This window comes from Acomys russatus, chromosome 3 (assembly GCF_903995435.1).
Source record: "Acomys russatus chromosome 3, mAcoRus1.1, whole genome shotgun sequence".
NCBI lineage: Eukaryota > Metazoa > Chordata > Mammalia > Rodentia > Muridae > Acomys > Acomys russatus.
Genome location: NC_067139.1, coordinates 37534974 through 37782186, shown reverse-complemented (window position 1 = coordinate 37782186; position 247213 = coordinate 37534974). Strand labels below are relative to the sequence as shown.

The 247213-nt window shown below is 45.6% G+C and overlaps 7 protein-coding genes across 15 annotated transcripts in view; 3 read left to right on the top strand and 4 right to left on the bottom strand.

Moving 5' to 3' along the window:
- Slc34a1 (solute carrier family 34 member 1) overlaps positions 1–6462 on the bottom strand; it is a 16483-nt gene extending 10021 nt beyond the window's left edge. The window contains exons 1-9 of one of the 2 annotated variants that reach the window (XM_051172234.1): positions 6359–6462; positions 5639–5768; positions 5356–5505; positions 5142–5270; positions 4856–4999; positions 3630–3741; positions 3333–3528; positions 3151–3246; positions 1493–1576 (exon numbers count right to left, since the gene is read on the bottom strand). In XM_051172234.1, the coding sequence (XP_051028191.1) occupies positions 1508–1576; positions 3151–3246; positions 3333–3528; positions 3630–3741; positions 4856–4999; positions 5142–5270; positions 5356–5505; positions 5639–5747 (1005 nt within the window). In that variant the 5' untranslated portion in view covers positions 5748–5768; positions 6359–6462 and the 3' untranslated portion in view covers positions 1493–1507. Of the gene's footprint in view, positions 1–1492; positions 1577–3150; positions 3247–3332; positions 3529–3629; positions 3742–4855; positions 5000–5141; positions 5271–5355; positions 5506–5638; positions 5769–6358 lie in introns of those variants that run through there. The other variant, XM_051172235.1, reaches the window with a different exon arrangement.
- A 21245-nt stretch (positions 6463–27707) lies between these two features.
- Positions 27708–43282, bottom strand: Rgs14 (regulator of G protein signaling 14). Of its 2 annotated transcripts, none has more exons than XM_051171997.1 (15): positions 42986–43280; positions 35021–35042; positions 34662–34840; positions 34223–34315; positions 33998–34141; positions 33490–33633; positions 33245–33356; positions 32803–32915; positions 31594–31797; positions 29580–29656; positions 29248–29374; positions 29084–29165; positions 28929–28975; positions 28725–28839; positions 27708–28501 (listed from the first exon to the last, which is right to left on the bottom strand). In XM_051171997.1, exons 1-15 carry the CDS (start codon positions 43028–43030, stop codon positions 28362–28364), a joined length of 1644 nt encoding a protein of 547 aa, XP_051027954.1. In that variant the 5' UTR covers positions 43031–43280; the 3' UTR covers positions 27708–28361. The 2 variants fall into 2 exon arrangements, with proteins under 2 accessions (XP_051027954.1, XP_051027963.1); XM_051172006.1 differs by having other exon boundaries at positions 28355–28501; positions 28725–28783; positions 42986–43282.
- A 6181-nt stretch (positions 43283–49463) lies between these two features.
- Lman2 (lectin, mannose binding 2) lies at positions 49464–68475 on the top strand. Its single transcript, XM_051171983.1, has 8 exons — positions 49464–49872; positions 50024–50142; positions 60378–60495; positions 62008–62087; positions 62249–62410; positions 62522–62636; positions 65556–65675; positions 67835–68475. The coding sequence occupies exons 1-8, from the start codon at positions 49671–49673 to the stop codon at positions 67993–67995; spliced, it is 1077 nt and encodes a 358-aa protein (XP_051027940.1). The 5' UTR covers positions 49464–49670; the 3' UTR covers positions 67996–68475.
- An 18243-nt stretch (positions 68476–86718) lies between these two features.
- Mxd3 (MAX dimerization protein 3) lies at positions 86719–90610 on the top strand. The gene is made up of 6 exons (XM_051171960.1): positions 86719–86886; positions 87085–87190; positions 87722–87751; positions 87860–87974; positions 89853–90036; positions 90119–90610. Exons 1-6 carry the CDS (start codon positions 86817–86819, stop codon positions 90232–90234), a joined length of 621 nt encoding a protein of 206 aa, XP_051027917.1. The 5' UTR covers positions 86719–86816; the 3' UTR covers positions 90235–90610.
- A 147-nt stretch (positions 90611–90757) lies between these two features.
- Positions 90758–94204, bottom strand: Prelid1 (PRELI domain containing 1). The gene is made up of 5 exons (XM_051171948.1): positions 93942–94204; positions 92980–93205; positions 91619–91732; positions 91467–91545; positions 90758–91210 (listed from the first exon to the last, which is right to left on the bottom strand). The coding sequence occupies exons 1-5, from the start codon at positions 94031–94033 to the stop codon at positions 91071–91073; spliced, it is 651 nt and encodes a 216-aa protein (XP_051027905.1). The 5' UTR covers positions 94034–94204; the 3' UTR covers positions 90758–91070.
- A 221-nt stretch (positions 94205–94425) lies between these two features.
- Positions 94426–96332, top strand: Rab24 (RAB24, member RAS oncogene family). The gene is made up of 8 exons (XM_051171971.1): positions 94426–94689; positions 94769–94837; positions 94994–95072; positions 95166–95233; positions 95316–95415; positions 95598–95648; positions 95779–95841; positions 95954–96332. Exons 1-8 carry the CDS (start codon positions 94573–94575, stop codon positions 96016–96018), a joined length of 612 nt encoding a protein of 203 aa, XP_051027928.1. The 5' UTR covers positions 94426–94572; the 3' UTR covers positions 96019–96332.
- Positions 96333–101875: 5543 nt separating this feature from the next.
- Nsd1 (nuclear receptor binding SET domain protein 1) lies at positions 101876–221464 on the bottom strand. 7 transcript variants are annotated; one of them, XM_051171938.1, is made up of 24 exons: positions 219244–219439; positions 217957–218070; positions 217127–217216; positions 194736–194871; positions 188744–188916; positions 181111–183679; positions 162581–162705; positions 161746–162016; positions 160225–160334; positions 155282–155357; positions 148749–148867; positions 147691–147834; positions 139581–139704; positions 129068–129268; positions 128114–128293; positions 125241–125397; positions 123013–123218; positions 120044–120156; positions 118941–119210; positions 116933–117049; positions 114547–114688; positions 110809–110915; positions 105757–105961; positions 101876–103835 (listed from the first exon to the last, which is right to left on the bottom strand). In XM_051171938.1, the coding sequence occupies exons 2-24, from the start codon at positions 217984–217986 to the stop codon at positions 102223–102225; spliced, it is 7278 nt and encodes a 2425-aa protein (XP_051027895.1). In that variant the 5' UTR covers positions 217987–218070; positions 219244–219439; the 3' UTR covers positions 101876–102222. The 7 variants fall into 7 exon arrangements, with proteins under 7 accessions (XP_051027895.1, XP_051027870.1, XP_051027888.1 ...); XM_051171913.1 differs by lacking the exons at positions 101876–103835; positions 105757–105961; positions 110809–110915; ... (10 more) ...; positions 148749–148867; positions 219244–219439 and adding an exon at positions 221360–221464 and having other exon boundaries at positions 155206–155357; XM_051171931.1 differs by lacking the exons at positions 101876–103835; positions 105757–105961; positions 110809–110915; ... (10 more) ...; positions 148749–148867; positions 219244–219439 and adding an exon at positions 220682–220819 and having other exon boundaries at positions 155206–155357.
- Positions 221465–247213: the final 25749 nt, after the last annotated feature.

The window sequence follows — 247213 nt, the reverse complement described above, 5'->3', positions numbered from 1 at the left end:
AGCCATCTGCACAGTCAACCTCTCTGCACTCCAGTTGTCTCCATAACATAAAATCCCTAATGGTACCTTCTTTCCCCACAGGCTAGTTGAAAGCATCTTGGAAGAGGGAATTGATATTTAAGAGCCTACGGGGACACCCTAGATTGAGACACTTCTGGGAACTGAAGAAGGTGATTAAGTTCACAAAGAACTGCCATACTTCAAGAGTCCTTCCTCAGGAGAGAACCACAGAGGATGTGGGCTGGCACAATAGCTTCCCCTCTTGGGGCATGGTAGCTGTGGAGCCTTTGTTCTGGACACAGGAGCACTCTGGGCCAGTAGCACCATCTGGTGGCTGAAAGGAGAACTTCTCAGAGCATCTCCGTCCACCAGCCATGAAGGGGTCGGAGTGCTCTGGGGCACGCACCATGGGCGGAAAGAAAAATGGATACAGACGGAGGCGGTACCTTCGCCTAGCATCTGGGAGATGCAGCTGCACGGGGAGTGGGGATTCCATCAGGATCCAGACCTTTCCTCCATTGTAGGAACCAATAACAGGAAGCCATCGTGCCTCTCTGAGTGAGGCTGTTTCCTATTGCAGACTGGGGAGGGTATAATAACAGCTGTCCCCTGGTGCCAGTCCTCCAAAGATGCTGTTTCCATCAGGCAGGTACAGCAGTCAGTTGACAGTGTGACTCACAGGAGGGTACCAAGGACAATGCCAGGTCACTGATCATCCAGAAGTCTCAAACACTCAAATGACTTTCTTCCCCCTATTGAAGGTTCCTACCCTCCCTGGGCGGCACAGGTTCTCTGGAGATTGGTTTGATCCACGTCAGGTCCAGTGTGGTGAAGGCTGGCGGCCACGAGGAGTTGTGGGAAAAAAAAAGCAGGGAAGCTTTGAGGCCAAAGAGTGGTGATGGTGGGGGGGTGGGGTTAAAAAGGAGTCACCAGCCAGGCGTGAAGGCTCACGCCTTTAATAATCTCAGCGCTCGGGAGTCAGAGGCAGGCGAGTCTCTGTGAGTTCGAGGCCAGTCTGGTCTACAAAGTGAGTCCAGGACATCCAGGGATACACACAGAGAAGCCCTGTCTCCAAAAACAAACAAATAAAAAGGAGTCACCAAAGCACATCCCAGGAGTACATGATGTGCTGTCTGAGTCACATTCCTGCAGGAGACCGGTCCAGAGGAAGGCAGAGAGCAGGGAGGCTCAGATCCAAGCTTACACTCCAAGCCAAGAAATGTGACCTGCTGTTACAGAAAAAGGTGTTTTGCTAGTGCTAGGACCTGAAATTCCAGCAAGCAATGGCTGGGGCAGCGAAGATCCTGAAGACAGGCCCAGCTGAGGGAACTTGGCAGTTAACTTCACAGGACTGACTTTCAGTTCTCATTTGTGTAACAAGGTTCACCTTGCCAGGCTTGCTCCGGGAGTACAGTGGGTGAGGAGGTTCGAGGCACAGGTAGAGACTTGCCCAAAACAGACGTCAGGCCGGAAATCTCTCCATGGCTTTTTTTTTTTTTTTTAAAGATCAGTATGTGATTTCTCTTCCTTTATCCAGACTGTGCGTTCCGAGGCTGCAGTGACTCACCGAGCTTGCCTGAGAGTGCCAGAGAGCTCATGAGAAAGAGATCACAAGGCCAGCATCAAAGCTGTCCATGGGGGCTTTTTGTTGTCAAGCTGCCTTGAACTTCCAGGAGAGCAGAGCTGGTGCTGTGTGCCACTTGGGATGCAAAGGGACGTCACAGGGGCGAGTTGATGAGTGCTTTCTATGAGTGCTGCCACAAAGGTCCAAGAACAGCCACCAGCAAAGGGAGGGAAGCTGAGGGTGGGCCTGCGCCTCTGCTGTGCGATTTGGATTTCCCTGTAGCTTTTCTAAATGGAGCTATTTCTTGTATGCAATAATTAGAAGAAGCAAATTTGGAAGATTGTAGTTTGGTGAAGCATTTTCCCCTTTATGGCTGAGTAAGAAAGTATGCTAATTGCTAGCTTCCTTGTGTGCCTAATCGCCTTGCTATTGTGCCTTGTACCATAGGCCTAATGGCTGAGCCACCCGTGTGCAACCAATCTGAACAGTTCTTCACTCTGGTGAAAGAGTCCCCTGCCAGCACCAGTAACCACTGTGTCTCTTAGGGGGCCACCCAGTGTGACAGCCAGTCAACCACTGTCTTGCTCCTTAGCTAGAATGAATCCTAGTGTCCACGTTTCTCAATATCCTTGTGGCACTCTTTGCCCACCTCCATCCACATTGCTCATGCCTCAAGGCCCAAGCAGAGCTGAGCCCCAAGCGCCCATGTGGCAAGCAAGCCTCCTTGGGCCTGTGTCTCTATCTGTGAAAGCAAAAGGTTGACCTTGATCCATGGATCTCCAAACCTGAGCTGGGAGCAGTTAGAGGGCAAGTTGGAGACAAGGCAACTGGGCCCATTCCCAGAGATTTTTTTTTTTTCCCTGATTCAATTGGTCTAGGAAGGAGGCATACATATTATGCCATGGAGTTCTGTCTAATATGTATCTAGTTTACATCCCTCATACGTTCCTATGTGGTATTGATGCTGCTAGTCTGGGGACAAACAGCTCTTTGAAAACTACTGGGTCATGCGCACCTTTAATCCCGGCACTCCGGGTCTACAAGGCGAGTCTAGGACAGCCAAGGCTACACAGAGAAACCCTGTCTAAAAAGAAGAAGAAGAAGAAGAAGAAGAAGAAGAAGAAGAAGAAGAAGAAGAAGAAGAAGAAGAAGAAGAAAGAAAGAAAGAAAGAAAGAAAGAAAGAAAGAAAGAAAGAAAGAGAAAGAAAGAAAGGGGCTGGAGAGATGGCTCAGAGGTTAAGAGCACTGGCTGTTCTTCTGAAGGTCCTGAGTTCAATTCCCAGCAACCACATGGTGGCTCACAACCATCTATAATGTGATATGATGCCCTCACATGCAGGCAGGAAAGAGAAAAAGAAAAGAGAAGCACTGGGTCAGATCACTTCCAAGCCAATGCTGGCATACAGCCGATAATTGCCTACAGCAGTGTGTACAGCCAGGAGGGGTTACCAGTGTTTGACATAGGCACACAGATGCAGGAAAATTGCATGTATCTGCTCTTTCCTAGCTAAGTGCTTTCTAAGGTCTAAGAAATAAATAGGCACCAGTCTAAAGATGGTGTCGTCTTTGCTGGCTCTGGAACTCACCTCTGTTGGGTCTGGGCGGCACCAAGTCCGGATGAGACTGTGATTCCTCAGGGACTCGTCCCCCACAGCAATGCTGGTGATCACAGACTTATCCAGCTGTGACAAGATGATGATGATGGGGGGGGGGGCAGGGCCACTCGCTATCCCACACCTGCGCACCCCATGCCAGGCCCTGCCCTCACCTGAATGATGAGCCTTGTGAAGGGTTCTGTGATGACCTTAAGAAGGTCAGGGGCATCACGGCCACCACGGATGTTGAAGGAGGCAACCACCAGCCCGGTGACATGATGCAAGTAGCCCGTGGCAGCCTCCAGGGGCAGCAGGACCAGCACAGATAGCCAGTTAAAGCAGTCGTGCACTGTGGCCCCTGCAAAAGCCCTAAGCAGGGATGCCATATTGCAGGACAGCTGGACCCCAGGTGTACCCAAGCTGAGGGGTCTTGGCGTTTTGCCTTCTCCCACCCTCCTTCCCCAGCTCACCGCCTGAAATCAGTCCTGTCCCCTGCCTGCATTAGGGCCACGATGGTGTTGGTGACAGAGGTTCCGATGTTGGAGCCCATGATGATCGGAATGGCAGAGCTCACCTCCAACACTGGCAGGAGAGGGACCTCTCAAATGATGGGGTTCTGTCCCACAGTGACTCTGATCAGGCCCATGACTTGTGTCCTAATCCCAGGCAGCATTTTCCAATGTACTCTTGGCTTCCTAGGCTGAGCCTCACAGATCTATGTGTGCAGGAGCTGTGTAATTACACGTGTGTGAGCATATCCACATGTGACAAGACAAACACGCATATATGGAGTGTACCCATGCACTCTTCAGGATGAACTTGTGCATGTGACTGAATTATGAAAACTCACACCTTGTGCAGTCCGCATTTTGTGCTTGTGCAGGTGTGCCTTATTCACGTGTGATGGTTGGGTGGTTTTGGTTGGTTGGTTGGTTGGTTTGATTTTTTTTTTCTTTTTTTTGCTTTGTTTTTCCAGACAGGGTTTCTCTGTGTAGCCTTGGCTGTCTTGGTCTCACTTTATAGACCAGGCTGGCCTCGAACTCACATCGATCCACCTGCCTCTGCCTCCCAAGTGCTGGGAGTGAAGGTGTGCGCCAGCATGCCCGGCCACACAGCCTCTTATGTAAGTACTGGAAATTCAAACCTGGGCCTTCCCAGTGTGCAGCAAGCCCTCTTACCCACTGAGACTCCTTAGCCCCAGGTAAAGGAGATTATTCTTGATGGATCTGGGTAGGCTTCATCCAATGGGATGAAAGAGCCTCAAGTGTAAAACTGAAGCTTCCAGGAGGAAGAACCTCCACCTGTGGCTCACAGGATCAGCTTCTGCCTGCACGTGCTTACCTGCCCTTCCAAATGGCTCACACTGTACATATCAGACTTGAGCGCCCAGCCACACAGTCATGGAAGTCAGTTCTTCCAGTAAATCACACCCTATGTGATGATTTTTACAGATTGTCCCTGGCTTTGCTGAGTGACTGTGTGGCTGAATGGAGGTGAGCCTTCTGGGAGCTATGCTGCCCCCCTTCACACCTCCAGCTCATGGAATACCTCTCCTGCTCACTCATGGTCCTGCTTTGGGGGACAGTGCAGGAGATGCTGAAGCCCCACCCTTCCCCTCAGCCTCTGGTCCACATGTTTGCCCTCCTCCTGAAGCACCAGGCCTCTGTCTATCCCTGCTCATGCTGGGCCAACTCACAGCCAGAGGAGACCATGCTGACAATGATGGATGTTGAGGTGCTGGAGCTTTGTACCAGCACGGTCACCAGGATCCCCACCACCAGCCCTGCTACTGGGTTGGACAGGATGGCGTTGTCCTTGAAGATGTCACCAGCCACCTTCCCTGCAGAACATGAGCCAGCATCAGCTGAGGTCCTTCTGAACCCCTCCCCGACCCTCCCCGTGGCTCCCCTGGCTCCCCATAGCCCCTCTACCCCCTACCCCTTATAGCCCCCCTGCCCCCGCATCCTCCCCACCCCGGCTACCTCCAGCCAGCTGGAAGGCAGAGCTGAGCACGTCCAGGGAGCAGACAAAGAGGTAAAGGAAACCCAGCATCAGAGGCACCTTGAGGAGCTTTGTGGCAGCCTGGGCAAGCTTCTGGGATAGCCTGGGCTCTGAAGGTGGGACAGGCATGAGTCCAGTGGGCAGGGCACTAGGCCAGTGACTGCCCGTGCCCCTGCTGCCCCCAACCTGACCCACCTGGCTTTTGCTCCTCTTCCTGGGCCAGCTTGGCTGGGAGCGGGTCATGGCATTCCAGGACCTCCCCATAGGGACTGCTGTGCTCTGTGAGTGTCACAGGGCTCAGACAGGAGAAGGCATAGGTGGATGTCCCTGGAATCCTGTGCAAGACTGAGGAAAGAGGCTGATTAGGAGGTACCAGAGACCCAGGGGCCCAGGAGAGACAGGTAGAGGGACAGCCAGCTTTAGCAGGAAGTAGGCAACTGTGGGCAATCAGGATTCAGGGCATGGGAACAGTACTTACCTTGTGGGCTGGGCACATAAGCAAAGGCTGCCCCATGCACCATGTGTCTCCCTCGTACTGGAAGTGGGGAGACTGCTGGTCCCCCCAGTCTCTCTCCATAGGACATCATACTGGGCACCCACAGTGAGTCCTACGTATCAAGAGGTGGGAACAAATGTGATGGTTGCTGTGTCTGGGACACTCAAGCCCACATAGATGACATCCAACTTAGGGTGCACAATCCTGTCCATGCATCTGGAGATGCACACCCAGGTGCTTGTGACAGACCTGAGCAGACATTCATCTGTCAGCAAGGTTTTGTAGCTGTTTTGTTTTGCAGTGCTGTAAATAGAACCTAGAGCCTGGGCACAGTAGGCAAGCATTCCAATGTCGGGCCACGTCCCCAGTCCCAACAAGCGTTTCTTGATCGTGTAGAGTTTCCTAAATTTCGAGTTAGATGCTGGGGTACAGTGGTAACTAAGACACACACAGCTGCAAATGACGTAATCTCTCAGTGCATAGAAATGGCAACCAGGTGTGATGACAAGCACAGATACCACTCTGCTCCATGACAAGGCAGGAGCTCTTGAGAGAAGGAAGACCAGGGATTATTTTAGCTCAGGAGGAGCAGAGCAGGCTGGATTGGGATGTCACGAGGGCCAGGAAGAGGAAACACAGAAGAAGCTGGGGTGATGGGCTAGGGCTAGGATTGGGGTTTAGACACGGGGGCCCTGGACTCACCTTATGGTCCTATGCCTCAGCTCCTGCCTAGGAAGTCTAAAGAAGAGCTGAGACCCTCCTCTTTATACCCTCGGGTCAAGGGCAAAGTCCCTAGAACATTAGCTGCCTTCCCTCTGTTCCCCACTAAGTTAACTTTACCCCAAGATTCCTCCCAGTTAATTGCTAACCTTCATCTCTGCAGGGGCAGTCTGTGGTCAGGCTGCCCTCTCTCACTACACCAGCCTGGAGCACAACCCGGCAGGGCACAGGCTCCTGCCTGTCCTGCACAGAGACCCTGGCTCCACTCAGACACTTTGTTCTTAGGGACTAGAAAGTGATTCTGTGGCCGGACAAGACACCGAATATCTATCTATCTGCATCTGAATGTCTGTGTAGTTCTCTGTTTGCCTTGAGGGGCACAGTTCAAAAGAGGGGGAGCCCCTGGAGAGAAGCCAATGAGGCTGCAGGTTTAAACTGTGGAGGATCTACAGGGCTTGATGGTGGATCTAGGGTGTGGGATTGAGAGAATGTGGCACCACCGGCCAGACCAAGAAGTGATTGCTCTGCAGCTCAGAATCCTCCTTAAAATATTGGCATGGAGCCAGCAGTGGTGGCCCGTGCCTTTAATCCCAGCAATCAAGAGGCAGAGGCAGGCATATCATTGGGAGTTCGAAGTCAGCCTGGTCTACAAAGTGAGTCCAGGACAGCCAAGGCTACACAGAGAAACCCTATCTTGAACGCCTACACACACACACACACACACACACACACACACACACACACACACACAAATGGGATACGTCAGAAGAGCACGTGGAAGCAGAGAGACCAGCTAAGATGCTGAAGAGAAGTCAAGGGGAGAGATGATGAGGCTGAGCTAATGTGGTCCCAGGAGGAATAGAGGACAGGATGCATCCTAGAGGAACTGAGAAGGAGGAAGAGGCACCGCTGGGATCAGGAAGTACATGGCTCACAGCAAGTCCTGTGGGAAAGTGTGCACTGGAGCCACGTCCTCAGTGCCAACAAGTGTTTCTTGGATGTGTAGTATATCCTAAGTTCTGAGTTAGATGCTGGCATACAGTCGTGTTTAAAAACACACACAGTCTGGCATGGCAGTGCACACCTGTATTCCCAGCACTTGGAGAGGCAGAAGCAGGCAGATCTCTGTGAATTTGAGGCCAGCCTGGCCTACAAAGTCCAGGACAGCCAGGGCTTGTTACACAGAGAAACCCTGTCTTGAAAACAAAACAAAAACACACACAGTCACTGCGCTTGGGCTATTCAAGAGTCTAGCTGGGAGACAGCTGCAAATGGTGTAATTTCTTAGTGAGTAGCATGCACCACTTGAGCAGTCCTTCTCAGCCTTCCTAACGCTGCAACCCTTTGATACTGCTCCTCGTGTTGTGGTGACCCCCAACCATAAAATTATTTCGTTGCTACTTTGCAACTGTAATGAATCGTAATGTGAATATTCTGACATGTAGGATATTTGATATCTGATGGGAGCGCTGTGAAAAGGTTCTCTGACCCTAAGGAGTCAAGCCCCACAGGTTGAGAGCAGCTGCACAAGTGTATTCCGTGCAGGGAGGGGCTCTTGAGAGGAGGAAGACCATGGACTGTTTTAGTTCAGGAGAAGCAAAGCAGCCTGGGCTGGGATTGGGATGTCATGGAGAACAGGAAGAGGAAACACAGGAAGAGGTGGGGTGATGGGATAGGGATAGGGCTGAGACACAGGGCGCTGGGATCACCTTGAGCTTCCATGTCAGCAGATCTTCAAGGCTCACCACCTGCCCTTTGATTACTCAGGGTCCCTGGAGCCTCAGACACCCCTCTCGGGATCTTAGGGGCAACGCTGCCCTAAGCTTTCTCTAGCAAGGAAGATTGGCACTTCTGCACAGTTTCTGCTTCAATTTGACCAAGGCTAATTGGGCATATCAACCCTCCTCTGACCTCTGTAGAAGTGGCTAGGAGAAAAGGAGGAACCAGGCTTGGGTCAGATTCCAGATCTACCTCCAAGAGAGGAGAAGGAGAAGTACCACTGGGATCAGCATATCTATATCTATATCTATATACATATATATATTTTAAAGATTTATTTATTAAGTATGTATACAGTTCTCTGCCTGTATGTGTGCCAGCACGCCAGAAGAGGGCACCAGATCTCATTATAGATGGTTGTGAGCCACCATGTGGTTGCTGGGAATTGAACTCAGGACCTTTGGAAGAACAGCCAGTGCTCTTAACCTCTGTGCCATCTCTCCAGCCTGGCTTTTTGATATTTTTGATGCTGAAGATGGAATACAGGGCATTGCACAATGCTACAAAAGTGCTTTAACCCAGAGCTGCACTCTTATCTTTTGGGCAGAGTGAGCCTGAGTTCAATTTGCTTAGCCAAATCTTTTTTTTTTTTTTAAGACAGAGAGATTCACCATATAGTTCTGGCTGTCCTGGATTTCAATACAGAGACCAGGCTGTCTTCAAACTCACAGAGATCTGCTTGCCTCTGCCTTGAAAGTGCTAGCATTAAAGGTGTGTATTGCTATGCTCAGTTTCAAATCTTAGTTTATAACTGTCAATCCAGACACCCATTTCACTCTGAACATTACCTTGCTTTGGACAGCAGTTCCAGCAGTTGTGGAAATGAAAGCAAAGGATTAGCAATCAATGGAGTAGTAATTAGGATGGATTTAAAGGCTGGAGAGATGGTTGAGGGGTTAAGACTACTGGCTGCTTTTCCAGAGGACCCAGGTTCGGTTCTCAACACCCACTTAGTGACTCACACCATTTGTCACTCCAGATCCAAGGGATCTGATGCCCTCTTCTGGCCTCCTCAGGCAATAACACACATTTGATACGTAGGCAAAGTATCTATACATATAAAAATAAGAAAACTTTTATGTCAACGTTACATATAAGATTGGGCTATATACAAGCCTGTAGGGAATTTTCTGAGTTAGGAATTGGTGGTGGAGGGGCTTGCCCATTGTGGGCGGTGTTATCCCTGGGCTGGTGATCCTGAGTTTTATAAGAAGGCAGGCTGAGCAAGTCATGGGAGCAAGCCAGTAAGCAGCACCCCTCCATGGCCTCTGCCTCAGCTGCTGCCTCTAGGATCTTGCCCTGCTTGAGTTCCTGTTCTGACTTCCTTCATTGATGAACTATGATCTGGAAGCATAAGACAAATAAAACCTTTTCTCCCCCAACTTACTTTGGTCATGGTGTTTCATCGCAGCAGTAGTAACCCAATCTAAGACAAGTTGGTCCCAGGATAGTGGGGTACTGTTGTGCCAGACCTGACCGTGTTTTGATGAGGATTGTGAAGGGCTTTGGAGCTTTGGCCTGGGAAAGTCATTGCTCAGTGCTTGGTGAACTGCTCTGAAGCATCTTAGAAGAATGATGAGGATGCTGGGCGGTGGTGGCGCACCCCTTTAATCCCAGCACTCGGGAGGCAGAGGCAGGCAGATCACTGTGAGTTCGAGGCCAGCCTGGTCTACAAAGTGAGTCCAGGACAGCCAAGGCTACACAGAGAAACCCTGTCTCAAAAAAACAAAACAAAGCAAAACAAAACAAAGAATGATGAGAGCAATGCAGAAGATGGAGACCTGGTTCATGACATTTCTGAGGGAAGTTTAAAGACTCTATTGTGACCGTTTGTTATTTTGAGTTAAGAGTCTGTGGTTCTGGTTAACTGGGGCTGAATAAACAAGAGACCAGAAATAGTAAAGTGAAATCTTTGCTTTGCCAGTCAAGTGGAGCTGAGAAATTAGTGATGACTAAGATGGGACCAACATCTTTCAGGTGAAATCTCTTGGGAAGTGTTTTCTGAGGACACAGAGAAGCTGTGTCCCAAACTCAGCTAAGGTCTTACCTCACCCTGGCAGCTGAAGTTGGCAGTATAATAGTCACCCAGGTGGTACTGGTTTTGAAGACATGAAGGCTTGAAGGGGTCATGGAGATCAGGTGTGGCTTGGCACTGTGAGAGGCCGGGAGAGGACATTGGTGAAGGTGCAGTTTCAGTGGCAATTGAAGACCCTGGATTGAGGGAGTCATACAGAGAAGTTTAGGCTTGGCACCATGAAGAGTACCCAAGAAAGACTGTTGGTGAAAGTGCAGCTCAGTTGCAGCAGAAAACACTAGCGGTTTTGGAAATGCAAGTACCGTGGGATGACCACCAAAGACAGCAGCAGAAGTGGAGTGGAAGCAGCCAGAGCCTGAGAAACAGGCTGTGTATGCTGTAAAGGGTATAGTTGGAGAAGTGACCCAAGCGCTTTGGAGGAACCCAGAAGACCACGAGTGAGTCCCTGATGGACATTGTGTTGTTTACATAGTTGGAGTTTAGTTTTGCTTTGCTTTGACTGTAACTGTGCCTTGGTTCTCCCCTCTTGAAGTATGGTTGTATTTATTTTTAATTTGACAGGAGCCCACAGTTGAAAGACTGAATTTGTTTGTTTGTTTTTTGTTTTTGTTTTTGTTTTCTGAGACAGGGTTTCTCTGTGTAACAGTCTTGGCCTCACTTTTGTAGACAAGGCTGGCTTGGAACTTACAGCAATTCTCCTGCCTCTGCCTCCCAAGTGCTGGGATTAAAGGCGTGAGCCACCACACCCAACTTGAGAGACTGAATTTTAAAAGAGATTTTTAGATTTAAACACACACACAGGGCTGGAGAGAGGACTCAGCGGTTAAAAGCACTGGTTGCTCTTCCAGAAGACTTGTGTTCAATTCCCAGCACCCACATAGCAGCTCAGAAATGTGTATAATTCCTGTTCCAGAGGATCTGACACCCTCACCCAGACACCAGGTAAAACACCAATGTACATAAAATAAAAATAAGTAATCTTTTTCTTTAAAAAATATTTTTATTAAATAATGTATTCGGGTTACATCTCATTTGTTATCGCCTCACTTGTATCTTCCCTTTCCCCCTCCTCCCTCTTTCATCCTATTCCCCTCCCCTAGGCCTGTGACAGAAGGGGGCCTTGTCCCCCACTGTAAGATCACAGCCTATCAGGTTTCTTCCTGGTAGCCTGCTTATTCTTCCTCTGAGTGTCACCAGGTCTCCCCAGGAAAGGGAAGTGGTCAAATAGGGGGCACCAGAGTTCATGTCCAAGTCAGTCCCTGCTCTCCACACAATTGTAGAGAATATGATGTCCATTGGCTAGATCTGGATAGGGGTTTTAGGTTTACTGCATGCATTGACCTTGGTTGGTACAGTAGTTTGAACAGAACCCCTTGGGTCCAGATCTGCCAGCCTTAATGTTCTTCTTGTAGGTTTCTAGGACCCTCTGGATCCTTCTATTTCCCCATTCTCTCTTACCTCTCTCATCTAGAGTCCCAATAGAAAGTCCCAGTATCTATCGCAATCTCTGGCTAAGTGAAGACTTTCAGGGGACATCTCTGTTGGGCTAGTGTCCAATTATAAGTGAGCATAAGCCATGTGCATCTTTCTGGATCTTGGTTAACTCACTCAGGATGATCATTTCTAGTTCCATCCATTTGCCTGCAAATTTCAGGATTTCCTTTTTTTTAAATAGCTGAGTAGTATTCCATAGTGTAAATGTACCACAGTGTCTTTGTTCATTCTTTGACTGAGGGACATGTAGATTGTTTCCAGGTTCTGGCTATAACGAATAAGGCTACTATGAACATGGTTGAGCATATGTCCTTGTTATGTGGTGGACATCTTTTGGGTATATTTCAAGGAGTGAAGTAGCTGGGTCTTGAAGTAGCCCTACTCCTAGTTTTCTGAGAAAGCACCAGATTGATTTCCAAAGTGGTTGTATAAGTTTGCATTCCCACCAGCAATGAAGGAGTGTTCCCCTTTCTCCACATCCTTGCCAACATATGCCATTACTTGAGTTTTGATCTTAGCCATTCTGATGGGTATAAGATGGAATCTCAGAGTTGGTTTCGATTTGCATTTCTTTGATGACTAAGGATGTTGAGCATTTGTTTAAGTGTTTCTCAGCCATTCGATATTCCTCTGTTGAGAATTCTGTTTAGTTCTGAGTCACATTTCTTTCTTTCTTTTTTTTTTTTTTTTTTCTTTTTCTTTTTTTTTTTTTTTTTTTTTTGCTTTTCAAGACAGGTCTCTCTGTGTGGCCTTGGCTGTCCTGGACTCGCTTTGTAGACCAGGCTGGCCTCAAACTCACAGCAATCTGCCTGCCTCTGCCTCCTGAGTGCTGGGATTAAAGGCGTGTGCCACCACGCCCGGCTAAGCCCCATTTCTTAAATGGGTTATTTGGTTTGGTGGTGTTTAATTTCTTGAGCTTCTTATATATTTTGGATATTAGTCCTTTGTCAGGTGTAGGGTTTTGGTGAAGATCTTTTCCCAGTCTGTAGGCTGTCACTTTGTTCTGTTGACAGTGTCTTCTGCCTTACAGAAGCTTCTCAGCCTCATGAGGTCCCATTTATTAATTGTTGACCTTAGAGTCTGGGATGTTGGAGTTCTGTTCAGGAAGTTGTCTCCTGTGTCAATGAGTTCCAGGCTCTTCCCCACTTTTTCTTCTAACAGATTTAGTGTCTCTGGTTTTATGTTGAGGTCTTTAATCCACTTGGACTTGAGTTTTGTTTGTTTGGTGTTTTGTTTGTTTGTTTGTTTGTTTTAAGATTTATTTATTAATATGTATACAGTACTCTGCCTGCATGTACACCTGCAGACCAGAAGAGGGCATCAGATCACATTATAGATGGTTGTGAGGCACCATGTGGTTGCTGGGAACTGAACTCAGGACCTCTAGAGGAGGAGTCAGTGGCCATAACCTCTGAGCCATCTCTACAGCCCTGGACTTGAGTTTTGTGCATGATGGCAAATATGGATCTATTTGCATCTTTCTACAAGTAGACATCCAGTTAGACTAGCACTATTTGTTGAAGATGCTATCCTTTTTCCATTGAATAGATTTGGCTTCTTTGTCAAAAATCAAGTGTCCGTATGTGTGTGGATTTATTTCTGGGTCTTTGGTTCAATTCCATTGGTCAACCAGCCTGTTGCTATGCCAAAACCATGCTGTTTTAATTACTGTTGCTCTATAGTACAGCTTCAAGCTGCCCCACAAAATAGAAATGGATGGAACATTACCAAACTCCTTCTATGAGGCCACAATCACCTTGGTATCTAAACCTCACAAAGACCCAACAAAGAAAGAGAATTTCAGACCAATTTCTCTTATGAGCATTGATGCAAAAATACTCAATAAAATACTCAAACCGAATCCAAGAACACATCAAAGATATCATTCATCATGACCAGGCAGGTTTCATTCCAGGCATGCAGGGATGGTTCAATATATGGAAATCCATCAACGTAATCCACCATATAAACAAACTGAACAAACTGAAAGAAAAAAAACCACATGATCATCTTAGATGCTGAAAAAGCGTTTGACAAGATCCAAAACCCATTCATGTTTTAAGTTTGGAGAGATCAGGACACAAGGCACATATCTCAACATAATAAAGGGTATATACAGCAAACTGATAGCCAACATCAAATTAAGCGGAGAGAAACTCAAGGAAATTCCTCTAAAATCAGGGGCCAGACAAGGCTGCCCACTTTCTCCATATCTCTTCAATATAGTTCTTGAAGTTCTAGCCAGAGCAATAAGAAAACAAAAGGAGCTCAAGAGGATCCAAATGGGAAAGGAGGAAGTCAAATTATCCCTGTTCACAGATGATATGATAGTGTACATAAGTGACCCCCAAAATTCCACCAGAGAACTCTTGCCAGATAAACACGTTCAGCAAAGTGGCTGGATACAAAATTAACTCAAAAAAGTCAGTAGCCTTCCTATATACAAATGATAATTGTGCTGAGAAAGAAATTAGGGAAACTACACTCTTCACGATAGCCACAAGCAATATAAAGTATCTAGGAATAACTCTAACCAAGCAAGTGAAAGGCTTGTTTGAAAAACTTTAAATCTCTGAAGAAAGTGATTGAAGATGACATCAGAAGATGGAAAGATCTCCCTTGTTCATGGATTGGGAGAATTAACATAGTAAAAATGGCTATCTTACCAAAGGCAATTTACAGATTCAGTGCAATCCCTATCAAAATACACAATTTTGTAAAGACATTGAAGGATCAATTCTCAGTTTCATATGGAAAAAAAAAAAAAACCCAGAATAGCTAAAACAATCCTGTAAAAAAAAAAAAAAAAAAAAAAAAGATCCTCTGGAGGAATCTCCTTACCTGATCTCAAGTAATTTTTTTTTTCAAACAGGGTTTCTCTGTGTAGCCTTGGCTGTCCTGGACTCACTTTGTAGACTTTGTAGACCAGGTTGGCCTCACACTCATGGAGATCCACCTGCCTCTGCCTCCTGCCTTCAGAGTGCTGAGATTAAAGGTGTGTGCCACCACTGTCCAGCTAAAGACAGAGTTTAAAAGGGCCAGCCTGATCTACAAAGCGAGTCCAGGACAGCCAGGGCTGTTATACAGAGAAACCCTGTCTCCTCTCTAAAAAAACCATAATAATAATAATAATAATAATAATAATAATAATAATAATAATAATAATAATGTGTTTGAATTTGTAAAGACCGTGGGACTTTTTTTTCTTTTTAAAATATTTATTTTTATGTATCTGGGTGCTCTATCTGTACGTATACCTGCAGGCCAGAAGAGGGCAACAGATCACATTATAGATGGCTGTGAGCTACCATGTGGTTGCTGGGAACTGAACTCAGGACCTCTGGAAGGGCAGACGGTGCTCTTAATCACTGAGCCATCTCTCCAGCCCCGACTGTGGGATTTTTTAAGTTTGTAAAATGTTTTATATTGTAATACTGATATTAATTATGTCATCTTGGAGATGAACAAAAAAAGAAAGGTTATGGCTCAACAATGTGTTTGTATGTCAACTGTGCTGGCTAGTTTCATGTCAACTTGACACAAGAAAAAGTCATCTGAGAAGAGGGAATCTCTCTCTCTCTTTTAAAAAATTATTTATTTATTTTATGTATATTGGTGTTTTGCTTGCATATATGTCTGTGAGAGGGTGTAGGATCCTCTGGAATTGGAGTTACAGACAGTTGTGAACTGCCATTTGGGTGCTGAGAATTGAACTCAGGACCTCTGGAAAAACAGACAGTGAGTGCTCTTAACTACTTGAGCCCTCTCTCCAGAAGAAGGACTGTTAATTGAAAAAAATGTCTCCAAAAGATCTGGCTGTAAGAAGCCTGTAGGGCATTTTCTTACTTAGTGATTCCTAGGGAAGGTCCCAGCCCATTGTGGGTGGTGCCATCTCTGGGGTGATGGTCCTCGGTTCTATAAAGAAAGCAGTCTGCGCAAGCCATAGTGAGCAAGCCAGTAAGCAGCACCCATGCATGGCCTCTGCATCAGCTCCTGCCTCCATGTTCCTGTCCTGCTTGCCTTCCTGTCCTGACTTTCTTCAATGGTGGACTACAGTGTGGAAGTGCCCAGTGAACTCTTTTCTCCCTAAGTTGCTTTGGTCATTGTATTTTATTACAGCAATAGTAATCATAGCTAAGACAGACTCCATCCCACAAACCACTAACAGGTAACAAAAGCAACCATACCTTGCAGAAACATCACCACAGTATTGAAGCACTATTCTTTATCTACCTGACCCTGTCTTCCTAACTGAGCTGGAATACTATTGTCTACATCTTGCTCTTTAAAAAAAAAAAAAAAAAAGATATTTATTTATACTTTAATCCCAGCACTTGGGAGGTAGAGGCAGGCAGATCGCTGTGAGTTCAAGGTTAGCTTGGTCTACAAAGTGAGTCTAGGACAGCCAAGACTACACAGAGAAACCCTGTGTCGAAAAACAAAAAAATATTTATTTATTATGTATATGAGTACACTGTCTTCATGTACACCAGAAGAGGACATCAGGTCATAATACAGATGATTGTGAGCCACCATGTGGGTGCTAGGAATTGAACTCAGGACCTCTAGAAGAGCAGCCAGTGCTCTTAATCACTGAGCCATCTCTCCAGCCCCCATCTTGCTCTTTTAAAATCTAGCCTCAGGTCATAAGTCTTTTCCTGTATCTTTAGTTAGTACAGGGTTTTTAAAGTTTTTATTATTATTATTTGCTCATTTGTTTGAGATCATGTCTCATTTTGTTGCTCAGGCTAGCCCTGAACTCCAGAGTTGGAATCATCTGTCTTTCTTAGGTTTCGAGTTGTCAGGGCTACAGGTGTGTGCCGCTGTGGTGGGCCATGTGCTATATTTATTGGTGACATCACATTCTGCCTTGAGCCCTAATTTACTTAGTGAGGCTTTAGTGTTTCAAAACCTCTTTAGCTTGGGAGGAACTATTTAGGAAAGGCTGAGGTTCGCGCACGGGTGGGAGTGTATTGTTGAGTCAGGTACAGTCAAATTTGTGGCTCAAAATCCCTTAATACTTGGACTCAGGCACATTAGGGATGTACTTGGAGGTTGTCTGGACTAAGCACCTGAGCATCCCCTGAGACCTATTCCTTTCCCCTCCGCTGCCTGAATCAGACCCTAGGTGGAAGTGCCCACGTCCAAAGCACTCCTGCTGAGCTTGGTTTTCCTTTTCAATAATGGGTTTTTGTTTTGTTTTGTTAACAGGGTTACTCTGTGTAGCTCACTCCGTTGATAAGGCTGGCCTCAAACTCAGAGATGCTCCTGCCTCTGATTTCCGAGCGCTGGAATTAAAGGTGTGCACTACCACTGCCCAGCAATAATGCTGTTTAAAAAAAAAAAATGCAGGCCGGGCGTGGTGGCACACGCCTTTAATCTCAGCACTCGGGAGGTAGAGGCAGGTGGATCGCTGTGAGTTTGAGGCCAGCCTGGTCTACAGAGCGAGTCCAGGATAACCAAGGATAACACAGAGAGACCCTGTCTTGAAAAACAAAACAAAACAAAACAAAAATACAGGTATGGTGGCACATGCCTTTAGTATCAGCGCTTGGGAGGCAGAGGCAGGTGAATTTCAGTGAGTTCCAGAATAGCCTGGGCTACGTGATGAGTTCCAGGACAGCCAGGGCCATAAAGAGACCCTGTTTTTTTAACAAAAAGTTAGTTTTTGATATTTTAAAATCTACCTTTCAGGACCAGAGAGATGGCTCAGAGGTTAAATGCACTGGCTTCTCTTCCAAAGGTCCTGAGTTCAGTTCCCACCACCCACATGATGTCTCACAACCATCTACGCTAAGATCTGGTGCCCTCTTCTGGCGTGCAGGCATACCCGCAGGTGAAACACTGTATACATAATACATAAATCTTTTTAAAAAATAAGTAAAATCTACCTTTCTTCTTAGGGGAAGACTGATGATTAGAACAGTTAATTACTGGCTGGGCCTGGTGGTGCACACCTTTAATCCCAGTGCTCTGGAGGCAGAGGCAGGCGGATTGCTGTGAGTTCGAGGCCAGCCTGGTCTACAAAGCGAGTCCAGGATAGTCAAAGCTAACACAGGGAGACCCTGTCTCGAAACACACACACACACACACACACACACACACACACACACACACACACACAGGAAGAACCGTTAACTACTGACACATGCATCCTAAAAGATATGACTCCAAAACGCTGTGGATTTCATACCTGACCACCTCTAAAGGCATTTTATCTCCTTGCAACCCTCTTCTTTATCTCACACACCCACTAGTCTGTCTGCCCCCTCCCTGATGGGTGTCTGGGGCTGCACGTCCCCAGATGGTGCTTTGCATCCTATTTGTACACTCTGGCTCTGGGGAGAGCCTCCCCTAGACCTTCCTAAGGTTAGCACCCGGGTAGTTGTGGGGGTTCATGTTGGGGAGAGGCACCCAGGAGGGTAAACCATCTGTGAGAGAGAGAGGTCCAGATTAGTCCCCAGTCTGTCAGATGGGTTTCTGACAGGATCACGTGGCCCTGCCAGTCCAGCACATTGAGATCCTCACACCATTTTTGGCTCCTTCTCGTTCACAGTCTCTGCACTTGGCACCCCGGGCCCGGATCCCAGCCAGATGCCATGAAGGCATCTCTGACTCTTTCTTCTCCTCCATCTCTTTGCCTCCATCCCTTCCTCCCATTCTCCACCCAGCCACCGCCACCTCTTTTGTGATTTTTCCAGGAGCTATCTATCCAGCACTCCTGTGGCTGCATCCCAGGCCGAGCCACTGTCCTTGCCTGCGGAGGTTGCACAGGCCTCCCAGGTGCTGCGTCTGTGTCGCCCTCACTGTTCCAGGCCCATTCTCTAAAGGAAGCAGCCAGTGATGTTTCTGAGTGCAGTGCCACATGTGGGGAGGTCAGAGGGCCACCTCAGGGAGCCTGTTCTCTCTGCCATGTGGATTCTGGAGGGTGGACTCTGGTCCTCAGCTACTGAGGCATCTCTGGGGGTCCGCAGCCAGTGATCTTTTGAAAACCCAAGCTAAAGCCTGGTCTGGTGGACATGGTGGCTCACACCTATACGCCTATCTCTTAGAAGGCTGAAGCAGGGGGAGTGCCGACTTGACCTACAGTGAAGGTGAGGTACAATGTGAGACAGGAGACAAGCCAATTGTGTATGTCTCACTCCCTTTAAAATTTTGCCTCTGGAGCCCGGCGTGGTGGCGCACGCCTTTAATCCCAGCACTTGGGAGGCAGAGGCGGGTGGATCGCTGTGAGTTTGAGGCCAGCCTGGCCTACAAAGTGAATCTAGGACAGCCAAAGCTACACAGAGAAACCCTGTCTTGGAAAAAAAAATTCTGCCTCTGCCATCTGCCCCAACGCAACAGGGCTCCGTGTCCACCTGCTGACCTCAGGTTGTGCCTGAGGAGTAACGCCTTAGAGAAAGCATGGAGCATAAAGAGAACAGCAGTCAAAGAGGAGATAAGAGTTGCACCCACATTTAAGGAGGGGAGAGCAGAGAGATCAGCAAGGAACAGCAAGAGGCATACCAAAAGAGCAACTGCCCCAGATTCCAGGCTTGACCACATTTTTGGTCATGACATAATGGTCAGCGGGTGCTGGAAAACAAACCAGATTTAGCAACCCTGAGCTGTGTTGACCTTGGAGAGCCAGGCTGAGGGAGAAGCCAGCTGCCCTGCGTGGGTAAGTGGCGACAGCATGGCCAGGGTCAACAGGAGAGGCTACTGTGTATTGAATTTCAGCACACCAACAAAAATGACTCCCCGGTGCCGGGCAACATCTGAACAGAGGGGGCCGCCTCTGGGATAGAGCAGGCTATGGAAGTTGAAGCAGCTAGCTGATGCTTCCGTTATTTTTTTATTCAATTTGATTAAATTAGTTAATTAGTTTATTTGTTTATATGTATCAGTGCACCACATGTGGGCAGCATCCAAGGAGACCGAAAGAAGGTGATGAGATGCCATGCTGGTGCTGAGAATTGAACCTCTTCCTCTGGAAGGGCAGCCAGGGTTCTTAACCGCAGAGCCATCTTTCCTGCCCAGATCCCTTTTGTTGTTGTTTTTCAAGATGGGGTTTCCCTGTGTAGCCTTGATTGTCCTGGACATGCTTTGTAGAGCAGGCTGGTCTTGAACTCACAGAGATACGCCTGCCTCTTCCCTCTTCCTCAGAGTACTGGGATTACAGGCATGCACAGTGCCTGGCTTCCTTAGTTTTTTTGGTTTTTTTGTTTGTTTGTTTTGCTTTGTTTTTGGTTTTGTTTTTTAAAAAGATTTATTTGTTTATTATTTATACAGAATTCTGCCTGCATGTGTCTACACACCAGAAGTGAGCACCAGATCTCATTATAGATGGTTATGAGCCACCATGTGGTTGCTGGGAATTGAACTCAGGACCTTTGGAAGAACAGCCAGTGCTCTTAACCTTTAAGCCATCTTGCCAGCCCCTGTTTTTATTTTTGTTTTTGAGTCAGGGTTTCTCTGTGTAGCCTTGTCTGTCCTGGACTTGATTTGTAGACCAGGCTGGCCTCAAACTCACAGTGATCAGCCTGCCTCTGCCTCCCAAATGCTGTTCTTAGTTCTTTTTTTTTTTTTTTTTTTTGGTTTTTCGTGACAGGGTTTCTCTGTGTAGCCTTGGCCATCCTGGACTCATCTTGTAGACCAGGCTGGCCTTGAACTCACAGTGATCCGCCTGCCTCTGCCTCCCGAGTGCTGGGATTAAAGGCGTGCGCCACCACACCCGGCTCTGTTGTTAGTTCTTAAGACCAATTTGTTTTTGGGTTTTGTTTGTTTTGAGACAAGGTCTCCCTATGGAGCTGGCTGTCTTGGACCTTCCTATGTTGACCACACTGGCCTTGAACATTGCAATAATGGGACATGTATGGCTCTGCCTACCTTTGCCTCTGCTGGGATTAAAGGCATGGACCGCCACCACATTGGCTGCTTAAATACATGATTTGCTATAAGTGAAGCTTTTCACCAGAACCTAAAGTCTAGAAAATTCAAGGGAACAAACAGAAGCAGCATTCAGGATTACTTAGTGCATAAACTGGATTTGCTTTCTTCAGACAAGGTCTAGCCATGCAGTCTAGGCTGACCTTGAACTCAGGGTCCTTCTGCCTTAGCCTCCTGAGTGCCAGGACTACAAAGTCTGAACCACTCCCCCCTGGATTGACTATCCTTGTAATCCCACAGCACTGTTCCCTGCCAGTGTGGTCAGGGTGCTTGGCTCTGCTCATAAGCATGTTATTAAGTTAATAAATCCACAAGCTTCACTGTGGTCAGCACTGTGCTGGGCGTGGGAGAGATCAGCAAAACCGTTCCTTCCTAGCATCAGACCACTGTGACCTTGAGGGACATGGTCTCCACAGCAGGGTGGCTGATATGATGGGGGGGGGTTATGTCCTGCCACACACAAACCCCCCTTTATGAGGACAAAACGGCCGCTTTCCTGGTCTCCTGATTTTGCCCACATTTACAGAGCCTGCATTTATTTTTTGAGTCAGGCAGCTTCTCCCTACATAGCCTTTGGACTAGAACTCAGTATGTTGGCCTCAAACTCATAGGAACTAGCCCATCTCTGGCCTCCAAGTGCTGGGTGACATGGGTCACCACTCCCAGGCTGGAGAGCCTGGATTTGATTCTGAGCTGCCCAGTCCCAGCCTAGAGCAGGAGGGCCAGAGGTGTTGTCCAAATGGGGGAAGACAAGCTCTTCTGTGACCTGATGATGCCCCAACCCAGGGTAGAGAATCAGGCACTCTGTGTAATGATTAATTTTGTGAGCCCAAACTCTGGTCACTCATTTCTGGGCAAGGCCAAAGTCTAGCCAAAATAGCTGAGGCTGCTTTGAGGCACACACGTGCGTGCGTGTGTGTGTGTGTGTGTGTGTGTGTGTGTGTGTGTGTGTGTGTGTTCTTGTTTTCTTCAGAAATTAAGTCTTCCCTGCACTTCCCTCCTCACGTGGCTCCAGTCCTGACCATTGATGTTCTTAGGGTTGGGGCCAGAGGGGGAGGCTGTGAGCATCTTGCTGTCTGAGGCAGGCCAGGGCTCTGGCATCTTGCTCCCTGGACTTTGAGTTCTCGCTCTAGGGCTTGAGTCCTGGGCTCTGTGCTCTGCAGCATGGGCTGAGCTGCTTGAACCCACATCTCACCCCTGCTTCTCACTGCGTGCTCTGGGCCCCAAAGTCTGCAACCCTAAGTGCCAGCTCCAGGTTCGGGCCTGGGTGTGTCAGCTCTCAGCTCTCAGCTCTGGTGTCAGGGTTTGGACATTAGACTTCAGGTTCTGCTTCTAGGGGCCCCATGTTCAGGGTTCTGCGTACTTAGTTCTACTTCTGTTCTGCAGGCTTTAGACTAAGTTCTACTCCCTTCAACAACAGAGAAGGAGCGTGCCAGTGGCCCCGACTCACAGGGTTGTGCTCGCCTGCTCATTTTTGCTGGATGGCTTTGGTGCCAGAGCCAGCATCCTAGCTGGTTCTATGTCATTTTTCCTTTTGCCCTTTGGTTCTTCTCTGCCCTCTAGCCAATTTCTGGAGACAGATGCTAACATGGCCACAGAGCAGGCCTTGTTCAGACCCTCCGGTCCTCATGGGCCTTTTCCATGCGTCCATAGAATAGGGTGAGTCAGATGGCACCAACAGTGCGCGCTTCCCTCATTGGGCCCTTTGTCTCCCTGTGGAAATGAGCTCCAGAGTCACCTGAGCACCAGGCCAAGCCCCCCACCCCCAAGGGTGCACCTTGTGCTCTTTGCTGGGGGTAAGGGTGGCTTGTCCCAGGGAGCATAGTCCACTGCTGTGTCTGCACATCTTCAGCAGGAGCTCTAGGTGAGCAGCCAGTGCCTCCGCTTGTCCCCACACAGGCTCAGAACAAGGTCACTGAGTGACAGCATGGCTTCCCCCATCCCTAAGACTTTTGCAGAGGGAGAAGAGCAAGAGATAACCAGCAAAATGGTGTGGCAGAGGCTTGGAGCACAGGCTTGGGTTCCCTGAGCATCCTTAAGAACGCCACAGCTGTTTGCTTAGCTGAAATCCTCTGTAGGGATGGAATTGTCAGGATGCAAAACTGTTTAAAAAAAAAAAAAAAAAACCTGGGCGTGGTGGCGCAGGCCTTTAATCCCAGCACTCAGGAAGCAGAAGCAGGTGATCACTGTGAGCTCGAGACCAGACTGGTCTACAAAGTGAGTCCAGGACAGCTAAGGCTACACAGAAAAACCATGTCTCGAAAAGCCAAAAAAAAAAAAAAAAAAGGGTATGTTCTCTTCATTCATACTATATACTGGGTGGATGAGGCCACACCCTTGAGGGCTTCCTTTCTGTGGAGATGAATAGCTCTGTACCATCTTGCCTGACCACCCTTAAATCAGTGTAGGTCAGTGGCTGTGAAATATAGCCCATGGGTTAATGAGCTGGTGCGAGAGGAAGCTGTGGGTATGGGTTCCTCTTCCTGAAGATGAGGTCTGGCTGGGCTGCTGAAGGGCCAAGACCTTGGGAAAAAGGAATGCCTCATAGCAGCTATTGCGGAACTCTGTCCCCCAGGTATGGCGTGCCACTGCTGTCTTGGTATCAGAACAACCGTGGCTACCACAAGGAGCTCCCCAGGTAGCCCGTGAGGCACAAGCTCCCTCTTCTCGCTAGGGTATTTAAACACTTCCTAGTTGTAAGCGGGAAGGCTCTGTGTTAATTACATATCCTCCTGTAAGACACAGCATTAAAGTCATTGCTCATGAAGTTAGACTTAGGTGGGATTGTTTTATTAGTCCATTGTTGGTACCCTAGCTGAGATGAACAGGTGCTTGCTCATTTCTCCCCAAGAAAAGTCACCAAGATTATTTGACAAGGAAAGAACAGAGATGGGATTGTGGTAGAAGGGCATACCAGCCAACCAAACCGGCCAAGAGTGACGATGCTCTCAAATCTCCAAATAAGTATTAGATTCTACCAAGAATGGTTGTCCAGCAGAGATAAAGATTGACTCTTGGGAAGTTCTTTATAGTGAGTAAATTATTTAAAATTGTATCTGTAAGAAATTAAAGCTAGGTTGGGTAGTGGTGGCACAGAGGTAGGTGGACTGCTGTGAGTTCGAGGCCAGCCTGGTCTACAAAATGAGTCCAGGACAGCCAAGGCCACACAGAGAAACCCTGTCTCAAAAAACTAAAACCAAAACAAAAAAAAAAAAAAAAAAAAAAGAACGCTAAACATATGCTTGACCACCAAGTGACACTCTTAGCCAGTAAACCTTTATTCTTTATAAGTTATCCCGTATGTGCTATTCAGCTATGGACACAGAAACTATATTAAGATAGGCATTGTGCCAGAGGCATTGCTCTACTGAACATTAGCACAAGTTGGAGAAGTTTCCTCACCAGCCAAGGATATTCCCAATTACTCATTTGCTATGTGCTATAATGGAGCGCGGACATGCCACAGTGGGCTCTTCTCTCCATGTTCCACATTTGATTGTTTGCCAGTTTTGGGATCGTAGATAATACTGCAGGGATGGGCAGTCTCCTGAATGGACTGAGTGATCGCTAGTGGTATTGGTTTCTTTTCTTTTCCTTTTTCTCTTCTTTTCTTTTTCTTCTTCTTTTTTTTTTTTTTTTTAATTATTTTTTTATTTTTCGAAACAGGGTTTCTTGTGTAGCCTTGGCTGTCCTGGACTCACTTTGTAGACTAGGCTGGCCTCGAACTCACAGAGATCCACCTGCCTCTGCCTCCTGAGTGCTGGGATTAAAGGCGTGTGCTTATTTTTATTTTATTTTTTTAAAGATATATTTATTAGCTAGGGGTGGTATCACATACCTATAATCCCAGCACTTGGGAGGCAGAGGCAGACAGATCTCTTGAGTTTGAGGCCAGCCTGGCCTATAGAGCCAGTTCAAGAACAGCTAAGAGCTGGGCGTGGTGGGGCACGCCTTTAATCCCAGCACTTGGGAGGCAGAGGCAGACAGATCACTGTGAGTTCAAGGCCAGCCTGGTCTACAAAGCAAGTCTAGGATAGACAAGGCTACACAGAGAAACCCTGTCTTGAAAAACAAAACAACAACAAGAACAGCTAAGGATACACAAAAAAATGTCTCAAAAAATGTTGTATTTATTGGACTGGCAAGATGGCTCAACAGGTAAAGACACTTGCTTCCAAATCTAAATCTGAGTGTAACCCTAAGGACCCACATGGTAGAAGAAGTGAACCAACTCCTGCAAGTTGTTCTCTGACCTCCACACGCACATATTAAATGTTTAAAATATAATTAATTAAAAGGAATGTTTGTTTTTGTGTCTCCTTGTGTGTGTGTGTCTCTTACTATGTAGACCAGGCTGGCCTCTAACTCACAGAGATCTACCTGCCTTTTCTGGGATTAAAGATGTGTGCCACTACCACCTGGCTCTGTGTGTGTGTGTGTCTGTGGGTGTGGGTGTGTGTCTTTCTCTGTGTGTCTCTCTCTATGTCTGTGTGTCTCTGTATATGTATCTCTCTGTCTGTGTGTCTCTCTATATGCGCAGGTCTCTTTGTGTGCACGTCTTTTTGTGTCTCTGTGTATGTCAGTCTCTGTGTGCATCTGTGTATGTGTGCAACTGTGCACACACAGGGAGGCCACAACAGGGTGCCTTGTGTCCTCATCTACCACCCTCTGCCTATTCCTTTGAGGTGGGCTCTCTCTCTCCGAATCTGGAACTCACATTTCCTCAGCTATCCTGAAAGCCAGTAAGCCCCAGTGACCCTCCTATCTACCTGACTGGTGCTGGGGCCACAGGCACGCGCAGGATGCCCAGGATGGTGCGTGGGTGCTAAGATCTGAACCCTGATATTCAGAATTGATCAGCGAGGGCTCTTAGCTGCTGAGCCATTTTCCCAGTTTTTAACAGAAACTCCTGACCTGCCTCTAGAACCAAAGAGCCATATCAATATGCTCTCCCCTAAGATGGCCGTAGCTCCTTATCAGGCACTCACACCACGGGCCTCCTGGGGCAGTGCTCCTGTGTCTGATGGCCTGAGTATTAGTGAAGCCCCACAGACAGGTTCGTCTCTTCCCCCATGCAGCCTCCTTTTATCCCCATCAGGTTGTTTAGAAAAACGAAAACACAAAAGACCCCTAATCTGGACCTTGGTAAATGTAAGTTTCTCTCTGGCAGGAGATGAACGCTATGCTGGCTCTTTCAGCTTTCACGGGCCATGAAGGTGCCTTGTACTTTGCTGGCCTTGCATATGTGCTGGGGAAAGGTAAGCTTGGCCTGTAGGCTCCACCAGCTTTGGGAAGATAGCCTATCTCTCACTCGGCATCCCCTCCTGTCTCCCTGGAGCTCATGGCAGAGTCTCTTCCTGTATGGCCAAGGAAATTAGAGGGACGTTCTGTGGCTGACAAGAGAAAATATGAGGATTGCCCGGGACTGGCCTGCGAGCCAGAGAGCCACCTTCCTTAGGAGTTCTGCTAAGCCTGCTGGGGATAGATTGTTATACCAGGACCTGCTGACTGTTGACTTCCTCACAGAAGGAGGGACCAGGAAGGTCAGGGGACCTCACCTGAATTTCCTGTCATCCCTCCCCAGTCTTGTATGCAAGTCTTCCCTACTTATGTGGGTCTTGGGGGAGGAGCTAGAAGATATAGGTGCTTAAAGCATGAGAAAGTGGGGGTGGGGTAGGGGAGTAGGGAGTGGGGGGGTCCCGTCTACACAGCCATGGGACAGACTTTGCAGTGTGCCTAATTAAATTACTCTTAGGGGACTTTGGGGGAATTTTCTTGGTTCTTGTTGGGACCTTAGGAGGAGGTTAAGATGTTGTTTATATTTCTCCTAGGAAAGTTATTTTAGCAACAGGGATTTGTGTCCCTACACCCACTCCTGCCGTCATGTACACATACCCTGGTGTTATGCGTTCCCCTCATGCTTCACTGAGTCTCTTCCAGACTGCCTAGGTGGCCAGTGAAGCAAGATTCTTGTAGTTGCAGGTCTTAGAAACCCAGCTCACAGTAACAAGCCCTTGCTCCTAGGCAAGAATGCACTTGTTTGCGTAAGGCGAATGTCTAGGAGCAGCCATTGCAGGCATGAAACGTGTGGCAGGATGTCAGCCAGCCCAGCTCTGCTCTCCTGTGTTGGTGTCTTCTGTGTGCAAGGCCTTTGTGCAAATGCTCAGAAGGTGGCAGAAGATATGCCAGCAGAACTGGGATTAAAATAAGATTTATTTAGAGTCACAGATGGTTGTGAGCTTCCATGTGGGTGCTGAGACTCAACCCTGGGTCCGCTGTAACAGCAGCCAGTGCTCTTAACCATGAGCCATCTGATTAGGATTCTTATCAAAGTAGCTTCGGAAACCACCTCTGAGATAAACTCCACCCATGGGGAATGGAATATATGGTTGGTCAGTTCTGTGTCATCAGCTCACCCCAGAAGCCTAGGGGTCCGTTAAACAGTCAAATAAAGTGAGGGGTTACCAGGTGACAGAAACCTCAAACCCCCAGAGGAAGGCAGGGTGGACTAGCAAACCCCACTGATCTATCCCACCGGTTTCAAAGATGACAAAGAGCCAGTTAGATGAGAAGGAAGGGGCGGAGGAGGTCCTGCTGGAGGGCTCAGGGAAGACTCACCTAAGTGCAGGGCTCCGCCCTTCCCCCTCAAGCCGCCTAGCTTACCTCCCTAGGGGGTCCTGGGTTGGGCTTCTTTCCCAGAGGCTGAGGCTTTCTTTCTGTGAAGTCTTTTTCCCTTTCCTCCTTGCTGTCTAGAGATCGGATACCACCCAGTCAAAGCAGACGTTGCCTAGCCTTGTCCCACAACAAGCTTTTGATGAAGCCCAAGGGGCCCTCAGTAATGCAGAGATACATCAGACGCCTGATAGAAACAGAGCAGCAACGCAAGTGATGCATTCATGTCAGAGGGCACCGTGGGGCAGCTGAGATGGCAAAGGCACAGCTGTAGAGGAAGGGCCCTCTCTCCCTTCCTCTCTCCCTCCCCCCTTCCCTCACCATCCCCTCTGTTCTATATCCTGTGCCTTGGAAAGAGAGATTCTGAGAAGAGGAAATCGGAAGTATACACTGAGGTCGCTAAGAACTTCCTGGCACTGGCCTTGGTGACAGAGGCAGTGGGGTAGTGGGTCCACACAGGGCAGAATGGCACACAAGAAACACACCTCATGGCTGAATAACAATAATAATTATTATTATAACAATATCATACAACCAGGACAAACCCAGCTGCCCCAAGCCAACCATAAAATCCATATGTACAGTAGAGTCTATGAGGATGGAGGGAGGGGTTGCCCACTAGCACGTCCAGGCCTTACTTATATCAATTCTTTAAAGAGGGGCCAGCCCCTCCTCCTGCCCCTTGGTAAAGCCTAGAACAAGTGGAGGAGACGGGCACTGCCAAAGTCACTCCCTTCTGTTCAGTATGCTTATACCAAGGGGCTAGGCCCACCTCCCCCTGATGGCCTATTGCAAGGAATGGATGGGTAAACCTATGAACAACAGGTAGCCACAGTTTGGGAGTGTGGCTCCTCTGAATTCCCTTTCCACCCCTCCTGGCTCCTTCCGTGGGCCTGCCCATAGCAGAGAGGGGCCAGGGACACTCATGGCAGACACAGGGCATGCAGAGCCGGACCCATGGCATGCTTGGTCCGCCCAGGCACCATGCATCCAGCCTGGACTGTTACACAGGTGTCGGAGGACTGGGTGGACAGTGGCGTCTGAAGGGCCCTCCCTGGGCTGAGTAGGTGACTCAGTCTACGGCGGAGCCTCCTGAGAACCTGGTCTTTGGGAAGGGAGCTGCAGAAATTCTGGAAGTACCAGGTCCTCTTTGCGAAGAAGTCCCCTCTGGTCATGGGCCCCACTGCTCTGCACCCGGTTCAGAAGCTCCACCAGGCCTGGGAGACAGCCACAGAGTCAGGGCTCATATAGTCAGAGCCAAATGCTAATAATGCACCATTCCGCTGCCTGCTGTCACCCTGATGCCATACTTTCAGTATATTCCAGCTCCAATGGCCTTCAGCACTAGCCTTAGCTCAGGCCTCTCTGATGCCACCCTCCATCATCCTCAAGCCCACTTCCCTCATCCCTTTAATCCCATAGGCCCCATGATCCCCACACCTTCAATGTCACAGGTCTGCCGTTTCCCAGTAGAACTACTGGCATCTTCCACCAACAAACTGGGGGGCAATGGAGGAAGATGAGTTTCCTTGTTCTGGGCTCTAGGGAGGCATCCCTGCAAAAAAGTGGGGTCAGGGGCACAACCAGGAGGGGAGAAGCAGAGAGTTAAAAAGGGCACCCCCCCCCCCAAAGGCTCTCAGTTACCTGGCTGCGGCCCGGGGATATGCTGCTGGCTTCACTTATCTTTGCACCTATAACGGACAGTGCCACTGTTGGGTTTGGCTTTCCTCTCAGAAGCCCCTCCTCCTGTGCCAGAGGCACTCTGGGAAATCAGGTCCCAGGGTCTAAACATCACTTACCTGGAAGAGTATCCAAAACCAGTGTCTGCGAGGCCACAGAGCTCACCAGCTTCTCCAAATCCAGCATCTGCTTCTCCCCTGGCTACAGAAAGAGGTTAGCAGGCTGTGGGCTTGACCTTCCCTCCTGGTCTGGCTCTCCCTTGACCTACAGCTCCATCACTCACCCTGTGCAGGACCACCTGATCCAGGCTCAGGCCATGCTTTGCCAGGATGGGCTGCAGTGCCTCCTGCAGCCGCTTGGTGGGCTTGGCTGAGATCCGGACCACCCGCTCCAGCTCAGCTAACTCCAGCCTGCAGAGTGATGGAGACTTGGGCCCCTTTCCCAAAATAAGCCAGGAAGGGACAAAGCCTAACCAGAGGGTGGAACAGTTTGGAGTGGGGGTGGGGCTTTTGCCTAGGGGGCAGGGCTCCCAGCCCAGGATGAGATCTGAGATTTGAGGACCAGTAGATAAGATCTGGCTGGAAGGCAGATCAAGCTTTGGGGTGGGTTACTCACTGGAAAGTGATCCTGTTTTCCAGCCGCACTTCCTGGTCAGCCAGCACTGTGCAATCTTGATCCAGGACCAGGGCCTTCTGCAGATGCCAGGGAGTGTCTAAGAACTCCCTCCTCCCACCCCAAACCATCCTCTGGGGATACCTGGAAAAGCTACCTTCATTTCCTCCTGTGGCCTTTAGACCATGAAGGACCAGCCCATGGGTAACAGAAGGCTGGAGACGCAGATCAGGTAAGGGCCAGTAGAGTTTGAGCCTGATAAGATTAAAGCTAAGAGATCTTAGGAGTGGACGATGCCCTGGGCATAGTGGCATAGTGGTGCACGCCTTTAGTCCCAGCTCTTGGGAGGTAGAGACTGATGGAGTTCAAGACCAGCCTGGGCTACATAGCAAGTTCCAGGCCAGCCTGGGCTACACAGTAAGACTTTGTCGAAAGAAAGAAAGAAAGAAAGAAAGAAAGAAAGAAAGACGTGGGGAATGCTTGGGAATGCGAGGGGAAGCTTGGAAAAGAATCCGATTTGGAGAAATAGAGGGATGTGAGCATGCATGTTTATGGGGGTTCTTTAGAAAGGACGAAGCTTGGGTCCTGGATCACTGAATGTGTGACCTTCCTTGAGGCATGGGAAACTCAAGTAGACCTTCTGGATACATTTTCCCTCACCACCGGCCTTTGTTAGCCACTTGGACCTTGTCTCTTGCCTCCCTAATGCCTAGGTCAGCACCCTCCTGCCCCAACACACAGACACACACACAGACACACACAGACACACACACACACACACACACACACACACACACACACACACACACACATCCCAGACCAGGAAAATGAAAAGCATTTGGTATAGTCCCGACACACAGTAGGTATACATACAGACAAGACGACAGTCTGTACCAGCATAAGACTTGTAGAGGGAGGACTTCAAAGGGAGGGGGAGACTCTCCAGACAGTAGGGCTGTGCTGTGCCATGGGGACAGGTGGAATGTGGGTGGTGAAGTTATATTTAGCAGGCACAAAAGCCCATCTGGGCCGCTGGCAGCTGTTCTGGTGGCCTGAGAGAGTGGGCAGAGCGCCTTCCATTGCCGCCTCACACCCCCACACCCCAGGTCCCTAAACATGTCCTGCAAACCCTCCTTACCTCCCTCTGCGTGCAGTGTCCTCTCCCTACAGTTCTCCCAGACATGCTCTGCTCCGTCCTCTTTAGCTACCGTTTCTTTCAGGAAGCTGCTGACCAGCCACGCCCACCCACCTTCCCTGAAGAGTCTTGCTCTGGAGGCCTGACTCGCAATCTCTTCTTGCTTGGCTTTCCTCCAGCCAGGACCTAGCAGGCACAGCCTCCCTTCCAGTGCTCTTCACACACCTTGGCTACCTCTTGGGGCCTGAATGAATTCCTGTCACTTCCCCTGGAATGCAGGATTGTTCCCCTGGGGGCCCCCTTACAGGGTGGCTTAAATATGAATTTCCTTACACCTTAAAGTATAATGGCCATTTGAACTTAAAGGAAGAGTTCAGGGATTCAGTTCATTGGACACAAGGCAAGGGTGAGGGGATCCCCCAATGGCATTGGATACAAGGCAGGGGTGAGGGGATCCCCCAATGGCATTGGATACAAGGCAGGGGTGAGGGGATCCCCCAATGGCATCTTCAGGGGTGGGTCTGTGGGGATGGCAGTGTAAACTGTGGGAGTGGATGAAATCCCCAGTTCCAGTGTACCCTCTCCCCAGCTTTACCTCTCAGAAAGCATCAGAGTTGGGTGATGGGTAAAGTTGGGAACTAGGATGATGGGTTTACGCCTGAGTAGGACTTTTGTGGGACATGGGTGCGTATCAGAGAATGAATGAGGAGTTGGCACTGGGATTCATGCAGACTTGGACATGGGTAGGAATAAGGTACAAGGACAGGTAGGAAGGGATGGTGACAGAGAATGGCATTAGAATTAACGGTGTACAGAGGATTAGGAAAAGAACTGGGTTGTGATCAGAAGGGAGGCCAGAGTTGGGGCCGGTCATGCTCATACCTGTTCATTGCCCACCAGGTAGACCTTAATGTCAGGCAGAGAGAGGCCTCTCTTCTCACAGATGCCTGCCAGCATGTCACGGATGGTGAGGCCAGGTCGAGCCAGGGCCAAGGAGGCCGTGCCATCAGGTAGGTACACGCAGCAGTACTTCCCTGGCCGGCTTTCGCTCTCACCTTCTCCACTTCCAAGGCTCTTTCGGTGGCTCTGGTTGTGGGCAAGAGCAAACAGAGGCTGACTGTATGCATGTGAGGGCAAGTGACAAGTACATGGGGTCACTAGAAGCTCTCTGGGACACATACACGCACACTTGGAGGCAGGCAGAGACCTGTCTTGCTCCAGGAACAGGTATGCACACATGTGGACACTCAAGCAAGCATGGTGACACATGCCTTTGGAAGCAGAGGCAGGAAGACCTCTGATTTCAAAGCAAGCCTGCTCTACAGAGTGAGTTCCAGGTCAGTCAGGGCTACACAGAATCTAAAACAAAACAAAACAAAACAAAAACCCTCCAAAACCACCTCCACCAAAGAAAAACCAAAAAATTTGGACACTCCCCAGGGGTCCCGCTCAAACTAAGGCATCAGCCAAGGACAATACAGGCGGTAAACTTTAAACCCCTACCCAGATCTAGCCAATGGTCAGAACATTTTCCACAGTTGAGTGGAGAGTGGGATATGACTTTCTCACGTACTCTGGTGCCTCACATTTGACCATGTCCCCTGGAGGGGGAAACCTGGTGGCACTCAGAGGAAGGACAGCAGGTTGCCAAGAAGAGACTTGATACCCTATGAGCATATATAGGGGGAGATAACCCCCCTCAGGAACAGTCATGGGGAGGGGAATAAGGGGAAAATGGGAGGGAGGGAAGAATGGGAGGATACAAGGGATCGGAAAACCATTGAGATGTAACAAGGATAAATTAATAAAAATTTAAAAAAATTTGGACACTCAAAGACAGCTCCACTACCTAGCCACACACATGCATACAGGGTACACTGAGGCACATCTGCCCGCTGAGGATGTACACCCACAGCATGTACAGAGACCACTATATCTAGCACAGAAAGAAAGGAAGGGTGAGGTGATGGCTTGGTGGAGCAAGTTAGGAGGGAAAGTGTAGGCATCCACCCGGAATGCTGGGAACGCGTGAAGTGAACCCGCAGTGATCCTAACCAGAAAGGCATCTTGTTTCCCTCAAACACCGCTCACCTCAGATTTGCTGCTCACAAAGGCAAGGAAGCCCAGGTCCAGACTGGCGGAAGAATTCAGGGATCCCTGAGACTCTCGTCGCTGGGCCAAATTCGCGGCTCCGCCAGTCATCTCTAAGGAAAAGTCAGCAATGAAGGGGCTTCCTCCTCCCACCGTTCCTCTGGTTAGGCCCTCCCATTCGGTGGGCCTTGTTTGGCGCCATCCTGAGGGGACTTAAAGTGTGTTGGTCCCTGGGTGTGTCATTGTGTAGCCCTCCCAACTTCTGGGGTGTAGCCCGGGAGCACAGCCTCCTCGAGAAACCAGGTGGTCTCAAAAACCTACACTGGGGGATTTGGGTTTTACATTATTGCAGACTATGGGTCAAGTAGGAAGAAGGGGGCGCTCCCAAAATTGCCCCAAACTTCCTGGCCACACCATTTCTAAGGCCAGCGCAGGTTCTCACCTCTACGAAAGGACTTGCGGAGAGGACGGCCACAAGGGCCCTCAGCAAGTGGCAGCTGCCCCAACTCCTCCACGCCCAGCGGCAGTGACTTCCCAGGCTTCAGCTTTGGCTTCTGAGGATACAGGGAAGACTCTAGTGTGGAGGTTGGGGGTAGGGCGGGGCGGATCTATGTCTGGGTAAGATCCTTCCTGAGACTGCTCACAACCTCCTCCTCCCGCCCTGCCCCCTGCCCCCTGCCCCCTGACCTTCCTCGTGGTGTCGGGGCTCCCCAGGCGGGAGGAGCCAGGTTCCCGCAGGGGGCGTCCCTCAGCCTCGGCCATCAGGCACTCTTGGTACAGCGGGGATTTGACAAAGCGCGCGTAACTGTCGAACTTCATCAAATTGAAGATCTGCGCCGCCATCAGATGTAGGTGGTGATGGGCACCAGGAGAGGACAGTGGAGGGTTGGATGGTGGCTTCTGCCTGCAACTCGTGCGCCCTGTCCCCCGCCAGCCCAGGTAGGGGAGCCCCAAGCCTTGCTTTCTCAATTCCTGCCTATTCACCTAGAGTCTGAGACCAGACCCTATGCTTGACCCCGCCCCAGCCGGTCCCTCTAACTCCAGCCTTGGCCTTGCATTTGGCTCTGTTTCCGCAGCTCTGCGTTCAAATTTGCCCCTTCCCCTCCGGCTCTGGCTCCGGCTCCGTCCCTGAATCTGGTCCTATTGGGCGGTCCATCTTCCTTCTCAGCCTGGCCTTGCCTCTTGGCCCCCTCACCTGAAGCTGCTGCGCTCGAAACATATCCGGCCGAGGCTGGGCCAGCACCTCCTCACTAAGCCAAGCCTGGCGATCGATGTTCACGGGGCTCAGAGCCTGGCTGGACAGGAACTCATGATAGATGCTGTGGGCCTCCTGAGCTAACTGGGGGAGGAGGGACCAGAAGAGGTCAGGGGCATGCCTCAAGCCCTAGACCCCACCCCGCTGACCCATCTTTCTCTCCACCTGCATGGTGTCGCTGGCTGGGATCTGCTGGAAGCGCTCACAGGCTTTCCAGAAAGTAACGTTCTCCGCGCTGAATTCCTTCTTCAGGAACTCCTGGCGTGAGGAGAAAGAGAAGGAAGGCCTTCAGGCACAGGTTGAATCAGGGACGTGTTCAAAGACTGGGACAGACTCTGGGCCAAGAGACCAGACAGATAGACAGATGGTGCCAGATCTGGGATACCGGAAGAAAATGAGAAGCAGAGATGAGGACAGGGAGAAGGGAAAGTTCCCAGATCGGTCGGTCGCGAGGGAAAAGATGCCAAAGACCGGCTAGATGGGAGACCGCACAGAGTGGCAGCACTCCAGCCAACCTGAAGCTCTGTCTAAGCCCCTTACAGCCCCCCCCCCACTCCCTGCAGTGGCACCCACCTCCCCCATTCCACCCCACCCCAGGGCTTACAGTGAAGTAAGCCAGGCCCAGTGGGTCTTGCAGCAGCCGCTCAAAGGACAGGGCCCAGCTGGCCACAGGCTGCTCCTCATTGGAGAAGGGGCTACTGGGGCCACTGGGGAGGCTGTGGATGCTGAGGGAACTGCCTCTTCCCTCACCCTGGCCCTGGGAAGCTGCTGTGCTGGTCAGTTCTGCAGAGAGAGGGGAAAGTTGGGGTGAGCCTTTTCCTTCCTCAGCCTGTGACCCACTCCCCCTTGCAGGCAGGCAGATGTAAGTGCCTAAAAGGCCAGCAAGTGGCTAGAGGTGTGTCCCCACTCACTTCCACTCCCCTCAGTCATAGCCATGCTTTACCCACACCCTCTGTCACTTACCTCCATCAGAGACGGCCAGAACCTAGGAGAGACCCAAGGTAGGAGGTCAGAATACAGCCCTATAAGGCCCGTAAGAAAGTTTAAGGAGCCACACGGGGCCAGAGCTCAGTGAGGTGGGACTGTGTTTTCTGCCTAGAGAGGCTCCCCATCACCAGATAGTCATTACTGCCCACATTTTGCTCAGGCAGTCCTGGCCACCTTTCCATCGTGTGCCAACCACTGTGTGCTGGGACCTGCTAGGGGTACTTTCTAGTGGCCCTTGGTTTATACTGCTCTCTCCCAGCGCCTGCTAGGTGAGCCCAGGTGTGCCTAGACTTCAATCATGCCTCTGACGGGTACTACCTGTGTGAGTTTGGGCACATTAGCTCGCTTGCTGGGATGATAATGTCCTCCAGAAACTGTGTGCACTGTGTTTATAACACTGGTTAGTTAGCGTTATGGTGAGGGCTATCCCGCCTTGTGTTTGAAGGAGCAAAGATGTTTCTGTAGCTAACGACCTCGTTGTACCTGTTTCCCCTTGGGGTTCTCATGCCACCCTACCGTGGGCATGGCATGGAATGCTTGCTGGTCTTGTGACACAGAGCAGAGTCTACCAAACTTTAGCATAGAGTAGCCAAGAGGACTTCAACCCCCACCTCTGACATTTAGGTTAAGCAGATCCAGGATGGGGCTCGGAGCTCTCCATTTCTACAGTTTTTGTTTTGTTTTGGATTTTGTTTTATTTTGTTTTTCAAGACAGGGTTTCTCTGTGTAGCCTTGGCTGCCCTGGACTCACTTTGTAGACCAGGCTGGCCGCGAACTCACAGCAATCCGCCTGCCTCTGCCTCCCAAGTGCTGGGATTAAAGGTGTGCGCCATCACGCCCGGCTGAAGCTCTCCATTTCTAATAGGCTTCTCAATAATTTGGGAGCTGATCCAAGGACCACAGTATGAGAAGCACTGTCATTCAAGGCAACTCCATTCTCTCCCACAATGTACACTAACCTGACTTCTCTAGGAATCGGAGCCATTGGTGAAACTGAGCCCCCCCCCAACCTTGAAGTCCTTCTTGTGGTGGTTTCTCTTGGTATCTTTCCTACCTCCCTGATGCTCCCCAGCTCCGCTGCCCATGCAGGGTGGACTCTCCCCTTTCCTGCTTCTGTTCTGAGCCCTTTGTGTCCCACCTCTAGCTCCAACCACACACAGCCAGCTTCCTGCCAATGTTTGTTTCAGATGTCCTGTAAGCCATTCAAACTCTGTCCCCGCTGTAAAAGTCCTGAGGCAGCTTGCCGGTACCCTGTCTTTTTTCCATCACGTAGACTCCCAGGACCTCCAGCCCTCTTCACCTACTCTAGCTCCCTGTCACAGAAACTTCCATCATGTCCTTTCTTTGCAGCCTCACTGGAAGCAAGCCTGGGAGAGCCTCCCCTGCCTTGATCTCTGTTCTCCAGGCCTACCCTCAGAGCACTTAGGTCACGTGGAAGTCAGGACTGGCCTGCAGGATACTATAGGCTATTATCTGGCCTCTGGGATGGTGGGATGAGTTTAAAAGGGCACTCCCATGTTCAAAAAGTCAGAGATTGCCATTCGTCCATTTTTCTATCTCCCCTTCGAGAGTGATGCACAAGGTATCATGAGCATCTCCTCAGAGTGGCAGCCTTGGCTGGTCCTGAGCAGCCAGTGGCCTTCCCTACAGGCAATTCTCATGCTCCACTCGAGGGACTCAGGGCCAGAGGCAATGGGAAACAGGCGCCGCCTAAACTGCTTGAGTTGACATCTTGAGCCCTGTGACCTTAGAAAGAGTATTCAGCTATTTTTTTCACCTTAGTTTGTCGTCTGTGACACCTGGGCAGTCAGTGGTCCTGACTTCAGAGGACTGCTTCAGTTGAGTGAGCTCAGAACACTTTGTGGTGTGTAGCAACTGTTCTAGAACATTACAGCTACTGTTGTTGCATCCATGTCCACTGCTGATGCAGCCAGGTGTTTGAGTTTGCTACCGTGCAGGAGAGGAAAGAACACGATTGTCTGAGCTCTCAGGACAATGATTCAAACCCCAGCTCTGCTTTTTCTCTTGTTTTACAACCTTGCATGGGAGTTGAGCAAGAGAGAAAGTTTGCAATTGCCTGAGCTGGGTGTGGGGCCAGCTCCCCAGCACACCACACTTGGAGCCTCCCTCTGCCTCCCCACATTCTATCTCACACTCCTCCAGATGCCCCTCGTTATTAGAGTCATCTCTCGCAGCCAAGGTCCTCACTTCCCTCAGCTAAGGGGAGAAAGTCCTGATTCCTAGGGGTGGGAGATCCTTCCCACTGCCTGAAGTCCTGAGGCAGCCTGCTATTTTCTTCCCCTGCACCTGCCTGCGCCCCGCTGCTGTCTTCCTCCCCCAGCTGCTCCACAGCTGCAGCTGTGTTCCTAGCTTCAGAGCCTGTGCTGCGCTCCTCCCCCTAGCTCTCTGGTGCAGCCCCCCCTCGGTGCACGGCCTTACCCTCCTTAAGGATCCTTAGCCTTTGTGCTGTCCTCTGATCCCAGATCTGCCTATCCTCTGTAGGCAGCTTTCTCTGGGCAGGAGTTCTTAACATAGCCCAAAGTATGGGAACTGGAGCCAGCCACACTAAGATCTTCTTTGGCCCTCAGAGCTTTTATTTCTATATTATCTTTAATTAAATGTCTGTGTCCTTAAGTAGGGCTGGCTCCCAGGTTTTCTCCAGGCCCTTCCTTCGCCACTGTTCCACCCTGGGCTCGATTCCTTGCCTGCCTCAGTGGGATTGCTGTTGCCAAGTTACAGTTAAACCTCTACCTGCGCCTGACTAATGGGCCCCTCCAACATCATTTCCCTCCTCCTCACCTCCACCCTACACTTTATCAACCTTCTATTTTCCCCACACCCCTGCTTCCTGTTTGCTGTTTCCTCTACCTGAGTACCTACTTCTCTAGCCCCCTGGGCATTGCTCCAGGAGCATCCCTACCCATCAATTATTCCCAAATGCTGGTCTTCACCATGCCCTTCCCACTACGCTATGCTAGCTCATGCCTGAGCCGCTCACATATACAGCCTGGTGTCTCCTGGAGGGCAGGTCTTGTTGGGAAAGGAGTGTGTCTGAAACCCCTGCACCAGAGGCAGTCTTACAACTAAGATGCTGGCCCGGTGCCCTCCCCATGCCTGGGCATGGCTGTCCCATCACTGTCTGCTTCCATGCTACCCCCTGAGGTTCTTTGTCCCAGCTTCCTTTGCCCCACTGGCTGTTGAAAGTAGAATTGGGGCAAAGCTGGAAGAGACACAGAAATCTCAAGCTGGGACAGAGGAGGAATGGAGTCCACTTCCTGCTCAGTCGTGTGAGTATCCAGAATAACGAGCTCAGGTCCCTTGGTGAGAGCATCATCTATGTATGGCAAAGTGGGGTCCAGAGCCCAGCTATGACTTACATAGGCTACAAGGCATGGGGAAGTGGGGTTCAACAGTGAGCCCAGTTCTTACCTCTGCTTGAAGAGCCCTGTTGAGTGAATGGAGAAAAGGGGAAGACAGGATGAGGAAGGATGTGGTGGCCAGTGGCACTCCCAGCCCATAGTGGGCTCTGCCTTTGTTCTTAGGAAGTAGCTCTAAGGGAGCCGCTGGTACCCGAGGACAATTAAGAGGCCACCTCAAGTTTCCTGATACACTCAACATCTCTGACCCCTTCAGCAGACGTTACTGCCCCTGTTCCACAAGCGAGGAACCCAAGGCCCAGAGAAGTTATAGAGTTAAAAAGTGGCAGAGATAGTATTAGATGCCAAGCTTGTCTGCCAACTATGGAATTCAAAAGCTTTACCACATCTCTCCATGCTACTTTATATATTTGTTTGTTTTTGTTTTTCAAGACAGGGTCTCTCTGTGTAGCCTTGGCTACCCTAGACTCACTTTGTAGACCAGGTTGGCCTCAAACTTACAGCAATCTGCCTGCCTCTGCCTTCTGAGTACTAGGATTAAAGGTGCGCACGCGCACACACACACACACACACACACACACACACACACACACACACTTGAAACAGGGTTTCACTATGTAGCCCTGGCCAACCTGGCACTTCTTAGGTAGCCTTGACTGGCCTCTAATCTCCAGAGCTCCACCTGCCTCTGCCTTCAGAGCACTGGTAGCAAAGGCATATATCATTGCACCAAGCCTTGCCACTTCCCTTATAGATAGGGCAGCTTGGAGTGCCATGACTTGTAGCTCTCAGACACAGTGTGTAAGGCCAAAGGAGGTAAGGCACAAGGCCTCCTCTTGAACTGTGGCCCCAGAGGAGTCAGATATCAAAAAGAGAGCAAATCAATTCATAGACACCTCAGGATTTCTCTGTCCCGATCACAACTCTTACTTAAACCAGAACGTTACTCTGGTGTCCTCACTTGTGTCCCTCAGGCCTTTCCAGCGCTGAGCACCTGAGCTGTGATCTCATTTCACTCCCATGGCTATCTATACAGCCGTGGTTGACTGACCCCTTCAGCTCTGCAGGGCTTCCTCCAAGATTTGGCCCTTCTGTAAATCACCCCTGCACTGCCATCCCTGACCCTGAGTGAGGCAGGAGGGACATAGAGACACTTGGGCTTCTTGTAGGTCTCTTTGCCAGCACGTGTTGGGGGACTCACTCTGAGTTTCCAGAAAGAGAAATATGACTAAGCTGAAGTCAAACTCAGCCTCCCTTGGGGAATATACCTCCACAGTACTGTGCGTTTTCCTATGTACAAGTCTCCCCCTGGGCCACCCCCCCCTCCCCGCCCCAGCTTGCATATGCTTTAAGGACTATCTTCTACGGTGTTATGTTCATGGAGAAGATGGTTTTCCTTGCCAGACTCCTCTCAGTCTCTCTCCATTTCCGACCTACAGCTCTTCTCCAAACCAGAACGTTATTTCAATAATCTTCACTCATGTCTTTCAGCCCTCACTAACTAACTGGGCCTAACAGGGGGCTGCTCAGGGCACTGGGAGCTGGGCCTGGCCTTTTCTTTTCTTTCTTTCTTCCTTTTTTTTTTTGTTTTTTGTTTTTTGTTTTTTGTTTTTTGTTTTTTTTTTCGAGACAGAGTCACTCTGTGTTAGCCTTGGCTGTCCTGGATTCACTTTGTAGACCAGGCTGGCCTCGAACTTACAATGATTCACCTGCCTCTGCCTCCCAAGTGCTGGGGTTACAGGTGTGGGTCACCACGCCCAGCACTGTCTTCGTTTTTTTTTTTTTTTTTCTCGAGACAGGATCTCTCTGTGTAGCCTTGGCTGTCCTAGACTCACTTTGTAGACCAGGCTGGCCTCAAACTCACAGTGATCTGCCTGCCTCTGCCTCTCGAGTGCTGGGATTAAAGGGGTGCACCACTATCCTGGCATTGTCTTGTTTCTTTCTTTCTTTTTTTTTTTTTTTTTTTTTTTAGTTTTTCAAGACAGGGTCTCTCTGTGTATCTGTGTACCCTTGACTGTCCTGGACTTGCTTTGTAGACCAGGCTGGCCTCGAACTCACAGAGATCCGCCTGCCTCTGCCTCCCAAGTGCTGGGATTAAAGGTGTGTGCCACCACACCCGGCTCTGTCTTGCTTCTTGAGACAAGGTTTCTCTGTGTAGCCTTGGCTATCTTAGGGTTGCTTTGTAGACCAGGCTGGCCTTGAACTCACAGAGAGCTACCTACCTCTGCTTCCCCAAATGCTGGGATTAAAGCCCTGATGGGGCCCGGGTCTTTTTGTTACTGTTGTTAAATTTATTTTTATTTTATGCACAGTAGTGTTTTGCCTACATGTGTGTCTGTTGGATCCCCTGGAACTGGAGTCACAGGCAGTTATGAGCTGCCATGTGAATGCTGGGAAATGAACGCAGGTCCTCTGAAAGGTCATCCAGTGTTCTTAACCACTGAGCGATCTCTCCAGTCCCCTGGGACCTGGGTCTTAAGTGCTTAGGGTGGGACAAGGCAGAGCAAGCCCTGGGTGAATGAGCAAGTGCAGAAATGAAGTGACAGCTGGTTCTGTGTGAAGATTTCTCTAGGAGGGGGGTAGGGGCCTCTCCAAGTGACAGGTTTCATCACTGCTGAGTGCCAGAAGGATGCCTGATGACTGACACCGCCTCATCAGGGAGGGATGGGGGACGGGGAGGAACCAGAGCCAGGCAGAACTGAGGGACTCAGGGTATGTATGCAAACGGTGACCCTTCTACTCAACAGTATATCAGTTTTGGTCCTCTGAGCCTTCCCCATGAGATAACAACTGGACATCTTGGCCACAGGCCCATCTCCGTGTGCAGCTACACTGTAATTGCTGATGCCTATTTTCCCATCCCTGCTCTGGCCCCAAGTACGGCCTCATCGAGCTGCCCATTGTCCAGCAAGTAGACATCTTTGAACCGTGAGGTCTCAAGGGTCATACAGAGAATTCAGAACTGGTCCTGAAACAATAGATACAAACATGTGTGACAGTTGCTGAGGAGACCTGGGGCAGCTGTGGGTTTGGCAGGACTTGGGGCAGAGCTTGTACCACCTTCTTTACTCTGAATGATTTTTGGATAGAGAAGCCATGGGCTGACACGGAAGGGACAGGCTGGATCTGTCTCCGGCAGTTCTGGTTTCTGTCCTAGAAATATCAATACAGCTATTTTTTTTTTTTTTTTTTGAGGAGGTCCTGGGCTATTTCTCCTTAGCTTTGTGCCCAGGCCACCTAGAGAAGAGCAAACCAAGTGCCATGTCCACTGAGGGTGGGAGTGCAAGGCAGATGGGTTCTCCTTGGGCTTCCTAAGTTGGGTTGATGATAGAAGACGTAGGATGGGGACCATCCAGCATTTGGAATTGGTCTGCCTTCCACCCAAATAGCATGATGCTGGTGGCAAAGGGCCACTGGTCAAGAGATGCACACCAATCTCGGGAACTAGCAAGTGGGGGTGGGGACTGGGGTGGTTCAACTGTTTAATGGGGCAAAAGATTCTTAGAGAGTGGCTGAATACATAGGGGCTACTGAGATAGCATTTCTGAAGCCTTTACAATGCTTTAAGGGTCTCATAGTCATCAGGCACTTAGTCAACAGGACTTTGATCCACTCCAATTTAATTTTACAGATGACAAAATAGAAAAGGATCTTCCCTGGGAAGAGATGACTGAGCTAGAACGGGATCCCAGGTCAGTCTGGACTCACTGGCTATGTCCCATGGTGCTAGGCTGGAGCCTTGGGATGGGAGCTTATCAGAACACTGTTTGGTCTCCCTGGAGTTGTTTAGTGACCCTGCCAGGTGAGTGGTGTTCCTAAGGAGAAAAGAGGGGCTCAAAACATTAAATCCACCCATTTGGTGAATGAAGGAGAAGAGCCCAAAACTCTGAAGCAGTCCTAGTCAGGAGTCAAACAGCCTGGAGAGGGTGTAAGGGGATCAGGGCAGCTGCAGCCCAGGGCATGCTATGCTCTGTTGTACACTCCTCCTTCCTGGAAGCAAGGAATAGAATGGGCAGAGCTGTTCTTTCTGTCCTGTCCTTGCTGACCCATCCTGGGCTGCCTAAAGAATACCAGTTCTGGCTGGATGCCTCTGGAGCAGGTTGATGTAGTGACCCAGCAAGGGCTGGTCTTAACCTTATCTTGGGTACCCAGGGCATGAGATGGAGAGAGGAGGGCTGGGGCCCAGAGGTGAAGGGTTTGAACAGTTGTAGGAGGGAGCGGGGAGCGGCAGGGCCACTGGGTCTCTATGCTGCTCCGTAAGCAGCTTCCGTAATCTCAGTGGTAGGTGAGGGAGCAGTGAGTCCAGCCTGCATGTGGAACCAGAGCCTGTGCCTATTTGCTCTGGGGTCATCCCTGGGGCTGCACCAGACTCCCAGCAGGGCATCTGGAAGGGTCCTGGGGTGACAGCACCAGGTCCCACTGCCAGCAGCTGTCTGTACCCAACTTCTCCAGCCTGCTGGCAGCCCCCTGGGCTCCTCCTCAATCCCGCTGGGTGTGCCTCCTGGACTCCACCCTGGGTGTGCCCACCCCCTCCTTGTGGCTCTGGCTCAGAGCCCACACTCACCATGCGCCCGTTGGGGACACCCAAGTGCTTGGGTTTCCCTGGCATACCTCCGCCGATCGCAGGTCCCCGCCACGGGGGGCCACCCACCACAAGGATTGTGGAAGCACCGACCAGAGCTCTCAGTGTGGCAGGCAGGCAGTGGAGAGAGCTCGCTCTGCTCCTGCGGGCCCTTACATCCTGAAACACCAGCTCACTACCTCTTTTCTCTGCCACAGGAAGTGTCTCTATAGAAACCAAACCACAGAAAGAAGCAAGGTCTAAGAGAGCGAGTGCCTCTTCCTACTCGCATACACACACACACACACACACACACACACACACGTTCACGCACACACACATGCCGCCAACGCACCCTTGGTTGCACCCCATGTAAGCACCAACACACAGCAGGAGCCTCCCTGTGCCCAGGGAGGAGCCTGAAGTGTTCTGGCTCAGTCTGGCTCCAAGGATGTGTCAGCACAGAGAAGGGCATGGTCATACAACTAGGCACTTTTGTACCAGGTAGTCTGGCAAGGGTTTCTATGGTCGTGAGGACATGCACGCTGGGTCCTAGGTATCTATATATGTGCTTTATTCAGCAAACATTTACTCCATACCTACTATGTGCCAGGCTTGGCACCCTAACCCAGGCAGTTTGCAAGTGGAGACTAGTAGCCCTAGGCTGTCATCTGATGGCCAGGTGAGTGAAGAGGCAAACACACTGCATGTGTGACAATGTATGTAGGCATGCCCCCATCGTGAACACATACACTTTCTTTCACAAGGGCACCTGAACCTTCAGACATACACATGTGAAGCTGGACGTGGTGACACATACCTGTAATGCCAGCACTCGGGAGGTAGAGGCAGGAGAAACAGTAGGTTTAAGGTCAACGTAGCTACAGGAGACTCAATCTCTATCTATACTGATCTGTATCTATACCTAAACAAAAAGTATATATATATAGCACCTCGGATGGGTACATATGACAGGCATATTCATATGGAGGCCTATGTGTAGTCAGACACCCCAGGGACCAGGCATCCATACATGCACTGATCATTAGGAGAATGGATTGGGAATCCATAGCAAAGAGGTAAATTAGCCGGGCGTGGTGGCGCACACCTTTAATCCCAGCACTCAGGAGGCAGAGGCAGGCGGATCACTGTGAGTTCGAGACCAGCCTGGTCTACAAAGTGAGTCCAGGATGGCCAAGGCTACACAGAGAAACCCTGTCTCAAAAAAAACAAAAACAAAAACAAACAAACAAAAAAAACCATGTGTGGCACTAGAGCAGCAGAGGCAGGTGGAGCTCTATGAGTTCATGGCTAGCCTTGTCTGCATAGTACCAGATGAGCCAGGAATACATAACAATACCCTGTCAACCAACCAACCAGCCAACCAACAAACAAACAAGGCTGGAGAGATGGCTCAGTGGTTAAGAGCACTGCCTACTCATCCAGAGGACCTGGGTTCCATTCCCAAAAACCACATAGTAGTTCACAACTGCTTGTGACTCCAGATCCAGGGGACCCAAAGCCTCTTCTGGCCTCTGAGGGTACCAGGCATGCAGGTGGTGTGCAGACACATAGACGGAAAATGCTTATACACATAAAAGGGTTTTTTTTTTTTTTTAATTATTAAAAAAAAAATACCATGGGCCGGGTGGCTTGAACAACAGACTTTTCTTTCTCTCCACTCTGGAGGCTGGCATGTCTAAAATCAAGGACTGCTAGGGGCTGGAGAGATGGCTCAGTGGTTAAGAGCACTGCCTGCTTTTCCAAAGGACCTGGGTTCAATTCCCAGCACCCACATGGCAGCTCACAACTGTCTGTAACTCCAAGATCTGAAACCAATGCACATAAATTAAAATTAAGTAAAAATTATTTTAAAAAAGAAAGAAAGAAAGAAAAAACTGACAGATTTATGGTCTGATGAGCCCTGGCTTGCAGACGGCCATCTTTTTGCTGTGTCCATGTGTCAGAAAGCAGAAAGGAAGCATGCTCTCTCCTGTCTTTTCTTGTAAAGGACAGTCATTCCATCATAACCGATCCATCCTCCATATGATGTAATTTCTGTCCAAAGGCTCCATCTCCAACATTTCCAAATATTATAATTAGGCTTTCAATGTGTGTGGAGAGGCATTCTTTGAAAAAAGTTTATTTCGCTAATTAATTCATTGTATGTGTGGGTGATGTGGCAGAGAAGCCAGAGAGTAACTTTCAGGAGCTGGTTCACTCCTCTCTTCCCCCCACCCCTGCCTTGGTTTTTTGAGACAGGATTTCTCTGTGTAGCCTTGGCTGTCCTGGACTCACTTTGTAGACCAGGCTGGCCTCGAACTCACAGAGATCCGCCTGCCTCTGCCTCCCAAGTGCTGGGATTAAAGGGGTGCGCCACCACACCCTACTTTGGTTCTCTCTCTCTCTCTCTCTCTCTCTCTTAAAGATTTATTTATTTGTTATTTATACAGTGTTCTGCCTGCATGCCAGAGGAAGGCATCAGATCTCAGTGTAGATGGTTGTGAGCCACCATGTGGTTGCTGGGAATTGAACTCAGGACCTTTGGAAGAGCAGTCAGTGCTCTTAACCTCTGAGCCATCTCTCTAGCACTTGGTTTTCTCCTCCTACCACTTGGGTCCCAGGGGTAAAATTCAGATCATCAGGCTTGGTAGCAAGTAGCACCCTTCCCTGCGTAGCATCGGCCTCACCTGGCTTTTTGAGACAAAGTTTCACTATGTGTTTTGTCTTGCTTTTTGGTTATTGTTGTTGTTGTTGTGTATGTCTGTGTGTAGGTGTGTGGAATGTGTGTGTCAGTGCATGAGGAGGCCAGAAGCATCTGATACCTTGGAGCTGAACTTACACACAGTTGTGAACTGTGTGTGCTGGGATGAATGCGGGTCCTATGCAGTACATGCTCTTAACTGCTGCACCCTCTCCCTCCCTAAGACCTCACTGTGTTGCCTAGATGGGCCCTGAACTTCTTGGTTCACAGAATCCTCCTGCCTCACTGTTTCTTTCCTGGCTGGATATAGAAGATGATGAGACCCTAGAAGATCTTGGAGTCACAAGAAGAACGAAGCAAGGCCCATCTATGTACCAGTGCGTGGACCGTCAAGCTGGAACGCCAGCTGTGCATACTTCTGAGAGCCCTCAGAAATGAACTTGACGCCATTGAACATGTTGGGAGTCCACTTGTTAGAGTAGCTGTCACAACCCTAGTGTGCTTACCTCTTTCTGAACACCTTGCTCCAGGCCACCAAGGCAGGAATTTAAAGTGTGCAAAGTTGGGTTGCTTTAGGGACTGGAGCAGTGGCAAAGATGACCTTATTAAGGTGTTCATGGAGTGAGGATATAGTTCATTTGGTAGAGTGCTTACCTAACGTATGAAGCCCTAGGTTCAGTCCCCCAGCACCGCAGGAAAGTAGGTACAGTGGTGGACACCCGCAGTCTCAGCAATAGAGGAAGGAGGGGACAGAGTTCAAGATCATCCATCCTCTGTTTCAGAGCTAACCTGAGGCCAGCTAGGCTACAAGAGCCCTTGTCTCAAACAAACAACAAACAACCAGACAAGTGCTTATGCAGCAGCTCAGTCCTGTAATCCCAGCACTCAGGAGGCTGAGGCAGTAGGATTGTCATGAGTTGCCAATCTGGGCTACTAAAGTGTTTATGAAGCTGGAGAGGAAGTGCTTGTGTGGGTGTGTGCAAAGCGCTGTGATGCCCAGCACTAGAGTAAACAAATAACTGAGTAACATGCCTGTGAGGGAGCTGGTGAGACACAGCTGAAGTCGTGTATCTGCTGTGCCTTGGACCCAAGATTTCTTGGAGTGCTTTCTGGTTTACAAGGTCTTCTCCTCACAGGACTCCATTTGGCCCTGGGGGCCATTTTATGAATGGCGCCCATCACTCTGTTTGACAGATCAGAGGACAGTGAACTGTCTGTCTGACCACATGGCACCCTGCTCACATTTATTCTGTGGGCAGGAAGCAGACAGAGGTGAGCGCTATTGCATAGCTTGCTTTGCCCATTTCCCTCAGTCCAGGACTCCAGCATTTGGAACAGGTCTTCCTGATTCCCTATACTGTTCTGGAAATGCCTTCGCAGCACACCCAGAGATGTGTCTCAAAGGTCATTCTAAATCCAGTCAATTCGACAGTGAAGATCATCCATTACACCGGCTCTCCGCCATGGATTCCAGTTCCACACCTTTGCTTGTTTGCGACTGGGTCTCTAGGAGCCCTCAGGCGGCCTTAAGCTCCTATGTATCTGAGGATGACCTTGGACTTCCTGATCCTCCTGCCTCTGCTCCCCAAGTGTTGGGATTACAGGAATGTGCTACCGTGCCCAAACACCACAAACTCCACATCTGTTCCAAACCATTGTGTTCCTCCTTAAGTTCGCACCTCTAGTTCCACTTCCGTCTGCTGAGAAGTGCTTCTCAGGCAATCTCCCTGTAAACTCCTACTCACTATTCACGAGCCAATTCCAGGTCCTGGAACAAACGTTCTTTCACCAGTTAATTACTTCCCATGTGCACTGTTGTAAATTTTGGGGACTCAGTGGTGACTGTACCTGACACACTCAGCCCTCAGTTGCAGTTCAATGGAATGCACACACCCTCGTTTGTACAGGTGTGGGTGAGTCTCTGAAAGAAGGCACTCATTAAGAGACAGAGGCAGAGGGCTTTTGTTGTACATGTCTGTACTGTTTCTCTGTGCACACACATACACACATATATAGTTATAAACATAACCCTCATACCAGCAGGGCCTATATCCATGGTTTCAACTAACTATAATGGAAGATAATTTAAATTTTTTTGTTTCTTGTTGTAGTTAGGGTTACTATCACTGTGATGAAATATCATGACCAAAAACAACTTTGGGAGGATTAGGTTTATTTGGCTTACACTTTGGTTTTTTTTTTTTTTTTTTTCTTTCGAGACAGAGTTTCTCTGTGAAACTTTGGCTGTCCTGGATTCACTCTGTAGACGAGGCTGGCCTGGAACTCACAGCGATCCACCTGCCTCTGCCTCCACCACCACACCCAGCTGGCTCTCACTTCCACAGCACTGTTCATCCCTGAAGGAAGCCAGGACAGGAACTCAAACAGGGCAGGAACTTGGAGGCAGAAGCTGATGCAGAGACCATGGAAGAGTGCTATTTACTGGCTTGCTCAGCCTGTTTTCTAATAGAACCCAGGAATACCAACCCAGAGATGGCACCACTTACCATTGGCTGGGCCCTCTCCCATCAGTCTCTAGTTAAGAAAATGCCCTATAGCCTGATTTTTTTTTTTTTTTTTTTTTTTTTTTTTTTTTTTGAGACAGTGTCTCTCTGTGTAGTCCTGGCTCTCCTGGACTCACTTTGTAGACCAGGCTGGCCTTGAACTCACAGCGATCCGCCTGCCTCTGCCTCCCGAGTGCTGAGATTAAAGGTATGCGCTACCATGCCCGGCTCATACAATTTGTTAAGTATTATATGTAATCTAGAGATGGTTTGAAGTATATTGGAGGCCACGCACAGTGGCACATGCCTTTAATTCCAGTACTCAGAAGGAGAGGCAGGTGGGTCTTTGTGAGTTCCAGGCCAGCCTGGTGCAACAAGTATTCCTAATTGCTGGATCATCTCTGCAGACGCTGAAATCAGGAAATCAGGATTTCAAATATAAAAAATAAATTTTTATTTTTGTTTTTCGAGACAGAGTTTCTCTGTGTAACAGCCCTGGGTGTCCTGGACTCACTTTGTAGTCTAGGCTGGCCTCGAACTCACAGAGATCTGCCTGTTTGTGCCTCCCAAGTGCTGGGATCAAAGGCGTGTGCCACCACACCTGGTTCTAATGTAAATTTAAGTACCTTAACTTAAAAAAATAGATTAACAGGTACAATAGAACTGCACCTGGCTACAGACCACCGTTGTTCAATTATCCAAAGCTAGCTGTCCTGGACCTTTCACAGGCACTTTGTGTGTTTACAGGAACTGACACTGTTTAGAGCCAGATGATTCCCGGCCTCCCATGTCATGACCTGGTCTACCTCTCTTGCTTCAATCTGACTGTGCCTAAGTAATGGGAGGGGAGGAGGGGGGCGTTGCAGAGGCCCTCAAATCACCGGGCTCTTTAAGTTGCTAGAGGCATGGTGCGAGCTAGAGATGGCTTAAAGGTTTGCCCCATCCACCGAGTCCAAGGTGATTCTGGGATTGGACTCCAAACTACTTCACTCCAGTGCTCCTCTTCCCACAGTTACTCGGAAAGGTCACTTCAAAGTCAGGATCTGTCCAGAAGCTTAGGACTGAGCAGTTCTCAACTTGTGCAAGCAGTCCACGAAAACTACAAGTTCCAGCACGCTCCGCTTTGAAGACACCACTCGCTCTCCTCCAGCGCAAACAAGGACTCTGCTTCTCATTGGCCCGCAAGCCTAAACGTGCTGCTCCATGATTGGTTCGATCTCTTGTCGATCGTAAGACCCCCCCCCCGCCCTCCTTGGCAGTGGCCAGCTGACAGGCGACCAGGAGCCTCCAAAGTTATGGAACCGCGCTTCGCTAGGATAGGAGGCTGTCCAGCCAATGAGGTTGCCATCCCGCTGACTAGGAGGCTTTCCTTCTTAACTCTTCTGTGGCACTAGCTTGGAGGGCTTCCGGCCGGAGACCATTAGAAAAGACACACGGAAGGCGGAAGTCTTAGGGCGGAAGTGGCAGAGAGAAAAGGAGAATGGCGGCCGAGGCCTGGCTTAGGCGCTGGGGCTGGGGCTGGGGTCAGCGGTGCCCAGGGAGGCCTGGGCTTCCTGGCCCCGGCCCAGGCCCCGCTACATTTCTCCATTTTCTTCTGTTGCTGGTACCGGTGGCTGCGGATATAACCGACGGCAACAGCGAACACCTCAAGCGGGAGCACTCGCTCATCAAGCCGTACCAAGGTGAGGCCTGCGGCGAGAGAAAGTCAAGGGTGAGGATTTGGGACTGGAGTGGGAGGGGGGAGGGCATTGCCCTTTTTGTAGAGCGGAGCCGTGCTGTGGGATTTCTGGCACGGCCTTCTGGGCACCTGGCCATGCCCGTCTCTGCCCACAGGGGTAGGTTCCAGTTCCATGCCGCTCTGGGACTTCCAAGGCAGCACAATGCTGACGAGCCAGTACGTGCGACTGACCCCCGACGAGCGCAGCAAAGAGGGCTCTATTTGGAACCACCAGGTGAGTGTTTCGGGAGAGGCTAGACACGAGCGCTCAGTGAGCCAGTGAGTCCTCGCCTCCTCGGCGGTCAAGCTTAGTACATACGCGTGCTCCCCCCCCCCCTTTTTTTTTTGTCCTGCCTATTTTCTGTCCTGGTCACACACGTCGTAAGAGCGAGTGAGTATTGTGTAGTTACTGTGTGTCGGAAGGTGTGCTCGACACTTTACTCTTTTAACTTTTTCAGAACCCATGCAAGGTAAGTAGCGACGCCCCCCCATTTTTAACGACTTAAAGAAGCAAGAAGCGAAGGCGCAGAGTTGAGTGTCCTTGCAGTCACGGAACAAGACACGAGTTGTCATACCAAATTGAACCCACGTAATCGTGGGAAGCATGAAACTGTATCTTTCTTGAGTGTTTTACTGTGTGTTGGGTCCTGACCTTGCCACACCTTCTCAGCTTTAGTTCTCAAACAGCGTGGTTGGAATAGATGGAGAGTCGATGACTTTATGCCACCTAATGGAATAAACACTATCCCAGCAGATCCCCTGTGGTCTCCACCCTCATCAGTTCCCTTGATACACTCGATGCCTTCCGGTTGGCAGTGGAGAACCTCTTTAACATACTTAGCAGACCTAATTGCCTTCCTCTGGTGGGAGGTTGAGAGTCTTGTCACCCACCGGCGGTATCTCCACCGGAGGCATGGGCAGTTTTGTGTCTGTGGCCTTTGCCTTGAACCGGAAGCGTGAGGTGCCACTGTCTTGTCCTGTGGGAGCAGTGCTGTGCAGTGTTGGGAAAGGTGAGAAAAGGAATAGACTGGGGCCAGGTCATGGCTTGACCTTGGGAACCTGTTTGCCTAGCCTGTTTGATCTGACCTTTGCCACCGCCTACACTCCCGCCCCGTGTCCTAGTTTGCGCACCATTACGCTGTCTTGATCCTTTGGGCTGATTTTGTCATTTAGTTTTGGGAGTCTACCCTGTCCTCGTGTTGCCTCATTTGCTTGTCCCCTCGCCACCCCCGCCCTTCTGCCTTGTGCCCCCACACTGCTGCTAGGGGCATTGTGGTCATTCTCTTCATTCAGCTTTGGCTCTGAGCCTGAGAGCCCCGGGTGTTTCATGAATGGAGAACTACATTATGTCTGCACAATGTGTCCCTTGGTGGCTGGCATCTCCAGTTATCCTGTCAGTTTGTTCCAGCCTGTCTGGCTGCCTTCTTCGCTCAGGACCCTTGCACTCGCTCACTCTGTCTGGGACAGTGCCTCCTGGCTGGTCGTGACTGCTTCTTGCTTACTTTTCATCTGTTAAGTCTCTGTTCAAATCCCACATACACCAAGTGCTTGATTAATCTCCCCCAAATCACAGTCTGTTGTATCCTTCTGTTTAGGCTTTTCAGATACTTTTTTTGTTCTTTCTTTTTGAGTTTATTTTATGGTGCTGTAGATTGAACCCAGGACCTATGCATGCCAGGCAAGGCAAGCATTTCACCAGTGGACTATGTATATAGGTTGGGTACTATTTTTTTAGGTGGTAATGTAGCCTGGTATTTTTCACACGAGTTCAAGATAGAATTATACTTGGTTTTGTAAAAAGTAAGGTGAATGTGTTGATAGAACTGTTAGGACATGGATTTACCCATAAGTAATAGATACACCGAAGGAAGTGATCTAAGTTAGGCTTGTAAGTGGCTGAAGGTTAGTGTAGTTAGTAGCTTGGTGCTGTCACAGAACCAGGAGCATTCTGCAGTTGCTTTGGTTGCGTTACAGCCTTCCTTCATTCAGCTCCTGGACCCTGCTGATAGTCTGTAGATGTTTGGAGAACAGTTACGCTTCTTGAAAAAAAATTGCTTGGAAGTCTTAGACGTTTCTATTTAATGTTTCTAAAGAAATACTTCTTCCTCACAGAACTGCAAAGGTGATTTTGAATCTCCTTCACTTGTATTCCACTGGGAGAGGCACTGGATGAGCAAACCCTTCCTGAGGGCCCTCCCTGCCTTCTCTGAGCTGTCTTGTGGCTCAGAGGCCAGTAGATGTTCCAAGTGCCTGATGTCTGCGCTGCAGGGCATGGAAGGCTGAAGAGGCCACTCCACTTGCATCTAGGGAGTCTTTTAAAAAGTTGACGCAGGCTGGGCGTGGTAGCGTATACCTTCAAATCCCAGCACTTGGGAGGCAGAGGCAGTTGGATCTCTGAGTTCGAGGCCAGCCTGGTCTATAAAGTGAGTCTAGAATAGCAAAGGCTACACGGAGAAACCCTGTCTTGAAAACCAAAAAAAAAAAAAAAAAAAAAAATTTGATACAGAGACTGAGCAGGCAGCTGAGTAGCTAATGATAGCGCTTGTAGTACAAGCCTGAGGACCCAAGTTCAAGTCCCTAGTAATCAGCACCTGACCTGGGGCCTGACTGGCTGTAACCCTAGCTCTAAGAGGCAGAGACAAGAGGACTCTGGAGCTCGCTGGCCAGCCAGTTTAGCTATGCCTGTGAGCTCCTGGGTCAGAGAGAGATACTTTCTTGGGGCTGGGGGTGGGTTTCAAGACAGGGTTTCCCTGTGTAGCCTTGGCTGTCCTGGACTTGCTTTGTAGACCAAACTGGCCTTGAACTCACAGCGATCCACCTGCCTCTGCCTTCTGAGTGCTGAGATTAAAGGCGTGCGCCACCAGCGCCCGGCGAGAGACAGTTTCTTTAAAGATGAGGTGGAGGGGCTTAGCAGTTTAGGAGCGTTTGCTGCTCTTGCAGAGGAGCGTTTGTGTCTGTGTGCCTGAGTGTATGTTTCTAGCACCCACACTGAGGGCCTCACACCTGCCTGAATCTCTAGCTCTAGGGTGTTCAACACTCTTTGGCATTTTCTGGCATCTGCGCATGTACATAAACAAAAGCACAGCATCCCTCCCCTGAAGAAACTGTTTTAGGCATCAATATTTGCAAAGGGGCAAGGGGGACAATTGGGTGCCTGTTTGGGCCCTGGCTCGACCCTGAGTTCTGAAGAAAAGCTTGTAAAGGGTGCTGTTTCCAGAATACCAAATAGTGATATTTTATAACGAGATGGGGTTTCACTGTATAGCTCTGGCTGTCCTGGAGCTGCCTCTGCCGACCAGGCTGGCCTTGAACTCACAGAGATCTGCCTGCCTCTGTCTACCAAGTGCTGGGATTAAAAGCGTGCACCACCATGCCCAGCAACAAGACTGTTTAGATGATGCTAGTCTCTATTATCAGCACTCAGAAGCTTGAGACAAGAAAAAATTAAGAATTTGAGACCTTGTCTTGAAAAAACAAACCAGCCAATGGTAGAGGTCAGCCTGGTCTATAGACCAAGGATACCAGTGCTGCATAGAGAGACTCTTTCTCAAAAAGAAAAAAAAAACAAGGAAAAAACAAATAAAATATGAGCTGGTATAGTTCAGGTTGGCCTCAAATTTGCTGCATAGTCAAGGATGGTCTTGAGTTCCTGATCTTCCCCCTCAGTCTCCTATGTGCTGAGATAATAGGCTTTCCCACCACGCACCAGAGCACATTAGGGGGATGTGTGTCTTGGGGCAACTGTGTACATATGTGTGTAGAGGTCAGAGGTCAACCTTAGATGTTCTTCCGGGGCCAGCCACCTTGTCTCATTGTCCTGGAGCTTGCCATCTGGCCAGTTGCAGGCCCTCACTTGCACTGTTCCCAGCACTGGAAATGTGAATGCACTCCATGTGTCAGGCTCTTTTTGCTGTGGGTTCTGCAATCAAACGGGTCCTTATGTTTGCAGGGCAAGCACGTTGCTAACTAGCTATCACCCTAGCCCACAGTAGGTATTTTGATTTTAGTTTAGATATGACTCCCTGGCTGGCTGGAACAACAGCAGTGTAAACCAGGGCTGGCCCTGAACTCAGATCTGCCTGCCTTTGCCTCTGGAGTGTTGGGTGTGCACCTACTACCTTGTTTTTTGAGGCAGGGTCACTAATTGAACCTGGAAGTTGGCACTTCAGCTAGCCTGAGTGGCCAGCAAGACCCCAGGATCTGCCTTTTTCAGTGCCCACTGCTCTGCTCTTGAGTGGGTACCAGGGTCCGAGCTTAGGTTCTCGTGTTTGTTCATCAGGCATTTCCCGCACTGTGCCACCTCTCACCTCACCGGACCAGGTCAGCGTATGTTCACAAATGCTGGGAAGATGTCTACTTAGCTTTGTAGTTGTAGTACAGATTATAATACAGCAGGGTATCCCTGTTTTGTTGTTTTGTGAGATAGAGTCTTGCTAACTTTCCCTGGTTGGCTTTGAACTCTGCTGTCAAGCGATCCTCCTGTGTCAGCCTTCCAAGTGGGCTAGGACTACAGACATATGTCACTGTAATGGTTTCTCAGTTGATTGATCACATCTGCCCTTTATTTTGTTCAAGTAGAAGTACAGAAGGTAGCTAATTATAAAATGACTTGTTTCTTCAAGGTTTTTCTGGTTTCCTTGTTCTGGTGTGATAACAAGGTATTGGGACTTCTGTGGACTCAGGGATAAGAACGAAACAGCTTCGGAGTAATTCCAAACCACACTGCACCCACTTAAGTTACCTGGAGGCTTCCTGCTCTTGTACTCTTTAGCCGGGTGCATGAAGGTGTTGAGGCCTGCTGTCCCACAGCATTGTTTCTGTCTGCCCTTCCTGACACTGAGCTTGCAAGTGTGCTTCCCTTCCCTTCTCGCCTGTGGTGGTGCAAGCCTGTCATCCTAGTACTGGGGAGGCAGAGGCAAGTAGCTCTCTGTGAGTCCAGGATAGCCAGGGCTACACAGAGAAACCCTGTCTCAGAAACAAATAAATAAGTGAATAAAATAAATGAGCCGAACCGGGCGTGGTGGCACATGCCTTTAATCCCAGTACTCAGGAGGCAGAGGCAGGCGGGCTGCTGTGAGTTCGAGGCCAGCCTGGTCTACAAAGCGAGTCCAGGACAACCAAGGCTACACAGAGAAACTCTGTCTGGGGAAGGAAAAAAAAGCCGTGGGGGGCCTTTCCTATTCAAAGCACCACCAGTAACAAAGAAGCCATTTGAGAGAGAAGCTGGGCTGCCTCTCTCCTACATGAGAAAATTATTTGGGTAGTTTGGTACATTTAAATTATGGGTACCTAGTTTTAATTGTGCTATGGTCAAGGATTTCTATCCCTGGACTTTTTAATTTTTATTTTATTTTCGTTTTTCGAGACAGGGTTTCTCTGTGTACCGCTCTGGCTGTCCTGGAACTCGCTTTGTAGACCAGGATGGCCTTGAACTCCCAGAGGCCTGCCTCTGCCTCCCAAGTGCTGGGATTAAAGGCGTGTGCCACCATACCCAGCGACTTTGTCCCCCCCCCTTTTTTTTTTCCATCTATAACGAATTTGAGGCCAGTTTGCTAAATTTTTCTGCTTATGCCTTTCAAGTGTTAGGATTACAAGTGTGAGCTGCCATTCCCAGCAAAACTTTTATTTTGAAATATTGTAAAGTCACCTGCAATTGAAAAAAAAAAAGTGGGGGGGGGCTGGAGAGATGGCTCAGTGGTTAAGAGCACTGATTGCTCTTCCGGAGGTCCTGAGTTCAATTCCCAGCAACCACATGGTGGCTCACAACCATCTATAATGAGATGTGATGCCCTCTTCTGGCAGGCAGGCACACATGCAGGCAGAACACAGTATATGTAATAAATAAATAAATCTTTAAAAAAAAGCTAGAACTGTTGGCATATTCCTGTAGGAGGACCACAAATCCAAGGCTTACCTGGGCTACGAGTGAGTTCAAGGCCAGCCAGAGCAATTTAGCAAACCCTTATCTCTAAGATAAAAAATAAGGACGGGCGAGATGGATCAGTGGATGAGAGAGCCTGCTGCCCAGCCTGATGACCTGGGTTGGACTCCCAGAATCCACCAAGGAAGGAATGAGTGTGGAGCCGTTTCCTCTATACACACTCATGTGCTCTCCCCCCTCCCCCCATAATAATAAATAAAGGTTAGAGATGAGAAAGGGAGTTGTAGTCAGTTTTGCTAAGAGCTTATGGGGAAATGGGTCATCTGACAGGACGGTTCAACCGCAGCACTGAATGAATGAGTGATGAAGTAACACAGCTTAGCTTTGCATTTCATCTCCTGGCTTCCATTGACATGTGATAAGATGGCGACATACCAGGGTTAGCCTTCTCTCTCACCGGTTTCCTCTCTGTCCTCCCTGCTCTTGACAACTTCAACTGAACATTTCTTACTCATTTTCCCTCTTTTTAAAAAATTCCTTTTTATTATTTCTTTACTTTTTTGTGTGTGCATTGGTGTTTTACTTGCATGTATATCTGTAAGGGCATCAAGTCCCCTAGAACTGGAGTTACTGACAGTTGTGAGCTGCATGTGGGTACTGGGAATTGAGCAGGTACCTCTGGAAGAGCAGCCAGTGCCCTTAACCTCTGCACCATCTCTCCAGCCCTCATTTTAAATCTGGAAGTTATTCGCTTGTTTCTCAAGAGTTTTTATTGTTGTTGTTGTTGTTTATGTTTACATTTGCATTTCTGTGTGTATGGAAACATGTGTGCAGGTGTCTCTGAAGACCAGAAGGTCCATTAGATCATCTGGAACTAGAGTTAGAGGCAGTCCTTGGTGCTGGGAATTGAACTCAGGTCCTCTAGAAGGACAGCCACTGCTTTTTAATTGCTTAGCCGTCTATATATTTTTTTTTAATGGTTATCCTGAGCAATAGGTACCCAGATGACACGTGGTATAGATGTCTTGAGCATGGAAGAGGCAGAAGAAAGAAGTTTGTTAGCTCAAGGCTTTCCTGAACTACATAGCAAGACCCTGTTTTAAAATGACAGGTCTGAAGATGCACCAAACGTGATCTGTGACACTGCAAAAACAATCCTCTACACACACACACACACACACACACACACACACACACACACACACACAACTGTACATGTGCAAGTACACATACATGCCATGTCCGTGTTTCACTGGAGTCTTAAGGATACTGTGCACTTGGACTTTCTCCCTGGCCAGTGCTGGGGCCTTAGGCCACCTCCCTGGTCTCATGCGCAGCCTTTATGTTAGCACCTGTGTTGTGAGCCACACACATCGCTCGCGTCGCTCAGTCAGAGATGGCTGAGGGTTCTAGTTCTGCACTGACTGTACCGCTCTTCTCTCTTCCTGAACCTCTGACTTTCCCTGTGGATCCAGAACAGTTTCCTTCTCCATGAAGAATGCAAGCCAGTGTGAGAGGGCCGCTGGTAATTAATTCTTTTAATTTTTGTTTTCTTTGTCTGAAATTGTTTTAATTTCATTTTTTTTTTTATGGGTACATTTGTTAAATGTAGGCACTCCTGCTGGCTGCCTTTTTATTTCATTTCTTGAACTGTCTATTGCTAATTGTTAGCTCCTTTGAAGGTGATCTGTTACTGTTTTTTAATTTCTGGTTGCTGTTAAAAATACCTGTCCCTCCCCTCTAGGTGGGCTGATCTGTTCTCACTTTTATGCTACTCTAATGAACTATGTAAGGGGGAGCGACTTTCAAAAAGAAAGAGTTAAAGTTCAGAGTCAGAAGCCTGGGTAGCATGGTGCAGCCTCTGACGAGGGCTTCCACAGGTCTGTCAGCTCAAGCAAAAGGCGTTATGAAGTTGGGTATGCTGGCACAGGACATGGGAGTTGGAAGTAGGGAGATAAGTTCAAGGCCAGCCCTAGATCCATAGTGGGTCCTAGGGCAGCTTGGGCTTTGTGAGACTTTGTGTTGTCTCAAGACCAACAAAAACAGGCTGGAGAGAGAGATGGCTCGGTGGTTAAGGGCAAGCTCTACTCCTGCAGAAGGCTGAGTTAGATTCCCAACAACATTGGGCAGCCGGCGTGATCCAAAGCTCCAACCACCACAGGCCCCTGTGCTCACTTGCAGTGATTAAAATAATAAAGAGCATCTTAAAAACAAATAGGGCTGGAGAGATGGCTTAGAGGCTAAGAACATTGCTCTTCTGGAGGTCCTGAGTTCAATTCCCAGCAACCACATGGTGGCTCACAACCATCTATACTGAGATCTGGTGCCCTCTTCTGGTGAGCAGGTGTACACGGAGAGAGAACACTTGTACACATAAAATAAATAAAAAACAAAAACAACACAAATAGCATCACATCAGGAATATGTGAAAGGGAGAGAGGCTGGGAATAGCCACTACCACCTCCCCATGTGTCCTCTGAGAGGTTGCCTTTGTATGGGGGTTTGGGGGGTCAGGATGAAACCTGGCCAAACCCACACCCGAGCCATTCATACTTGGAGTGTACACTCAGTTCATAGACAGTTCATAGCACATGAAGCTTATGGCAGTCAGAAATCTCTGCTGCTTTGCTCCAGTCTCTTATGTCTCATTTTGGAAATTTCCTTTTCCTCTGGGATCTTACTCTCAATCTGAATCCCTCTCTTTTTCCCCCTCTGCCCCATTCTTGGTATTTCTGTTTGCGTAACCTTGGATACATTATCTCTTCATCTGTTGTTGTCTGTCCGTTATCATATCCTCTGAAATTTGTTTCTTTTTTATTTATTTATTTGTGTTTTGAGACAAGGTTTCTCTGTGTAGCCTTGGCTGTCCTGACATGCTTTGTAGATCAGGCTGGCCTCGAACTCACACCATCCGCCTGCCTCTGCCTCCCAAGTCTGCTATTGTCTTTTAATTCTTTGGACACAGTCTCTGCTTTCTTGGGTTTTCATTCACACTCTGTCTCTAATGCCTGCTTTTGTCACCCCTGCTGAGGTTGCATCTGTACAGTTGTAGAAGAAAGCTGAGGAGTGGCATAGCCACTTAGCCCTGATTCCAGGAAAGAGGACTCAACATGGAGCGGAGTCCCTCCCTGGGTGACCATCTAGTGTACTTTTAAGATTTCAGACCAAAAAAATAAAGTAAAAAATGTCAGACCCAAGTTGGACAAGGCCTCCATCTCTTTCAGCAGGCCTTAGGTCAGGTTCCTAGGCTTTTTTTTTTTTTTTTTTTTTTTTTTTTTTTTTTTTTTTTGGGGGACAGGGTTTCTCTGTGTAGCCTTGGCTGTCCTGAACTCCCTTTGTAGGCCAGGCTGGACTTGAACTCACAGAGATCCGCCTGCCTGCCTCATAAATCCTGGGATTAAAGGTGTACGCCACTATGCCTGGTCATGTCCTTCTGTCTTTTTTTGGTTTTGTTTTTGTTTTTTGAGACAGGGTTTCTCTGTGTAGCCTTGGCCATCCTGGACTCACTTTGTAGACCAGGCTGGCCTCGAACTCACAGCCATCCGCCTGCCTCTGCCTCCTGAGTGCTGGGATTAAAGGCGTGCGCCACCACGCCCGGCTCGTCCTTCTGTCTTTATGGCTAGCTGTCCCTCCTCCAAATCAGTGGCTGTGCCCAGAGCAGTGAGATTCCAGATTGGAGAGGCTGCTGCTGCTGCGTGCTGTCCTGAACATCTTTCTGGCTCCAACTCTGTGGCCAGGGTGGGTCCCCACTGCCTGCTTTCCATGCAGCTGGTGCGACAGTGCACCAGCCACATTGCTGTGTTGGGACACAGTGTCTTGTAATATTTTAATTGAAATTTTCCTGGTTACAAAAAGAGTATGTTTCGCCAGGCAGTGGTGGCTCATACCTTTAATCCCAGCGCTTGGGAGGCAGAGGCAGGAGGATCTCTGTGAGTTCGAGGCCAGCCTGGTCTACAAAGTAAGTCTAGGACAGCCAAGACTACCCTGTCTCAGAAGAGAAGCTGAGAGTTGTAGAAAGGAATAGGGTTAATTTACATTAAATGTGGGGGGCGGGCTGGAGAGAGGGCTCAGCGGTTAAGAGCACTGTCTGTTCTTCCAGAGGTCCTGACTTCAGTTCCCAGCAGCCACATGGTGGCTCACACCATCTATAATGAGATGTGGTACTCTCTTCTGGCATACAGGAGTACATGCAGGCAGAGCACTGTATACATAATAAATATATATATATATTTTAAGTTTATTTAATTTAAAGTATGTGAGTTAAATGGGGGCTGGAAATCCTCTCTAAGATCCCAAGACAGGCACTTTATGGATGAGGATGACAAAACAGGATTGGCGTCGTATACTGAGGACTGAGAGAAAAAGGCCTGAGTTGGCAGAGGTTGGGCCTCACATAACCTGGAGACACCATTGGCCTCCCTCCCTCATTTAGGGGCCAATAGCTCCTACAGTCCCATTGCCTGACCTTTACATAAAAATGAATGCCTAATTTTGATGGGGTGGGGAAGCATGTGGACCAGCGAGTGCCAGGCTCCACTCCAGCTTGTTTAAAAGCCTTGGTAACTGAGGGGTCTCTACTCCTTTTCCAGCCATGTTTCCTCAAGGACTGGGAAATGCATGTCCACTTCAAAGTCCACGGCACAGGGAAGAAGAATCTTCACGGAGATGGCATCGCCTTGTGGTACACCCGAGACCGCCTTGTACCAGGTGGGGAGGCCCGCCAGGGCAGTGGGAACAGGCATGGCAAGTGGCCTGCCTCTGGTTGCTCTGTGCATCCTATGGGGAGACTGCTGACCTTGCTCTGGACGGGGCAGGTGGTTCTGTAGCACAGTGCCACCCTGCCTCTTCTGATACGGTTTTGACTGTTTGGCCTACTTACTATTTTTAGGTTTTTAGAGACTTTGGTTTTTCTTTTTCTTATTTATATGAATACTCTATCTGCATGTACACCTACATGCAGAAGAGGGCATCAGATCTTATTATAAATGGGTGTGAGCCACCGTGTGGCTGCTGGGAATTGAACTCAGGACCTCTGGAAGAGCAGCCAGTGCTCTTAACCATTGAGCCATCTCTCCCGCCCCCGAGACTTTGAATACTATGTATCTCGGTTGGTTTTAAACTTACTAGCCCAGGCTACCTAAACATGAAGGTATTCCTTCTGCCTTAGTCTTTCAAGTTGGCCATTCTCCCATATATTTTAAAAATATTTGTGTGTATGTGCATGTCCATGCATGCCACAGCAGGTGTGGAGATCAAAAGACAGGGTTGTGAAGTCAGTTCTGTCCTACTTTTATGCATTTTCTGTGGATGGAACTCCAGTCGTCAGGCCTTCATAACATGAGCTATCTCATGAGCCCATTCTGTCAGTTTAAAAAAATATGTTATTATTTATATATATATATCCTGCTTGCCAGAAGAGGGCACCAGATCTCATTGTAGATGGTTGTGAGCCACCGAGTCATTGCTGGGAGTTGAACTCAGGACCTTTGGGAAAGTAGCAAGTGCTCTTAACCACTGAACCATCTCTCCAGCCCCATTCTGCCATTTTGTTTGTTTGTTTTGATTTTGTTTTTTTGAGACAGGGTTTCTCTGTGTAGCCTTGGCTATCCTGGACTCACTCTGTAGATCAGGCTGGTCTCGAATTCACAGCGATCCACTTGACTCTGCCTCCCGAGTGCTGGGATTAAAGGCGTGTGCCCCAAGCCTGGCCATTCTGCCATTTTTAAAGGCCAAACACAAAGGCTGATTTGCAAAGACTGTACAACCAGCAAAGTGTAAGCGCTTCCTCTGGGACCATTGCTGAAAATTTGTCACTTGTAGCTTCAGGTTCTTCCTGTGTGGCTCCATACTTGTGTCCCAGATTGGGCACTGCCAGTACCCTAATGCTTACCTTGGTGGCTGCCCCTCATAGTTAAGGACTTAGGTTTGTTTGTTTGTTTGTTTGTTTGTTTTTCCTGTTTAAGACAGGACCTGGCTGGCCTGGTATTGTGTAGCTGAAGCTGCCCTTGAACTCATGGCAGTTGTGCTGCTGGGCCTCAGTCTTAAGTTCTCTGTACTGAGAGGGGCCAGCCCTTCCCCCTGTTTTGTCCCTTCAAAGTTCCTTCCTTCCTGGATGAGGTATAGATGGTTGGGCTCTCTTACTTCTGTTTAGGCTGCCTTTGAGCTGTGCGTGGGTGGTCTACATAGTGATCCTGTTCTGAAAGTATCTCCTAATTCCAGGGCCTGTGTTTGGAAGCAAAGACAACTTCCATGGGTTAGCCATCTTCCTGGACACATATCCCAATGATGAGACCACTGAGGTAGGGCTCTGCTCTCTCCTGTGGAGCAGGCTTACAGGGGCTGGGCAGCGGCTTGAGGTGGGGGTAGGACTTTGCTCTGGTCCTGGCAAAAGGATCCTCCAGGGTGGGATGGCGTGTGCCCACAGGCTGCTGGCGTGGAGTAACCGGTGTCTTGGTTCCAGCGTGTGTTCCCGTACATCTCGGTGATGGTGAACAATGGCTCCCTGTCATACGATCATAGCAAAGATGGACGCTGGAGTGAGTTGGCAGGCTGCACGGCTGACTTCCGCAACCGAGACCATGATACTTTCCTGGCTGTACGCTACTCCCGGGGCCGCCTCACGGTGAGCAGGCATGAGGGGGAGGCCACTGGGTCTGTGCTGGTTCTGCAGAGAGGCTCCAGGAGGTAGCTGGCTGGGGCCTGGGCGTGTGCTTGACATGCCTGCTGACTCCAGGTGATGACTGACTTGGAGGACAAGAATGAGTGGAAGAATTGCATCGACATCACGGGAGTGCGCCTGCCCACCGGGTACTACTTTGGAGCCTCTGCTGGCACTGGGGACCTATCTGGTGAGTGTGTGAGAGGATCTGTTCTCAGAAGTTACTCGCTTCCTTCCTCTGCTTTTCTCGAGTCTTCCGCGTTTTGCCATCAGTTGTAAATGTTGGTGTGTCCAAGGTTTAGGCCTGCTGCCGTCACTTGGCCTCCTCGTTTCTCCTTTATCTCCAGGTGGCAGGAGACTTTGGCTCTGAGTGTTGTAGCTTTATGGATCTCCACCTGCAAATCTATAGAAACACAGCTATTCAATCTCCACTCGGCTGCTCATCTGAACCTTGACCTTGTCATCAAGGAGTAAATGGCATCCCTACCTTTCTAGTCTCGGGTGAAATGTCATGGACCTTGTCTCACACTGTTACCTGTTTCTTTGTCCTTGCTGCATTCGAGCCACCATCTTTCACTGGCACTTCCACATGGTGCCCCCTTTATACAAAGCCCTCTGACGTCCTGTCCCTCGCTCCTGTAAAGTTACCCCTGCCCTCAGAACTATAATGGCCACCATCCCAATTGGTATGCCAGGCCCTTCCCTGTACCTCCTCGCTGCCTAGGCTTTTCCCTGTGCTGAGGGGGACTTCCAGCTGTCCTGTCCTTTCTGCTCGAGACCTGATCATTTCCTTAGCGTCATTTTGTTTTGTTTTGGGTTTTGGGTTTTTTGAGACAAGGTTTCTTTGTGTAACCTTGGCTGTCCTGGACTCACTTTGTAGACGAGGCTGGCCTCACAAAGATCTGCCTGCCTCTACTTCCTGGGTGCTGGGATTAAAGGTGTGCGTCAGCACGCCCGGTCCTCCTTAGCATCTTAAGTGTTGACTTTCTTAGTCCCATTGAAACCCATCCCCTTTTCTGTCCTCGTGTGCATCTCCCCATGACTTTATTTTCTTCATAGTGTGTATTAGCTATGTGTTTGTGTTCCTGTTGTGTCACTCTTCAAATTACAAGGCTCTGGGCCTTGCTGGGTCACCAAGCCTTGGCAGTGCTTAATGGTGGCTCTTGACTGTGACTCAGTCTAGTAGGGATGCTTAGAAAGGTCCTAGTCTGGGCCCAGCTCCTGCCGATCAGAACTGTGCTATGATGTGCATGAGCTGGCAGAGCTTATTGAACCTCAGGACAAACTCTTTTAGGGGCTATAATGTGCCGTCTAGCCAGAGGCCTCCCTTCCCTTCAGGGAAGAACACAAGGCCACGCAGCCCCAGTGTGTCTGTTTGGTGATGTGCTTTAAAGTTCCCATCCCTGGTCTTCAGTAATCAGCAGCCATGGCCAGTCTTGTTTCAGTAATGGACCCATCATGTCCCTTCTTCCTTTCTGTCCCCTGGTTTACCCGGAATTTCATCTGACAGTATTCCTATGTCTGCAGAGGTTTCTTGTTTGGTTTGGACTTTTTGAGACAGCCTCTAACTTTTTGATCAAGGCTGCCATGGAACGCACTATGTAGCTTATGCTGGCCTTAAACTAATTGTGATTCTCCTGCCTCAGCCTTCTCAATGCTGGGATTACATCCAGTCTGCAGAGGGTTCTTGTTAGAACAGATGTTGGCCTGTGGCCTGTAGATGTTCCTCAGTGCTGTTTGGAGTAGCCCCAAGGCTGATGGCTCTGCTGATATTCAGAGCATTGTCGGGGCCAGGCACCAACAGGCAGGCAGTCGCCAGGGTTTGGAGGGCTGTGTGTGTCTCTATGTAACTACCTGTCCTAAAATTCTCTACGTAGAGCTGCCTGCCTCTGTATCCAGATACTGGGATCAGCAGCATGCAGCACACAGCTATTGTCTCCTTAGGTAGTCGTTTCTCCCAGTTTTCACAAAGCTGAAATCAAGGGATGTGAGAATAGAAGAGTCGCTCCAAGGTGAGCAGGAAGTGGCGGAACCAGGTAGCAACTAGAGTCTGGCTCCAAAGCTGGTTCTCAAGGCTCAGCCCTCTGCTCTAAGGGTCTGTGTGTTCCTGTGTCACATTCCAGGTGGCCCTGCCTGATTTGGCTGCCAACTGCTTCCACTGTGTAGCTGTTTCTCTCATCCCAACTCCCTACCTCCGACTCCAAACATCCTTGCCTCACTGAGTTTACATGTGGAGTTGGCCAGGCACCGCATCGTAGCGGACCCCAGTGCCTCTCCTCTGCAGTGGTTGGAGCAGTGTTCCTGCTTGTAGTAGCATTGGAGAGCGCCCTTCCCAGGTCTCAGGCTTAGTTGCTGACTGCCCCTTTGTTTATCTGCAGCCTGCATGTGGGTCTCTGACAGGACCATCTGGCTGTTTCCTGTTCTTGGAAGTATCGGGCTTCTCAGGCAGTCCTAGGATGATGGCGCTGTCCTTTATCTGGTTCTGTTTTTAGTTCCTATCCTTTGCTCAGCAGTGTCCCCTGCACTACATGGGCAGGCTCACGCACTGGCCATTGTGACGGCTCAAGATGGGCATTATTGCTTCCATTCTGCAAAGAAGCTGAGCCTTGAAGTCCTAGGTCTGTGTCACTGCAAACATCAAAGCTAGTGCTTTTCTCTGTATTCTACCTTCTCTTGGGTTCACCCCAACTTCCCCAAGCTGGGGCTTAAATCCAGGCTTTTAAAAAAAAGATTTATTACATATACAGTGTGCTGCCTGCATGTATGCCTGCACACCAGAAGAGGGCACCAGATCTCATTATAGATGGTTGTGAGTCACCATGTGGTTGCTGGGAATTGAACTCAGGACCTCTGAAAGAGCAGTCAGTGCTCTTAACCTCTGAGCCATCTCTCCAGTCCAAATCCAGGTTTTTCTACATGCTAAGCACATGCTTAGTAGTGAGCTGCATCCCTGCCCCTCCCCCTGGGGTCATTTCAGCCTGAAGTGCTGTCTGCCTAGGAAAGGAGACTGCTGTCCTCAGGGCAGGCCCTTTTCTGCCTGAGGTAGCAGCTTTTCTTTGTGGAGAGCAGCAGGCCATATCTTGAGGTAGGATCACTCTCTGCCCTGTAGACAACCATGACATCATCTCCATCAAGCTGTTCCAGCTCATGGTAGAACGCACACCTGAGGAGGAAAGTATCGACTGGACCAAGATCGAACCTGGTGTCAATTTCCTCAAGTCCCCTAAAGGTATGTGTACGTACGGCCCTGCCCTCCTGGGCGCCAGGATGCAGAGGAATGTTAATTCAGAGCATGGCTGTCGGGTAGAGATCACATCCAAAGATCTAGGTCTGTGTGATCCGGCTGGAATACAAACACACTTTTAATCCAGGAGACAGGCAGACAGCTCTGAGTGCAAGGCCAGCCCGGTATAGAGCAAGTATCAAGTAAAGAAAAGCTTAGGTACAGGAGTGGTGGCACAGACATGCCTTTAATCTCAAAGGTAAAGTTAGTTTGTAGAAGGAAGCACACATGTTTGAAAGTGATGTCTAATTGAGTGGCAGACAAGGTGACAAGAGAAGATTTGACAGAATAGGATAATGCCCAACTCTTACAAGAAGAGAGAGAAAAGGGAAGCTACTTATGGTCCTGAGTTAGCACTGGCTGTTCAAAGGTCCTGAGTTCAATTCCCAGCACCACATGACTCATAACCATCTATAATGAAATGGGTTGCCCTCTCTGGCCTGCAGGCAGAATACTATATAAATAAATCTTTTTTAAAGGGAGGGGGCAGTTTTAACAGGACAGGAATAGAGAGATGGGTTGCAGAGAGAGAACTCAGGTAAAGATGGAATGAACCAGAAAATGAGAAGCCAGAAGATTAGAGCAGACTCCTGAGTTAGTTTGAGGCCAAGCAGAGCAATTCCGGGCCAAGAGAGAAGCCAGATTGAATAAATCAGCTGGGAGAGGAGTTTGAGCCAGAACCACCCAGCCCAGAGCTCAGAACAAGAAAGAGTGAGCTTATTCAGCAATAAGTCTGAGAGGCTGAAAATATTCTAGGCCTAGATTAGATTGTATGGAGGCTAGAAGCTTCCAGGACTGGGCCTAGGTTAGCAGAAGGAGGCAGTTAGCCTCCCAGACAACAAGTGAGCCAGGAGAATAAAAGTTACTTTTACATGGGAGGACTCTGGTCCTGCTGTGGCTGTGCTCTGGCCTCTTCATGTGGACATGTCAGTTTGATGAGTTTTTGAGTAGAAGAATGAGATGCTGTCTTCCATTGAGGCTCTTGACACCTAGTCAGCTTGCATGTGAGCCTAGTGTCCACCTCTTCCTGCACTGAAGTGTGCTCAGTTTGTTGTCTGCCTAGCATGCCTTGTCACGCCTTCCTTCTGTGAACCACTTGTGAACCACCTGGGGCTAACTCCTAGGCCTGCTCAGCCAGAGAGAAAGAGATGGTGGTTGACCTATAGATCCTGGCCTTGGTTCTTTCCATTAGTGTGGTTCTGTTTTACACTGAGTGTTCTGGGTGGGAGGGGCACCTGTATTTCCTTCCCCTTAAAGCCACAGACTGCCAACTATGGAGCCACTGAAAATACAGGCCTCTGTTCTATGTGACATGATATCTCACTTTAAAGATAATTGTATCTGGTGAAGCCTAGGCTGGCCTTGAACTCACTGTATGGCTGACAGTGATGTTGCCCTTTTAAGTCGGCCTCTAACCTGGGTGTAGGAATTACTGGTGTACCCACCTGGCCTGGTGTTCGACATCTCAGGGTCTTTAATTTTTACTGTTTGCTTGCGCGTGCATGTGCGTGTGTCGGGGTGGGTATGTCTGTCTGTCTATATGAGGCTAGAGGCATTAGGTCTCTTGGAGTTGGGGTTACAGGCAGGTGTGAGCCACCAAACATGGGTCCTTGGAAGAGCAGTGTATCCATATATACACTCAGCTCCGGAGCCCATCTTTAAGATTCTGGTTGGTTGTAGAGCTAAGTTAATCTCTCCACATGGTGCCATTTGGTCAATTCTGGTTCTTGTTCCCAAAGATGCCGACTGCTATGCCCCACCTCCATCCCCAGGGGCAGGGGAGCCAGAGACTGACCGACCGAGTTGTTTTCTCACTTGATGGCTGACTTCTCTGAAGCTTCCACTGCGTCCCTAGTTCTGCCCCTGTGGCTTGGTGGGGGAACTGAGCAATGGCAGGCCATAGGGACGCACGGGGACTACAAGGCTGAGCTGCTTGTGGGGTCATCCTGGAGCCTTTGAAGTTATACCTCAGTTCCATTTCATCTGGCCCCTGCTCCATGTCGGTGCTGTGCTGGGTGTGAGCTGGGAGCTCCTGGCGAGTGTCATGGAGCCAGCGTGGGGTGTCCCTTCATGCTGCATACACTAACCTCCCTCTTTTTCCACAGACAATGTGGATGACCCCACTGGAAACTTCCGAAGTGGGCCCCTGACAGGGTGGAAGGTCTTCCTGCTGTTGCTGTGTGCGCTCCTGGGCATCATCGTCTGTGCTGTGGTGGGCGCCGTGGTGTTTCAGAAGCGCCAGGAGCGGAACAAACGCTTCTACTGAGAGGCCAGTCAGCCCAGGGAGGGCCTGGCCTGGGCCAAGCGCTTATGTGAACTTTTTTCTACTAGAACTGTAAAAACAACCAACCAACCAACCTTATTTCTTAACTGTTTCGAAGAAATAATTAAAGTATTTTCATACATTTTGCTTCTTGCCCAGCTAAGACAGCTGGCAGGGCTGGGGCCAGGGCTTACCATCTCTACAGCTGGAGGTTCTTGCCCCATCCCAAGGTGTGCTGTAGGGAACAGCGGAGGCCCTGCATGTGGCTGTCAACACTGGAGGTCCTTTGTGCTCATGGGATGGCTCCTTAGGGTCCTGTGCAGTGGTTTTGTTTGAGGCCTGTGGTAGCAAACAGGGTTCAGGGTTCTGGGCCTTCCTGCCTCCCTCTAGCTTTTTACAAAGGCGAACTGCAGCTCAGTCTGAAGGACAATTCCGTAGAGCGAGGGTGTGACCATTTACTAAATAAAGTAGCCATCTTAGCCTCGTGATTGTCCTAAGGGCTTTTTCATTTCTGATCATTTCCAGTCTGTTCTCTGGCCTGCAATAGTGCTGGAGAGGAGGGATGGTGGCTGTCACGTTGCCAGGTGGGGAAACATGACTCTCAGGTCAAGCAAAACTCACCCTGTTTTTCCCAGCGCGTAATGTTTTGGGGACAGGGTACTATACACAGCCCGGGCACAGAGCTGTCCAGCTGCACTGGAGAGGTACAGTGACAGAACTCTCAGATCTGGACAGAGGTGGGGTCAGCAGTGCTGATGGAGCAAAGCCAGGGCCGGAGGGGAAAGCAAGCGTTAGCACCACCCCTCCCGGGCCTCACCCAGGTTCTGACCTGTTACCATCCAAGTCTCACACCATGGAGGATTGTGTTCCCTCCAGTCAGGCTCTGGTCACTACCCTGTTCCTCCTTGGGGACTTTACCAAGGCTACAGGCCGGCTTCTAAGGTCACTGTTGCTGCAGGTAGTGACCGAAGCCCATGGAGCGAATGCAGCTTTTCCTAGCACCGTCTTCACTCTCACTTAGCTGTTCACTGAGCTGCTAGGAGCCATCTGTCTTTGTCAGAAACTGCCCATGGCTAACTGTCCTGAGGTCCAGCGTTGCAGCAGCTGCCAGCCCCCAGCTTCTTCCCAGGGTTATGGGCCTGTCACAATGCCTTAGAGGAACTACCCTCTTTCCAACTGAAGTAGCTTAGGTTTGTTGGAGCTTGTTTACTCTGTGACACCTACCATGTGGGGATTGGAGGAACAGTAGGTTTGACCTGGGCGCCAGGGGGGTGTCCAAGCAGTGGTGTGCGCCTGGAGCCTGGTCTGTCAGGCAGCATCCCACTTTCTGTATTGATCTTTAGTTCTTGATTCTAACTTGGCATTCCCTGAAGCCCTGGCCGGGCCCAGTGCTACACGCCTGTAATCTCAGCACTGGGGAGGCAGAGGTAGGTGGATCTCTGAGTTTGAGGCCAGCCTAGTCTACAAAGCAAGTCCAGGATAGCCAGGGCTACACAGAGAAACCCTGTCTCTGAAAACCAAAAAAGAAAAAAAGCTTACCTTGACAACATCTGCTGCATAGTTGGGAGATGACTAAGTCAATAAAACTCTTGCTTTGCAAGCTTGAGTCTGATCACCAACAGTGTAGAAAATTGCTGGGTGGGATGGCACATGGTACATCACAGCATTGGAGGCTGATGGCCTCGGGCTTACTGGTCCAGTTGGTGACTTCCGTGCCAAAGGGGGCCCTATGCCAAAAGAGGCACATGGCCTTCCTGAAGATCACACTCAAAGCTGTCCTCTGGTTTCCACACACACATTTAAAAAAAAAAAACAAAGGGTTGGGGGATTTAGCTCAGTGGTAGAGTGCTTGCCTAGCAAGCGCAAGGTCCTGGGTTTGGTCCTCAGCTCTGGAAAAAGAAAGACAAAAAAACCCTGCTTTCCCCACATCTGGCCTAGTAAGTCTTGTGTAGGACAGGGCAGGGGTCTGTGATGGGTCCCAGACTTGGGTGCCAGCATTTAAAGTGCTCTTGCAGGTCTGTTACCTTCCGGGTGGACTCTCCATGCGGCACTGCATAGCCTCGCTGTACTTGTGAAAAGCTGTTTCTAAGTTCATACCCAGAGCTGTCTGTATTTTCACACAGGAATATGTTTCCACAATTAGTTTGGCATATGTCCTAAAAGCTGAGTTACTTCATATGACATTTAAGCATAAATGTAATCCCTTGTATCTGCTGTGCAGTGTGGAAAGACAAGCCTGCCAACACATGTGGGCTCCACTGTCCACTGCCTGCAAGATGACTGGTGTTAAATTTTTCTTTAAATTGTGTTGTATTTGAAAGTTTATGTTTTTAAAAGCTCTTACGTAGTATTTGGGTGTTTTTTCCTCAGCTCTTGAAATCCAGCCCTGCTAATGTTCCTCGGGATGCAGTGTAACCCAGGATGCTGGTTGCATGCTGGCGGCTGTGGCTGCACTTCAGTACCCTACCCAAGACGATGAGGAGACTTTTGGTGTTGCTTAGACATCATGGGGCTGCTTCAAATGTTCTTGAACTGTGATATGGAGCATTGTGAGAGAGGTGTGAGCCTGTAGCTCTTATACATTTTCAGTTTTGCTAGCCAGGGCCATGTTGCTTTCTGACAAAGAGTGTGTTTTTTCCTCCCACCCACTCCTCAGCACCTGGCGTCAGTTCGGCTTGGCTGTGTGGTCCTCTGCGTCAGGCTGAGGGTCCCCACTTACTGATAGTGTCATCCTCCGATGCTTCAGTGTTGGCCCCTTTTGCTGATTTGATGTTAAGAAATTCTGATTTTTAGTCTTCTGGTTACATGCTTTGCAGAGGTTCCTTCCCACACACTAGGCTTCCTGGTGTGCTAGTGACGTCACTAGATGTGCAGTCTACATTTAAGTGGCATTTATTAATCTTTTCCAAAGATGATTTTCCTAAAGGCTTTTTAACTTTTCTTACCTTTAAATGTTTGCACTTTCTTGAAGTGGAACTTGCGCAGGGCTAACGTCATCCCTGCTGTCTCCACCCAGTTGTGGCAGAGCTTTCCTGACTCATCCTCCAGCACCCACGGCTGGTTCCCAGACACCCACTCTTGATACTGTCTCCTTGGCTGGATGCTTCTCTTCCCAGCTTCCTTCCAGCAAGGGAGGTCATGTGACACCCGTGGCTCAGGTGAGCTGGGAGATGGCAGCTGTGGAGGGGCCTCTCATCTTCCTGTCTGGAATGTGGTAGGCCCCTGAGTGTGACTGAGGGCTAGAGTGAGCGCACACATGGTAGCCAGGGGGCCTCAAGGTCAGGCCTGAAGCTGGCCCGAGCCTTAGACTGTCAACAGCTGGCGGGGGTGGGGGGTGCGTGTGAAAAAAATAAATCCCTATTTGTTCAAACCAGTGTGAGTTGTGTGTTCTGTTACTTAAGCTGAAAATAGCCCAGCAGCCGGGCTGTGGTGGCGCACGCCTTTAATCCCAGCACGTGGGAGGCAGAGGCAGGTGGTCGCTGTGAGTTCGAGGCCAGCCTGGTCTACAAAGTGAGTCCAGGACAGCCAAGGCTACACAGAGAAACCCTGTCTCAAAAAAAGAAAAAAAGAAAAGAAAACAGCCCAGCCTCTGTCCCCTGCCCACCCTGGTCTCACCTGGTCTCACTTTAGCTCAGCTAAAGGCACTTCTTAGGCAAACCTCCTGACCCAAGTTGAATCCGTGTGTGTGTGTGTGTGTGTGTGTGTGTGTGTGTGAGAGAGAGAGACAGAGAGAGAGACAGAGAGAGAGAGATGCAGAGCCTCACTCAGCACACGTGAATCTGAATATCCAGGGGAGACTGAAGACCAGGCGTCAGAGAAAGTGGGAAGGCACAAACAGCGTTACCCCTTTAGGATGGGTGACTCTGGCTTTGGTATTTCATGGGGCTCCTGGGTCCTCCCCAGACCCCATTGTCCAGTTTAGGTGCCTATCCCAGCATCTCCTTGGCTATTTCTCCTCACAATGTCTTCCAAGAATAAGAAGCCACATCACAAGTGTCCTGTGAGGTCTTCGCTGGACAGCTAGAGAGGGAGAAAATAAATTTAACTGTATAATAAAAGTGGGCCTGTCTCTCTTGGTAATGACCACTCTAGCTACTTCCTGCTAGCAGGGGTGGAGTCTAGTGGTGTCAGTCCAAGAGAGGGGATGCTTTTGACTTAGCATTCTCAGGCTGGTTCACAGGCCTGGGGTACAATGTGACAGGCAGTATATATCTGTGGGAGTGGAGGGGCTGGCGGGTGGAGAGGAAAATGCGAAAGGCCACTGCAGCAGTAGTCCAGCACAGTGACCACTCTCAGAAACATTCCAAACACAGCAATCACAGAACAAACTCCAGTAAGCGGACACTAAGGACACTAAGGGATGCTGCTCATACAGGGCTGAAATGGCTGTCTTTGGAAGAAGCCTGAGACTCCCTCAGAGCTCAGCTTGTACCTTTCTCCCTTCAGTATCATCACCGAATGTGTCAGAGATGGTCATAGTTGGGCCTTTCATCAAGAGACCTCCTTCCAGCTGGGTGTGGTGGCACACACCTTTAATCCCAGCACTTGGGAGGCAGAGGCAGGCAGATTGCTGAGTTCAATGCCAGTCTGGTCTATAAAGTGAGTCCCAAGACAGCCAAGGCTACACAGAGAACCCTGTCTCGAAAAAAACAAAAAACAAAAAAGACCTTCCACAAGGTCCTGGACCGAGTCCAATCATGATTTGTCTAGCCTTACCAGTTGGATGCCTTCTTTCAGTCTCCTGAGAAAGGCAATTTTGGCCTCCAACACTGATTTCTAGTGATGAATCCAGGATGTGCTTTCAGGCACTGATAGACTGCTGGAATGGCTGGCATCAGTGTGAAGACCCTACAAGATGGCGTCCTTAGAAGAGAGAAGGAAAGTTAACCACAGTCAAAGTGAGCCTGCCATTTTTGGCTGTAGGCTGGTAGGCTGGCACTGTAGTGTTGAACTGAGGAAAGCTCACAAGGTCCTACATTTTTCTTTTTTGTTTTTCAAGACAGGATTTCTCTGTGTAACAGCTCTGACTGTCCTGGACTCTATAGACCAGGCTGGCCTCGAACTCACAGTGATCCGCTTGCCTCTGCCTCCGGAGTGCTGGGATTAAAGCTGAGCACCACCACGCCCAGCTCCTACACTCTTACCAATTTAGTCAGAAGCAGTTGAACAAACAGTATCTCCTGGATTTAGGTTAAATGTCCAGGAGTGTGATCCTGTAGACAACAACCAATCCTTTCTGTCTTGAGTGCTGGGTGTTTAAGATGATGTAAGTGGCCAAAATCACCACTTAAAACTGTCCAGGCCATTGAGGATCTTGTCCTTAGAAGTCACTTGGGCTTGAGAAAAACCTCTGATCCCTTCCTTTTAACAAGTCATCTGGGTGAAGATGAGCCAATGGCCTTCTTCATTTTGTTTTTTGAGACACGGTTGCTCTGCATAGCCATAATTGTCCCAGAACTTGCTCTGTAGAGCAGGCTGGCTTCAAATTCACAGAGACCTGCCTGCCTCGGCCTCCCAAGTGCTGGGGTTAAAGGTGTGTGCCATCACCGCCTGGTTGCCAAAGGCCTTCTTGAACATGGCTCGGGTTGGAAGTTTGACCCTCCTCTTTGTAGATTGGACGTTGGTTAGAGTTCTTACTATGTGGGGTCTCCATGACCTCCCAGAACAAGAGGACGGGTGACTTTCCACACTTAAAAACACTGAGAGATGTCTCACAGTACTCTGGGATCTAGTTGACCTTAGCAAGCAAGGAGGAAATTATCCTGTCTTTTGGTCTCTCTGAGCCCATCAGTACAGCCTGCAAAAATGGTTACTCACTAGGTGGTAGTGGCAGAGGCAGGCAGATTGCTGTGAGTTCAAGGCCGGCCTGGTCTACAAAGCGAGTCCAAGACAGTCAAGGCTACACAGGAGAAACCCTGTCTCGAAAAAAAAAAAAAAAATGGTTATTCAAGGTCCAGAAGGGGAGTTATCCCAGCCTGTTCTCTGAACTACCTTGTGATATTTAGCTAAAGCTTGGGTGAGAAGCAAACACTTCAACTTTGATTAGACAGACACTTGTTCTTTAAGTCGGTCTTTGTAGTTAGAGTCGACCAGAAACTCCACTGACTTAAGCAGAATTTTGAGATCACTATATCAAACTTGGACATTTTACAGACCTTATAAAACTTTCTCAAGCTTTTCAGCTTTTGTTTCTATTCTGGAAAGACATCCAACCATATTATGAGACAAAATAACATCAACAAATCAACCATCAGCAAGCTGAACTGTGCCAGGAGGAGGTGGTGGCACACGCCTTTAATCCCAGGAGGCAGAGGCAGGCAGATCTCTCTGAGTTCCAGGCCCGCCAGGGCGACACAGAGAAACTCTGTCTCAAAACAAACAAAACAAACCTAGTTGTCATGGTCTTTGCAGGCTGTCTGTCACAGCCATTGTTATGAGATTTTTGTCTCAGAAGTGCAGTGTAACAAACCCTTAATAAAGCAAAATTGAACCCAAACTGCATACATAATAAATACTGCACATGCACATACTTAATCTAGGGGCTTGGCAAGTTCCCAGGTAAACACCTTATAGAAAATACACAACACTGTTCATGCAGCACACAGAGAGAGCCGCCACAATGGAGCTTTGTACTGCGGCATAGTTTCCTTTACTCCTTGGCTGTTTTGTTTTCTGTCCTCCCTGTCACAGAGTCAGGGGCCAGCCTGGCCCAGGTAAGGGCTTTGGAGGACATTTTGAGACAAAGATGCTTGGATTTGAAGTGGGAGAGCCAAACCCTATCTTCATAGCCAGCTTCTCAGTGACTGACAAGACAGGACAACTCATGCTCACACAAGTGGCTGTTCCTCAGCAAAACGGAAGGCAATGGTTTACACTGCACGGGAGACTCACTCCTCTCTGACAGTTGGCTGGACCCAAAGCTCCTGTCTGCCTTATACCAACCAGCATAGAGTTGCACAGATGAGTCACTTCATGAGTGAGAATAGGGACTGACCAGCTACCCTTTGAGTCTTTAAATTTCGTGTCAGAAGTGCCTGGCAGCAAGCACCCATAATCAAGGGGGACCAAGTCGATGCTTGAAGTATCTGGCTTTAGTGTGTCTCCCTAGAGACCTTCCCTGCCTAGACTTGGGGTGACTGACTACTTGAAAGCCTGTACCCACAATCAAGTTTGTGTGTGCCTGCAAATGGAAGCAGACAATTTGAAAAACCCAACACCCTGTTTTTCTTTAGGCTCCTTTAATGAGATGGCTGTGAACACAGGTGGGTCTGAATTCTCCCCATCATCGTCTTCAAGGGAAACATCCCAGGGGATACTGGTTCAAGCAATTTTTGGGGGACACCAGGGGCAGCTGGGTGTGGTGGTGCACGCCTTTAATCCCAACACTTGGGAGGCAGAGGTAGGTGGATCGCTGTGAGTTCAAGGCCAGTCTGGTCTACAAAGCAAGTCTAGGACAGCCAAGGCTACACAGAGAAACCCTGTCTTCAAAAACAGAAAAACCAAAGACAAAAAAAAAAAAAAAAAAAAAGACTCCAAGGGCCTGATTTGCTGTGTTTGAGACGGCAGCTGAGTGATAACTGGAGGAGTAATCTTGGAACCAGTTTGTCCCATCTGTAACCACAGGCTGTTCTGTCACTAGGATACCAATATTCTCTGACTTCTGGAAAAGCCATAGCGACCACGCCAGGGCATGTCACAGGGTATTGTCTTGAGCTGGTCACTAGCACTGGGGACAGTATAGGCAGATGCCACCCCCACCCCCACCCCCATGGAGGGTGAGAACCTAGGTGAATACCCCAGCTACTCAGAACTTCTAATGTCTAGACCCCAGCACTTAACCCTTTCTTGCCCTCCTACCTTTAGAATCGTGGGTGGCTTCTCCCACATCCAGCTGGTCCCTCCCTTGCTTCTCGGAGCTGCTCTGAAAGTGCCTCCTCAGTGACAACACTTGGCAGAAACCGTGAAGTGCTTAAGAAACACAGGAGTCTGTAGCAGCCGATGGAGCTCCACGCAGCAGGAAATCCTTCCCTACAGGAGGACCGGCTCACGCGTGGAGCTGCTCGGCCCTGTCTGTTACTCATTAAGAAGCTGCACAGTCTGATGTTTCTCGCTAAAGGCCACTTTGTTGGTGATGGTGTTGGTGGTCTCTGGTTTATATTTAGGCTGGGTCCATGTGCAGAAAATGACCCAAAAGGTCTCAGTGTTTAAGCACAGACTAGGGGAGCCTGTGCTGACGACTACCCCAGTGTCACACAAAAGAAGACATACAGGGCCAGGGCTGGAGAGCTGGGCCAGCACCCACATGGTAACTCACAACACCTGTAACTCCAGTTCCAGGGGACTCAACACCCTCTGTGGCCTCCTTGAGCACCAGGTATGCACATGGTACATGGGCATGCATGTAGGCAAAACACCATACACATAATTTTTTTTTTTTTAGGTTTTTTTTTTTTTTTTTTTGGTTTTTCAAGGCAGGGTTTCTCTGTGTAGCCTTGGCCATCCTGGACTCACTTTGTAGACCAGGCTGGCCTCGAACTCACAGCGATCCGCCTGCCTCTGCCTCCCGAGTGCTGGGATTAAAGGCATGCGCCACCACGCCCGGCTTATTTATTTATTTTTTTTAGGTTTTTCGAGACAGGGTTTCTCTGTGTAGCCTTGGCTGTCCTGGACTCACTTTGTAGACCAGGCTGGCCCTCGAACTCACAGCAATCCACCTGCCTCTGCCTCCCGAGTGCTGGGATTAAAGGCGTGCACCACCACGCCCAGCTTATAATAAGACTTTTAAAAAGGCATACTGGACATCTTCCAGCTTCTTTTTAACCAACACGCGCATAGGCACCTGTACTCTACTTCCTCTGCAGTGACCGTGAAGGGGGGGGGCGAGCCTGTGTGGGATATTTACCCCATGTGGTTCTTTAACACTCTGTGGCCTAAGTTGAATTCCTTACCTTCCAGGATCCAACATTCAAAAACAAAAACAAAAACAAAGCAAAACCCCACTTTGGAGTAAACTGTAAGTGTCCTCCCCTCTGACCCTTCCCCCCTCAACTCCAATGTCGGTAAGCCAGGGCGTTAGGTGCGCAGGGGGGTAATTTGCCACATGTGCCCATAATCCACAGAGTTCACGTGTCACAGAAACTAGAGGGAGAAGCAAAACTAGGGTGGCCCAGGGCAGGGCGGGGCAGAAGCAAACAAAGCTGGCAAGGAGCGAGGAAGAGAAAAAGGTGGCAAGAACATGCAGCTCCCCGGTTCCAGCTTCCCACCGAAAGGAGCCCCCAATTCCAGCCTCCTACCCAAGGGAGCCCCTAACTCTGGCCTCCCACCCAAACAGGCTGCTCCTCTTTTGCCTGTAGCTCTTACTGGCTGAAACCTTCTACACCTGGCCCGGGGATACCGCAACTGACATGCGTTTCCTAGCCATAGGCAGCTTCATGCGAGGACAGCAGTCCTCAGTCTGTGGCTGGTGACTCCTTTGGCAGGGAGGCTAAATGACCCCCCCCCCCATAGGGTCACCTAAGACCATCTGAAAACACAGATATTTACATTATGAGTCATAACAGTAGCAAGAGACAGTTGTGAAGTAGCAGTGAAAATAACTATGGCTGGGGTCACCACAACACAAGGAGCTGTATTAAAGGGCCGCAGCCTTAGGAAGGCTGAGAACCGCTGTGTTAGAGGCACAGGGCTGGGAAAGCAGAAGTTTCCTATAGAAACTAGTAAGTAGACCAGGTGTGGTAGTTCGGGCAGAGGCAGGCAGGTTTCTTTACGTTCCGGGCCAGCCACAGTTACATAGTGTGATTCTGCCTTATAAACAAAACTACCCCGTAAATATAGGAAACTGACAGAACCAGAGGGTCCCTACTTTCTTAGGGACTAACTGTTGCAGCACCCCAAGACTAAGCAAAACCTCCATCCTGAGTCCACAGTAAACACCCTTGGTGTCTTCTTTCCTCTCCCTCATCAGAGCCCAGTGTGTTTGCAGGGCCAGCAGAGACATTTGCACATACACCACAAATGTGGCGGAAGCCTATGTTGGAAAAGGCATCTGTCTGTGTGCGTTCTCCAGGCAAGCCACCCAAGGGAAACCCTGTCTGCCCCAGGAGCACGTACAGTGACAATGCCTTGAGGCAGAACATCCACAGATGTTCCTGAGAGTGACAAGGAAGAGCAGGAACAAACCTCCAGCAGCCAAGTGGGTTCCAGACCAGCCCGCAAAGCCTGTCAGGGTGCCACACACAAGGAAGCCTTCCTACAGAGTCAGACCCTCCCCCCTAAGCTCACTGGAACTGCCCATCTTGGTTACCTTCCTACTGTGATAAGACATTATGGCCAAGGCAACTTCTAGTAGAAAATGTACTGCTGGGCATGGTAGTGCATACCTTTAATCAGCACTCGGGAGGCAGAGGCAGGAGGATCTCTGTAGGCTCAAAGCTAACCTAGACTACATAGTGAATTTCAGGCCAGCCAAGTGCTATGGTGAGACCCTGTCTCACAAAGAAAAGAAAAAGAGCATTTATCTGGGGCTTACAGTTTAGAGGGCCAGAGTCCAGGACCATGATGGCAGGGAGCATGGCGGTGAGCGGGCAGGGCGCTGGAGCAGCCACTCAGAGCTCCCATCTTGATCCACAAGCAGGAGGCAGAGTAAGATGAGGAGGGCTGAGCGTCTGAAACCTCAAAGCTTGCCCCCAAAGGCAAACCTCCTCCAAGGCCACACCTCCTAATCTTTCCTAAACAGTTGCCAGCTGAGAAACAGGCATTCAAACAGATGAACCTGTGGGCACCACTCTCGTGCAGATCTTCCACGGCTCCACTTGAATTTTGGCCAAACCCCGCCTCAAACTCAAAGTTAGGAGTCATTTTCCCCTCTCTACACCAGAAAATTCCCAGACTACTTTAGGCTTTCTGTGCATTCTAGAACAGCTCAAGAAAAAGAGAGCTAAGCAGCAAGCTTCCTCTTCTCACACCGCGTGCTCCCAGGTGCCCACGCTCCGCTGTACACAGGTTGAGGGCCCAAGCGCTGGCTGCAGGGTGAGAAAGTTATTGAGCAGAATGACCTTCCTCACAGACCCTCTGCCACTCTTCCTCCCCAGGAAGAGGATTGGTCAGTCGTAGGGGGAGGAGGGAGGGTCCGGTTTGCTCCTTTCTCGCTTGGCACTGACTGGTAGCCTCAGCCTGTCCTGGTTCTGGAGACTGCTGTCCAGCCTTAAGACATCCCAGGTCTGCCAGGGCCTGATCCCTTCCCTTCTCACGCCCAGCGGAGACAGAGGGTTTCCATAGTGGAAGCTGGGAGGGTCCCCTTGCTCAGAAGGGGCCTTCAGTGTGTTGGGTGAGCCATGGCCACTTTCGACTCCTATTGTATCGTTTCTTAGCCAGAGATCTGACCTTGAGTCAAGTTCCAGATGAGAGGCGCAGAGAACTGTACCTGTGTGCTGCTGGTCATCTAGGGGTCACCGAGCTCCTTACCTGGCACACTAACACCTGAAGACTGAGCCATGAAAGCAACTTCAGCCCTTTGGAATGGAAAGAACCTAGGGCCAGGAGTCCACTAAACGAAGGGCGTGTGTTTGATGGGGCTCCTGTGTTCTCCCCTTCCAGATGTTCGCCTTGTTACATAGCCACCCCTAGGCCCTTGAAATGTCTCCCCGGAACAACAGGAAACCCATTTTCATTTTCCTTTTCTGCTGTGTCCCTTTCACACATGTGGGAGGAGGGGAGTCACCCCAAAAGTTGTCTTTTGGCCTCCATAAGTGGCAGTGCACCCACATGTCTGTGTGTACACACACACACACACACACACACACACACACACACACACACACGCATGCACGCGCACACACTCACGCACGCATGCACCTACCTTTTTGTGGGGGGTTTTGAGATAGGGTTTCTCTGTGTATCCTTGGTTGTCCTGGAACTCACCCTGTAGAGCAGGCTGGCCTTGAACTCACAGAGATCCACCTGCCATTGCCTCTCGAGTGGTGCGATTAAAGGCATATGCCACCTGGCTCACACACACTTTTTAAAACAAGGGCAAAAATGGTTTTCACTATGGAGCTCATGGGCTAATGGAAAGATCAAATGAAATAAATGTGTTAGAAATTGCTTGCAAGCCGGGCGTGGTGGAGCACACCTTTACTCCCAGCACTTGGGAGGCAGAGGCAAGGCAGTTCACTGTGAGTTTGAGGACAGCCTGATCTACAAAGTGAGTCCATGACAGCCAAGGCTACACAGAGGAACCCTGTCTCAACAAACAAAAAGCAAAACAAACCAAACAACAACAACAACAAAACCCACACACATACAAAAAAAAAAACAAAAACAAAACAAAAAAAGAAAAGAAAAAAGAAAGTCATTGCTTGTATTCGCTCAGGATTGCAGTAACAAAACTCCCCAGGCTTGGCCCACACAACGGAACCCCACCCCCACCCTGGAGGCTGGGAGGCAGGCCCACACCCCTCTTTATCTGGAGAATAACTTTCCTTTCTTGGCTGCTGATTCTTGGCAGTCTTTGCAGTTCCTTGGCTTGCACACACACTGCTGCAGACTCTGGTTCCACGGTCACGTGGCCACCTTCCTGCTGAAGTGTCTGTCTGCAGAGTTCCTGTTTTGATGAAGGCACCAATCATATTCAACCATGCTACCATGATCTTACTTTAATTCTGCACAGGCCCCATTTCCAAAGACAGCAGCATCTGTCACTAGGAGGTGGGCCCTGAGCATGTGTTTTTGGGAACACTTGAACTTCATCAGTAATCAGGGGCTGGGAGTCAGGGGCTGGGGGTCAGGGGCTGGGGGTCAGGGGCTGGGGGTCAGGGGCTGAGGGTCAAGGGCTGGGGGACAGGGGTTGGGGGTCAGGGGTTGGGGGTCAGGGGCTGGGGGTCAGGGGCTGGGGGTCAGGGGCTGGGGGGGTCAGGGGCTGGGGGTCAGGGGCTGGGGGTTCAGGGGCTGGGGGGTCAGGGTTGGGGGTCAGGGGCTGGGAGTCAAGGGCTGGGGGGTCAGGGGCTGGGGGTCAGGGGTTGGGGGTCAGGGGCTGGGGGGTCAGGGGCTGGGGGTCAGGGCTGGGGGTCAGGGGCTGGGGGTCAGGGGCTGGGGGGTCAGGGGTTGGGGGTCAGGGGCTGGGAGTCAGGGCTGGGGGGTCAGGGGCTGGGGGTCAGGGGTTGGGGGTCAGGGGCTGGGGGGTCAGGGGCTGGGGGTCAGGGGCTGGGGGTCAGGGGCTGGGGGGTCAGGGGCTGGGGTCAGGGGCTGGGGGGTCAGGGGTTGGGGGTCAGGGGCTGGGAGTCAAGGGCTGGGGGGGTCAGGGGCTGGGGGTCAGGGGTTGGGGGTCAGGGGCTGGGGGGTCAGGGGCTGGGGGTCAGGGGCTGGGGGTCAGGGGCTGGGGGGTCAGGGGCTGGGGGGTCAGGGGCTGGGGGTCAGGGGCTGGGGGTCTGGGGCTGCAGCGACAGCTCAGCATTTAAGAGCTTTTAACTGCTTTTGCAAAGAACCTGGGTTCAGCTCCCAGCACCCACATGGTGGCTCACAACTATGTGAAACTCCAGATTCAGGAGATTCGACCCCCTGTCCTGACCTGTGCAGGCATCAGGCACGCAAGTGGTGTGGTGCATATACATACATGCAGGCAAAACACTCAAACACACAATGCAGATATGCCTAAAAACTACAGCACCCAGACGGTGGCGCACGCCTTTAATCCCAGCACTCGGGAGGCAGAGGGAGGTGGATCGATGTGAGTTTGAGGCCAGCCTGTTCCAGGACAGCTGGGGGTACACAGGAGATCCTGTCTCAATAAAAAAATAAATAAATAAATAAATAAATAAATAAAATCTACAGTAATAAGACAACCCAATCAATTTTTTTAGTTTGTTCTGGCTTGAAACAGGAAATTTCCGTAGAGTTGCTCCTCCACCTCTCTTTGGCATTTGCATCTGCATCCAGCAGACTGTGGCTGGTCCTTTAGGTAATCATGCTGAGCTGGACACATGGACTTTCATTCCCATTTCCCCCTAAATCATACAGAACTGATGCCAAAGCTTAGTTGCACCTCCGCCAGGCAGACTTTTATTATTATTATTATTTCTCGAGTATGAGGTTTTGCCCCCATGTGTGCCTGGTGCCCTGGAAGCCAGAAGAGGAAGTCAGAATCCCTGGAACTAGAGATACAGGTGGTTGTAGGCCACCATGTGGGTGCTGGGACCCTGACTTAGATTAGATTCTGGACGAGCATTCAGCTCTTAACTGCTGCTCCATCCCCTGGACCCCCTCCAGTGGGCTTTTATTTTTATTTATTTATTGATTGATTTAAAAGATTTATTTATTATTCATATAGTATTCTGACTTCAGGCCAGAAGAGGGCACCAGATCTCATTATAGATGGTTATGAGCCACCAAGTGGTTGCTGGGAATTGAGCTCAGGACCTTTGGAAGAGCAGATAGTGCTCTTAACCTCTGAGCCATCTTGCCAGCCCTCAAGTGGTCTTTTAAATTATTACTTTAGGAAATACATACTTTTGGATTATCACAGTGTTCCTTAAATTAATATGCCACTGTGTGTGTGTGTGTGTGTGTGTGTGTGTGTGTGTGTGTGTGTGTGCACGCGCGCGCATGTGATTGGTATATAACACAGAAAATACCTTTCCATTTGCTCCCTAACAGCCTTTCTGTGTCATACTTCATTTCTACACGTTATGCTTCCTAAGTCACACTATTACACTTTGACTTTGTGTGTATGCACATGCACACACGCATGCACACATGCATGAGCTGGGGCTTGGACCTGGAACTGCACATGTTCTTACAAGAGCTTTACATATCAAGAATAATGTTTCCTGCAGCAGGGGGTGGAACTTAGTGGTAGAGCACTTGCTTGCCCAGCATGTGTGAATTGGAAGTTCCCATCCACAAAACCAACAATATCTCTTCCCTGTTTCATCCCACACTTAGCGTTTCCAGCACCTTCATCCCTTCCTGTCTGACATCACTGCCCCTCAGCCTGGGATACTTTCCTTAGCATTTAGTGTGTTCATCAGATTGGTCTGTAGCTATGGCTGTGAGGCACTTTCTTGAGTGCAAATTTCTGTCAGAGGGTATGGTGGGTCTGGGCTGTCTGTGTAAGAAAGCCAGTGTCTGAGCAAGCCAGTGAGCAGGGTTCCTCCATGCCCCCTGCTCATCTTCCCTTAATAATGGAATATGACCTATAATGTGAAGTAAACCCTTTTCACCTTCCCCAAGTTGCTTTTGGTCAGAATGTTTTATCACAGCAATGGGAAAACAAACAGACACACATGGAGGCAAACCCCTCATACGCATTATAATAACAACAACAACAACAACAACAACAATAATAATAATATCTACTTGAGTGCTGGGCGTGGTGCACACACCTTTAATCCCAGCACTCCAGAGGAAGGGGCAGGTGGATTGCTGTGGTCTACAAAGCGAGTCCAGGACAGCCAAGGCTACACAGAGAAACTGTCTCAAAAACACAAAAACAAAACAACAACAACAACAAAAAGCCTACTTGAATCTCAGCACTTGGGAGGCAGAGGCAGGCGGATCGATGTGAGTTCAAGGCCAGCCTGGTCTACAAAGCGAGTCTGGGACAGCCAGGGCTGTTACACAGAGAAACCCTGTCTCCAAAAAAAGAAAAAAGAAAAAAAAAGTCTACTTGAAAGAGGTACAGCTAAGAAGCTACGTAAGAGGACTGGAGAACCAGGTGTGGTAGCACATGTCTTTAATCTCGGCACTCCGGAGGCAGAGGCAGGCAGAATGCTGTGAGTTCAAGGCCAGCCTGGTCTACAAAGGGAGTCTAGGACAGCCAAGGCTGCACAGTGAAACTCTGTCTTGAAACCCCCCCCCCCAAAAAAAAAGGGCTGGAGAGATAGCTCAGAGGTTAAGGGATTTGACTGCTCCTCCAGAGGTCCCAAGTTCAATTCCCAGCAACCACATGATGTTACAAACATCTATAATGTGATCTGATGCCCTCTTCTGATCTACAGGTGTTCATGCAGCCAGAGCATTGTATACATAATAAATAAATAAATAAATCTTTTAAAAAAAAAGTTTAAAGAAGTTATATAAGACTGTAATCCGCCGGGCGTAGTGGCGCACGCCTTTAATCCCAGCACTCGGGAGGCAGAGGCAGGTGGATCGCTGTGAGTTCAAGGCCAGCCTGGTCTACAAAGTGAGTCCAGGATGGCCAAGGCTACACAGAGAAACCCTGTCTCGAAAAACCAAAAAAAAAAAAAAAAAAAGACTGTAATCCTTGGCCAGACATTGGTGGCTCACGCCTTTAATCCCAGCACTCAGGAGGCAGAGGTAGGCAGATCTCTGTGTCTTTGAGGCCAGCCTGGTCCACAAAGTAAGTCCCCAGGACAGCTGGGGATATTGCACAGAGAAACTCTGTCTCAGGGGGTGGGGGTGGGGGTGGGGATGGAGAAGCAGCCATATAAGGTGTCACTGTGCTGTGCCACCCTGACAGCCTGGGGTGATGTTCCCAGGTGGCCTCTGAGTAGGATGCCATTGTCCCACCAGCATGATGCTTGCTTTTCTCAGTACTGTTTTTATCTGCTACTGGGGTCACAGTCTGGTCGAAAAGCTGATCCCAAGAGACACAAGACCATTGGTATTTTTAGAGGGTGCATGGAAGCATGGAGGTCTGGAGACTTCTTGGAGGAAGTGGCATTTGAGCACAGCTGGTAGAGTCAGGGAGTGGGCAAAGGCAGGGTCTGTGTCCTGATCAGGCAGAGGAGGGCCATGCACAGTTCCTGCTTGGACCTGAGGGTTGTTGGATCCACCACAGACTTTAGTAGGGCATCGTCTGAGCCAGGACCCCATGCCTGCAGAGAGGACAGTGCAGGGTTCTGGGGCAGGGACAGTGTCTGTAGGGTGAGATGGAAGGCTGCCTTCCTTGGTGATCTGAGGCACATGTCCATCTTGGACACAAGTGTCTGACAAATTGCAACAAGCTAAGGCGGCCTGCCCCAGTTCCTGTGGTGGACAGGACTGTGGATTCCCTAGATGTCACAGGACCCAGAGGACCTAGGGACAGAGGCTCTGTCAGTCACAGCACTGGACCAACCTTCTGTTGGGCCTGGAAAGGACTTGCTGCAGCATTTTCTCACAGCGGCCTCATCTCTACACTTGCCTTTTCCTTAGGAAGTGTTCTATTTGCCTGCTCTGGCTGGTGGCCCGGACCCATATTCATGGGATGCCTGAAGCCAGGCTGACCTCTACCAACCTTCTGCCATGGCGTTCCCCATAGCTCCTAGGACGACGTTTCTAGAATGTTGTGGCCACTCGGTTCCTCTTCAGTGCCTGCCTCATTTACATTACCCTGCCTTCCCTCTTCTGGAACGTGCCTTGGAGAACCTTTTGTCCTGCTCTGAGGCCAAGGCACCCTCCTAATACCAGATCTATGATCAGGTTTGTGCCTGCTGTGTACATGTGTCTGAGAGAAACAAGATTAGGAACTCACTGGCTGCATAATGCTGGCCTGTAACCCCAGCATTTGGGAAGGAGTTACATGGCAAGTTTGAAGCTAGACTGTTGACCATGAAAGCCGGTGTCAATGCCCTCCTCACTCTCTTCCAAGGGGAACTCATCCTCAAGCCCGGTGAGGTTGATTACTGATGCTGATTGGAGCCTTAGGGCCACGCACCTGTTCCGAGTCTGGGCAGCCATTCCGGCGTCTATCTCTATAGCCACAATATTTCTTGTTTCAGTCTACAAACTGTTACAGAGTAGCAATTCTTAGCTAAGCGGTTGGTGTTTTCTCTGGCAGAGCCTTTTTGGAAGAGGCCCGATTGGCGCGTGCCTGTGTTTACCTAGGGCATCTTTTCTTAAGAACATTTTCTGTTCCAGCGGACTCTCAGAATGCCCCACCCTTCCTGATTCATAGGTGTGGCTACCCCTGGTGGCATTGCTACCAGAGCCTTCTCCCCAAGGCTAGCAGTCTTGATCTCGATGGCTCTCAGATTGCAAGGGCTCTAATAAGAGACCCCTGCTTGCTTGTTGGGCACTACATAGGAATTAGCTCTAACCTCTCCACAACGCTGTTTCAGGGTCCCCGAGTTGCATACCTAGCGAAACCCGATTCCCTCGTTTTGGAACCCAGGGTCAGATGGTGTGCTTCATGCCCTGGCTTGGGAAGCTATTACCTACCGACGTTCTCACGACATTAGCCTCCCTGCAAATGACGGGAGAGGCAAGGAGAGATTGCCATTCGACTCAACGGTGGAAGCTGAGGACCCGCGAGGGGCAGAAGCGGGGCGGACCGCACCTCGTCCTGTGCCCGCGCCCCACCGCAGGCGCGTGCGCATCGCCGTCCCTCTTCTCTCGCCCCCGCCCTCCACGCCTGGGTTTTCAAATTTGAAACCTGCGGCTTTTCCCGCCTGAGCGGGGGCCTCCCGGCGGGAGAGGGCGGGGCCGTGCGCCAGCCAACCCCGTCTCCGAGGCTCATGGCCCGCCCCGAGGATGTGGTCGCGCCCCGCGCGCACGTGCAGCGCAGGCCCGCGCCTGCCGGGACCCGCGCGGCTGCGGGTCGCAGGGGTGTGGGCAGTTCTCAGCGCCCGGTGTCCAGGCTGTCCGGTCTGGCCGAGCGCTTGTCATCACCGCACAGAGCCTGCCTGGGTCACACTGGGCGGGAAGAGGCGGGACGGGCGGGTCAGGGCGGGGCGGCCGCGGTTCCCAGGGGCGGAGCCGGGGCGGGGCGGCCGGGGGTGGGGTGGGCCCTGTGTTTGTGGCACGGTGTCAGTTACATTGAAACAAAAGTGGGGCCGTGGCTGCCAGCGCCAGCATCCCCAGTCCGCTCGCCGCCGGCTGTCGCCGACATGGAACCGGTGGCCAGCAACATCCAGGTCCTGCTGCAGGCAGCGGAGTTCCTGGAGAGGCGCGAAAGAGGTGAGGACAGACCCGGCGCTCCCAACTTGGATGGAGTACGGGCCGAGGGCACTGGCGCGCTGCCTCCCGCACATCCACAGGAGTTCGCGGGCGACTGGGCAAGGAGTGGTTGGGGAAAGGGTTCTGGCGCCAAAAGCCTTTCCTTGACCAAGCCGCGCCAGGGGCTCTGGCTGACCGGCCAGGTTCTTTCTCTGGCAGAGGCGGAGCACGGCTATGCGTCCTTGTGTCCTCACCACAGGCCCGGAGTCATCTACAGGAGGAGGAAGGGACCCCTGCAAGCTCCTGGCGCGCCGAACAGTGGGCGGTGAGCAGGGAGGGGGCGGTGTGGGGAGAGATGCTGGTCCTCAGCTGGCCCATCTAGCCCTCTTCTCACTTCCTTGTTTAGTCTTCTGGGCCAGGTACCCTGCTTCATCTGCGTTCTCTCCAAACAAGCGTATACACACACACACACACACACACACACACACACACACACACACACACACACACACACACACTTATCCGCTGTGCCAGGAACTGTAATGATACAGTTGAGTCCTCTGTCCACTCAGCCTCCTGAACTCTCTCCCCTAAGTTGCCTTTTGCATATGCTGTTCCTTTTAAATGTTTTGTTTTTTGATCAAGTGTCACATCCGTCAGGGAAGCCGGTCTAGCCTGGCTGTCAGGGGAGACCTCTCCACTACCTGGGGTTTTGGTGGCCTACATAAGCCCTGGCCCTCACAAAAGGCTTACTTGGCACATATACCTGTGGTGTGGTTTGGGCTACACAGTAGCCTGGAGCGGAGGACGCGGACGGTCCCACTGCCCCTCACTTCAGCCCCCTTGGCATTGGCAGGTCTGTGCACAACCAGCTGGAGAAGCGCAGGTGAGTAGGCGACCCAAGGACCAACTCTCTCAGACCTCTCCCCCACTTGTGGTCCCTCTGACCGGTGAAGTGGGGCTGGTACTGCCCTCCAGACCCCTTCCCCTGCAGGAGGGCCCAGCTGAAGCGGTGCCTGGAGCAGCTGAGGCAGCAGATGCCCCTGGGGGTTGACTGTACCCGATACACCACACTGAGCCTGCTGCGCCGGGCCAGGATGCACATCCAGGTAAGGTGTTGTCTGTGTTCCCCAGTGTGCGTGTGAGACCGTGCGGACTCTGTGAAGCGTTGGGAGCTGCCCCCATCCTGTGTGACATGAGACAATCCTCTGTGCTCTTAGTTTTGAATTCACCAAGCAGGGAGAAAAGCAGGCAGCAGGGATGTTCTGAGGCCTTACAAATGTTCCTTTTGTTGTGGCTAGTATATGGGACCTTGGGTTTTCCTGTCCGGCTCAGCAGGGAGTATATTGCCGTTGAAAATGCTGTTATAAACCACGTGATTCAGTGGACTGTTGAGGCCTGGTACCTGCCCTTTCCTCCTATCCTTCAGGGCTTGCTAGTTTGGGTTCTGCTGGTATTATGGAGGCAGAGGACAGCCTTGCTGCTGCTTAGGTGGAATTGCATGCCCCCTGGTGGACACAAGTGGGTGTGCAGATGCCAAGGCTCAGGCTGTGCCAGCCATGTGAACGTGGTAGAAGTTGCCTTGGAAACAAAAGAGAATTTTTCCTGCCTTCTGGGCCTATCTGATGGAAGGAAACAGAGGCACAGTCCCACTGAAGGTACAGTGGATGAGAGGCAGACTCAAGATTGATAACGCCTGCCCTGTTTACCAAAGAACATTTATTAAGTACCTTTTTGTCAGGCTCTATTCAAGGGCCACAGCTGGTGTTATTGCCACTCAGCAAGTAGACTGGCTGTGGGGCACATTTGCACTGTTACATAAGTGCCTGCTGTCACTGCCATTGTTCTGGTTGTCATGTAGGCTTTGGCTTCTCCCGTGGAGCCTTGTTTTCAGGTAGATGAATTATGCTTCCCAGAGGGGATGGCTGGCACCTGGGCATCAGCTTTATCCTGGGCTTCCTCTCCACCATGTTGCTTTCTGCTCTGCCTGCCCATTTACTGAGGCCCACCTCCAGCTGGGATTCCTGACAGGGCTTTTTGCTTCCTGCTTCCTATGATACCCAGTCCTCTCCCTAATGCAGGCCTTGCTTTGCTGGGCTCCACAGTCCCATGACAGCCTTTTTAGGCTTCTCTCCCCACCTACCACAGACAAAAGCTGGACTCCGCTTCCCAGGGTCCCTTTGCCTTGGGGGTAACTCAGCCCTATACCTTAGTCTAGGTGAGGACATGCATCTTACCACACTGTCTCACTTGTTCTGCCTTATTCGTCCCTTCTTGTTTTAAAACAAAACCAAAACTATTTGTGGGCTGGAGAGATGGCTCAGGGGTTAAGAATACTGGTTGCTCTTTCAGCGGTCCTGAGTTCAATTCCTAGCACCCACATGGTGGCTCACAACCATCTGCAATGGAATCTTGATTCCCTCTTCTGGTATGTGTTGCAGAAAAATATTACACTCTGGAGGGCTTCTCTGGAAGACCGAGCACTCTTATACACAAAACACATGAATAAGTAAATCTTACCAAGTTATTTGTATGGGAAGAGGATCAAACCAGGGCCTTTCACTGCCAGGCCAGCATCTAACCTGAGCTGCATCCCCAGCAAACGTTCTCTGTTGGATAGCTGGATGTAGGCTTCTGCCCAGCAAGCTGGTAGCCTTTTAGTCTGTAGTCCATCGACTTAAGTCAGTTGGCAGCACTTGTAACACTTGACATGAGAAATTTGGCTTTCCACTATTTAAAGAAATGGAGATGAGACAGTGCTGCGTCTGTGACCGTGTGCAGCGATGGGCTGAAACCTGGGCATTGCCATATCTGTTAGCCAGTTTTGCCTGTCAGGATGCCAGTCCCCAAGTTCGTACCGACATCATATCCCATTATGTTATGTGGTTAGGCCCTAAAGGCATTTGAGATTGGGGTGCCTGGGGCGACTACACAAAGGCCAGGTCCTGGGCAGCTGATTCAAGGCCCTGCCCCCGCGGGTTCTGCAGAAGCTGGAGGAGCAGGAACAGCAGGCCCAGCAGCTCAAGGAGAAGCTCCGAAGCAAACAGCAGAGCCTGCAGCTGCAGCTGGAGCAGCTCCAGGGGCTGCCAGGAGCTGGAGAGCAGGACAGGCTGCGAGTTGACAGCCTGGACTCTTCAGGTCTGTCCTCAGAGCGCTCTGACTCAGACCAAGGTGAGTGAATGCCCTGAACGGGGCATGGTAGGGCTGGGGCGGGGATGTGCACAGCTGAGCCCCGACTGGCTTCCCCCTGCAGAGGACCTGGAGGTGGATGTGGAAAGCCTGGTGTTTGGGACTGAGACGGAGCTCCTGCAGAGCTTCAACACTGGCCAGGAGCACAGCTACTCGCACACTGCAGACTCCTGGCTATGATGCCCGCTGCTCACTTTCTCTGGACTGATCCAGCCAGGCAGTGGCCCCACCAAGGTCTGCTTAGAACCACCTGTTGGAAGAGACTATAAAGACCCTTGTGTGAGAACAGGACTCTGAACTCGGCTGCACAGCTTGAGCCTGGGCCACCCTCCCCACCCCCCAGGGCATTTGATGTAGCACTTGGCTTTACTTTGCTGCCCCCACAGGGACAGGAAGCCTGTAGCCCTCTTGTTCCTGGGCAAAGCCCCGGGCCTCAGCCCCACATATACTACACAGTATTTTCATTAAAAATCCTCTTTCGTAAGTTCCCGTCCATCCCATGGTTTTGCCTGACGAAATGATGTCCCAGCCACAAGTGGGAAAGAGGAAGTGAGATCAGTAGTTGCCAAACATGGTCTTGTGCTAGGCAGTCTGTGCTCATCTGATAGAGCCTAGAGGCTGCTCTGTGTTCCTGCTGCCCAGGCACAGTGGTGTGACTTGCCTGAGGTTCAGAGCCAAACCAAAAGCTATCTGACTCCAGCACTGGGGCCAATCAAATCGTGTTTATTGAGTGCCTGTTATGTGCTAAATATTGTTCGGGGTACTTGGGACACACCAGAGAACAAAACAGGAGCCCTGCCCTCGTGGAGCGTACAATCTAGCATGTATTTCCACTTCACCTGCCTGTGACCTTGGGCAAGTCACTGCAGCTCTCTGCCCAGTGGATACCGAGCTTGGGTGTCCTGCAGATGCTGACCGGGCCAGCACCCTGACCCACCACTCAGACAGCAGAGAGGGCTGCAGGTCCTCTGGTTTTTAATATTCAAGCACACCGGGGGGAAGGGAGCGGAAGCAAGTTACACCAGCTGCTGCTGCTGCTTGGTAGCGGCCTTGTTGGCCAGGTCCTTGGCCTTCTCCGTAGCTGCCAGTGCTGTCTCCTTTGCTTTCTCTTTGGCCTCTTTGGCTGTCTCAACAAGTGTTTTGGAAGGGGGCTCACCTGTGGCAAATGACAGGAGCCTGGCTTCAGGGGATGCCCAGAAGACTCACCCAATCCCTGGTCAACCATGGCAGCCACTGTTTATGGCCAGGCTTCTGAGGAATGGAGCCATTGTCCTGTTTCCTGACCCTCCCTCCCACCGTTCTAGGCACAAATCTCAGGCTCAGATCAGGATGCCTCACTGATCAAGGGAGGACTGCCCCAGCCACTGGTTGTGAGGGTCCCCTGGTCCCAAAGCAGGGTCCAGGGCTCTCACCTTGTAGCTTGGCCAAGATGTACTCAAAGCCCTTCATTGTCTTGGTCACATTGCTTTTGAACCGGGCAAGACCAAATTCCTGGGAGGAGAAGGAACAGGATGGGAGGGCTGCTCAGCAACCCAGGGCCCAGCCCAGCCCGGAAGCCTCTTACCTGGACAGCTCTGGAGACGCCAAATAAGCTAGAGGAGACCCAGGCTTCTCGACGGATTTCGGTCCAGCCGCTATTGTCAGAGTTCACACAGTAAACACATCGTTCCTCCACCACCTGTGTGGGAAGTCAGGTAGAGCACCTTGTAGTAGGGTCCTCTGCTTTCCTCACTTGCACAGACTCAGACCCTGTCTCTACTGTGCTGTCCAAGCTAGCAGCACCATATCCCTGCACTCAACACTGGGCGAGCCCTTGCCTTGTCACAAGGGGGAGGCAACGAAAACAAAGTTCTTCCTGTTATGTAACCCCAGGCCCAAAGACAAACAGTTCTGCTTCTACAACTTCTCTGTTGGCCCTTGACAGTAGATGTCTCTTGGGATCAGCTGGCATTCCAACCCGATCCTGCGCTTTGCCTGGGGCCTCTGGATTTAGGCACGTGTGTGGGTTTCTTTTTTTGTTTTTCGAGACAGGGTTTTTCTGTGTAGCCTTGGCTGTCCTAGACTCACTTTGTAGACTAGGCTGACCTCGAACTCACAGCGATCTGCCTGCCCCTGCCTCCCGAGTGCTGGGATTAAAGGCGTGAGCTACCATGCCCAGTGTGTGGGGGTGTCTGGTCTGCCTTCTGCCCTCTCCTCTGAGCTTCCTGATATTCTATACACACACAAAGTCTGATAATAATCACAGTTTTCATTATCCAAGTGTGTAGCTACTGCTGTAGTCACAAATGCACCCCTGCGGAGGTTATCTACCAGGCAGAGCCCTCAGCTGCTGTGGTGGGCAGGAGAAGGTGCCTACTCACTCCGTGACCAAGGGGGACACATCTTTCTGAACCTTTTTTTTAAATATGCAAAATACCTATCTCTCAAGGCTACAAAAGCTGAGAAAGATTTTTTTCCCCCTAGAAATTTGCAGGTTATTCATAGAAAAAAAAAAAGATAGCGGGATTATTCCCAAACATGGGTTTTCAGGCCTTCTAAACGATCCACGGCGCGTATAATGCATGCCCCCATGCCTCACGCAGAAACCGAAGCACATCCCAGACACCTCTGGCTTGATGGACTCCCCAGATGAAGGACATCGCTTCCCTTTCTCTCCCAGTGTCACTCCTGAAAGACACATGTATTTGTGCCACACACCAACTGAGTGCTCTGTGCACAGCACTTGTAACAGGCCTTGGAAAAAGATGCCCACTATCTGAGAGCAAAGGGACAGGCCCAGAGAGGCTGACCTACAGAAAAGGGGGCAACCCGAGGGTCGAACTCTATTGGTGGTGTTCTAGACCTGCCTTAGGCCACATAAGTTCACGACTCCCTTGCCTGAGATCAGAAGAGCAGCTATTTTGAGGGACCAAATGGAGGGCTCACCATCAGCCGGGCATGGTTGATGTTCCAGGTGAAGGTGGTCATGGTCTGATTCTGTGGGTCCACAATAGAGTCCTCCAGGATGTACACCGAGTGAGCAACGTTGGCAGGAAACAGTCGCTCTGCCCAACGTGGCATCCTATTGGTCTTGGTCAGGAGTCTCCGGGACAGAAGCTTCTGGTCAGGAGTCACCTCGCGGTGCACTATGTCTTCAGTTAAGACATGTTTGCTGAGGTGTTAAAATAAAGGTGATTTTCATAAGTCTGCTCCTGACAAAATGTCTACGGGTTCCCAGTGAGATCCCCCCATCCAGGTCATGATTTCCTGCCATGTTTTTTGTTTGTTTTGTTTTGTTCGAGACAGGGTTTCTTTGCGTAGCCTTTGCTGTCCTAGATTCACTTTGTAGACCAGGCTGGCTTCGAACTCACAGCGATCCGCCTGCCTCTGCCTCCGGAACGCTGGGATTAAAGGCGTGCGCCACCACGCCCGGCGCTTCCTGCAATCTTACAAAGCGATCTGTCCCTGGGTTCAGAATTAGAGTACACTGAACCTATCCGGGGCAAATTCCAGCTCCCTCCTCCCTAACCTGGATTCTGAATCTCAGGAAGTGTACCACTAGAGAGCGCCAAGGGCAGGTGAGCAGGCCATCGCCAGGACTTTCAACCCCAAGACAACCTCTCCCGTGCTGCCGCCCCTTCTTGTCTCTCCACCTTCAGAGTGCAAAAGAGAAATCTAGAGCGTAATATGATTCATAATCTAGACAATCTTCCTCGAGTATCTTAGAGGCTTGGCCTGGTCCTACAGCTGATAAGGGCTTTGTGCCACAACTGTGGCCACGATTCCAGAGATACACCACGTCAAATTCGCTGTCCAGTCTTGCATGGCCCCACCACTCAAGGACAGGCCTACACTCCGATCTCCAAATGGAGAGAAGAGGGCGATTCGCTCTACCCACCGCCACGTACCTGTAGGGATTCGGGTACCGTTGCCAGAAGGCAGCGAACACTTGGTCCCAGGAACTTCGGAGCACGCTCTGGCCCAGGAAATACTTCACCATCGTCCCGACCCAGGCGGGCTCAGCACCCGTGCAGCATCAGGGTGAAGAGCCCGGGGGTGGGAGGGCACGTGGCTCGGCGCACGCCCGCCAGACTAGCAGCTCAATCACCGCTGCGCCGCGCCCAGGTCCCTACCGTCGCCATGAGGGGGATATAGGACTGCGCGACGCTTCCGGCGCCGGCCGCGCAGGCTCAGCCGCTTCCGGCGCCCGGCCTCACGTGACCGGGCGTCCCGCCTCCTGTCGTCCACTCCGGGAGGTGAGGGTTGGAGTTAGCTTCAGGGACCCCCGGTTAGATTCTGCAACCCCGGCGCAGCGGAGGCTCGGTCGCAGCTGCGGTCGCGCGGGTGAGCAGCGCAGGGCCGGGCGGCGCGGTGGAGGGCGCTGTCCGCGTCCCCGCGCTGCGGCTCTGCAAGGAACGGAGCGCCCGGCGCTGCGGCGCCCGGGGCCTGCCAGGTGCGAGGCCCTTGGGGTTGGGGTCTGAGACTTGGACTCTGCCTGGGCCGCGCGGACCCTGACGTGGGTGAGGCGGCCCCGGGAGCATGAGCGGGCAGCGCGTGGACGTCAAGGTGGTTATGCTGGGCAAGGAATACGTAGGCAAGACGAGCCTGGTGGAGCGATACGTGCACGACCGCTTCTTGGTGGGGCCCTATCAGAACGTGAGTGTACCCCTGGGGACCAGGCTCGGGAGGAAGGGGCCTGGCCTGCATTCGACTCTTACCTCTTCCCTGGTTGTAGACCATCGGGGCTGCCTTTGTAGCCAAGGTGATGTGTGTTGGAGATCGGACCGTGACTCTGGGTATTTGGGTAAGTCCCTTGGGAATATCGTCTGGAGCAAACGTATCGCAGAGCTTTAATGTCTTGCCTCTTAAACTAGCCAACTGGAGCCTCATTGGGGGTCTGGAAGACGTGGCCTAGTTTGTAGTCTTATGAAGGAGCTCATTAACTCCTTTCACCCCTCAGGACACAGCAGGTTCTGAGCGCTACGAAGCCATGAGCAGAATCTATTACCGGGGTGCCAAAGCTGCAATTGTCTGTTATGGTAAGGGGTTGGAGTTTGGCTGGTTCAAGTTAGGGTTGAGTCAGAGGGAAGCCATTGAATCTTGATTGTGTCTCCTGTCTGACCCCTACCAAGACCTCACTGACAGCAGCAGCTTTGAGAGAGCCAAGTTCTGGGTGAAGGAGCTGCGCAGTTTAGAAGAGGTAGGTGGCTAGATCTCACAAGATCAGGGACAGAGGCCCTATTGGTCTGTGGAGGTAATCTCAGCCTTGTCTTCTGCTACAGGGCTGTCAAATCTACTTATGTGGCACTAAGAGTGACCTGCTGGAGGAAGACAGGCGGCGCCGTCGTGTAGACTTCCATGATGTCCAGGACTATGCAGATAGTAGTTGTTTTTAAGTCTCTGAGGGTGGGAGGTAGGGGGTGAGCGACATCTGCTCCAGTGGATTACAGGGGCAGGGGATTGCTTTCTGGACTTCTTGAACTTGTGGGGTCTAGGAGACTGAACTGTTAGCTACATTTAGGTCTGATCCCCAGATATGAAGACTTAAGTTACTTCTCTTTCAGATATCAAAGCCCAGCTTTTTGAAACATCCAGCAAGACAGGCCAGAGTGTAGGTGAGTGTTGTCTTGGGGCCTGTCAGGAGCAGGCAGGACATTAAAGAAAGAAGGTTCAGAGGGCTGGACCACTGGGAGACTCAGGGCTGCTGGCCTGGCCCCAGGCCCTCACTGATCCTTTGCTTGCCAGATGAGCTCTTCCAGAAAGTGGCAGAGGATTACGTCAGTGTGGCTGCTTTCCAGGTGATGACAGGTGTGTACTTCCCCACCCAGATTTCCTCTAGGGTAATGGTCTCTAGCCCTGCTGGTGACCTACTTGATCACTCCCCATAATGGTGCTGAGCAGCCACCTCTCTTTTTGACAGAGGACAAAGGTGTGGATCTGAGCCAGAAGGCAAACCCTTACTTCTACAGCTGTTGTCATCACTGAGTCACGACTCATCAGGCCTGGGAGAATTAAATGAATTCCCCGGAAGGGCTGGACTCAACTCTTGACTGGGCTGGAGTGGTCAAGTGTTCGGCTACTCCAGGTGCCCATGGCAGCAGAGGTGGTACCTGCCTGTGCTGGCCCATGGAACAGAGGCAGTATTGGGCTGACTGTGGGCATGAGGAGGGATAAGGGCTGATTTGAATCCCAGACTTCTGTCCTGGCCAGAACTTCTGTCCAGAATATTTAAGTAGCTTCTGAACTGTAAATAAAATTGATGCACTGTGACTCACAGCCCCTTCCCTGCTGTGCGCACTGGGTGTCTAAACACCTAGTTGTTCCTGGGGCCATGTTTTGCCTCACTTCCTATATTAAGATTCATCCCATTTGGAAACCAAGTAACTGTCTCCTAAGGTTGTCATTGAAACCATGGAAAAACAATGGGCTTTTTCTTACGACCCCTGTGCCTTTTTATGTGTGCTTGTACATCTATATGAATGTAGAGCAACCCCAAGGCTTCTAAAGCAAGAACTGTACCACTAAACAATACTGTGGCTATTTTTTTTTCTTTTGTGGGGGTGAAGATAAGCTAAGAGGCCAGGATGGAGGAGTACAAAGCTCATGAGAAGACCAAGGAAAGTACCAACTTGTGCACACACAGAGATGAAAAGCTCAGCCACACCAACCCTCCAAGACAAGTTGGTTTGGCCAGCTCTACTTGTGTCATGTCTGGACCTGTGGCTCAGGGCTGTGACTCAGTGCTAAGCTTCCCAGGGGCACCCACCCTGTAATGTATTTTTAACAAGAGGCAACCCATAGTTCTGCAAGTCAAAAAGGTCTTATGGATCTAATTAAGCTGCTAACCTAGAAAAGGACTTGAAGCCAGCAGTGGTGGTGCACACCTTTAATACAGCAATAGAGAGAAGAGGGAGGTAGGCTTCTGAGTTTCAGGCTACCACAGCTATGTAGTGAGAGCACCTCCCCAACCTAACTAAAATAAATAAAAAGAAAAATAAATAAATATGAGGTAACTGCTAACTTCAGTTTCAGAAATACTGAAAAGCTAGATATTAATGTAAAAAGGGCTTAAGCAAAAGGAAGTATATTACAGCTCTTTCCAGTTACTGGTGTGAGGGTGTGGCCCCAACTAGGGGGATGTTCCCCTTTGCCTTGGCTTTCCTTCTGAAGCATCAGTCAAAACACTTGCCTGTGATGATTTCAGAATTATCAGCCTGATCCCATTCCTGCTCCAAATGCATTTTGACACTAGGTGGTAATAGTGTAATTCCTGTCATCCAAGCAACTGGGAAGCAGAAGAAAGGTTAATTCCAGGTTAGCCTGAATTGCACAGTGAGACTTTGTTTAAAAAACAAAACTCTGTGTGTCAGTTTCATTTCTCTTTAAGATAGTTCCTCAAAATACCCTTGAGCGGTAGAGGATTCCTGTGAAGGGACTGAAACTAACACCAGCTACTCCCATCAGAAAGGAAGGCTGTTTAGGCAGCCAGCAGCACCTGGGAGGAAACCCATGTTACTCTTCAAGTGCTCCAAGGAAGGTAGGCTCCTGCTCTTACCCCAAACCAGTCAGTCCTCTGTCTTGTTAAGCTACATCTCCCCAGAGACAATAAAAACACAGGGCAAGGGCCATAAGAGTAAAGTTAAACTTTACTTTACAGTAATTTTTTTCTATATACAAAGAATTACAGTACATGTTTATGGGGACTCCTAGCACAGGGTTCCCCTCTTTTTCACTAGGAGGTTCATTTCCAGCTGACAATCTGTTGGGGCGGGGTGTGTGAGAGAACACAGTGATGGACCTTGGTTGAACCCTTTTCCCCAATTAAAAAATACAGCTTTCTAGTCAGCTTTCTTTGCCAAGACATAGAAAGCTGCTTTCCCATGAGATCCTAGGTGCTGTACTCACCCAGCTTCCACACTCACATACACACAAGGCAGTACTGCCACAACCTGGAGACCACTTGCTTTCTCCACCCTGGACCCTCAGTTTCTGCTCTGCTTCCTGTGTCTGTCTGCTGAGCTGTGCTAAGCTCCGAGGAGATACTACTCCTGGAGCCCCTCATAGACGGATGTTCTTAAAGTCACAGGAAGGTTGCGATAGGGGAAGGACCTCAAAAGAGTTTAACGGTAAGGAAACATCTCCTTTGGGGTTGTAGTTGTCTAAGATAAGCTCTTCTGACTTAAGGAACTTTGCCCTTTCTCTTCATAAGTAATTGATGCTGCCATGAGAGGGGAAGAGGTTGAGAAAGAGAAGGTGATGGATACCCCACAACTATAGTCCTCTTCTAACCTGTCCTAGGCAGGCTGGATAAAGGCTATGCACAAGGTGACCCTAGCCCTAAGAAACTCAGTGGCCATCGCCCTGATCTCTTCCACCTCTGGACTGTACTGAACCACTTCAGGGTTGGGTTGGCAGGCATCACTGACACTGCCTGCCGCCTACCTGTCATAGCAGAAAGGAACCTTTATAAACATCTCCCCAAACAGAAACCTGCATCTTTCATGTCCCCACTCCCTCAACTCTTGGCAGTGCTTATTTATACCATGAGATTAGCACCATCATTACATTGTTTTGTGTACAAAGCAATTATTTGTATTTTAATTTACACTATAGCAACTTCTGTACTGACCCAGGAAACTCAACTGAGAGCAAACTGCTCACAGCCAATCAAAGCTCCTGAAGTAGCTTCCTAGGTCTAAATTACTTGGGATAATTAACAATGAATAGCTCATTTTTAAGAGCAGGAAATTCCTGCTGCTGCTCCTGTCCTGTGATCTACGAGGTGAGGACACTGGGACTCTTCTCATTCAATGACAAACCCCAAGAGGATGACAATATCCTGACCTTTTAGAAAACTTTCAGAGCTGGGGCAAAACCCATCGCATTGAATGTTAACGTTCTCCTGACTGCCCTGCATGGACAACCTGCCACCTTCCTGCCAGTTCTGGACCAACGCTGGAATATAACCCGCAAGTCCAGCTTCGGTGAACTTACAGTGCAGAGCCAGAAGGCTCACTACTGCAAGCCCACACTGTAGTGTGGGTAGAGGATATGAATACCAAATATGCAGAATTGGTCAGGAAAAAAAAAAAAAAAAAAAAAAAACCCTGACACCGTGACCTAAATAATCTCAAACTCAGTAATTTTAGGGAAGCAGGTATCTAAAAATACTTTTTTCCCCTTTTTTTGGGAAAATGATGGCTACCTTCTATTAAAATGGGTTGGCTCCAGCAGGATGAACAAATGAAGTTCTGAATGCAAATTTCAACAATTCCCTCTTAACCTTCCCCTTCTCCCCGCCCCCCCCCCAAACTGAGGAGAAGTATTAGTTGCTACCTAAGAGCACTTCTGCCTTTGGCCTGTCCCTGGGAAGTACTTCCTGGGAGCTGTCTCAGAAGCAGACTCTGGCTATCCAAACTGAAGCAATCAGCCAAATGCCAATGCTGAAATACCACCTGTTCAATGATCAGAAGTTTCTAAAGACTTTCTCTGTGCCAATTCACACCCTTGAAGAAAGGTTATTATAGGATTCAAAAGCAGCCCAGAACTGCAAAGTCACCATCTTCCCGCTGCCATGCACAAGTCATTCCCCCAACAGCACTTGTGTGACCCTCATGCTGTTATCAATGGTTCAGCACCCAAATGTCTAGTTTCCACTCAACAACCCAAGCGTCTTTCAGTGGCCCTGGACAGAGCATGCCTGTCTTGATAAGGACTATTCCTCACCTGTGCCCCGCCCCCCAACCGTCCATTCCACAATCAAATACACAGCTTAGAAGACGTTTTTCCCAGCAGGTCTGAAAGGAAGGCTCCAAAAATGGTAGTGAATGGAAACATCAAAACAAAATACAAGTGGCCAATCGTGACCCCAATCCCCCACACCCTCCTGTCCTGTGAGACACTTCTAGATAGCTGTCAACGCCAATTATCTACTGAAACCTATTTTAGAGAAGCTATGTCAAGACCAAACTTCTCCACTTAAAAGTTTTAATAGCCTGCACCCCACCCCCCAATTCACAGTTTATTTCATGAAACAGAGCTACGGTAACCAAACACACAACAGTGAAAGGAGACTGACAGTGCAGTGCAGATCTTTTTCTGATCACAACTACAGATGACAGGAGAGCAAAGGGCACAGGACTGGCACCAAGCAAACCTACTCATACAACCTAAGAAATCAGGAAAGGGGTCTACTAGCTGCAGCTATATACTTATATTCTCACACATGATAGATATGTAATATAGTGAACTTTAATGACCTGGGTGAATTTCTTTAAAAATATTTTTTTTCATGGTTTAAATTTTTTTAAAAAGAAAATAAGATGCTTTATGTTTTCTCTTCCTTTTGAACAAAGAGCTTTTTCATTTTGATAATGTGGAGAGAAGACGAAAGGGGAGAACTAGGCAGGTGTAATTCAGAGTGGGGGGGGGGGGTGGGGGTGGGGTTCTGAGGGTTTAGTGACATGCAGGGATTAGGCCCCCAAACTTGGGACAGCCCTGCCTCAGCCTCATCCCTCTGCCTGAGTTCAAGTGTCTCAATCCCAGAGACAGACTTTGGGAAGTATAAGCAGATCCTACTTTCAATTTTTATATAAAGCGCAAATGCTTCTATAACCACCACTATTCTTTCCTTTTGAGAAGTGATGAGAGCTAACCTCAATGGGAACTTTGGGAGGAGGAAAATGGAGCAGAATTCTGCTGAGGGTATAAAAGCTGTAACTGAGAGAAAGGCCAGGAGATGCCTTTGTTTGCTAAAGATGCTGAGTTGGCAAAGCAGGTAAGTAAACAAACACATGGTCTGAGGACAAAGGGCAGGTGGGTATGATAGAACTAGCCCAACAGCACTTCCTGTTGTTTGTGAGCTGGGGAAATGGTAGGGCAGGGTAGCACCAACAGATTCCCAGCCCTTCGGCCCCAGCTCAGGGCAGCAGTAACAGATAATCAGCAGTTATGAGGAGTCATCTTAGATCAGACATTGCTCCAGCCTTGTGGAAAGGTTCTGGCTTGCCACTGAGCTAAGTTACCAGGCATGAGCTCTCTGTAACAGAAAGCACAGCAATTTGTAGGGAGGTGGAAAGGGGTTCCTCCCTTGAGATAGGAGGGCACGAGACCGGGAGAGAATTCCCATCAGGATCTGACACTCTTCTTGAAGGTGGTGTGTCTTGCTAGGAGCTTGCCAGAAACCCCCATGTCCACTGCCCGAGACTGAAATCTGAAAGCACCTGAATGTTTGAGGAAATGAGCATCGGGTGGCTCTTGTAAAAGGATTACTGGTAGAAAAGAAAGGTAAGCTTGCCAACTGCCCTTGTCCACTTCTGGGACACTACATTCTCAGAGAGCATCTCCCTCTAACCAGATGCGCCTCCAAGAGCAAATCTTCAGACTGCAACACATAGATTGAGACTGCTGCAGCTGCCCTAGCCAACAGCTCACCTTGGCCTTAGCACCCTTCCACTTACAGAGAAGAGCTTTGTAGATACACACATGCACTTAATGCATGCATGTTTCCCACCAGGAGACATGTTCAATACAGCCACATTCTGGACCACAAAACAAAAACAAAAAAACCAAAAACCCACTTAAAAACGGAACTGGAAACCCATGGCCTAACAGTACTTTCCGCTGTTTCAGAGGTCCTTGAAACCTGCCTGGAGACCCAAGCAGGCACATTAGGCTCATTGGGGTCAGGCCTTATGCAATTCTGTCTCACAATAATGACTAGCTTCCTGACCTAGCACATATCAATACTCAGGAAACTGCCAGTGACTTGAATGAACATCAGATCCTCCTAAAGGTTTATCAGGGGTTCTCAATGGGGCACTGTCGGGCCAGGGATACAGCCTTGAAAGCCCCTGTACTTTCCAACTTGACCAATGGAATTGAATTCCATGCTTGATTCCAGAGTGGACTTTTTATTTGAAGTTGACCACATGTAAAAGTTAGGGCAAAGAGACTCAAGTCTGTCTGTCTCCTTGACTGGGGCCCAACGTATTCCCATACATGGTTCACACAGCCACAAGCCCCCATGGGCTAATGTCACAAGAGTTCTGAGTGTTGGGGTATAAGGAAAGAACAACAGTGGAAGTGTTGGGGATATGTTTGTTTTTCAAGAAGGAAAAAGAAACGAAGATTTCCCTCCCCAAATGGCACCCTGGGGACAGCTTTTCTGGTTATGTGACATTTACTGTATCATTTCTGTTCTGATTCTGCACATTTGCGACTAGAAGGAGCCTGGTTAAGAGCTTGAATTGCATTTTGCTCTGGTTTGGGGTCTTGCCCTCTTCCAAGGGACCAGCAAGTTTGTGCCAATGTCTGTGTGCCCCCAGCAGACCAGCAAGCTTGGGCTAGTGTTTGTCCAGCCACTATGGGCCAAAGCCCTGCCCCTGGTGAGGCTTTTCCCAGGCCCCAGGGACTCTGTTCTGTGGTTGCCAACTTCTTCTCTTCATTGGGGAGGGAAGATGGGATCTTCCCAAGAGACCTGAAGGACTGCCCACTCTTGGCAGTAAGTCCTCTAGATAGCTGCTTCACCTGTTTAACCAGGCCTGGTGCTGGGCCAGGAGGTCCTGGGGTCTGCTCAGCTCCCACAGGAGCTCTTCCTGAGGCTTGGGTTGCTGATTCATATAAAAAAGCCTTGGCAGAAGGTGGAGAAAGAAGTCTGGCCTGGGTGAGTGATTTAACAGCTTGCCAAGGATGTTCTGAAGGAGCTGTTACTTTTCCAGCTGGCTGCAGGGAATCTGACATGCTGCTCTTTTCCACTGCTCGTGGCATATGACCCAGACCCTTGCTAGATGGCCGTGAGCTTGACTCCAGCATCGGCATCTTCTCATCAGCCTGTGGTGTGACTTCATGAGGAGAAGATGCCAGTTCCTTCTGGCGAGGAGTGAGGTCTATGAGATCCATCACCAAAGCAGCTCTGTGCTTTGACTGAGTGTTCTGGTCCACAGGCCTCAGTGCTTTCTCTTTAGCTACCAGAGACTGGACCACAGCTGACAGTACTTTCTCAGGAGGTGGAAGTCTCTGGGTCAAAGAGGCATGGGATTTGTCTGGGGGCCTGTCAGAAATCTGGGCTTTGGGACTGTGGGTGGTCAACAGCCTGTCTGGTGGTGAAAGTCGCAGGCCAGTGGGGGCTGGAGCTTTCTCCACTGATTGGGACTTTGGGCCAACAGCACCTATAGCCTTTTCCAGCCTTGGGTCTGTCATTGCCAGAGGTCTTTCCAGTGGCAGGGACCTGACCAGGGGTGAGGAGCTTGGCTTGGTCACTGGAGAGGCTCTTTCAGATGGCTGAGGTTTTGGTCCTTCTTTAGCAGGTGGCCTGTCCTGTGGCCTCTGGCTGGATACCAAGGACTGGGATTTGGTCCCCGATCCAGCAAGGTCTCTGGCCCTATCTAAAAGGTGGGAACTAGAGTCAGTTTTTTCAGGGGGTCGTTTAGGTAGCAGTGGCCTCTGACAAGTCCCTGTCAGGGCTTTTTTGGAGAGTGGCAGCATCTGGGTGGCATCAGTAGGTGGTTGATCAGACATCTTGGGCCCCTGAGTAGCCATCTCGGATGACTGTTCTGTCAGTTGAGTGCTGGGGCTTGGAGACAGCGGCCCTGGGGGAGGCACATACTCACGGATCTCCCCTGGTTCCAGAGGGTTGGGCCCACAGGGGTCATGTTCAGTACAAGACAGACGCCCATCAAGCTTGGAAATGAAAAGCATCCCTTCTCGGTGCTGCTTGCAAAAGGAGCTGGGGCACATCTCACAAAAGGAGGCCGCTTCCTTCCCACACACGTCACACTGGTGCCAAGGACACTCCCACTTCCCTGAAAACAAGAGTGAACAAAAGCTTAGGGGAAATAGATGCATGTGAGATGAGCCGTGGCTCTAAGACTGGTCCACAGGAGTGGCTGCAAAGCCTCCTTCACACTGCCACATTCTTCAGAGTTCGTGCCACTCACCTGCCATTACTCCTTCCCCAGAATTTCAGCTTCCTCTTCTGCACAAAACAATATATAAAATAACAGCAAAGAATCAAGGTTGAGTAACTAAGTATCAACTAAACACAAGCAAGAGACTATTTCTAGTAAGAAGGGCTGTACAGTAGAAAACCAACCAAATAAACCCCAAAGTTCCTTTTAGATGAAACAATTTTTAATACTTCCACATTTTTTTCTTTCAATTTGTTTATCCTAGAGGAGTTTTATTGCTTAGTTTGCTGTGTTATTTGAGGCAGAGCCCCACTATGAAGCCCAGGGCTGCCTAAACTTATAGTCCTAAGTGTATCACCATGCCCAGCTCTAGACAGCTGTTAAATATTTAACGCAAAGAGGAACATTCCAGCCTTTTAACATTCTTGCTTACTTTCAACAGAAGTAGGATAAATACACACAGTTACAAAAATAATAAGGGAAGCCGACTCACCTTTGCTGAATTTTAAGTCTTGAAACCAGCACAAAACTTTATCTGGATTGTCCATGTAGAATGAGGGGGGAAGACCTAAAACTAACCAAAATTTGTACCTACTTCCCCATGAGTGATAGCATGTAAGCGTTTCCATTCCAAATAAATTAGGCTGTATCTCACTGATAGAGCACAAGCAAGACCATGCTAGTCACACCCTATGCCATAAAGAGTGATAATTAATTATGAAAGAAAAAAAGTCCCTATTTCTACTTCCTAGTTCCAACATTTCAATGTAATGGCTTTCCCTTGTTCTACTGGACTTTCTGCTATATCATGACCCCGGACTACACAAACTGAAAGTAAACACACGCCACTGACTTTTACTCCAAAGTTCTCCACTTTCTATTCATTTAGAGGTAGGCATTAGTGAAAAGTAATGACTTCCCTCTAAAACAACTCCACACACATCTGTTGTCTGTCTTTCACAACAGCTAGCATGTCCAAAGGCTAAAGTCCTAACATCCAAGTCATTGCCCAAAGAAGATCAACTTCTCCCAACAGAAATTCCTGGGTACCTCATCTATCTAAGCGGTTTTGTCAACTGACACAACTACTTCATGCAAAAAGAGAAAGTCTACATTGCAAGGTACGAGACCCCTGCAAGGTTGAGAGAAACTGTGGGTCAAATGCTGTCATGTCAACCATCTTTTACTGACTTGAACTTCTAAGTCTCTTGGTTGCCCTACTCTTCCCTGGAAAGGGAACATGATTTAGTGGCCTTGGGGTCACTAAACCTGTCTTTCAATGAAGTTCTTTCAACTATCTACAACAAGTCATTGTATCAGTCTTAGCTTGTACTTTCTCCATGCACAGACATGCAAATGGACAGAAAACAAACCTTTATGGATTGCTGGAAAGATAAAATAATGTAAATGGAAATAAAAACAAGTTTCTGTTTCCTTTCCTAGAATCTAGATTCTAGGCCTTTGTTGTCATTTATTGTGAAAATAAGAACTTGGTCCAGAGGGGGGGGGGGGGCTGGAGAGGTGGCTTAGTGGTTAAGAGCACAGGCTGCTCTTTCAAAGGGCCCGGGTTCAAATCCCAGCACCCACACAGCAGTTCACAACTGTTTGTAACTCCAGTTTCAGGGGATCTGACACCCTGACACAGATATACATGGAGGCAAAACACCAATATATATAAAAAATAAAATAAGAACATAAACCAGACCTCTCACTGTGGGCATGTGCTCACAAATAGCATTCTCTTTCAGACTGAAGCAAATGGCATCAGATTCTGAAAATCAGACAAGGAGTGCTCTGAATGGACTTTGGCACCAACCTGCTGGTCGCTTGGTCAGATTGAGACAGTCTGCATGGTAAACCTTCGGGCAGCCTGGCTTCTTGCAGGAGACGAGCTGACCACCATCCCCACAGCTGAAGCACTCATCCTCTCTTTCCTTTGTGACTTCACCCTGGCTCCTGCGCTTCCCATGAGGCTTCCTCTTGAATTTCCTTGACTTTTCTTCCGTGACAATGGGCTGATTCTAGAGGTCAGATATTGATCAATCAACATCCTGTCAACAACTCAGGTTTGTAATCTTAACTAGATTAACTATCCTTTCAACCTCAATTTCTCCTCTGGAAAAAGACAACACTCAAGAGACTGCTGTGAAGATAAAGAGAAAATGCAGGAAGGCACCATGGCATACAGATGCCCAATTCATTTTAGCATTAACTATAATCTTAAAAATAAAACAAGCCGGGTGTGGTGGCGCACGCCTTTAATCCCAGTGCTGAGGAGGCAGAGGCAGGCGGATCGCTGTGAGTTCAAGGGCAGCCTGGTCTACAAAGTGACTCCAGGACAATCAAGGATACACAGAGAAACCCTGTCTCGAAAAACCAAAAATATAACAACAACAACAAAACAAAACTATTTAGGGGTGAAGAGATGACTCAGCAATTAAGAGCACTTGCTTTTTCAGAGAAGCCAGGGTAATTTGGAGCAGCCACATAGCAGCTCACAACCACCTGTAACTCAAACTCTAGGGGCTCAGATACCCTCTCCTAGCCTATGTTGGCACCAGGCATGCAAGTGGTACATATAAGAAAGCAAAACACTCATTATCATAAAATAGAATAAAAATGTAAAATATGTATTAAACTGATTTATTGTGTTCAAACTGTCAAGCTTTGAGCACTGGGAATGCTTCTCATTTGGCTGTGTCCTTGTGACACAGTGCCATCACTGTATATTTTACTGCTTCTTTAATTAAAAAAACAAAATAAATCTGTTGTTTTATTTTTGAGAAAGTGTCTCTATTATGTAGCCGGCCTATCCTGATAGTTACTATGCTGACCAGGCTGGCCTCAAACCCAAATAGATCCACCTGCCTCTGATTCACAAGTGCTGGGATTAAGGAATACACAACCATGTCCAGCTTAAAAAACAAACAAACAAACAAAAAACAAACAACAACAAAACAAAAACAAAACTCTCATCCACTTATTGTGTCTGTGTATGTGTATGGATACAAACGTACCATGGTGTTTGTGCATTTGTGTGAAAGTCAGAGGACTTTGAAGGTTCTGTTCCCTTCTTTGGGTCTTTGGAGACTAAATTCAGGTCATCAGGCTTGGCAGCAACCACCTTTACCTGTTGAACCATATTTCTAGCTTTTATTATTTTGCTATTTTCTGAGACAGAGTCTTGTATATAGCTCAGACTGACTGTAAATTGCCATCATCCCTTGTCAATCTCCCTAGTGCTGGGATTATATGAATATGGTACTACATCCTGCGACTTAACCCTCTTGTATAATAGTCTTTAAATTTGAATGAAACAAGAGAAATATACTTTTCATGAACACAGAAGACTAATATTAAAGGCCACCCACTTTATAAATTTTTTGGTGTTTATATAATCTCAAAACTGAAGGTTATAATTCCAGTACTCAGGAGGCAGAGGCAGGCAGATCTCTGAGTCTCAGGACAGAGTGGTCTATAAAGTGTCCAGGACAGCCAAGGCTACACAGAGAAATCCTGTCACCGAAAACAAAACAAAACCCCCCAATCCCAATCAACCAAAAGAACAAACCCTAAAGATTCCTGTGTGGACAATTATGGTTACTAATTTATTCAAGAAACCTTCACTGAACAATTCATTAGGAAGACAGACAATTAGGTCTTTGTTTTCAACAGGACACCTGTAGGTCAGATGAGATGAATGTCTACAACTTCCCATAAGGTCTTTGTTTAGCCAACAATAAGGCTCATCTAGAAAAAAAAAAAAAAAAAAAAAAAAAACAACAACTAACCAACCCACTAAGCCTGGTGTGGTGGTGTACACCTGTAATTCTAGCACTGGGGGATTGAGGCAGGTTGGTCTCTGTGAGTTTAAGGCCAGCCTGGTCTACAAAGCAAGTCCAGAACAGCCAGGGCTTCACAAAGAAACCCTCTGTAGAAAAAAACCAAAAAAATCAAAACCAAACCAAACCAACCAACCCAAAAAACCAAAACCAAACCAAACCAAAAACCAAACCAAAAAAGCAAACCCTAAACTCCAAGCCCCTCCTATTCTGACAGGATTCAATGATATCCACGTCTCAACTGTGCTCTGGTACTTCATTATCACTGTTTCATACATGAAATGTCACCTCACAAGGACGTGACCCTATTAACTATGGGATAAATAAATTCCATTATTATTGTAACATAGGAAATACAGCACCAATTAGCCATCAACTAAACAAAACCTAATGTAACATAGAGATTTTCCTAACCTAACAAGATAAAATACTAATGGATATTATTCACTTTCACAGATTGTACTCAAAACAATGTAATACTTATTGGTTCCTATGCATTTTTCACTTAAAAAAAAAAATTTATTATTATGAATAATGCTCTGTCTGCATGTACACTCGTAAGCCAGAAGAGGGCATCAGATCACATTATAGATGGTTGTGAGCCACCATGTGGTTGCTGGGACTTGAACTCAGGACCTTTGGAAGAGCAGTCAGTGCTCTTAAGCTCTGAGCCAGCTCTCCAGCCCAAATTTTTCACTTTTTAACATTGAGCTTCACAAACAAAATGGGAAACACCCAACTGGAGTCACTGTGTAGCCATTTTTGCACACCTTGAAATTTCAGAACCACTGTTATAGAAAAATCTTGAGGAATCCAAGATATTCACCTAATAGTCAGACCATGACACAAACACTTAAAACAGCCACTAAAAATTGATGGCATGGTAGTTCATTTCTTGAATTCCAGAACTAAGGAAACAAAGCAAACAGATCTCTATAAGTTAGAGGCTAGGTATTCTGGTCTACAGAGAACGTTTCAGGCCATCTAGGCTCCACAGTCAGACCCTGTCTCAAAAGAAAAGAAAAGAACAGAGAAGAGAAAAAAAGAAGAAAAAGAAAAAGTACATACCAATAAGGACATTTTCAAATAGAATTTAACAAAATCAGGATAAAGATTTGCAAATAAGTCAGACATGGTGGCACATTCTTTTAATCCTAGCATTCGGAAGTCAGAGGTAGATGGATCTTTGTAAGTTTGAGGCTAGCCTGGTCTACGAAGTGAGTTCCGGTACAGCAAGAGCCACAACAGTGAAACCATGCATGTCTCAAAAACAACAAGTAGATGAAAAGGAACCATAAAGGTTCTGAGAAATGACTCAACAGATAAAGGTACTTATGTTAAAGTGTGATGTTCACATGTTTTCCCTAAGTTGGCTTTGACTACTCTACTGCACTCACCTGTGTATGTACACACAAAATAAATAAATGGAAATAAACAACAAAAACCTTCAGTGAAAAACATTAGTCATTGGGTGGTTGTAGCAGCCAGGGATACACAGAGAAACCCTATCTTGAAAAACAAGAACCAAATTTGGATGTGGTGGCACATATCTTTAATCCCAGCACTCGGGAGGCAGAGGCAGGTGGATCTCCTTGAGTGCAAGGCCAGCCTGGTCTACAAAGCAAGTCCAGAACAGCCAAGGCTACACAGAGAAACCCTGTCTTGAAAAAAACAAAACAATCAAAACCCCAAAACCACCAGAAAATAAAATAAAAATCACCAACTCCCCAAACAAACAAACAAAGCCAAACCAAACAATACAAATAAAAAGCAAAAACCCAGCCAGGTATAGGGGTGCACACCTCTAATCTCAACATGTAAGGGACAGAGACAGGAAGACAGACTCAAGCTCAAGGCTATTTTGGACAAGACAGTGAGAGACTCTTTAAAAACAGAAAAAGCATGGGAGGCATGAAGAGCAGCACTGACTGTTCTTCCAGAGGACTTAGGCTTGATCCTAAACGCCCACAAGGATACTTACAGTTGTTTCTAATTCCAGTTCTAAGGGTTCCAATGCTTTGTGACTTTTGTGGCTACTGAATGCCATGTGATGCAGACATATATAAATCAAAACACCAATACATATAACATAAATGACAAATCTCCTTAACAATTATAGCACTGTAAATTAGATCAGTGTGCATAAACAATGTTTATATTTTGTGGTAATGGCTAGATTAAGTTTTCTATGTGTATTTTTTGGTGGCAAACCCAAGACTTTTAGCGTGGGACAGGAAAGCATCCTACTACAGAGCTACATCATCAGTCCAGGATTCTACTTCTTATTTTGTGGGTAGGGAGTATTTAGTTTTTCAAGACAGGATTTCTCTGTATAACCCTAGCTGTTCTGGATTAGCTTTGTAGACCAGGCTGCCCTGAAACTCACAGCACTCCGCTTGTCTCTGTCTCCCTGAGTGCTGGGATTAGACGTGTATGTTACCACACCTGGATCAGTATTCTATTTCTTTTCTTTCTTTTTAAAGATTTATTATGTATACGGTGTTCTGCCTGAATGTACACCTGCACACCAGAAGAGGGCATCAGATCTCATTATAGGTGGTTGTGAGCCACCATGTGGTTGCTGGGAAATGAACTCAGGACCTTTGGAAGAGCAGCCAGTGCTCTTCACCGCTGAGCTATCTCTCCAGCCCTCAGTATTCTATTATTAACTTTGGTATTATAGTGTAGTAATCTACTGATACTTCTAGAAAGAAAAGAAAAGGAAAAACAAAAACAAAAAACAAACAAACAAACAAACAAAAAAACGGCACACAAATGCCCAGGAAATCTTAGAAGGTATGAGGTGAGCTGAGACCAGGAAGAAGAAACCTATTTCATAGTGCCCTCCCCCTAGCAATTCCAACTAGACCATGAGAACACATACACACTAAGCTGTCAGTGACACTGCTGATAATCACTCCCATTATTTCAGAGATAGCTTCTCAAATGAAGACTTGTCCCTAGAACTGCCCCAGCAATGGTATAGGGAAGATAAATCATTGTTCTAACATAAAAGTGGTAGGTACCTTTGGCCTCACACCCAAGAAGCCACTGCAGTTCGGGGCTCCACATTTACAGACGGTTTTTCCATTTCCAAGACATTCTAGGTTGTAATTGAAGGTAAGTTCAGTGCCTGCATAAAAGACCACAAAAGATATTAAAATATATGGTTATATTATTTCTTAATTAATTATAAATGACATTAACATCTAATAGTGTAATTTAGTTTTATCTTTTGATGACATAGTCCTGGCTAACCTGGAACTTACCCTGTAGACCAGGTTGACCTTCAACTCAGAGATCCTCCTTGCCTCTGGCCCTGAGTGCAATAGCATACCCAGGTAAGAATAATTTTAAGAGAACAAAAATTTTAATCTATGTTAGTAATTGGTTAACTTAATATACTAACTCACTAACAAAAATAAATACACAACTTGGTGATAGGATATTGGCCTATACCTGCAATCCCAGCACTCAAAGGCAGAGGCAGGAAGATCACTCTATAGTGAGTACTACACTAGTGAGTGAGATCATAGCTCAAGACAACAAAACAAAAAACATCTCAGAAGATGGCTAAATGGTTAAAAGCACTTACAATGTAAGCCTAAGGACTTGAGTCTGAATTTTGAGAAACCACATGAAAGCTGAGTCAGAGTGGAGCTTGGAGAATCCCTGGAAGCTCACAGAAGGGCCACCAAGGTTGGTGTAAGCAGCAAAAAACAAACAAAGAAGTCCTGTCTCTGAACAAGACAAGAGCACCTGATGATGTCTTCTGATCTGAACATGCTTATTGCTGTCGCATGTGTGTGCTCTAGCCCCTCTATCAGTGGGCCAGGCAGGAGGAATGCAAATTTGAAGTTATGTGCCAGTGTTCCTGTGAATACCCTTAATTTGGCAGCATTGAGCACAATAGGCATTTCATTGCAAAGTAATACTATAAGGAAAGTAAGATCACAGATTGGTGACACATGCTAGTTATGACATAACCTGGCTAGATGATCTGAACTTGGAGTAGCTTCACTCATCCCTAGACAATGTCTCATGTAGACCAGGCAGGGCTCCAACCAACAGTATAGCTGAGGAACTGCTAATGTTTCTACATCCACTTCTGGAGTACTGAGATTGTAAGACTGTGCTGCAGGGCTGGAGAGGTGGCTCAGCGGTTAAGAGCACTGAATGCTCCTCCAGAGGTCCTGAGTTCAACTCCCAGCAACCACATGGCGACTCACAACCATCTATAATGTGATGTAATGTGCCCTGTATAAATAATAAATAAATCTTAAAAATAAATAAATAAATAAATAAAGAATGTGCTTCCATAGCAGGCCAAATATCCCAGTTTATAAATGGAGAAATAATAACATAAATCAATTGAGAGAATATATACAACAGTAAAATTTAAAGACCAGTGTACAAGACTAGGGGCACAGCTCACTTGCCTAGTATGTGAGAAACCCTGGGATTATCCCTAGCAAAGCCTTCCCGCAATTAAAAAACAAACAATTAAACAAAAGAACCAAACAAACAACAAAAGCCCCAAACCATAGCACACAGATTAAGGTACAAGCTGGGCAAGGTAGCAGAAACCTGTAATCCCAGAAGTTAGAAGGCTGAGTTAGCCACTGTCTCAAACAACAGATCTCAACAGAACAAAGACATAAGTCAAACTTGACTTTATTGAATCAGAACTGAAAGGAAATAAAACACCCAGAACTAAAACGCAAAAGTTGGTGGGCCTAACAGATATAAGAATGTTATATGAGCTGGACATAGTGGTGCACACCTTTAACCCCAGCACTCGGGAGGCAGAGGCAGGCGAATCTCTGTGAGTTCGAGGCCAGCCTGGTCTACAAAGTGAGTCCCGGAAAACCAAGGCTAAGACAGAGAGACCCTGTCTCAAAAAAAACCAAAAAAAAAAAAAAAAAGAGAGAGAGCTACATGAGTATGAGCTGCCTGGGTAAAGTGCTCACAGGAGCATGTAAGATCAGTTATTCATAGCTAAAGCCATGTAGTTTCAGGAATATTAATAAATGCAGACTGATAGTCTATTTTTTATTTAAAAACTTAAAACATTTGTTCTGTGTGTGTGTGTGTGTGTGTGTGAGTGTGTGTCTGTGTGTGTGTGTGTGTGAGAGAGAGAGAGAGAGAGAGAGAGAGAGATGGGAAGAGGGAAAGGGAGAAGGAGAGAGGGAGAATGTTGTATGCATGTGTGGAGGTCAGTGGACAACTTGAGTGCTTGAGGTGGTTTTCTCTTTCCACTTATGTGGTTCTGGGAATCCAACGGGGGTCATCAGGCTTGGCCAGCAAGTGCTTTTTACCTTCTCAGCCATCTTGTCTGTCCTAACATACATTCTAACAGGGTGACCAAGAAAGACAGGCTTTCATCAGATGTTAGAAATCATTATTTCTTTCTTTAGCTGAACAAAATATAAAGCCAAGTGACTTATACTTAAGACTCATGTTGTAGAAATAAGGATGATCTGCAGTCAGTTTACTGAGTCTGGGAAAACCACAACAACAAATCCCACACAACCAAGACCAACCAAGGCGTGGCTCCCATTGCACACTGCCTGTAGAATTACTGGTCCAAATATGGGTGATGCTACTTATCTTATTCTCATTTAAAAAATTATGAGTAGGAGATAGTGGTGTAGCATAGTAAGTTTCAGGCCAGCCAGAACAACACATTAGATTTTGTCTTAAAACATACAAAAACACCGACCAACCACCCAAAATACAATAGAAGTCTAGAGATAGTGGCTAAGAGTATTTATTGTGCTGGGTGTGGTGGCGCTCACCTGTAATACCAACACTCAACAGGCAAAGACAGGCAGATTTCTGTGAGGTCAAGGCCAGCCTGGTCTACAGAGCAAGTCTAGGACAGCCAGGGCTCTTTTCTACAGAGAAACACTGTCTCGAAACCAAACCAACCAACCAACCAACCAAACAAACAAACAAAAACAAGAACAAAATGGAGATATAATTTTAACCATCTTAGTATGTATGCCTGTCTAGGGGATCTGACACCCTCCCACAGACATCCATATAGGCCAATGTACCTAAAAAAACAAACAAACAAAAAAAAAACAAACAGACAAACAAAAAACATCAAAAAACCCCCACGAAACAAAAACCAAACAAGCCATAACTGTCTCCTCCCCTAAAAAGAGGAAGGGAGGGAGAAAGAGAGCGAGAGAGACAGAGAGATAGAATATGAGACTCTGGTGAGTAGGAGCAGTTATTGGAAGAGAGAGAAGTAGGAAGAATTTCAGTTGGGAAAGATGGAAATCTTCTGGGGCAGATGTTAATAGTTGTACAACGTATACCTTAGAACTGTACAGCTAAGATGGTTAAAATTATAAATTATATCTACTGCATCAGATCAAAAAAAGAAAATACTGAAAAACAAAATTAAAAAAAAAAATGCCCAAGTACCACATGAAAAGTCTTTTTATTTGGGGGGGGGGGGTTGTTTTTGTGTTTTGAGACAGGATTTCTCTGTGTAGCCTTGGCTGTCCTAGACTCACTCTGTAGACCAGGCTGAAATCAAACTCACAGAGATCCACCTGCCTCTGCCTGCCCAAGTGCTGGGATTACAAGTGTGTGCCAGCACTACATATGGCACCACCTGGAAAGTATGTGCTTACATATCCTTGGGAATTGGGAGCATTTCTTTCCAAGCGGAGTACACAGATGATTTTCAGATGGCAAATGAAGAACTTGAAACTCAGGTCTTAGCTCCAGAATCTTTAAATGAGTCTTACCTGCTTTAATGTCACTCAAAGCAAAAAGACCAACACGGGTATCTCCATTCACAGACCACTTCTGTGTCTCGCAGTTAGGCTGGCAGCAGTGATTCATGAACCGAGCATAGTTCCCTTTGGGACCAGCATCAATAATTCGATCCTAAAATTCCAAGAAAAGCTACTTGTGAGGTTTCCTGAGACCCCTGCTATGAAGAAAACTAGATAATCATTCTTTCTAATAAGGTGAAGTGGTTGCTTTTAAAATCAAATGGTTCTACATATGCTACCCATGGACAAGGAAGCACCATCAAAAAACAAAACAAAAAACAAAACAACTACCAACTCTATTTGGAAGGTTATGGTTCAGATACACTCAAGAGGACACTAAACGATAAGAGTTTGACAATGTGTGTGACAGACCCACCTAGGGGCTCTGATATATACTCAAGTTTAAGAGCCACTTTGCCAGAGAAGCAGCAGCTTCTATTTTCTAGTTAGAAACTTTTTAGAGCAGGGGCACATTAGAAATCATTTACTGGAGTTTAAGTACCCATGCCGAATCCCTATCCCAAACTATAATCAGAAAGTCTGCAGAAGGGCTCATCAACGCAGGAGTACAACTTAAGTATTTGAGCCAGGAAACTGGGACAGACGGGAGGACATCCTATTGGGACTCTAGATGAGAGAAGCATGGGAGAATAGCAAAGTAGAAGGATCCAGAGGGTCCTAGAAACCTACAAGAAGAACATTATGATAGGCAGATTTGGGCCCAGGGGTCCTGCTCAAACTATGGCACCAGCCAAGGATAGTACATGCAGTAAACTTCGAACCCCTACCCTGATCTAGGCAATGGACAGGACATTCTCCACAGTTGAGTGGAGAGTGGGGTCTGACTTTCACATGAACTCTGGTGCCCCATATTTGACCATGTCCCCTGGAGGGGGAGACCTGGTGGCACTCAGAGGAAGGACAGCAGGCTACCAAGAAGAGAATTGATACCCTATGAGCTTATACAGGGGGAGGAGGTCCCCCTCAGGAACAGTCATAGGAGAGGGGAGTAGGGGGAAAATGGGAGGGAGGGAGAAATGGGAGGATACCAGGGATGGGATAACCATTGAGATGTAACAAGAAAAAATTAAAAAAAAAAAAGTATTTGAGGAGGTAACAACCACACAAGAGGTATGAGTCCAAGCAAGACGGCTCACAAATGTAATCCCAACTACTGAAGAATGCTGAGGTATGACAATGGCAGCTTCCAGGACAGCTCAGGTAAGACTCTAATTCAATTCAACTGTAATAATCCAACCTAAAGTAACTAACGTAATAACAAAGCATAAAATAACAAAACAAACTGGGTGGTGCACGCCTTTAATCCTAGCACTCAAGAGAGAGGTAGGTGGGTCTCTCTGAGTTCAAGGCAGCCTGATTTGTAGATCTGAGCTTCAGAATAGCAAGGGCTGTTACACAGAGAAACCCTGTCTGGAAAAACAAACAAACAAACAAACAGCAAAGAACATAAAGTGAAATAGGCTGAAAATCTAGTTCAGTTATATGATATTTGACTAGGTTCAATTCTTATACTAAGAAGAGAGAACTCTAAATTATTTTTTATTACTGGAATCTAGTATTCAAGCACAAAGAACTACAGATACATAAGACATATTAGAAAATTTCTTCTAAAACATAATTCCAGTGACTACTAAAATAAAACATTAGGGGGGGCAGAGACCTGGAATAATATGGGCATGGTGGTGCACAGCTTTAATCCCAGCACTCGAGAGACAGAGGCAGTTGGAACATTTTGAATTCAAGGCTAGCCTGGTCTACAAAGCAGTTCCAGGACAGCCAGGGGAACACAGAGAAACTCTGTCTTGGAAAAAAAAAAAAAAACCAAAAACAGGAATAAATACCCAATTTCTTGAGTTTTTACAATTTATATCACGGTTCTCAATCCAAAAGATCATCAAAACTCACAGGCATTTATATTATGGTACATAACAGTAACAAAATTACAGTTATGAAGTAGCAAGGAAAATAATTTTATGATTGGGGGTCACCACAAAATGAGAAACTGTATTGAAGGGATACAGTGTCAGGAAGGTTGAGAACCTCTGCTCTCTACATGATCCTCACAATACACTAGTTAAAAATTAAGAAATTACATTTCCAGTTAATAAAATAAAAGGTAAAAGACTGTTAACTCTTGTGGTCTTTTCATATACTTTTATAGCATAAAACCCCCAATTTACATTAGATCATTCAAAGAGAGCACTGAAAACTGAAAACAGCTCTATTGTCTTTTTGGGTAGAGCCATTCTAATTCTCTCCAGAACCAAGATCTACAAAGTTCTTATGTATATGGACAAACACACATTCAAATACAAAATGATTCTGCATCACTTACTTTATCTAGAGTGAGCATATAGAAATTAGTGATGTCATGTTCTTGTGCGTAACGGATCCGAGATCTACACTCTTCTTCATCTATTAGCTCACCCACATATTCATTCACAAATTCACCCTAGAATAAAAATCACTCAGAACTTAATGGTAAAAGTACAGTGATGTTCACATGTACAACTCTTATTTTAGATTTATTTATTTATTATTATATATGCAGTGTTCTGCCTGCATGTACATCTGCACACCAGAAGAGGGCATCAGATCACATGATAGATGGTTGTGAGCCACCGTGTGGTTGCTGGGAACTGAACACATGACCTCTGGAAGAGCTCTTAACCACTGAGCCATCTCTCCAGCCCACAACTTTTATTTTAAGAAGTACTTAATATGGGTGATTTCCCCAAAGTAGATTTTATGCATTTTATTATTTACAATGTTTTAATCAGTTATTGAAGAAAATCACTGCCTCACTCTCACCAGCAGAAAAGCATCAAGATACAAGGCACAAGGTCCACCAGCATTTAAGACTGAAGTCACCTGACTAAGGGCCTGAAAGCCAGTTTCTCAAGTACCTTATCTTTCTTGGAGCTGTTTACGTCCCTTCTACATTTCACACCACTGTCCATTCCATTCTGGATAGTACAATTATACCTGCTTTTACCAATTACTTTTGAGATTTAATCTTGTTCTTGGCTGGCAAACAAGATAAATATTTAGTAAATACCTAAATAAACCAAGCTATAATCCTTGTGCTTCCTAAAAACCTCAAGAAGCCATGGACACTGGCAGACATCTGTTATGGCAGTTTTGGTTTCTTAGGTATGTTATGTAAACATGTTTTTCTTTAATCCTGGGTGTGGGATATGAGACTGTCCACAGCAGCAGACTATTTGCCTCATGCAGCTCTGAGAAGGGAGTGGTCTTTGCTAGCTATAATTAGTTTAATTATGAGGACTCTGGAGAGGAGATAAATGTCAGAGCCCCAAGGGGGAGTGGCTCAGAGAAGGAAGAAGAATGCTGTTGCTCTTGGTGGCTATTGCTGCAGTGTGATGAGAAGTCTTGAGATATCCTGAAAGAAAGATTTGTATATTGGGCCCAAAGAACAGCCAGCAGGAAGTAGCTAAAGAGAACCACACCCCTTCTCCCCACTAACCTTTCTCTCCTACCTGGGGTTAGGGTGTTGGAAGGCATTAAAAGTGTGCCTACATGATGGGCGTGGTGGTGGCGCACACCTTTAATCCCAGGGGCGCAGAGACAGAGGATCACTTAGAGTTTGAGGCCAGTCTGGTCTACAAAGCAAGTCTAGGACAGCCAGGGCTACACAGAGAAATTGAAAAACAAACAAGTAACAAAAAATGGAGACCTATACATACATATAATCCCAGCACTGAAAACTCTGTCTCAAAAAACAAAAAGCAAAACAAAGAAAAAAAGAAACCTCAACAAAATTCTTCAGAAATAATGATAAGGTTTATTTTACTAAATTGTCAAGTAAGACTTATTTTTTCTATCCAGAATATACACTATTTCTGTTAAAAACTTGAAGAACCTGTAGCTTCCCTTGGAAATGCCCATAGATGTGCCTTCAGATGGAGGAGGTGGTGAAGGCCTCCACATTTCATGTTGAAGATGCCCTGTATGTTAACTGAGGAAAGCTCTACACTGCTTGTCACACTTATTAACCCAAACTGTCTTCTCCTTACTAAACTATTTTATTAAAAGACTGTAACCATCTCGTTTTCCTTATCTTCAGTACTGGCTCAAGAATTTCACAAAAGAGTAAATGATTGTAATATCTCTATGAATTTCTTATTTTATTATTCTGCATAGGGAACATGACCAATGTAATGACTTTTGATGACATTATCCATTCCTAACCTTCTATACTTTAGAGCGCATTATAAGCTCTGACTATGCGTCCTTTATGTAATATTTCTCACATTCATCAGGAAGGACCAGTTATATCAAGCAATAATTATTTTTATCTCATAATTTAAGTTTTTCTTTACCTTTTTAATATCTGTTTTTGTCCGGAGACCCCAGCCCCTCTGTAATGTGCGGAAAATTTCAACATCTGGATACTGGCGCTTGCTGAAGCACTGGTTTTGACAGCGCCCTCCAGCAGGACACACTGTGGGATGGCACTCATAGAGCAGCATGCGGTTGATGCACTCGGAGTCTATCCCACAGGGGTTCTCATCAGTAGCCTTACAGTTGCAACGGGGAATTTCTGACAAGTCTGCAGTGAAGATCTGTACCCTGCCAATAGGACGGTTCACCTGGAGAAGCACATAGCATGATATCGGGTAAGTCAACATACAACAATCCAGAACCTTCACTAGACAGTATCACTACTTTCAAGTGAGGCGACACATTTTTCAAGCCAGGCGTGCTGGTGTATATATATGAGAGACTCTGACAGACCACAAGTTAAAGGCAAGCCCCGACAACTGAGACCCATCTCCAAATTAAAAAGGGGTGGGAGACTCTAATTTGGTGGTTAGAATGCTTGCCTATAATCTCTAGCACTAGGGGGGGGGGGAAAACCAATTTCAAAGTTGTTAGGCCAAGTCGGGCATAGTGGCGCACGCCTTTAATCCCAGCACTCAGGAGGCAGAGGCAGGCGGACTGCTGTGAGTTTGAGGCCAGCCTGGTCTACAAAGTGAGTGCAGGATAGCCAAGGCTAAAACAGAGAGACCCTGTCTCGAAAAACCAAAAAAGTTGCTAGGCCCAAAGAATTCTAAACCAGGGTCTGACATAAAATGATGTCATATAAGCTAATATATACAAATAATCACTTTGGGGGAGGGGAAACCAATGATTTACAACGTCAAACACAAACAAACAAACAAACAAAACCACAAAAAGCCAAAGAACACTGAAGAGAGACAGTGAGGTGGTTCAGTAGGTAAGGGAGTATAGTGCCAAGTCTGAAAAGGAGAAAACTGACTACCACAATTGTGTTAGAAATGACAATCAAGTAATTTTTCTTTTTTATGTTCAATTCTCAAAGCAACTTTGTTTACATTTTTAATTTTTACCATGTACAAAGAAAAGAAGGGAGCCATATAGTGTCACTCTAACACACAACTCCCAAGATTTGTCCCCTCACCTTTATATGTTTATATGGTGGTGGCTTCTTGTCATTCTTCCTGTCTTCCTGCAGCTGTCTTAGTTCTTTTTGGGCCTTTAACTCTTCAAACCTTGCTGCAGCTTCCTGAAGAGCTGAGAAAACAAAACAAAATCACTTACTTTTAAGATAGAGAAAACCCATGTCTTACCAACAATAGTAAATCAACATTACATGAAAAGGCAAAACCATGACATCTATTTTTTAATGACTATGAAAATCTCCTAGGTATTCACACATAACATTAAAATAAATATAACCCATAAGCAAGTATAAAATACAGATAACCTCCATCACAGAAAAATAAAATGCCTCTGTTTCCAGAGCACAATTTCCTAAGTGCCACAGGCAACGTGCTGGTTATGCTCTTGAAGGATTCCAAAGATGCGCTTCTCCTTTCCTTGGCGCTAGGTACTAGGCGTCTTGCATTGTCCTGCATCTACTCTACTAACACTATGGGCCTAACAACAAGCAGATCTGTATCTCTAAATTCACTTCATGCTGTCATAATCCTTCAAAGATTACAGTATCTGAAAAATCCAACAGCCTTCTGACTCAACTTAAATGTGTAATTTCTTGTTCTACTACCAGAATAAAACTGAGAACTCTAATGCTCCCTCTTTTCTTTTTGTAGCTTTACCCTATGGATCTATTACTTCTTTAAAGATTCTCTCCTCTAACTTATAATGAACACCTTAGGGTTATTATGCATGCTCTCTCTCCCTTGTCATCCTACTCCATAGAACTACCTAAAACCACCTATTTCACTCATTTTTCCAGATACAGGCTCTCATCTTATAAGCTATACTAAGATCCTATCTCAAAAACAAGAAGAAAAACATTGTAATTTCAGTCTAACTGCCAGAGCCAAAAACCTTCCTACACCACTTACCATGTGGCACAGACTTTGGGCAAATAACGTAACCGTTATAGGGCCAATTCTACAAGTACAAAATCAAGATGCTATCTATTGATAAAATTGCCATAAATACTTAAAAACAGAAAACAAACAATTAAATTGCCTGGAAAACAACAATTGGTAACTGTTTTTATGGTTCTTTCTTCAAAGCATCACTTGACAAAGACATCTATGACTTCAACATTTCAATTTCCAGACCGTGACAGCCACAGGATGACATCCTGACTATTGATACCTATACCAGATTCAAGCACAAAAGACATATTCCTAGAGGGCTAAGTAGGTAGTCAGCCCCTGGTCTAGGTAGGTACAATGACAAATGCGCTAAGACTTCCGCAGGCTCAGACAGAGGGCCTTTCGTACCACTTTCTCCTCTAGCTTCAGTGACAGACAGTTTTACACAGGCAAAAATGGTGGTGGTGTAGTCACTGATTATCTGGGATGACAGGACTCACTATTCAAGCTCCTATACTATTAGAACCAATATTCCAGGTTTTTCCAGAGTCCATATGGCAAATGGGACTCTAAGAGCATGGGGTAAACAGAATATTTGTTAAAGTAATGTTCTGTTCTAAACTAACGTAGAATCACTTCATTAGTAAGAATCAGATCATTAACATACTTTTCTCCTTATCCTAGACAAATTCCTAAGCTTCAATACCCATTTAACAAGAAATATATTGCCTTTCAAAGGACAACTGTAGGAAGAACACTAATTGCTTCATAGATTTTTTTTTAAATAGGAAGATATTCAAAGAACCTCTCCCCCATTATATCTGCCTGCTAAGTGGTAAAGCTAATAGCAGGGGGACATCTTACCCCCATGATACTCTATATTGCCTTTGGTGATAGGCCAGCTTATTAAAAATTCCTTTATTTCCCTGCAATTTTAATTGCTTTTACAACTTTTGTTTAAGAAAAAAAAAAAAAAAAAAGTTAAAGTAGCTTTGAGTCCTTGCACAGCAGACTGAGGTGAGGTCCACAGCTCAACTGTTGATGAGCTGAGATACTGAGATTAGAAGAACAGAGAAGACCAAAGGAAGCTGTCCCCAAAGTACAGTTAGAGTTGAACTGAAACTATAATTCTGGAGTGACTTCTCTACAAAAACAATGGCACTAGCTAATATGACCCTGCCAGGTCAGGACACTGATGATGCAGCACTATAAAACACAGTATACCAATTCTGTCTTATTTACTTCTTTAACTGGCTAGGTACACCAGGCTGGCATTGAACTTATGGAGATTGTCTTGCTTCTGCCTCCAGAGTGCTGGGATTAAAGGCGAGCACCACCACATCTGGCTTTTTGTTTTGTTTTTGTTTTTGTTTTTTGAGACAGGGTTTCTCTGTGTAGCCTTGGCCGTCCTGGACTCGCTTTGTAGATCAGGCTGGCCTTGAACTCAGTGATCCGCCTGTCTCTGCCTCCCGAGTGCTGGGATTAAAGGTGTGCGCCACCATGCCCGGCACCACATCTGGCTTTAATTAAGTAAATAATTAACTTTATATAGCAGGGTCTTGCTAGTCAACAGAAGCTGGCCGCAAATTTGTGATCTTCCTGCTTCATCTTCCTAACAACTGGAATTACAGCAATGTATCAACATGAATACCTAAATTTGAAAACTGTTGGGAATCAATCCAAGACCTTACAGACAAACCCTGTACCACTAAAGCACATCTGTAATCCCAGCCACTTCTGTTTTGTTGAGACAGTCTCATAGAAGCCAGGCCACTGAACCTATGCTCTACCACCCAAGAGCTGGAATTACAAGTGTGTGCTAAGACACCTGGCTTCTTTTTACTTTTTGAGACACATTCTTACTATATAGCAAAAATCATCCTGGAACTCACAATATAATCCAAGGTAACCTTGATCCTGTAATTCCTTTGCCTTACCCTTGAGTGCTGGGATTAAAAGTAGGCACCACAATGCTTTAGATAACCTGAGCCATTACATTATATGAACATTGAACACAGAGCAGACACTCAGCTATAGAAGTCTTTGCCTGACTGAGCAATAATAAGAGCAAAGTTACCTTTTTTATATGTTCCATCAACTCCTTTTCCCATCTTATCTTTGCTGCTCACATCCCCTTCCATGTAAGGGAAGACTCGGGCCTGATGAGTCCATAGATAGTCATTCGACCCAAAGAAGAGAACAGGGAACTCTCCCACATCATGTCTCATCTTATCAATGTTAGAGGGAACGGCTCGAGGATGGCAGATCTCAGCTGGCCACCACCTGCAAACGGCACAATAAGAAAAGAAACCTCTACAAGCCTGCAAAGGCTTTTTTTTGGGGGGGGGGGGCATGTGTATGTGTAGTGTGTACAGGTACAAAGTGGACACTGTGTTTTCCTGGGTCACGGTCCTTTCCGGTCTAGCTAGCCAGTTTGCCTTCAGGATCCTTATCCCTACTTCCCAAGCTCTGAGACTGCAGGTAGGCTACACGCCGGCCTCACACTCATGAGGGTGCTCAGTTCAGAACACTACTCCTCACGCTTGGATAGCAGGCATTCTGCTATGTAGCCATAGCCTCAGCTCCCAATCCATGGAAATTTTATAAATCAACAATACAGACAAGGAGAACATTGCAGAAGAATGAAATAACAGGCCCACTCACAAATACAGAAATAATCTCTTAGAATCTGCTACTTCAAGAAATTATGGTACACAAAAAAATATTTATAACCATAATATTTACTTAAGAAATTTCTGTAACAATGAAATGAAAATCTGACGGTGGTGGCTAGAGACGGCACAGTGAATAGGAGCACATGCTGCTGTTCTTCACGATTCTGTTCCATTCCCAGCCCCCACATCAGCTGGCTCACAACGTCTGTATATTCAGCTCCATGGGATCCCATGTTTTTTGTCTCATAGGACACTTGTACTCACATGAACACATCCACATACACAATTAAATTATGTGACAATAAGCTGGCATGGGGACATATGCCTTTAATCCCAGCAAATAAAGAGGCAGAGGCAGGCAAGATCACTGTTAAGTTCAAATTCAGCCTGGTCTATAAAATGAGTCCAGGACAGCCAAGGGTACACAGAGAAATCTTGACTTGAAAAAACAAACAAATAATGAACAAACAATGAAAAATGTGAAAAAATAAGAATGCTCAACTTAATTAAGGGCCTTGACAGTAACACACTAGACAATTTGGACTTTAAAGAAAAAACTGACTGGACTTGGTGATGCATAATTTTTTTTGTTCTGTTTTTGATTTTTGATTTTCAAGACAGGGTTTGTCCTGTAGTCCTGGATATCCTAGACTCACTCTGTAGACCAGGCTGGCCTGGAACGCAGAGATTCACTCTGCTGGTGGTGCACACTTTTAATCCTAGGAGTGAATTAAGCTCAGCAGGAAGAGGCAAGTGAGTATCTGTCAGTTTCAGACCTGCCTGGTTTACACATCATGGGCTAGAGTTAAGACCCTTAATCAAAAGCAAAAACAAAAACTAAAACAGAACCTCCCTGTGATTATCTAATTAAGATAATTAATATTTCCATCTTTTAAGATCTATTTTGTGTGTGTGTCAATAACCTTTAAACTTTTCTCTAGTAGACCTTTTTTGCTTGTTTTGATATAGGGTCTTGTTATACAGCCAGAATTGGCCATGAATTTATGATCCACCTGCTTCAGGCTCCCAACTGCTGGGAGTACAGGGTATGCCACCACACCCAGATTCTCTCCTAGAAATGTATAAAGTATATAACCATAGTGTTCCTTTGCTATATTGAAATCATTCATGTTATCTGGCTAAATACCAAAAATCAGGGGCAGGCAGATCTCTCTGAGTTCGAGGCTAACCAGGGCTATACAATGAAACATTGTTTAAAATCAAACAAACAAAACCAAATTTATGTTGTGCACTTTTATACATTCCCACTCAAATCACAACTTCAAGAACAAAACTAAAATGAACTCATGGTATGAACTATAATCAGGTATTTGGTGGAGAAGGACATGACCATGCATCTCTGCAAGAACTACTCTGAAATGTTAACAATGCATCTTCCTGGCTTATCTTACTTCAGTAAGGAATTTGCTACAGCACACATACAGCTGGAAATCACACATTTTCCTAGAATTAAATCATACTTAATTTTTCGCTATAGAGGACAACTGATTGGGGCTTGGACTATTATGCCTAAATATAAAGAGCATTTTGAAAGTTAATAATCTACGAGAACCCAAGAAACAGAGGGTGGTAAGAGAAGTGAGTGCCGTTTTTTGTCATGCTCACTCACCTGTATCGGCCAACCTTCACCCACACAATCTCCCTGTAGTGTGGTTTTTTGCCAGCCTTACAGTCATTGCAGTACCAATTTCCTTCAGGGATATCAATGTTCAGGCATTCACGATGAAAGGCAGCAGGGCAAGAATCACAGCACAGAAGGCTGCCTCCTACAGGAATAAAAAACCTGGCATTTACATCACAAGGTTATATAAAGTTGCTCAGCTCCTAGTCAAAATCTGTAACCCAAGTCAAGGGCAGACGAGCTGGGCATGGTGGTGCATGCCCTTAATCCCAGCACTTGGGAGGCAGAGGCAGGGGCCTGGTCTACAAAGTGAGTCCAAGACAGCCAGTGCTGTTACACAGAGAAACGCTGCTTTGAAAAACCAAAACCAAACCAAACCAAACACGCAGACTTTTCTGCAACAATACATGTGATGTTCTAACATTCCTGAGCTCCCAGCTCATATCAAAGTTTTTCAAATTTGGAGAAGAAATAGTATATACTTTACCAGCAAAATTAGTTTAGGCAATAAGGTGAAAAGTAAGCAAAATTTATGTGCATAAATATCAATAAGCATTTTCTTTCCTTGCGAAGACTATTTCTGGCAAATAGAGACCATATATAAGAAAAGCACAATAGAGTTTTGTGTATGTACATGTGTTTTGCATGCACGTGGAGGTCAGAGCTTGGTGCTGGTGCATTTATTTCTCTCTACCTCATTTTCCCCCAAGAGACAGGGTCTCTCTGTGTTAACCTTGGCTGTCCTGGACTTGCTTTGTAGACCAGACTGGCCTCGAACTCACAGCAATCCACCTGCCTCTGACTCCCGAGTGCTGGGATTAAAGGCGTGCACCACCACACCCGGCTTCTATCTCATTTTTTGTGACAACATCTCTTACTGAACCTAGAGCTCGTCAATTTTGCTAGGCTGGCTGACTAGCCAATAAACTCAAGTTATCTGCCTGTCTCTGACCTGACAATGCTGTATTGTAGGAATGTGCTTTGCTTTTTACAGAAGCAAGACAATCTGAACTCAGGTGGGTAGCACTTTAGCAATGGAACCACCCCTGCAACCATAAAACACAAGCTAGCTGCTGACAGGAAAGGGCTTTAAGCTCTAAATGCTTATTACTTTAGGAACTCACTTTCCTTGCTGAGATTTAATTTCTCCACTAGCAACATTTTATAATGAACAATAATCACTTTTGAAAACTAAGTCAACAAACCATTCAGCAGTACCTGATACATAAACAGCAATTCCACATAATTAGCTCTTTCACTCTTTTTCTAATTTTTCAGAACTAGGCAATTACAGCAATAGTTATATTAACTATTTTGCCTTGTTACCAGAGGGGAGTCATATCTCATTCATTCATTCTCATATTCTCTCTTCTCTTCCCTCCTGCCCGCACTGAGACAAGGTTTCTCTGTGTAGCCTTTGTAGCTCAGGCTGGGCTCAAACTCACATTGATTTCCTTGCCTCTGCCTTCCTGAGTACTGGGGTTACAGGCACATGCCACTGCACCAGGCCAGATGAAGCACTTCTAAAGCAGGGTGTTGGTGTGCCTACTGAGTTCCTTTGTTCATAACTTCTAGTTGTCTCCATTCACCATCATACTCTTTTTTTTTTTTTTTTTTTTTTTTTGGTTTTTCGAGACAGGGTTTCTCTGTGTAGCCTTGGCCATCCTGGACTCACTTTGTAGACCAGGCTGGCCTCGAACTCGCATCGATCCGCCTGCCTCTGCGTCCCGAGTGCTGGGATTAAAGGTGTGTGCCACCACGCCCGGCTCTTTGGACTTGTTTTTAACTTTTATGAAGTACTGAGTTCTTTTATAGCCTGTGCTACTGTTTTTCTGCTTTGTTCTAGAAACTTTCTTCAGGCTGGGCATGGTTGTGTATGTCTTTAGTAGAGGCATAGTAGAGACATAAGTCATAAAAATAACGTATTTTCTTGTGTATAAGATGACTTTTGAACTTTTTAATGCCTAGCTGTCTGTGCCCTACCTACAAATAGACACACGCCCAAACCTGCTACACAGGGCAGCAGGGGTAGTCTTATACAGCGAGAATATTGCCAACCTTCATATTTTAACTGGAAAAGCTGGGGATTGTTTTATATGCCAGAAAATATGGTAAATATACATATATAAACTAAAAAACAAAACAACTCTTCATCAGGAGTTGGAAAGATGACTCAGTGGTTCAAAGCATGAGCTGTTCTTGCAGACGACCAGGCTTTGATTCCCCAGCAATCACATGGTCATTAACAACCTTCTACATTTTTATTTCTTTAAAGATTTATTTTTTATTTATACAGTATTCTGTCCATATGTACACTTGCCAAGCACAAGAAGGCACCAGATGTCATTACAGACGGTCATGAGCCACCATGTGATTGCTGGGAATTGAACTCGAGACCTTTGGAAGAGCAGTGCTCTTAACCTTAACCTTTTTCCAGCCCCTAAACAACCTCCTTTAACTCTAGTTCTAAAGGATCTGGTCTCCTCTGGCACTGCACTCAGGTGATGTACAGACATTTGCGGTAAAGACTATAGGTATACACCACCACACAAATTCACATAAAACCAATGCTTCGGGCATGGTAGGCCAAGTACCATACCAAATGTTCCTAGCCCCGTATGTTATAAATTACAAAGGATGCATGAGGGACTAGAGAGATGTCTCAGTGGCTTGCTATAGAAGCATAAGAACCTAAGTTAGGGTCCCTAGTCCCCAAGAAAAAAATCCAGTCTGTAACCCCAACACTGGGTAGCTGACACAAACAGATTCCAGGGATTCAATATTCACTCCAATACATATAAAATACAAAACACTGGATAATCACTCTGAAACCACTCATACAACCAGGAATCACAACTTACCTTCTGAGCACACAAAACACCAACTGACATTAACATGCTCATGATTTCGGCAGCCCCGCCTAGGGGTGAAGTGATTAGGGCAGATGATACTGTTAGATGCAAGGATTTTTGACCCAGCAGCAAGACAGAAGTCATTGGCATGGTATGCCACGGGACATCGGACACAGCGCATCAGACGACCTATATTTTGGAAAGCAGGGAAATGGGGGAAGACCAAGAGAAGAAAATTACACATGGAAACAAAGTGCATTATTCAAGTCTATTTGTCAGGAGGGAGAAAATATCAGCAGTAAAAGACCACTTAAAAACATGTGCCATGTCTTTAGTCCCAGCAACCAGTGAAGCCAGCCTGATCTACAAAGCGCCAAGGATACACAGAAACCTTGTTTCAAAAAATAAGCCCCCCCCAAAAAAAACATGGCTCTGAATCATGTAAACCACTATTATGAATAAGAGGGGAAGCTCTTTGTTAATCCCCATTAGGAGCAAATAAACCTGCCTCAGCAAAGAGACCATGATCCAAATAATTTCCTGGAATAAATTCAAATTAAAACCAATGGAATGGTGGGGTACTAGTGTTTGCCTCGTATTGTATGATGCTTATTGTCCAGATGGATCTCCTAATATACCTCAGCAACTAAAAACTAGCATCACGCTATTTAAATCAATTTATACAGTAGCAACATTAAAAGGAAATATAAAATACACTAAATAGAAGGTGTTTTCAAACAAAATTTCCTATGATATGGAAATATTTTAAATTTTCCAGGCTGAACTTTTTTTTTTTGGTTTCTCTGTGTAGCCTTGGCTGTCTGTAGACTAGGCTGGCGTCAAACTCATAGCCATCCTCCTGTCTCTGCCTCTTGAGTGCTGGGATTAGCAGGTTGCACTTTAAAATAACAACCCAAGTCTTATAATTAGATTGGTTTCTATTAAAAAGAAAAAAATGCAAACCTTTAGAAGCAGATACATTGGTGGGATTAGCAGCGTGGCAGGTTATACAGATGTGGAGGGGGCACCGGAAACCCTTGTTCTGCGTGACAGTGGGTGGGTACTTCTGGACACACTCCTCATGGTAAAACTTTCCACATAAAGGCAGAAGGCACCTTTTCACATCTTCCCCACTCTGCTTACATACAAAACAGGTATGGATTCCTGAGAAAGAGAAAGAAAACAAATACTACTACAAGTATCTATTAAGCTGGGCACAACGACACATGCCTGTAATCCCAGTACTTGGGAGGCAGAGGCAGGCGGATCTCTATGAGTTCAAGTAGCTGGTCTACAAAGCGAGCTCAGAATAGCCAGTGCTACACAGAAAAGGCCTGTCTCAAAAAACCGAAAGCATCTGCCTCAACCTAAGCATTAGGTGTAAATTAGTGAAGAAGTTTATGAAATTCACGAAACTGAAAAAAATCTGACCCTAACAAACGAACAACCTTAGTATCTTTATAAGCAGACAATCTGACCAGATATGTGCTTAATGGTAGGATGTAACAGGACGTGTGCCATACTGTCTACAAAGCATTCCTGTCAAATCCATCCTCTAGATCCACCTATGCTATAGGAGATAAAGAAAACACAGGAACAAGAAGCAGGCATAAGTGTAACTTGCTCTAGCTTATCTTATGGACTCATATGGTAAAAAAATGACTACTACAAGTTGTTCTCTGACTTAAGACAGCAATTATGGCACATGCATGCACACCCATAATAGACAGACAAAAATATAAGTACTTTTTGAAGAAATAAAATAGAAGAACAAGTTAAAGGAATATATCAAATATACTACCCATCAAATTTAAAAGGTAGAAAATTCAATAGTCAAAGCTAACAAATAAATAATCAGACACACACACACCCAACTGACCAAACAACAATAATAAAATGGAAAAAAAAAAAAAAAAACCAACAACAACATATTTGGATTTTACTTTTTTTTTTTTTTTTTTTTTTTTTAAAGACAGAGTCATGAAGTTCAGACTGGCCTCCAACTTACCATTTAACTGAAAATAACCTTCAATTCTTAATTTTCTTGCTATGAACTCCTAAGTGCTAGGATTATACAGGCATATCCATATTAGGCTTTAGAGGCTTTAAAATGCTATAGAAAAAAATGTCTTTGTTTTGGGCAAGCATATGGATCTGAGTTAAACCAGCAACACTCATCTAAAAAGAGAGGTATGGTGGCATGGAGTTATCATCCTAACACTATGGGAACAGAAAAAGGAGGACCCCAGGGATGTGATGGTCAGCCAGCTTAGGCTAATAGATGAGCCCCGGCCCTAATTCAAAAGACTGGTTTAAGAATGAAAACTGTAGCTGGGCGTGGTGGCACACGCCTTTAATCCCAGCACTTGGGAGGCAGAGGCAGGTGGATCTCTGTGAGTTCCAGGCCAGCCTGGTCTATTGAGCAAGTTCCAGGACAACCAAGGCTACACAGAGAAACTCTGTCTCAAATACCTCTCTCCCACTGAAAATAAAATTAAATAAAAATAAAGCCACTACAGTCAAGTTTTTGTTTTAAATACAAATGGAAAAATTGGAAAATGAACATAGGAGTTAGTATAACTCTTGAAAACCTAATGGATTTTCTTTTCTTCCTTTAAAAAAAGATTTATTTTAATGTATGAGTCCTCTACTGGGATCAGTATAGATGGTGGTGAACCATCATGTGGTTGCCAGGAATTGAACTCAGAATCTCCAGAAGAGCAGACAGTGCTCTTAACCACTGAGCCATCTCTCCAGCCCCTGGATTTTCTTTTAAAAGTTCTGTTAGATTAAAAATATTATTTATAATTATCTATAGACAAATATATGCTATATAAATTATATGATTTTGTGATTCAATAAAGAACATCAATGACTGTCAAATAAAAAAATAAAAGTTCTGTTAGAAGACTTCAACTGCACAGAGGGAAGTAATGACTGAAACTCAATGAGCATTTATAGATTCTTTCTGTGTGCACACGTTTGTAAGTGAAGGTTGACACGGAATGCCTTCCTCAGTTCCCCTCTACTTTTTATTTTAAAGATTTGTGTGTGTGTCTGTGTGTGTGTGTGTATACACGTGCATTTTTGTGTAGATGTATGCATGCATGAGCCCAGTTGGATCTGCTGAAATTTGAATTACAAGCAGTTGTGAGCTGCCAGGTGTGGGTACAAGGAATTGAACTCAGGTTCCATGAAAGAGCACCTCTTTACCACAAAGTCATCTTTGTAGTCTCATCTACTTTATTTTTTGAGAAAGTGTTACTCACTGATACCACCAGGTTGGCTCTAGGAATCTGACTGGCTCTACCTCCGAGTACCTGAGATTACACATATTGTCATGATGGCATTTTACACGAACATTGGGAATCCAAACTTCGGTCCTCACACTTATATGGCAATCTCTTGATTGACTGAAGTTCACCTTCCCAGCCAACCACATGCAAAATTTACTTTTTGTTCTACTTTTTTATATATCCATAAGAAAAGCTTAAGGAAAGAAAGAGAAGAGGGTACGGGAGAAAAGCAGAGATTCTGCTTTGGAGATACAGCACCATGAGATGCAAAAGAAGGGAAAAGGCAAGCAGTAAAGAGCAAGCTTGAGCATGAACACACTCTTTCTCTCTCTTTTGGCTTCCCCGCTCCCCAAGACAGGTTTCTCTATGTAACCTTGGTTGTCCTAGACTCACTTTGTAGACCAGGCTGGATTCGAACTGACAACGATCCGCCGGCCTCTACCTCCAAGTGCTGGGATTAAAGATGTGCGCCACCACTGCCCGGCTCTCTTTTCACTTTATGAGATGGGGTTTCTATGTGTAGCTCTGGCTACCCTGGATTTACTTTGTAGACTAGGTTGGCCTCCAACTCACAGAGATCAGTCTGCTTCTGTCTTCTTAAGCATTGGGGTTAAAGGTGTGGGCTACCATACCCAGCCTGTGTTTGTACCTTTTATCTAACAAATATTAGAGATTGTATATGTAACAAACAAATTATATCAAGAACTAAGTGTCAACAGTGGCAGCTATGATGGCTTCCCAGGGAAAGGCAGAATGAGGAGAGGAAATGGAAAAGTGAGAGGAGGATGAAGAGGAAAAGAAGGCGGGAAAACATTCCCGGAGCACAGGAAGGGCTGTATTTACAAGAGTGATAGCAGTTATACAGCTGCGGCTTTTCTGATACATTATCCCTACTTTACTCCCTTCCCCCCATCCCTAGCTATGGATGGTAGGCCCTTCACTAATCCTCAAGCAGCAAAGAGCAGACCACAGCAGCAGTGGGGTAGTAGCAGGACCAGGAGGCAAGGAGGAAGATGGTGGAATGAATGCCCTACTGCTGGACTGGCATGAGATATACAAAACTAAGATATGGTGGTAATGGTTGAGACCCAAAACATCATCTCATTCTGTATTGTTAAGGAGTCAGGAAAATGTGTGATCACGCTCAGAGGTGATCAAAGTACCAGAAAAACTTACACATGCAACAAAGTATATGTGTATGGACCAATCTCCAAAGTTAATAGAAAGATTACGGCCCAATGTAATTTTTCAATATTTTCCATTAAAAATGATTGCTGTACAGTTTAATCAACTTCACCTTCCCTATCTCCATTAAGACCAGTGCTTCTAGTTCCCCCAGCTCAATCGGAATAAATCTTTTCAACTCTGCTATAGGATCTCTCTGCACTGACAGTAATGTCCAGAATCCTCTCTATCTGGGAAAGACTCCTTAATCTTATGCAAGATTCTTTCACTTCTGTCATGGGCCTGGAGCCAATGTTCTGGTAGAGCGGAAAGAAGCTTGGTCCTAGGGTTGAGGAGCATCTTTCAAAGGTCCTCTGCTAACATTTCTGACTGTAAGCCTTCTTAATCATCAGAGGAATTTTTTTCTTGGATGTCTGAACTGCTCTTGGGTTCATGGTTGGATTAAACATTTTGCCCTTGACAATGAGCACAAGCATCAAAAAATACCTCTAAACAAAATGCTTAGTTGTGAAAGAAACCAATGTTCCAACCGCTAAAAAGCAAAGGTGAAAGAAACCTATCTTTAAATATTTTGCAGAAGAACCTGAACACCACTATTTTCTTTCGATTGAACCTCCACTGAATACTCACGAAAAAGGAAATATATAGTCAATTAATATTTGAATCCTTCAATGTTCCAGGCATTTATTATGCACATTATTCCTGCCTCGTCTGTATCATGGACTCAAGACAAGCCAGACACTGACAAGTTAGTGAGGTCATTCATGTGGTCTCTGTAGCAACCAAAGGACAAGACCCAGGATTGTGTTTGGCGGCCACTGAGAGATGGAGAGGAGGAATCCTTCCCTAACAATCACTGGAACCTGTACTGCAGTGAGGATGGCTAGCCATGGTTTTGTCTGCCTAAACTTAGTGAAAGTGCTAACAAGTATGATGGGTCCAAGTGGATGAACCTTGTTCTAGAATCAACGAGATAAGATCCAAGAAAACAAATTCTTAAATTCTCATTGAGGTTGTTTCTCAGATTCGTGGGATCTGATGTTCATTTTTAATTCAGAGTTTGCTAATTTAGATTTTATTCAATCTATCTAAGAAAATGCATAGTAATCCAGAATTGTTTTACTGATATTAGACATGTTCTATACAACATTTTCTTCCCTACAGGTTCAGCCATACCAAAGGACTTGGACATTTCTCGTAATGAGATTTGTAAGTAACTGTTGGGGGATGGTCTGGTATAGTTTGATGTTAATTACAGCTTGCTGTCTGACCCACCTTTTGCTTAATAAAAAGCTATCCCACCTGGGCAGGGCAGAGAAGATAGGTGGGGGCTTAGAGAGGAAGGAATTCTGGGAAGAAGAAGGACTGCCAAGAAAAAAAGGAGACCTGAAGTGAAGAGAGGGAGGCCGCCATGGGTTAGGTGGAGGAGAAGCACATGGCCTGCGGCGTGGATGGAGAATCCAGCCCAGATGAAGAACATTAACAAGTATTTGGGATTATGGATGGGAGGTAGCTTGATAGAAGTTATTAGAGACGGGGACCCCATGCCTGCCCCACTATGGGAGGCAATTTAGAGAATTGATATCTGTCCTGCCCCAGGTTAACTAAGGCTACCTTAAAATATATAACAAGTGTCTGTGTCTTGATTCATTGTTAGCCGGGCCTACAGATAATACTTGTAATTTGAAAAACAATAAATAACTGTAAAGAAAAGGTTGAAGTGAGAAAACAGATGAAGCTCAAAGGCAGCTCTTGGAGGACTGATGCTCCTTTGCCTGTCTGCATTCTAGTAATTTGCACTACCAAAAAAGACTCTGAGAAAATGTGATCTAGAATGGGGAGTCACAGCCCAGTGACTGAAGTGCACATTTTAATACTAATTTTACTGTAACTGAGGTTAGGGCAATGGAAAAAGAGATAATGTCTGACTGTTTTATCTGGATAGCTGGGTTTGAGATCTTATTTGTTTAAAAAAAAAAATATATATATTTATTTATTTATTTATACAGTGCTCTGCCCTGCATGAACACCTGCACACTAGCAGAGGGCATCAGATCACATTATAGATGGTTGTGAGCCACCATGTAGTTGCTGGGAATTGAACTCAGGACCTCTGGAAGAGCAGCCTGTGCTCTTAACCACTGAGCCATCTCTCTAGCCCCCTTATTTGTTTTTTAAGTTTTTATTTGTTTTGTCTTCTTTGAGACAGGGTTTTTATAAGCCTAACCAGGCCTCAAGCTTACTATGTATTTGAGGATGGAACTCAGATTCTACATGATGTTCCAATACTGGAATGAGGTGGTTTTTTAAAAAAAGATGTATGCATGTGTGTATGTACGTATGTGCAGGCCAGAAGAGGGCACTGCTGAGCCATCTCTCCAGTTCTGGAATGAGGTTTAAACCTGACATGAACAGCTAAGGCCAGCCAGTCATTTGGGGCTGAGGGGGAGGACTTCATGGAGTTCAAAGTTACCCAAAGCTACTTGATGAAACCAAAGCTAGACCGGGCTACAGAGAAACCTAGTTTCAAAGCAAGCAAGCAAAATAAACAAACATTCACAAATGCAAAACAATCAAAGCTCAAACCAAACATCACACCTTTAATCTAAGCATTTGGGAGGCAGAAGCAGTAGGATCTGGGTAGTTCTAGGACAGCCTAGTCTAGAGTTCGATTCTAGCCAACACGACCCGTGCTGTGTAAGCATAATGACCTGAGTTTGATGGCCAGAATGCACCAATTCTACAACATAATTCTTGGACCTACATATACATACCACAGCATGTATGAGTTCTTTCACATCATATATACATATACACAATAATATGAAAAATAAAAATTAAAAACCATACATACCTATACAAGAGAAGAGAATTTACCAGCAGTTACAGAAACCCTGAGACCTGAGATGACGTTAGTCAACAAGCCGGAAAGCTGTCTTTAGAAGAGAACACGCCCTCTGCTACACGGCAGGGCGCGCTTAAGTCATTTTTAAAAGATCCAAAGGAAGGGAACTCATATGGTCTCACAACAAAAAGATGATAAATATTTAAAAGAATATGTGTGGTCTTTACTCTAACTGATCATGAGATAACATGTGGAACCAGCACACTGCACTCCATATAGATTATAATAATTATGTGTTAGTTAATAATTTTTAAGATTAAAAACATGAAACCAGAGAGATGGTTCAACAGTTAAAACTGAGTTTCTTTCCCAGCACCCATACTGAGCAGCTTACAATTTTTGCCTATATTACCAGCTCAGAAATTGACATCCACTGCTTGTCTCTGAGGGCATCTGCATAGATGTGACATAATCACAAATAATATGAATATTAAAAGATTACAACTCTTATATATATTTTTGATTTAAAAAATTGTTGTCATAGTCAGGTGTGTTAGCATACACCTACAATCCTGACATCTGTAAGTAGAATTAGGAGGGTCACAACATTCAAAGTCATCCTCAAGTACACAGTGGGGTTAAGGCTACATGAGGTTATCTAAAGTTCTTCCCCTTCCCGCCAAAAAAAAAAAAAAAAAAATCAAAATTTAAGCCACAGACTGGGAGATATCTTAAAAAGCCTATCTGGGGGCTGGAGAGATGGCTCAGTGGTTAAGAGCACTGCCTGCTCTTCCAAAGGACCCGGGTCCAATTCCAAGCTCCCACATGGCAGCTTACAACTGTCCGTAACTCCAAGATCTGACACCCCTACACCAACATACACAAATTAAAATTAAATAAACTATTTTTTTTAAAAAGCCTATCTGAGAGAGACTTTATATTCAGAATATGTGTGATGGCACATCCCTTTACTTCTTATCACTTTAAAGGAAAAGGCAGATGTATCTCTGAGTTTGAGACCAAGTCTAGTCCATATAGTTGAGTTCCACGCCAGCCCGGGCTGCAGAGAGACCCTGACTCTGCTTCTCCAATGGTTTGAATACAAGGTGGCAACAGACACATGAAGGAGACACCCAGCAGTACCAGTTAGTAAGTGTAAACTCAAGCAGGAGCCTCTGCCACACAGTAAAATAAGATACTGACAGTGATGGAGAGCCAAAGCAAAATGGTGCAATTCTTGGCTCTTTCTAGAGAATAAAAGTTATACTATATAATTCACACAATTCTTTTTTTCCTTTTTTTTTTTTGACGGTTTCTCTGTGTAGACTTGGCTGTCCTACACTAGCTTTGTTGACTAGGCTGGCCTTGAACTCACAAGATCCACCTGCCTGGTAAGAGTCACCTCACCAAGCACAAATATCATGTCATATTTTGATAGAGACCAGAGGAAAACCTGGAGGAGTCAGTTCTTTCTTGTGTCCTGGGCATCAACAACTCATGTCTTTTTTTTTTCCTAAAGATTTATTTATTTTATTTATTATATATCAGTGCTTTATCTGCCAAAGAAGGCATTAGATCACATTACAGATGGTTGTGAGCCACCATGTGGTTGCTGGGAATTGAACTCAGGACCTCTGGAAGAGCAGGCGGTGCTCTTAACCTCTGAGCCATCTCTCCAGCCCCAACAACTCATGTCTTAAGGCTCTGTGTTAGGTACTTGTATGGGCTTAAGCCATCTTGCCAGCCACACACACCCGCCCCCCCCCCCCTTTAAAGCCAGCATCTTGTGGGATTGCAGAGATGACTCAGCAGTTAGGAGGACAAGCTATTCATCCAAAGGACCCAATTTCATTTCCCAGGATCATGGGGCTAGAGAAGATGGCTCAGAGATTAAGAGCACTGTCTGCTCTTTCAGAGGTCCTAAGTTCAATACCACTGGTGGCTCACAGCCATCTATGAGATTTGCTGCTCTCTTCTGGCGGGCAGGTACACATGCAGGCAGAATATTGTATACATAATACATAAATAAATCGGGGGAAAAAATCCCAACATCCACATGGTACTTCACAACTATCTTTAAATTCCAATTCCAGGGCATCTGATACCTTCTTCTGGCCTACTCATGCTCCAGGCATATAACTGATTCTTAGCCATACATGCATGAGAAATATCCATAAACATCTAAATAATTTTAAGAATAACAAAGAAAAATCAAATACAAACAGATATAAAACACATTAAAAACAAAACAAAAGTCTCTTGCTGAGTATGATGACACAAGCCTTTAATCCCAGCATTTAGAAGGCAGAGGCGGGTAGCTCTCTTGAGTTCAATGCCAGTCTGGTCTACTCCAGGGTTTTAAAGAGAAACATTGTGTCAAAAGGAATCTCAAAATATGAGCCCATGCAATGCGGCCACACTGTATGCTACATATGTTACATATACCTCAACAGAGGCATTTTAAGAAAGAAAGAGTTGAACAGAAATGGTGGTTCATACCTACAATCTCTACACTTAGAAAGGCAAGGTAGGAAGAGTGCCAGGAGGTAAAAGCAAACTTGGGCTGTTATGTGAAAAAGAGGGAGTGGAGAAGGAGGAGAAGAACGGAAGAAAGACGATATATTGATAAACCCTTTAACACAGATGAATCTCGAAGACATTACTACACTTGAGCCACACAGAAATGAATACATACATTTTAATTTATATGGAACTCTTACAGAAACAGCTTTCCCTTGGGATCAATTTATTCAAAGATCATTTCAGAATGATAAAGATGGCAAGGCAAATCTGGAATACTGGCACAAAATGCAGTAAGCTTTTCTAAGATTAGGACAAGGCCACTCTCTAAAGTTTTGTTTTTAACATTATTTATTCTGTGTGTGAGCAGAAAATGGCATACCCGTGGAAGTTAGCCCCCCTTCCAATACGTGGGTCCTGGCAACCAAGCAGATAATCAGACATTGGGACAAGTGCTTTTACCCACTGAGCCATCTTGCCAGACCTACACTGTCTTTATATTCATGATTTCCCCCTTAACCCTCAAATGTCTCCTTCAGCTATTGCCTCATTTCCACTGAAATCAGTCCTTGTTGAAAGGTAGTATAGGGTACCATATGTTCACCCTTCAGCTTAGTGCAGTGTGGTATGCTTTATTAAGTCAGTCAACTATCTTCACAACGTAAAATATAAAAGTTTGACTCCACATAAGCCTCACTGTCTTTATCACACATGTCTCAGATGATGATACCATCCTAGCGGTTTCGCCATCGCTGGCTGTCATGGCTTTCTTCTCCCTGCACAGATTTTTCTCTGAGTAACAACAGATATATCTAGAGCCCCTGAAGTACAAATGGAAGATCTATACTGTTAGGCCTGATTTCTTCCCCTTTCATGATCTACCTACATGTCATGTTGAACAAGGAACACTTTCCTTAGCATAGCTTATAAAAAGCTTTATATGCCTGTCTTGGCAGATCATTTCCACTTTTGGCCCACATAATCTTTCTCTAAATAATTTTATTTTCAGTTTTTGTTAGTTTTTTGAGAGGTCTGAGAATGTTTTCATCACATTCACCTCAACTCCTCCAGACTCAATCCTACTTTCCTAGCCAGTTGTGGTTTGTTTTAAATAGTCTTCATGTGCTTCAGGACTAGCATAGAACTGGATTTGTGAGTCAGGCTAGCCTTAAACTCTCAACTGTGTTGCCAAGTCCCAAGTGTTGATATTACAGACATGTACCACCAAGTCCAACCTGACATATTTAACTTTTGTTCTCTTAAAACCACACTTAATATTTTTCCTTTCTGATATGCCTCATCTTTGATCACACTATAATTTAAATATATAATAATATATGTACAATATAATGCTTTGAACTACATTATATTATTCTATTGATCACTTAAGACACACAGGATCTCTCGAAGAACAGATTGTGCTCTTATCTGCTGAGCCATCTTTCCAGCCCAGCACTTGTGATTTTCTAAGGGTTGGGACTTCATAGTACACATGCTACAATACACAGTAGCATGCGCTACAATAACCTCACTGTTGTCAGAAAGTAGTATTTTCAATACACTTGAAATAATACCCCCCACACAAAGAAAACATTTCCAGTTGTGTTAGGTTGGACATTATCTACTTTACCTGTACGGCACTCACTGCAGATAAATTTTCCTCGTGGCATCTCAGTTAGGCCAAGGCACTCCAGGTGGAAAGCCCCACAGCACTGAGCCTCACATAACAGCAGCTCACCCAGTTTCTCACAGTTCTGTTAAGGAAAGGAAACAGATGTGTCTACAGAAAGGCTTTAGAAAACTACCAAATGAACAGCCCTCATGAGAGCAAAGGTTAAGAAGTGTCTGTGCAAAACCTTTAAAATCCCATCACTTATTAAACTAATATTTAAAAGTTACCTCCTATGTACAAGAAGATCTCTGGTTTTTACAGAGAAATGACACAAAGAAATGACTGAAAAAAAATGTTGTTACTTTCCTGTGACTGTGATAAAGTGCCCTGACAAGAGCAGTGTAAGGAATAAAAAGTTCATTCTGAATCACAGCTTTAAGATACAGTTCCCTTAAAAAAAAAAAAAAAAAAAAAAGAACGAAAAAGAAAAAAAAAAAAAAGATACAGTCCCCTAGAGTGGGAAGTCAAGGCAGAAGGAGCTCCTGCAGCTGCTCACACATCATCCATAGTCAGGAGTCAGAGAGCAATGAACTGCTTTAGCTCAATGCACTCTAGTATCTCAGCCAAGGGAATGGCACCATTCACAGTGGGCAATTTTCCCACTTTACTTAACTTAATCAAGATAATTCCTCATCGTCAAGACCAGAGAACAAATAATCCTTCACACCTGTCAAAACCTGTCAAGGTGAAAATTAACACTAATAACACACAGCAAAGAAGTGAGCTAATCATCAGTCAGTGTTAGGGAAAGAATTCAAATAGCTAACTTGACTTTTTTGATCAGGATAACCTCTTAGATCAGGCTCTGAATTTTCAAGTTAGGCATGTGAAGACAAAAAGGCAGGTAGTAAGTACAAAGTCCACAGGTAGGAAAATGTGACTGAAAACCAAAGAAAGCCATTTTTGCTTTACTAAAGTAAAAACAGGTCATAATGGCAGGAAATGACATGAGAACATAATTCTGATTATAGTCTGATTACAAAGACGTGTAGTTGAGGGTTTGCCAAGTGAAGGCTGAAATCAGGTATTCATTTTTTAAAAAGATTTATTTATTTATTTATTTATTTATTTATTATGTATAGAGTAGTCTAAATGTACATCTGCAGGCCAGAAGATGGACATCAGATCTCATTATAGATGGTTTGTGAGCTACCATGTGGTTGCTGGAAACTGAACTCAGGACCTCTGGAAGAGCAGTCAGTGCTCTTAACCTCTGAGCCATCCCTCCAGGCCCAGGTATTCGTTTTTAAAAAGATCCCTACAGCTGGTTAGTAGGAAATGAACTCAAGAAGAAACAAACCAGACAGCTGTACAGAAGGCAGTATCAGCCAACTGGACTTGGATCCTAAGAGTGTCAAAATATGAAAAGTACATCAAGATGTATCTCAAATTACTTCATTAAAAAAATATATCCTCTTGCAACTTTTCTCTTTATTTCTCTCACTGGGAACCAAAAATAAAGCTTTGGCTGCCCCAGGCAAGTGGGAGATCACACTACTGACTGAGACAATCTCACGGATGACATGGTGTCACTGAAGAGAGAAAGCGCCTTATGAAATGAGGACACTGTCTCTCATTATGAAAACCTTGGATATTCCCAATATGTTACTTTTTATCCCATTTGTATGCACACCATGATTAGCAACAAAATACTAAAACAAAAATAAGCCTCACCAAAGACACCTCCACCTATGAATAAAAAAGTCCTTCATACAAAATGAAAGAGAAAATTGCATAGTGCATATAAGCATGTACAATCCTCTTGTACACTTTAAAACTCTTTTCAATTTTAACATATATACATACATATAAATATTTATATGTGTGTATATGTATATATATATATGTATATATATATATATATTACATGCTATGTGTATAGCTGTTATACTATTTTTTCAGGACAACAAAAAGTCTGTATGAGGTCGTGGCGATGGCTCAGTAAGGTACTTGCTGTACAAGCATGAGGAACTAAGTCCAATCCCCAAAACCCACACAAAAAGCTGTGAATGACAGTACACACTTGTAAACCCAGTGCTGGAGAAACAGATTCCTGGTTCTTGCTGGCCAGCCAGCCTACCTAAAAAGTTAACTCCCAGATCCTAGCGAGAAACCCTGCCTCAAAAATCAAAATGGACGCCCTCCCCTTCCCTGGGGAGACCCCGCGAGAATGAGGGGGCAGCTGAGGCCTTGGGAGCCCCTGGCTCCCGGCTCCCTAACAGGAAGAGTGTCTGAGGCATGCGCGTCCAAGAGACCCTACCAGGTTTAGGCTCCTGGCGCCAGCATCCGGACTCAGGGTTCGTAAAGCAGAGCCCCCGACTCCACAGTTTCTTTATATGATGGATTACATTGATGGATTTCTGTATATTGAACCATCTGTGCATGCCTGGTATGAAGCCTACTTGGTCATGGTGAATGATATTTTTGATGTGTTCTTGGATCCGGTTTGCAGCGAGGGAAGCTGGAACACCACGACTGCTGTCTGGAGAGCCTATTGATGATTGACAGAAGGACCCAAGGAAGGAGATTTACCTAGATGAGAGCATGCCTGGGATGGAGCTGAACACGTGCTTGCAGAAGAGGAAAGGAACAGGCAGCATCAAGGGAGGCAGAATCTGCAACCGGCAGCTGAGATGCAGACAGCATCTGTTTGGGTTGCTGACCTGAGTCTCATTTTAAGTGAATCTTGGCTTAAGAGATGGACAAAAGTTCCAAAAATTTCTGAAGGGGCCATAAACACATTTCTGCCGGTTTTTTGCTTTTATTTATTTTTCTTGCATTTAAAGATTTTTTATTTCCAATATTTTAGAAAGACTGCATACCTAGATACCTCATACTCCCACATACACACTTTTTTTCTTATTTAATGTGAAACAAAGTTAAAAGGCTTTGAGCCTTTTATTACATAGTTGATACTATTTCTCCTGACTGATTGATTGATTGTTTCTCAAAATATCTCAACATTTCTCTTAGCTACTCTAGTCTTAATATGGTGAGGATTATTCTTTGCAACTTGTGTGAAGTATAAGACCTCAAACAAAAACAAAAAGCAGAACAATAAAGGATGGATGTCAACCTCAATATTGTTTTTAAAGTTTTAAAGTTGCCTGAATATCTCAAGTTATTGTAATTATTTTTATTTGTGTGTGTGATGTTAGGGATCAAACTAGGTAGACAATCTCTCTGCCACTGAGCCATGTCTAAGCCCTCAAGTTAGAAAAACAAAAACGTCCCGGTACAAATGATTGTGAATAGAGCTGTAAAGATTGCTTTTTAAAAAGTTATTTTTTAATAATTTCATAGATGATAATTTACATATTTTCCTTCTTCATATATGAGTATTTACATAGTTTTTTTAATAAAAATTTATATAATTTTCCTTCTCCTCTTCCCTCTCACTCCTTTCCTGCCTCCTCCTTACTACTTCTAGAACTTATGGTGTTTTTTTCTCCAATATTATTACATATATTCACATATACATTTATAAATACCATTTGTTGAGTTCATTTAATGTTGCTCACATGTGTTTAGAGTGGGCCACATGTGACTTCATAGCCTACTATTGAATTCATCCAGGGGCTAGTCTGTCTTAATACTTTTATATTGCTGTGCTTAGACTCCATGGCCAAGTCAACTTATAAAAGAAAGTGTTGGGGCTTGAGAGATGGTTTAGAGGTTAAGAGCACTGGCTCCTCTTCCAGGTTTAATTCCCAGCAACCACATGGTGGCTCACAACCATCTGTAATAGGATCTGATGCCCTCTTCTGGTGTGCATGAAGACAGTGTACTCATGTACATAATAAATAAATCCATTTAAAAAAAATCAAAATGGACAGGGTTGCTACTATTGACTTCTGGCTTCCACCATGCACGAGCATACGTGAGCCCACGCACGCGCGCACACACACACACTATAAACACCCATACATATAGACATATACACACGTTAACTTCTCCAAATAAATCTGTACATGTTCAGTGCAGACCCAGCCATCAACTATTATAGTACATATCATAATATAAAAAAATTTCCCACAAATATTTTCCATCTACACAATTGGATGAATCCACAGAAACCAAGATCTACAAAACCAAAGAAACAGCCAGGTGTGGTAGCACAGGCCTTTAATCCAGCCAGCACTTGGCAGATTTCTGAGTTGGAGGCCAACCTTCTAAAGAGTTCCAGGACATCAAGGACTACACAAAGAGGAACCCTGTCCTGGGTGTGGGGTGTTTCAAAGAAACACAAGATCTTGATCAAACCTAACGAAATAAACAAGTAGGAAAACGCTAGGGAAAAAGGTAAGCTTAGTGTGTGAATGTAGTAAAAATTATTCTCAAATATCTAACTCTATTATTTAGTACTCCCAAATAAAAACTCAAAAAATCTGAGGGTCAATAACAGTTTTCATACAGTAAATAAATTCGCATTCAGTTTAAAATATGACCGTTTCAATTACAGTACAAACTGAACATCTTTTTCAAATTAGCTACCTGGTTTATCCTTAAAAAAAAAAAAAAAAAGATTTATTACTTTATGTATGTGAATACTCTATCTGCATATACACCTACACATCAGAAGAGGGCACCAGATCATATTAGAGATGGTTGTGAGCCACCATGTGGTTCCTAGGAATTTAACTCTGGACCTTTGGAAGAACAGAGAATGCTCTTAACCACTGAGCCCCCTACCCTAACTTCTTACTTAGGATGATTACATAATTTTACCTTTAAACTGGACACTTGAGAAAGGAAGTGCTACAAATAAATTATATAAAGACAACAAATGTACATGTATCACATCAATCCAGTAAGTCTGGACCACTGGATTACCCTTAGTACCTATTTCTGCTCCACTTGCAGCTTATAATGGCCATGAACATCATTCTACTTATACCCCCAGTGCTGGAACTGCATGTGCGCCACCATACCCAGTTTGAACTTTTCTTTAAAATTATTAAAAAGCTGGGAAGCCCTCAATGGCTCAGAGCTTGTTATACAGACTACGAGGCTGACTTCAAACTCAAAGATCCACCTGTCTACATGTTTTGAGTGCTTACACTAAATGTGGGAAACCATACTGCAGAGCAAATATTTTTAAAAATAATATATGTCAAATGTATTTACACTCTGATTTGTCTTATCAATAACAGCGATTGAGCATAACTGCTTTTCAGGAGAAACACTGCATTTGAGTGGTCAAGCATGGCTGCAGGCTGATTTGACAGCCAAACTTTGCCAAGACAGGGTAAGCAAGTCCACAATAGTTCCTGCTTCACAAATATGTCTGTCAGTTATACGGGGCCAGAAGGCTGAAGATGATGCTCCAAGGTTATAGAGAGCTTTGGGTGGCTGTTGAGGCAGTAAACTATCTTTGTCATTTTTTATTTTGGAAGCTGCTAATAACCTTTACTAAATATTTACTCAGGTAATTAATTTTCTTCCTTCTCACGTCTCTGATGGGACTAAAGACCAGAGAGTTCATTTTTACAATTAAGCTTGGTTGTTTAGAAGTTAAAAAGATGTTTGTAGGTCTATATAAATGTTTTTAGGTTGATAAAGATGAGACACGATAGAGACTGATTTAGGTTCAAAATTTTAGACTCACCGAAATAAAATCAATAGTATTTTCTTCAAGGTTGCCAAATACCTTTTGACTAGACATTATGTATATAAGTCTTATCTATTGGTTTTTATAACCATTTCATAATTGTTCTTACTGTATATTATTTTTTAAATGCCCTCATTTATTTAAACAGAAAAGGGGAATTGTTGGAGATTGATCTGGTTGCTGCCCAAATGAGTAGACTCATGTACCCAAAAATGTTTGTATCCTTGCCTAAAAACTTATTCCTATTTGACCAATAAAAGCAAACACACCCAAGCAGGGCAAATGGTATAGGCATGGCTAAGGTTCCCAGGCTTTTGGGACAGATGATCTTGGGAAGGGAAGCAGTCAGAGACCGAAAGAGGACCCTGGGAAGGAGACAAGAAAGGAGAAGGAAAGGCTGTCACCATGGGTTAGGTAGAGGAAGAAGCACATGGCCAGTGTAGATGAAGGATTTGGCCCAAATGAAGAACATTAGCAAATATTTGGGATTATGGATGGGAGGTAGCTAAACAGAAATTATTAAAAGCATAGGATTTGGGTGGGGAGATATGAGAGGTAGCTTAGAGGATTAGTATCTGTCTTGCCCCAAGTGAACCAAGGCTATTTTAAAAAACAAAACACTGCATTTGGGAACTAGTTTAACTATGGAAAACATACTTTTTTTCCTTCTTTTTGAGAGAGTCTCACTATGCAGTGCTGACTGTCCTGAAACTCATATGGAGACTAAGTTGACCTCGAACTCACAAACATCTGCCTGGCTCTGCCTTCACAGTGCTGGGATTTAAAGGCATAAACACTAGCCTGGCTCAAGTATACGTTCTTATAGTAATAGAAAAAATGAATTGGAAAGACGAGATAAAATTGTATGTCAAGGTAACATAGTCTGGGTGTATTTTTTAGATTTTTTTCAATTAAAAACAGGGTCCAGATGGGATAAAGATCAAAGCAGGCCGATCTCTGTGAGCTTGAGGCTAGCTTGTCCAACATGGTAACTTCCCAGCCAGCCAGAGCTGCACAGTGAGATCCTATCTTAAAAACAAAAATCGAAAAACAAACCCTCCAAAAAAATCAACAAACCAAAACCCCAAAACAAATGCAGAGGAAGAATATCAGTCAATAATATGCTTGCCTTGTAAGCATGGGACCTGAGTTCAAATTCTCAGAACACACATTAAAAGCTGAGCATCCAGTGTGCTTACAACACCAGCAGTGCTGACATGTGAGGTAATGACAAGTAGATACCCTGGGAGCTCACTGTCAAGGCAGATGGGACAATATATCCAACTTAGAGGCCAAACAACAGACCCTGTTCCACACAAAAAATGTTGGTCACCTGCGGATCTCTGCTCGAAGTTGTCTTCTGACCCCCACATGCACTTGCTCATTAACTCATGCACATATATACACAGTGTATCCAGGTTTTCATAATGTCAGATTTTAATAATTTACATAGGTTGAAATAAGAAACTGATAAAACTCACAAAGCCATATACACATCACACAAAGAAAATATAGAACAGGACTCAAAACAACTAGGTTTGAATCCAGGATGCATGTGACCACATGCAATCTACTTAATGTCCTGTGTAGTTCAGTTTGCTCATATGCAATATGGGGATAATAAAAATTAAAGGACAAAAAAAAAAAAAAAAAAAAAGAAGGACTGTTAGAATAAATGAATGATGTAATGCTTATAAATTAAAAGACATAGGCTTTTAATTTATAAAGGTGGTGACACATGGCTTTAGTCCCAGCACTTGGGAGGCAGTGGCAGGCACATCTGCGAGAGTTCGAGGCCAGCCTGGTCTATATATAAAGTGAGTTCCAGAACAACCAGGGCTACATGAGAAACCAGGTCTTGAAAAACCAAAGGGGGAAAAAAAAGGCTAGGCAGCGAATACTGTACAAATATTCACCAAATAAAAGAAAAAGAGAAAAAAAAAAAAAAAAAAAAAAAAAAAGAAAAGAAAACTGTAACAACCCATGAAACATGCCTAATTAAAGGGGGGGGGGGGGGCATAAAATCCCAGTACTTGGGAGGCAGAGGCAGAAGGACACAGAGTTCCACATTGGGCTATATGAGACTCTCTCAAAAACAAACAACCAAACAAAACAATCCTAAAAGAAAAGACAAAGATAAGGAGGAGGGGAGGAGATGAAGAAGAAAAAGGAGGAGACTGACACTATGACAGGTAAAGGACAAGAAAATTATTTTTCACTGACTAATAATAGATCTCACTCTGCTTCAGATGGGCCACAAGAACAGAGTGTAGCCAATACTCAATTATTTCCCGCTCTTTGCTTTTCAAAGGAGAAAATCGAGTTACAGCCTTAAAGAGATTCCTTAGCAATAATCCATGAGCATTTCTCTAACCAAGATAAGGTCTTTTAAGAGAGATAGAGAGGGTTTTTTAAAAAGTACATATGCAACAAAAATACGAGACACACATCTCCTACCTGACAAACATTCTCCTTCAGTGCTGCTCCTCCACCACGCTCACCCTGCAATTTTTTAGATGCAGACATCCCAGCATCATGTTCTACACCCTCGTCAAGAATCTCCTTGGGGCTGGCAGCAGTCCTGTGAATCATCAGTTCTCCCTTGCAGAGAAAAAAATAATGTCCCACATCTGTATTATTGATGTCTCCTCCATCTGACCCCCTCCTCCCTCTGGGCTGCTATTTGTCTAGCCATTAAGCACTTACAGATGTTCAGCCAATCACGCGGGCGGACTGCATGCAATGTTAGTTCTAACCCTGCTGTGATTGGACGGGTAGTGGGCGCCTCATGCCCTGCCACTAACTGCTCTGAGGCTGTTCCACTGGAACTTTTTGAGCTGTTCCATTTAAAGGTTTCACTAAGGGAGAGAAAACATTCTTAAGTTTATTTGATTACTTATTTGTCCTTCTAAGATCCGTGTTTCCTAGGCAATGTGCCCCTTGGGCATTCTATTGAAATTAGAAAGAAAACACTCTGCATCATCACCTGTGATGCTCACTTACTGGTTCTGATTCTGTTTAAGCTGCATCAAAAGCCAGAAATAAGTAGCATCAATGACTGCACTGATGCTCTGTATAGACACTATTTTAAATCTTTTTTCAGAAGATGACGTTTAAAACATCCCAAATTAAGAGACTGATGGTCAAGATATAAGTATATGGAATTTCGCTGTAATTGTAGCAGTTTTAACTTTAATAGGGCACTATTTAGGTCACTCAGGTTATTTGGTTACTTAGGCTGTACTCTGGTTTTAGAACAACTTTAGTTATTAAGGCAACAGTTACATATATTGCAAGTACTATCCAGAGCACAGGATATTCCTTTTTAAAGGGGCCATATCCATAGTTTCAGTATGTATTTTGCTGGGACTGGGCTCTAGGTAAGTCAAGATTTCTTATACCTAATTAATCATCTCAATAGAATATTATTCTGAGATCCAAGGGAGAGGGATGGGAGTTCTAGTGTGAAAAGTTGATTCTCTTTGAAGGTCAAAAGGTGAGGAACTGAATGATACCTCTGAGCTTGGAGCCTCTTTTGAGGAGTCCTCCTTTTTCACTTTTTTATAGTGCATTTTGGTTGTAACATGCCTCTGTCGTTTCCGTTTCCTTGGCTTATCAAATATCCTGGTAGAGCCTATAACAGGAAAACAAATGTTACCTAACAGCTAGCTATTCACATATATGTCCAATAACTTTTATCCTTAAATTAATGATTCTTAAAAAATTATAATATATTAAAATAAAACCCAACTTTAAATTTTATTTATAATTCAAATGTCTAAAATATTTAAACAGATATAGATATAGGTTGTTTTTCTTTTAAACAGTCTCTCTGGCTGTAGTCCAGGCTGGCCTTGAACTCATAGAGATCCACTTTCCTCTTACTGAGATCAAGGCATGTACCACCACAGCCATTACTTAAGACATAAAGCTAAAAGCTAGTATATATATATATGTTTTGCTGGTATATTTTTAAAACAATCATTAACTATGGTTTTATTTTAATTTAATCACTTAATAGAACAGACCCAGAAAGGAATATCAACAAACCATAAATATAGTAACTTTATTTATTTTTTATTTTTACTTATTTAATGTGGTTATCTGTGTGCCTGAATGTATGTGCATACAGTGGCTAGAAGTCAGAAAAGGGTGTTGAACTTCCCTGGAGCTACAACTATAGGCAGTTGAGAATGGTCTTAAATGGGTGCTAGGAACCAATCCCCATTCATCTTGTAAAGGCAGCAAGAACTCTTAACCACAGAGCCATCTCTTCAGCCTAGAGGACTTTCTTGAACACTATAAAATGTTGCTGCTGTATTTTAAATAATGTTTCATGTTACAAATACTTAAAATGAAATTGTTTTTCAATAAATATCCTATTTCAAAAGATGTAAAGATTTATGTATTTATTTATTTCTGGTTGTGAGTCTAGCTTTTAACGGTTCAGCCATCTCTCCAGCTCTATTTATTTATTATACAGTGTTTTGCCTGCATGTATGCCTGCATGCCAGAAGAGGGCACCAGATCTCATTACATTCAGATGGTCATGAGCCACCATGTGGTTGCTGGGAATTGAACTCGGGACCTGTGGAAGAGCACTCAGCATTCAGCACTCCTAACCTCTGAGCCACCTCTCCAGCCCTCAAAGATTTTCAGAAAGATGGAAAACTAAAGTTCATTTAATTTTTTTTTAACTATTAAGGGAAATTAGCAGGGCCACACATAAATTTAATAGCAAACATATAGGTTATAAGACAAATTTAGGGCCAAAGAGATGGCTATAGAAAGACATCAGCCTTTAAAACAACATGGTTTAAATCAATTCCAACTAGTTATCCTTAGAGCTACACACACATGTGCACACTAACAAGCAAATGTGTTTGTGTGTGTAGAGTTAAAGAAATTTCTTTCTTTCTTTCTTTCTTTTTTTTTTTTTGAGACAGGGTTTCTCTGCGTAGCCTTGCCTGTCCTGGACTCATTTTGTAGACCAGACTGGCCTTGAACTCACAGCAATCCACCTGCCTCTGCCTCCCAAGTGCTGGGATTAAAGGCGTGCGCCACCATCGCCCGGAATTAAAGAAATTTCAACAAGGTGTGGTGACAGAGTTTGAAACTCCCATCACTTGGGAAGTAGGAGGAGGAGGATCAGGAGTGCAAAGGTCATCTTTACCAACTTAGGAAGTTTGAGGCCAGCCTGGGTTACCTCAGAGCCATCTCTCCAGCCCCATAACATCACTGTCCTAACATAAACTTAACAAATACTTTCTGGATCTAAAAACAAAAAGCCCTTAATATTGTTGTAGGGCCACAAAAATGTACCTATGTTTATTACCATCTTTTTTTTTTTTTTTCTTTTTGGTTTTCCAAGACAGGGTTTCTCTGTGTAGCCCCTTGGCTGTCCTGGACTCACTTTGTAGACCATGCTGCCTTCTACCTCAGAGATCCACCTGCCTCAACCTCTGCTAGATTACAGTTGTACACCACCGCACCTGGCTACTACCATCTTTTCACATTTATTATTATTTTATGTTCACTGGTGTTTTGACTACATATATGTCTGGGTAAAAGTATCAGAACCCCTGGAACTGCAGTTGCAAACAGGTATGAGCTACCACCTGGGTACTGGGAATTGAACCCAGATCCTCTGGCTGTTCTTAACTGCCGAGCCAACTCTTCAGCCCCACTACCATTCTCTTCCGCACTTCACTTTGAGGAGCAGTACTTGCTTCATTGTTTCTACCATTCCTAAATAAACTTTGTCCATGTTTGATGAACACTAAATGGTTTACTATTTAATAATGTGATATAAACACTGAAATTTTCTCTTATAACTGGCTGTCTTAGGAAGCAAGGTTTTAGAGATTAGTAAGCCTCACCACTTCCCATGCTAATCCTGAAGCGTATCTCACTTGAGAAGTGTCCCTGCTGCTCCAGTCTTTCTCAGAGACATCTCACTGGGCTCAGACTGGGCTCCAAGAACTTCTGAGGGTTCATCAGTAATTCTGGAAAACACCCTGACCCTGGTGAAGCCATGTAGCTACTGAGGGCGTGTAGCTTGCTTCCAGACATTTAAAAGTTATTCCTAGCTTTGTCATATCCTGGAGTGTTTCCACTATTTTTTTAAAATTTACTTTTATTTTTTTGTGACATGACCTCCATGGTTGGCCTAAAACTTGCTATGTAGACCAGGCTGGCCTTGGAATAACAGAAATCCAGCTGCCTCTGCCTTTTAGGTGATATGCTTAAAAATGTGAACCACCACCCTCTCTACTTTTTGTGTGCAGATGCAAAGTGAAGACAGACAGAGGTATCAGATCTGTTAGAGCTGGAGGTAAAGAGTTGGTAAGTAGCCCTATGCGGCTACGGAATCTAACAGAGTAGTAAATGCTCTTTACTGCTAAGTACCTCTCTAGTCTAGATCTACCATTTCAAGTAACTTTCCTCTAATTTTAAAGTGCTCAAACCCAGAATTATAAAATGTAAAAGTAAAACATTGCCATAAATTTGTACTTTAAAACCTATCTGAAAGAGTATACTGTTATATACCTTTATACATACATATAATTGGAATTGTGGACAGCTTTTAAAAAAAATCAAAGTATTTTTAACTTGCTTGCTTTATAATATTCCATTTCCTTAGCACACCTATTTGAACCTTTTTAGGTTGTTTCATTTTCTTCTGCTATAATCAGCGCTGCAGTTAGACTCTTCTCATTAGAAAAATCTTTTTCTGGTAGTTTAGAAGAGGTTCTTATACTGTGGCTCTGGCTGACATCAAACTAATGGCAGGCCTTCTGCTGAAGCTTCCAGAATGCTGAGGTCATAGGCATGTGCCATTACATTTTGTTTATGTGGTATTGAAGATGGGACATGCAGTGGTCTATGCATGATAGGTAAGCACTCTGCCATCTGAACTCTACCTGTTGTCCCTAAGCCTACTATCTTAAAATGAACAAGATCTAGCCAGACATGGTAGTACACACCTGTAATCCCAGCACTCTGGGAAGCAGAACTCTGAGAGCTCGAGGCCAAACTGGTCTACAAAGTGAGTGTCCAGGACAGCCAAGGCTACACACAGAAACCCTGTTTTACAAACCCAAAACCCAAAATCCAACACAAAATAAAAATCATGACTAAGATTTACACAGCACAGGTCTATGTAGCCTCAGCCTGCCTACTCAGGGAGGTCGATGAGACAATGCTCTTGTGAGTCACTGGAGTTCTTTTTTTAGGATTATTGACCACATGCTCTGTAGTGCTCCCTAACAGGGGCATTCTGACTTAATACGACAAAAAATGGACATGAAAATGATGACCTATACTTATACCTATGGGATAATTTAATGAACATTTTAGACTGATGTCACTTTAGCATTTGCTAGTATTAGTTGTTTGGATATCAGATATAAATAATTTTAGTATAGTAGAAAAGATGCATGCACAAATGGTATGCGTGTAGGTGCTGACATGCTATGGCACACATAGGGAGATCAGAGGAGGGTCCTAGAAACAAACACAGATTATCAAAACACAGAGATAATGTCTTAACCACTAAAGACATCTTTCCTGAAATCCTAACTCAGATAAAACATATTATACTTCAAAAGAATAAGCAATTGAAAACACAGCCGTAAAGTGTAATTTTTCATTTGTCTAAAAAGAATCACATTGCATAGTAGAAAATAAGATGGGTTTAACTCAAATGGGTATAGGTTGTCTGTAAAGAACACTTTAATTAGCTGTACGCTGTGGTGTATGCCTGTAATCCCAGCACTCAGGGAGACAGAGGCAGGTAGATCATTGTGACTTCGAGGCCAGCCTGGTCTATAAAGTGAGCCCAGGACAGCCAAGGCTACACAGAGAAACCCAGTCTCAAAAAACTAAAACATTTAACTAGCTGGGCATGGTGGCATTTGCCTTTAATCACAGCATTTTTGTTGTTTTGATTTGTAGAGAGTCTCGTATATAGCTCTGGCTGGCTTAGAACACTGTATAAACCAGGTTGGCTTTTAACTCAGAGATCCACCTGCTTCACCTTACCAAATCCTGGTGCTACAGGTGTGTACTACCTTGCCTAGCTATAGATACAAAATTCTTATGAACTGAACCACGTAGATGATATTTACAAAGGACATAAAAGTATATGAAAACAGCTATTATAGCACCAGGCCATATATTTTAAAAGCAAGCGTGCCTCTGCCTTCCAAGTACTGGGATTAAAGGTGTGTGCCACAACTACCCAGCTTTTTTCTTTCTTTCTTTCTTTTCTTTAAAGACTTATTTATTGTGTGTGTTCTGCCTGTATGCCAGAAGAGGGCACCAGATCTCCTCATCATAGATGGTCTTGAGCCACCATATGGTTGCTGGGCATTGAACTTAGGAGCTTTTGCAAAGCAGCCAGTGCTCTTAACCTCCGAGCCATCTCTCTAGTCCTGGAATGACTGGTTGAATTGTGGCCTGCTCCACTGGAGTAAATTCGATTGGTACTATAAAGCTAATGAAAAGCCCTTAGCTGGGAAGGTGATAGGCCTAAGAAGGGAGAACAACACCTCCTTTGCTTTTTGTTTTGTTTTGCTGTATGACACGTTGCCAAGTGACTTTCTAAATGTCTATGTTTATACCCATAGACTGGGGCTGTTTTCAGCCTTGAGCAGACATTTTTCTTGCAGTGGGTAATGGTAGACATAGATAGTCATAACAGGTCAAAGTGCAGAGAATAAGTTGCTGTTGAGTACTCTGCCCTAAATAGGACATCTACATGAACCTCACCAAAGATTGGGGAATATTGTGGATAAAGGGACAGAATGAATATAAGAACCAAGGAAAGAATGCTGTTAGACTCTGTCTACTAGATATGACATGGCTATTCTATTCATCATAATAGCTGTGATAACCTATACAAAACAGAGCCTGTCCACAGTCCATTATGTGCTAGACAGCAACTTACGAAAGCATCACATTTCCCTAAAAAAATATTGAAAGCTATTATCAGCTGTGGGGAAAGGGATCAGTAGCTTTGTTTAGTGGTATAGGCATTACTACCTTGTCTATGTTCCAGTCCATAATACCCCATCTTTGCTCATGAAAGAAGCTAATAAAATTTGTAAGTCATGGAAAAATAGAACAACAGAAAAGGTATAAATGTTTTCAGGGGATTTATAGGTAAGAAGCATTATAATAGGAACAGAGAAAGAATAAAAGAGGCAGGCGGATTGCTATGAGTTCGAGGCCAGCCTGGTCTACAAAGCAAGTCGAGGACAGTCAAGGCTACACAGAGAGACCCTGTCTCAAAAAAACAAATAAGAGGACACAATGGAACAGGATCAAACATATGCTCTCTTATTCAAGTATATGCTAGTTTACCAATGATTACACATATACCAAAAGAAACTAAAGACAATTTAGATGTGATTAAGAAAAAAAAAAACAAAAAAACAAAAAGAAAACTAAAACAATCTATGAAGAACAACTCAGATGATTTATGATTTCCCTCTCAAACTGCATAGGACATTTTCTAAAAGATTATCAAAATGAGATCAATGCTATGAAATAAATGGTGTAATCCAGAGAGTTAGACTATTTAAGAAAATTAAGAAAGAGCTGATATTGCCCAAATGGTCCAAATATTTCTTTACTAAAAAAATAATTTAACTTCATTTAACTAGCAACAGCATAAGGTTTAAAAACAGCTAGAGGTGGAAGAGGAGGAACAGGAGGAAGAAGGCAGGCATGGTGGCACATGCCTTTAATCCCAACACTTGAAGAGGCAGAGGCAGGTAGATCTCTGTGAGTTCAAGGCCAGCCTGATCTACAAAGTGAGTCCAAGACAGCCAGGGTTACACAAAGAACCCCTCTCAAAAAAATTAAAAAAAGAAGAGAAGAAGAAGAAGAAGGAAAAAAAAAAGAAAGAAAGAAGAGAAAGCATAGTGTGGTCAAAATGTCTCAAAACTATAATTGTACAGGGTCATAATTTTACACATGAAATTACTTTGTAGTCAATAAAGTGTGTGTGCTTTAACATTTTCTCAGTATAAAAAATACTCACCTCCACCAAAGTCTTTCAAATGAGGTGTAGCACGTGAATCAACAATGCCATTCTCCAAGGGACCTACTTCAAAGCACTGTAAATAAGTAAAAAGCAGTAAGATTTACTAAGGTACAGAAAATCAGTTCTTTACCACCTTATGTGCCAAAATTGATGATAGCTGCTGCCATAGCAAAAGATCCTAGGTTATTTTGGCAATTTCTACTATCAGTGCAAGAAATTAAAGCTCTCAGAAGCTGGAGGACAGCTACAAGATGTATGTGGAGACTGGATAACAAGAGCTTGCCTTAAAATAGAAGAAAGAAAAACAAAAAAGGACCCTACTGGCAGTGGTGGTACATTAGGAGTTCAAGATCATCCTCAGTTACACAGGGAATCTTGAGCCATTCTGGCTACAAGAGACCTTGTCTCAATTCTGTTTTTATGTAATATACATAGACATGTATTCTTGGAAACTTAAGATCTGAACAAAAAACAAATGTGAAGTATTTTATCGAGATCCACTGCATCATTATACAGGGATCTAATCCGCTCTGTATGTTCCAAATTAAGTACATGTACTGTTTTTTGTATTTGGTTTGGTTTGGTTTGGTTTTTTCGAGACAGGGTTTCTCTCTGTAGCCTTGGTTGTCCTGGACTGGCTTTAGGATTAAAGGCATGCACCACCACACCCGGCCAGTATATGTACTGTTTAAATGAGTACTACACAAAGTAAAATTGACAAACTTAATTAATGAACAATGCAGAGTAAACAACTCTAAATCATGGAAGAGCATGACAACTTACTACTACAAATTAAACTTAATATTAAACCCCCAAAATGGAGATGGGGGCTCAACTTGCAAAGAGAAAGAGGACTAGCCTGGGAGATAAGTGGCACTGAAAGTAAGAGGGGAAGGACTGAGAACAATGGAACATGGGTACAAAAATGCCATAATTAAATCCACATTTTGTACACTAAACCCAAAAAATTTAGAAAAAGGGAAGAAAACTACACCTCACTATAATCATCAAATAAATTGTCTGTCTGTTTTTTATTTATTTAATTTTTCAAGACAGGGTTTCTCTATGTAACAGCTATGGCTGTCCTGGACCTACTCTGTAGGCCAGGCTGGCCTGGAACTCAGAGATCCAACTGCCTCTGCCTCCCTATTGCTGGGATTAAAGGCACATGCCACCACACCAGCTTAAATATTCTACTAATATGAAAATAGACGCTCAAAATGGCGCTGGCTTCTGAACATGACATGGTTGTTATAATCTCAAAAGGTAGTTGTAGCTGAGTGGCAAGAGAATTTGCCTAGAAAGTATAAAGTCCTGTGTACAAGTCCTCAGCCTCCCCCCATGCCAAACCAAAATCCCCCAAGCATTATAGCACATGCCTAAAATTCTAGCACTTAGCAGGTTAGGGCAGGAGGATTAACAGTTTAAGGTCACCTTGGAATATTAGCAAGAGCTTCTCCTAAATAATTTTTTTCTTTTTCTTTTCTTTTGGTTTTCTGAGACAGGGTTTCCCTGTGTAGCCTTGGCTGTCCTGGACTCACTTTGTAACCAGGCTGGCCTTGAACTCATAGATATCCACCTGCCTTTGCCTCCTGAGCCCACTGGGATTACAGGCATGCTCCACCACACCCGGCTTAATTATTTAATCTTAAAGAATTTAAGACATAATATTACATTTCAGAAAGAGAGAGAAAAAGAAAACTATGTCTCAAAAAAAATTAAAAATGAAGAATGAAGCATAAATATATTTTTGACCATTTAAATAAAATAAACTAATATGCAGCAAAAATTAGGCCCTTAGAACAAGATTATAAAACCTACACTTGCCAGGCGTGGTGGTGCATGCCTGTAATCCCAGCATTTGGGAGGCACAGGCATGAGGATCACTGGGAGTTTGAGGCTAGCCTGGTCTACAAAGCGAGTCCAGGACAGCCAAAGCTGTTACACAGAGAAACCCTGCCTCAAAAAAACAAAATAATAATAATAATAAAAGCTTGCTCCAGCTAGGCAAGGGTAGAAGTCCAAAAACTCCACGATTTTACAATATGCTTTGTTTTTTTTTTTTCTTTTTGAGATTCATTAAAAATATTTCTTTTTGCATTTAATTATTTTGTGTTGTTGGGGAGGAACTATGGGGGATTGGGGAGGTCAAAGGACAATTTGGAGAAGTTGGATCTTTCCTTCCATCACGTGGTTCTGGGAATAAAATTCAGGTCACGGGGCTTGGCTTTACTCTCTGAGCAATCTCTCCAACAAGATTTCTAAAGAACCAATAGCTATTTTTATTAACATAATTAAATTTCTACTTCTGTTTGCCATTTAATGATACTGGATTTTTCGCTGTTACCTAAAAGTAACTCTGTAACTGCAAAATCATGAGTTCAAATACTTGAACTTAAGGAAATTATAATATAGCTAAGTTATTTCTGAGATGTTACACAGAAATACTAACAAAGCAGACCAGTAGCTTCAAAGAAATAATGTAAGTCAAGTAAGAGGTTTTCAATTTGGGGGTGTGGGTACAAGCTGACCATGGCTATTCATGCCAGTAATCCTAATAGTTGGGAGGCTTAAGAAAACAGGGAGACCTGGTGGCACTCAGAGGAAGGATAGCAGGCTACCAAGAAGAGACTTGATACCCTATGAGCATATACAGGAAGAGGAGGTCCCCCTCAGTCACAGTCATAGGGGAGGGGAGTAAGGGGAAAATGGGAGGGAGGGAGGAAACAAGGGAGGGGATAACCATTGAGATGTAATACGAATAAAATAATAAAATAAAATTTAAAAAGAAAATAGAACATACACAAATATGGGGCTAGCCTACCCGGTTTATAGAAAATGCCTGGACAGACTAGGGCGGAGCAAGAATCTGTTTTTAAGCAAATAAATAATTACTTGTACCAACTTTATCATAATCATAAAAAGCTTCTTAAAATTTTTCCACTTGTAAAGAAAATCTCAGTCTTGTGATACAGACCTAAAATGAAAGTTGCTAGGGAGGCTGATGATACAGGAGGTTCTCAAGATGCAGGTCTGCCAGTGTGCTCCAGTAAATGTGAAGCCAGCCAAGGCAATTTAGTGAGACACAACAGGATCGATGCATATATAAACTCAGTGTGTGACAGTACACATTCCCCAACCCCAGAGACAGAGTAGCCCTGGCTGTCCTGGAACTACCACTGTAGACCAGACTGGTCTCAAACTCACAGACGACAGCCTGCTCCAGCCTCCATGTGCTGGGATTAAAAGTGTGCACCACCACCCCGGCAGCTTAATTTCTAATACTGCCAAAAGGAAGACAGAACACCCAAAGCCAGCTCATATCAAGGCTATGAACTGCACAACACTTTGTTATTTATTTTCTTGTTTTTCGAGACAGGGTTTCTCTGTGTAGCCTTGGCTGTCCTGGACTCACTTTGTAGACCAGACTGGCCTCTATCTCAAAGTCTATCTCCCAAGTGCTAGGATCAAAGGTGTGCACAAGCACCACCTCCAGGTACAAAACTGTTATTAAATATAGAATTCTCAGAGATGCACATTGATACTCTATAATTTCTATATATACTAATATACACTGTTCACGCCTCTACTCTGTAACTTTACCTACAAAGAAAATATTTTTGATTAGGCACATATCAAAACTATAATATTATACTATGATAAATTATGTTGTAAATGTGGCTTCCCTTTTTCTCTCACTTAAAATATCTTTTTTGTACTTAGATAGCAGAGTTCATTTTTTCTTCATATACATCGTATATATTAAGCCAGTCCCTCCTTTGCACCTTTATGAATATTTTTCACTGAACATCCTCTTCTAAAAAGACTCATTTTTATCCCAATGAAGACTTACTTTACCTAGTATTAATAGCATTAGTCAACTTTTCCCACTCTGCTGGAAAGGTGACAACAACGGTTTCTGTATCATCAGACAATGCTTCTCCAATAATTTTCAGATATTTCAATCCTAAATCCATGCAGCTAAATTTTATTTACAATACATAGCCGTGTTACTTGCATCCAATGCTTTTATAATGGCTTAATTATTGTGGTACACCTCTATGCCATCAATTGGAACATGTCTGTGTCTCACCCACGAATGCAATGCCCTTTCCTTTTCAACTGGGCACTACTGGTTGTAACTTCTGTAGTCTGAGAAAGAATATCAACAGTTTCACAAATTTCTTTTTCTTTATAATTTCATAGACGCATGCTGCATTCTTAATATAGTTTTCAGTAAGTTCAATATACTATTTTCTTTCCTTGTAACTCAAGAACATTTAACCTTTCCACCTAAAAAAAGCACTTACTAAATCCAGGCATGGTGGCACACGCCTTTAATCCCAGCACTCGGGAGGCAGAGGCAGGCTATCACTGTTGAGTTCAAGGGGAGCCTGGTCTACAAAGCAATCCAGGACAGTCAGGGCTACAAAGAGAAACCCTGTCTCAAAAAGAAAGAAAGAAAGAAAGGAAAGAAAGAAAGGAAGGAAGGAAGGAAGGAAGGAAGGAAGGAAGAAAAGAAAAAAGGAAAGAAAGAAAGAACGCATGTGCTGGTCTTTTCAGCATATCTCAGCTACCAGTATCACCATACTTGCACTTTGGAACAGTGATAGATCAAAAGGATTACTGAAAGCGAACACTGCGATGCCATGAGTTAACCTGGAAATCTACACAGCGACAAAGAACAAGTCACATCTAGAGCATAGGACACCATAGTATCTTATCACGCCTTACTCACAAAATGTGTTTAAAATATGAATTGTGTATTTCATGAATTTGCCATTTAATACTTTTTAGAGTACAGTTTAGTTACTGGGAGCTGTAGAGAGTGAAACCACAATTAAGGAAGCACAACTATGCACATAAACACTAAAATGCAATTTTTTAATCTTGTATTTCCCAGGTTTAAGTCTATTTTAGAATTGACAAAAATAACATACCTTTCTAGAAAGGCCAAGATCGCCCTTCTTGGGCATAAATCCAGGGTCTAAATCATTGGATTCGAGAAGTTTCTTAGTTGGTTTTCTTTGACGTTTACTTTCATAATTCCCTGAAATGTACATAATTTCCCTTAGATGCTTTAGAAATTGAGCACAAGCTAATTTTGAAAAGTGAGAATTACACGAGTCACAAACTTGCTTGCCTTTTTTTCATCATGTTATGAGGAAGGACACAAAGAGAATGAATTATTCTAAAATATTGCTTAATAAAATACATGACATTCTGGGCACAGATGGACCAGGAGTATAATATTTATTCTACCCCTAAAAATGTATATAAAAAGATAAGTATAAAAATACCTAAATACTTTAAAAGACCACTATTAAAATTTATATGGAACATGATGAGGCACACTTGTATTCTAAGAAGACCATAACTACATAGTTCAAGACCTTCAAGAAAAGTAAAACAAGTTGGGTGCAGTGGTGCACACCATTAATCCAGCACTCCAGAGACAAAGACAGGCAGATCTCTGTGAGTCCAAGACCAGTGTGGTCTACCTAATGAGGTCCAGGTATGCTAGGGCTATAGAGACCCTCCTTTTTTAAAAAAAATTAAACATTCTACATTGCATGTTTATATTCTCTCTCTCTCTCTCTCTCTCACGCACGCTCGCTCGCACGCACGCACGCGCGCACACACACACACACACACACACACACACATCATATATATTTCTTCAAAACATAGCTTTTCGTTGTCTGGTGAGATGGCATTCTATGTAACATCACAGGTGCCAAGCCTGACAAAGCACACATGGTAGAAGAAACTGACTCCTTGGACGTTGCTCTCCTAAGTTCACATATGTGTGGTGACATGCTCACACACCTGTTTACTTACACACACACACACACACACAATATTTAAAAAACCTTTTAGGACTAGAGATATAGCTCAATGGTAAGGCACTTGTTTACCATATGTAAAGCCCTAGATTGGATCCGTGGCTCAACAAAAATGAGAATAACATAAAAAAATGAAGCAAAAATTTTTAGATTCTCATATACTAGAATAAAAATGCACTAGGATTGAATTTTTGTCCCCATGTAGCCCTGTGTGTCCTGGAACTGGCTCTGTAGACCAGGCTGTCCTCGAACGCAGAGAGACCCACTTGCCTCTGCCTCCTCAGTGCTGTGATTAAAGACATGTGCTGCTGCCACCCATCTGGAATTTTTTTTAAAGGAAAAAATAGCAGTAACTAATGTTGGCAACGTACAGATATTTATTATCTAATGTTAAGACATATGAGAGTTCTTCTACTCCTTGCCTGGCTGTAGTAATACCCAAAAACCACAAGGTGATAGAAATAGTACATTTATAAGTAATTCTCCTCAGGTGACATAGTAAATAACCAAGTGAGAACCAGCTGGAAATGAACTTCAAGGCAATACTGAACCTTAATATGATACATTGATTTTGTCTTTTTATGCTGTTGTTAGGGTACACCAACACCACCTTACCTGGTGTCTTAACAAGCAATTCCTCAGACTCAAGGGCAGGCCGAGGAGAGACTTCTGGAGCCACAGGAACAGACAAGGTCAGCTGTGGCAACTCAGCATGTCCGACTCCAAGATCTGACTGAGCCAACGGCCCTTCCAAAAACGGAGCCTCTCTTTCAAGAACTGGAGGCTCTTCTTTAGTAGAAATCAAAGAACTCTCATCCACCTGCTTGTTCTGAATACTAGATCGACACTGGGCAAGAAGGCTTTCGTCTTCACAGCGGGAGCTTACCTAAGAACAGGAAGTAAAAATAGAATTTACAAAATAACAAGAACAACAACAGTAATAACACACTTAACAATACAAGCAATTCTGATACTTGCTATGACATGGATGAAGCTTGAAGACATTATGTTCAAGGAAACAGACCAAAGTATTGCATAGCTTCAGATTCAAACTCCTAAGTATTGCTTTTCAGTTTAGGAAGATAAAAACCACTAAGCTGAGCATGGTGGAGCATATCTTTAATCCCAGCTCACCCGGCCCCAAATTTATGTATTTTTATTTCATTATCCAGGTTCTTAGTGTTGCACCATTAACAAGAGCCGTAAGTTCTAAACATTCTGCAAAAGCAGAGTAGAAAGTAAACAGAAACATGATATATACATTTATTTATATACTTTTTGAATAACTAATACAGGCTAGGCACTGTGCTACAAGGTAACAGTAAACAAGAGAAAAAAGAAAAACAAACACCTGAGAAGGCAAGATCTCAGATAAAGAGATATTTGTATTCTGAGGATAAACTATGGTACTGCAGGTGAAGCTGCCATTTCCTAAAATGCTGCAGCATACCTTATGCACTTGTTCCTGTACCTTCTTTTGTTTTTTCTTAGGAGCAAATATTTGATCATACTCTTCTGTATATTCCAGAAGCCACTTGCTTGGCTTCCTAAGGCGTTTCTTCTCTGACCGAATAGCTGAAAGGAAAATTAATTATAATCTTAACTGATGAAATTAATTAATATAACCCAGTGTTTAATGAAACCACCATCACACCCCTGAAAGTAAATTCGTGCTTACTGAGGAGTAAAGAGGCTTAGAACAATTTTTAAAGATGCAAAAGGAATTCTGGCTTAAATAGTAAGAAGATTGAATTATTTGCTATGGTTTATCAAAAACAAAGATTGGAAGGGGCTTTTTGTTACTCTATATAAATGCCCCATTTACTCAATTCTCCATTCTTAAGGAAAAGATTAAGCTAAAACCAGCATCCTGTATACCAGCACAAGGTTAACAAATACCTAAAATAGAAACAGCACCCTGATCAGATAGACTAGGCATGATGGCTAAGGCAGGAAGACTGCTCTAAGTTCAAGGCCAACATGGACTACACAAGGTTTACAGCCTTGGGCTAAAGAATAAGACTTTTTCTCAAAAACAAACAAACAAACAAACAAACAACAAAACAGAAACTGTTAGGGAGCCAAGCTCATGTCTTGTAGAAGGACATAAAACTAATAGGGTCAGTTTATTCCATTTCTCCTACTTAGGTACACATCTTCCGCAGACTCTGGCCCACTCTTAAAATACTTAACTTACTCTGCTACAATTTTGCACACTGTAGTCCCTTAGAACTAGAGGCTAACATCTACCTAACTCAGTTATGGTCTATGTAGGAGGGAAGAGGTATTTAACAAAGTATGTGGAAGCTGCTCCTGCCTCAGTTGAATATGGTATTCTGATGAAAAGAAAGCAATGAGAAGCCAATCATATGGTATATGCCTTTAATCCCTGCGCTCATGGGCAGAGAGGAAGGAGGACCTCTGTGAGTTCAAGGACAGCCTGGAGTACATAGAATTACAGCCTAGTTATGGCTGCACAATGAGACTATCTCACTCACTCAATTAAAAAAAAAAAAAATGCAATTAACCCAAGAAAGCCATCTTGGGAATATAGAAAAGACCCTAAACTCAAAAAATAACAGGAGGAGGGCAAATCAAAATATTGAGATAAACTAATAAAAGACTGAAATAGTTATCGAAAGTGTATGCCTACATTGCTACCTATATAATTATGCAGCCACTTAAAGCACAAAAACTAATGGAATTTTCCTTACTGTTTCATGTTAGATAATATATTTATAAATGAACCAAAGGAGAAATTTTTTCCCAACAATCTGACAAGTTGCCTGAAGTTCCTGCTATCAAGAAAATATTCCTGCCAGGTGTGGTGGCGCATGCCTCCTTTAATCTCAGCACTTGGGAGGCGGAGGCAGAGGCAGGTGGATCACTATGAGTTCAAGGCAAGCCTGGTCTACAAAGCGAGTCCAGGACAGTCAAGGCTACACAGAGAAACCCTGTCTCAAAAAAATAAAAGAAAAAAGAAAAAAAAAATTCTTTCTACAATAAATTCCTTCTACAATGGACCATACCCTCTAACCCTTGATGCCTTGTCTTGATATTGGGGGCAGGGGGAGGCCCAAAAACACTTTGGAATACATACATTTATACCTATGCCTTTATGCTCTTTTTTAGGCAACTACAATAGATTACAATTTAATAAAGTTCCCATAGACATTTAAGTTTTTGCAATACTAATAACATTTATTTCTAATGGGGGAGAAATACCATATTAAATGTTAAAAAACAACATGGGTTCTCTATTTCCAACACCCTAACACTGGAAGGATCTCTAATCTTCAATATGCCAAGCAGAAATTGGCATCTCCATTTTATAAATAATGTAACTAGAGCTCAGAAGAAGAAAGTGGCTTATTAAACTCACTATGTTATTGAGTTGGGAAAACCACAATAACAATCAAAATCTGAGCTGGGCACAGTGGTGCACGCCTGTAATCTCAGCACTCAAGGAGGCAGAGGCAGGTATATCACTGTGAGTTTGAGGCCAGCCTGGTCTACAAAGGGAGTCCACAACAACCAAGGCTACACAAAGAAACCCTGTCTTCAAAACCCAAAAAAAGAAACAAACAAAAAACCACAAATGAAAGCTGCCAACTCTAAAATCCTCTAGCTCTTTTATTTATTTATTTTTTTTTAAGTAACTTTTTGGTTTAGGTTTTTTTCTTTCCTGGGGGGGTGGGGCAGGGGCGGGTTTCTCTGTGTAGCTGTGGTTGCTCTGAACTAGATCTGTAGACCAGACTGGCCTCAAACTCAGAGATCCGCCTGCCTCTGCCTCCAGAGTGCTGGGGTTCTTTTTTATTAAAGCAAGGTCTTGTATTAGCATTTATACCTCCCATCATTCCTAGATGAAGTCTCAAACCTGTATCTCATATTTGCTTTTACCCTTTCTTCTTGAGGTTGCTGTTCCCATTATATAGTAGGGATTTATTTGCCTTTCTCACAGAAAATACTCATGTCAAGCTTCATTTCTTTAGCTACTGGTATTTCTTTGAGGCAAACAAAGAAGCCTGCAGAACGCAAAAGATTAGCTATAAGAACAAGATAAATCTGTATTCAGTACACCTTTAGGTTTCTGCATATCACATGCTCCTCACCTAAATCATGTACAACAATACATTAAAACTTTAGGGTCAGCTTAGTGCACACCTTTAATCCCAGCACTTGGGAGGCAGAGGCAGGCAGAGCTCTATGAGTTCGATGTCAGCCTGGTCTACAAAGTGAGTCCAGGACAGCCAGGGCTACACAGAGAAACCCTATCTCAAAAAAACCAAACAAACCAACAAAACAAAACAAAAACAAAAACTAAAGAAAACAAACTTTTAGTCTCTCAGTCTGGGATAGTAGCACATGCCTTTAGTCGCAGCAGAGGCAGGCAGTTTGAGGCCAACCTGGTCTATAAAAAGAGTTACAGGACAGCCAGAGCTACATGCAGAAAAACTGTTTCTCAAAAAACAAAAACAAACAAAAAAGTGTAGGGTCTGACAAACTATTAATTGAGACTCTTTTTGGCAAAGTTTATTGAATTATAGTCATACTATCCATTTCCGTGTCAGAGTCTTGATTTTTTTTGCTACAAAAGAAAAAGTTAGTATTGAAGAGAGGCTGTTAAGGCCTAAAACATTTACTTTTAGAAAAAAATTAGCAGCACTTTCCTTAAATAGTGTAACAAACTGTAAAGTGAAAATACCTAGTAACAACTGAATGGCTTACAAGCCAGAAGACATGTTCTTTTTCATTCCTCCTCCCACCTACAGCGCTCCATCTACACTCTCCCCTAAAACTAGACTGCCCAGGCAGTCACAGTCCTTTGGACATCTGGAAGAGTGGGAAAAATTTCCCTAATCCTTTTGTTGTTTTTGCTTTTCTAGACAGGGTTTTTCTGTGTAGCCTTGGATGTCCTTGATAGAGGTAGGCAACACTGAACAAAGGGAAATGATTTGGCAAGCTAAGAAAAAAGATAATCAAGAAAAAGATGAATATAACCTTTTGAATACTGGAGGGAAACAGTAAGAGTGAATGACAAGCAAATGAACAGAGGTATGTACTACTATGCCTAAACACTTTTTATTTTATTTTATTAATTTATTCATATTACATCTCAATTGTTATCTCATCCCTTGTATCCTCCCATTCCTCTCTCCCTCCCATTTACCCCTTACTCCCCTCCCCTATGACTGCGACTGAGGGGGACTTCCTCCCCCTGTATATGCTCATAGGGTATCAATTCTCTTCTTGGTAGCCTGCTATCCTTCCTCTGAGTGCCACCAGGCCTCCCCATCCAGGGGATGTGGTCAAATAATGGGGCGCCAGAGTTCATGTAAAAGTCAGATCTCACTCTCTACTCAATGGTGGAGAATGTCCTGTCCATCGGCTAGGTCTGGGTAGGGGTTCGAAGTTTACTGCCTATATTTTCCTTGGCTGGTGCCATAGTTTGAGCAGGACCCCAGGGCTCAGATCCGCCCGTCATAATGTTCTTCTTGTAGGTTTCCAGGACCCTCTGGATCCTTCTATTTCCCCATTCTCCCATGCTTCTCTCACCTAAAGTCCCAATAGGATGTCCTCCCCTCTGACCCACTTTCCTGGTAAGTCAAGTTTTTCATGGGACATGCCCCTTGGGCTAATATGCTGATATAAGTGAGTATATACCACTTGTCTCTTTTTGCTTCTGGGTGAACTCACTCGTTATGATAATTTCTAGTTCAATCCATTTGTCCACCAATTTCGGGAATTCCTGTTTTTAACAGCTGAGTAGTATTCCACAGTGTAAATGTACCACAGTTTCTTTATCCATTCTACTGAGAGACACTTAGGCTGTTTCCATGTTCTGGCTATTATGAATAAAGCAGCTATGAACATGGTTGAGCATATGTCCCTGTTGTGTGGTAGAGCATTTTCTGGGTATATTCCAAGGAATGGAATAGCTCGGTCTTGAGGAAGCCCTATTCTCATTTTTCTGAGAAAGCACCAGATAAATTTCCAAAGTGGTTGTACTAGTTTGCATTCCCACCAGCAATGAAGGAGTGTTCCTCTCTCTCCACATCCTCACCAGCATGTACCTAAATACTTTTTAATGCAGTAAAATATCTGTCACATGTAACGGTATTTATTCAGTAAAAAGAACCTGCCCAATCCTATCCTGTCCCAGTTCTACCATCACAAATTTTGTTTAGTTTTTGTTTTTTTGACACAGGGACTTAGTCTTAGGGCTAGCATGGCTTTGAACTTGTGGCACTCCTCTTTTCTCAGACTCCCAAGTGCTGAGATTATATAGCCTAAGCTACTGTGCCCAGCTGTTATCATACATTTAACAGGTTTCTATAAATTAGACAAAATGCACTGTGAATTCCAATAACCAAAGTAAACATTAAGCCTATGAAACAGTTTTATTCATGCTAAGTGATTCTGTAGCATGAACTCTATATTCACACAGCTCTTTTATAAAATTCTAAACTTTACTCCAAAAAAACTTTAAGTGACTAGATTCTAAATGGGGATAGATCTGCAATGAAAAGGGATGGTTAACCTTGTCTTGAAAACCCCCCAAAAAAAGGAAGAAAGAAGAAAGAAGGGATGGTTAGAATTAACTTTAGAGAAATACTGATGGTATGAAAGCCTTACATTTCTGTATTGCTTACAGAGATGTATAATAGAACAATTACAAAGGACACTTTAGATCTGAGAGGAATTGTCAAGCACAAACCCAATGACTCAGTGAAAGGGCTATAGAAAGGGCTAAAGATACAAAAAATATTTTAAGGTTACTGACCATAGTAGATGCTGAATTGTCCGAAACTCTAAAGAAATTTAATAAAAATCATGAGACACATATGGAAAACAGACTGAATTGCTGAGGGATACAGCTGAAAGGAATACTATGAACTTTTAGTATCTTTTAAATGTTGAATCATGCCAATATATTACCAGGTTTTTCTCTTCTAAAAGTTTGGGGAGTAGAATTGATCTCAACTGACAGTGTGCTTGTCTAGGACGGATGAAGTCCCAGGTTCATTGGCTAGCACCACACAGAATGGTACAGTAGCAATTCCTTTAATTCTGAACTAAAAAAGACTAAAAGTTCAAGGTTATTCTTGGCTATATAAAGAGTTTGAGGAATCCCAGCACTCAGCGGGGCAGAGGCAGGAGGATCGCTGTGAGTTCAAGACCATCCTGGTCTACAAAGTGAGTCTAGGACAGCCAAGGCTCCAAGAGAAAACCTGTCTCAAAAAAACAAAAAACAAAAAAGCAAGTGGCAGTGGCGCACGCCTTTAATTCCAGCACTTGGGAGGCAGAGGCAGGTGGATCCCTGTGTGTTTGAGGCCAGCCTGGTCTACAGAGTGAGTTTTAGGACAGCCAGAGCTGTTATACAGAGAAACCCTGTTTAAGAAAAAAAAAAAAGTTTGAGGCTAGCTTGGGCTCAGTTATACCATATCTAAACAACAAAAACATTTTGCATTCCGTAAAAAAAATTATATGCAAACATGAACTATTATAATAAGGCAATTGAAATATTAAGACTTTTACAACATACTCATATTTATTAGTAGTTTTAAAAGATGATGAAAATAATTACTTCTAATGCCAGGTGTGGTGGCGCATGCCTTTAATCCCAGCACTCAGGAGACAGAGGCAGGCGGATCGCTGTGAGTTCGAGGCCACCCTGGTCTACAAAGTGAGTCCAGGAGCCGGGCGTGGTGGCGCACACCTTTAATCCCAGCACTCGGGAGGCAGAGGCAGGCGGATCGCTGTGAGTTCGAGGCCAGCCTGGTCTACAAAGTGAGTCCAGGATGGCCAAGGCTACACAGAGAGACCCTGTCTCGAAAAACCAAAAAAAAAAAAAAACGAAACAAACAAACAAAGTGAGTCCAGGATGGCCAAGGCTACACAGAGAAACCCTGTCTCGAAAAACCAAAAAAAAAAAAATTTACTTCTAGTGCCCCTGTGACTTTATTTGCTAACAAAGGCAATGAAAGAAGTAAAGAACATTGAGGAAAAAGTAACTTGACTAGGGTACTACCCAAGAGTGGATAGTACAGAATAAATAACATTGCTAAAAGCTGCAAAGAAGATTTCTAGAGCCAAATCCAAAGAAATATAGGCTACATCAAGATGGATTTAGGTTAAATGAGAGCAGATTTTAGCTCAGCCCTGTTCTAGACTAGACCCCAAATCAGACAGAGGCACTGAGCCCAAGTCAAAGTTGTTCCTGTTTTTGTTCTGTGCCTTTGTAACTCCCTTGACCACCATCCCACATCCCCATCTTTCCTCATGACTGATGTATTAAACCAAACAGACAACAAAACAAGACAAAAACTAGTAATAACAAAACCATCAAGCAGCTGGAAAGGCCAAGAAGATGGGGAGGGGCATGAAGACCGGGCTAAGGTTGCCAAAGTGCAGTGGTCCAAATCACCTGGGTCCCCATGGGAGTCCCAAGTACTTCTCCCCAGCCTCTAGCTACCATTATGGTTCTATGCTTTGAGAAGGTTCCACCTTAAACACCTATAAACTCAGTGTTTAGTAAGTAAAGAGGGGAGATTAAAAAATTCAAGGTCACTTTTACTAAGTGAGGTCAGCCTGGGATACATGAGACCCTCCCTGCCTTAAACAAACTAACAAAATACTGGGCTAGAGAACTGGGTCATGGTTTATGAAGGTGCTTGCTGCCAAGCCAGACAACTTAAGATTTATTCTCGGACCCACAGGGTACAAGAAATGTAAAGACTCTACCAAGTTGTCCCCCTCTATGAGTTCAAGGTCAGCAGGGTCTACAGAGCAAGTTCCAGGACAGCCAGGGCCACACAGAGAAACCTTGTCTCAAAAACCAAAACCAAACTAAAAATTCCACTTAAAACAAATCAACCAGAAATCTCATCTTGCCAACAACAAAAAAAGCTGATTCTAACTAAGGAGCTGAATATTCCTAAACCATTCCTTTTCAAATTATGCTTGAGCTGAAGTATAACTGAAAGAAAATGAACATTATATAAAAAAGACAAGCTGCCAGGCATCCTGGCACACACCTTTAATCCCAGCCTGGTCTACAAAGCAAGACCAGGACAGCCACGGCTACACAGAAAAACACTGTCTCAAAAAAACAAAAACAAAAAACAAACAAACAAAAAAACCAAAATAAAAAAGACAAGCCAACCCTGACTTTTGTTACATGCCCCAAATATACCTTCACTAATGGAAACCAGTAACTTTTTAAAACAGCACTGTACTTGATTAATAACCACAAAAAAAAAAAAAAAATCTACCAAGAAAGGCTGACAAGTGACAGAATTTGATCTTGCCTTTAAGAGACAAATTAAAAGGGTGTGTGGAGGAGAAAGGAAGGAATCGGAAACACACCCCTATTTCCACCACTTGGGAAGACTCTGCGATGGAGGCTGACTTGAGCTACAGAGCAAGATACTGTACTGCACCTCCCACCCCAGCCTACAAAAAAACTGGGACTGTAGCTCATCAGCAGAATGCACTCAGTCCCAAACAGCACCAACAAAGCAAAACAGGCCCAATGGCAGATTCAATCCCAGCTACTCCAAGGACAAAGGCTGAATGCTCACAAGTTCAAGGCCCACTTACGCTACTGTACAGTGAGTTCAGTGCCATCCTAAACAACTTAGTGAGACCCTATCTCAAAATAAAAAGTCAAAAAATGGCTGGAGATATAAACTAGAGGTAGAGAGCTGGCCTAAATTTAATGTCCATTACCACAAAAACAAAACAAACCTATGTCATAACTCATTCCATGAAGCCATTATTACCTTAAAACTAAAACTAGACAAAGATTACAACAAAAAGAAAACAAGTCAACACATAGTGATAGATACAGGGAAGGAAAGAGCCAAGCAAGCCCAAAGGTACTAGAAGCACCTTGGAGATTATTAGGCAGGCAGAGCTCTGGCTTTATCTGTGTGTTGGGGGGAGTCAGAGAGGAATAACTAAAGGGAAGAGAGGAGACCAACCCTGAATGTGGATGGCATGACCCAATAGTCTGGGCACCCAGGCGCATATAAAAGGAGGAGGAGGAAACCAGCTAGCTTAGCCATGGCTCTCTATTTCCTGGCTGCTATAATGTGAGATGTTCTGCTCTGTAACCACAAGAGCTGTTTTCTCTATAACAGACTGAAAGCTCTGAAATCCTAAGTCAAAACAATGAAGAACTAACTTACCAACAAGGATAAAAGGGAAATTCCTCAACAGCCAAAACCACTTACTCAAACGGCTACTGATATAATGAAAAGAAAATACTATATGATTTTTCTAAGACTGGAAACAATGTCTAGAACATCTGTTGCAACACTGCTAGAGATTCTAGCAAAAATAATTAGGCAAGGAGTGAAGAAGTAAAGGAAATAATAAAGTAGATGAAAAGGGATAAAGTGAAAACTACATTTGCAGACATATACATAAAAATATCTATGTGAGCTAATGAACACGTTAAGCAAGTTTTGTTTCTGTTTTTTAAAGTTAAGCAAGTTTTAACAGCAATATGATGGGCTATAAAGTTGGCTCAACAGATAAGGGCACTGTTGATCTTTGATTGTCGGCACCCACATGGTAGCTCACAACCATCTGTAACTCTGGTTGCAGAGGATCTGATGTTCTTATCTGGCCTCTGCAGGAACAGAGAGATGTGCAGGCTAAATACCTATAAACATAAAAATGATTTTTAAGAATCAATATACAATTTAAAAATCAACTATATTTATGAACAATCTGATGAAACTTGAAAAGCAATCTTATTTTAATAGAATAAAGAAAGTATTTAGGAATCAGCAAGATGGCTTGGCAGGTATGGGTACCTTTTTAAACCTGATGACCTGACTTAAACCCACAAAGTATAAGGAGAATAATCAACTCCCACAAATTTTCTATGACTTCTATACATGTACATGGATACAAACACATATAAATAGGCCAATAAATGTTAAAACATTAAGTTGGGATACATTTAGCAAAAGTATAAAGACTTATAAACTGAAAATTGCAAAACAATATTGAAACAAACAGAAGTACAACTTAGATAACATCGTATGTTGATAGACTGGAAGCCAGAACAGCAACATTGCCTCAAGTAACCTACAGCTTCTGCACAATCTCTATCAAAGTCCCGGGGGGGGGGGGGGATACTGAAGATATTAATAAATTTAAATTAATATGAAACAGAAAACAAAGTCATCTTGGAAAAGTACAAACTAAACATTCATACTCTCTAATTACAAAGATAAAGCAATTAAACATTGCAAAACTACTGTTATAAGAACTGCATTCACTCTGAGATGATCATTGGAAGTGGAGGGATGGGCCAGACAGGAAAGTACTGAGTTGTGGCTAGCAAAGGCTGACTCTTTCTACAATCAAAACAAAAGAACTGGGTGCTGGAGAGGCTGTTCAGGCAGTAAAGTACTTGTTGCAAAAGTACAGGGATGAAAGTTCAAATAGTTCGGCAGTACATGCCTGTAATCCTAGCACCTGGAAAGCAGAGAAAGAAGTATTTCTGAAGCCTGTTGGCTGCTGACCACTCTAGCTAAATTGGCGAGCTCCAGGTTCACTAAGACATCCTATCTCAGAAAGTAAGGTGGAGAGCAACTGAAGAAAGCACCCAATGTCAACCCTCACATATTTGCTCTAGTATTTAACATATATCAACAAGACCACACAATAAGAAAATAATACTTTTCCTAAGGAAACAGGGTCACTCTATAGCCCAGGCTGGTTCAAACAATAGCCATCTTCCTACCTTCTCTTTGCAAGTGCTAGAATATGTAAGTGTGAGCTACCACACACAGCTAGTGGTAATCTTTCTCAATACTGTGAGTCAAATGATACCAAGATGTAAAGAAAAAGTTGAGTAGCCCAACTCATACCATTACTTAAAAAATGAAGTAAAGGCTCTAAGAAAAAACACAGGAACAAATCTTCATTTCATGACCACAAATTACACACATCTTCAAAATATGACACTAAATGCACAAGCAAAGAAAAAACATATTTTATAAAATTTAAATATTTTTTGTACTTTAAAAAGTTATGATCAAGAAAGCAGAAATACAACCCAAAGATCAGTTCAGAATGCCCGCATCACATCTACTGACACCTAGAAGGAAGAATGCTTACAATTTAAAAACAAAGAGCTCAATTACAATAACTAGAGAAAACCCCAGAGAACAATGTTCATCCAGCATGTACTAGGGGCCTTGTTTTATCCCCAAAACCACAAAAAGAAAACATAAATAATATAATCAAAGACTAGATAGACATTTTTCTAACAAAAGTATACAAATAGCCAATTAGGTACATGAAAAGATAACCGAATCACTAGTCAGAGGAATGAAAAGGGAACACTTTTTTTTATATATATATATATATACAATTTCAAGTCACTCCACACTCACTAGAACGGCTATCGTCAAATAAAGGCTGTGGGCATCTAGAGAAACAAAATTCTCATACTGAGACTACGAATTTAAAATTAGATAAAGCAACTTTCTAACAGTTTCTCAAAGGTCTAAGCACAAAATTACTAAATCACTTGGCTGATCCATAAGATATATAGACAGAAGAAAAACATGTGTCCAGCAAAGCACTGTACATCTGTAATAGCACCATTTATAAAAGACCAAAACTGTAAACACCCCAATCCACCAACTGATGAAAATAAAATTAACTCATCCACACAAGGTATATAAATACTATTAGCACTAAAAAGACTTGAGTAAGAGAGAAATTTTTAAAAAAACAAAATAAACAGCCCTAGTTTTTGTTACTCCCAGAGTAATTCCAAAAAAATTTAAGACATTGCAATCCCAGAAATAATCACAATAAAAAGGGTAAAAAGAACCCTTTCACTTTCTCAGAAACTGCCCCTTACCAGACCAATGCAGCTCAGATCCAATGGCCTCTTCTCTTTGTAAGGTAGAGATAAAGGAGGCCTGGAGGATGGGGTGGAATATGACTCAATATAAAACAAAGGAGAAGAAAGTTTTTCCACAAAATAATTCCAAGAAAACACTTATCCATGAATAACCTGATAAAAAATTCAAAATAAGTGTTTAAGAAACTCAATTATCTACATGGTAACACAATTAAAAATGAAAAGGAATCAGTGCATGAATAAAATTAAAATATTATTACAAGGAAAACTCAAAAACAACAAAACCCTGCAGCTTAAGAACAGACCTGAAATGAAATCTACTAGAGAAATTCAACAGAAAATGTGATCAAGTAGGAGAAAAAGAAGATGAGCAAATAATAGAGTCCCAAGGCCTGGTGCCCAGCTCTGACAAGACTGCTTACTTTAGCATATATTAGGCCCAGGGTTTCAATGCCCAGCACCCTACCACATCCTATGCCTTAGTTTCTTGTCCTGGTTGTTTAAGAAAACACCTCAACAAAAATAACTTAAGAGAAAGAGCTCCAAAACAGCTTAGCTTACAGTTGAAGGCAGCAGGAGTTGAAGCATAGTCAGTCAGAAGAGAGTAGTGTGAATGCATGCAGCTAGGGCTCAGCTTGCTTTCTTCACTTTGACAGCCCAGGTTCCCAGAGTCCTCCCACACCAATTAAAGTAATCAGGAAAATCCCTCACAGGAACACCCAGAAGCCAATCTCCCAGGTGAATCAGGTCTTGTCAAGTTTACAAAACCAATCACTGCAACAGGCATAGTGGCCCACGCCTTTAATCCAAGCACTTGGGAGGCAGAGGCAGGTGGATCACTGTGAGTTCGAGAGTCTAGGACAGCCAGGCTACACACAGAAACCCTGTCTAGAAAACCCAAGCAAAAAAACTAACCACTGCACCCTTCCAAAAAAAAAGGTAATTAAAAAATTATGCAAAGAAACATGGGAAAAAAGGACAGAAAGCTTGCTTAAAGACTTCCTAAATCTGAGGAAGAAGAGGACAGGGAAACTGAAGTTTAAAAGACTCCGAAAGGCTGGGAGTTGCCTAGCACATATAAAGGTCTTGAGTATGACACTCAGAAATATAAGGGACAGAAGCTCAAACTGTGACACATCACAATTTTTGAAAATCACCAAGAAAAGCAACTCTTAAAAGACGTTTAAGATTTCTTAAATCTTTCATACCAGAAGAACTAGAAGAATACATTCAAGCTGGGCATGGTGGTGAACACCTTTATTTTCAACACTTTAATCACCAGGGCAGAGGCAGATGGATCTCAGTGAGTTTGAGGCCAATCTGGTCTACAAATCCAGTGTGTGTGTTGGTGGGGTACATTCAAAGGGCTGAAAGAAAAAACTGCAAGCCAGTATTATATCCACCAAAACTGCCTTTCAAAACTAAAGGAGAAACTGACTTTTCCAGACAGACAAAAGTTGAGGTAGTTCATTATCTAAAAACAGAACTAGACAGCAACAAGAGAGTATATAAAAATTAAATTTTCTGGCCACAATAAATATTTATATATTGAATACTATAGGGTTATAAGAATAGAGAAGGGGCCGGGCGTGGTGGCGCACGCCTTTAATTCCAGCACTCAGGAGGCAGAGGCAGGCAGATCGCTGTGAGTTCGAGGCCAGCCTGATCTACAAAGTGAGACCAGGATGGCCAAGGCTACACAGAGAAACCCTGTCTCGAAAAACAAAAACAAAAACAAAAACAAACAAACAAAAGAATAGAGAAGAATTCTGGTAAAGAATTTAGCAGATTAAAGTGTGTGTGTGTGTGTGTGTGTGTGTGTGTGTGTGTTGTTTTTTTTTTTTTTTAAACTAACCCAGCCACATCATATGGTTCCTAGCCCAGGGGAGCAGAGACAGCAGGAACTTTGCACACTCAAAGCAAGCTAGCTCTAGGAGTTCCAGTGCAGTCAGGACTTAATAGTGAGATCCTATAAGAAAATAAGAGTTCTAGGTAGGCCTGGTTTGTATAGTTAATTCCACGACAAGCAAGGCTACAGAGTGGGCTATAAAGTAAAATAAAAATAATCACATTTTTAAATAAATGCAAATAGTAAACAAAAGATAGCAGGTATCAAACAAAATATGCTTTGTCAAAAACTCCCACAAGAGAAAAAAAAAATGACAATACAGAATGACAAAATAAGCTTAACAGAAAGTTAGCATCATAGTGCTCAAATACATGAAACAAACATTGACAGAATTGAAGAAAAAAGACATTTACAGTTATACAAAGAAATTTTAATGGCACTTTACAACAATGGAAAAGACAGTCAAATATGGTGGTTCCTTCCTACAATCCCAGATCTTAGGGAGTTCAGATAGTAAGATCACCTGAACTCAGAGGCCCCCTGAGTTTCATACTGAGCTCCAGGGTAACTTACTAGAACATTAGACTCTGTATCAAAAACAACACAGGCATGCTGACTAACACCTATAATCCTAGCACTGTGTCAGAAACAGGTGAAGAGCAGCCTAGGCTCTGTATGAGGCAAGTGATTCCCAGGCCAACCTGGACAACAGAGTGAGAACACGTCTTAAGTGAGGGTGGGGACACCAGCGAGATGGCTCAGTGGGTAAAGGCACCTGCCATCAAACCTGATATGACATAAGGCAAGACTCAACTCACAAGCATATGCTGACACACACAAATAAATAGAACAATTACCCAAAAAGTGCAAGACAATAATTAGACTTAAATTCTGCAGGTTACGGGACAGAACACACACACACTTACACACGCACTTACACTAACACTGAACAGCAGCAGAAAATACATTCTTAAGTCTACACAGAACAGTGCCCCAAAATACATCATGCTCACTCAGTATGTCAAAAGATATTTATGAAGAATAAAAATATATTATTGTTACCAGTCACCATGGAAAAGAAAGCAGAAATTCATGACACTACAAATTCAGAAAATTAGCCAGGCAGTGGTGACACATGCGCCTTTAATCCCAGCACTTGGGAGGCAGAGGCAGGTGGATCTCTGTGAGTTCAAAGCCAGCCTGGTCTACAAAGTGAGTCCAGGACCGTCAAGGCTACACAGAGAAACCCTGTCTCGAAAAACTAAAAAAAAAAAAAATACAGAAAATTTTATACACATATGGTAATAAAACTGTATTCTGGAATACTTAAAAAAAACAAACCCACAAATATGTATGTATGTATGTGTGTATGTATGTATGTATATGTATATAAAAGAAATTGTAAGAAAAACTAAAAATATGTTGAGAATTCGAAATACTACAGACTGAAACTTAAGATATTCAGCAAAAGTAGTACTAAGAAAGATTTTTACAAATTTACCTATATTTTATGTGCATTGGTGTTTTGCCCATATGTATGTCTATGAGTGTCAGATCTGACAGTTGTGAGCCACCATGTGGGTGCTGGGATTTGAACCTGGGTCCTCTGGAAGAGCAGCTAAGCCATCTCTCCAGCCCCGAGAAAGATATTTATATCCGTAAATACCTATGGGTTTTGTTTATTTGTTTTAAAGCCAGGCGCACTGGTGCTGGAGAGATAACTCAGCAGTTAAGAGTGGTATGTACGTACGTACACACACACACACACACACACACACACACACACACACACACAACTTTTAAAACTTTTAATCTTAAAAAGGGGGCAAAGCGGGCGTCAGGTTTAGTGACCTACATCCTCAATAACCCCAGGACTCAGAATGTACAGGCAAGAGGGAATGTCTATCTGCAAGTCAAAAGACAGCATAGCAAGTTCCAGGACAGCAGAAGATAGGAGGAAAAATTTTTTTTTGTTTTCGTTTTTGAGACAGGATTTCTCTGTGTCACCCTAATTGTCCTGAACTAGCTTTGTAGACCAGGCTCATCTCAAACTCACAAACTGCCTTTGCCTGAGATTAAAGGCATGTGCTAACACACCCTGCTTTAAGATATGAAAATTTAATCCAAAATTAGAAGAAGAAGAAAAAATCCTTCAGAAGTATGTAAAACTGAGGAGAAAATACAGGGCTGGAGATGGAGAGATGGCTCAGAGTTTAGAGCACTGGTTGCTCTTTCAAAGGTCTTGAGTTCAATTTCCAACAACCACATGATGACTCATAACCGTCTATAATGAGATTTGGTGCCCTCTTCTGGCCTGCTGGCATTCATGCAGGCAGAATAATGTATAAATAATAAATAAACCCAAGCTTGGTGAAGCAAACCTTTAATCCCAGCACTTGAGGAAGCAGATTGCTCTGAGTTCGAGGCCAGCCTGGTCTACAAAGCACATCCAGGACAGCCAAGTAACAGAGAAACCCTGCCTGGACAAACCAAATAATAGATACATAATCTTTTAAAAAAAAGAAACAACAACAAAAATCAGAAGCTAGGAATGTACATCAGCTAATGGCTTGTCAATAACAAGGCCTTAGACTAGATCTCAAATGTCAAAAATGAAAAGTACTTTTAAGTGCCAAGTGGAAGGTTTTTTTTTTATATATTCAATTTTTTAAAATTATTTATTTTTGAGATTACAATTACCGATTTTCCAGCATATAAGATGATCCCTAACTTTAACTCTTCCAGTTAAAATATAGAGTTTGGAATATACTTGCCATATAAGACTACCCCTCTTCCAAAATACTCCCTGTGCAACAGACTCGGGCTACAAACTCTGTATTTTAACTGGAAATGTTAAAGTTAAGGGTTGTTTTATACGCCGGAAAATTCAGTACATCATTCCTCGCCCCAGCCCTCGCATATACCCTACCATGCTTTCTTTTAAATTCAAGGCCTCTTTGTTCATTAACTGCTGTTTTATATTCAATTTTTAATTAAATTATAAGACACACACACACACACAAGGTACAAGCATCTGAGTGCAAATGAGATTATATTCCCTGGAGTTGAAGTTCCAAGTGGTTATGATCTGCTTCACAAGTGTGTTAGGTAGGAGCCTAACTTGGGTCCTGTGCAAAACAGTATGCACTCTCACTGCTGAGCCATACCTCTAGGCCCTCAGACTGAAAATATATACATATTACGAGCTCTTGGCAACATTAAGAAAACAAGGACTTAAATCATAAAGATATTATAGCTGAGAATATTAAGAACTATACACCAAGCTAGTGTGGTAGTGGTGGTGCATACCTTTAATCCCAGCACTCGGGAGGCAGAGGCAGGCGGACTGATTGAGTTCCAGTCCAGCCTGGTCTACCAACTGATTCCAGGGCAGCCAAGACTGCACAAAGAAACCCCTGTATTGAAAAACAAAACAAAACAACAAAAAAAGAATTTGAAGCTCAGCGTGGTGGCACACGCCTTTAATCCCAGCACTTGGGTGGCAGGGCAGAGGCAGGCAGATCCCTGTGAGTTCAAGGCCAGCCTGGTCTACAAAGCAAGTCTAGGACAGCCAAGATAACAGAGAAACCCTGTCTCAAAAATCAAAACAAAACAAAAACAAACTAAAAAGAATTATACACCAACAAATTAGACAATCCAGAAGCACTGAATAAATTCTTTGAAATAGTCAATCCAACAAGACTGAATGAATGAAATGAATTAGAAAGAAGAAAGAAATACAAAGCTAACCTCATGCCAGTACAAGGCAAAGGCAGCCTGTCTGCAGAGCTAGTTCTGGACAGCCAAGGCTACACAGAGAAACTGAAAAATGAGGGAGAAAAAATTTAAACAGACATAATGAATAAAAAGATTGGATAATCTAAAACCTTTCCAGAGCTGAAGAGATGACTCAGCAGTTAAAAGCATGCACTGCTCTTCCAAAGGATCCAAGTTCAGTTCCCAGCACCCAGGCCAGGTGGCTCACACTGACCTAAACTCTACTTCCAGGGGATCCAACACCTCTATTGAAACCTGCAATCATGTGCATACACCCACACGCTGAGACATAACTGAAAATAATAAACATAAAATGTAGAACAAGACCTAAACCCATGTTCACTGGGCATCAACCAGGTGGTTCAACATTCTCAAACTTTCAAAGCTGGGCGTGTTAATTTGTATCCAGAATCCAAGCAATCAGGAAGATGAGTCAAGATGATCAATAGAGTATCATTTCCTCAACAAATGATTTTAGGAGAACTATATATTCACATCAAAAAAAATCAGGGCCTTTGCTTTCTACCATACCAAAATCAAACAAACAAACAAACAAACAACAACAACAACAACAAAAAAAAACCCAGGTACTAGATCTGAAACAAAGAGCTCCTAAGACACAGAGAAGAATGTTGTCACACTGGGCATTAGCTTCTTGGCTATGACATCTAACAGAAAAGTTATCAAGAGCAAAACCAGTAAAAAAAAATCATTACATGAGACTTTAAACTTCTCAAAAACAAATAAAGGTTAGCTGGGCGTGGTGGTGTTCCCTTAATCCCAGTAGTAAGATCTCTTGAGTTTGAGGCAGCCTAGACTACATACCAAGTTTCAGGACTGCCAGAACTACACCGTCTCAAAACAAACAAAACAAAAAACAACAACAACAAAAAACAAAAGATACAATCGAGAAAAAAGGTAGCCCATGGAATAGGATTTCTTAGCATGTGTCTATCTACATAAAATTGTAGATCCTTCTTAAATTGTGATCAAGAAAAAGTCAAGTCTTATATTCTAAGTACACGAATGACTACACTCAAAATTTTAGGCCTACAACCTGTCAACTACCTCTTGAATGCCAAAATATTAGCCAACTTTATAAGGTAAGAAACTGGAAAGGGGGAAAAACTCCTAGGACTTAGGAAAAGGAGCTTCTGATCAAGATAAACAGGTGAGACGTGTGACTGAGCAGCAGAGCGCTGACTAGCACGCCAGATGTCTTCAACCCAATCCTCCAAACAAACAAAGCAAAAAAATCTGGAAATGCAGGCACCCAGCCTCAAATTTCAGTCTTCTAAATAAAACTGTTTCTTACTCAAGTGCTAACTCCATCCTCCAAGTTTGTAACACATTTTCCATTACAACAAACAGGCCCAGGGACTTGAGAAGAGCACCTGACAGAAAGCAACATTATCAATAAATTCTCTTATCACTTTCTACCAGATACAGTCCTTACCTGGCTCAGGGAGCTTAATCTGTGGTGTCAAACTGGGAATTCCTGTCTCCTTTTCCACATCACCCACGCTGACACTGGATTTATCACAAATGGTCATCCGTGGCCCAACTGAATCCGATTGGCTGACATGGTTGGGATCCGCTGAAGAGTCCTCAAGTATACTTGTAGGAGGAGCTCTTTGTTCTAAGAAATCATCCTGCCCCTTTGGCACAGTGTCACCAGGAAGCAAGACTCCAAAGGTACCCTCAGAGTTTTCTTTCTCCCTAAATCTGTTAGTGCGTTTTCCAGGCTTAGGGCGCCTTTGGTTTAATCGCTGCCAGCGCTTTTTAGGCACCACCTGATTAACAACATGAGGCTCATCATTCTCACTGTTCATTTCAGGGCCCAGCTCTGGGCCTTTTCTGTTCTCAAAAGAAGGTTCTTTTTCAAGAATCTTATCAGAGTCACATTGTTTAACCTTGCTATCAAAAAGGACATCACAAAAATGGGTGTCTTCATTTCTTAAATGGCCCATTTGTTGAAGAGGCTCCTCTTGTGGAAGATCTTCTGCCCCATCCCTTGATGGGCCATTCACTGAGCCTCCACTTTCTTTGTCTCCCAGGTGGTTAGCTGCAAGGGTCACAGCTGGAAGGCGGTGGTTCAACTTTCTCTTTCGCTCTGTCTTTAAGGCTTTTGGGTTTCCTGGGGGTTTTGCTATCTTGGCTGAAATAGTTTCTCTCAATTTGGATGATGGCTTTGCTCGACCACAGTTACGCCTTGGAATACAGTTTGAACGACTTTTACCACAAGCAGGGGGTTCTCTTTTGTCAGCAGCTAAGCTGGGGAGGGAAGAAGACAGTTCTCCAGACAATGCAGAGTCACCCCCACTAGGACTAGGGCGGACAGAGTCCTTAGTGCTGTCTCCAGGTTTTTCAGAATTGTGTGTGGAACCTAACACCAAAACCTTAGATGTTCCTACAGGGCTACCAGAAGAACAGTCCCCACGGTCTGGAGTACGGTAGGAAGCCAGATTTTGAGCAGTCATTAACCGCTGCTCCTTTGTCTTACTATCATGCATATCTTTGAGCATCATTAGCAATGTACTAAATTTGTAATCTGGTTCAATGGGTATATGATTCTGACTAGAAGCAGAAGAAAATAGTAATGGCTTTGATGACTTTGATGTTCCAGAGTCACTGACATCCTCACTCAACGATCTGTAAGAGAGTTCCTTCAATTCTGACAAAACATGCTTTACCACTGCTGTTTCTATATCACTTGAATCTCTGGTTTTCTCATGCATATTGCTCAGTAGTTTTAGCCCCTCTGCTTTCCCACTTTTGGATATGCTGGCCAAAGGAGAGCCATTGGTATCAGCAGAACAGCATTTCAAGCTGGGGTCCTCATCTGTAGCTGCTGGTTCTGCAACAGCTGGGCTCTCTTTATGCTTACCTTTCATGCTTCGGAACTTGGGCTGTCTGTATTTCAAAGGTAACAGAGGTTGGTTTGTAGCCTCACCTTTTGTCACTGAGTTTTCACTACAAACACCTGGCGGTGCACAGAATTTTGTAGTGAGATCATCATGTCTAAATTCTGGTTGGGATTTGGGAAGAGGACTACAGATTTTAAGATCAGAAAGATTGACCTGAGACATCTCAGCAGTTCTGGGCTCAGCTCTCTTGTTAGAATCCACCAAGTGGTCTATATGTGAATTAGTAATGAGGGATTTCTGTTTCTCTTTTACCCTGTTTGTGGCATGATATCTAGAATACTTTGTTTCATTTTCATGCATGGATAAAGCATCCTCTGTTCTATCAAAGGCATCTGTAATTTCAAGGACAGTGTTAACAAATTCTGAGTTGTTTTCTACAGGATCCAGATCACTGCTCCCATCATCAGAAGTGGTACATACACTAACAGAATCACTTCGCTTTTCCTCATCACCAGCTTCTATATAGCAGAGTTGTACTTTTGAGCTGCATACTGGGCCTGGTTGGAGTTTCTTTTTCTCTCCAGAATGTTTGGGGAGTAAAGTACTCTCAGACAAACCCGATAAAGAATCACAATTTGAAGTCTCAAAATCTGTCTTAGCAGTGTTCTGTCCACATGAAGAAAAGAGGAAACCTCCCGGTGCAGTACTAGGTCCTGATAGACTGCTCGCTATCCTGGAAAGTTCATTAGAAGCCTGTTTATCAGACACACCCCCAGAGATAAAATCTAAGCCAAGATTCTCTGGAATTTTCCCCCTCTGCTCCTCTTTGTGTGCTTCAAATGGCATGAGGCCCTTTTTCACACTAGTCCTTTTTATTATATTATCAGAGCTCTTTCTAACTTGAGACTTGGCACAGGGCTTTTCTTTTTCATCTGCAGAATGGTCAGAATCAAAAGCCAAAGACTTCAAGCAGCCATTAAGCAACAGGTCATGTTCTGATTCAGGATCATTTGTACAGTCCTCAAACGGCATATCTTCCTCACTGTCCATCTTGATTGAACTAGCAACACATTTTTGGTTCTTAGATCCTTTTGGAAGATCGTATTGCTCAGCAAGACCAACACTGGCTTCCCATTTACTCAAAATTTTCTGAGGAACCTTAAATTAAAAGGAAAATAAGAATACAGTTTATTAAAAAGAAAGAAAAGCAGGGAGATAATAAGTACCTCAAACCAGAAGCAACCTAAAATCTTGTTGTTCTATTTTATTTTATTTTACTGTTTTCAAGACAGGATCTCACGAAGCAGCCCTGGCTGGACTGGAACTCACTATGTAGGTAGACCAGGCTGGGCTCAAATTCACAAAAATCCACCTGCCTCTGCCTCCCAAATACTAGGGTCAAAGATGTCCACTACTACTCCTGGCTAATTTTGCAATTCTTACTGAAAGTTCTCTTTCTGAAGCTGGGTAGTGGTGCAGCCCCATCCCCATCCCCCAAAAGAAACCATTTCTGTTGTTGAGATAGAACTTTATGTATACACAACCATGTTTACCTTTTCAATGCCTTTCTATGCCACTGCCCAATATTAGCATCTGGATTTATCACAACTGGCCTACCAAAGAATCCCCCACACTACTGTTATTAATGTAAATATCATGCTGAGTGTGGTGATGCAGCCCTTTAATCTTAGCAGCTGGGAGGCAGATCCCTCAGCTCAAGGCCAACCTGGTCTACAGATCTAGTTCTAGGACAGCCAAGGCCACAAAGAGAAACTCTTGGAAAACCATAAATAAATAAATTACATATAGCTAAAGGAATTAGTCTCTCATAAAAATCCCCACACTTTTGACATTTATCAGCCAAACCAAGTGGGCTATTAGCTTCAATTAAAAGTAGTAAAATTACATTAAAAAACATTTTATAGACAAGATTTCTCTGTAGCTTTGGCTGTTCTTAGACCAGGTTGCCCTCAAACTCAGAGATCCTCCTGCCTTTGCCTCCCTGAGAGCTGAGATTACAGGTGTGTGCCACTACACCTGGCTGTAAAATTACATTTCTATAGAAAGATCCATTTCTAAAGACTCAACCCTCCATATATTAACACCTTAGAATTAAAAAAATTTTTTTCTCCTAACATAACAAAGGGCACACATGCAAAGGAAGGAAGGAAGGAAGGAAGGAGGGAAGGAGGGAGGGAAGGAGGGAGGGAGGGAGGGAGGGAGGGAGGGAGGGAGGGAGCACCAAAGGAAAAGAGCATGGAAAAACACGACAAGAAGAATGAGTGGGTCAGGTGCCCCACAGGACCTGAAATCTGAAGTTTCAGGTATTACTAGGGCATTTAACTAACCAAAGCTCTTTTATACATGCTAAGTCTAATCTGGAGTATACCAAGTTATCTTCAGAGCATACTGACTTAATCCAGAGACACAAAAACAAAATGGGTACACAAAATGCATATGGTCATCTCTAAATTTGTCATGGATTCGGACTCTGCAGCCTCTGCTTTCTAGGTGCTGGAACTGCAAGTGTAAACCAACAAACCCACCCAGCGCAAAGGACTCTTTCTTACTCAACTTACTATAAAAGCCAGGCAAGGCAGTTGTACTGGCTGGTTTTGTGTGACAACTTGACACAAGCTAGAGTCACCAGAGAAGAAGGAGCCTGAATTGAGGAAATGCCTCCATGAGTTCCAACTGTAAGGCATTTTCTCAATTAGTGTTCAATGGTGGAGGACCCAGCCCTGTAGGTGGTGTTATCCTTTGGTCCTGGGTTCTTTAAGAAAGCAGTTTGAGTCGGGCGTGGTAGCGCATGCCTTTAATCCCAGCACTTGGGAGGCAGAAGCAGATGGATCTCTGGGAGTTCGAGGCCAGCCTGGTCTACAAAGTGAGTCCAGGACAGCCAAGGCTACACAGAGAGACCCTGTCTCAAAAAACCAAAAAGAAAAAAGAAAGCAGTTTGAGCAAACCATAGAGAGCAAGTCAGTAAGCAACACACACACACACACACACACACACACACACACACACACACACACACACACACACCCTCCCTCCCTCCCTCCCTCCCTCCCTCCCTCCCTCCCTCCCTCCCTCCCTCCCTCCCTCGGCATGGCCTCTGCATCAGCTCCTGCCTCCAGGATCCTGCCCTGATGTCCTTCAGTGGTGAACAGTGCTGTGGAAATGTGAGCCAAATAAACCTTTTCCTCCCAACTTGCTTTTTGGTCATGATGCACGGTGTTTTGTCACAGCAGTAGAAACCCTAATTAAGACAAGTTGGTACCAGCTCAAAGGGGCCCTGCTGTGCAGACCTCACCATGTTTGGGAGGACTGTGGAAGGACTTTGGAACTCTGGGCTTGAAGAGCCACTGAGTGTTAAGAGCGCAGTGGAATGTTCTGTAGGAGCTTGGAAGATAAAGAAATGCAGAAGATGGAGGCCTAACTTATGAAACTTCACACAGAAATGTAAAGACTCTATCAGGGTCGTTTGCTATTTTGAATTAAGTCTGTCATTCTGGTCAGCTGGGACTGAAGAGTCAGCCATGACTAACAAGCAGTCAGCACCATTGAAGTGAAACCTTTGAGTTACTGGGACAATTGATGCTGGCCAGTTAGAGCTAAGAAATTAGTGATGGTTAAGAAGAGACCAGCATCACTGAGGTAAAATCTTCTGGGAAGTATTTCCTGAGACCACAGATAAGTTGTGTTCCAGACACAGCCAAGGTTGTACCCTCATGCTGGCAGCCAGAGTTTATAATGTGTAAGAGTCACCCAGGTGGTACTGGTTTTGAAGGCATGAAGAGGTTATGGAGAGCAGCTGACACTTAGCACTGTAAGTAGCCAGGAGAGGCCATTGGTGAAGGTGCAGCCTCCGTGGCAGCTGAAGGGCCAGGACTGAAGGAGTCAGGCAAAGAAGTTGAGATCTGGCACAACGAAGAACCCTTTGAGAGGCTATTGTTGAAAGTGCAGCCCAGTTGCAGAAAACCCCAGCATTTTGGAAAAGCCAGTACCATGTGATGAACACCAAGAACAACGGCAGTGGATGGAGGACAAGCTGCATGTGTTTCAGAGGGGCGCAGCCGGAGGACTGGCCCAAGCCCTTTGAAGGAGTCCAGAAGGTTGTGAGTGAGTCCCATACATTGGACAGTTGGAATTTTGTTTTGTTGTGATTTGATTGTGACTATGCCCTGATTTTTCCCTCTTAAAGTAAGATAGTATTTGGTTTATTTTTTACTTTATTGGAGCATACAATTGAGAGACTTTGAATTTTTAAATACTTTGGATTAAAATAAAAAAATACTTTGGATTTTTAAAAAATTGGCTACTTTAAAGGGACTGAAATTTTAATGTCTGAATTTGTAAAAACTGTGGGACTTTCAAAGTTATTTATGTTTTAGTGTCAGATCTTGGGGATAAATAAGAGTTAGCCAGGCAGTGATGGTGCACACCTTTAATCCCCAGCACTCGGGAGGCAGAGGCAGGCAGATCTATGTGAGTTTGAGGCTAGTGTGGTCTATAAAGTGAGTCTAGGGCAACCAGGGCTACAGAGAAAACCTGTCTCAAAAAACCAAAAGAAAGAAAAGAAGGGTTGTGGCTTAATAGGGATGTTTGTGTGTCAGGTTGACAAGGGATTAGTTGTACTGGCTGGTTTTGGGACAACTTCACACAAACTAGCCATCAGAGAGAAAAGAGCCTGAGTTGAGGAAATGCCTCCATTGAGAGCAAGCTGTAAGGCATTTTCTCAATTAGTGATCAATGAAGGAGGGCCCAGCCCATTGTGAGTGGTGGCATCCCTAGGCTGGTAGTCCTAGCTTCTATAAGAAAGCAGGCTGAACAAGCCATGTGAAGCAAGCCAGTAAGCAGCACCATCCATGGCTTCTGCACCAGCTCCTGCCTCCAGGGTCCTGCCCTGTTTGAGTTCCTGTCATTGACTCCTTCAATTATAAAGAGTGCTGTGAAAGTGTAAGCCAAAGAAACCCGTTCCTCCCCTGCCTGCTTTTGGCCGTGATGTCATCACAGCAAGTATTGCACACCTGTAGTCCCAGCTACTCAGGAAGCTGAGGAAGAAGGATCTGAGCCCAGGAGTTGAGGTTAGTTGGGGCAAAACACCAGGAGCCCATCAAACTAATCAAGTAACTCAACAGATTGTGAAATCCAGGGACAAAGAATAACAATTACAAGAATTAGTGGGAAAGGAAAATAAGGAATTATGGTTAAGGGCACAGCCCCAGCATTACAAAATGAAAATAAGGACTGATAACATAGCTCATCAATAAGGTACTTTCCTAATATGCCTGAGGCCCTGGATTCAATGCCCAACACGGGGTGGCGGGACATGAATGGATTGACACCAGAGACAGAGAGATACACAGAGAAAAAAAAGAATGAATGACAAGTTTGTTAGTTGTATTTTAACAAAAGATCAAGATTAGACTGGGCTACATAGCAAGACCTTGTCTCAAATATTCACATATGCACACAGTTTTTCACAAAACAAACTTTTTTTCTAAGCAAACTGTAAATAGAGCATCAAGCAAAAGTAACAAACAAGACGGGCATAGTGTCACACGCCTTTAATCCCAGCACTTGGGAGGCAGAGGCAGGTGGATCACCGTGAGTTTGAGACCAGCCTGGTCTACAAATCGAGTCCAGGACGGCCAAGGCTGCACAGAGAGACCCTGTCTTGGAAAAAAAAAAAAGCAAAAGTAACAAATGTTGAATTCCCAGCATCATATAAATGAAGGGTGATGGTGTACTCCTATAATCCCAGCACAAGTGGATCTGTGAGTCTGAGGTCAGCCTGGTCTACAGAGTAATTCCCAGGACAGTCAGGGATATACAGGAAAAGTCTTATCTCGAAAAACAAAACAAAAAACAACCAAAGAAGACTGTTCATTCCATAATAGTGTCCATTACTTCTCTTTGGCAATTTAGAGGTAGGCAGAGTCACTCCTCAAAAAACTCAGTATATTGGGCTAGAGAGATAGCTTAGAGGTTAAGAGCACTGATTGCTCTTCCGGAGGTCCTGAGTTCAATTCCCAGTAACCACATGGTGGCTCATAACCATCAATAGTGTGATATGATGCCCTCTTCTGGCCTGCAAGTGTATATGCAGGCAGAGGGCTGTTTACAAAATCAATACTGCTGTTTCTTCCATTTCTTCCATAAGGCAACCTACAAGAAGATAATTTTTGAGCGATTCTTCTGTTTATATATTGTCTTTACCTTATGCCTATATCCTTTTTCTTTCTGTTTCCCTCTTTTCCTAAGGACAGGTAGTTCTTCAAATTGATGCCTGCCTTCAAACATAACAATTGCTTTTCCGGCCACCCAGGCTTTTTCAGAAGGGTCTCCAAAGGCCTCCACGTAGTACTCTCGATAGGGCCTCCTATTGGCAACTAGATAAGAAAACAAAGTGTCATTACTTCAAAAAGGATGAGTACTTACCATTGAGGTAACAGCCAAACCTCTAATTGCCTAGGAGCCTCTGGGCCACTAATTGTTCAGCAGGTGAAGACACTTGGCACCAAACCTACAACCTGAATTCAACTTGAGTTTAGTCTCCAGAAAACACATAATGAAAGGAGAGCATTGAGTCCTGCCAGCTGTTAGAGCACTTGCTGATTATGTAAGAGGTCAAAAGCATATATGCTCAAAACCATGCTGGGTAGCAAAAGACACAGCTCAGCTGTTGGTGATTCTTGGTGGTCCACAGGACCCAATGCCACTCCTAGCACCCAGATCACAATCTGCTCTATCTCCAGCTTCCGGAGACCCACCTGTCCTCTGTGAGCACCCTCAGACACACAGTAAAAGGGTTTCTAAGGGGCTAGAGATAGCTCAGCAGTTAAAGGCATGTATAGCTCTTGCAGTTCAGGGGTCCACCTGTCCTCTGTGAGCACCCTCAAACACACAGTAAAAGGGTTTCTAAGGGCTAGAGATAGCTCAGCAGTTAAAAGCATGTATAGCTCTTGCAGTTCAGTTCCCAGTACCCAAGTCCAGGGGGTTACAACTGCCTACAACTCGAGCTCTGAGGAACCCACTGGTCTGACCTTCATAAGCCTGTGCATTCACTGCCCACAGGCACATAGTGAACATACATCTTTAAAAAAGGAAACAGAGCCGGGCGTGGTGGCGCCACCTTTAATCCCAGCACTTGAGAGGCAAAGGGTGGATCACTGTGAGTTCAAGGCCAGACAGAAAAACTATGTCTCAAAAAAAAAAAAAGGGGGGGGGGGAGGACAAGACCCACAAATTGTCCTATTGACACACTCTCTTCTCTTTCCCTTTGTCTCTCTCGCTGTCTTTCTCTCTCTGTTTTTCAAGACAGAATTTTTCTGTGTATCCTTGGCTGCCCTGCAGTCGCTCTGTAGACCATGCTGCCCTTAAAATTACAGTCCCTCTGCCTTGGCCTTAAAAGTGCTAGAATTACAAGACTAGGCATCTCTTAAAGAAGCACACAGCACCAGCATCCACATCTAGCACTAACTCACAACTTCTATAGAGAGAATTATGATTAAAATCATTCAAACTATATATCCAAAGATCCAGCTGAAACAGGCATATGGAGAGGTGGGAGTGGCATAATGCCTCTAATACCACAATTCTAAAGCCCTAGGCAGAAGGACTCAAAGCCAGACTGGACTATAAAGAGAGTTTCAGGTCAGCCTGAGTTGTATTTGGAGAGTTTATCTAAAACTAAGTCAAGGGCTAGGTATGCACCTTAATTCCAGTACTTGGGACACAGAGGTAAGCAGATCTCTGTAAGTTTAAGGCCAAGCTGATCTACAGATCTACAGAGTTGTTGATCTACAGGCTGATCTACAGAGTTCTAGGTTAGTCAAGGCTACATAGTGAAGCCTGTCTCAAAGAGGGAGGCGGGGAGTGGAACACACACACACACAACACACACACACACACACACACACACACACACACACACACACACACACAGAATCTACCTAAACCAGGGTTAGTGATACTTGCCTAATCCAGAGGTGGAGACAGGTGGTTTCAGAAGTAAAGGTTATCCTTAACTACACAGTAATTTTTGAAGTCAGTCTTGGCTACAGAATATTGTCTCAAAAACAAGAGATGGCTCGGAAGTTAAGAGCACATATTGCTCCTACAGGAGACCAGCGTTCGGTTCCCGGCATCTATTTTACACCTGTATTTCTAGTTGCAGGACTCTACCTTACCCTACCCTCTGGCCCCAGCAGTGCTGGTGGTACAGAGCATATCATAGTGCCTGGGTTTTCTCTGGGTGCTGAGAACTGAACCTTAGTCCTCCTGCTTTGAAAGGCAAACACTTTACTGACTGAGCCATCCCTGAGGCCCCAAAAGTTGTGTTTTCTAACATCATTTGAAATACTTAACCTGGGGGGGGGGCACACTGTATTTTTGTATATTGTACTATATACACTGTAGTTTTTATATTCATATCAAGTAAGAATTGTCACAAATCTGTAACTGCTAAATCTAAATGTATAGTTTTCCATTTCACTGTACTTGAATTTTCTACAGATTGGAAAAATTTCAAAGTTAAAGGAAAGAACTGCACTGCTATGAAGACGGGCTGCCAAGATAGCTCAAGCAGGTAAAGGAACATGTGGTCAAGCCTGACAGCCTGAATTCAATCTCTAAGAAAGGAGGTAAGGAGAAAGACATGACGCCTCCGTCTCTCATGGGCTACTGAACAATGGCAACAGCAAAAGAAAATGAACAGTAAGCACACTCAGGATAAACAAAGTCATTACTACAAAGAAGGCTTTGTGGGGTTTTTCTATTTGGCTTGGTTTTCAAAACTGGGCTTCATTGTGTAGTCTTGGTTGTCCTGGATTTGCTTTGTAGACCAGGAGGGCCTCAAACTCACAGAGATCCACCTACCTCTGCCTCCCTAAGTGTCAGTAAAGTTTTTTTTTAATGCAACTTATTATAGCTTGTCATAATAAACTACAAAGAAAAAAAAAACTGAAAATATTGGGGCTGGAGAGATAGCTCAGAGGTTAAGAGCACTCACTGCTCCTCCAGAGGTCCTGAGTTCAATTCCCAGCAATCACATGGGGCTCACAACCATCTATAATGTGATCTGATGCCCTCTTCTGGCCTGCAGGCAGAGAACTGTATACATATAAATAAATAAATCTTTAAAAAAAAAAAAAAACCCTGAAGGGCTGGAGAGATGGCTCAGAGGTTAAGAGTACTGACTGCTCTTCTGGAGGTCATGAGTTCAATTCCCAGCAACCACATGGTGGCTCACAACCATCTATAACATGCTATGATGCCCTGTTCTGGCCTGCAGATATACATGCAGGCAGAACGTTGTATACAAAATAATAAATAAATCTTTAAAAAAAAACAACAAAACCTGAAAACACTTAAAGAGGGAAAAACATGAACTAACTAACCATAAGCTTATTTCTCGAAAGTGCATTGAGTTCCCAGAAAGCATGATTTAAAGAATTTTAACTTCTTATACCTACCCCCAACCCATGGTAGCTTTTTATTTAATGATTTATGTATATAGTGTTCTGCCTGCAGACCAGAAGAGGACACTAGATCTCATTACAGATGGTATGAGCCACCACGTGGTTGCTGGGAATTGAACTTAGGACTTTTGGGAGAACAACCTGTACTCTTAACCTCTGAGCCACATCTCCAGACCCCCTTGGTATCTTTCTGCCAATAAGCATGCTTGCTCTTGATTCTGATCAGAACTTTTTGTATTTTTGTTGGTTTGTTTGAGGTAGGATCTCAGGTACCCGAGACCGTTCTCAAACTCTAGGTAATCAGGGATGGCCCTGAACTTCTGATCCTTGCCTCCTACCTAATTATAGACTTGTGCTACCATATGCCATTTATTTGGTGCTGAGGATTATACTGAGGGCTTTATTCAGGCATGAACTCTACTAAGCTGAGCTACGACTGGCCCCTAGAGTGAATTTATTAGAAATTAGAGAATATTTTATTATTTTCTGTAATCAAACACAGATAAAAACATATAGCTTTAATTATCCCTATATACATGGAAAATAATTAAGTTTAACATTTCTAGACCAATATAACTGCTAATTTCTGTGTCACAACAACATATCACTTAAAGTGAACTTTTATTTATTTATTTTTGTTTGGTTTTGTTTTTATTTTTGGGTTTTTCGAGACAGGGTTTCTCTGTGTAACTTTGGCTGTCCTGGACTTGCTGTATAGACCAGGCTGGCCTTGAACTCACAGAGATATATGCCTGCCTCTGCCTCCCAAGTGCTGGGATTAAAGGCCGGCTTAGAGTTACTTTTATAACCATGTGTCAGGCCAGCCCTTATGGCTCTTCAATGACAGCACATTCACCCTAGAGCAGTGCACACGACTTTCATCAACACTACAGGCACTGCATAACATGCTGCCTTTCACACCCCAGGAGCAAAACACAGGCATGGTACTTTCTGTTCCTAGAGCAATTACATCCCTCTAGTTAATTCTAATATAACCTTCCAAGGCTTAGAAAAATAGCTTCATTGTACTTATCTACTAGTATGTGCAAGGTCTCAGGATAAGTTCCTAAAACCACCAAAAAACTAACCAAAAAAAAAAAAAAAAAAAAGCATTAGGCTGGAGAGATGGCTCAGTAGTTAAGAACACTTGCTACCATATCAGAGGACGCAGGTTCAATTACAAGCACAGTGACCAACATGCATTTGTAATTCCAATTTCATAGTGGCCATGATGCAAAGACATACAAACAGGTAAAACACTCGTATATATAAAATAAAATAAAAACCCTGAAGGCTGGAGAGATGGCTCAGAAGTTAAGAGAACTTGTTGGTTTTGAAAAGGACCCAGGTTTGGTTCCCAGCACCTATAGAGGCTCACAACTATCTAAACTCCAGTCCCAGGAAATCTGACACCTCTTCTGAAAATGAATAAATAAATAAAAAGAGTCTTTCAAAAAAAAATTGAAAAAAGCAAGCACTAGAGGGCTAGAGATGTGGCTCAGTGGCTAAGCGCACTGACTGCTCTTCCAGAGGACCCAGGTTCAATTCCTTCAATTCCCAGCACCCACCTTACAGGCCAACCTAGACTACAGAGCATGTTCCAGATCAGCAAGGGGGGGAAAAAAGCACCTAGGCACACACTTTTAATCCCAGCACTCAGGAGGCAGAGTCAGGTGGACCTGAGTTTGAACCTGGTCTACAAAGTGAGAACAGCCAGGACTGCAACACAGAAAAACCTATCTTAAAACAAAAAGGAAAAAACCAAAACTATATAGGGAGAGTTCCAACCTGTTGAGGTAGCTCAGCCATTAGGAACACTTGCTGTTCTTTCAGAGGACATGGAGGCTTAAAACCAGCCAGAACTCTAGTTCCCAGGGATCCAATGCCTCCTTCTGCCTTCCACTGGCACTGAGTATGCATATGGTACACATATATACAGGCAGGCAAAACAACAACAACAACAAAAAACAAAAAACAAAAAAAACAACAAACTACTAATGGAGCTCATTGGTAGAGTGCCTGGCTACAGAGCACAAAATCCCAGGCTATACATAATACCACATAAGCTGGGTGGCACACACCTGTAATCCCAGCACATGGTAGATGGAGGAAGATTAGGTGCTCATACAGTTCAAGGCCAGGCTGGGATACCTGAAACCCCATCTCCAAAAAAATAAGGGGGGCTGTGAAGGGCCTGGGGACATGAATTAATTGATAAAGCTAAACTACTGTTTCCAATCCCCATCGTAGAACTGAGAATTTTTATTTAAAACAGTCTCACAGTGCAGCTGTCCTCAAGTCCATGATTCTTCTCCCGCCATCTTTCAAACCATGAGATTACAGGCAAGTACCAGCGTGCCTGGTCTAACTACTTTTCTTTCTTTTATTTTTTTGTTTGTTTTTCGAGACAGGGTTGCTCTGTGTAACCTTGGCTGTCCTGAACTCACTTTGTAGACCAACCTGGCCTCAAACTTAAAAAGATCTTCCTGCCTCTGCCTCCCTAGTGCTGGGATTACAGACATGTGCCACGGTGTCAGGCTGTCCGGACTACTTTTCAATCTCAGAGTAAGACATACTTAAAAAGATGAAAGCTTTTAACAATTTCCAAAATTTCCAAAGAAAACAATGGATTACTGCTAAGTAACAAAAATCCTAAGACATACTAAAAGCAGCTGAAGCTTATGATTCCACATTGTATTTTATAAGAAATAATCAACCTAAGTTATTACCTTTCATTTTTGAGTGCGTATTAATCAATGGATCAGAACAAATCCTGCAGGGCCACCATGGGCGTCTCTTGAATTTTGCCCAAATGAGATCTCCAACTTCATATTTCAGTGGTGTAGACTTTTTCTTCGGTTGACACTTTAGACAGACAAAACATTGGGAATCAGAATAAATAAAAGTCAGGGCATTATCATTCAATCAGAATTCTAAAAAGCCAATGCCTAAAAAACACAAAATGAAAACCCAGCTGGGGTCAGCTAGATGGCTCAGTGGGTAAAAGCACCTGCCACTAAGTCTGACAACCTGAGCTTGATTCCAAGACTCATATTCTGTGGAGAACAAACTCCCATGTGTTAGCCTCCGACCTCCACATCAGCACTGTGGCAAACAGCACCCACTCACATCCATAATATTTTTTAAAAAATAGGTGGCAACTCAGCTAATAAATGATAAAATAAGCACAAATTCCCTTGACTCAACTGTGCATACTACACCTTTTAGAATAATTTCCCAATTGTTTTACGTTCTCATTAATAGTTATAATGAAAAAATATCCTAAAACTACACAGGATATAGTGGCACAAACCTTTAGCTCTAGCACTTGGGAAGAAGAGGCAAGCACAAATCTCTGAGAGTTCAAGGCGCTGGTCTACATAGTGAGTTCCAGATAGCCAGGACTACATAGTGAGACCCTATCTCAACCGAAACAAAAACAACAACAACAACAACAAATCAACCCTGGAAGTACAAGCCATACTCTACTCATGCCAATATACCCCCCACCTGAGATTTTCCCTTGATATACAAGGAAGATTTACAAATATTGCACAGTACAATAGGAACAACATTCAAATAGAAGACGGTATAAGTATAAATGAAACTCTTAAGAATTGTTCAACATAGAAGCTCAGGCTGAATCTTTTCTCCAAAAATGTGCCTCAGCCTAGTCTACAGAGCGATTCCAGGACAGCCAGGGCTTCGCACTGAGAAATCCTGTCTCCAAAAAACAAAACAAAAATAATAATATGCATGATTGATCTTCTAACTGCCACCATTCCAGCTCTCAGGTCCGTGTCTCTAAATAGCACAAATTAAATAGCACCAAATTCCTGCTTTCAGAGGAAAAAATTTGTGTTTTACAAGCCTGAGCTTTCAATCTTGTACATACCAAAAAAAAAAAAAAAGAAAAAAAAGTGCAAACATACTAAGGTATTTAGCAGAGGCCAAAATAAGATACAAGAACAAAGGAGACACAAAACAGTATCATTTTGCTCTAAGGGCCATGTCTTCAAAGGTGTTTAGAGAGAGAGTTCCTCCATCAGACTAAATTTTCCTTCCTAAATGCCTGAAACTTAGCATTCAAGTGGTCAAAAAAGAGTATAATGAATAAATTCATTGAAATAATTCAGCTATTAAAGGATGAGGCTCATTACAATATGTAAATTATTTTTCAACCATAAGATTGCTTCGACTTAGGGCTAAGAGAAGGCCTGATTAAGTGTAAGGACGATCTTTCAGGACTGTGTTTCATTGCAAGTGTGCACGCTCATGCACGTGCGCTCTCGCTCTCTCTCAAACACACACAAACACACACACACACACACACACACAAAAGCTTCCAACCATTTGTAATTCTAGTTCCAGGAGGTTTGATGACCTCTTCTGGCCCCTACTGCCACCAAACACACACTGGTACACAGACACACCCGGCTCACTTCTTCATTTTTATAGAGTCACTAGTAATTATGTGGAAAATATGTAACTTCCTTTGGGTATGGTGGTGCATGACTTTAATCACAGCACTTGAAAGGCAGAGGCAGGCGGATCGCTGTGAGTTCGAGGCCAGCCTGGTCTACAAAAGGAAGTCCAGGACAGCCAGGACTGTTACACAGAGAAACCCTGTCTCAAAAAACAAAACAAAACTAACAACAAACAACAGCAACAAAGCCCTAGGAGCCATTTCCAATCAATTCAGAAAGATTTTTAAGTTTGTTGACTATGAAATTTTAAAGCCTGAATGAAGCCTGTACAGTGGCAGAAGCCTTTTATCTCAGCAATTGGGAAGTAGAGACAATGGTGTAGAAGTTTGAGTATTAAGAGTTCAGGGCTGGCCAGGTGGTGGTGGCGGCACACGCCTTTAATCCCAGCACTTTTGAGTTTGAGGCCAGCCTGGTCTACAAAGTGAGTCCAGGCAGTCAAGGCTACACAAAGAAACCCTGTCTCGAAAATCAAAAAAGAAAAAAAAAACCACCACCACCAACAACAACAAAAAAAAGAGTTCAGGGCTGGCATCAGCTACACTGCAAGTTCCATGCTAACCTGACCTTTGTGAGATCTTGTCATATGAAACAAGAATCTTTTATTTGCCAAAATCTAACTGACACTATAATTTGTATTTGCCTAACTAGGGTACCTATATTTCTGATATAATCTGTTATTTAGGAATAATTTGTCAGCCAGGCAGTGGTGGCACATGTCTTTAATCCCAGCACTTGGGAGGCAGAAGTAGGCAGATCTCTGTGAGTTCAAGGCTAGCCTGGTCTACAAAGCAAGTCCACGACAGCCAAGGTTACACAGAGAGTCCCCGTCTCAAAAAATAAAAAATAAAAATAGAAGAATAATTTGTCAACTGGTCATGGTGGTACATGCCTGTAATTCCAGCCCTTGAGGAGGCAGAGGCAGGCAGACCTCTGTGAGTTCAGGGCCAGACTGATCTATAAAAGCAAGTCCAGGGCTGAAGATATGGCTCAGAGGTTAAGAGCACTGCCTGCTCTTCCGAAGGTCCTCAATCTCCAGCAACCACATGGTGGCTCACAACCATCTGTAATGAGATCTGGTGCCATCTTCTGGTGGGCAGGCACACATGCAGACAGAACATCGTATACATAAAAAATAATAAATCTTTTAATAAAAGCAAATCCAGGACAGCTAAAGCTAGGAAAAAAAAAAAACAACAACAACAACAACAAACAAACAAAAACACCAAAAAACGCTGTCTCAAAAAAAAAAAAAAAAAAGAAGAAGAATAGCCTATCACCAGGTAGTGTTGAAACACAACTTTAATCCCAGCACTCAGTGTGCCTGAGGCCAGCCTGGTCTATAAACCAAGTTCCAGACAACCAGGGCTACACAGAGAAACCCTGCCTGAAAACAAAAAACAAAAACAGCTGGGGTTTTTGTTTGTTTTCAAGTCAAGAGTTTCTCTGTGTAGCCTTGACGGTCCTGGACTCGCTTTGTAGACCAGGCTGGCCTAGAACTCAAGAGATCCACCTGCCTCTGCCTCCCGAGTGCTGGGATTACAGGCGTGCACCACCACACCCGGCTAACAAAAACAATTTAAACAAACAAACAAAAAAGAAAAATGTCAATAATTGATAAATATTATTCAAGTCCTAATAATGTAAATCATACTTACTTGGTATTCCAAAGTATCCAGCATAATGCTCCTCCTTAAGCTCTCACAGGCACACCTTTATACTCACGCTACCAGACACCTGGCATCTTTGGTGTCCAAGCACAGGTGTACCCATGTAGGTACATACTACACGTACACACATACACAACTGAATAACAATTATTTAGTAAACTGCAGAACAAGGATTCAATACTGGATAGCACAACTAAGATCAAACTACTAATGACTTACCTAAATTCCTAAATTCACTAACAGTAAAACCTCAGTTACTTTAACTACTGTGAGAAATTCAATCAGAACTGAGGATACGGAAGTGGCCCTGCCTTTTCTTCATATACCTAATTACAATATTATCAAACACAATACCAAAAAATTAATGTGCTAAGTTATGAAGGAAATAAAAATCAAAGCTACCAGAGAAATAGTAAGTACTAGTGGAGAAAAGTAAGGTGGTTATTTTAATACACCCTGCTAAGAGATCAAAAGATCCAGGCTGGAGACATACCTCAGAATACAGAGGACCCAGGATTGGTTCCCAGCACCCACATCCATTAATTATAATTCCAGGGGATCTGACACCCTCTTCTGACTTCTGTGGGGACATGGTATTCATGTAGTAGACATGCATGCATGTGGACAAAATTCACATACATAAAATAAATCTAAACAAAAAAAATTTTTCTAAGATATTAAAAGATTTCTTCAGATAGACTAAGAGTAATAACCGTATGACTCAGTAATTCTACTCATAGATATACTAAAGAGTAATGGATACACAGCCAGGGCTTAAGTATAGTTCAGTGGTAGAGTACTTGTCTACTGTCTATAAGAGCCTGTATGCCATACCCAGTACCAGAGGGAAGAGACACACACACGTATATAAATGTTCACAGGATTATTCACCATAGTCAAAAAAGTAGGAAAAGAAAATCAAATGGCCACTAACTTAAGTACGGAAATATATAAAATGTGATGTGTACATAAAATGGAATTTAGTTAGCTCTCCCTATTTAAGGGTCTACACCTGCAGACTGACTAACAGTGGGTCAAAATTTTTATTTGAGGGGAGCAGGGCACTACTTAGGAAGCTAAGGAAAGAGGGTCCCTAATTTGAAGTCAGAGTGAGACACATGAGCTCCATGTCCTAACACTAACACTGGGGAAGCACAGAGGCAAGGCAGGCTCCAGAGTTTGCTGGACAGTGACCTCCATGCAAGTGCCTGCACTCACATATGAACACACAAGCCGCAAGATTAAATTTTTAAAGTAAGAAAAAAAAAAAATGAGGCAAAAAGCAATTGAGGAAGACACCTGACATATTTGGCCTCCAAACACAGATTCACCCATGTACACACACACACACACACAAATCATTGCCGCCTTATACACACGCAAAATAAATAATTGAGTGTATGGCACATGCCTGTAACCCCCAGCACTTAGGAGATGAAGGCAGGAGGATCAAAGCCAGCCTCATCTACTATAATACATAACTAAGTTTAATGCAATCCTAGACTGGCTGAAACCCTGACAAGAAACAGGAGGGACGACTGACTAGACGGCTCAGCAGCTATGGTCATATATTACTATCCCAGCATCCATACAGTGGCTCACAACCATCCATAACTCCCAGACACGCATGTGGTACACATTCATACACATAAAAACAAAAAGATAAAGGGATAGAGAGATGGCTCAGTGGCTAAGAGCACTTGCTGCTCCCTCAAACTCTCAGCGGACCTGAGTTTGACTCCCCCACACCCACATCAGTCAGCTTACAACTAACTGCTTCCAACTCCAGTTTTAGAGGATGCAATGTGATCTTCCGGCCTCCATAGGCATCCACAGGTAGCATATACGCAGAGACACATAAATTAAAATTGTAAATAAATAAAATAAATGGAAATACAAGTTTTAGGAAGAAACACTTTAAATTTACTCTGGGTGAGTGGTTTTGTTTTTTTTTTAATATGTATGGTTTTTTTCCTACAAAGATGCTTGGTACGCCCAGAGGCCAGAATAGGACAAAGGAAATCCTAAAACTAGAAACCCTGTCTCAAACCCCTGCCCCAACAGAAAGAGAGAAACAGACAAGGCCAGGTAGATGCAGCCCAGCAGCAAAGCCTTGCCTGTCACATACAGAATTGTGGTTTTAATCCCTAGTGGCTTCCCACCACGCAAATAAACTACCGCACACATTAGCTCATACTTGAAATCCTAGCACGTAGGACATGGGGCAGGAACATCAGAGGTTTAAGGCCAGCCTGGGCAACTAGGCCATTTCAGGCCAACCTAAGCTCTGTAGTGAGACCATCTCCAAAAACAAACTTCTGCAAGCAGTTCTGGGGATCAAACCCAAGGCCTACCACTGAGCAAAGTCTCAGCTCCAAAAAAAAGTTTAAAGAGGGTTACTTATTACCTTGAATATCTTACATTACCTTCAAAGATAAAAGTCAAAGGCTCTCTGACATACATACCCATCAGGTCTTCAAAACAAAACTACAACATCTGTCTTAGTAATTTTACTTACAACCGGATTCTGTCTCTTTACCTCGTCCTCTGTTCTCCCCTTAACAGACAAGGTCTCACTAAAATAACCCAGGCTAGATTAGAACCATGCTCCTACCTCAGCCTACCAAGTACTATAATTACTGGTCTGTAACCCTAATGTGATTGGTCATTTCCCATCCCTCTCATATAATAGAGGCAAACAGATGTGGGGCACACGGCCTGTAGTTCTCTACAGTACTAGGTATAAATGAACCCTTACTTACTATTTGCTAACTATAAATTCAAGCAAGTTGCTTACCTTCTGGGCCTCAAATTCACCCTTTATTTGTAAAATGAAAACAACATGGAAGCAGAAATAACTATCTAGATGGCTGCTGCTCTTACAAAGTACCCACACTTAGTTCCCAGGCCAAAGCAGCTCACAACTACCTGCAGGGGATCCAAAGGGCTCTTGCATAGCCACCTTGGATACCTACACACATATACACATACTTACCCAATACACAAATAATTAAAATAATAAAAAACAAATTTAAGCCAGGCATGGTGGCACTCATTTAATCCCAGCACTCAGGGAAGCAGAGGCAGGCGGATCTCTGAGTTTGAGAAGAGCCTGGTCTACAAAGCCAGTCCAGGACAGTCAAGGCTACACAGAAAAACTCTGTCTCAAAAAAAAAAAAGGTGGCAGCAGCAGCAGCAGTGATATGGCATAATAGATAATGCTATTTGTCACCAAGCCTGAGGACCTGAGTTTGATCCCTGGGACACACAAGATGAAAGGAAAGAAACACCTCCCAGAAGTTGTCCTCTACCCTCTGTGTGTGCCATGGCACAGTGCACCCCACCCTCCCACACGCATATAAATAAATACATATAATAAAAATTTAAAGAAAGCAAGGTTTAGGAACTGGTGGTGCATACCCGTAATCCCAACACACAGAAAGCCAAAAACACAAGTTGGAGACCAGGCTATGAGGGCTACATATGGTCTAACACCTGGAAAAGAGAGAGGGGCTAAGTATGTAGCTCAGTAAAGAGCATATGTGTAATTCTTACAGGGCCCTGGATTTTATCCTCAGAACCAAATATCAGAAATGTATTCTGAGGATGGCACAAAATAGGCAATGTTGGACAATCTTCAGCCTAGGATAAAAAGTATTAATACTTTTAAAATTCACAAAAGGCAGCCAGGTGTGGTGGCGCCTGGGATAAAAAGTATTAATACCTTTAAAATTCACAAAAGGCAGCCAGGTGTGGTGGTGCACGCCTTTAATCTCAGCACTCAGACGCAGAGGCAGGCAGATTGCTGTGAGTTCAAGGCCAGCCTGGTCTACAAAGTGAGTCCAGGACAGTCAAGGCTAACACAGACCCACCCAGTCTCGAAAAACAAAACAAAAAGATAAAATTTTGCCTATCAGCACCTACTTCAGATTAAGAAACCCATCTACTGACCAAACACTACCATGGCCTCTCTGAAAGGCAACTCAAGTACTTGAGCACATGGTAGTAACTCTTACTTGGCATACTCAAAGCCCGGGATTTAATTACTGCTATCACTTGCATTTAAAAAAAAAAAAAAAAAAGCCTGTGTTTCTTCTTAAAAAATAAGTACTTGCAGGGCCTGGTTGCACACACCTTTTAATCTCAGCACTCAGGAGGCAGAGGCAGGTGGATCTCTTTGAGTTTGAGGCCAATATGGTCTACAAAGAGAGTTCCAAGACAGCTGGTACTACACAGAGAAACCTTGTCTCAAAAAACCAAAACAATAGTGTATCTTGGTCTTCTTATGGGACTCCTAACAGAGAGTGGGCGCTGTCTCTAATTCTTTTGCCTGCTTTTGGGACCCTTTTTTTCCTACTAGGTTGCCTACTCCAGCCTCAGTACAAGGGGAGGAGCCTAGTCTTTTCGCAATTGCCACATTTGCTTGATAAGCCTGGGAAGCCTGCCTTTTCTGAAGGGAAACAGGGGAGTAGTGGATGGGGGTGGGGCAGACTGGAAGGGAAGGAGGGAAGAGAAACTGAGATCAGGATGTAATATGTAAGAATAAACTTAAGCCAGGCATACTGGCACACACCTTTAATCCCAACACTTGGGAGGCAGAGGCAGGCAGAATGCTGCGACTTCGATGCCAGCCTGGTCTCGTGTCCAGAACAGCCAAGGCTACAACAGAGAAACTGTCTCAAAACACCAAAAAAAAAAAAAAAAAAAAGGTAGAAAGAAAAAGAAAAAGTAATTTAAATTTAAGCAGGGCATGGTGGCACATGCCTTTAATCCTAGCACTTGGGAGGCAAAGACAGGAGGATCTATGTGAGTTCAAGGCCAGCATGGTCTACAAGAATCCAGGACAACCAGGGCTACTCAGAGAAACCCTATCTTGAAAAACCAAAAACATAAAACCAAAGAATAAATTTTTACAAAAATTTAAAGAGTATTTTTTTGCTACTTGTTACTATTGATACTAGATTTGCTTTTATTTTTCAATTTTGTATGTTTCTGTGTGTACTTCTTATGTGTGCATAAATCAGCAAGTATGCATGTAGAGGTCCATTTTATGTTTTCACCCTGTGGGGCCAGAGATTGAACTCATATCATCAGGCTTAATTAGCAGCAAGGTCTTTTACTCACTCAGCCATCTAGTCAAATGCGCAGTGTGTGTGTATGAAAATAAGAGAGAATGAATGATTGAATTAATTAGTGTGAGAATGTAAATGAGTGCAGATGCCTAAGGAGGCTAGAGTTTCAGGAAGATGAAGGTATAGGGAAATATGAGCTATCTGATATGGATGCTGAGAACACAAGTATTCAGGAAGAACAGTACACACTCTTTTTTGTTTTGTTTTTTGAGACAAGGTTTCTCTCTGTAGCTTTGACTGTCCTGGACTCCCTTTGTAGACCAGGCTGGCCTCGAACTCACAGAGATCTGCCTTCCTCTGCCTCCCGAGTCCTAGAACAGTACACACTCTTAACTGCTAAGCCATCTCTGAAGCCCCCCCCCCTTTTTTTTTTTTTTTGGTTTTCTAACATAGGGTCTCCCATGTATAACCCAAGGTGGCCTGGAACTCATCATATGTAACATGGGCTAATCTCAAAGTCAAGGTCCTCCAGGCGTATGCTACTGGCTTAGTTTCTGAGACAAGATCTCACGATGAAATCCAGGATACCCTCAAACTCTCAATCCTGCTTCAGCCTCCTGAGGGTTGTTATACTACCCAGGATATTATCCTTAAGATACATACATGTTTAATCATGCAGTGAGATACATACAAGACCAAGTATTACAGAACTTACATAAATTAGCAAAATAATGAAAACAAACTCAATGTTCATCAACAATGACTATTAATTGTGGTATACTCAAACAATAATCTAACGACATAAATGTGAAGCAATTTGGGGCTGAAGAGATGGCTCAGCAGCTGAGAGCTTAAGACTCTTGCAGAGAACCCAGGTTCAGTTCCCAGCACCCACATGACAGCTCACATCTCTTAACACCCTCCTCTGGCCTTCAAGGGCACTGCACACATGTGGTACACGTAAGAGGTAAACATTCATACACATGAAATAAAAATAAGATCTGGGGCCAGAGAGATGGCTCAGAGGTTAAGAGTACTGTCTGCTCTTTCTGAGGTCCTGAGATCATTCCCAGCAACTACATGGTGGCTCACAACCATCTATAATGTGATCTGATGCCCTCTTCTGGCCTGCAGGCAAACACTGTATATGTAATAAATAAATCTTTAAAAATAAAAAATAAAATCTGTTTTTAAAAGAGGCAATTCTTTTTTATTTTGTGTGTGTGTGTGTGTGTGTGTGTGTGTGTGTTTATGTGCATATGCACCTGTGACTACAAATAGATGCGGAAGAAAGATGGTAATTTGTGGAAATTGGTTCCAACATCAGGTCATCAGGTTTGGTGGTGGCAAGTGCATTTACCTGGTAAGGCATCTTGCTGGGCCCCCTTTATTTTGAGGAAGGGCCTTATGTAACCCAGGTGGCCTCCAATTCATAGTGTAAACAAGGATAGTGTTGATCTCCTGGTTTGGCCACTACCACCCAACTACTGGAATTATTGGTGTGTACCATTACACCTAACTGATGTAAGAGCCTGTAATTCCTGGTACCCCCATGCTGGCTCAAAGCTGTTTGTAACTCATAAAGCAGTTCTTTATATAGATACATGATACAGTGTGCCACATATCACAGATAAAAACACAGTAAGGTACAGGCAGGACTACCCAAGGTTGTCTTTTCCTATTGTGTATGTGGATATAGAGGCCAAATGATATACTTCTTAGTCTCAGCTCCTCAGGAGAGTAACAGAAGGATCACCTGATCCAAACATATAACGTGAACCTGGGCAACACAGGCAGATCTGTCTGAAGAAAACAAAATAAACAACAAAATTAAATATTGCCTACGAAAAAGGTGTGTGTTAAGTATTAGGTATATGGGTGTTCTGTATGCATGTTTGTGTCCCACAGATGTTCCTGGTGTCCATGGAGCATCCAGGGCATCAGATCCCCTGGTCGTAGAGTTAGACAGCTGTGAGCCACCATGTCGGAACTAGGAATTGACCTCCAGTCTTCTGGAAGAGCAGACTCTTATTTACTGAGTCATCTCTCCAACACCCATATGAAAATTTTTATCTTACACTTTGTTCCTTGAAACAGAAAGCAACTGCCAGGTGGTGGTGGCATACGCCTTTAATCCCAGTGCTTGGGAGGCAGAGGCAGGTGGATCTCCGTGAGTTCAAGGCCAGCCTGGACTACAGAGCTACTTCCAGGCAGCCAGAGCTGTTACACAGAGAAACCCTGTCTCAAAAAAACAAAGAAAGAAAGAAAGAGAAAACAACTTTAAATTACTGTCAAAAGTAAAATAGCATACAATGTAAATAGAAGGCTTACAAATGGAATCTTTAGCAGTTACAAAGCATCTGAAGTCTTTATGCAATTGGGGAGGGGAACTGCTGGGAATGAACTGGGTACAAAAGAGCCCTGGTGGGAAAAACTGTTCATCGTTACCAAGAGGCTCCCAATATAAATTTAGAGGACTAGAAAGAAGCTGAAGTCATGGCGAGTTAAAACCCAGCCTAGACTGCATAGCAAGACCCTGTCTTAAAAAGAAAAAATTATCCTTATATCATCACAAGACTAAAAAAAGCAAGTAAGTTGTAAGCACCTCCCACACAACACAGACTTTTATAAAAATAAGTCTTTCTAGATTTTAACTGCACTATCAGAAAAAGAAAGTTTAACATTTCTAGTAAATGTGTACTCCATACTGAATATACAATTATTAAAAATAACAACCTAATAAATGCCTTCAATTAAGCTTCTATTTCAAACACAGTCACTGAAATAAAGATAAAATACTCTCATGTTCATGTTAGAAATATACTCTGTAGTAGAATGCAGCAAGCAGAAAATCCCAGCACTCGGGAGGCAGAGGCAGGCAAATCACTGTGAGTTCAAGGCCAGCCTGGTCTACAAAGTGAGGCCAGGGTAGCCAAGGCAACCAGAGAAACCCTGCTTCAAAACAAAAACAAACAAACAAAAAAAACAAAACAAAACAAAACAAAAAATGCAAGCAGATGTCATTTGCCATGATTGAAATTTTTATAAAAATGTTGCCCTTTGTTAATAATTTAAACCAGGCTGTAGTGGAACATGCTTTTTTTTTTTTTTTTTTTAACTCCAGCACTCGGGAAGAAGAGGCAGGCCAATCTCGTGAGTTCAAGGCCAGCCTGGTCTACAGAACAAGTTCCAGGACAGCCAGGGCTACATAGAGAAATCCTGTCTTAGGGGGAAAAAATTCTGATAGGTGTGGCACTGCATGCCTGTAACCCAACAATTGAGTTCCAGGGTTACATAGGAAAATGTTTCAAAAAACAAATTTAGCCGGGCGTGGTGGTGCACGCCTTTAATCCCAGCACTCGGGAGGCAGAGGCAGGCGGATCGCTGTGAGTTCGAGGCCAGCCTGGTCTACAAAGTGAGTCCAGGACAGCCAAGGATACACAGAGAAACCCTGTCTTGAAAAACCAAAAAAAAAAAAAAAAAAAAAAAAAAAAAAAAAAAAAAACAAATTTATATGTGAGTGGGGGAGGGAGGGAGAGAGAGGAATGAGAAGGACGGACACTACAGAGGATCACCTAAGCTATAAACTAGCCTGGTTCCTGGTTCCAGGCTAGCTTGAGCTACATGGTAAGAACCTGTCTCTAACAAGACAAAGGAAAAAAAATTGTAACAAAACACAGCTCGGTTGCTACCATGCCTGCTTAACATGCATGACATCTGGGACTCTACACCAACACCACTAGGTATGGCGATTACACACTTGTAATCACTGCTCTATGGAGGTAGTGGCAAGATCACAAGATCAAGGTCATCTTCAAAGAACTAGCTAATTTGAAGACAGCCTGGAATACATGAAACTATGTTTCAAAGAGAAAAAAAAGAGAGCTGGAGAGATGGCTCAGAGGTTAAGAGCACTGCAACCACATGGTGGCTCACAGCCATCTATAATGTGATCTAATGCCCTCTTCTGTCCTGCAGGTAGAGAACTAACTGTATATGTATTAGTAAATAAATCTTTAAAAGAGAGAGAGAGAAGAAAACAAAGTATAATACCCAGTGCTATCCAAATTGTGAGCAAATGCTGGACCCAATACTACATACTGCTGTATCAAATAGTGCCTGTTTTGGGTTTTGGCTTTTGGTTTTTCCAGATAAGGTTTCTCTGCATAGTCTTGGCTGTCCTGGACTTGGTTTTGTAGGCCAGGCTGCCTCTGCCTCTCCAAGTGCTGGGATTATAAGCATGTGCCACCATGCTCAGCTAGTATAGTTTGTTTGGTGTTTTTTTTTTTTTAAACTACCTTTACTGAGTATGGTGGCACAGAACTTTAATCCTAGCACTCAAGAGGAAGAGGTAGGGAGATTTCTGAGATCAGCATGGTCTACATATGTGTTCCACGCCAGCCAAGACTACATAGTGAGACCCTGTCTCAAATACATAGCCCAAAAAAAAAAATTTTTTTTTTTTTACTTTTTATTTACATTTCTGTGTGTATGCAACATCATGTTTGGATGTCCACAGAAGGCAAACGAAGGCATCGGATCCCCTGGAACAGGAGTTACAGGTGGTTGTGAGCAGAAAACATCAGTGCTTAGGAATCAAATTCAAGTTCTTCACAAAAGTAGTAATAGCTCACCAGGCATGGTGGCACACGCCTTGAATTCCATCATTCAGGAGGCAGAGGCAGGAAGATCACTGTGAGTTCAAGGCTAGCCTGGTCTACAAAGTGAGTCTAGGACAGCCAGGGCAACACAGAGAAACCCTGTCTCGGAAAACAAAAACAAGAACAAAATTGTAGTAATAGCTGACGACCACTGAGCCATCTCTCAGCCCTGAACTGTTATAATTCTTTATAGAAATCAAAGTAGGTGTAAGCCTACCAAGAACTACAAAGTTACCTTTGTCCTGATAATTCTGTTGGAGTTCATCCTTAGAAAATGTTGTAACTATAAATCTAATACAGTATCCACCTATCAAGACATCACTTATAGGTAAGTGGTTCATGCCTATAATCCTAGTGTTTGAGCTGGACGTGGTGGCACACACCTTTAATCCCAGCATTTGGGAGGCAGAGGAAGGTGGATCTCTATGAGTTCAAGGCCAGCCTGGTCTACAAAAAAGGAATGCAGGACAGCCAAGATAACACAGAGAAATCCTGTCTCAAAAAACAAAAATAAAGGGGGCTGGAGAGATGGCTCAGAGGTTAAGAGCACTGTCTGCTCTTCCAAAGGTCCTGAGTTCAATTCCCAGCAACCACATAGTGGCTCACAACCATCTATAATCAGATCTGGTGCCCTCTTCTGGCCTGCAGGCATATATGGGAGCATAGTACTGGATAAATAATAAATAAATAAAGTCTTTAAAAAATAAAAATAAATAAAAACAAAAACAGAAACAAACAAATCCTAATGTTTGAGAGGCCAAGACTGGAGGAGTCTCAGGGAACCTGGGCTACAGAGTGAGATCCTATATAAAAACCAAAAACTATTATTACCTCTAACAAAGAAGTAATATCAGAATCTTTTTTTTTTTTCGGAGACAGGGTTTCTCTGAAGCCTTGGCTGTCCTGGACTCACTTTGTAGGCCAGGCTGGCCTCAAACTCACAGCAATCTGCCTGCCTCTGCCTCCTGAATGCCCTAGGCTCTTTTAAACAGATGTAGCTTTACACATAGAATTCTATTACCCTTTAACTGTTCTGTAATTTGTGTTAGATCGTGGCATGGTATAAATCATTATCAGATATACTAATTATAAAAAAAAAAAAAAAGTATGTAAGGCCAGGGTGTGGTGGTACATGCCTTTAATCCCAGCACTTGGGAGGCAGAGGCAGGTGGATCTTTGTGAGATAGAAGCCAGCCTGGTCTACAAAGTGAGTCTAGGACAGCCAAGGCTAGATAAAGATCCCTGTCTGGGAAAAAAAAAAAAGCTTTAGGTATAAGATGACAATGACAATTAATGTGACATTAATGTCCATTTATAGCAGAGGCATAGCAGCTCCAATTACAGCATAGAAAGAAATCAGAGATAACATAGGGAGTACACTCTCATAACGTAGAGTATGACTGGTTTCAGACTGTTCCTGGTGTCTAAGAGATATCACATAACCAGCAATAATTACTTTTAATTTAATCTATTAAAATGGTTCATTTTCCAACATACATTTTATCCTTATAGCAATCCCCTCCCTTTTGAAAGGGGTCTTACCACACAGGCCTGGCTGTCACTGGCCATCCTACTCAGCCTGTATTAGAGGGTCAGAGGTGCGGCTCAGCTGTTCGAGTGTTGGCCTAAAATGTACAAAGCCCAGGTTCTAGTCTCCATTCCTACATGAACTGGGTTTGGTACCATGTGCTTAATTCTTGCACTGGGAAGTGGATAGACCAGGCATGAAGTTCATAGCCATCTTCCACTAGAAATGGAGTTTAAAGATACTGTGGGAAACTTTTTTTAAAAAGAAAAAAACAAAACCAAGGCATGGTGGTGCACACCTTTAATCCTAGCACTGGAGAGGGAAAAGCTGGTGGATTGCTGTTGAGTTCGAGGCCAGCCCTGGTCTACAAAGCAAGTCCAGGACAGCCAGGACTACAAGAGAAACTCTGTCTCAAAAAAAAAAAAAGGAGTACTATAGTTATTTTCTATAAGGTCACCAAGATGTAAAAAGTTATTTAAAATTACATTTAAGGTCAGGTGTGAAGGTGCATGCTTCTAATCCCACTACTTGGGAGGCACAGGAAGGAGATCTCTGTGAGTTTGCACAGCCAGCGAGGGTGACACAGAGAAACCATGCCTTATAAATAAGTAACAAATATGAACTACACTTGTGTCTACATAAATGTGCATGTATGTAGAAAGAAGCAGAGAAGAACTCCCCAGTGTCAGTCCTCTCCTTCTACCACGTGGGGTCCAGGAATTGAAGTCATCAGGCTTGGAGGCAAGTACTTTTTACTGGCTGAATGATCTTACCAGCCCAAAATATAAAAAGAACTCTAAAGGCCTTTATAATTTCACTAGCAGCAGCAGACATGAAAACCTGATAGAATATATTAAGGACACATGAGCATGCATCACCTTTTTTTTTTTTTTTTTTTTTTTTTTTGGCTTTCCTGGAGACAAGGTTTTTCTGTTCCTTGCGCCACCTCCCCCACCCGGCTCAGTATGCATCATCTTATTCATTCTCAAAAAGTTTCTAAAAATAGAAACTATATGTAAACCAGGTGGTGGTGGCGCATCCCTTTAAACTCAGCACTCGGGAGGCAGAGGCAGGCAGATCTCGCAGGCCAGCCTGGTCTACAAAGAGAGTCCAGGACAGGCAAGGCTACACAGAGAAACCCTGTCTTGGAAAAACCAGAAGAGAAACTATCTGTAAACTATGGGATCAAAAATGTAAGCAGCCCAGTGCAGTGGCCCACATCTTTAATCCCAGTACTTGGGAAACAGAAGCAGGTAAATATGTGCGTTAGGCCATCCTGGTCTACACCACAAGTTCCAAGACAGCCAGTGCTAGTCTAAGTAGACAGGCATGGTGGCACAAGCCTATGAATTCAGTACCTGGGAGGAGGAGAAAAGAATATGCAGAAATGTTAAGATCAAGCTCACCTACTCAATGAGTCTGAAGTCAGCCTGAACTACATGCTTGAAATTCTCTCAAACCAAAGAAAAAAAGGTAAACTAAAATAATGGCTTTATTGGTTCTCAAACAATGTCTCAAAAATAAAAACTATCTGTAAACTGGGAAGGGTGGCATACCTTTAATCCCAGCACTCAGGAAGGCAGATACAGACGGATCTCTGAGTTAGAGGGCAGCCTGGGCCAGAAAGAAAATTCTAGGACAGCCAGGGCTATTACAGAGAAACCCTGTCTTGAAAAGCCAAAATTGAGCTGGGTGTGGTGGCGCATGCCTTTAATCCCAGCACTTGGGAGGCAGAGGCAGGCGGATCGCTTTGAGTTCGAGGCCAGCCTGGTCTACAAAGCGAGTCCAGGACAGCCAAGGCTACACAGAGAAATCCTGTCTCAAAAAACAAACAAACAAACAAAAAAGGCAAAATTAATTAATTAATTAGTTAATTAATTAGAATGGCTTATTGAGTCATGAAAGGAATGGACACCACTGGGCAGTAGTTGCACACGCCTTTAATCCCAGCACTCAACAGCAAAGGCTGGCAGATCTCTGAGTTCCAGGCCAGCCTGGTCTACAGAGCTAGTTACAGGACAGCCAGGGCTACACAGAGAAACCCTGTCTCAGGAGGAAAAATAAAAGTACATCATTTAAAATATAGATAAGGAACTTTTAAAGACTTACTGAGTCTTACAGCATAGGGCTACTGATACCCCAGAGGCTGAGTAGGGAAGATAGTAAATTCAAGGACAACTCAGGCAACTTAGCAAGACCCTGTCTCAAAATAAAATGTTAAAAAAAAAAAAAAAAAAAGGATGGGGGCTGGAGAGACGGCTCAGAAGTTAAGAGCACTGGCTGCTCTTCCAGAGGTCCTGAGTTCAATTCCCAGCACCCACATGGTGGCTCACAATCATCTATAATGAGATCTGGTGCCCTCTTCTGGTGGGGAGACACACGTGCAGATAGAATATTGTGCACATAATAAATAAATCTTTAACAACAACAACAAAAGGATGGACACACACACACACACACACACACACACACACACACACACGGTAGAACACCTGCCTAGCATGTACAATAACCTAAATACAATTACCAACATTAACCAGCCCTACAAATGAAACATCTGAAGATGAATGTCTCTGCACATGGTAGGCTAAGGCCAGAGGGTCAGGAATATAAATGGCCTGTACTGTACTAGCGAAATGGTTCCATTATCATCACTAGCAACACAACTACCACTAGATGGTCCCAACATATTCAGCAAAGACAAAATGCAAACAGCAAATAAGCATGGGACTAGAAAGTTAAGAGTACCAGTTATTCTTCCATAGAACTTGGATTCAGGCCTGCCAGTGGTGGCGCACGCCTTTAATCCCAGCATTTGGGAGGCTGAGGCAGGCGGATCGCTGTGAGTTCAAGGCCAGCCTGGTCTACAAAGAGAATCCAGGACAGCCAAGGATACACAAAGAAACCCTGTCTGGAAACACCAAAACCAAAACCAAAACCAAAAACAAACGAACAAAAAAAACCCACCAAAAAAAAAAAAAAAAAAAAGAACTTGGATTCCCTTCCCAGCACCCATGTCAGCTCACAACTATCAGTAACCCAAATTCCAAAAGGTCAGACCCACTTCTAGCCTCCAATGACACCGCACACAGGTGTGTATAGACATTCGTGAAGGCAAAAACACCCATACACATAAGATCATTTTTTAGAAAAAAGGGTGCATTAACCTATCAGCAAAAATATAAATTAAAACTACACTGAAGGAGCCAGATAGTAGTGGTGCACACCTTTAATCTGAGCACTCAGGAGGCAGAAGCAGGTGGATCTCTGAGTTCAAGGCCAGCCTGGTCTACACAGTAAGTTCCAGACCAGACAGAGCTACACAGAGAAACCTTATCTCAAAATAACCCCTACCCCCCAAAATAAAACCACAATGAAGGGACCTGGGAAATGGTTCAGTGGGTGAACTGCTAGCCTTTCAACTTCCATCCCAAGAACCCACAGAAAGCCAGATGCACTTGTAATGCCAGATAGGATGCAGACACAGAAGAACTGCCTAGAAACTCATGGGCCAGACAGCCTAGAGTGCTGAGAATACACAAGAGACACTGCCCTAACAAAAGGCATGGAGATAACTAGTCAAGCAAGCTATCCTGATCTGCATGTGACTACTATGGCATATCCATGCACAGGCACGTGAGCACACAACTAAATTAAAGTTTTAAAAACACAATGGAGCAGGATGGCATGGTGGCGCATGCCTTTAATTCCAGTACTCAGGAGAAAGAGGCAGTCAGATCCTTGAGTTTGAGGTCAGCCTGGACTACAGAGTGAGTTCCAGGACAGCCAAGAATACATAAGAGAAATCCTGTCTCAAAAAACAAAACAAAAAAAATTAAGTTCAACTCATTAATATTACCTTGCTTTGTTTTTTATTTTATATGGAACCTAGGGCCCTATGCATGGGAATCGATCACTCCACTACTACTGAGCTAAACTCCAGTTGCTGTTATTTGTTTTGGATTTGGTGGTACACTTTTGGTTTTGGAGCTGGTGTGTGTGTGTGTGTGTGTGTGTGTAAGTAACAGTGCCTTGCTATGTGTTCTAGGATGGTCTTGGATATTCTATGTAACCTAATCTGACCTGAACTCACTACCCTTTATCCCTCAGAGTTTTGGGATTACAGGCATGAGTCACTCCACTGTCCTATTGTTTCAATTTGAGACAAGGTTTCTCTATGTAGCCTTAGCTGTCCTAAACTCCATTTATAGACCCAGGCTGGCCTCAAACTCATAGCAATTCACCTGCCTTTGCCACCCAGAGTGCTGGAATTAAAGGCATACACCACCAGTTTTATTCTTACTTTTTTTCACTTTATTTTGTGTATAAACATTTTGTCTGCTCGTGTATCTGCGCACCACATGGGTGGAGCACCAGAGGAGGCCAGAAGAGGGAGTCAGAGGTAGGTGCTGGGAACCTGGGTCCTCTGGAAGAGCAGCCAATGCTCTTAACTGCTGAGCCATCTCACCAGCCTCTCCAGATTTACATTTTTCATTATGTATGCATATATGTACGAAGGTATGTGTTCATGAGTGGGTATGACCATGGAGACCAGAGATATCAGATCTCCCTGGATCTGGAGTTAAAGGCAGCTGTGAGCTGCCTAATACAGATACTGAGAATCAAACCTAGGTCCTCTAAAAGAGGAGCAGGTACTATTAAATGCTCAGTCATCACCACACACACACAGACACACACACCTACGTACACCTTTTTTGTAATAGCATCTTACTGTGTAGCCCTAGCTGACCTGAACTCTGTATGTAGACCACGCTACCCAAGAATTCAGAAACTCACCTACTTCCGCCTCTAATGTGCCACAACACCCAGAATTTAAATCTCATTCTGTATCCCAGGCTGACTTCAAAATCAAATCCTGCCTTCAGCCTCCCAAATGCTGGGATTACTGACCCATGCCATAGCATCCAGTTTAATACCACATTTTAAATGACCATGACATAAGGTGAAAGATCAGTTTGCAATCAGAATTTCTTTGTTAAAAGTTTCAAACTTATCTAGAGACAGTTTTCACAGTGAAGTCCTAGCTACATAAATCAATGTAAGTAGATGAGCAAACGTGGTGGCACATGACTATAATGCCAACAGGAGAATTTTGCGTATGAGGCCAGCCTAGGCTACATGGCAAGAAAAACCAGGGATGGTTATACATCTGTAACTTTACCCTGAGAGATGGAAGCAAGAGGATCAGAAGTTCAAGGTCATTCTCTGATATATACAAAGTCCAAGAGCAGTCAAGAATTACATGATGTTCTGTCTCAAAAATATATATATACTTAGGAGCTGGGCAGTAGTGACCCATGCCTTTAATCCCAGCAAATCTCTGTGAGTTCAAGGCCAGCCTGGTTTAGTTTACAGAGTGAGTTCCAAGACAGCCAGGGCTACACAGAGACCGTGTTTCAAAAAAATATATACATATGTACGCATGTACACACATGCACATGTGTACACACACGCACACACACACACGTACACACACAACCTGGCAAGTCATACAGAAGATAAAGGAGCTTAGCACCAAGCCTGATGACCTTAGTTTAATCCCTGGGACCCACATAGTAGAAGGACATCAGTAGTACTCAATTCTGACTTAAATTTTCAAGTACCATGAAAACCTACATCTTTTTTTGGTTTTGATCACTATAGCTCCGGTTGGCCTCAACCTGAAGGCAACCCTTCCTGCCTCAGTTACTTCAGTGCTAAGAACCAGGCATGAGCCATCACACCTGGCTGGCTCTGGCCTACATTTTCTATGACATCTCTTTTTACAAGGCTATGAAGACCCAGTCAAAAAGACAATATAAACTAAATAAGCCACTGCCTGTTCAAACTTTGAGATCAATCTTTTTTCTTTTTTCTTTTCTTTTTTTCTTCTTTTCTTTTTTTTGGTTTTTCGAGACAGGGTTTCTCTGTTTAGCCTTGGCCATCCTGGACTCACTTTGTAGACCAGGCTGGCCTCGAACTCACAGCAATCCGCCTGCCTCTGCCTCCCAAGTGCTGGGATTAAAGGCGTTCGCCACGCCCGGCTGAGATCAATCTTTTTTCAACGTTACCTAATATGTACAATGTATACAGGTTTGTGCTAGGAAGAAAAAGTAGCAAATAAAATTTTCTACCTTTATACAAGTTTGTCAACTACCAGGTTAGATGCATAATCTACTCAAAAGATTTTTGGGGTGGGGAGGGTGGTTTTTTGAGACAAAGTCTCACACTGTCGACTGGGTGACTTAGAACTCATTTTACAACACAGGTGGGCCTCTAGAATGTTGAGATTATAGGCATAAACCACTCTGCCCAGCTCTCTTGCAGTTCACAGGACCAATGCTAGACTACATAGACCTGATGAGCACCACGCAGATTTGCATTTCTATTGTATGCTGCTCTGCCCTCAGAGCTAATGCATATGTGAAAACAAAGACAAAACTGCACACATGGACTATTAACATCAACATGAACCCAAAGAAAAACTGTTTGGGCTGCCAGTAGATTTTCAAAATAAACTATTTACTAATATACATCCAGGCGAATACAACACAAATTCAAGAGATCCACTGCGGCCAAGTTTTTTAAATCTGTAACTGCCAAGCTAAGAAACCAGAGTATTAAACCATAGCTGGTAACAATCAATAGAAACAAAGGTGACACACCCACATTCTCTCTCTGCAGCTCTAGAGATTGACAGAAGTATAAGATAAAATAAATTTTAATGCCCTCAAAACTATCATCTATATACTATAAAAATTTTTAGAAAATCTATGTTGTATTTTCAGGCATCTGTTGACTCCCAACAAAAACATAATCCTCTCTGGTAACATTACAAGTGACCATGACCCTAGTGTTAAAAGTAGAAACAAAATCACAACCAAGTAGGTAAGGCTAAAAGTGATCTTTGCGAGATCAAGTACCTTTAATTTTATAAGTGATTAAACAGGGGCTAAAGAGATCAACTGGTCAAGAAATTCTAAGTTCTACAAAATAAAAACTCTATCTTTTACCACCATCCAGCAATACTACATAACACTAAGAAACTCATGTACCCTCTCCATTTCTATGCACATGTGCATGCTTGCACTCAAGACATTATCTATAGTCACTTCACAATTTAAAATCAGAAAGCCTTATCAAGCTTAACTGAGTGGTGGCAGTTATCAAAGCATAGATGGCTGTAATTTTACAAGTAGTTCAGAAAAAAAGAATTAACCTAATTTAAATTTTGAGTGTTGGCCAAGAAAGTTTCCCATCTTAGCCAAGTTAAATCTGTGCCCAAAACACACTTCACCGTGCAGCAAGTCTGGCCCGTGAGAAAACAAGTCACGCTTTATGTAGAAACAGGACCCCAGGTCACACACTGGTTCCCCTGCACTAACGGCGTCAGCAGACAAAAGCTCTTTAGTTTTTGTTTTTGTTGTTTGTTTTTTGAAGCTAATCAAATGTATACCTACCTGTATCTTGAAAAGTAAACCTGACCTGAGTCAAATGCCCTTAGAACTTTAGCACTCCTCAATGAAGCAATTTGGGATAATCTATGAAGAACCAAATTCACACAAAATCAAAGTAAAGTTTCCCAAAAAGCTCATCGTTAGCTTCCAGCTATGAACTGGCAACAAAAACAAATTAAAGTTTCCCTTTAAGTGTCCTGTATATATACATTCACGTATGTATTTAAGTTGTACCAAAAGCTGCTTACAAATGGCAATTCCTGTGAAGTAGTTGATGATGAAGCTCCAGGTAATTCTAGCATGTTTCCTAATGTACTGGTGCTGGAATCTGGATCATCCTGAAAAGATAAATTTATTGAGTTAAATTGCTCTTCTACGGTAATGTTTGTGTCTCCTAGTGAAATGGGGGCTGGGAGGAGGGCTGTCTTTTCATTGCTTCCGTCCACTTCACTTCTTTGTTTATTTTCCTGTTTTTCGGTTTGAGGAGCTAATGGCAAGAATGGCCGTTTGACTGCACCATGTCTACTCCCTGGTGTGCGGTCGTGTTCACTTCCCATGGCCACTTCTACACCATTTTCTGATTTAGGCTCATAATTGCAGGTGGCATTGGTCTGAGTTTCCTCAAAGATCTCCTCTATACTCTCATCCTCTGTGACTGGCTGTTCTGGGTCCATTTCAGAATCTACATCTGCATCGTCCACACAAGTAAAATTCTCAAAGTGCAGAAAGCCATTCTTGGTCGTCTTTGTTACTCTTAACTGGAGTTCAGGGGAGTTATTACAAGAGGGCTCCTGTTTCATAGCAAGTGCTGTTGGACCACCAGGACTCAAGGAAGTGCAAACATTTGGCGACTGAGCTCTTGAATCACTTTTTGCAGGGTCTTGAAAGGACTCTGATCCATCAGCAGACCCACTTAAATACTCTACATTGATCATGGAGGCCAAATCCTGTAGTCTCCGCAGTGGAATATAACAAGATGGAGAATCTTGTCCATAAGCACTTTGGGATGTTCCACTGGCAGGCGGTAACTGCATAGTACACCCATTAAGTGGCTCAGAAAATTTGGATTGACCATTACCGAAAGGGCTGTCCTTGTCTTCGGGGGCATCTAAATTCACTGGATTAGAAAAGGACAGCAAACAATTTCTTCTAGATAGTTCACAAGTCTGATCCATACTGTGCCCGCATCAACCTGAAATCCAAAAGACACAGCAATTAATCTGAGTTACCAGAGCGTCTGACTCTTCCCTTCAAAATGGCAGCCACTTCTGAAGGCCTAGTGGCCTTTCTGCTGCCACTTCCAAGGACGGAAAAAGTTCTCCAGGCTGATGACAGGAAAATGGCCTCAGTGAGTCTCCGAGAACTACATCTTCCCGGAGCTGGGTAAATCCTGCCACATGGAAACAGCCTGTTCCTCTTCCCTGCACTGCAGACTGGTGGACACTGGGGCTGAACTAAAATTACAACCCTTTGGCAGTCAAAATTCCCAGTCTCAAAGGAGAGCCCTCCTCTCCTTCCCCCCACGCCCAAGACCCGACAGCTAAATCGCTTCAAAGAGAAGGGGCTGTGGGTTTCGGGGGGCAGCTTCTGGACGATGCACAAAAAGGTATCCCCCTCCTCCTCCTCCGCAAGCTTGGGCGCAGCGGTCACAATAGCGCTGCACCCCGCGCCCAGCCGGCGCCGGAGCCTTTGCAGCTACCGTGCGCAGGCCTCAAGCCAGTTGGCCGAGGCGGAGCTCGCCTCCCTGACTGCAAACCTACTGGGTTCGCGGCCACCAGGACCTAAGAGACCGGGGGGGGGGGGGGGGGGAAGAGGCACGGCCGGGGAGAGAAACCCAGGCGGCCGGCGAAGCCGAGTCAGGCTAGCAGCAGCTGCTACTGCTTGACAAACATGGCTGCTGCCGACGCCGACGCCGCCTGCCCGGGCCGCGCTCCTTCCCACAGCCTCGGCAGCACCTCTCGGCAGCGCTGTTGGCACTCATCAACACTCAGCAGCAAGCAAAGTTTGCTGCGGGGAGGGCGGCCGCCCCCGCGCCCCCCCCCCCCAGCCAGCTACCTGAGGGGAAGCAGAGGCCGAGGTGCGCGCGGCTGGGGAAGGGGGGGCGGCCGGCGATGCACGGGCCGCGTTGGGAGGAAGTTCGCCGCAGCCCGGCCAGCTAGGCCTGAGGCCCGCTGGTAGTGATGGAGGAGGGGGAGGGGGCCGCGGCTGCAGCGCCGCCGGCCACCGACCCTGCTCGGCCAAAGGCCCCTCCACACCGAGTCCCTCACCTCACGGCCACCACCATCTTCCCGGCCCGGCTGTCTCCTCCCTCCCCCTCCCTCCTTCCCTCCCTCCCTCCCGTCGCCCACCCCTGCGCACTAGTTACCGTGCCCCGCGCCCCCTTCCCGGGCCAGCTGGGGGGGGAGGGGGTGACCCTCATTACACTGGGGCGCGAGCAGAGCGGAGGACAGACGGAGGGAGAGGGAGACGAGCCGCTCGCCGCACCCCCCTCCCCCCTCGTCTCTCTTCAGGCAAGAAGGCAGCGAACGCGACCTGCCCCGGCCTATTCCTCCTCCGCCGCCGCCACCGCCTCCTCCTCCTCCTCCTCACACCCCCACCGCGCGCGCCCCCGCGGCCGGCGCGTGCTATGGAGAGCGCCTCGCACTGGCCCGCGTGCGACGGGAGCCCCGAGTGCGCGCGCACTCCCTCCTTCCCTCCCTCCCCCACCCCTCCACCCACCCCCCCTCGCGCGCTCCCGCTCGCGCTCGCGCACCTCACCCTTCGGGGTTCAGGGCGGGTGAAGTCGGGCTCGCGGGCGGGCGGCCCAATCAGCGGACCAGCTGCCGCCGCCCCCTCCCCTCCCCTCCCCTCCCCCCCGTGCGCCCGCTCGGGGCCGGGGCCTACGGGCTGGCCCTGCTGCCCGGGCGGGGCCTGAGGCAGGCTCCCTGGGGGCCTCGCGCGCCTCCGGGGAGCGTCGGGGCCTGCGGGCGTCGTGGGTGGCATTTCGATCCCTTCACCTACCTCGGGGCGCCGCGCCAGCCCCTGGTTGCACACAGCCACCGCACCCTAGTCATCCCTGAACCCCCAACCCCGGAGACACCTGGCCTGGCTGAGGCCTGGCCTGCCGGCCCTGCTCAGGCCCCGCGTCAGCCCCGGCCTCCATCTTAGGTTACAGCCCGGGCTCCCCATCCACTGGGCACCTGCCCTCAGCCCGCTGGTTTCGACCCGAGGCCGAGGCAACCCCCCCTCTTGCTGTAGGGCTCACCTGGGAGCTGGGGATAGGGTCTTCGAGGCCTCGGGCCCCGAGCAGACGTGGCCGCAGGTGAACCCCTTTGCCCAGCCGCACCCCAAACCCACACCACCACCACCACCACCACCACTACAAACCAAGCTGAACAGGAAACAAAATGGAGGCAGCAGCTCGGGTCTGCCTCCCCGAGCCAAGCCTGTACAGCCCTGGGGCTCCCTCCAGCCGCAGGCTCGACGCCCGCGAGGCAGGGGGCTGGCTCCTCCCGGGAGCCTCGGGCAGCCGCCTTAGAGCAGCGCAGGCGGGCCGGGGACTCGGCCCTGCGCTCCCCACAACCCCTCACCCACCACCCTTTCCCTTCCCCCTTCCCTCATTCCTCTCCCTCCCCGTGCCGGGCCGTGCGGGGTGAGCGGCTCCGGGGAGCTGGGTCGGGTTACCCGCCCGGGCACTGGCCGCAGGACCGTGGCCTCGGCCAAGGGATGAGGCCGGGAGACCCTCCCCCACCACCACCCCCCAGCTCTGAGCCCACGCCCCGCACCCCGACCGACCGGGATGCAGCCTAACAGCGCGCCCGCACCTCGGCCTGCCGCCGCTGTGCAGCCCCCGCCCAGCGAGGCCGAGTCCCTAGTCCAGACACCGCGGGGACGAAGCTCCTTCGTCACCCTCGGGCCCAGGGGTCTTCGCTGCCCCGGGCGGGGCGAGGGGGAGCCCTGGGGGAGGGGTCCACTAATCCCTGCACCGCCTCCCGCGCCTAGTCTGGGTCTGGGTCTGGGTCTAGGCCTGGCACAGCGGCCCGGGCTGCGGGCGCTGGCGGGCTTGGATAGGTGCGGGCGAGCGGGGCTAGGGCCCGGGAGGGGCAGCGCCTCGCACAGCGGACGCTGCAGTTCTCCGCACCCAGGCAGATGGCCCTCTGGAGCGCGCTCCATCCCTGAGGCCCAGGCATCGGGGACCCCTACGGGACCGCACGCACGGGGACAGCGGGCAGTCTAATGGTCGAGCCACGCCTGAAAGGCACAAACGCCCCCAGCCTAGAGACGCTCTACAGTAGGATGGCGGAGACCCTATAGCGTGCACTCAGCACCAGGGCCGCGCAGCACCGACCTAGTAAGGCGGCCATTCCTCAAAGACAGTGAGTGGAAGGACAGGTCAGGGAACCCAAGCCAGGCCTGGTCCCGCAACTCCAGTCCCCTGAGGCTCTCTTCTCCCTTCGCAGACCCCGCTGCTTCCTGGGCTTGCTTCACAGCGAGAAGCTCACCTCAGGCATTACTCGGTCCCTAGAGCGTTAGGCGCATGCTTGTTGTTGAGAGAGAGCCATATTGGACCGCCAAAGAATTTCCACCTCTTCCAGAAAGCCTTCGGTGATTTGGAGTTCATTTCAAAGCTGAGGGCGCCGCCCTCGATGGCCACGTGACCACCATTCCTCCAGAGGCTTAGTAAATGTGCTTAGTTTTTGTCCCAGTAGAGTGTTTACCGGGGGCCCTCTGCTAACTAGACCCCACCAGGGAGAACAGCCACTTTTAGCAATCTCCTGCCGGTTATCTGTACTCGTTGGGTATCTGTAATGGTTAAGCCAAACTCCCACCTTCCCCTGGTGACTTGGACCCAGCAAGCAGCCCTCAGGATGCTTCCTCCCGTTTGCTGTCCAACACCCACAATCCATTAAAGGAGGTTCAGAAATAAGCCTTTGGCAATACCTTCAGTAAGTGCTGTAACTCTGGCCCTGCCAAGAGAACGAGTGGGTTTCCTTAGGGAAAGTGTCCTGTGCAACCAGGAGCCAGAGAGTACTGTGACCTCAGAGGTTCCTTCTGCGGAAGACAGAGATACTCAAGTTTCCAGATGCAAAATTGACTGGCACTTTTCCCTGGGCCAGAGCTAGGCAGAGAAAAGCTGGGGGCACAATTCAGGGCCCTGTCCCGTGGGAACCCGCCTTTTGTTCTAAGGAGTCGGTCCTGCTAACCCCACCATGCAATTCAATAGGAAAGCGCTAACTGCTTGCTCTTTCATAACTAATTGTTGGAGCCAGTTTCTAACTGGCAGTTATCCCCAGTGCTAACCAATCAAAGCTTTTCCCAGTGCATAGCCATTTTGAGGTTGGAACTGCCACTGAATGGCCTTGGAGAGATTATATTTCAGGGCCCAGCCTCAGTTTCCTTACCTGTGGCCCCCAAGTCACAGGCAACTGGGAGGACTCTGTGGCAAGATAGCAATCTGCCCTTAACAGTTACAGACTTGATGAATGCTGAAGTGCAATTCACTGCTTCCTTCAGCAACCATTTCCTGCGTTCTAGGCAACGTACTAGGCTCTGGGGAAGCAAAATATGAGATGTTGTGCCAGGAAACCTGTAGCCTCAAGGAGTTAGAAAAAAAGGTTAAATAAAAGTCCTGAGAGATTAGCTGATCTTTGCACACTATTGCCCTGCAGGAACCTCCTCCCTGACCTTCTGCCATCCCACATATAAGATGACCTAGCTACTGACAAGAATAAGACTGGGACCCCAGAGAAAAATCAGACTTCCTGGTAACACCTGCAGGCCCTCCCTGCCCCTTACAGTGAAACTGTCTACCACAGTGGCTCATCCAGCATGCTGCTTGGGCTGACTTCTTCCTGAGTATCTTCTCAGGGCCTGTATTCTCCCAAGGATACTGAGCCCTCAAGTGAGTCGGGCTGCTTTCCTATAGGATTGGGGTTCCTAGGTGTAGACCTAGATCTTCTCTGGCTGATCACTCAAGGACCTATTCTGGGCCTGTATGTTCCATCTGGAGACAGATGAGAATAAATGCTTGCTCAATGTGTGTTATGCATTAGACACACATCTGTTCCTTTAACTCTTCTTTAACTAGTCTATGAGAAATTAAGGACTGGGAGGTCAAGGCCTTTGTGCAAGGTCTCAGAACCATTACTTTGAGCAGTGCAGTGCGTGGGCCTCCATTCTCGCCCTAGCCTGCACACCCAACAGATGCTGTGAAAAACCAGGCATGTCAGACACACAGATGTGCAGGGATTTGACTGCCAGACAAAGGGCCTCCATGTTCTCACCTATAACCCATGGTTCCTTTACCTCAGTTCTCAGTGTGATAGAAGGCGCCGGCTGGGATTCTTGGCCATGTAGTGATCTTTAGAACTGTTTCCATTCGATGCGTCCACTCAGCAAGTACCTACTGAGGATGATCAGAGCCTTGTGGAGAAAGAAACCAAAAGTGTTGGGAGAGCACCTAGCAGAAGATCTAGAAAGATCTTCAGGAGGAGGAAAGATCCTTTGAAGAGGGATTCTGAGGCATATAAAGTAATAGTCAGGGAAGGAAGACACAAAGTAGAGATTCCAGTAGGAGAACCCAGAGAAACACCAGCCTGGGGCTGACCACAGCTGAGCATGACTACAGTCTGGAGCATGAGGCAGGAGGCTGGAGGTGCAAGAAGAGGTGGAGATGAAGATAAGAAAGCTCACAGAGGCCTGAAGCAGAGCCCTGGAAGGAACTAGGGTGCCATGAAAACATAATGGCATCACTTTGCCTCTACGGTAAAACCAGTATGCTGTTACCTGAAAGCACTAGAGACACGGCCAAAGCCCAGGAAGGAGCCTGCCTCTGGTGTGGGCCATGATTGTGTATTTCACAAACAGCAGTAGCTTCCTGGGCGTGGTGGTGCACACCTTTAATCCCAGCATTCAGGAGGCGGAGGCAGGTGGATCACTGTGAGTTCGAGGCCAGCCTGGTCTACAAAGCGAGTCCAGGACAACCAAGGCTACACAGAGAGATCCTGACTTGAAAAAAACCAAATAAACAAACAAACCAAAACCAAACAAAAAGTAGTAGCTTATCCTCATCCAAGACACTGTCTCATCTCATCCACCCAGATGGACGCTCTTATTTCCATCTTGCAGACGTGAAGTGCACAGAGCCAAATGCCCAGCCCTTGTCCACTTTATACTCTCTGTTCTTGGTCAGGGCTCAGCAGACACATGAAGGCCTCTGATAATTTTTCTCACACGCAGGTAGTGGACACTGTGACTTCACCTCCATGGGACTCTATGAGTTGCTTTCTTCACATCTCTACCCAGGGGTGCTCCAGAGCTAAATTACACTTAAGATCAAGGCAAGCCTGACCTCATCAGAGGTCAGGTGGCTCTGTGGCAAAGTTGTCTTCCTGTACCAAACTCTGCCACTAAACTGTCCCACATATATATAGCTCTGACTTCAAGGACTCCAGCTGCCACTGTCTACTCTTCTTCTCCTCAAATGTCACTTTACAAAATCCTGTGTATGGTGGCCACTATATCATCACTTACCCAGTGGCCTAGTGCCAGGAAAGACCATGTTCCCTCTGGCAAGTACTCGTGGCTGGCCTCTCTGTCTGTCAGGCAAACACATGTTGATATCGGTGTAGAAGATGCCTCCTCTTCCCTGATGCTCTCCTAAGGACGAGTCATTCCTGGATATCCCCCTAAAAATACGACCCCTCATGGTAATATTGCTTCTCAGTCTGGACCCAGCCAGTTGGAGAGCCCCTACCACAAGGCATAGGGCACACAGTGTTTGGCCTCTAGTGACTAAATCAGTGAGGCTCAGAAAATATCACCAGATAGCGATTCCTAAGTCCTGCTCCATCCTTCCCTCACTCCCAGCCTGTTTTCTTACCTGTTTTGAAGGTTTTCTAGGGTCAACCCTATCTGTATATAAATAAAAGAATGACAACAAAAGTGACAGCAAACAAAAGTAGATTGTGCTTGGTGGCACATGCCTGTAATGTTAGCACTTGGCGCTAGAGATAGGATGACTGGGAGTTCAAGACCATCCTGGGATATATAGCAAGATCAAAGACAAACTGAGACGCTAAGTCAGAAACAGCAAACAGAACAAAACAAACACCTACAAAATGTGTGAGGCAAACAAGCCTGGCGCGAGGCCCAGAGCCGAACAGCTATAGGCGCCCACTATGGAGGTCTTTCCCCAGCCTACCCAGCTCCTTCACTGGACATCTGATTGTGTTGAAAGAATCCCTAACCTGATTCCATGCAACTGAGGAGAAAGAATGCCAGGCTTGAGTAGTCTGAGGGACAGGCTCAGGCAAAGGGAGCAGTCCATAGCTTGCAGCCACAAGCCAGAGAAGGATGGTCACTTCGGCCTGTGTAAAAGTTCACTTTCACAACTCACCCAGCCCCCCTCTGCAGAGAAGCAGCCTGCAGGAGGGAGGCCGCCCTGGAAGGGGTGGGATGGCCCTGTTTGTACTAAGAAGGTCAGGAAGTCAAACAGAGGCAGGTGGATCTCTGAGTTGGAGGCCAGCTTGTTCTACAAAGTGAGCTTCAGGATGGTCAGGGCTACACAGAGAAACCCTGTCTCAAAAACAACAACAAAATATCAACATGGCACAGTGGAAGGAGAAAGCCCATGAGGCCTCAACACTATACAAAGAACTACAAGCCACTAAGGAATATAGAGAGTGGGAGAAATAATCTTTTTCTGGGACCAATACCAATTGGTCAGCTCTGAATACAAACATAGGAGTAACATTATACAGACTGAACAGGTTATAGTCAGAAATATATATACATGCCCGGCATGGTTGCACACACCTTTAATCCCAGCACTTGGGAGGCAGAAGCAGGCAGATCGTTGTGAGTTCAAGGCCAGCCTGGTCTACAAAGCTAGTCCAGGACAGCCCAGGCTACACAGAGAAACCCTGTCTCAAAAACAAACAAACAAACAAACAAAATATATATGTCTATACATGTAACAGCAATTAATTTTAAAAAGAGATGAATTTGAAAGAGATCAAGAAGGGGTGTGTGGGAGGGTTTGGAGAGAAGAAAGAGAAAGGGAAAATGATGTCATATAATCTAAGGGGGAAAAGGAAAGAAAAAAAAAACCATACCAATGAGCAGACAGTCCCCATTCCTTTCCTTTGTCTGCCACGTGGTATCTACTAAGCTAATGTTTGTCTCTGTAGATTTGTCTCCTTTGGACAGTTCATAGACATGGAAACATTACAGGGGTCTGGGAAAGGACTCGGTCAGTAAAGTACCTCTGCGTAAACATGAGGGCCTGAGTTTGAGCCCCAGCACCAACACATGGCTCACCTGTAACTCCAGCACAAGGAGAGAAGAGACAGGCGAATGCTAGCCAGTTTGGAAAATCCTCTCCAAGTTCAGTGAGATACCTTCTCTGAAAAGCTGATGAGCTGGGTGTGATAAGCATGCAACTTTAAGCCCAGCACTCAAGAGGCAGAGGAAGGGAGACCTCTGGCTTCAAGATTAACCTGGTCCATAAAGTGAGTTCCAGGAAAACTGGGACTACACAGAGAAACCCTGTCAAAAAACAATCTATCAATCAATAAATAAATATTAAGATGAGGCTGGGCAGTGGTGGCCCACACCTTTAATCCTAGCACTCGGAAGCCAGAGGCAGACAGGTCTCTGTGAGTTCAGGGCCAGCCTGGTCTAGAGAGGTCCAGGACAGCCAGGACTACACAGAGAAACCCTGTCTCAGAAAAACCAAAATAAATAAACAAATAAATGGTGGAGCCAAGTGTGGTGGTGTACATCTTTACCCTCAGCACTGAGGAAGCCAGGATGGCCTACTTAGTGAGTTCCAGGCAAGTCAAGAGGACTCCACAGTGTGAACCTGCCTCAAAAATAGTAAATAAAATAAAATGGAGCTGGATTATCAAGCAAAGTGCTTGCTACAAAAGCCTGATGACCTGATTTCACCCACATAAATAAAAGTGGAAGGAGAAAAACAACTTTATAATATCTTCTTCTTACCTCACACACACTCACCACCCTTCCCCCTGCCCCCTCCCCACCTCCTGAGTGATAATAATAATTTGGGATTTTTTCTTGTTGTTGTTCTTCTTCTTCTTTCCTCACAGAGAACCTCCTGCCTCCGCCTCTGGACTGCTGGGGTTAAAGGCATGCACCTCTGTGTTCAGACTGTTACCACTGTTAAAGCTCCTGGGATAATAGCTTTGGTCTGTGCTCTGCATTGAGCCAGCTTTTGGTTTTGCTTTTTTGTTTCTTTGTTTGTTTGTTTTTTTCCAAGACAGGGTTTCTCTGTGTAGCCTTGGCTGTCCTGGACTAGATTTGTAGACCAGGCTGGCCTGGAACTCACAGAATCCCGCCTGCCTCTGCCTCCTAAGTGCTGGGATTTGGGACTAAAGGTGTGTGCCGCCACACCTAGCTGTTTTTTGTTTTTGAAGACAGGGTTTCTCTGTCTAACTCTGGAATTGCTTTGTAGACCAAGCTGCAGTCAAACTCACAGCTATTGTCTGCCTCTGCCTCCCAAATACTAGGATTAAAGGTGTATACTGCCACGCCCAGCTTGGTGCATGCTTTTTTTGGGGGTGGGGAGGTTGTTTGTGTGGTTTTTGTTTTTTTGAGACAGGGTTTCTCTGTGTAGTGTTGGCTGTCCTAGACTCACTTTGTAGACCAGGTTGGCCTCAAACTCACAGCTATCTACCTGCCTCTGCCTCTGTAGTGCTGGGATTAAAGGCGTGAGCTACCACGCCTGGCCTGATGCAGGCTTTTAATTCCAGCAGAAGTAGGAGGATCTCTGTGAGTTTGAGATCAGCCTAGTCTACATAGCAACCTCCAGAACAGCCAGAACTGCATAGAGAGACTCTGTCTTAAAAACAAAGCAAAACAAGGGGCTGGAGAGATGGCTCAGTGGTTAAAAACAAAACCAACCAACCAACAACAAAAATAAATAAATAAACCTACAAAAATATTTATTAGTATAAGGATCTTAATATCCAACTTCTTTACCTTAGCCTGTCTCTTTCCTCCCCTCCCCCACCCCAACTCTGCAGACAAAATCCCACTAGCTTCAAACTAATCTTTATGTAGTGTTTGTCCTGTACCAGCCTCCCCACCCCCCCCCACCCCCACCCCACTGCATTGAGCCAGGCACGGTGGTGCACACCACCACTTGGGAGGCAGAGGCAGAGGCAGGTGGATCGCTGTGAGTTCGAGGCCAGCCTGGTCTACAAAGTGAATCCAGGACAGCCAGGGCTACACAGAGAAACCCTGTCTCAAAAAACACAAAAACAAAACAAAACTACATCCATTGATGAACATTTGCTTTGCTTTTACCTTAGGACTATATGAAATGTTGCTGTGAACATTCATGTACATACTTTTTTCTTTGAGGTTTTCTTGTTTGTTTTGTTTTGTGTTTTCAAGACAGAGTTTCTCTGTCCTAGAACTCACTCTGTAGACCAGCTCAAGCTGGTCTGGAGCTCAGAGACGCACCTGCCTCTATCTCTGAGTGCTGTGATTAAAGACATATGCCACCACTGCATGGATTTTTTTTTTCTTTTTTTTCTTTTCTTTTGACTTGGCACAAAAGCATCAGCTGGCTAAATATATTATAAACAAAATCAGCCATAATGCAGCATGACCTTTTTTAAAATGTGTGTCTCAGTGGAGGTTTGTGCACTTGAGTGCAGTGCCCCTGGAGACCAACCGAAGGTATCAGATCTCCCCAGAACTAGAATTACAAGTAGTTGAGAGCTGCCAGCATGCACCACTGGGAATCAAACTTGGTTCCTCTGCAAGCTCAGTCCACACTCTTAACAACCAAACCATATCTCCACTCCCCATGTATAAGTTCTCACATGGACATATACCTCAGTTTTCTTGGGTGTGTACCTACGTATAGAACTGCTACCCTGTTTAAAAACAAGCTTCTTAGCGTTCACCAGAGGGGCATTGCTGCTGTACACACACACAGACACACAGACACACACACACACACACACACACACTTTTGTTGTTGTAAATTGGAGTGGGTCACTCATGTAATCCCAGTATTTATGAGGCTGAGTAGAAGGATCACCAGGAGTTCAAGGTCATTGCGATCTTTACAAGGAGTTCCAGTTTCAAACAAATACAAAAGAGTTGGTGTGAGGGGGTGCTTCTTGGGTCTGGAGAGATGGCTCAGAGGTTAAAAGCACTAGCCATTCTTCCAGAGGACCCAAGTTCCAGTTTCAAAACCCACATGGTTGCTCAAAACTGGGTTCGAAGCTGGCCATGGTGGCACACACCTGTAATCTGAGCACTTGGGAAGGTAGAGCCAGATGGATCTCCATGAGTTTGAGGCCAGCCTAGTCTACAAAGCAAAGGCCACACAGAGAAACCCTGTCTCAAACACCAACCCTCCCAAAAAATACTCTGGGGTCTTAGGGATCTGATTCCCTCTTCTGGCCTCCTTGGGCACTAAGCATGTACATGGTACACAGACATACACATAAAATAATAAAATAAAATTTAGAATAAAAAAAACAGAATGATTCTTTCATTAGGCTGGTGCCTAGTTTTTTGGTTTTTTGGTTTGGTTTGGTTTTGGTTTTTCGAGACAGGGTCTCTGGGTAGCCTAGGCTGTCCTGGACTCGCTTTGTAGACCGGGCTGGCCTCGAACTCACATCGATCTGCCTGTCTCTGCCTCCCAAGTACTGGGATTAAAGGTCTGTACCACCACACTGAGTTTTTGCCATATCAATTTTAGAGGGGTTTAATAGTGTGTGTGTGGAAAGAGATTTCACTTGTGGTTGGAGACACAGAAAATAAAATATATGGGAAAGGGTCAGAGGAGAAAGAATGGAGACGATCCTGGCACTGTGACGGTCCTAGGACAGTCATTATAGAAGGATTAGGACTTGGGGCCCAAAGTCATTGTAGGAGTAAGAGAAGCATTGAGAAACTCCAGGGAGTTTCCAGGTGAACAATCACACATGGACAATGAGATGAACACCTGCGATCTGACAGTTGAAAAGACCTCTGCGACCTTCAGTCTCTGCACTGCTCTCCTAAATCGAGTGGTGGGCCTAGCGTTGGTAATCCACCCTAGGGAACGCTGCAGAGGCCTGATGGTCCAGAGCATGCCAAGCATAAACAGAACGGGAAGCACTGGGACTGAGGGCTGATGGTGTCAGAGGCCTGGCTAACGTGTGGTATTAACGAGCCTCGGGCATAGGATAGGAACAGTGCTGTGGGATCACAAAGACGACCTCTTTCTTTTCTGGTTCGGCAGTGCCAAGGGTTAGACCTAGAGCCCCACACGTGCTAGGCCAGCACTCTACCACCGAGCTATATCCTCAGCTCCTTCCTACCTTTTATTTTGAGACAGAGTTAAATTAAAGTGTCTAGAAGTTGTGTGAGCTCCATTATATAGACATGACGAACAGCTATTCACTCCAGAGTGTATTAATGGCAGACCCACCAAAGAACCAATGGCACCCAAGTCTAGCTCAATGACCCAGTGAGTTCATTACTTACAGGAGCATGGGTGAGTGATTCCTTTGCTTTACAGGAGCAGGAATAACTTGAAAGTCCCCAACATATGTGAGGACACAGGAAAGCTGAATCTCCAGAGCTTTCTACACAACTTGGAAGCTCAGAGATTGTGCTGCTCTTAGCCATTGTTACTGTTTTATAATCTGGAAATACGTCTTTTAAAATCTTGCAACTTCCTAAACTTTGTATGTTTGCTTTACGTCCTGAGTCTTCCTTCCTCCTTTCCCCAGTAGGGAATGTTTCAGTTTGGAGGAAATAGCTACATAGCACTCCACCCCTCTGAGTCTCACAGTCTTTTTTTTCTCCCCCCTTTTCCTTTTGGTTTTTCAAGACAGCGTTGCTTTGTGTAGCCACAGCTGTCCTGGAACTTATTCTGTAGACAAGGCTGGCCTTGAATTTAAGAGATCTGCCTGCCTCTGCCTCCTCAAGGCTGAGATTAAAGACATACACCACATGTCCCTCATCTGATTCTTACATTCTTGGTGTACCTTCTCCTGTAATGTCTCCTGAACCTTGGAGACTATTTTTTTCCATTTATGGCTGAACAATAGCCTGTTATATCACAGCAATAGTCATCTAAACTAAGGAATTTGATCAGTTATAAGCCTCTATAGTAGCCACTGATGACTGAGAGGAAAAAGATATTTCCCTCCAAAATCAAGGGTGACAGCACCAATAATCCATAGGTATAAACGAACACATGGAAGGCAGTAGGACATCTACGTCATATTCATTCATCAAAACAATAATATTTGCTTTCTCACCGAGGCTTATCACTTCCCTAGGCTTGCATGGTGGTACAGTTCTTTAATCCCAGTACTCAGGAGCAGAGGCAGGTGGATCTTTATTAGTTCCAGACCAGCTAAGGCCATATAGTGAGACTCTGTCTCAAAACAATTAACAGTAGGCCAGAAGCAGTGGAGCACCCAGTACTCAGGAGTCAGAGGCAGGCGGATCATTATGAATTCAAGGACAGCCAGATCTACAAAGCAAGTCCAGAACGGCCACAGCTAACACAGAGAAACCCTGTCTCACAAAAACAAACAAAAACCCCAATAACAGTAAAGTGAGTTTCTTCTTTCAGAGAAGGCATAAATCCAATCAGAAAGCAGCTGACTGCCCCTATAACAGTTATACATCTTTTGCCTAGTGCACTGGCTGGTTTTGTGTGTCAACTTGACACAAGCTAGAGTCATCAGAGAGGAAGTAGCCTCAGTTTTGGAGCCTCCATGAGATCCAGCTGTACGGCATTTTCTCAATTAGTGATCAATGTGCGTGTTGGGGGCGGGGCGGGTATGCTATGGTGGGCGGTGCCATTCCTGGCCTTGTGATCCTGGCTTCTATAAGAAAACAGGCTGAAGCCAGTTGGTGGTGGTGCACACATTTAATCCCAGCACTTGGGAGGCAGAGGTAGGGAGATCACTGTGAGTTTGAGGCCAGCCTGCTCTACAAAGACTAAACAGAGAAACCATGTCTTGACAAACCAAAAAAAAAAAAAAAAAAAAAAAAAAAAAGAAAGAAAGAAAGAAAAAAGAAAAAGAAAGCAGGCTGAGCAAGCCATAGGAACAAGCCAGTAAGCAGTACCCCTCCGTGCCTTCTGCACCAGCTCCTGCCTCTAGGATCCTGCCCTATTTAAGTTCCTGTCCTGACTTCCTTCTGTAATGAAAAGCAATATGGAAGTGTAAGCCAAATAAACCCTTTCCTCCCCAAATTGCTTTTTGGTCATGGTGGTTCTCACTGCGACAATAGACACCCTAACTAGGATACCTAGTATGTTACCACTGTTGTTAGGAGCATAGGATCTGAAACCAAGCAGGACGACAGGTAACATTTCTACCCCAGGAACTTGATTTCAGCCCAAAGCATTAAATGTCTTCAGCAGTAGGTGTATTAGTCAGGGTTCTCTAGAGTATTAGGACTTATAGAATAGAATGAATATCTATACCTATCTACCTATAGATATAGATATGATTTATTAGAATGACCCATAGGCTGTGGTCCTGCTAATCCAGCAATAGCTGCCTATGAACAGAAGGCCCTAGAATCTGCTAGTCATTTAGTCCACATGGCTGGATGTCTGTTTTCTTCAGTATGTACCAGAATCCTAAAGAGGTGGCCTCTAGTGTCAGGAAAGGAGTGGCCTCGCTAGGGGGTGAGGGAAAGGAGGCAAAGCGCAAACAAAACCCTCCTTCTTCCACGTCCTTATATACAGGCTTCCAGCAGAGGGCCTGGCGGGGGTTAGAGGTGGGTCTCCCCGCTCAGAAGACCTGCATTAAAGGTGTGTCTTCCTACCTCAAAGATCCGGATTGGAAGTGGATCTTCCCATTTCGAACTAAACTTAATGTTCTCGCAGGTTTTTGTTTTTGTTTTTGGTAGGTTTTAATTATGTAGTCAAGTTTACAACCAAGAATAGCACACACAGCCAGGCATGGTGACGCACGCCTTTAATCCCAGCACTCAGGAGGCCAGCCTGATCTACAAAGTGAGTCCAGGACAGCCAAGGCTACACAGAGAGACACACAGTAGACATATAACCAACAGCAAGGTTTTATAGCCTCCTCACAGGAATGTAAGTCACCTGGGATTTCAGACGACATTATGTATCCCAGGTACACCCTTTCCCATGCAGACAGAGCAGGGAGCAGGAGAGGTGGCTCAGTGGCTAAGGGCGCTTGTTCTCTCAGAGGACAGGGTTCCTTTCCGAGCACCCACATGTCAGCTCACAGTGGTCCATAACTCTAGCTCCTGGGAATTCCATTCCCTTTTCTGACTTCTGAGGGCACCAGGAACAGAAGTGGTGCACAGACATACATGTAAACAAAATAATCACATACATAAAATAAAATAAACAAATCTCTTTTTTGTTGTTTTGTTTTACTTTCTTCTTCTTCTTTTTTTTTTTTATCTTTTGTTTTTTCGAAACAGGGTTTCTCTGTGTAGTCTTGGCTGTCCTGGGCTCCTTTTGTAGTTCAGGCCGGCCTCAAAGTCACAGTGATCTGCTTGCCTCTGCCTCTGGAATGCTGGGCTTAAAGGCAAACGCCACTACCCCCGGCTAGTTTCGGTTTTCTTGAGACAGGGTTTCACTCTGTAGCCCTGGCTGCTGTCCTGGAATTTGTTCTGTAGACCAGACTGGCCTCAAACTCACAGAGATCCACCTGCCTCTGCTTTTTAAATTCTGGCATTAAAGGTGTGGGCCACCACTGCCACCCAGCTTCAAGTCTTTATTTATCGATTTAGTTTTGCAAGGCAGTGTTTCTCTGTGTATCCTTGGCTATCAGGCCTATAATCCCAGCACTCAGGGAGGCAGAGGCAGGCAGATCTCTATGAGTTTGAGGCCAGCCTGATGTACAAAGTCCAGGACAGCCAAGACAGCGCACAGAAAACCTGTCTCAAAACAAAACAAATAAATAAGTAAAAATAAATAAGTGAATGAAAGATTTAGGAAGCTAATGAAGTTCTCCAGACTCAGAAGGCTTGTAAGCCCTAGGTTTCACAAGGCCCCTTGCCCAAGGTGCAAGAAGCTCTAGACCAGGAAGAGGGCAGTCTCCAGCCAGCTGCCTGCAGGCTCTCCAGGAACTCCAAGGATGCAGCTGCCTTTCGGGTCATCCAGGTTCTTCTAATAACCTTTTACCTGTACTCCTGTACATAATTTCAGTACACTGAACTGGTTTAGTAACCTTGACTTCTGTGAAACTGTTTTTTGTTTGTTTGTTTGTTTGTTTGTGTTTGTAACCACATCTGGGCACATCTCAGGAAAAGTCAGTCCTTAGATAGAGTGACAAATTTGTTTGCTGTTTTTTGTTTTGTTTGGTGGGTTACCCACCCACCCATCCCCAGCCAGGGTTTCTCTGTGTAGCCTTGGCTGTCCTGGACTCACTCTGTAGACCAGGCTGGCCTTAAACTCACAGTGATCTGCCTGCCTCTGCCCCCAAGTGCTGGGATTAAAGGCCTGCTTCACACCCGCCTAGATTTGCCTCATTTAACCCTCCATAGTTGAGTTGTTTTTCATGTCACCTGGCCTTTTCCCTCTGACCTGTAGCTGCTGCTGTGGCGCCAATGCGCTGCTCCGCACCTGCAATGGATTCGGGGCTAACCTGCACTGGCTCAGCTCCACTCAGCCCAAAGGGAAACACAGCCATGCTCTGACCCGTGGTGGAAGCTGCTGGAGTCCAGCCTCTGGTTCTGACAGGTTCTGGGGTAGCTTTCTGGCCCCCACATTTCCATCAGCCACATCTGGTTAAAAGTCCCTGGCTGGTAAACTGTCTCCATCACCTGTATATTTTCTTTCAGGGGAGAACTGTACATTGCAGTCTCTGGGGAGATCGCTGTCCAACCCAAGTTGGAGTTTCATGTTCTTCAGCCATACTGTTTAGCCTTCTGAGAAGTGTTGCCCGGGTCTCTAAAGGCTTCTAGAAGTTCACATGCATGGCATTTGGCTTTCTTTTCATTGTTCCCCTGGTACGCTGGCTAGATATAAATCTTGCTAATGCAGGAGTTTTAAGTACAATGGAACCTTTCTGTTTTAAATTACATTGATTGATTGATTGATTGATTGATTGTGTGTGTGTGTGTGTGTGTGTGTGTGTGTGTGTTTGTGTGCCAGTGCCGGTGCGTGCGTGCACACATGTAGACGTCAGGAGAAAATTTGTTTTTGTTTTGGTTCTTGTGACAGGGTTTCTCTGTGTAGTCCTGGCTGTCCTGGAACTCACCCTGTAGTCCAGGCTGGCCTCAAACTCACAGAGATCCACCTGCCTCTGCCTCCCAAGTGCTGGCATTAAAGACATGTGCCACCACTACCCCACTGCAACAAGCACTGTTAACCTCTGAGCCACCACTCCAGTCTTACCCCCCTCCCCCTGCCCCCAGGCAGAGTTTCTCTGTGTAGCCTTGATTGTCCTGGACTCACTTTGTAGACCAGGCTGGCCTCGAACTCACATCAATCTGCCTGCCTCTGCCTTATGCGCCCCGCCCCCCTCCAGTGCTGGGATTAAAGCCCGACTCACTCCAGGCTTTTAAAACCATGTATGAATGTATTTTATGTGGATGTGAGTATGGGCGGGTACGTGGGCAGGCTTGTGCCATGGTGCTCTTGTGGAAGTCAGAAGCCTTCCGGAAGTTGATCCCTTTTTCTACATGGGTCCCAGAGAGTGAATACAGGTCGCAGGATTGGCAGCAAATGCCTTCCCCCACTGAGCCATCTTGCCAGCTCCAGGTCTTTTATAGATAGGGAATCTGAGGACCAACCAAGCTGAAGAGCTGCCCTCAGTCACGTGATGGGCAATTCATTTCAACTAGATGTTTGTTTCCAAGTCCCTAAAAATGCTGTTAATTTTTGTTTTATGGTGTTGGGAATCATAATTGGTAGGCTGCTGAGCCTCACCAACAGACCTAAAACACTATTTAAAAACATTATTTATTATTCTGTGTGTAGGTGAGCGCATGTGCAGTTGCAAGGGCAGGCCAGGGTCACTCCCGTGGCACTCCTCAGGAGCCATTCACCTGGGACCTGGGCTAGTTGGCAAGCCAATTAGCTCCACGAGGTTCTGTCTCCACCGCACCTCCAGCCCCCCAGTCCCCCCTACCCACCCGTGCGAGCTGTATTACAAGTGATCACTGTGCTTTTTAGGTGGATTCTGCAGCTCGAAACCAGGTCTTCATGCTCACCCGTTAGCAGCTGAACTAATCCCCTCAAATCTAAAATACTTCTCCTCTTCCTACTTGTAGGCCCTTGTTTCTCTCCTTTTAAAGAGTCTCCATACTGAGTAATCAATGCTGGCCTTGAGCTGTCTCCATACTGTGTGGTCGGTGCTGGCCTTGAGCTCCTGGTCCTTTCAGTGGTATTACAGGCCTGATGTACCACATCCGGTTTAAAACACACCATTGGATCAGGAAGAGGCGGGATGGTAACTGCCTAAGAAACTGGACAGAAGCCTGAGATTTAGCAAAAGGGCACGATGTACCGGCACCTCTTCCAGCCCGCGGGCCAGGAGCGTGGGAGGCTGGGCCTCTACTTCCTAATAGTTTGCCCTGCATTAAGGCGATAAGGTTGCGGACGATACCACGCTGGCCGCAGAGGCCGCACGTGGGTCTACATTCCTAGGAAGGCAGCTCAGACTGGCCTTTGTCACATGACTGCCACGGGCCAATCGGAGGCCGCCCCGGCCAAGGCCGTGATGTAAGTATGTGATAAGGAGCCTAGGGAAAAGGTGAGCTTTGCAAGCTGGGCGGAGCCCAGAAAAGACTGCCAATTCTTGTCCTATCCAGTATGCTCCGGATACAGCTGTCACTCGGTGTCCATCTATCAGGATTTGCAATTTCCCGACCTCAGCGCTACCACAGGAGGGGCGGGATTGGGCCTTCTGTTCACACATCCTCCAGGGATCTGAGTCTCCTTTGAATTTTTGTGCCTCTTCCTCTGCCAGAATACCAACCTTTACCTCCCCTACCCCACCCCCACGCCACCCTCACCCCACCCCCACCCGTAATCTTCTGTCCTTGCTTTCCTTTTTCCCCCTTTAGGAGAAAAACAACTGACTCCAGGCCAACCTCTTTCTCCCTCTCCTGCCCTCCCATCACGGTGGCCTTTGTTCCGCTGTAATCTGGCTTCAGATCTCTGATCGTGCTACAACAGTGAATCTGCTGGCCGTTGACAACCTTTGTTACACTTCCCTGACTTTGGAAGCAGTGGGGTTTCCAGGACATCTCAGCATCCTTTGATCCCCTCCTACGTGAGGCTTCCGTGTGATGGGCTTGCCTTCCCTTTCCCCACAGTGATCTCCCACTAACCGGAAGTGTTCTCTGTCACATACCAAACCCAGCGGGTTCTTTTCCTGGGGGGAGTGGGGTGGGGTGGCGGGGTGTCTCATCTATCGTCTCTTGCGTTCCCTAAACCCCGGCAATGCCTGAGCGCACTCTATCCCAGATTTGCCCTGAATGTTCCACGGGTACAGAGTCAATGTAAATCATATATTTAGTAAATAAGTGCCAGGAACTGGCACTTGCCTAGCAATACTCTGGGCCCTGGGCTCCATGTTCACTTGGCTTACAGTTAAAGCTGTGTTTCTATTTATAACAACATATTTAAATACATAATTAGGACACAAGTCAGTTTCTTGAGTGTTTTGGCCTCCTGTAACCAGCACAGTGGCTACCAAATACATGATAAAGAATGCCCAGGAGGTGGTGGCACACGCCTTAAATCCCAGCACTTAGGAGGCAGAGGCAGGCAGATCTCTGTGAGTTCGAGGTCAGCCTGGTCTACAAGTTAGCGCAGGCCAGCCAATGCTACACAGAGAAACCCTGTCTCAAAAAGGAAAAAAAAAAAAGCTTGGGAGCTGAGCTGGATGTGTTAGGTCTGGGAGGCAGAGGCATAGTAAGTTCTAGGCTAACCAGACCTAAGACCCTGTGTGGTGGTTTGAGTAGGTATGGCCCCCATAAACGCCTGTGTTTGGATGCTTGGCCCACAAGGAGTGGCGACATTAGGAGGTGTGGCTTGTTGGAGGAAGTGCGTCACCGTGGAGGTGGGCTTTGAGGTTTCCTGTGCTGTGCTCTGTCCAGTGTGGAATGAAAGCCTCTTCCTGGCTGCCTTTGGATCAAGGTGTACAGTTCTTGGCTTCCCCAGCGCCATGTCTGCCTGCAGGCCGCCATGCTTCCCGCCATGATGATATTGAACTAAACCTCTGGAAGTGTAAACCAGCCCCAGTTAAATGCGTCCTTTAATGACACCTTGGTCATGGTGTCTCTTCACAGCCACGGAAACCCTAACTAAGACATCCTGTCTCCACAGGAATGCTTGGGCCTCGGGTTGCGCCCCATTCTACCATACTTGCCCACAGCAACCAAAAAATAAATATGCAAATAAAATCAGTGTAATATTTGCCTCAAAGTGTTTAGTTGGTGCTCTCTGGTTATTTGTTTTTTGAAGCTAGAAGAACCTGGAAATTCAGTCTCTAGGACAAAGGGGTCACACGACCCTTTTGCAGGGGCCGCATATCAGATATCCTGCATATCAGGATTGATACGATTCATAATAGCAAAACTGCACCTATGAAGTCACCACAAGATGAAGAACTGTACTAAAGGGTCGCAGCACTAGGAAGGCTGGGAACCACTGCTCCAGAGCCTGCACTATCTATACAATCACACATGCCTAAATGTACGGGAGAAAGTGAAGGTTTCATCCCTCGGGCAGCCCTTCACCCCACCCCTTTTGCAAAGAACACCTGTCGTAAAACCCCCTTCTCCAACGTTTCTCCACAGGCTCAGCTCTGCTCTGCCGGCTCCGCTGAAGCTGCTGGGGGGCGAAGGGGAGGAGGAGGCGGGGGGGGGGGGGGGGGGGGGGGGGGGGGGGGGGGGGGGGGTGGATCGGGTGGCAGATGGTCAGCAGAGGCTGTGAACCTAGGACCGGAAGTTGCCGCAGACAGCTTGGGAGAGAACGGAAGCTGCTGCAGCCAATTTGGAAGATACACCGCCCTGGTTCCTCATTCTGACTGGGTAATCCCCGCAGTTTGGGGACTTGCATGGACTGTTCCTCACTGGGATGTGGTAAGGAGTCCCAGTAGATCTGAGTCACCTAAAGGCATTATACTTAACTTTAAAAACAAAACATGTAATTAATTTTGTTGGGGGTGGAAGGCGCATGCACCAGTGTGCATGTGGAGGTCAGAGGACAGCTTTTAGGAGTCTGATGTGTCCTTCTGCCACGTGGGTTGCAGAGATTGAACTCAGGTCATCAGATATGGCAGCAAGCATCTTTACCTGATAAACCAGCTCTGTAGCTCCTACTTGGTTTAAACCAGGGGTTTTCTGTGTAGGCTTGGCTGTCCTGGACTCCATTTGTAGACCAGGCTGGCTTCAAACTCACAGAGACCAAGCCTAACTCTGCCTCCCAAGTGGATTACAGGCATGCCCCACCAAGCCATGGCCTATTTAGATTTTATTTTGACTAAAGACCGAGGGGAGCAGAGTTTCCATGGCACACTGTCACCCCCGTGTGACTTAGCAAAGGAATTACATAGAGGAGTTGTCACCCAGGGCAGGATCCTTGCACTCTATCCCTCAAGGCAAGCAAGCACTTCCTGGTTGTCACGGGGGGGGGGGGGGGGGGGGGCGGGGGGGGCTCCCAAACCCAGAGCTGTCACCGTCTGAGGAGAGAGTAGCTTGCCTCTGGGCTTAGGGCATTAGTTATGCCTTTTTTGGACTCTAGAATCTGGTGGCTCCAGAGTATGCATTCAAGGCCCATCATAAAAACTAGGTGTGAGGCTGGGTGGTGGTGGTGCACGCCTTTAATCACAGCACTTGGGAGGCAGAGGCAGGTGGATTGCTGTGAGTTCAAGGCCAGCCTGGTCTACAAAATTAGTCCAAGACAGCCAAGGCTACACAGGGAAACCCTGTCTCAAAAAACCAAAAACAAACAAAAACAAAACAAACTAGGTGCAAGCCTGTAATCTTGGTGCAGCGAAGTGAAGGAAAGAGGATCAGAAATGCAGGCTCAGCTGGGCGTGGTGTGAGGATGCACGCCTTTAATCTGGCATTTGGGAGACTTGGGCGGCCTATCTCTGTGGTTTGAGGGGAGGGGGGAAGGAGGGGGCTACGTAGTAAGTCTAACTCAAGAAGTTTGAGGCTATCCTTGGTTACAGGGTGACTTTAGGGCCAGCCTGGGCTACATGAGACTCCAAAACTGGTTCCCTTGACAGCTGGAGTCAGGAGACTCAGTTTGGACTGTCCCTAAGCTTCTGCTTTCTCCTTCCCAGAGCTTTCCCGTCTTTCAGCATCAGTGTGTAAAGCTCCTGTGACACTAATGCTCTGCTGATGGGACCTGTCCATCCATGTCTGCAGCACAGACACCTCACAGGCAGGCTATTTTGATGGCCCTGTCAGGGTTAACCCTCATTGTCAATTGTTGTGTGACAAAACTTTTCCTGGGGAGATGAAACACACCGTCTCCCCTAGAAGGGGAATCCCAGCACAGACCAAAATACGGACAGGTGCCACCAAAGTCCAACTTTATGAACCAAGGAGTTTCATTGGGGTTACTTACAAGAATATGGATGAGGGGTCACTTCAGGAGCAGAAATGACTCAAAGACAGCTGCGTCACCAAAGCCCACCCCAGCATGGGTGACAGCTCACAAAGCTGGGAACCTGGAGCACACTGCACAGCCTGCAGGCAGCTGCACAGGGTGGAGAGTGTCCTTTCCAGGTGCCGCAGTTGGTTTAAGTCTCACGCAGGCCGCTTGCCTGGTCTCTGCTTCTTCCGGGCAGCTGGTCTGGTCTTTGTAGCCCAGCTTCCTTCAGTCTGAGGGGGACCTCCGGCAGGGAGGGGCCTAGGGAATCTGGCTAGTTTCAGAGAGTTCTTCCCACGCCCTCTTCCCCCATGAGACAGGGTTTCTCTGTGTAGCCCTGGCTGTCCTGGACTCACTTTGTAAACCAAGCTGGCCTCGAACTCACAGAGATCCTCCTGTTCCTCCCACCCCCACGCCCCACCCCACCATGCCACTGCTGCTTCCAGGAGCCCTTGAAACTGATTTTTAGTTGTTTACCTCCCTGCTTAAGGAGCTCCCCTGCAAGATGGAAGGTTAATCTCGAAGGAAACTGTTTCACAGCATCAGCTTAACTCCATGGTGTGTTAACACACTTGTTGTAGAAGTTTTTGGTTATAATATGTAAACGTGATTTTTTTTTTTTCAATCCAGGTATGGGATTGGGATGGGATTGTCCATAGCAGCAGACTATTTGCCTCCTGGCTCTGAGAGGGCGCCTTTGCCAGCTGCAGTTAATTTAATTTTGAGGACTCTAGGGAGGTGATAAATTCCTGAGCCCAGCATGCCTTTAATCCCAACACTCAGAGGCTGGTGGATTGCTATGAGTATGAGGCCAGCCCGGTCTACAAAATTAGTCCAAGGGGGCTGGAAAGATGGCTCAGTGGTTAAGAGCACTGACTGATCTTCCAGAGGTCCTGAATTCAATTCCCAGCAACCACATGGTGGCTCACAACCATTTATAATGTGATCTGATGCCCTCTTCTGGCATGCAGGTGTACATGCAGGCAGAGAATGCATACATAATAATAAATAAATCTTTATTTTAAAAAAATTAGTCCACGAAAAAAAAATTAGTCCAGGACAGCCGAGGCTACACAGAAAGACCCTGTCTCGGGAAAAAAAAAATCCAGAGCCCAGAGAGTGTGGTGTGTGAGTGTGTGTGTGTGTGTGTGTGTGTGTGTGTGTGTGTGTGTGTGTGTTGGGGGGGGTGGCTCTGAGAAAGAAAAAGGCTACTGGTGCTTCCCCCATGCTGCTCCAAGTTGCTGTTGATACAGTTTGAGGAAGTTGAAGATATCGTGAACCGAGGATTGGATTTGTCCCAAGGAACACAAAGACCCTAAGCAGCAGGAAGTCGCTAAGGAAAACTACACCCCTTCTCCCCACTAACCTTCTTTCTCTCCTACCTGGTGTTGGAAGGGATTGGGGTGGAGAAAGGAAAAAGAGATAGAAGAGCCAGGCTGTGATGGCGTACACCTTTAATCCCAGCACTCAGGAGGCAGAGGCAGGTGGATTGCTGTGAGTTCAAGGCCAGCCTGGTCTACAAAGCCAGTCCAGGACAGCCAAGGCTACACAGAGAAACCTTGTCACAAAAAACCCAAAATTTTAAAAGAAGGAAAAAAAGATAGAAGAAACCTAAATAAAAATAGATTTTAGGGCTGGAGAGATGGCTCAAAGGTTAAGAGCACTGACTGCTTTTCCTGAGGTTCTGAATTCAATTCCCAGCAACCACATGGTGGCTCACAACCATTTATAATGTGATCTGATGCCCTCTTCTGGCCTGCAGGTGTACATGCAAACAGACCATTGTATACATAATACATAAATCTTTAAAAAAAAAAAAGATTTAAAAAAATATGCCTACACATATTCTGTAGGTATGTCTGTGGAGCTGTTCCACACACTCTGTAGGTGTGTCTGTGGAGCTCTCCCCTACACACACTCTGTAGGTGTGTCTCCGGCCCTATTCCTGGAAAGGAGGAAAGTGAGCTCCTGGGCACCAGCAGTCGTTGTCAGCTGCTTTCTGATTGTGCTTGCCGTATAACCGCTGTCTCTGCTCCTGCCTCCCTGCCAAGCCTGTCATTATAGACGGCGCCCTAAACCCTTCCTTAAGCTGTCTTTGTCACAACAGTGAGAAACTAGTATGTCCCCATCTTGCAGGAGAGAACACTGAGTCAGCCAAAGGCAAGCAGGGTACCAGAGCCCCACCTGTAACTGGTAGGCCACCTGGAAGGGTGGGCAGCCATAGAGACCCTGGCTCAAAGCTCACCTCTTCCTCTGGTAAGCCGACTCCCCACCTTTGCACCTAAGCTCCCTCCTCTGTGAAATAGGTTGGCAGGTCTCACAAATTCAGCTTCCTACCCGAAGTTGGGGAGTTAGGTGGTGTTCGTGGGTGGGGCATGGAAGACATCCAGTGTGGGCTTAGCACACAGGAGTAAGTAGAGTTCCCTCAGGGAGGTCAGACAGAGGCCCCAGTAAAGCTAAAGCCAGAGGTTGGGAACCCTAATGCAGGCAGGACCAGCTTGGTATAAGATCTCAATAGTGAAGGCGGGTGGTGGTGGCACACGCCTTTAATCCCAGCACCCAGGAAGCAGAGGCAGGCAGATAGATCGCCGTGAATTCCAGGCCAGCCTGCTTTACAAAGTTAGTCTAGGACAGCCAAGGCTACACAGAGAAATCTTGTCTTGAAAAACAAACAAAAAGAGCCGGGCGTGGTGGCGCACGCCTTTAATCCCAGCACTCGGGAGGCAGAGGCAGGTGGATCGCTGTGAGTTCGAGGCCAGCCTGGTCTACAAAGTGAGTCCAGGACAGCCAAGGCTACACAGAGAAACCCTGTCTTGAAAAACCAACCAAACAAACAAACAAACAAAAGAGTCCATAGCTCCACTTTCTGTCTCCCATGTGACCCCTGCTGGCTCTAGCTAAATCTTCTCTTCCCTTTGTACCGGACAGCTCTGTGGGTCTCTTCCCAAACGTACATGTGATCATGATGTTTGCTGCTGGAAAACCTCACTTTCCACATTCATCAGAGACTCAACCCCTCACCGAGGCCCCTGAGACCTGTTGACACACCTGTTACCCTCTAGATTCTCCAGCCTTCAGCTTCCTCCATCTCCTTGAAGATGCCTTGGCCTTTGCACCTCCCACTTTGCTGTTTCACTCTCTGAGACACTCTTCCTCACTATCTTAGTTAGGGTGTGAAGAGACACCATGATCAAGGCGACTCTTTTTTTTTTTTAAAAAGATTTATTTATTTATTATATAGTATCCTCTCTGCATGTACACCTGCAGGCCAGAAGAGGGTATCAGATTATATTATAGATGGTTGTGAGCCACCTTGTGGTTTTTGGGAATTGAACTCAGGACCTCTGAAAGAGCTGCCAGTGCTCTTAACCTCTGAGCCATCTCTCCAGCCCAAGGCTACTCTTTTTTGTCTTGTTTTTCTTTCTTTCTTTCTTTCTTTTTGGGGGGGGGGGCAGTTTCAAGACAGGGTTTCTCTGTATAGCCTTGGCTGTCCTGGACTCGCTTTGTAGACCAGGCTAGCCTTGAACTCACATCAATCCACCTGCCTCGGCCTCCCGAGTGCTGGGATTAAAGGTGTGCTCCACTCACCACCTGGCCTGTTTTGTTTTTCAAGACAGGGTCTCTCTGTGTGGCCTTGACTGTCCTGGACTCGCTTTGTAGACCAGGCTGTCCTAGAACTCACAGAGATCCACCTGCCTCTGTCTCCCCTAATACTGGGATTACAGTTACTCATTACTGTGCCTGGCCCAGGGCAACTCTCGTTTCTTGTTTCCCCAAGAAAACATTTAGCTGGTTTAGTCCATTATCATCATGGCGGGAAGCATGGCATCATGCAGGCAGACACGGTGCTGGAGAGGGAGCTGAGAGTTCTACATCTGGATCCAAAGCAGCAGAAGACGACTGCCTGCCACACTGGGCATAGTTTGAGCATAGGAGACTTCAAAGCCTGCCCTCACAGTGACACACTTCCTCCAACAAGGCCGCACCTCCTAATAGTGCCACCCTCTATGGGCCAAGCCTTCAAACACGTGAATCTCTGGGGGCCAGGCCTATTCAAATCACCACGCCTACCCATGGCTATTGCAGAGGTACTGGGAGGGTCTCTGAGGATGGGGAATTGAAGGCCTGAAAGAGGAGTGAGTTTAGAGAACCAATGGGGAGGGAGAGATTGGTCTAGAAAGAGGGAACAGCCCTATATGGGAGGGCCCATGCAGGGGATTTGGACTGAGGAAGAATAGACTGAAATCCATGTGAAGGGAGCCACACTCTGCAGGCCGCCCTCACACGGAGCAAGGACCCCAGTCCTGAAGTTGGGGGGGGGGGGAGGGGTTTGAATTATTCAGTACTTTCCCTGAGCATGGCTTAACAACTTCTTTCTGAAGAAACTGTCCTCCAGGGAAGGCTGGAGAGAGGGCTCAGTGGTTAAGAGCATTTGCTGCTCTTGCTGAGACCTAGGGTTTGATTCCCAGCACCCATATATGGGCTTATACCATCTGTCTGTGACTCGGTGATGATCTGGTTTGACTTCTGCAAAGTGTGCAGACACAGATACAGACAAAATATTCATACACATGAAGTAAAATAAAGAAACGTAAAAACAAAACCAAAAACAAACCTGTCCTCCAAGACAATCCTGATGGCCACCATTTGGAGAAGACTCAAATTTCTACTCAACCAGGCCAAAACAAAATGCTGCACTCCCTATGGCCACCGGGAGGTGGCACTAACGTCTTAGTAAGTCACCCTTCACTCTTCGCCTATTGCCTTCATAAACCAGAGACTGCAGAAGAAAAAGTAGGGCTAAGGAAAATGCTGGAAAATGAGTGGGGAAAGGGCTGGGGAGGGTTCAGGTGCAAGCACAGGAACAGGAGTAGAGATGGCTCAGCTTTTGCTCGTTTTTTTTTTTTTTTTTTTTTTTTTTTTCCTTTTTTAGGGCCTAGCAAACATATCACCCTGGCGTGTTTTCACCATCTGCCCTGCAATCAGTCCACTGGCCCCTGAAACACCCAAACTGCCTTGCAGATGCTGAATAAAATCAGTAGTACTGCCCCAAGGCCCCATCTATGAAAGTTTCAGCCCTCTCCTACTGCCCTTCAGTCCTACCTACCCCTACTAGCAAGTTCTTTTTGACAAGGCCTATGTAGCCCTGAGTGGCCTGGAGGAACTCACTATGTAGACCAGGATGGCCTCACATTCACAAAGATCCTCCTGCCTCCGCCTCAAGGGTGCTGGGATTAAAGTCTCTCTCTCTCTCTCTCTCTCTCTCTCTCTCTCTCTCTCTCTCTCTCTTTCTCTCTCTCTCTCTCTGTTTTTCAAGACAGGGTCTCTCTGTATAGCCTTGTCTGTCCCGGACTCCCTTTGTAGACCAGGCTGGCCTCAAACTCACAGCAATCCACCTGCCTCTGTCTCCCAAGTGCTGGGATTGAAGGTGTGCGCCACCATGCCTGGCTTTATTTTTATTTTTATTTTATTATTATTATTATTATTATTTTTTTTTTTTTTTTGGTTTTTCGAGACAGGGTTTCTCTGTGTAGCCTTGGCTGTCTTGGACCCGCTTTGTAGACCAGGCTGGCCTCAAACTCATAGCAATCCACCTGCCTCTGCCTCCCGAGTGCTGGGATTAAAGGCGTGCGCCACCATGCCCGGCTATTTTTTATTTTTTAAACAGGTTCTCCCTCCATCATCCAGGATGTTCTAGGACCCACAGCAATGTACTTGCTTCTGCCTCCTAAGTGAGGGGGCTACAGGTATGGGACACCAGGCTTGATTTTTTGTTCTGTTTTGTCTTTGAGACAGGGTCTCATTTTGTAGCTCCAGATGACATGGAATTCACTATGTAGACCAGGAAGCCCTGGCACTCCCAACAATTCACCTGCCTCTCAAGTACTGGGATTAAAGGCATGCATCACCTCACTCATCTATGCCTGGGTGAGGTGGCACATGCCTTTAATCCCAGTACTTGGGAGGTAGAGGCAGGTGGATCTCTTTGATTTCAAACCCAGCCTTGATATATATGTATATATCCTTTATCTGTCTGTCTGTCTGTCTCTCTCTTTCCCTCCCTCCCCCCTCTTTCTCTTTTCCTTTTTTTGAGACAGAGTTCCTCTGTCTTGGCTGTCCTGGAACTCACTCTGTAGACCAGGGTGGCCTTGAACTCACAGAGTCACATCTGCCTCTGCCTCCTGAATGCTGAAACTACAGGGTTGGGACTGAGTAGATTTGTAACTTTTTAAAAAGAAGGGGAAATGTGCACGTGAGTGCAGGTGCTCACAGAAGTCAGGTGGCTGCCTACCCTGAAGCTGGAGTCACAGGTCATTGTGACACCTGATGGGGCAGGGGCAGCTAAAGTCAGGCCCCGTGCAAGAGCAGGCTATGCTTTTAACGCTGAGCCATCATCTCTCAGCAACTCTTACTGAGCAGAACAGATGATCCTCCTGCTCTTACCTCCCAACTGCTGCCGTTACAGAGTATGGACCACCAAGCTTGGTGCTGGGCATGGGGCTCAGGACCCCCTGAACACAAGCTCCACCACAGCTGCACCCCCAGCCTCCCTATGTAGACACAGCAAACCTCCTGCTCCTCGGAGGTCACCTTCTAGTGAGGCCAGTAGAGGCTAGTAAAGACAGAGCAAACAAACAAGGGACTAAACGGAGAGTGATAGGAGGACTTCGGCCATCCTGGAGAGGGGACCTTTGTTCTGGGAGCCAGATGCAAGACCCTGGGAAATGGTGTGGCAGGCCGTGAGAGCTGCTGGTACAAA

What these genes read in the sequence shown, in the direction of transcription:
- Rgs14 (XM_051171997.1), bottom strand. Translation starts at nt 43,030, where the DNA reads ATGCCAGGGAAACCCAAGCACTTGGGTGTCCCCAACGGGCGCATG. An exon ending in GGTTTTGGATACTCTTCCAG is followed by an intron (nt 28,976 to 29,083) that starts GTAAGTGATGTT and finishes TGTCCGTTATAG; the next exon opens with GTGCAAAGATAAGTGAAGCC. An exon ending in TATCCCCGGGCCGCAGCCAG is followed by an intron (nt 28,840 to 28,928) that starts GTAACTGAGAGC and finishes ACTTTTTTGCAG; the next exon opens with GGATGCCTCCCTAGAGCCCA.
- Lman2 (XM_051171983.1), top strand. Translation starts at nt 49,671, where the DNA reads ATGGCGGCCGAGGCCTGGCTTAGGCGCTGGGGCTGGGGCTGGGGTCAG. An exon ending in GCTCTATTTGGAACCACCAG is followed by an intron (nt 50,143 to 60,377) that starts GTGAGTGTTTCG and finishes CTCCTTTTCCAG; the next exon opens with CCATGTTTCCTCAAGGACTG. An exon ending in TTTCCTCAAGTCCCCTAAAG is followed by an intron (nt 65,676 to 67,834) that starts GTATGTGTACGT and finishes CTTTTTCCACAG; the next exon opens with ACAATGTGGATGACCCCACT.
- Mxd3 (XM_051171960.1), top strand. Translation starts at nt 86,817, where the DNA reads ATGGAACCGGTGGCCAGCAACATCCAGGTCCTGCTGCAGGCAGCGGAG. An exon ending in CCTGGAGAGGCGCGAAAGAG is followed by an intron (nt 86,887 to 87,084) that starts GTGAGGACAGAC and finishes TTTCTCTGGCAG; the next exon opens with AGGCGGAGCACGGCTATGCG. An exon ending in AACCAGCTGGAGAAGCGCAG is followed by an intron (nt 87,752 to 87,859) that starts GTGAGTAGGCGA and finishes CTTCCCCTGCAG; the next exon opens with GAGGGCCCAGCTGAAGCGGT.
- Prelid1 (XM_051171948.1), bottom strand. Translation starts at nt 94,033, where the DNA reads ATGGTGAAGTATTTCCTGGGCCAGAGCGTGCTCCGAAGTTCCTGGGAC. An exon ending in GCGTCTCCAGAGCTGTCCAG is followed by an intron (nt 91,546 to 91,618) that starts GTAAGAGGCTTC and finishes TTCTCCTCCCAG; the next exon opens with GAATTTGGTCTTGCCCGGTT. An exon ending in CATCTTGGCCAAGCTACAAG is followed by an intron (nt 91,211 to 91,466) that starts GTGAGAGCCCTG and finishes CATTTGCCACAG; the next exon opens with GTGAGCCCCCTTCCAAAACA.
- Rab24 (XM_051171971.1), top strand. Translation starts at nt 94,573, where the DNA reads ATGAGCGGGCAGCGCGTGGACGTCAAGGTGGTTATGCTGGGCAAGGAA. An exon ending in TGGTGGGGCCCTATCAGAAC is followed by an intron (nt 94,690 to 94,768) that starts GTGAGTGTACCC and finishes CCCTGGTTGTAG; the next exon opens with ACCATCGGGGCTGCCTTTGT. An exon ending in CAAGACAGGCCAGAGTGTAG is followed by an intron (nt 95,649 to 95,778) that starts GTGAGTGTTGTC and finishes TTTGCTTGCCAG; the next exon opens with ATGAGCTCTTCCAGAAAGTG.
- Nsd1 (XM_051171938.1), bottom strand. Translation starts at nt 217,986, where the DNA reads ATGCCCCCGAAGACAAGGACAGCCCTTTCG. An exon ending in TACAGGAACAAGTGCATAAG is followed by an intron (nt 162,017 to 162,580) that starts GTATGCTGCAGC and finishes TCCTGTTCTTAG; the next exon opens with GTAAGCTCCCGCTGTGAAGA. An exon ending in ATTGCTTGTTAAGACACCAG is followed by an intron (nt 160,335 to 161,745) that starts GTAAGGTGGTGT and finishes TGTACATTTCAG; the next exon opens with GGAATTATGAAAGTAAACGT.